The 288358-nt window shown below is 38.9% G+C and overlaps 1 protein-coding gene and 2 long non-coding RNA genes across 12 annotated transcripts; all 3 read right to left on the bottom strand.

Moving 5' to 3' along the window:
* Positions 1–18772: 18772 nt before the first annotated feature.
* LOC5579824 (microtubule-associated protein futsch) lies at positions 18773–184785 on the bottom strand. Of its 10 annotated transcripts, XM_021838863.1 has the most exons (8): positions 184238–184337; positions 183047–183362; positions 52688–52801; positions 31679–32052; positions 31471–31618; positions 26263–31403; positions 22274–26217; positions 18773–22200 (listed from the first exon to the last, which is right to left on the bottom strand). In XM_021838863.1, the coding sequence occupies exons 3-8, from the start codon at positions 52779–52781 to the stop codon at positions 22101–22103; spliced, it is 9801 nt and encodes a 3266-aa protein (XP_021694555.1). In that variant the 5' UTR covers positions 52782–52801; positions 183047–183362; positions 184238–184337; the 3' UTR covers positions 18773–22100. The 10 variants fall into 10 exon arrangements, with proteins under 10 accessions (XP_021694555.1, XP_021694553.1, XP_021694545.1 ...); XM_021838861.1 differs by lacking the exon at positions 184238–184337 and adding an exon at positions 184602–184785 and having other exon boundaries at positions 22274–31403; XM_021838853.1 differs by having other exon boundaries at positions 22274–31403.
* On the bottom strand, positions 35959–36387 carry LOC110674734. Its single transcript, XR_002499146.1, has 2 exons — positions 36281–36387; positions 35959–36210 (listed from the first exon to the last, which is right to left on the bottom strand). It is a non-coding gene; the product is annotated as an uncharacterized LOC110674734 (long non-coding RNA).
* A 69028-nt stretch (positions 184786–253813) lies between the features above and the next one.
* Positions 253814–254208, bottom strand: LOC110674355. Its single transcript, XR_002498785.1, has 3 exons — positions 254066–254208; positions 253935–254008; positions 253814–253866 (listed from the first exon to the last, which is right to left on the bottom strand). It is a non-coding gene; the product is annotated as an uncharacterized LOC110674355 (long non-coding RNA).
* Positions 254209–288358: the final 34150 nt, after the last annotated feature.

The following is a 288358-nucleotide window of genomic DNA, read 5'->3' on the forward strand; positions in this document are numbered from 1 at the left end:
AAACAGACATTCTTGAGAAGCTCATGGTACATCCGACTGGGAATCGAACCCGGAACCCTCAGCATGGTCATGATGAATACCCGCGTCTTTACAGCTTCGGCTATGGGGGCCCTATATAACCTGGTAGATTATATAACTGAACTCTATTTAGCGAAAAAAAACACTGCCACAAGGGCAGATTTGAAGTACTGAGCTCCAGGATAGTTTGGAAAAGCTTTTGAGATTCTCAGTGGTCAATAGATTCCGTTTGAGTTGAAAATATTATTATTTGCAGCGTTACCAGATCTACGGAAATTTCCGTAGATCTACAGAATTGAGCACTTTCTAAGGATCCGTAAGATAATTCTACGGAAAATGTATATTTTCTACAGAAAGCTACGGAAATTCTCATTATTCTACGGTAATTTACGGATTTTTCCAACGGAAATCTACGGAATTGCAATGCCGGGGATCTCTTCCCCCGCTTATCACTTTTCGTCTACGGAATGATTTCCAAAGAAATCTGGCATCGCTGATTATTTATAGCGCAAGCAACTACTGCTGTAAATTTCGAGAATTGAGCTTCGGGATAGTCTGAACGTCGTAGAATATCCCAGGACATGGAAAGGCATGTGAAGCAGCGTTTTTCTTGACATAATAGGTATGTATTACCAAGTACGAACATCAATTGTATTTACACAAGACATTTTAAGCTACTTTTATACTAATTATTCTATTTGTCAGACTTCTGCATGTTCAGGATGTTCTAGGTTGCCAAGTAGGACATTAAGGCATACATCTAAAATTTTTCCCTGACAGGGAAGTATATTTGCAAGGACTTTTCCGAAGACAGTAAATTTTACTCATTGGTTCTTTTTATGCAGCCATTTTCCGACTGCGGTCATAAATGACCGTGCCGGCCCCAAAGGGAAAACTTTGATCATTTTAGCGAGAAAAGTTACTGGAACAAGGGTAGACCTGAAGTTCTGAACTCCAGGGTAAATTGGAGGGCCTGGAATATCACCAACGATCCTTGAAATAGCCAATTGGGCTGTGAGAAGGTTCAGTGAACATTGTAGATTATATAACTTCACTCAGTTTAGAAGGAAATATTACTGGAATAAGTGTAGACCTGAAGTTCTGAACTCCAGGGTAATTTGGAGCACCTATAATATCCCAAACGTTCCTTGAAACAGCCTATTGATGCATGAGAAGGTTTAGTGAACAGGAAAGATTTTATAAATTCACTCAGTTCAGCGAGATAAATTTCTGGAATAAGTGTAGCCCTGAAGTTCTGAACTCCAGGGTAATTTGGAGGGCCTGGAATACCTCAAAAGTTTCTTGAAGTAGCCTTTTGATCCGTGACAAGGTTCAGTAAACATTGTAGATTATATAACTTCACTCAGTTTAGCGAGAATAACTGCTGGAACAAGTGTAGACCTGGAGTTCTGAACTCCAGGGTAATTTGGAGGGCCTGGAATATCCCAAACGTTCTTTGAAATAGCTCTTGAGATTCTCAGAGGTTGGTAGATTCTATTTGAATTTGTAATGTTATTGTTTTTAACCCAAACAATTACTGTTACGGTTGTAGATTTCAAAGAGTGTGCTTCAGGGCAGTTTGGACGTCCTAGAATATCCCAGGACATAGCAAAGTAAGTGAAATAGTGTTTTCGTTAAAAGAGTAGTTCTGTATTATCCAGCCTGAACATCATTTATGTTCACAAACAGCATTTCACGCTTCGTATGTACTTATAGTTCAATTTTCCAAACTTCAGGATGTTCAGGATGTTCTAGGTTGTCAATTAGGTCATAAAGGCATATACTTCATATTTTTCTCTGATAAAAGAGTATATTTGGGACAAATTTGCCGAAGACAGTATATACATTTGTTCATTGGTTCTTTTTTACAGCCTTTTTTGTACTGCGGTCATATATGACCGCGCCGGCCCCAAAGGGTTAACGCAAAATTGAGTTCTTTCGACCCAAACATAAGAAAAGTTGCATTTACCCAAATTTGGCTTATTGGGCCAAAGTACCCCCATTGGGTAGATGCAGCTCTCTCTATTATTGACAACATTCGTGTGGGAGAAAGAGTAAACCGAGAGATTTTGGATTGAAACTATAATCGATATACTTAATTTTGGGTAAAGTAAACTCAAAAATTAGGTAAAAATATTTCTCCGTGTACGGTTGTCCCCGTTTCTTCCTTTGAAAAATTTCAAAATTTCGTCTATCATGTTATTCATACGTGAATAATCTGATCGTCGTATTTTTTGGAATCATCTTCAAAACCCAAGTCTGCACAGTGCGCCTGGCCCTTTTAATATTTGTATCATATTATCGATATGCTGCAAATATTAATGTTGACAAGAAAATACTGGAAGAAATTTCAGTATTTCCAGGATGCTTTTCAATATTGGCTGTGCAAGCACTTAGAATAGAATAGAATAGAGATTTCTCCAAGGATTTTCGAAGCAATTTCTTCTGGTATTCCTATAGAAAATCTTCCACTGACTTCTGCAAGGATTCCGCGAGGAAAATCTCTACAAGGACTCTTACAGAAATTCCTCCAGGAGTTACACTAGGACAATCTCTTCAAGGATTACTCAAAATATTTCTCTAGCGATTTCTCCAGAATTTCCTCCGAGGATTCCTCCTAGGATACATACAAACATATCCCCAAGCAGTCCTCTCGATATTCGTCCAGGAATTATTCAAGAGATTTCTTCCGGGATTTCTCAACGGATCGCTATAGGGATTCTACCAGAAGAGCCTACAGGGAATCTATCAAGAATTTCTCCAAGTGTTCTACAACTCACAAATTCCTCAAGGACATGATATGAGTTACTCCAAGGATTCCACTAGATAATCTTCCAGGGACCCCCAGGAATTTCTTCACGGATTAGTTTTAGGCCTCCAAAAATCCTCCAAGAGTTCCTCTTGCAATCCCTCCAGAAATTCTCCCATGAATACCTGCTGGAATTTCATCAGAAATTATCCATTAGGAACATTAGGAAAATCTCTACAAATAGTCCTCCAGTAAACTCTCTACGTGAAATTCTTTTGTAAAATCTTCATGGATTCCTCCGGAGATTTCTCCAGAAATTTCTCAATGATTCCTACAAGGATTATTCCAGGGATTTCTCCAGAAAAAAAATCTACTAGGGTTTTTCATCAGGTATTTCTCCAACGATTCCACCAGCAATATATCTGCCGTAATTCTACCTGGGATGCCTTCAAGGATTCTCCAGTGATTCCTCCAGAGATATCTCCAGGAGTGCTTCAGTAATTGCCTTAGATAATCCTTAAGAGATTAATGGGAGTTTCTCCAGTGACTCCTACAGGGATTTCTCTAGGAAAATCTCTACAAGAATTCCTGCAGAGATTTTTCCAGATTTGTCTTCATATATTTCACCAAGGATCGCGTCAAAAAAATCTCTACATGGTTTCCTGTAGAAATTTTCCAGAGATCATAAGCTGGTAGCGAACCGACTGTATACTTGAATGAACTATGCATTTCGTCTGCGCAGTTTTTATTATAAAAACAAATGTTTAAAAAATAAAGAACGCGCAGCCGAACAGCATATTTGATGTTCCGGAAATTTCTTGAGGAATTCCTCCAGAGATTTCCTCGAGAACCCCTTCTTAGGCTCCTAAAACAATTTCTCCAGCGACCTCTACAAGGAATCATGAAATAATTTCTTGTAGAATTCCCAAATGAATTTCTAGTAGAATTTCTGGATTAATTTCTGATACCATGACCCCACAGTTATGGATCAAATAGTGTGGAGTCCAACCTATAAAATTCAATAAAACGACATGGAAAACGTAAAATTGCAATTTAAAAGCACTAATCGAATCGTTTGAAATTGCAACTTCGGTTAGTAGGGTAGAAGCACTAGATTTCGCCCCCCTAAACCATGTAATCGCAGGAATAATAAATTTCTGACTCTATTAATCAATATCAAATAATGTTATTGGGTTTATTCAACTATTCATCTATTATTTTAGGATGATCAAACTGCAAAGTAATCCAAAACAAAGTTTTACTATTGAAAAAAGTATAATTTTTGGATTGATGGTGTGCTTCAATTTTCGTCCCCCTAAATTCAATCTTCGCCCCACCCATGCTCTAATCTTCGCCCCCATTAATTGAAGTACAGGTACTTATTATCTTCTCACTTTTCATCTTCACTGGTACTTATCCTGCCTATTTCCACTATGTCTTTTTCTTTTTGGCATTACGTCCACACTAGGACAGAGCCTGATTCTCAGCTTAATTTTCAAAGAGTACTTAGTTCATAACTAAATGGTTTCTTTACATAAGTTGCCATTTCTACAGTCGTACCGTGTGGCAGGCACGATGACACCTCATGGACAAGGAACTCAAATAAAAATTCCATTACAAAAATATCCTGAACCGATAGGTAATCGAACTCAGACACCTTCAGCATGGATTTGCTTTGTAGCCGCCTACTAACGAAGGCTATGGAAGGTCCTGATTTCCACTATGTATTGTTTTTATTTATTGCAAAGTAATTATTTATGCTCTTGTAGCATTTATGTGATATATGCAGGGTTCTGAATTTTCGTATCAATGATGCGAAATCTACGATTTTTCTCACGTAAGGAGAATGCTTTTTTCGCTTCCTCACGTGAACATCTTTTATCGCTCACACTAATTTTCCCTGGAGCTACGATGGTGGATAACCGAAAACCACTCCACTCCGGGGATAATTTATTTTTCACTCCATCATATTTTCGCTCACCAACTGCTCCCGAGAATTATCACTATGTGGATAAATAAAAACTAGTGCCGGCGACGGGATTCGAACCTAGTACATTGCTAAAACAACCGCGATGCGTGCACGCTAACCATGCTACCACCCCAACTTGACGAAAGGAGTGGTTAATTTGGTGCATAAAAGCAACTGCTGCTTGTGGCGATGGATACAGGAAAAGTTCTCCATGGATCGGAGAAAGAGAAAACAAACTTCTCACAGCTGCGGAAATGTGCAATTATCTATTTTCGCTTTGTTTTGTGGACGGATAAAATCGCAAGGCAGCTAATCGCAGAAAATTGCTGTGAGGGATAAATCCATTATCGTGAGAGTGAGTGAGAATTCGGAAGCCTGGATATATGTTATTATTCCCAGGAAGTCGAGAAATTTCCCAACATGAAATAATCCAATGTCAGAATATCGGAATCAACCCCGATATGTCATACATTAAAGTTCTCCAATATTTTTTAAATAATTATATCAAGTACCGTTATTTCGGGAGAAATTTATCATATTCAGCGTTTTCAATAATGTTAGCAGTGCCAAAAACTGAATGCGGAAAAAAAAGTACTGCGGTAAACCCATTAACTCATGTAGTGGTAAAAATAATATTTAATATTAAAAATCGGTTGATCATATTTCGTTTCTATTCCATTCTTGCTGAATATGGTGGGTTATTTGATTGACAATAATAAGTTCAATTTGTTCTTCGTCACAGACTATCAGTATAATGATGAGCAACAAATATCATACACTGAAATGAATTTTATTGTAGAAACTACTGAATGCATGGTAAAACTAAGAACTACACCAACAATTTTCAAGACTACATAAATCTGTTAACTTTTTTGAAGTGTAGTCAACATCAATACACAAGAAAATTTATTTATTTAACCAGAATTGCAATATTTATGACTAGAAATAAACTTGATTTGAACCACACTGTGCTGTACGGTAGGTGTCACGGATTTAAATGCTTTGTAGTTAATGCTACTATGGAAATGGTCACATTTACTGCACAGGATTTTTACCAGATTATGGTAAACTAAACAGATTTTAGTAGTCGGTTGAAAAACGTTGATGAAGTTCTTAATCCCACCTAATTCTAGTGGTAACGTCCGCGTCTACAAAGTAAAGCCATGCTGAAGGTGTCTGAGTTCAATTCCTGGTCGGTCGAAGATCTATTATTAACGGGAATAATATTGACTTCGTTAGGCATAAAGTGTTTTTGTGCTTACCACAGAATAAAAGAATACGAAAATGGCAGCTTATGCAAAGAAACCTCTCAGCTAATAACTGTGCAAGTGCTCATAGGAATACTGCTGAGAATATATAGCTAAGAACAGGCTCTGTCCCAGTGAAACGTAATACCAAGAAGAAGGAACTATTCGGTACATTTAGAAAATCCTTTAAACTTCCTGTGACCTCCTGTAAACAGTTAATAAATCAATGAGTTTGTTTTGTTTTTCGAACAATTTCGAGGAGGGGCGAAAATTAATGCACGCACCACTGAAAGAACGTTACAGGTAGTTTCGCCAGGGGCGAAGATTAGGATCGTACGAAAACGTGCTTTAGTTTTCGCCACCCTGAAAAAATAGTTTAAAACTGGTTATAATTGCTGAAATAGTTGAAAAAATCTATTCGTGTCTCTTGCTGATGCATGTCTTATCAGAACTATTCATTTTTTAAAGATGAAATAGTTATCTTAATATGTTTTCCTTGCCTTTTAAAATAGACGCTTTTCTCAATGAACGCAAAAAATAGCGTATCATTTTTTCCACATTTTTATATGTGATTATTTGGCGGTTTAGAAGATTACTTTAATTAGTAACATTTGGAAACTAAGTATATTTTATTCCAATCTTTTATATAAGTTAAAAAGTAAAACATTTTTATTTTATTACAATCTAGAACAAGCTAATGTTCTACCAGGGGGGCGAAAACTAGGGAGGGGGCGAAGATTAATACATCTACCCTAAACTGTTTTGAGTGTATAATTTACAAAGGATTGCAAAAAAATTAAAAATTGTGTCGGTTCCTGAAAACCATATTATGGATCAATTATCATATTATGGATCAAATTGTGACATATTACGGATCAGTGCGCAAAATCAAGAGATTTTCAACTCAATGCATCTGTATTGCATGGTATGGCGAAAGTTAACAATGTGTCATATATTACTGCAAAAAATAGCAGTGTTAGAGCTGAAAACAAGGGTAACATGCCCTTTTTATTGTAATACTGCATTGTAGTAACTGAGGCATGAACTGTTTCCGCTCCACACCAAGTTTTCCACCCATTTTCGTCTGCTAAAATATGAAATTTACAAACCTTGATGTTTTATTAGTTTTATCCTTAGTGCTATTGTCTGAAAATGTCGAATCCAATGCATAAAATAGCAGAAATATACATTCTTTGGAAGTGATCCATAAACGTGGTAAACAATCATTTCCTGGTCCATATTATGGATCACTAGTTAGAAGTGCTAATATTCAGTGTTTTGAATAAAAATTCATGTAAAATGTTTTCCAAAGATGAATTCATACTAAATCGAAGCGAACGAGCATAAAACATGCTTTAACATTTGAATTTTACCACATGTGGGACCTTATGAATACTGACGGCAGTTCTTACAGAAAACGACCACATAATGATAGCTGTGTGGTACCAAATAAACATTTGTCAAAAACACCGTTATTTAGCGGTTGAATGTTGTGCTTAACATTATAAATGGTAGAAGACAAATAGTATAACATTGGAAAAATATGTTTTACATCAACGTTTATGTTTTGAGCGAGTTATCCGATGTTGAACGCCAAAGTGATCCGTCACTGTGGGTGATCCGTAACTGTGTGGGCATGGTACAATTACTGAGCGATCCCTGGAGGAAATCTTAGGAATAATTCGTAGAGGAATCTTAAGAGGACCACCTGAGGAATTCCTGGAGGAATCTCTGTAGAAATATCTAAGGTAATTCTAGAAGACATTGTCGTAATACAGTCGCCTCTCCACATCTCGATATCGAAGGGACCATCGAGATAGGGAGAGATCGAGACAAAGAACGAATTTTTCATGAATACTAGATTGAAAAACACTCCGTTGCCAAGAAAGTAAGACACAAACAGTCGTCATTTTGCGCTCCTAATTTGTTTTGAATCCCAAAACTTTGGTCTAGTAGCCTTCGATATTGGTCAAAATCATAAAAATCAACAGAAACACATCGAGATATGGAGATAACGAGATAAGGAGGATATCGAGATATGGAGAGTGGAAATGTAAGCAGACTGAAGGGACTTATAAAATCATCGACATAGGGAGAGATATCGAGATGTAGAACGTCGAAATGTGGAGAGTCGACCGTATATGTTACTCGGAAAAAGCCTTAAAAACATCTCCGCAAAAATCCATGTAATGATTTTCTTGGAGTAATCCTTAGCAAAATATGGATTTATTTTGGAGGAATATCAGGAGAAATCGCTTGAAGAATCTTTGGAGGAATCTCTGAAGTGGTTCTTGAAGTAATCGCTGCAATAATTCCTGGAAAAGTTCCCTGAGGATGGATAAATTCCCAGAGAAATCCCAGTAAAGATTTTACTGGAGGAATCACTGAAGGCATTCCGGCAAAAACTCCTGGCGGAATATCCCTGCAAAATCGGTCTAGAAAATCTAGTAGCGAACAAAAGTTCTTTCTTGTGGAATTTCTGGCAAATCCTTGAAAAATAAAAATGCTGTGGGGATTACGGTAGGGTTTATCTTGACAGAATTTTTGGTAAAATCCTTGGAGGAATCTTCGAAAGAATGCCTGGAGTAAGTCTCTTGAGATATTTCTAAAAAAAAAATCTTGATGAGCTCTCTGGAGGTTTTCCTGGAGGATTTACTGGAAACCTATTTGAACTGGTTCCTTGATTTCGATTTATGTCAAAAGTTACAATTCGGCAGCATATAGCCGTAGCACTAAACGTGCAGCTTTTCAGCAAGACCAAGGCAGCGTACGATACAGTGAACAGCAATGAGCTGTGGCCAGGCATTGTAGAATTCGCTCTCATTTGAGTATGAAGCACGATCAAAGCAAGCAAAGAAAAACATCCCATCTGTTGCGGTCCACGATCATCATTGTATCGCAATGTGTAACAAGTCTGATAAATGGAAGCAGCGAGAGAGAGCCCCAATGAGAGAAAGATGATAAAATCCATTTTTCTCGCATGTTTACCGTTGGGGATAGGTGTTTTTCTTTACTGGCACAATAAACAATCCACGAATGTTTAGAGGGGTTTTATCATGCACTACTATCCCCCTAATCTGATCAAAGTTGTAGCAGTATACGATAAACAGTCTCTCACAATGTGCAGCATGTTATGATAGTTACAAAGAGCGACACGTGAGAGATTCTCTCAATTTTCTCAGGATTCAATCCCTGGCTGTGGCAGATAATGGCTGAACTTGGTTTTCCGGCGAAACTAATTGGGCTGATACGTGCTACGCTGGATGGTTTTAACTCAAGTGTTCAGATTGCGGACGAGGTGTCAACCTCGTTTGTGTCGATAGACGGATTGAAGCAGGGAGATACACTTTCGAATTTACTGTTCAACATTGCATTCGAGGGTGCTATTAGGAGATCTGGCGTGCAGAGAAACGACGCTATCATCACACGGCCTTTAACTTTGCGGACGATCGGAGGTCAGTTGAGGAAGCCTTCGTGCCTCAGGAAAAGGAGACAGCAAGGATAGGCCAGACCATTCGTTCTACCAAAACGAAGTACATGGTTGCAGGTTGAGATAGTTGTAGGCTTGGTGGTCTAGGTGTTGAGGTAGTGTTTGAAGTTGTTGAAGTATTTGTTTACCTTGGAACACTTGTGTCATATGACAACGTCGTTTAACGCGAAGCGAAAAGATGTGTTGTGGCTGCAGGTAGGCAAGAAAAGTTGAAGAACTCGGCCAATAGTGCGAATGTAGGAAGGAAGAATCACTAAAATTTATTTTTGCAGGGAATCAGGTAGTGAAAGGCGACTTCGTGGAAGACCAAGAATACGCTGGCTGTACGCAGTGGAAGAGGACCTGGCGAACCTAAACGTTCGGGGCAACTGGAGGGGTATCGCCCGAGACCGACGAAGATGGAGCTGTACAATACGTCCGGCAATGGCGTGACGCTATCCTGTTGCTATCAAGATACAAGGTAGGAACATTTTTACCGGCCTTGCTTTCAATTCAATTTTCAATCTCGTTTTTCTAACATTTGATATGATTTTTATCACCATGAATGAATGAAGCACAGAGGTTGAATTCTGAGAAAATTGAGAGTATCCCTTCCTTATCGCTTTCTGTAACAATCATGATCCACATCGTCTATTGCTACAGCTCTGACTATATCGAGTGGATGGAAGTGCATGATAAAACTCATCTAAATAAGCTCCAAACTTGGGGGCACTATTGCCAATGTATGTTCGGGGATTGTTTATCATGCTAGTAAAGTGAAACACCTACCCCGAATGGTAACTAATACTACGTTCAGACAAGAACTGATATTGTGCATTCAGATTATGTTTGGACCGAAGTTTATAAGAGAAACGAAATATCACTAACAAAAGTTCGCCGAAGTTCGGCGTCGGCATTCTAACGAAGTGCTATGCCGACAAATGCATTCTTTATGCATCAGCAAAGCACTAACTTCGCCGAAGCGACTGCCGAACTTTTAAGGCTGTGAACCGTTTCACCAATTCGCTTAACTATTAATTAAAATTTGACATTTTGATAGTTATTTTCCCCTCAAATGGTTAACTTGAACTTCACGGTCGACCCATTTGAGCTTTGACAGTCGAGTAGTTATTTCAGAACAAAGTTGACAGATGGTTAGTTATTCTCAATTTCACGGGAGCAGAAAATAACTTTCAAAATGTCAAGTTTAACCATGCTCCAGAGCAGGGTTATTTCTAACCGGAGAGGAAATAACTATCGAGCTGTCAAATTTTAACTAAAAGTTAAACGAATCGGTGAAACGGTTTACACCCTAAATGTCACTCGAATTGTCAATATTACGTAATATGAGCTATCTTGATCAAATGTCATACCCAGTAGCGTAGCTAGGTGAGTGCGGTCCGCACCGGGCCCCGGGTTCTTAGGGGCTCCGGAATCATGGTAAAAATTCTAATAGCATTAGAAATTTAATTTTTGACAAACTGAAATAAGCAAGAAAAATCAGATTACGAGGGGCGCTGAATTGGCAATGAGTAGGGGCCCCTTAATCATCTACTATATTGCCGAAGGTAGCGTTTATTGTAACGCTATAGAACAGTACTTTTGAACAGAACATCGTTGTTTTTGATTCGAAAATACATTGTTCTGTTAATCATCAAATATCACGGGGCCCTCTATAACTTGAGCCTGAAGAAGCCAGGAACATGCTTAGAAACATTTTATTAAAAGCCTTATCCTGAACCAAGCCTAGAAATTAATATTTGTACACAATATTTTATACATTCTTAAAAAGTACCAAAAACTTAACGCGATAACGCGAACAAAGGTGAACAAAGTTCTCTAAAGTCTCTTTTTACGCATAACATCCAATATATATAACGTCTCAATTTCCTGTTTTCGCATTGCATTGATTTTTACGATAATTATTGAGGCTCCGGAGATTACTACGCAGATAATACCGTAAGGGCGCCATTCACCGCTCATTTAACAGCATTTCAACACATTAAATTTTGTCAAAAATCGGTTTTTTTGATATTTTTCGCAACTTTTTGCGCTAGACGCAAGATAAAACATTTGTTTTTGTAGGAAAAAAGTTGAAATGTGAACAACGTATAATGATACCGAAAAACATGTATGCCAATGATACATGTGTAGGGCGCCATTCACCGCTCATCCTAAGTATGAGCACAGAGAAACAGACGTAACACTCAGAACAAATCGCGATCAAAATCATAGTCGCAAAACCATGTACGCCCAATACTAAAACCACTGTAGTTGGCCGATGGATCAACAGGTGGCGGTAGTGTGTAAACGTCACACACGAACAAAAACGACGCGAGCGCTGCGAGTGGTCGATTGACCACCTACTATATATTCGAATCGATCGTTAAAAAGTGTGTCGATGGACATCGATGAGAGTGTGACGTCTGTTTGTCTCATACGTTCTATATACACAACTTGTTGGAATTAATTTACTTTCATTAGCTGGTTGTTATCTTTGTACTATAGTGCAACAACATATTAAAGCGTGGCAACTAAAAAGCATTTTTCGATCTGCCATAATAAAATCATTGTTCAACTCATGTTTACCGCCTTAAACAGGCTAAAATTTTTTTTTTCTAAATAGTATATAAAATAAATCATATGAATTTCATTCTGATAAAATCCATTCTGGTGTACTAATACATGTTGATGACTTTTATTGCGAAAATTTGTTCAGATTTTTCAAGATAATTCAATGAGCGGTGAATGGCGTCCTTACGGTACATAGGTTCTTAGACTTTCATCTTCAGGAATGCTTCTAGAGATTCATTCAGAGCTCTCATCAGGTATACGTACAAAGACTTTTCCAGGGATCCCCACAAGAATTCGTATGGAGATTCCTCTAGCATTTCTCGCAGGAATTTGCCTTGTAATTTCCTAAGATATGCTAAGAGGAATTACTTCAAAATTCGGATCAACATCGGAAATACAACGAAAGTTCTCTCAGAAAATCTTGTAACGATTTCTCCAGGTATTACACTAAGATATCTAAAAATATTCCTAAAGAAATGTTTCCATGAAAATAACAAAGGTTTATTCTACGATTCTTGTAATTCGTGTAAACATTATTTCGAGAGATCATACAAGAATTCCTCGCAAATCTCTCATGGCAATTTTTCAGAAATACTTCCAGCCGTTTTTAGAATTAATTCATCGCTAATTATCCAATTAATTATCCGAGAAATCGCTCCATAAATTCTTCCAGGGGTTAATTTCACGGTAAATCGAACCAGGATTCCTTATAAATTTCTCCATAAATAAGCATTGCTGTCAAAGATTTTTTTTAATTATTTTTGAACTCATTTGTATTTAGATTCTTCAATTAAAAATTTTATTCAGTAAAAACACAAAATACTACAGCAATTAGTCCTGTAACTCCTCAAAGAGTTTCACTAGAGGTTTTCCAGGGATTTCCTCCGGCAAATTATGGTTGGGTAATTTTCCAATTCTATTATTAGTTTTTCTGAAGACATCCAGGATTTTCTTAAGAGTGCAGAGTATATTCGGTAATCTATGAAAAACTTCTCTCTTGTAGGAATTTATCATGTATTTCATCAGTGATATCAGTACGGTTTCCTTTATAAATTTATCTAGTTTTTTAAGTTTTTTTTTTAATATCTTCTTGGACAAACTCTTAGAGAAATCTTGTAACAATTCATTGACGACTCCTTTGGAAAATTTTCCGAGAGATTCATAAGAAATAAAAATCCGGTGTATGTCATTGGAAAAAGTTCTGGTTAAGTTTTTCAAGATACCTCGAATGGAAATTCTGGAGGAATTCTTTGGGAAGTCTGTGAAGGAATCGTTCAATGTACCCCTGAAGAAATCTTCGAATTAATAGTTGAAGAAAACTTCAATCAAATACCAGAATTACATTCTGAAGAAATTTCAGAAGAAAATCATTAAATCCCACATAAACTTTTAGAAAAATGCTTTGAGAGTTGTCCGGTTGGATTAATTGAAGAATCTTTATCGAGATGTGGCTCCTGTTCAGTTTCATTTTGGTTTCATTTTCAGACATGGGGTCTCTAAAGCTCATTTGTTAAGAACACGTAGCCACTATCATCCCTAATGTGGTCGTATCGGCATATTACTCTACATTAAATGATATTTTGATCTATTGACAAAAATAAAAAAAAAACGCCTTCAACATTGGATGGACACAAGGTCCATTATTTTCAATCCACACTCTTAGTAATGATTGAAAGTATATTATTGTTTCGATTAATTGACAAGTAAATTGTCACACTCCGCTATTTGGTAGGGCCCCAGCTACGCCACTGATCATACCTTTTATTTGAAAGAAAACTAAATGAATGATTTCTGATATCAAGAGAGCTTATATTACGTAATATCAGCTGTACGCAGTATAAGCGATAAAATGGGTTTTATTGTCGCTTTCTCTTTGGGACTCTCCTTCGCCGCTGCAATTTATTCATCAAGCTTGTTACAACCTGAGAGAGAGGAGACAGCTCACTGACAACTGGCTTGTTGTCTGTAACCAGTGGTGTGTCTGTCTGTCCGAGATTGTTGAGATTTTCGCGATGTAATGTGTTCCGTATAGTATTGTGATGTTTAAAAAAAAAAACAAGAAGGTGTTTGAATATATGTTAGCGTCACCACCCATCGCCCACTGGACAGCATGCAGCCACATCAAAACAAGTTCCGCTACTCACCACCAGGCATCGCTGGACGAGCAGAATGGGCGGCCATTGGGGGTGGTGTAGAAGGAGCCATGATGGGGCGAATTTAGGAAACTGCGGGAAACTCTAGGTCAAGGGCTCTGAAAAGGATATCCACCATTGCTCTGGATGATTATCGAGCCATAAGATAAGCGAGATAGACGTCTGTGGAAAAAGTTTTAGAAAGTTCGAATCCAACCTGAGAAGGAAGTTTAAGGAGTTAGACAGCGGTGAATATAACAATTACTGATCATCCAGGACCCTTGGTTTTACCCTTGGTTTTATCCTGAGAGTACCCTTAGTGACCTTGGAGTAACCTTGGCCGTTGCCTTGCCGTAGGCTGGAGTGCGCGTAGTAGACCCGAAGACCTTGATTGGTCCTACCGCCTCTAAGTGCGCTGCAGTGCTCGTCCGTTACACCCGAGACTGCCAAACGAGCGAGGAAGTGCCTTCTGTCGCAGCTGTGCACGCCATTTTGTTAGCAGCGACGCTACACCTTCAAGCCAAGGCCCAGTAAGGTGAAGACAGGAGGAAGGAAGTAAGGAGAGGAGCCGCGGTCGCAGCCCAACCGAGGAGAGGAGCGAACCGGCGGCGACGAAGCAAGGTGTGGTAGCGGAACGAAGAAGGGGCCCCGCCACCAGAAGAAGAGAAGAAGAGGAAGTGGAAGGTAGGAGATAAGCTGTAAGGAAGTGGGAGGAATAAAGGTACCTGTGTGCAAGAAAAACTAATAAAGTGGGTTTAAGTGTCGCAAAGTGGATATTCAAGCGTTTTCTTGGTCGCGGATTATCACGCGCATATGCCGACCCTGAGGCTGTGTAGAAGGGGGTCTCATTGATGCCGGATAGGGGGCTGCCCCTTGAGTTACATGTCTTGGCTCCTTTGATTTCTTCTTCTCATGTTTGGGTTGCGCACAATGGTTTGGAGAGCACAAACGAGCCAACACTATTTTCATATCGTATTTTTGTTTATCAAAAAGATCATAAAATTAAACAATTTCAATAGCAAATTGAGTCCAATCGAAAATATTTAAATCCAGCTTTTTACGCTAGCATGCCATAAATTTTGAATCACCCCTTTCTGAAATGTCTTGCTTACACTATAAATGTTTATAGTTCGATCGAAGCAAGCTTCGTGGAAGTAAGAAAAATCATTGTTAATGATGTAATGTCTGATATTTCACTTTAGTTGCCAGGATCTCGAAATACGAAACAGGTTTCTCATTTACTAATAAGAATTTACTAATCTTTTTTAGCTGAATGAGGTGCAATGGACAGTAGCTAATGCCAATAGTGGCTACGACGTGAAGTGGCTTATTATGGAATAGTTTTGATTACCTCTTGAAGATGTTAAAGCGATTGAGACCATCGAGGATCATTTACCAAGTCTTTCTAATCCTCATTGTCAACATGTGCCAACACCGTACATTGTCGAGTCGGCCCTTATCGCATCCTCACAACCCCATCAAATAGTTTGTGATGATTCGGTGCAAACCCTTTTTTTTTTGCTTCCACAGAGCATACTAATGTAATACTTTTTCTGATTTGAAACTGTTGCTATCCTAATTTCAATTTGATTTTATTACAATCTAAACTGGCGTTCAACCAGAATTACCAGGTTTATGGCAGAGAGACATATAGTATGTGCCACGAAGAATGCATTTTTTATTAAAAAATAGGGAAAGTGTACCAGTTATGGCCATAGTGGTTCCCTATTTGGCCATACGGAAAATTATGATAACTTTCAAATTTATAATCTTTTTGAATGCATAAACATAAAGATATATCTTAAATCTCACTACTACAACACAAAAAATCTTTCAAAATGTGAAAACATTAAAGTAATCCTGTATGGCGAAATAGGGATCCACTATGTCCATAACTGGTACACCTACCCTATGTAAAATAAAACAAATTCTAATTTTCTGTAAGTTTTTCTCCACGGTATAAAAGAGGAATGAGATATGGATAACACTGAGTTACTGTATCCTTGTATCGGAAGCAATGAAATGATTGATTTTCACTGCACTGTCGACACCGAAATCATCAAGCAATGGGGGGAACTTTGGATCCTGCTTCGGGCCCATTCCCAAATTTCATAACACTGGGTGGATGGGTGTCTTCATGATGTTAGGGCTCATACAAGCCGATCCGGTCAAGGAAGACTCCACTTGGCAGGAAAACGTCTCCGACTACAATTCTGATTACTCTGGCAATTCAGAAGATCAGGGCAATGAGGATAACCGTTCGCTTCCGCCGCTTTTGGCTCGAGTTGGTGGTAACATTGAAGTTCTTGGCTTCAAATCTCGTCAGAAAAAGAGTTTCTTGAATGCGATCATGCGTTACGGAATGCCTCCTAAGGATGCCTTCAACTTTCAGTGGTTGGTCCGTGATTTGCGTGGCAAATCAGAAGGTAACTTCAAAGCATACGTATCACTGATCATGCGGCATCTCTGCGAACCGGGAGTAGACAATGCGGAAACCTTTTCCTATGGAGTACCCCAGGAAAGATTAAGCCGACAGCATGTTCTGACCCGAATCGGTGTCATGTCTTTGATCCGCAAGAAGGTTCAAGAGTTCGAACACATCAATGGATACTACAGCATGCCAGAGTTGATCAATAGGCCGTGCGAACCTATCAAGTCTTCGCCAGGGGATGCTAGCAAAACCCCGGCGCACTGCATTGATTTTCAAATATTTCTTATAAATCGATTGACTTCAGTTGAAAATAACGATGATTCTTTCAATAGAGTACCTAAAATAATAAAGTAAAATGCAATTATTAGGATAAATATTATGCATCTAAGAGAATTTGAATACTGAACAATTCATAACAAACGACGTGAAAATCTTTGACAAATGAATCAACAAACGCAATTCATTGCCTACTAAGATCAAACCATAAAAACTGTAGGAAGGAAATGTCAAAACTCATTCACCCCTCGTTGTTTTATAGCTAGCGTAAAAAGCTGGATAATCAACGATTTTATATGCGAGAGCACAGAAAAACAACCTGAATTTTCAATCACATCCAGTTTGAGTTTGACCAAATTTTGACGGTGTTTCACGCTTTGTCCTTCGAATGTGCGGTTTTCCAGTGACAGTTGATAACAGGTTCCCTCGACTTTTCGGAGCTCGCAATCTAAGTCAGCTGTCTCCTCTCTCTCTCAGGATACAACTTGGGAAACATTTCCGATATCCATACGAATGTGATGTTTTTCCTTTGCTCGTGCTACGAAAGCAATTGAGAACGAGTTCTGCAATGCCTGATGCAGCACGTGGCTCTTATGTGAAACATAAAAAACTAGCCGAAAGTAACTGTATTGCACAGTTAATTAATGATCAAGTTGTAGGCAATTCCCGCCTAAGGAATCTCGCTGTTATAAGGTTTTGACGTTTTGAAAAGTATTGCAATTTTGTGGTCTAAAAAATAGTATTTGCTTAATATGCATCATGTCCTTACTCCACTAACCGTTTTATCATTTGTAGAACAACAGTTTTCTCACATAGGTATATTGTTTGCGGAGCTTATGTGAGACATTACACTGTTCGACAAAAAATTGTTTTTTTTTGGATGGATCAGGGACGCGTTTATATGGGTCTTAAGTGCAAGAAAAGTATAGAAAGAGGCCATTTTCAAATGATTTGCAGCACCCCTGGATTATTTTTTGATTAAGCTTGAAAATTTGGCATTTTTAATCACTAAAAGTGTAATAATCAAAATATCAATATCTTTTTAAATTCAATTATACAACCATTGAATTTGTCAAATCAATATTTTTTAGCACTGGATGACTTCAGGGAAACGTGCACCATTTCAGAAGAATATTGGCATCTATTTTGTATATGAATTTGGAATGTTAACGATCATTAAGCAAGTACGTAAGGATGTGCGCCACATAAATTTTCCGTAGTCGTTGTATCCTTGTTGAAATCAAATGTTACTGGATTCCATTGCTCATTGCTTTATCTAATGGAGCAAAGAATAAAATCCTAATCAAGTTTCTTCTTGAACCTATAGTAATTATTATATAATGTACAAGATGTGTGAAATAGAAAAAAAAGTAGTATTTATATGGTGCACATCCTCACGTACTTGCTTAATGATCGTTAACATTCCAAATTCATATACAAAATAGATGCCAATATTCTTTTGAAATGGTGCACGTTTCCCTGAAGTCATCCAGTGCTAAAAAATATTGATTTGACAATTTCAATGGTTGTATAATTGAATTTAAAAAGATATTGATATTTTGCTTATTACACTTTTAGTGATTAAAAATGCCAAATTTTCAAGCTTTATCAAAAAATAATCCAGGGGTGCTGCAAATCATTTGAAAACGGCCTCTTTCTATACTTTTCTTGCACTTCAAGACCCATATAAACGCGTCCCTGATCCATCAAAAAAAATTTTTGTCGAACAGTGTTATTTTCGGTGGGCTGCATATAAGGGACATTTTCGGACTATACAAAACTCTCATCGTATTTATTTTTATTCAATTTTTACGTAAAAATTTTATTTCAGTATAAAAGGACACTTAAAAATATCCTGATTTTCTCATATTCTTTTGCCTCCTCTTTCTACTTCTTCTTATTCGTCGCTTAACCGTCTGTCTCGTTTTTTTTTGTTTTGTGTAAGTGCTGATTTATGTTCAATTTGCGTCAGTAATTCTTTGCTTTCCAAAAAGTTCGCATTGTTTTTTCTTCTTCTTCTTTGCTATAATTTTCGCACTGAAACGAAACGGAAGGCCAAGTGCCTTCCCAACAGACGACGGATTTACACAAACATTAAACAAGGAAATTTTTCTTCTCATCAGATTGTATTCGTGCTTTCGTTTATAAATTAATGATCTTATTAAAAAAAAACCTGCGATTTCTGGGTTTTGAACCCGAGCAAGATTTCTGGTCGCAGCCGTGCCGTTGCCGATTTGGCTCTCTGTGAGAGTGTGTTACTTTTTTTTTTTTAATATTGCTTACTCGCTCGGTGCAATTGGGTTATTCTATATAATTGTTAGTTCTTAGACAGCGGAAGAGGTCATCGTTTCGTTCGGGTGGGAGATAAAGCTTGAAAGCAACCGCAATTGCTTGCAAGCTCTATCTCGTCGACATATTTAAAAATTTGAATAATAATTTAAGGAAATAACATGATTCATTTTTCTCGCTGTCTAACGCGGCTACATTGGATGCAAAAAGTTACGACGAACGTCACCCTAGGATAAGTACGTTTCTAGTTCTCAGGGGTTTAACAATTTGGTGGAAAAAAGGGTTAGTTTTAAAAATAAATAAAAACTGCCGTGAGTGTCCATCCGTCCGAAGGAGGGAGGGGCACTCACGGGGAGCGAGTTCAAGGGGGGTGCGGTACGGCACGGGCGAGCTAATGTCGCTCCGGTTCAGGCGATCTTTTTCTTAGCAAGCGTTGGTGTGAGTGCGGTCTCGAGAGTTCCTTGCTGTGGCACTCACACAACGCGCTGTCTTCTTTTGTCTGTCTTTTCTCAACACTGGTTCTGTGTGTTCACTGTTTGCTGTGTTGTTTCCTGGATCTACAGTTATGCATGAGCTTGCTCTCTCTCCCTCATTCTGAGTAAATTAATAGCTAAGTAATACAGTTAAATCGATAGTTTCAATATTCGGTTTGCATTTTTTTTTGCGTGTCTTTTTTATGCGTTTTTTGGAAGGGATTTTGTTTGCGTCTAAATTTGAATATTGCTTAGAATGTTTTTCTTACTTTGTTTCGTGTCCATGTTTAGCATGAGTCACCTTCGAGAAATAATTTTGCAAAAGTAGCTTTGAAATTGATTAAAATTATGGCAAATATACAAATATAAAAAGAAGTGACAGAAACACATAAACTAAGATAAAAAATACTCTCTTCTTTTACTTATTTTGAGCTTTCTTGCTAATTAGTTAAATTAATTGATAATTTTGAATTACTTCGGGCGCATTCTTTGCTTACTTCGGCGCCCGACAGTAAAAACACGTGTATTTAAAATCCTAGTGTCGTTTTTTTTTTTCTTTAATTCACTTTTATCGTTTCTTTCTATAAATTAGTAATATTTACATCTTTCACGCTCTCTGCTCGCCCCCGCGATTCTGTTTCAAACGATTGTTTTCGTGTGTGCGTGTGTTTGTTTATCAGTGTGCGAAAGATTTCGAGGGAACTCATATCAAAGTGAGCCATGGGGAAAGTGTGTGTGTGAGTGTGTAGTGAGTCGATGTCATGAGAAGAGACGACCAGAGAGTCGGAAAAAGGTAAATTTTTGCCATTCTATTGATATTTTGCGTGCGGATGAGTGACCAAGGCGGGGTCCCATCAGGTTCAAGCGATCGAATTGGATTCGGTCGGTCGAACTCAGTTGGTGGAACCGAACGACTTGACCACTCACAGCCGCCGCCTACTCCTATTGTAGAACGAAGATGAATTTTGTTGGTTTCGTTCGTGAATACATGTGGTTTGATGTGGAATGTGTTCATTAATACCCGAATATGCACATGCTAATATTACTTTTTTTTTCGTTTCGATTTTTCCTTTTAATATTACGTATCACAACTCGTGTCTTCGTTTGTGCTTTTTTGTTCGTTTTGGATGTTTCTGAGTGAAAAATTTAGTGGGTGTCTCTCTCTCAATCATATCACCATGGAAACTGCGTAGGCGTTGGTAACACTGTCAAAAGTGGTTCATTTTCTGTTGGTCAGATTTGAGAGGTATTCAACAAAGTAGTACAGGAAGGGAAATGGGGGCAGCTAAAGTTTGTCACTTAATCCTATTCTCATTCCTACACGCCTCAAATCATCGTTTGTTCTCATTTGTTTCGTTCCTATGCAGTGAGACTTGCGTTCCCATCCGTCGGCCGAAATGGCAACACGGAACGGTTGACACTTGGAGAAGAGCGTTTGGCACGAGGGGCGAGTCGATGCACCGTCGTCGCGTTCACACTCTAGCACTCGTATTCTACACGTTCTATTACATCAAAAATTAATAAATTTAACACGTAAAAAACGGAAATGCATATCCATATCCATGTATAAAAATAACATTCACATTGAGGTTAGTTTTTACACTTACAAGAACGCACTGAGGGGATATCTGTTCGATGTGTCGATGAGTGAGTGTGTATGTGTGATTTCGTATGCATGCAAAGGTTTTCACGTCATAATTTTGATCAGAGATTTGGATGTCTCCTAAAACAAACATCTACGTTAAAAAGACAAGATTTCGGCGAATTGTAACGGTGTGAGTGAGTGTTCTACTACGATCCATTGCTAAATCCATATCGCTTCGTTTCCATTGTCATTCCTTTCTATTAAAAAAAAACGTAAAACAGAGAGACTAGAAGTAATTGTATGAGACACGACGACCACTTTCTGGTATTTTCCTAACGGTTTTGGTTGCTTTTAGTTCTCGTTTTTTTTGTGAATTTCATAGTTTGTCATGTCGAAAGAATTCTTCTATACACAAAAGTAAAATAGTTAGAGTACCGGCTCACCAGATCGAAGCCGGCCATATTGAACGGTTTTCCAAAATGGCCGCCGTCAATCAGGTGATCCTTGATCTAGAAATCGTTGTCTCGGCTATACTGATCTGTTTGCGTGTGTCCGTCTATATTGTGGATGTGTGCGTGTGTTCTACCTATGAGTGATTGTTGTATCAAGTCTTTTGGAAAAATGAGCTACTTTGCTTCGTGTGACGTGTCTTTCTCTTTTTACCATCATCTTCCCCTTTCCTATCATCACTCGCCATGAGATGCAGTTGCGCAGTCTCTTTCCTATACTGGTTTCCCGTATCGTACAGTTCCTGTTTTCCTAGTTGTAAAATGAATTCTAACGTGAGATTACCTCTTTAACGTTGTATTCGCTCGCAATCTCACTCTCTCTCGTGTTTAATCTCTCTCTTGCTCGCTCGTTCGCTTGTTGGCTACCAGGTTGGACGCTTCATCGCCTTCGGGACGCTGCCACCGCAATCATCTGCTGTAGCATTGGCTCGGGACTGCAAGCCTTGGGTTCGCACTTCATCTGGCCATCACCGCCACATCTGTAAGAGAAAGAAAATTCGCAAGAAAATTTCAGTCATCAATCTAGAATCAAAAAAAGTTTAGAATACTCACAAGCATCGCATGCAAGGTCCACTCGCGGACGCGACCGTTTCGCCGACCTGATAGGCCTTGCCCTGGATCTGGCAGCCGCGCTTCGTCACCGAACCCTTGTAGGCGTGCGACAGGAAGTGCGGCGGCAGTGTCGTGGTGGTGGTCGTTGTACTGGTCGTAACGTTGAGCACCGTGGCCATCGAGACGGGACACTCGTACCGTGGACAGCAGAAACCGCTGATCGGTTCCTCGTGGCAGCCGCTGATTGGCGGTGGACACGACTGCTGCAAACAGATGATGTCGCTGCGGAAGCAGAAGCAGAAATCGCACGGATCTTCCCGTGGGATTTGCTGGGCGGACACGTACAGCTTGCCACCGTATCGGCAGGTGCCTGGTCCGAACGAAGCTGGATCTTCCTCATCGGTGTAGTCGTCTTCGTAGGACGATGGTGGGTAGTGTGGTGGCATGTGTCCGTATCCTGGATCGTATTGCTGGCCGCCAGGTGGTCCATAGGATGGAGCAGGAGAATCGGTCTCTGGTTTCTTGGTGCTTGATGGGAGGTAACTATCTTCGTAGCCAGGCGTCACTGGTTTCTGAGTATCGTCTTCCTTCTCGTCAAACACGGGTTTGGCTTGTTGTTGCAGATCATCTTCTTCGTCGGCTTCCACTGGCGATTCTTCGGCTGGTTTCTGAACTGGGACAATTGGCTGATCATCTTCCTTGTCTTCATCAGATGCTGGCACAGCTGCAGCAGAAGTGCTTTCTGCGGTCGCAACTGTTGTGCTTTCAGGTTCCTTCTCGATTTCATCAGCCTTGACTGGAGCCATTGTAGTCTGGATCTCATCCTTGGCAATTTCCATTGGAGCAGCTGCAGTAGTTGGTGCCGGCGCCTCTTCTTCCTTGTCGTCGGCGACTGGGGCCGCTGGCGTTACTTCCTTCTCTTCCTCAGAGGCATCATCAGCAACACTAGCTGCAGTAGTAACTGGCTCGGCCATTTCTGGTTTTTGCTCTTCGTCGGCTTCCACTGGTTTTGGTTCTTCTGCAGGAGTAGCGGCTGGCGTTGCCTCTTCATGCTGTTCTTCATCAGATTCAGTTGGCTGAACTGGTGTTTGTGGAACTTCGTCGACGGTAGGCATTCCAGTTTCATCGCTTTCCTTTTCAGAATCATCGGCCAACGTTGCTGCAGTAGTGGCTGGTGCCGCATCATCAGACTTAACGGGCTCTTCTTCGATCTTTTCGTCCAACTCTGGTGTCTGCACCTCATCTGAAGCGGGCGTTGGTTTGACTTCCTGTTCTTCATCAGCGGTGGGTTGCACTTCAGCTGGTTTGTCCTCTTCATCAGCCTCCTTGATTGGTGCTTCCGTAGCCTTAGCTTCCTCATCGGCTTCGCTTGGCTTGGTTTGGTCATCAGCCTCCGGTGCTGGTTTATCTTCTTCATCAGATTCAACCGGCATCAACGGTTTCTGCTCTTCGTCAGCTTCCTTCTCAGGTGTAGCCATTGTCGTTGGCTGTTGTTGTTCCTGTTCAACGGTAGTAGCTTCAGCTGGTTTATCTTCTTCATCACTTTCAACGTCAATTGGTTTATCTTGCTCATCATCCTTCACTGACGTTTCAGTAGCGGGCTCTTCTTCCTTATAGAGTGTTGGTTTCTCCTCCTCAACCTCTGGTTTCATTTCATCCGCAGCGGGGCTGGCAGTTGTGACGGCGACTTCTTCATCAGCTTCAACTGGTTCCTGAGCAGGCTTTTCTTCTTCATCATGCTCTGCGTCAACCGGTTCCTGAGCTGGTTTCTCCTCTTCTTCATCATCAGCTTGAACTGGCTCCACAGCTGGTTTATGTTCTTCTTCGTCGGATTCAATTGGCTTCTCTTCTTCTTCTTCTTCGTCCATAGAAACTGCTGGCTTTTCCGTTTCGACTGCTGGTGCATCGGTTGACACAGGCTTTTCAGCTTCATCAGCTTCCACTGGAGTCATTTCATCCTTTTCGGTTTCGTCAGCCGAAGGCATTGGTTTCACCTTTTCGTCTTCCTCGACAACATCCATTGCAGATGCCATTGTGGTTACTGGTGTTTGTTCGTCTGATTCAGTTGCGGATGCTGGTTTTTCTTCCTCGTCAGATTCAACTGCCACAGCTGGTTTTTCTTCTTCATCAGCTTCCACTTCTGGGATGCGTGTAGCAGCAGGCTCCTCTTCATCGGCCTCAACAGGTTCAACAGCTGGTTTCTGTTCTTCTGCATCGTGCTCCACTGGGACATCCGTTGGTTCCTTATCGGCTTCGTCCAATTCTGGTTTCTTGTCATCTTCAACTGGTTTCTGTTCCTCATCTTGTTCTGGAGCGATCGAAGCAATAGTTGTTGCTGCTTGTGGTTCATCAGCTTCCTTGACTGGAGCTTCCGTCACCAGTGACGCGTCTTCTTCAACTTCACCTGATTCCTTGTCATCCTGAGCGATTGGCTGCTGTTCATCGTCTCCGTCGTGAGACACCTCTTCTTCAACCTTGACTGGAATTTCAGTTGGTTTGGCTTCATCGGCTTCAGCTTCTGGCTTGCGAGTAGTGCTCATGTCTTCATCCTTAGCCGAAGCTGTAGTAGTGATTTCGGATTCTGGTTTCTGTTCTTCATCAGCTTCAGCTGGTGTTGGTTTCTGTTCTTCATCAGCTTCAGCTGGTGTTGGTTTCTGTTCTTCATCAGCTTCAGCTGGTGTTGGTTTCTGTTCTTCATCAGCTTCAACTGGTGTTGGTTTCTGTTCCTCGACAGCTTCAACTGGTGTTGGTTTCTGTTCCTCGTCAGCTTCAACTGGTGTTGGTTTCTGTTCTTCATCAGCTTCAGCTGGTTTCTCTTCGTCATCAGCAGCTGGCGTGGTTACAGGTGCCACGTCATCAGATTCCTTTTGATCCTCATCGGCATCCATTGCTGGAGCCTTGTCATCAGCCGTTTCGGATTCCTTGTCATCTTCAGCGGCCACTTCAGTCGATTCGTCATCATCGGTCATCACAGTTGGTTCATGCTGCACGTCATCCTTTTCTTCATCGTCTTGTTTCATTGGAGTAGTTGTTGTAGCCTTTGGCTCTTCCTCATCGGATTCCACTTCATCAACTGGTTTGTCTTCTGTTGGTTTATCTTCATCGGCAGAAGGAGCAACCATGGTAGCAGTTTCATCACTTTCGGGCTTATGTTCTTCATCGGCGGTTGGAGCTGAAGTTGTAGCAGTTTCATCACTTTCTGGTTTTTGCTCCTCTTCTGTTTCAGTTGGTTTGCTGTCGCTTGCAACTGTTGGTTGAACTTCCATTGGAGTCTTTTCTTCTTCATCCATTTCGGTAGGCTTTTGGTCGCTTTCTGCCACAGGTTTCTGTTCATCGACTGGGGTCTCTTCTGCAGACTTGTCATCATCGGAGGAAATTGGCTCCTCAACAGCTGGTTGTTCTTCGTCACTAGAAACTGGTTTCTGCTCGTCATCAATTGCTGTAGTCATTTCTGGCTTGCTTTCGTCATCAGCAGCCATTGGCTTCATCTCTTCTTCTGCTGGTTTCTCGTCATCGGCAGCAACAGGCTTCATGTCTTCTTCAGCTGGTTTCTCGTCATCAGCAGCAACTGGCTTCATGTCTTCATCAGCTGGTTTCTCGTCATCAGCAGCAACTGGCTTCATGTCTTCCTCAGCTGGCTTCTCATCATCAGCAGTAATTGGCTTCATGTCCTCATCAGCAGGTTTCTCATCATCAGAAGCAACTGGTGTAATGTCTTCATCAGCTGGTTTGTCAGAATCAGCAGCCACTGGTTTCATCTCTTCTTCAGTTACCTTTTCATCATCAGCAGCAACTGGCTTCATGTCCTCTTCAGCTGGTTTCTCGTCGTCAGCAGCAACTGGTTTCATGTCTTCTCCAGCTGGTTTCTCATCGTCGGCAGCAACTGTTGGCTTTTCATCGTCAGTAGCGATTGGCTTAATTTCTTCTTCAGCTGGCTTTTCATCATCGGAGGCAATTGGCTTCATGTCTTCTTCAGCTGGCTTTTCATCGTCAGCAATTACAGGTTCCATTTCTTCAGCTGGCTTCTTGTCATCGGCAGCAATTGGCTTCATTTCTTCCTCAGTTTGTTTTTCGTCGTCGATGGCAATTGGTTTCATTTCTTCTTCAGCTGGTTTCTCATCGTCGGCAGCAACTGGCTTAATTTCTTCCTCAGCTGGTTTTTCATCATCAGCAGAAACTGGCTTCATTTCTTCTTCGGCTAGCTTCTCATCATCAGCAGCAACAGGCTTCATGTCTTCTTCAGCTGGTTTCTCGTCATCAGCAGCAACTGGCTTCATGTCTTCATCAGCTGGTTTCTCATCATCAGCAGCAACTGGTTTCATGTCTTCCTCAGCTGGCTTCTCATCATCAGCAGTAATTGGCTTCATGTCCTCATCAGCTGGTTTCTCATCATCAGAAGCAACTGGTGTAATGTCTTCATCAGCTGGTTTGTCAGAATCAGCAGCCACTGGTTTCATCTCTTCTTCGGTTACCTTTTCATCATCAGCAGCAACAGGCTTCATGTCTTCTTCAGCTGGTTTCTCGTCATCAGCAGCAACTGGTTTCATGTCTTCTCCAGCTGGTTTTTCATCATCAGCAGCCATTGGCTTCATTTCTTCTTCAACTGGCATCTCATCGTCAGCAACAACTGGTTTCATTTCTTCAGCTGGCTCGTCATCATCAGCAGCAACTGGTTTCTCATCATCGGCAGAAACTGGCTTCATTTCTTCTTCAGCTGGCTTCTCATCATCAGCAGCAATTGGTTTCTTTTCTTCTTCAGCTGGCTTTTCCTCGTCAGCAGCAATTGGCTTCATGTCCTCTTCAGCTGATTGCTCGTCGTCAGCAGCAACTGGCTTCATGTCTTCTTCAGCTGGTTTCTCATCATCGGCAGCAACTGGTTTCATTTCCTCTTCAGTTGATTTCTCATCATCGGCAGCCACTGGTTTCATTTCTTCTTCAGCTGGTTTCTCATCATCAGCAGCCACTGGTTTCATTTCTTCCTCAGCTGGTTTCTCATCATCAGCAGTAATTGGCTTCATTTCTTCTTCAGCTGGTTTTTCATCATCAGCAGCAACTGGCTTTTCATCATCGGCAGAAACTGGCTTCATTTCTTCCTCAGCTGGTTTCTCATCATCAGCGGCAATTGGCTTCATGTCTTCTTCAGTTGGCTTCTCATCATCGGCAGCAACTGGTTTGACTTCTTCTTCAGCTGGCTTCTCATCATCGGCAGCAACCGGCTTCATTTCTTCCTCAGCTGGCTTCATGTCATCAGCAGCAATTGGTTTCATGTCTTCAGCTGGCTTCTCATCGTCAGCAGCAACTGGCTTCATGTCCTCTTCAGCTGGCTTCTCATCGTCAGCAGCAGCGACCGGTTTCTTTTCATCTTCAGCTGGTTTTTGTTCATCGGCTGCAACTGGCTTAACTTCCTCTTCCTCTTCCTCATCCGACGTCGGGGCTGGAACCTCATGAACGACGGCGTCTTCGGTGCTTCCGTCATCTTCTGCACCGGCATCTTGGCTCACCGGGACGTGTTCCTGTTCTTCTTCGGAGCTTACGTTAGCATCGGTTTCTACCTCTGGTTCCTTTTCTGCCGGAGCAGCTTGAGTAGCTTCGTCATGTTCCTTGATCTGATCGTCGGACTCAAGTGGCATCTGAGTGTGGACTTCCTCTGGAGGCATTTCGGGAGCAATGGAATCCTGGCTCACTGGTGCAGTAGTGGTTGCTGCCACTTCATCGTCCATTGGCTGCTTCTCGTCATCGTGAGCTGCTGGTGCACTGGTCGTCATCACTTCATCGCGTGTTGGTTCCATTGGCTTTTCTTCTTCTTCTTCAATCTTTTCGTCCAGTCCACTGTCCATTTGAGCTGGTGCCTTGGCAGTTGTGGCGTCCTCAACGGCCTTGGAAGTAGTTGCTTCTTCTTCGGCAGCCGATTGTGTCGTTGCTGGTTCGTGTTCTTCAACATGTCCTGGAACGTGGTCATCGACTGGCTTGTGTTCGTCATCTTCTTCATGTTCTGCGACTGTTGGCGTAAAGATTGGCTTTTCTTCTTCCTCATCGACAGGGAAGTGAATGCTGTCGTCATGCTCGATTGGTTGTTCCTCTTCGGTCGAGTCAGTTGGTGCAACCGGTTTCTGTTCCGTTTGAACTTCATCGTGTTCTGGTTCGTCGTCTTCTGGGAAGTGGATGCTGTCGTCGTATTCTGGTTTCTTAGCAGGCATCACTGGAGCTTCGGCTTCTGGTTTTTCGGTGGCATCCATTTCCTTCTCGGTAGGAACAGCAACATCGTCAGCAGCAGCTTCAACAGGCACGGCGGTAGTAGCTGGAGAATCTTCCACTTTCTGTTGTTCGTCCTCTTCTGGTTTGGGTTCTTCGTCCAATGCAACAGCAGGTTTGGTGGTGGTAGCTTCAGCTGGAACTTCCTCGTCTTGAGCGACTGGCGAGGTCGTGGTGGCTGCTGGCGCATCTTGTTCTGCGTCCTTCTCGGATGCCATTGTGGTGGCAGCGACTGGTTCAACTGGCATGTCTTCTTCGGGCTTGGATGGCTCGACGGCGTCTTGTTCAACTGGTTCGACTTCCTTCTCGTCAGCTTGTTCAACGGCTTGAGGTGTGGTGGTTTCATCATGAGCAGCGGGTTCTTCTGGTTCGACCATATCGTCAGCAACTGGAGCAACCGATGGTTGTTCTTCTTCAGCAGCGACGTCGGCAGCAACGGCAGCCATGGTGGTGAGGGCTTCTTCGTCAGCAGCGGGTGCACTGGTAGTTGGGGCGGCCGCCATAGTCGGTTCGTCTTGTTCTTTGTCAGCTTCAACCGGCTCGGCAGGCAGTTTTTCGTCATCGTGTTCAGGTTCCTTTTCGACGGCCTGACCTTCAGTTGGAACGACTTCATCCATAGCTGGCGCAGATGTGACCTTCTCTTGTCCGGTTTCGTCGTCGGTGACCTTGGCCGTGGTGGTAGATTCTGGCTTGGGTTCAGCATAAGCTGGGCGAGCAGATGTGACCTTGACTGGTTCGTCGTCTTCGTCAGAGTCAGCCTCACTGTCCGACTCGGAATCGCTCTCGGATGGTTGATCCTGTTCTTCGGACTTGGCTGGTGTAACAACCGCTGGACGTCGAGTAGTGACCTTGCCTTGATCTTCAACTTGGTTCGATTCTTCCTCTTCGTCGCTGTCGTCGGAAGTTGAGTCGCTCTCCGATTGTTCGTCTTCTTCCTTGGATTCTTCGGTGGTGTCATCGGAAGATGAGGAACTTTCAGTGGAAGCGCTTTCGGTAGGCTTCTTGGCTTCTTCGGACACGGAGGCTTCGCTGTCGGATTCTGGGGCGCTTTCGTCTTGTTCTACAGCGTTGCACTTGTACGTTGGGCAGCACTCACCAGGAGCAGCTGGCACTGGAGCGCAGTCGTTAGATGGGGCAGTAGCGCACTGTACCATTTCGCATTGCACAATACTGTTGGTGCACTTGCATGCAACTTGGCACTTGTTGTTCGCTGGAATCAGAGCGTTGTTCTTGTATGTTACTCCATCAACCAAGCAGTCGCCTTCTCCGGGGATAGCCTCTGGGAACATCTTGTCGGGGGTATCTTGTTCGGGTTCCATTGGCTGCTTGGCGTCGCTGGATGGAATGACGGTGTTCATCTCGACTGGCTCGTCCATATCAACGGCGGCTGGGATGTCCTTCTCTTCTTCAGCTGGAGCGGCGACATCGGCTGCGGTAGGGGCAGAGGTGCTCATTTCTTCGTCCTTCATGTGCGAGTCGGCTTCCGGTGGTGATTGAGTCATGACTTCTTCGGTGGGCATCTCCGGAATGCGGGCGGTCGTTGGGATTGGTGGCAGTTCGGTAACAATCTCGGCCGGTGGCAACTCGATGAAGTCCTGTTCTGGGGCATTGTCTTCGGATTTGTGTGCCGGTTCCTTGGTGAGGGTGGTGGATTCGATGGCCTTCATCGTTGTGGCCAGGGACTCAGGTTTGTCGGATTCCGGAGCGAGGCTTTCGGGTTTGTCGTCGGATTCGACGGTTTCATCGGCGGCGGCTGGTGCCATGGTGGTGGCGAATGCTGGTTCATCCGAGTCGATACGAATGGTGGTGGTTTCCGAGTCCCGGAAGGGTGGCAGGTATGTGCGGCTTTCGGTTGTCTGACCGACGTCGTCGTCGCTAGCAGTGAAGGCAAATGCGGTGGTAGTTTCGGCTTGAGCTTCATCTTCATCCTTCGGCGATGCCATGGTAGTGTATGATGGGGATTCGTCGTCGGCGGAGGAAACTGTCGGTGCTAGGAGATCCTTCTCTGGCTCGGCTGGAAGTTCGGTCGTGAGCGATTGTTCTTGCATGTCGTGGCTGACCGCGGGTTGTTCTTCGACTTCGTTGTCCTTCTCGGATTCGGGCTTGGCGTCGGCTACTGGAGCTGCAGCTGTCGTGGCCTTTGGTTCTTCTTCGTGTTCTTCAGCAGCGGCGACGTCATCGGATTCAGCTTCTGGTGCCTTCTCGTCTTGAACAGCGGTTTGAGTAGTGGCTTCCTTTTCGTCGGCTTGGCTTGGTTGACTAGTGGTTGGTTTCTCATCGGCGATTGGCGCCTCTGGAGCTTCGTGATGTTGCTGTTCTTCATCTTCGGCGCTTTCGTCGTCATCGTCAGCGTGAGGCACTGGTTCCATTTCGATACTGGTTTCCTCTTCGCTTTCGGACTTATCATCGACCATGGCTCCGGGATGGAGGGCATCTTCATCATCATCGGCCGGTACACTGGCAGATTCGTCGCTGCTGGGCTTGGCCTTCACGGTTGTGGCGGCTTCGGCGTGTTCGGTGACTAGGTCGTCGGATTCCGGTCGGAGCGTGGTAGCGGCATCCATTCCTCCGTCGCACATGTACGTATCCGGGCAGCACTGTCCTGGTGCTGGCGGAAGTGCTGTGCAGTTTTTGCCTTCGTTCTCTAGTGGAGTTCCGCATTCTTGGACGGCGCACACGATGTCTCCGCGCATGCAGTAGCAGTGTTCGCATGGTTTGTCGGTAATAATCATGGCACCATCGGCGTACATTTCTCCGTTGTGGACACAGTCCGTCGAGGTGGCCGGAGACATCGTGGTCGTCAGGATGAAGCCAGGCGTCGGGCGTACGGTAGTAGTCATTTCATCTTCCAATTGCATCGGTTCGTCCCTATCGTGATCTGCGGTGGAGAAAAGAATGCCAGGTTAGAAGGTTCATCAGGAGATTCAGAACTTTGGGTAACTTACCGCAATCGTATCTTACTGGGCAACAGACGCCCTTGTTGTAGATCGGCTGGCATCCATCAATGTGTAGCGTACACTCCTGCATGACACAGGTGGTCATGTTACGGATACAGTAGCACAGTTCGCAAGGCTTGTGGGGGTTAGATGGCACCTGTGAATAAGAACAACGAGATTAGGACGGTTCATAGCGGATGATCGCGTGGTTCCATACTTGAGCTCCTTCCGGATAGAATCGATTCTCGATGGTACAACCGTACTGATCTGGGGAACCAACGGCCGTGCTGCCAGCAGCATCGGGTCCGGCTGTCGTTTGGTGGTCGACCAGTTGAACTTCCACTTCGGGGCAGGTGATCACCGGGCAGCACTGATCTTCGCGTTTCTCGATTGTACAGTCCTGGCCGATCGCCTTGGTGAAGGGACACACCCGCAGGTAGCACATGAGCATGCGATCGTGGCAGGTACAGTTCAGGCAGGGTTCGTTCGTCATGATCCGATCGCCCTCGCTGTAGTGATTGTAGTTATAGTAACATCCCGCCGATTCGCCATAGCTCTCTAAGTCAGTCTGATCGCTCTCATACATGGGTGCTGAGGAAGGAGAAGCATTGAGAGAAAGTTTTAGTACAGTTTCAAGTTGTATGCAAGTTTGGGATTGAACGCAAGACGATACTTTCAGTTGCTTGGAAGATTGATTGCAAGTCATGTTGCGAGCAAGTAGACAGAAACGCTCTGCACAAGTGCTCAACTTTTAATAACCGTAACGAACTTAAGCCGTCATTTTCCGAGAGCCGTTAAATTCGCGATAAAGTAAACGAGATATGACCCCGCTATCATAAAGTGTATATGACATGGCATTAAAGTGGTGCCACGAAGAAGCTCCGAAACCATCACGACTTTTGTCGCCGGCCAGTAAATCTGCTGCATAAAAAGTACACATTCTCAACGACTGGGCTCGTCTTCTACTTGTTCCTTCGTCAACGATGTAAATCATATCCGTGTTAGTCTTGAGATGACTTGTCTTATCCTTTTCCCTTTCAAGTTGGCCCCTCCGGTGCGAAGTTTTTCGGGGGGAGGGTGGAAGATAAGCTGTCGACTCAATTTGCGGATCACACACTTGGTTGCTTGCTTGCACACACGTGTGTCAGTTAGGTTTTGGGAAGCGAAATTGCACTCCCTCCTCTTTCAGTCAATATCGTCGTGTTTCGCAATCTATGCCCATCGGCGAGCAGTGTTGCTTGGTTTATGATGCCGATGGATACCCGAGTAAAACCGAATGCGAGGAAAATGCACATCCGAGTGGGCTGTGCTTTGGACATTCGATACCCGGTTTAAGACGACGAATTAGATATTTGCTAATCGATTCCAAGTACTTTAGAGCTACATAATTTGAAGATGTTCCCTTCGCATCACATTTTCTACTCGGGAAGGCATCAAAAGAAGTCAGACCTGTAGCAGTTTTTTTCCAGAACCCGCTAGAAAGTAGCAAAAATTATGAATCATCCTTCTGTCAGGGCTTGTTTTTGGACTTGTCCCTTTTTGACAAACACACACACTTGCAGGAGGATGCTAGGCTGGCTAGCTAAGTTAATTATCGAGATAAATCATCCCTCTGTCGGTTTGGTTGGAGAGGGTCTTCTGCCGTGATGACAGCAGCCAGCAACGGCAAAGTTTTCCGACATGTGAACAAGTTCATTTTCGGAAAATTGGAGCAACGTGTGTGATAGCATGTCGTCGTCATTCATCTTTTTCCTCCCGTTGGCGACGCGATGTGACGTGCGATTATGATTGGTGCATCGCATACCTAGTAGGCGATGCGGTGTGCGGTCGGAGTGCTTCCAGAGCCTAGGATCAGAGTAGGTCTTGGAAGTTGTTTGAATGTTTCTCTTATGAAATGAGGTTCAATCTCACATTGATGTGTTTCATCTGCTAATTTATGGAGTTAGAATACAGTTCTTCATAAAATTGTACACCATTTTTCTCAGAATTCTACTACAAATTATTTACGGTCTACCAAAAAATTCATCTGAATTTCAACAAAAAGTTTCTTCATATGTTTAAACGAAAATGAAATGAGCCTTCTTGTGATAGCGTCATTATTTAGTTTTCAGTTTATCGCATTGGCCATAATAACTATTGGTTTAAAATGGTCTAAATTTGAAAACTAAATCTACAGACTTAAAAATGTAAAACAAGCAAAAACTTCTTCAAGCATATCCTGACAGATTTTTTGAACTGTGAAATATATGATCAGAGATTCTTTCGACTATTTGGCCATTGTGCACCATCAAATCCATTAGTAATATCCTTTCTTCATGTTCCACAGAGTTCACACTGGTTCATATGATGTCTGCATTTTTAGTTCAATTCTATTAATCTGTTAGTTTGGTCACAGACAAACAGACGTCACACTCTCATCGATGTCCATCGACCACCTTTTTAACGGTCGATTTGAATAAATGGTAGGTGGCCAACTCACCACCCGCAGCGCTTGCGTCGTTTTTGTTCGTGTTTGACGTTTACACACTACCGCCACCTGTTGGCCGATCGGCCAAACACACCGATTTTAGCATTGGGCGTATATGTTCTCGCGACTATGATTTTTATCGAAATTTGTTCTAAGTGTTACGTCTGTTTCTCTGTGGTTTGGTGTCAACCAACAGAGATCAATATGATCATTCTGATGCTTTATGGTATCCTTTTGTGTTTTGAAGGCTCAAAATACTAAAACTTAGTACTCCCTGATTATTTGAAGACCTCTATGCTATGAGGATGTCAAAGAAAATATTACAATTATGGACCTCAATCGAAAAAAATCTGAATTTAGTCCAAAAATATCGTAAAAAGGCGAGAGCCCGTTACAAGCATGTTACAAGAGTTTTTGATTAACTTCTACGACAAACAAGTTTTTCAATAAGAAGAAGAAGGAATCCAAGAGGTTTTTTAATACATTACTTGCAACATTTTTCTAAGGATTATTTTTTAAACAGGCATTAAGGCACTTTTTAAAAGCGCTGTTGGATTCCACAGTCAGGCTCGCATTCTGGTAGGGATCAGTGCAAGACAAACACATCGTTTGATCCCTACCAGAAAGCGATCCAGTTTTCGGTAGACATTATCGCTCGTAAAAAGCTGGATAGAACCTACTGAAAAATGATGTATACAGCCCTGTGCGACTTATCGAGGACTACCTGCGATATTGTTATGAAGCTTCTCTTCATTTTAAGTTTGACACAAGTGCTTCAAATTTGATCAGAACAGGATGCTTCAACCCTGGTTCGAACGCCTCCGTACTCCTCCTGATTTGGGTTTTTGTCCTACAAGTTGCTCTTGGTTCGTTAGAACCACTACCGTGTAAAAAGCTCGCTGGGATGTGCATTTATCAGCGATCTGTTTTCCGTGTCTACCAAGGTTGGGAAACTGTGAGTTAGAAGTTCCCAGGTGACAAAACAGCAAAAGCACTGCCATTCAAATTTGAATTTAAATCTTTATACTGTTAATCAACATTCAAAATGCACAACATGTTTTGATTTCCGAGCATCTCAAATGCTTGTATGCTGCCACGAAACTGCTAAGAGAGGCGAATGTTTTCGTAAGTTTCCAAACTGTCAACTTTCTCGATGGCCAACGATTCTTTTGAATGACAGGAAAAGGTATGCCGAGTGTCACGTTAATGCCTTTTTTTTGCAATACCTAGGGGAATTTACGTATTCTCGGCAGTCTATACCGATGCCTCGCTCCGTTTGCAATTTTCTCGGTCATCAGCTGACAAATTACGTGTTTGTCTGTTTACATTTATGCGTTGCTCAATCCTCTATGATCCATACGGACATAACCCAAACAACCAGAAGTCGCATAGCAGTATACGAACAAAGTCATTTATTTGTACAAACTGCATCACTCCCGCACTGCATGGTGGATGAAATCGTTTGATCGCATAGAACGCTATATCATGAGTCCATATGTACATTCCGTTTCGTCCCGTATAATGATACAAAGTAAGTCGGATCAATCCGTAGCAGCTGTCAAAAAAACTTTGTTATCATAAATTAAGTCGCATAAGAGTACATACTAATTCGCAAGAAAATCTACACACCCGCATTGAATGTTATCCCGCATAAACCAGAACCGTACTGGTACAATTTACCAAACTATCCATAACCACTAAAGACAATATCTAACCTGTTTCCTGTAACATCCAAAATAACAATAAACCGACACTACCGCAAACGACTTTTACAGTTCGGTAAATGGTAAATGGGCAAATAACAATGTGGGGAATAGGCGGTTAAGTTATGTAACCATTCAAAAACGACGATTTTCTCGAACAAAATTTGTCGTGGATGGTTTGCCAAAGGGTGGGTAAACCATCCATTTTTTGCCAAATCTAATGTTGGGCAAACAGTTGAGAAATTGTTAAACCATATTTATTTATTGAAATCAAATAATGTATGTGTAATTGTAAACTTTATGGTATTTTAAACGTATGCTGAACTGTTCTATTACATTTATACCATTTAAAAAAGAACGGGGATATTTCTTAGAAGAGGCAATGAAACAAGTAAATAAGTGTGGAAAAACTTAGTTTTAATTAAAACCTATGGAATTACGATTGGTCACGAATAACTTGTTATCACTCGGGACACTGGTTTGATAAGTTGCAATCCAAGCTGCGCGGCATCATCATCATTCCGTCCCGGTTCTTCCGCTTATCACCGTTCCGACCGAAGCAAAAACGGCAGCTGTTTTCTGGAGAGAAACAAACAGATGCACATTACATGATGATTCATGGGATCAAACTTGGGATCAGATTACTTACCAGCACTTCCGAATCCGGTTCTAATAACACGGTATGTTTTTCATTTCAAAGAAAAAAACTACTAAATATAAACTAGCAGGAGCAGAAATAACGAACTCGCGACGTTTTTTATTTTTCTATTTTTCAGACAGCGTGAAAACAAACACGCATGGAAAATTCAACAGAGTGTATGATAAAAAAATTACACACTGATAAAAATCCACACGCTCGATCTGTGTGTTTAAAATTATGGATCGATTCATGAACGTCCATATCGATTTGCTATGATTTTCTTGCAAACTTCGTATGTGTTACACATTAAATTCCTGTGTTTTGCTTCATGGATTGATTCATCAACCGACAACAGGGATTCCATATTTTTTCCACATAAGTTCCCGAAGCTTTCGCTTCAGATTCGTATGTGTCAACCTATGAACGCATAGATCATCACTTCAACACGGATTCAGTGTGTTTTGCTTATGGTTATCTTGTGTCATAATCATCATGTTCAAGTTGGTCGATTCATTGATTTGCGCAATGAGATTGTTATGATGAAATCCATGAGCTATGCTATCGATTTCCATGTTCAAAGCTTCTAAATTGTTTGTGATCAACCCATGGGATGCATAGTGAACTGAATTGCGGTTGGACCTCGTGTCGAACGAGTCATCATCATGCTTCCAAAGAGAAGAAGCAAATTTTGAAGCTGAAAGTGTTAGATGAAAATTTGTGAATTCGATTTTTCTTTTATTAGTGAAGTTGACCGATATACGAGAGTTCTACCTTTCCATAAGAAAACATTGATTATAATGTATAGTTTAGTAGAAAAATCGGATTCCACTAACAGATTTTCCTGGCTTTCAGTTTCGAAAAAAATGGAATATGCTTATCCCTGGCTTCCCAAATTATGGATTTGCGGCGCCCCGCTTGTTACTGGCTCACGGGTTTGAAAAAAAATCAAGAGAGCTTGCGACAAGCAGAGGAGCCTTGGATCCATATTTTGGGGAGCAAAAGTTTTTCTACAAAATTTCTTCTTTCAGTCCCTTGACATTTATGTTCTATCACACATGACTATCTAAAGCTACTACATTTCGAATTCAATAAGCAAATCAGTTGGTTTTCATGATTTAATATTTGGAAATTCATGTTTGTTTCACATGACAACCTAATGTTGATATACATATTATTATACCATGAAATCAATGATGAAATCCATATGGCTACCACACTCAAATCATGTGGTTTTCCTCATTGCGCAAATCTATAAGTAAAACACACGACCTTGACGTGTAGATTTTTCTCAGTGCACAGTAGTTATTTTTGTGTTTTTTTTTAAGGATTTTACATCTTAAAAAAAAAAACAAAATAGCAGCGCTTGTTTTAGTATTGCTATCAAGGGTGAGGAGAAATCTAATTTTTTTCTTCAAAATATGGAACTTCTATAAAATATACTGTGAATTTTATCACGGTGTAAATTTTCTAGCGTGTATCGCTTCAACTGTTTGCCAAACTGTTGCTTAAAAGTAGTTTATAGTTATATATTCATGTGTTTGTGTTGCACAAAAAGAAACAAAAACAAGGTAGATTTATGTTGTAACTGTTTCTCACGACTTTGAACTTCATATCATTCAACAATGTAAGAACAAAATACTAAATTGTAACAATTTTCAATGGCTTTGATAAAACGTTATTTATTGTTTAGAGTTTGAGGTGTCAAAATGTTCGACATAAATGCAACAGTTTGTGATATTTTAACCGTATCAATTACATGCAGCTTATTGTTTGGAAACTAAGGCAAATTGTATTTTTCTATGCGGGATGTTTCATCATATAAAATATGTACGTATATCGCCTCCATTTTCGCACGTATAAGGCACTTTCGCGACATCTTATACGTGAAACTTTGCTCATACAAGCGTCGCATAACGCAAAAGGTGATTTGATTATACGTACATTCTGGTTGTCTGGGAATTGTTAAAAGCTTTTTGGAAACGGTTTTACAACGCTTCGAACAGCTCTTGTCAGTGTGACTATATTGTCGGCTGCCTCGTTTTCTTCGGCAGCTTTCCCATAAGAACTGCAGACGAATCTCATCGGCAGCTCCGAATCAGCTGCGTTTTAAGGCGAATTCGTTTGAATTGATCACATCTTTGGCGAAATTGTTTTTTCAGTCTCGGAAATCGCATCAGTGGAAAGCTGACAAAACAAAGAATCATCTGAATGTTTTCATTGGTGTACCGATAGTAGTCTAAAGGTGCCGAAGCCGAAAATTACCCTATTTCATTCGATCACCTAAGCAACAAATGTTTGTGAAGCAGGAATGAAATCCTGTAGAAGCAAAGTTCAAGTGCAGCATTGAAATCACGATCATCGCACCACCAATCGACACTCAGGGATCGTAGGCTCGAATCCCAGAGGGTTAACAAAATGACGAGTAGGACATATCAACAAATCATCTTATGTCAAATTCGTTTTTGAACCTAGGTTGGAACTGGCGCAACCCGTTCTGAATCACAGTTTCAACCCACAGTTTATGTGTTGATCACCGACCCAGTTCCTAAAAACGAAAACGCCATTAGAATAAAGGCACCAGCGATGTGACACGAAGACAAGAACAGTTACGAACGAAGGAAGAAGGAGAAAGATATGAGTTTTGTTTTACCTCACGTGAGACGTAACGTTCTAGACGTTATATTTTTCGACAACCATTCAAGCAGCCGTATATCGGGCCAAAACCTGCATTTTGGTAGCATTTAAGGCGCATACATGTACCTGCAGTAAAGGCGCATATATTGGCGATCAAAAGTGAGGTTAGGTTACGAAAGTGTTTCAAATTGTCTGGGTGTCTGTGCCTTAGATTGCAAAAATCTTGTCAGATAAATGATTGTGTTGATTTTTCTTCCAAAGTTATCACCAGAAATGTTGATTAGGATGCACTATTTAATCCCTATTCTAGAAGAGCATTTTAGCTTTGCGTTAGATCACCAATGCCTTTCTAACAGATGGCGTCCCTGACCTATTTTCACAACAACATTTTCGTGATCTTTTTGCTCTAATTTCCATAATTTTCAGTCGATTTCAATAAAATTTTGGTACAACTGCACACACGTAAAAATTGGACTCGGAAGAAAGGCGACACTTTATTTTGGGTGTAACTTTTTTATCGCGTGGGTAAAAATTGATGAAACTTAGATAACAATTGTTTAGAGTGTTATGTTTTTGTGTACAACACTTTATCGCGATCTGTCAAGTAGCTTTCAAGATGCATTCGAAACAAGATGTTTTACGCCAGCAAATCTGATTGATAATCCTGGTCAGACGCACAGATGGATAGGCAAAAGGCTTGGAATCCACCATTCTACCGTGTCCCGCGTTGTGGAGATGTTCGAGGATACCAAGACCATCGCGCTGGAAGCTGCCGAAAACCGAAAACGGAATACCCAGAATAGGCGCGGAAGATAAGGCAGTACTTTAAGAGTAAACAGAACCTTTTCACCCGAGATGTGGGCAAAAGAGTCAATTTGTCGAAGTGGTTCGTCCAGCAGACCATGAAGCGGGATGGGCTACGTCAGGAAGGTGCCAAACCGGGTTGACAAGCAAAACACGGTGGCCAAATTGCGTGCGCGGAAGCTGTATCGTGAGTGGCTAGTCATGGACGACTAATCAAACATCAAGGCGGACACCAACCACGGCCTCGAGTTTTTTGTCGGTACGTCCCGCATGGAGGTTCCGGAAAAGTTCCGGAAGAGAATGATAGACAAATTCGCGAAGAAAAACCTGTTGTGGCTGACGATCTGCGTGTGCGGAGGAATGCTTGCAGAAGCGCGTGTTGCCCTTCCTCCGCTCTCACCGTGGTCCCACGCTGTTCTGGCCGAACCTCGCTTCGTGCCATTACGTCAAGCCTGTAATGAATTGGTACGAAAGAGGCCAACCCGCCAGATACACCAGAACTTCGTCCGTTCGAAATGTGTTGGGCGATAATGAAGAAGAAGTTGAAAGTTTTAAAGGCAAACTGGGAGAAATTGTGTAAGAAAGATGGGCAAAGCCTCATCCAAGATCTCAATGTTAAGAAAAATGTACGAGCATACAGCTTGGGGTTGGACATCTAATGAATATACCAATTCAATTATTTCAAAACATAGTTAATTAATCCCTGAAAATTTGGGAAGTATCCGATTTAAAATGAATTTTTTGGGTATCATTTTTGCGTGTCTCATTTTTTCCGAGTCCAGTCTACTTGTAATTGATCGTATGTTACAAGGAATCATTGGGTATGCATCGTGTCGCATGATAGGTTTTGCAATCATCGGATTAACGTCCTTTTCCAGGGTTTCGAAATCCATTCTAGGGTATTCCGGAAGTACTTGCAGTCTGTGTTGCATACAATTACAAAATATGCATTATATTATACTTCTGTTGTGAAATCTTGAAGATTGATGTATCGCATGTGCTGATCAAATTTTGGTCTACAACTGATGCTCCAGGAACCGGTTCCAGGGAACCCGAAACCGGTCAGAATTGTTTCAAATGAGTTGGAATATAATGAAGGTTTATGATTCAGTTACAAATACTGTAGTTTTGTTTAGTCCGTGCAAAATAATTATGAAAATGTCTCAAATGACCTTCGGACAGACCCCACGAAATCCGGAAACGAGGTTCCCAGTATATAGATAGTTTTTATTAACATAATCTTGAAAAAATTCCCAGATTACTTTGAAATTTCTGGTAGGGATTAGGAGACTTCTATCTTGTATACATAATTCTCACTACTGTTCCGCGGCTCGTCGTAATACAACCTTCACCTTTCAATCGCCGCTTGTTCATCCATTGGAAACGATCTTTTGAATCATAATTAGATTAATAACCCTCAATTCTCTTCAGAAGCGTACTTCATCTAAGCAGGCTTTGCTTGTCAGACTCAACCCTTACCACGATGTTGACATCATTGGGCTTATGCATTACACGCAGATAACAATCTCATTTCTCGTCGTTTTCTATCACCGAAAAAAAAATATCTATCCCAACTGGGAAAAAAAGGGAAAGACATCAGCCCAGCCGTATATTCATCCGAACTGATTACATTATATCCCCCGTGTGTCCCACGGGCCTAACCAGCTCACCAGGGCAGCGGCGGCGGCGTGTAACGATGATGTTTGGTTCGAGTTGAGCAGACAACAAGCCGGAGAAGAAATTGCCGGTAATTAGATGCTGCCCGCATTAGGCTGGCCTTCCGTCCCACGATGGAGCCGTTGGAAAAGTTATGACATATTTATTTACTCGCACCCTACAGAAAGAAGATGTTCCGTTTTGGAACCCGGTTCATCATGGGAGCCGGGAAACGATACTTGATGAATATTCATTGCGCTGTCAGCGCCTACTACAACTAGCTCGGTTTTCGGCCTAGTCATCGCCATCGTCGTCGTCGGAAAACGGGAATATCCTTCGGGGAAGCACGTCCCTTTGCTCCATGCGGAGGGATTAAAAAGGAGCCAGGAAATTGGCGACGGTCAAATCTTAATTGCATCTTGTCGCCAAGCCCATCCCCCTTCCTTGTCGGACATGAATTTTTTGCCCTACGTGCCGTGCCGCTCGATGTTGTGATTCATTCAGATCCGCGAGGTGGTGGTTCTTTGCGTGTGGATCTGATCTTGATCTATCTCTCCCTCGAGAATCGCGCCCACTGAAGGAGATCGCAGAGGTGAACTTGGCAATGACTGCTATAGATATGCGCCGACTTTTTGGTGAGTAGTAGGCGGTGAAGCGACGTCGAGGGGTGAATCGGAGAAGCACCTTGCTTTGTTTCGGAAAATCTCCGCACTGTCGGAGAGCGGTTAATTTATTTCGGGCTGGAACGAGTTCACGGAAGCTACCACCAGATGCCGGGTTCGTGGATTGCGAACGGAAGGAAGCATGGCGGCGAAGAGACTCTGTTCCTCATAGTGGGTGACGCGTTTTCGTTTCTGATAGAGATGGCAATGCGGAACTGCAGTGTGGATGACTTGGTGTGCTGCAGGTTTCGGGTGTTGCAGTGTTGTTCTGCTTTAGATGACCCGATGAATAGCATCCACTAAGATTTCACCTCAAGGTTTTTATTTAACGTTAGTTTGTGTCACACTCATAAACATTTATGAAACAATATTATTTTTTCCACAAGTTTTCAAAAATTATTGGGAAAATTCCCGAAATTCAATTTTTAATGATTTCGGGAGACTTACGCCTTCGGCACCATTTGACTATTATCGGCAATCAAATTTCAAATGCCAAATACAAAGTATTTTTGTATAAAATCACACCAATGAAAATATTCAGATGCCTATTTGTTCTGTCAGCTTCTCACTGACGAGATTTCCGAGACTGAACAAACAATATCGCCAGAGATGTCATCAATTCATTTGAACACGCTCCAAAATGCGGCTGATTTGGAGCTGCCGAAAAAGTTCGCCTGCAGTTCTTATGGGAAAGCTGCCGATGAGAGTGAGGCTGCCGACAATAGTCACATTGACAAGAGATGTTCGAAGCGTTGTAAAAACTTTTGCAAAAAACTTTTAACAAGTCTGTCGATGTGAATCGATAGAGAATTGAGCTGTGTATAAATAAGTAGATGAAAAAACCGATTTAGTACTATACCATTTGATTCCACTAGAGTTAGTATCCTTTGACAGATACGCGTATTTCGACCTCAACTGTAAGGCCGTCTTCAGTGTCGTGTACTAGACTCGACAAGTTAAGTTCTAGTTTAATTCTAGTCCTTTATGATCGGACATGGCCGAAATCTATGCAAGATTCATGGTTTATTAAAGTGTCATCGTGTCAGACGACATTCGTTTCACAGTTTTTGTGTTTCTCGATGTTAATTCTACCGCTCGTGCTGTGTTTGAAAAATGAGAGATTTCACTGCTGACCATGTAAGCGAAACGAACGTCGCGAAAAATGTCGAATGTTTGCAGCACTGGTTTGGAAACATTCGTATAAAATCAACGACATCCCAATCCATTCGGAAGATCAAAATTTTCTCAATTGATAACTGTGGATGTGATAACTGTGGATGTGCTCTTAGAATAATAAGCTGGATAGCAGTGGGGACGCAATACCAAGAAGAAAAATAATAATAATAATAACTAAGAAGAAGTAGTCGGAATAACGGATCAGAAGGGAGTTGAGTGGTGTGTTGAACGATCTTGTAAGTGGTATAGAGGTCTATCCAGCTTTTTTCCTGACATTTCTTGTCTGCACTATATTTTTTATAGTTCGATCGAAGCAAGCCTCGTGCAAGTGAAAAAATAAATTGTTGACGATGTAATCTCAGATTTGTTCGCCTTTGTTTTCAGGATCTCGAAATTTGAAATATGTTTTCCTATTTCTAGCAATTGAATAATCCTTTTTCAGGTAAATGAAGTACAATGGATAGCAGCTAATCCATGCCAATAGTGGCTACGAGCTGAAGTGACTTTATGCTGGAATTAATTCCTTTCACGTTTGAAGTTGTTTTTGCGATTAACACACTAACAGAATTTTCCAATTCAAGAGAGTCATTCTAATCCTTAAAATGTGCTGTGTTGTAATGCCATTTTGTCGCATTCTTACAACTGCATTAGATAATTTTGGGATGGCTCATTTAGTTTGAAGAGTTGAAAAGTATTTGACCTAGGGATTTGGTTGATAACCTTTGGAAGAAAATGCTTCCACAGCGCTAATAAATAAAGTACTTTTTCTGTGACTGTGTTGTTATTCTAGACAGACCAAGATTGCAACTTCAACTATCTACATACAAATTATTATCAACTTGCTTTTGTTATAATCAATGTAGCATTCAACCAGAATTTTCGAGTCTGTTTAAATAATCCAATAAAGCCATGGAAAATGCGTCTACTAAACATTAAGCGAATTATACTGTTGAGATTGTAAGGTTTATCGACCTATCATTAAAAAAACGGATTACAAAGTTGACAAATTGACTCAAAAGTAGTCAGTAGTTGAAACAAATTCAACGTCCCTTTGCTCTTTTTTCTTCACTGTATGAAAGAGGTGTGAGATATTGATTACACAAAGAGTTGCCGTATCGATAACCAATGTTCTGTGTTGGAAACTATGAAATAATTGATTTTGATTCCTAATCCAGGGATATTCGAAGCACCGTCAAAATTTTCTCACAAGTCGACTGATAACGACGATTCCTTAAATAGGGTACCTAAAATAATAAAATTGAATGCAATTATAAGAATTATTATGATGCACATGAGAAAATTTGAATACTAAGACATTCATAACAAATGAGGCGAAAATGTTTGACAAATGGATCAACAAACGCAATTAACTGCCTATTATGATTAAACCATAAAAACTGTAGGCAAGAAATGTCAAAACCAATTCACCCCTCGTTGTTTCATAGCTAGCGTAAAAAGCTGGATAAGTAAAATGCCACAAATTCCAACGCCTGAGCAGTCTTACACAAGTCGGTTTCCTTAGAATGAAAACGTATCGAAGTTTTTTGGACGTCTTTTGAGTTTTCGATCAACGACCGTCCAACAAGTGACTGCTCGGCAGCAATTCTGTTTATGCTTACCGTCTCACAGCAAACAAAAGCAATTTTGTGCACAGCAAACAAAAAAAAAAATATCCGCATTGCATTAGTACGTCGTCACCGTTGTACTAAATTCACTCGGTTCAAGAATTGTGACACTAGAGCGGGGCCTGAAACGGCTGTCATCCACGAACAACTGGAGTGAAGCCAAGAATTTGGTGCTAAAGAAGGTGCTGGTTTGACAGCTCGTCCAAAAATACCGATTAAAGCAAAAAAAAAAAAAACTCTCGTTTTCGAATGCAACATTTATATTTGACTAATCATTCGGATGTTAAGTGCATATCATTTTATGCAGTTTTCTGTAGTCGCAAGCTAATTTAGTCACATTTTATTAGGCATAATGATAAACGATTATGAATAGTATTATTTTTTCTCATGCGACATTTGTCGCTACCGTGCGTGGTTTTGATGGGGGGAAAAGCCTAATTTTGGTTACACAACACTAGCGCCACGCAGATAGTGACTAGCATCAAGAACTAGCTTTTACTTCAGGGGGTTGGCCTGAACAAGTGGGGAGCATACAGAAGCGTGTCCCGATCAAGTGTAAAAAATCTTGAACCGAGTGAATTTAGTACATTGGTCTATCACCATGAGCGTTCCAAACTTATCGATCAGTTATCAAACGTCAAAAAACCAAACTTCAGATAGTTTGATCCCTACCAGAAAGCAAACCAGCTTGAGTTGACCGCCGATAAAATGCTCCGTAGAGGAAAAATTTCGGTAACTTTGCGCTCAGAACATTTTTCGCAGGCGGAAATGGGTTCGGCTTCAACTGTCAACGTGAAAAAGTACAAACATCCATAGATTTTGACATTTTCAAACGGAATAATGGGAACACTAGTGACATTCGTCCTATGTAATCTTATATCTTTATTAGAATCTCGACTATTCTTAAGCCCCAAGATTTTACGTCTTATTGGATTTTGTGTCATTCATTTTCAATTCATCTAGCTTTTTTACGCAAAACAGTCGAAATATCATTCGAGCGTCACAAACAGGCACTGTTTAGGCAACCAGTTCTCAACTTCCAAAACAATTGCTACGGAATACCACCTAGCAATCTTCAGCGGAGGTAAACATCTTGAAACAAAATCCATTTGGCCAAAAAATTACTGAAATTAGCGACGCATTAAACCCCTCATTAACGGCCAAGAGGCGTAGCGGCGGTGCGGCACCATTTTAGCTCGCTCCGTTTGAATCCCAAAACAGAAACGCGCGGACAAATGGGGCGGCGGACTTCCTGATTGAGCGATTTTCAGCCTTTTTTCCGCAATTTTCTATCTGGTACGATTGCTAATAAATGTAAGAATTTCGAATTCCAATATTATTCATTTGATGAAAAGATACTCTGGAGCTGATTGGCTCACGATGAGCCACTTTGACACAACGCTCAATTCTTTCCTAATTAATCTCTTGTCTTTCAACAACAACAGAACTGCGGATCAAATTTTGAAGGGAAGCCCACTAACTGGAAGCAATTGAATTATGAGAACTTTTGTTCCCACAATAGAGCCATCACTCATTGGTTCGCTCTGCTTTACACATCCATGCCTCATCCATCCTTCCGTCCCCAAATAAAAATGTCAAAAACCCCATTTCAACCGTTGGTTGGTTGCTGGACCATCAGGGTGCGACGAAAAACAAAAAGACGACACGCGGATGACAACTGTGAACGCGCGGCCGTTCATCTTCCGCGTTCGCCCCTCGGACCTGGCGGTAATTAGATTGTGTCGCACCCCTCTCTGTATCGCCCATCGCAACATCAGTAGGTAGTAGTAGGCCATGGGATGGCTGCGTCGCTCCGGTTGCCGGAGAATGTTAACGCGATTGCTGCGTCTAGCGGAACAGTCAGTCCACGCGGACCAGCACCGGCAATTTGGGTCATCTTCTTTCTTCTGGAAGCTCGCGCGCGCGTGCATTCACTCCGCGTCTTGGTCGTCATGGGCCTGGAACTGGACCCGGATAGAGAGGTTCGGTCCGGCCATTTCCAGTTGGGTCGTTTACCGATGTGTTTACCCAGCAATCACACACCGAGACTTGAAGAAAGCTTGAAAGTTGAAGTTGTCATTGTTGTTGTTGTTGTTGCTGCTGTTAATGACAACGACGAGTGCACAAGAATGTTCTTCTTCCCACTCAATCACCCCTCGTCGGTTGGCCACATGGCCAACTTGGATCGTGCAGCAGGTTGACAGGTCGTTGTCATTTTACACAAACAAAACCTACTTCGCCGTCGTCGCTTCGGATTCCCAAAATTTTTTCGATGGTTTTATACAGAAGAAACAAGTGCACTCTGTCACTTATGGGCCTGGAATTGGGGGACCACGACAGGAAGCCCACGGTTTTGTTTGGCCAAGCCATCTCCCTTACTTAAACTCATTATAATTGCCTGTTTCCTCTGGATGGGTCATTGCCTTGACATCATCTTACGGTAAAATAGTTGTAATCAGTGGGTTTGATTTACAGCAGTGGTTCCCAAACTTTTTGAAGTTGTGACTCCCTTCAAGGTTCTACAAACATCTCGCGGAAAATTATTTTTCTTGAAATGAAAGTGTATGAAACTCTCCAATAAATCGACATTAAAGGGCCCATGGAGTGTGATAATTTTGACATCCTTCCAAGCACTATTTCGCTGCGACATTTTCACACAATAGTGTTCTAAAGCCCTGTCCCAATTTTAGTACCAAACGCTTGAGTTTAGGCCAAAAACACATGTTTACTAATTTTTTAAATGCTCTTTGTTGGTTTCCAGCCAAAAAACATTTTTGTCTGATTTTTGAGATTTTGTCGCACCCCTTGCTTTAAACTCAAATTTTGGGTGTATTTTATTCTCCGTGTCCCTTCCGAAATGTCAGATAGGAACAACCTCAGTGTAGAAACGTTTAGCCCTTGTGGCGTTTTTGTCAACTACGTTAACGTCAAACATGATCAAAAGTGTGAAGGTTCAAATTTGGATCCATTTTTTAAAATTAAAGTTGAAATATGATGTAGCCGTTATTTGAACGGGAAAATTCGCCAAAATGGTTGCAAGAACACGATTCATCGTGTTATTTATTAAAAACAAGTTTTTATCAAAAATTTGAGGACCATATTGCGCACAGAAAGACCTGTTTAACTAGATATGCTAACTGGCCAACTGTCGAAAAGCTGAAACAACCTATCTTATGACAGACCTTGCATGTATACATTTGCACTGCGAAATTCTAGGCGAGATTCGACTGTGATAATAAGAAATTTGGGGTGAGTCTAAATGGGTGCAAAAGTCGCAATATATAACACAAAACCATTGCAAGGGACCATCGAGGTAGCCATAAAACCCAACTTTAACTATGGTTCTCTAACTCGATATCGAGATTCGAAATGTCGAGTTAGGGAGAGTTAAGCTTAGTGAAGAGCTCAGAAGGCTCTGTCCCCAGAGGTCCGCTAACCACCGGTTGAGAAACCCTGATTTACAGTTGTTCTTTTTCCATCGATTCAGAAAACTTCATGAATCGCTGTGGTCAGCTGATACCGTCCAAAATCCAGGACATCCAACTGGACTTGGGTGTGGAATCGCGAACCGAAAAAAAAAAACAATTGGATTCTCTCTCTTCTCGCCTTGGGCCGTTGATGGTAATAAGTGGCACAAATCACCAAAACGATCAGTTTTCTTTCGACGCGGTTGCCATGCGGTTCCCATGGCTGCCCACGCAAAAAGCTGTGATTGGTGGCGCGTAGCCTACTGGATTTGTGGATTCGAGTCAGATGTTAATCAAGGGAAAAACGGTTTCTGTGGAATAAATATATTGTTTCGCTGATTTGGTTTCGTAAAATTGTAACTGTTCCACGTGGTTTGCCGAATTTGTCGATTCGGGGAAATGAAATTTGTCGCAATTTTAATCGATAAGAGCAATCCCATTCCTCAAAACTTGTAAGGAGTTGGCTCGCGACTCAGAATTAACTCTATCATCGCTCAAATTGAAACCAGGAAGTTGGCGTTGCGTTGAATCGCCGCAACGCCCACCTTGGCTCGTTACTTGGCTCTCACGGTTCTTAAAGGTTAATTGTCCGCAGATTTCGGACCGCCTCGATCATTGGCTAGCTCATCAACCGAAACCGGTGATTATGACATGATATGTAATTTGTAGTAACCAGATCTGCGTTGCGGGATTTATAGATGGACATCGGAAACCGATCAGTCAGTTGTAGGTATGTGTGATGAGGATCATCATTTTCCCCCTCAGAGGGTAATTGTTTTCATGAACTTTCGAGTTTCGAGTTTGCATTTGGGATTCGTGGTGGATGATAGTTATGCGTCATTGCAGTGCACTGTGTGCGCGGATCGCGGCTGGCCGTGAGTCACCATAGTGACGGAGCTCTCCGTGCACCACGAGGTGGCGGCGCTGACGTCAACTCTAAATAGATTATTGCATTCGCGCGGTTCCATTAGCGGCCTGTCCGGAATCCAAAGCAGTTTTCGCGGAGTTTTTTTTTTTTTCTTCGCCGCTTGCTGTTCCGGGGCCGAACTGTTCTTGGGAGTGTAAAAACACACATTTTGACAACGGTTTACCAATTGGAAGTGGTTGACAGCTGGCAATTTGTTGCACCCAAGAAATCTGAGCAATTGAACGACTTTTTGATGGGTTCCATTTGAATAATCGCGGAATAAATTTGGATGTGCCTTTGAGATTGTTCACTGTCCAAATGGGTGATGTAAACAAGACATTTTTGGTTGCTGAGATCATGATTTTGGCGTAAATTAATTTAGTCTTGAACCTCAGTTAAGTTAGTGCGATTGAAGAATGCCTTGACCATGGGTGAAGTAGCAAGCACTGATTCTATGATGAATTTTAAATGAGAAGGATATGAGGACCGTCCGATATTCGAATCCAAAGGGGCAAAACTCACGATTCTGGCCAATTAGAAGAATGGTGGCTTCAATAAAACCATTTATTAGGTCAATACTATCCTGTTGAGCCTTTTTTGGATACAACTAGGTCATCCAGGGTTCGGAAATTCAATCAAATTCTTGATTTTGCAATACAGTTTTATGAAGGTTTGGGTATTGCAAGGACTTCAAACATGTTAGGGCTTAGAATCTGCAAGGTGAATCAGTGGTTTATTGGTAGATTTCAAAAACGGCACAGACCCTCAATATTTCATACCAGTAAACGGAATATTGCAGTTGTACTGATAGTTCAAGAAATCCATGATATTTATGCTGTTGAATCTACGAGTTTAACCAGTCGTATATTGATGGTCTTCAAAGAAGGCGCTACCTCTTTCTTTAGAAACGCATAAAGCAGTTGGGAAAAAAATACATCCTTAGACATAAATCTCTCGATAAGTATGAAGTCCCGGTCTCTATTATCAGCAGGAAGCTGACTGAAATACAGGCACTCTCAATTATAGATAGATATAGATTTGGTGAGTGATAAATAATTGTGCTATATTGAGCTAAATTGATCGTGAAACTTGGGGATGCGTAGCTGTAGTGTAATTGGTGAGGCGCCCGTGTACTGAATAGAAATTGTGGGTTTAATTCTGTGGGTTTGATCTCTATCTGTCGATATTGAATACCTTTCCCCTAAAAAGTTGGAATTAGACAAATCTGACCTTCATAGAAGCTTGGGTGTCGTTAAAATTTTGTATGAAAGCCTCAAGATATCCATGAAAATGTAAACATATCTACAGAGGAATACACGAGGTCAGAACATCTTTGAACCTTTAATTAATCGTGTTGTAGAATATAACGATCGAAATTTCATAACGGTTTGGAGCAGTAATGGTAATTTAAGATCGCTAAAATAAGTCCGTTACGAAGTACTTGAGCACTATCAAGCTTTGTGTACATACACGTTTGATAGAAATGACGTACATCTGTAGAGGTCAAAAATCAATTTGGATTTCAGCACCGTAAATATTGAAGAAATTATGTTACTCTTAACGTCGAGTCAAGAAATCATTCGTCTGTTTTATAAACCACCAAAATATCAAAATCTGAATTAAGGACGGATTGGGGCAATATTTGGCGACATGCCTGATATGCCGTTATCTTGAAGATTTGATTTTAAAGCCTGATTCGCTGCTGACAAGTAATTTCTCGGCCTATCTTGATGCATGGAAAATTTCTGCAAGGAATCGCTCAAGAATGCGCTTTTTTTCTGATCGCAGTACGCAGTTGAAAAGAACTGTCAGTTCAAATGGGAGTCGCTGTAGAAAATTTCTTCTAGGAATCGACGAGAAATTTCTTTAGCGATTCCTTTTGAGTAGCAAACCAGGCTTGATGTGTGGTATGCACCTGAAACGTAAAGCGCTCAAGTAAAATTTGTCCTTTTAACCAAAGTAATTTTGACAGCTGATCCAGTATGAGCGAAGTGTCACTTTTACTTGCGGAATAATTGAGCGGCACATTTCTCCGTACGGAAAAGTGACAGCTCCATTTGATTTGTATGGCAGGCGTTACCGACGTTATGAAATCAGCTCTACTTCTCATCAGCGTATAGCTCAAGTAATTTCGGTAGAGGAATCATTCCTTGACCGTTACTTGTCCAATCTTTTTGCACATTACTTATGATCAGCGTACCGGCCATTACAAAGTATGATTCGGACACTCGCAATCATTTTCCGTGACTTCTGGATTATGTATTGGAGTACCTGTTGAAGTCCTTTTGCAATTGTCACTGGAAGCTTGAAACTATTGCTTATATAGGAAGAGCAATCGCGTTGTTAAGAATGCTTGTCGAAGTCTTTGGAAATATAACCAAATGGTCCTTGCAATTCCGACTGTCAGACGATTCTTAAAACAATTATTTCAGCATACAGATGCTTTTGCTGAAGTTTTGAAAAACATTTGTTTAAAATTGATGAGAAAAGAAACACAAAAATCATTGACGATCTATGCCACGGTTTTTGGATTCCAGCCTCAGAAAAAAAACAACAATTTGCTGTCAAATGTTGGTCCTTTAAAAATAAAAAAGTCAAAATTGCAGTTTGTGCAATTGAAATCGACGAATCCAGATTGCTGGCATTTATCATGTTGTTGTTTCTTATTTTTCTTTTATCTGGCATTACGTCCCAACTGGGGCAGAGCGTCTTTCTCAGATTTGTAGAACACAACTTCAATGCTACGCCTCCTAGTGACAATGTTTTGAATTAATACGTTGTGTAATACATAGATTTTACACAAACAGGAACTATTGCCACAATTGTCCAAAATATTTCTATGTTTAATTTATAATACTGAAGAAATAAAACATGTGACTACTAGTGATGCTCCTTATAATATTTGAGATTCTTTGCTAGTTACCAACTAAATTTTCAGCTTCTAAAAAACTTTATGGAAGACACAATTAAAACATAAATCTTGTTTTAGCGATATTGAAGTATTCACAATCAATGGTATCTATGATTTTGAATGTCCTCAAGTGCCACATTTAGTAAATAAGTCTTTTCGTTCAGATTAAGAATATTTAACAATATTGTTACCCGCAACAACTCGCAAATTCTACCTTCAATTTGTGAAGACCATTCACAATATTTACTGTGAGTAAATGAAAAGTATATTCAATCTAATACCCACTAGCCCTGCCATAAAATGTTGATTCGAAAAAGCAAATTTCTGGAACTAATATAGGGAATACATGTCTGATAGTGAATTTTATAATGAATATGAACGTCAGATTCGTGCAGTTAATTTTGAAAATGTGTTTCTTTCGTAGAGCCAATCCAAGCAACAGGTCACTATGGCAAATTACAAGCCTACTCAATTTTTGTGCAATCTTCTAACTGTGTTTCTTCCCAGCAACTAAAGTATCGCCCAATCAATAACAGAAAGCAATAAAATCGTAATAAACTTCAATGGTACTTACCAGCATTCACTTGTGACGTCACGACTATCGTGACCACTATAAGAAAGGTTGCTATCGATTCGAGCCCTTTAAGGCTCGAACTCCTGTTGATCATGGCGACTGTTTTCTTATACCCTGAAAACGAAACAGAAAGTAGAAAGAAAAATAACGTCAGTTAAGGCTGTTAATAAGATCTAGAAAAAAAAAAAAAAAACGATCGCAGCATGCGGGGATTTTTCCCCAGAGACTTCAATCGATGGCTGACGACGAACCCGGCCAATTTTTCCTCTCCATAGACCGTTAATTTGCAATCAATCAGAAATTTACGATTCCTCCGCGCCGCGCACTTATTTACTCGGATGTCATCGCGCAAAAAGAGCTCGCAAGGCACTAAAGGCAGCCAGAAGCCGCCGTGTGCTCGTAAATTGCCGTCCGATTTATCCGACCAATCAATCAATCAGTCGATCCGAAAACAAAATTCATAATAGGCAAATAAAAAACGCCTCTCAGTGGCGAAAGAGCAGCGCAGAAGTGCCGCGGCTTCGTTTCACAGGAGTCGATCGCTAGATTTATAGATTTTAAGTGTGCGCGAGAGAGAGAGAGACAGAGAGGGGAGAGGAAGAAAGTAAAACCTGGCCACTTTTGGTCCACTCAATAGTCGCGCGCGCCTGCACGGGAAAGAGCATTCAAGGCACTTTCACTGTTCATTAGCTTTGGCAACACGGACTGAGGCGACCGAGGCGCCGAAAGGCTCTTCTCTTCGGTGGCCGAAATGGCCACTTTGCCGCCTTTCGTCCCCACCGGGTTTGCATCCCGGCAGACCGCGCGGCACTGCACGGTGGTGTACAGTGGGGTTCCAATAAATTGGTCAGATAAAGTTAAGTATCTAGGGCTTTTACTAGATAACAATTTAACATTCAAAAATCACATTGAGGACATTCAAGTCAAATGTAAAAATATATGAAATGTCAGTATCCACTTATTGAAAGAAAACCGATATTTCGTCTTAAGAACAAGCTCTTGATCTTCAAACAAATTTTCAGGTCAGCCATGTTTTATGCTGTATCAATATGGACTAGATTTTTTTAAAATAATTCTGAAGCTCATATTAAATTTCATGGTCCATTTTAACAAAATATGCCACGATGTTGAACCACACCACACCTGAACATATATGACAACATCTTTGAGAGTGTTCTTGGTAGGTAAAACATAATAGATTTGAAATTTTTGACGGTATTCTCCATTTAAATATTATTCAAAATTATTTATGACCTCTTCGTACATGAAATTGAACCACTGTGTACTTTGCACTATGGGACGCGCGACGTGAGTGTTGCATTCGGAGAAATTACAAGCTCGAAAACAACACAAAGTAGCCAATTGTGTCCGACTGATTGCACTGACTTACTTAGGAGTTTTTTTTTTCGCGGGAAAAAAGTTCGCCGATCCAAGAAGGCACGGTAGGCACTGGGGCGCGCATTCCGTGTCGCGATGCGCGCGCTCTCTCGCGTGCGATTTCAAATTTATGTCAGTGTTTCTTTTCGCTAGTGGGTATTTTATTATTGGTTGCTGTTGTTACTGTAAAATGGAATAAAAACAAAACTGGTTGCTTCCTGGGTACGAGGTATGATCTTATGGTTTTTTTTCCTGTAAACACTTTTCGCACATCTCCTCTCGAGAGTCGAGAGGCGCCTTACAAGCCGATCCGGTTCAACTGGAAGCACGAGTTAGACCTGTGCGCCGAGATATTTTCAATCGGCGGCGGAGTTAGAGCATTTTTGCACTGGCGGCGGCTTCATCGGATCCAAGTCTGGTGAAACACTACGCATAATTTCTAAAAAAAATTGGAATAAGGAAAAATATCCCTAAGTAATCACTAGCACGCTAATTCGCCTTTTTTTGATTTGAAGGGCTATTATACGGCTTCTATAGTGGATGTCAGCTGTATAATAGCACTTTATTAGCACACAGGGCGTATTCAAGCGCTATTTTGTTACTTGGGTCCGCAGCATTTGTTTGAGAATTTCTTCCACGAATTCTTTTTGAAAAACCTTTTTTTGTGAACTGTTGGGAAATCCCTACAATTAACTCTAGACAAAGGCTAGAACCGTTTCTGAAAGATTGCTTGGAAGATATTTGAGGAATTTGAATAGATTTATACAGGACGTTTTATAAATACTGTATACAGTCTGAAAAAATCCCAATGGAGCTCTCAAAGAAATTCAAGAGGAAACTTGGAAAATTCTAGCAGGATTAAATATGAAGGAATCTCCTGCAGACATACTTGGAAAAATATCCGGTGAAACCTGCGGGGGCATCCCTGAAGAAATTTTGGAATAAATCCCAGAAATTTTCTTGTCGCCTTCACCGAAAGTATTACTGTAAAAGTTCAGCGATTCGTAAAATCATTCATTACAGGAGTTTTGGTGAAAATACGAGATAAATTTGAAGAAGACTCCTTAAAGAGAATCCAAGAGCAACAACCACATCGAGCCATTTGGGAGATTTAAAATTGATAATTACTTTTGTTTTAATTGGTTACGCCATCTTCAGCAACTCAATTATAATCGATAGATTTATCAAAAAAACCCTTAGGTTGCAAACAAAGGACAGACAATAGAACATATTCGCTATTGTTTATCGATCATAATGGGGGATGGTTAGCAAATGCAACAAGTGGTGACACACAGTGATCGGCACCAACAAAAGGATGGTATGTGTCCTCCATTTTCTCTTTCGTTACTAGTATCTTCCACAATCGATAAAAGTTATGCGTGTTGTGTGAATACGGGCGGATAGAAGGAATAAAATTATGGCTCGTGTGTTAATGACCCTTTAAATTTTCCAAAGCTTTAGTTATTTATCAATTGTATTTTGAAAGACATGTTACGAACGAAGCCGAAGGAATAAAATTATGGCTCGTGTGTCAATTACCGTTAAATTTTCCAAAGCCTGAGTTAATTCTCAATTGTATTTTAATATAAATGTTACGAAGACAAATACTACTACATTCGATGAGTTTTGAATTTGAAATATCATTTTTTTTGGGAAATTACCAATAACTGCATTTCACTTTGATTGAAATCAAAAATTTTCATTTTTTTTAAATCATATGTAACAAATCGATTTGAAGGACTAGGTGGAATCTGTAAATCAATTTTGTAGGTCAAATATTAATCCATCTAATAACATTGATTTTTCGGTCAAACTCGACTACTGCCAACTGAAATATCCATGTAAAATCCACAGAGGATTTAATAGAGACATACCCGGAAGAATCTTCGGAAGGATTTCTTTAGAAGTATTATGGGTGAATACTTGAAGATTTTTTTTTAGCAACATACCAAGGGCAAATCAAACAGACTCTTTTGAGACACTTAGAAGATGAAAGGTTTTTGAAAGAATTCTTTAAAAATGCAGGAGAATTCTTAGAAGTTTTCCTTAGATCATTAACGAAGAAATTGTTACGTTTATGTTTGTTTCAAACAACGTTTATTGTTGAATGTGTGATATTTACATGAACTCAAATAATATATCAAGTAATATATGAACAACTTTTAGGGCAATAATATAGAACCTTACAAAAGTACTATAATAAATCTTAGAGAAACTACATGGGTTTATTCACAATTTTCATAAGGCCAAAAATGGCCAATTTTGACACCCATCCACCTCCTCGTAACGCTTTTTGTTTGAACATTCTGTTTTTTTTTTGTATGAACAGTAACAACTCGAGGACGAAACCTCGTCGTCCCGTTGGGCTCAAACAGTGACGTTCCATACACCAAAGACAGAGGGAACGTTACAAATGTCATTCTGTGTGCTTGTGAATTTGTCCTTTTTTGATACTTTTGTATAGAGAGTATAAAGTATTCTGGATTAATCCTTGAAGGATTGGAATACTTCATGGATGAACAAATGGTTGGAGTCAACAAGGATTCCTAAGCGGAATTCCTGGAGGATTCTCTTATACTTGAACAATTCCTTAGAGAAATCCCTGAAGAAATATTTAGGGGCCATGCACAAATTACGTCACGCTCAAAGGGGGGGGGAGGGGTCAAGCCAAGTGTGACAAGCCTTACAAAAATTTCGGAGGACCCATACAAAAAACGTGACAAAGGGGGGGAGGGGGTAAAAGAACTTGAAATTTAGCGTGACATAATTTGTGTACTATCTCTTATAAGAATTCCTGGAGATACTCATGAACTAAACTATTGAGGATTTTCTGGTGATTCCTGAGACTTTAAAGCATTTTTTTAACTCGTGGCATAGATCGGAGTTTTTCTTGTAAATTTGGGGTAAAAGAGTCTGATGCCGAAATGTTCTGAAATGTTCTAGCATGTCGCAATTTTGTGCTAAAGGTTGCTGAAGTTGTGCAAAATACCGGTTTTATTTATGTGAAATTAATGAAATTAAAACTAAAAATTATCCACCAATCATGCAAAATACGACATAAACTTTCATATGAGATACAGTGCTAATTGATCTATAGGATTAAATCAAATTTTTCAACTTGCTGGCAAATTTTCAATTTGTTTATATGGTAAGCATTAGTGATCCTTTCCTCAGAATAAAAACGCATCGATGTTTGTTTAACGTCATTTGAGCTTTCAGTCAACGTCAGTCCAACAAGAAAGCGAGTTCTCGGCAGCAGTTCTGTTTATGTTTGCTTTCTCACAGCAAACAAAAGCAATGTTGTGACAGTTCTCACAGCAAACAAAGAAAATTTTGTCCACATTGCACTAATACGCAGGTAATTGGATCGGTCTGTAGAAGAGATACGCGGAAGCTGACATTTCTGTCAAAGCGTGAGCCAAACGAACATGCGTTATGTTTGTTTTGAACTTTTCTTGAGCATTACTCCATTAATCCGCATGAAATTATTTCGATGAAAGTTGTTTTGCACAGAACCCAAAATATAAAATATTTTCCTTTTTTGAGTTTTTGTCAGTGCGATATTAAGTAGTTAGTTTTTTTGTGCTGTTTATTTGTTTTGAAATGTAGCTCAAAGATTCATAATGAAAGAAAATACACTTTTTAGCAATGAGGCAGTCATTTCCGTGTTACAATATTATTCTCGACGCCGAGCAAACTCAGCACTGCTGGTCTGTTGCCAATTCGTTCCATTTTACTTTCGCTTATTTCTCATATAAAAGATTACTAGCAAGCATAATGCAAAGTACTGAACCGGAACAAAAATGAAACAAAATGCTCGCGAGCATCAGAAGGCTGATTTATCCGCATCTATCGTGTTCGGTTACTCGCGAGTAAAGGTTCACGAACTTTTTACTACTTCTTTTGGTATGTTTTCCCGAGTAGGCTGGTATGAACTTATTCACATCAAGCCTGTGCGCGAATCTGCCATACACTCGTGAGGTGCTTCGCGATGCGAACATTTACAACACTGACTGATAGAAAGATACATTTCTACAATACAAGTATCGAAAAAAGGCTTTTGAGCATCGTAAATATTATGTACGAAGTATTATTTAACCTCGAGTTCTGTGGTAAATTAAGTACAAGCTGATAAACTTGCATGTACGTTGATTGTAATCGACAAATAATGCATTTCAACTGCCCAGATATTAAAAACTATGTTGTTTTTAAAAAGGACTTTTAATTCAGCAACTCTAAATTAAGCAAAGAGTGGTATTTTGGTGTTGAACGATCTGCTGTGATATTGGAGGATCACCATAAAAAATTCTAACAAAAAAAAAAAAAAAAATGCATGAGCACCTCTTAGTAGAATCACTGAAAAATCACTTGAAGGAATTCCAGGATGAATCACTGATGAATTTCTTAGCGTAGTTTATAGAATCTAGATGTATCTTGATTCTTTAATAAGTGCATAGTGAAATTCTTGAAAAAAACTATGAAAAAATCAATTGTCAAATATTCAAAGTTTTAATTTGCGTTTTTGAAGGAATTCTCAAACTGCCTGGATAAATTCCTGGTAGAAATGTTGGACTGTGTTCTACAAAATACCGGTGAAAGCAGTTATGAAAGTATACATGTGAAATTCTTAGAAAGAAGATCTGAAAATCTTCATGCAGAATTCCCGTTGAAAATCTGAAGGAATCATACAAAAAAATCCTCAAAAAAAATCGTAGTATAATCTTTTAAATCAAGCAGAAAATTCTAGGAATAACTGTAAAGCAATACACAGAGAACAGTAGAAATTTCTTGAAAACATATCTAACCTACCCTTGAAGAGCATTCCTAGTAAAAGTACATGGATATAAACTTAGTGGAACTAATGTCTGAATGACTAATCATTCATAGAGGAACTCATGGAAATAATCCAGAAGGCATTATCGGAAGGACCTCTGAAACAACTCTCGGTGGATTCCGCTGAAGAAACCCCGGAGGATCGCTTGGAGATGCATTTCTGGCAGATTTCCTGTAGGACGTTAAATCAATAGGCGGCGGTGACGGCGCACAGCTCTAATTCCAAGTGTGTAAGTGGATGCACATTCGTTTGCCTCATTGCTCTATATTTATGATTGCAGCAGCTCCTACTTATGGCCGAGAATGTGAATTCCTCTTCACACACGCACCTTCAGGTCGATGCATGAAAGGATTTCTCGCTGAACTATTCTAAATGACCTAAGTGTAACAATGAGAGATCCTCTTTTCGTTCGCTCTATTTTGATTGCCGAGCAAGATCAAAGCTAGCCTGTATCGATCCATAATCAGAAACGTTTTGCAAATTGTAATAAGCTTGATAAATGACGTGCTGCGAATCATGATTGTTACAGAGAGCGATAAGTGAGAGATACTCTCCATTTTCTCAAAATTGAGTCCTGATTATGGCGCTTTTGGAAAGTTTTTCACAGTAGATCGAGAGACAATATCCTTGGTTAGCGGTTTGTACAAAAAGCGCATTTCAAGATGAAAATTCAGTTTAGATATTGAGGAAATACACAAAGAAAGGCTCTCATTGTTAGATAGGTCCTTCTAAAAAGCTACGCGACTTTTCTTCTTGCCGCGCAGTCTCCCGAGCTCAAAACGGTGTCGAGCGATCGCTCCAAAGCAAGAAGCCGCCGCGATGCGATGGTCAAGTTCGAGTTCACGTTCAGTTGCTGCGTTGTTCGTTGGTTCGTTCGTTCAAGATCATGGTCAACTGCGATGCGCGGTGCCATGACGACGACGGTGAAGACAAAGACGATGCAGCCTTTTTCGCCGTTTCTTTTACCATCCTCTGGTAGGGTAAATGCGCCGATATTCATCATAGTTGCAACTTATATTGCCACGATGTCCATAAATTCGCCACCTTCCATAAGAAATCAGTGTTTTTGGAGAATTCAGGAACCGAAATTGAAAACATTGCGAATACTGGTGCAGGTGTTCCAGTATTCGCCACTCTAGTTAGAAATACAAATACAAAGTTTCTGAACCGAACCTTAATTTTTCCTGTTAAACATGGATTGATATCCATCGTTCGACATGTTGACAGCAATCAAATGTCTTATGATTGATTCATTAAAAATTTTCCTCTGGTGTGGCGAACACCGGCATATCCACCCTTGTGGATGTGGGCCACTCGAGAACTTGAGTAGGCTTTTTGCTCAACCCGTTCGTTCGTTGATCAAAGTAGGCGAAGCGTACGCAGCGCGATGAAGACACAAAGTTGCGTAACTTTTTGTGTGACTGGTTTTTCGGGTTGCTGCGATGCGATGTGATGCGATGCGATGCCGTTGAGGGTGTCCGAGGGTGGGCCATTTGAAGGTCTCTGGGTTGCAAAAAATAAAGGCAGGCGCGCACGCTGGACCTGTTTCGGAATCGAGGTGTCGCGGGTACCGTTTCACGACGGAGTGTCGTCGTCGGGTTTGAAGATGGGGTTTTGATAGAGGAGAGGACTGGTTTGGGAGATTTGCGGAAGCGATAACGGCACGGGGGAATGGCACTTAGACGTAGGAAGCTCAAATTGCCAATCAAGATGGTTATCCGCTTGGGAAAAGTGTGATTATCTCTGATTGGTAATTAGGATTGATTCGTTTCTTCTACTGAGAGGTATGGTGAAGGTACGAATTAATTATGAAATTATGCGAAACATGAGATTTGCTAACTCATACCGTTGAACAGTTCAGTAAGAATTCAAAGTTTATCACGTGATGGCTGTCAAGAAGAAATAAATTCAAGGGGAAAACGATTTGTAGAACCTTCTAACAGAAAAATGGAAACTTTTATAAGAACGATTGAGATAACTTACGTTTACGATATTTAGCTATTGAGATATTCCTGGTTTCTGGATTGAAAATAATGTTATACTAATTCCAGGCATTGCAGAAATCGTACTCAATTAATTTCGAAGCACATTCAAAGCAAGCGAAGAAAAACATCGCATCTGTATCGGTCCATGATTGGCAATATTTCGCAAGTTGCGATAAGCTTGATTAACAGCAGCAACGATGCCCTATGAGAGAGCGATGATAAAACCCATTTCACTCGCTTATTTACCATTGGTGGTAGGTGTTTTATTTTACTGACGTGATAAACAATCCCCGAACATTTGATGACAATAGTGTCCTCCAGGTTTGGAGCTTGTTTAGATGGGTTTTATAATGCCCTGTTATTCAGAGCTACAATCGACGATAAACAGACTCTCATGATGTGTAGCGGATCATGATTGTTACAGAGAGCGATAAGTGAGAGATTCTCGCAATTTTCGCAGAATTCAAACTCCGATATTGTCAAAAAATACAGATATTTGGCAACAATCAGTATCTACCTCCTCCCTCTAGCATTTTGGCATGGTATGCTGTGAATTCATAGAAGTATTGCGGTTTTCTATTGTTCTATATTGTCAAGACATTTTTAATATTTTACGGAATTAACACAAAAGAAATGTGGTTGACAATATGTAAATGTCTCAAACACAGTATGTCTTATTTGAAGATTAGATGTAGCTGAACAATCAGGTCTCTACTGTATTATGGAGCAGATTGAACGATTGCTCTCCATGGCCATCTCTGATCTTCCAATTCATCAAATTCAGCCAACCCTTCTGTTACCCTCCCGGTCAGGGCCTACTGCCCAGTAATTTTCGAAACCTCTGTCTGTGCTACTTATGCGAAATTGTGCGAGTGCACCTTTCAAGAAATTAACGATCACCTTTCCAGCGCGCAAATCTCGTTCCCTGACCGCTGCAACCCCAGAGATCCAGATCGCGCCGAAATTGGCGCCCAATTCGGCCGTTTCCTCTTCACCAATGCCTTCGGAAGTACCATGACCTGTGATTATTTCGAAACGCAGAGCAGCCCCATCAATCGGAAGAAACAATTTCTCCAAATATCACATTATACACCCATTTGGCTGAGTTGTGGTTAAGTGCAAACACAAACGGTTCCCCCCTCCCCGCTTCGCCGTAGCCCCAAAAAATCGAGCCGAAAACGAAACGATTTCATGAATCGGGGGTTGCCATTTTGGGCTACCCAGTGATTATTGAATTATGCTAATCACAGCCATCCATAATCGTTATGACGTTGATGGGCCTGGTCCGGACGATCTTTTTCTCACCGTGATATTCGACCCTTCCGAAGTGGCGAAGAGATGGCGCTGCTGGGTAAAGGTTTAACCTCCTCCATCCGAAAGCAGGGGGCTCCCATTATTTGCTCAATTTCTAAATGGATCAAACGCTGAACGCTTTTTTTTTTGCAGATACACCACGAACTCTCGGGTTCGCCGCACGATTCTTCTTCGTCTGCTGCTGCTGCTGCTATTGGCCGATAATTACAGACTCTTCGGCAGGGAATGAGGAAAATCCCGTAGGCTACTACAGAAATAACGAGCCAGAGCGCGTATGTGTGCGCCGTAAGAGGGGGCTACTTTGATAGTTTTTTGGAGGGAAATCTGATTATTCCTGTATTCTGCACTTTTGAATTCGGGAATTGATCACGGTAAACGGATTGCCAACAATCTAACAGCTGAGTTATCAGAAATTATTTGTCAAATCTCGAGTTTTTTTTCTACCGAGTTCTCGGTAAAAGTTTACCGACTCTAGGTAACGTTCGGTGAAACATTTGCTGTAGTAGGCTTTGTGAAATCCCCTTTCAAAATGTCATGTCAGATTTCTTCTCACCATTTTTCCCACTTTCTCAGAAGATTTTCCGTTATTTTGTTACAATTTGCGAAACAATATCGATACAGATGCGATGTTTTATTCGCTTGCTTTGATCGTGCTTCGAAATCAAGTGAGAACGAATTCTGCAATACCTGGTTACATACTTCTAGGCGTGTAATTTATAAATGGAAATTTCTTGCTTTGATTACAGAAATTGCTCCAATTTGTAAAAATGCTTTCTCTAAGAGATTTAAGATCGAATTCAATTTCTACTATGACAAGGCTATCAAGTATTGACTGTTTAACGATAAACTTGCGACGATCGACGCGCCACCATATTTCATATAACGGAGGCTATTAGAACTAACTTGGAGGTGATGATTTGGAGGTTATTTGGCAAGTTGGAGGTTAAAATCACCTCCAAACACTAGCGATTTTGCGGTGGGATGTTGACGTTTGATCACGAATAAGTGACGTACTCTTTGAAACTTCATTAAATAGAGATCGCAGAACAGATTGCTTGTCAGCATTCCAAATATGTTGAGATCTCGCCAAGGTTTAATCTTGTTCTCGATTCCAACGAACTTTTGTATTTGTTTTGATTAACTGATTAACAGAAATTTTGCTATTTCGTTTAGTAAGTTGTGGTCCCGGTCTACCAAAGATACCCCCTTTTACAGTTCGTAAAATTACAGACCTTCCGAAGACTCGAACCCGCGCGATGCCGAACTCTTCCCGAGCGTCGCGGAAAAATTTCGCAACACGAAAAAAAAAACACTTCAAACTACTTATTAATTTTACAACCACTACACTGACAACCGCTTCCTCCCGCAAAGTGGAGGGAAGTGACCGCAGCCAGAGGTGCGTTGAACAAATCGGAATACACATTCATCTCCGGGGCCGCGGCGGTGCACACGATATCACACATAACATAACGAAAAAAGAAAAGATGGAAGGAAAATCCAGAGGAAACTCTTCCAGCGCAAGTTGTTTACCTCAATAGAGCCGAGTCGAGAGCCGGATGATCTTTCTCTCTCACTCTCGCTCACTCTTACCATCGCCCGTGGCCTCGGATATGGGATCGCGGCCTGTGCGAAGCAACGGTAACTAAATACTCTAATTTAACGGCACTTTACCCAACTCTCTTCGTCGGTCGGGAACCCGGGGGGAACGATAGGCCCCAACCGGGGAGGGGGTGCAGAAAGCGGGAAAGAGAACGAACGAGAGACCAACAAACTCCAAACAAGAGCAACTCATCGCCGGACTTTCAATGGTTGAACTTCCCCAAATGAGACGCTGTTAAGAACCTCGGTAAACATCCACGACGACGACGACGACGACTTTGACGTTGAGTTGCGCGACTAATTGTGTGAACCGTCGTAGTCGTCGTCGCAGCAAGCGTTGAAAGACCGACCGCACCCGAAGACATACCACATGCACACGGAGAGATGCGATGCAATGGCCTACTGCGTTTTCGGAATCATTTTCGCGCACCGAAGCAACCTCATTCGTACGTGCACGCAAATTGGGTTGGGGTTCCCAAGGGAACGAAGCTGCGAAATATGGGAAGCGCCGTCTTTTGCCCCGTCAATCAATTTGCTAATCAAAGCAACACGAGAGAAGAACGATGCAAAAGAATCGTCCCATTCCGCTTGATCTAGTTTGCGTTCGGGTATCACTCGGAGGTCACAGTCCCACAGCCCATTTTTTGCGATCGACACGCGCTCGTTGATCGCTCGATTCGAGAGGCAATTGAGTGTTGTTGTTTTTTTTTTTTTTGCGAGAAAAAGGTTGCTGCGCACAGCTTTTTTGCCTTTTTCGTTCGGCCGAAAAGTCAAGTGGAAAGTGGGCCTCCAAATTGAGGGGTTCCACGATCCACAAAGCGCTTTTGCTTTAGGAGCGAGCGTGTAATGAATAGAAATTTCCAATAGGTTAAGGAGGGTTCGATCAAGACCCCCGCTAAAGCAAACCGCTGCGCCGCTGCACCGCGACGCATCAAGGTTCGATTGTTTGGACAATCAAATTAATGCACGGCGTTTGCGCCGGTAGAGGGCAATCGAGTGCTGGTGATGAGCACGCTGAAGTGTGTTTATGTTTGGCTTCTTGTGGGGTTGAGTGAGGCTGGCTTCGAAGGGAGAGCTTTTCCCATTCGGGTCGGATGCGTGCGATTTGGAGTTGTTTTTCCATCGATCGGAGGTTTGGAAGAGGATGCTGCTGCTGCTCGGATGATGGGCTGTGGCCTTGAGAGGATGTTGCCAAAGATGGTCTGTCATTGACATTGAAATGGTGATGGCTTTATTTGGCTCAGTAGCACAGAACAGATAGCCATCCTAGAACAAAAAGCCATTTTCGGCTAGAGTACGAGAAAATATGTAGAAGAGTAGGCGAATAAAACACTGTTTGCCCCGTCGGAATTTACAGTGCAGGATATTGACGTTAATTTCGTCTAAAATGGTTTCCTTCGCTCGTATAATTTGTTTGACGTTATGTAAAGATTATTGATCTGCGATCAGAGTAAGCCTTGAACCTAAATCAGAACATTTGTCAACAAAGGTCTGAAACTTTAAGAATTACAAACATAAACAGTTTTCCATTGATTCTTGGCTTTCACATCCTTTTGGATTGGGAAAGTGTAGAAAAATGGTGTGGCAACTGGTTACATGCTATATGTGCGACCGGAGTTTTTGACATGAACCAACAACTACCAACCTTATGCAGCCCCTTGCGGCATGAATCTGTTATCGAATTTGAATTAATTCGTTATCGAAAAAAAAAAGTTAAATTCAATCACGTGCACCTTTTTCTTCCATCGTGTAATGATCAAGCATCAACCATTCAAGCGTGAGCAATCATCAAACAAAATTTAGTTCGAATGAAAGCCAATTCTCATGGAAATCTATCAACGCATTTCAAATTGCAAGTGTAGTGCAATGAGAGATTTTCTGAAGCATTACTTCGATTTCAAGAAAAAAAAACTGGTTTTGGAAGTAAAAAGATGGTGGTTTTCTTTATAGTGCAATAGATGCCGAACAAACAGTTTTTCTACATGCTGTTTAGGCACATCATTTTAGCTTGAAACGGGTTTTGATTGTTCCAACGCAAACGTGTGCACGCAGTGGTTCTTCCAACACGATCGCATTAGCACTCTCGTGAAGGATATTCATTGTTCAATTCCTATGAGTCGAGTTTTCTTTACAGAATAATTATTGTTTTCCACCAGAGGATTGCTATGATGTAAGGAAAGCAGAAAAACAGCTGTCAGTATGTTGTGCAAGTTTTTAGACGAGTGCAAGGCTGATTAATTTGCCGCGGTGTTATTGTCGCACCGCCACCAAACCGGATCGCGCCTCAACTCGTCGCTTTTTGAAATCAGTGTTTTAGTGTAGATGCAGTGCTACGATTTTTATAAACACAGCGCACTATTCACATATTAGCTGCGACGCTCGGACCCGAGAAAACAATAATTTTAAATAAATGTTGGTCTTGATTTCTACCAGATACATAATATGTTATTTTATTTCATTAAAATAAATGAATACAGTTTTACTTTTTTTTTACAATTAGTTTGAAATGCAAAGATTTTTCCCCAAATCCTCAGACTCAGCGCCTGCCATGGCACGTTATATAGTGCATCAGATTTGCTATCCAGAAGATAAATGATGGCTGACTTTTGATTCATAGCCAGTGAGTAGAAACGATCACCTAATGCTGGTATTCTACGAGAAATAAAAAAAGGTGCATTTTTTAGTTGTTGTTCCTGTAGTTTATTAAATGGAATTTATACTAATCGTCGAAGTGTGGAATTATATCGATCCGATTAGGCGTCTTAAGCTAAGTATGCTGTTTCGCTCAAGAAAAGTAAAGAAATTCTTTGACTGAATGGGTCAAGAAATTTCCTACAGGGAGCCTCCTTCGAAATGAAATTTTGTTTCTCATTTGCCAACTGGGACCAAAAAATGTGATTTTCTTGACCATTTCGGGGAAGAAATTTTCCACGCTTTGAGATAGGCGATTCCTTTTCTTGTCCGTAGGAAACCAGCCTTTAACCGCAGTGTTGAGCGTGATATGAGCAATAAGCGTGGTGTAGATATCAAACTAATCCGATACTTCTAATATGATTTGTGGTGGTATCATAATGGTCGTCAACTCTAAGACTATCTCCACTTTGTTTTTTTTTTTTCAATATATACAGAATAATTATTGTTTGTATAACTGAAATTAACATGGATGAACATGAGCCTAGTTCAGTGAACCAGCTGGCCGATCAAACGTCAAAATGTTTCGAGTCAAGGGACAATATAAGAAAAAGTTTAGAATATAGTTTTTGGTGAATTTACGTACACTTGCTGCCCCGACATCCCAAGTATCACTATATTGGCCGTATAATTATTCTACAGTCTACATGTTCAAATAGGCGAAATAAAAATCAATAGATCTGATGAAGAGAAGTTTTTTTGTTCAAAATCCTCTGAATCTCAAAAAAAAAAAAAAAAAATCCGGGGTGTCTTGAACAAACACACAAAGCGTTTAGGTCACCTACCATTTATTTTTAATTCTAAAAATGTAAGTTTTAAAGAAATCTTACTCTCTTCTTAGTCTACTCATCAAAGAAAAGAAAGACCCAAAAAAAGTTGAGGAAATGTTATCGAAAATTATGTTCAAATTGTAAAATCACTTACTACACTCATTGTCGTATAAGAAAAATAAAATCCAAATCTGGAACATGGTGCGAAATTTGCATGGTATTATTTTCTTAATACAGTACTACACAATTGTCAAGTTTGGAGGCTACTAGTGCTTCGTTTGAGCTGAAGTTTTCACCACAGATTGTAAATAATTTGACAATCGCTCAGTTGGAAATTTACAGTATTTCACAAAAAAAAAACTTTTAAGTTATAACAAAACAAATATTAAGGCGAAAATGGCAATAAATCATCCTCTGCAAATATGATACATTTGTTAATACTTACAAGTTTGTAAATAACATTTTACAGTAAACCTGCTTGTTTTCAAAATATTATGAAAAGAAAGAAATGCCGTTTTGCTTAATTTTATATTTACAATAATTGAACAACAATGTGTGTAAATAATAGTGAATTTTATTTGAGAAAAAAAAACTCAAGTTATGTCTGAGCTACGATTAAAATTTCAAGTTAATCGGAGCACTAAAAGCCGAGGTCTAGGCTTCCAAACTTGACCATTTTGTGTTCAGTAACTGTAATTTAAATAAAAATTCCAGATCAAATTAAAAGTAATGATATTCCTTTAAAGACTAAAAAAAATGATTTTAACGAACATTTATCTCATTCATATTTAAATTAAATTGTATAAACTATAGTAAGATCTTATTACTAAAACCAGGAGGAAAAAAACCATCTATCGTTACCCTTAGACTAAATGAAAATATTCCACTTTTTCTGGAGATTACCTTTCTTTTACAAAAACCTTGGAGTAGAGATCTCAAAAAAGTTTTAGACGAGTTTTCTTGTCTAATTCAATACATTTTTCGAAAAATTTACAGTGTGAAAAGCTTGCCCGCCGCCACCAGGTGCGCTAGTGTTCGCGTTAATTTTGGCAGCTGTTTTTGTTGTCATCTTTTCCATCTGTTCTGTGTCAGTAGGCTTGGGAAATTCGGGCTGGTGGTTGCCAATATGGGTAGCGAGCCGATGAAGAGTAGGCTTGGAAATCTTTTTCGTACACACAAATGATAAGTAAACGCAAAGCAGTGTAGGGAGCGAATAAAGTGGTCGTTTTTGCTTGCGGAAAAAGGTTCCATGAAGTCATAACGTGTCTTTGAAAATACTTGACGATGTTCTTGACATATTTTTTGGAGATTCTTGGAGGACTCCATTGGCAGTTCTAGCAGAGGGTATAGAAAGGATTTCCATGGAATTGTGGGGATTTCTTTCTAGCTCTAGGACAGTCTTTGACGTCATGTACGGATGTCCTAATCAAATTTGTGTTGTGTTATGAAGAAATCGTTAGAAATTCTTAAAAGTGTTTCATGAACATTTTTAGTAAGAGTGTTCTTCAATAAAATTATATCTTATTCCAATTTGTATTTGTAGTTCTAATATAAGACCTTTATATATGATGCTGATTTGGGGCTTATTATTAGTGCTTTACTTTATTAGTGATACTAGTTGATTACTTGGTTGATTCATGTTATATCGAAGTCTGACTAGATTACACGATTCAATCACCATACAGAAGCAAGGGTACAAGCGTTGCGTTCAAATTATTAAACGCTTATCTCTTTGTCAGAATGTTGAAGATTCCAATGAAGTTTGCATTAGCAGTTTTAAGATTTGTTGAGCATTTGAGGTTTGGTCGTTGTTTACAGCTTCATATTGTGGTAGCTAGAGTCGATGAATTGAAAAATCGGTAAAATGAACAATACTCATTATTACTTCCTACATTCATTTAAGCTTGTAAGAATTGTCTTAGCGTGTTTGGCTCATTATAATAAAGTCATTATATTGCATGAATCCTTTGAGCGTGCACAAGTGACAGCTCGAAGGGAGAACCTAAGACAAGACCGGACAGGTCAAAGTACAAAAATGAAACCAATTGCCTGTCAAAAAAGACCACTTCTCATTGGTCGTTTTGGCAAAGGCCTACTTTCACATCGTTGAGTTTGATTGCAACAGGGCACTTTGTTGCAGCCCGGCCGTGTTGCTAGTTCATTGGTTAGAGTTTTCATCACAAATTTGGAAATTTTCAATAAAATCTTTTTGTTTCAAATCTTTCAAATATCGAATAAGGATTCTTTTCATTGATTTGCATATAAATCGGCCAAACCCTTGACTTTCAATGGATGTTTTTAAAGATATAAAAAGGTATGAGATTTTGTCGAAATCCTAACGTTTCACTTGGACTTGCGAAAAGGTTGAGATTTTGAAGGTTCTGCCAAAATACCAACGTTTCTGTTGAAAAATGAAAGTTTCCCTAGATGTCCATCGGAATATTGAAAACCAGGTCTTGAATTCAACATAAAATCATAACATTCTTCATAGTAATCTCTAAATTTCTACTGTCAAGGAAAAGCGCTTTTCAGCATCAATAGAGGTCAATCAAAACTCTTGGAATTAACCCGACCAACCAGTCTTCATAATTCTTCATAGATCTTTGACCAACGATGACGATCGCTAACGGTTCAAAACGAATCTATATCGATCGCTATCGAAAATCACTGACTGGTTGACCGGGAAGGGAGTTTAATGTATTTTCTACCAGATGCTTCCAAGCCCATATATTTTTCGCTAGAACTCACATTTTTTGCCAAATAAACTGAAGTTTCTTTAAGAGCTTTGAATTCATTATCTGTTATCAGAGTCTTGAAAGAATCCTTTCAAAATTTAAATCTAAAATCTAAGAATGGCAGTCGAAAAAGGGTGTGCTATTTAAGGTTTTCTTTTGTAGTTTTAATTTATTGAAAAATCAAAGAATTTTTCCTATAACCGTTTAGGGTTTTGAAATTTTACCATAATTTTAGTATTACGTTACTCGAATACTGATGAAATCTTCAATTTTATTGTAGAATCGTCATCATTTTGAGGATATATAGAATATTCCTCTGAAATACGTTGCGAAAGTTTGTGTTAAAGTATTGGGACCCTACAATTTTTTTGATTTCCGGCTGGCTTTCTGATACCACTACTTTCCGTTGGATTTTCTCGAATATCACGGGAATGTTAGGATTTTTTGCGTAGCATTTCGGTTTGTTGTGTGAAGAGCTCAGTGTTAAAACTTGGCAACGCAGCTTCTGAATATCATCGCTATACAGTGAAGAGAATTCATAATTCCAATATGGCGACCGTGACAGTGCAAGAGAAAAGGGCAATAACGTTTTCACTGGAAGGTGACTAGTAAGCAAGCCACGCAAGGAATCACAAGAAAGAGCTACAGTTAACTCTCCCTTACTCGATATTGAAGGGAACATCGAGTTAGGGAGATATCGAGTTACAGAACACAAAATCAGTACAATTGCTATCTAAGGGACCATCGAGTTAGCCATGAAAACCAACTTTTACTATGGTTCTCTAACTCGATATCGAGATACCGAAGTAAGGGAGAGTTAACTGTATTTTCTGGTTGCAATTCGCCGTTAAAGAAAAGTGATTTCTAACGGGAGTCACGGTTGAAAATTTCTACCGAGATTTAACAAAAAATGCCTCGAGCTATTTCTTTATTTCGCTAAATTTGCCTTTCATGAGATAAAGTGTGAGAAACACGTATTAGAATGAAATATATAATGTTGAATACTTTTCATTTCTTGTACTTTTTGTCGAATGGGGCCAAGTAATACTCAATTTGTGGGCGAATTGAAGGAAAACATTGACGACCAGTTAGCAAACGATAAAAAGGAACTCATGTTTGAAACCTGCGCAGGTCAAAACGCAGGTCGTGTTTTATTTTTTGAATTTTTTCTTAGATCAGAGGTGAGATTTACCGTAAAAGAGAGATATAGGTTATGCTTACATATCCAACTAATGCAGACGATGGAGTCTTGCTCTAAAGTAGTAGAAGATGAAAAATTCATAGGAAAATCTTCCCGTAATTTATGAGATGATTCTTTGATGGTGCTTGTAAATAAAATATGGTTCTAAGAACACTCTCTTGAGATTATTTCCTAATTGCTAGAAGCTGTCGTAATCCGACAGGGTGATGTAAATAATTTTTTTTTCAATTTCTTTTGACCTGTGCAGGTTTCTGAATTGCAGTGCACAAAGTATTGAAGATGGTTTAAATTTGCTTTAGAGTGATTTGCATTGCAGTATCTTATGTTTTAATATAAGGATTGCCGGCAGTATCTTACTTGTGGCAAATAAGTAGTAATTCTTCTACTTTTTCATCTTTATCAAGTCCAGAGCAGATCCAGATGCGTCATAATCTTTTCGTAGTTGGATATTTTATGAAAAAAAAAACAAAAACAAAACCTGCGCAAGTCAACGCCAGCAGCGTTGTCTCTCATTCACCACAGTGTATCAGCTTTAATCGACAGCACGAGTGCAAGCTTGTAATCAAAACCAAACTATCCTTTGGTTATGGATAGTCATTTTCATGTCACTTATAGCCATCAGAAATGGCATAAATGCCATTTGATATTCTTCTTGAAACACTTTAGCAAATCCTGCAAAGATTGTTCACAAATTTCTGACCATTGTGTTTAAAACTTCCATATTGAATTCCTTTTGGGCTTCCTTAAGATGCACAATTTCAACCTGATTTTTCCGGCTCATCTAGAGAAAAGGGTCCTAATATGTTCAATGAAATCTTGTTTTTATTTAATAACACGAAAAAGTATGTTACTGCAACTACTTTAGCATTTTATCCCGCTCAAATAACGGCTCTATCATATTTAAACTTTAAATTAAAAATCAGGTCCATAAATGAACCTTGACACTTTTGATCATGTTAGACGTTCGCTTAGTCGACAAAAACACCACAGGGCTTTTAGTTTTAACACTGGGGTTGTTCCTATCTGACATATCGGAAAGGACACGGAAAAAAAAATACACCAGGAATTTGAGTTTACTGCCTGATTTGCTACTGAAAAGGAATCGCTAAAGAAATTTCTCGCCAATTCCTTGCAGAAATTTTCTACAGCGACTCCCATTTGAACTGACAGTTCTCTTCAACTGCGTACTGCGATTAGAAAAAAGCGTATTGATCTTGTTTTTATTCAATATTTTATCTTGTTTTTATTCAATAACACGAAAGAGTATGTTACTGCAACTACTTTAGCATTTTTTCCCTCTCAAATAACGGCTCTATCATATTTAAACTTTAAATTAAAAATCAGGTCCATAAATGAACCTTGACACTTTTGATCATGTTTGACGTTCGCTTAGTCGACAAAAACACCACAGGGCTTTTAGTTTTAACACTGGGGTTGTTCCTATCTGACATTTCGGAAAGGACACGGAAAACAAAATACACCAGAAATTTGAGTTTAAAGCCTGATTTGCTGCTGAAAAGGAATCGCTAAAGAAATTTCTCGCCAATTCCTTGCAGAAATTTTCTACAGCGACTCCGCTTTGAACTGACAGTTCTTTTCAACTGCGTACTGCGATTAGAAAAAAGCGTATTGATCGATTCCTTGCAGAAATTTCCCATGCATCAAGATAGGCCGAGAAATTACTTGTGAGCAGCGAATCAGGCTTAAGCCAAATCTAAAAAAACATGAAAAAATGTTTTCTGGACTTAAACAAACGAAAAACATTAAAAAATTGAGTAAACATGTGGTTTTCACCTGAACTTAAGCGTTTGGCATACAGGGCTTTAGGACCCTATTGTTAAGAAGTTCACTTAGCAACATATATTCATTCGTGTTCAGAATTTTAACCAAAACGTCTATAAAATATTGTAAAGCGTCCGACGCCTCTCCATAAATCTTCATAATGTGAAACCCGCTGCTTACATTATAAATCTTAGAGGTACAAAGCTTTAATTCCTCTCAGGCGGACTTAACACTCTTCAACAAAGCCCAGTTTCCTCAGAAGGTGCCAATCAGCGAATTCGATAATTGACAGTGATAAATTTCAATCAAATTTGCCTCTCTCTCCATCATCTCCACATACGTCCGCCGTCGAGCCCAAAAGTCACAATAACTTTTCTGCCAAAGAGTCTTCCTCTCCATCAATCTTCCCTCTTCCGGCTTCCGTCCAAAACCCACTTCTCCACCACCATTGTCGCCGATACCCTGATCTCACTTGACGGATCCGTCAAAACATTCACTCAAAAGCGGACAATCAGCCAGCGCCGATGATGATCCTGGACGCGACCCAATAACAATCACTCATTCCATCGGCATCGATGCGATTCCCCCCTCTTGGAAAAGTTCCATCGAAGCAGGCCATGGAGCTACTCAGCCAGATTATTCAAATTTTTTCTTCTGAAATTAGCATTATCAGCCAAGCGACGACGACCACCACCACTCGGGATTCGTTGCCCGGCAACGTCAATCAAAAAGGGAGCTTTTCAAAAAAGTGCTCAATGATCCAGGCAGGCCATGCCGAAAACCCTCCAGGAAAATGAAACATAGTAGCTTCCCGAGTCAAAATTTAACCTTCATCAAATAATTGAAACTATTCAAACACCATAGAATATATGGTGCACCTACAAGAAAGTGTATAATTTATTTTTTTGTTAAGCGTTTCAGCTATGTTGAAACATTTTTTGTTGTACTGTAAGTTTACAATTGTTCTATTGTAGTAATATATTTTATTACCCAGCTTTTACGAACGCTGATGGCTGCCGCAACCAGGCTCGCTTTCTGCTAGGGATCACGCGTTTTGACGTGTTTGGATTGGGTCCGTTCAAAAGGCCTTTTCACAAGAATTTTTGAACCAGCTGATTCGGAAGCTATTTTATGGAAATGATAGGCCCGCGTATGCACCGCTCAGCTGTCACAAGAAAAGGTCTGTAGGCTTTTTTCACGTGACAGGTCTGTATTTGCATTTGTTTACATCGGTGTAGACCTATATAAAAGGACCAAGCGAAACGTCAAATCCACTATCAGAAGCTAGCCTGTTTGCGGCCATTAGCGCTCGTTAAAAGCTGGAACGGCAAAGGAAGCGGAACCGGTACGGCCTCAATGAATCCCGACCGAGTTGTCAACGAATGACAATGACGTTTGCCGTTGCCGTTTCGCTATAATTGTGTTTATGCCTTAACTACAATCAAGTTTAATTTTTATCTTGTTATTAAAGATCAACGCTCCGTCATCGTAATCATGGTCATCATCGAAAGTTCAAAAGCAGTTTTTGCTATTCAAAACTAAAAATTATACAATGAAAATGTGTTAACTGTGTTTCGTTTAGACATCCGAATACAGTGAACACATTTTCCTGTAAATTTCCTTGATTTTGCACGAAAAAACTGCTTTTGAAAATTCAGAAATCAATGACGGATCCTGCTCTCTTAACAAAATATGAATGGTATTGTATGTTTCTTTGACAACAAAACGAGCTGCCGTTGTGTTGGTAAGACTGATGGAACGTCAAATTCGCAGCGGCTGGTCGGCTGTGGGAGTGGGAGTCTCATGACAATTTGATTACATTCTAGCTGTCATACCAGGACCGTGAGATGCAGAGCAGAGAAGAAAAAAAAAGCATCGAAACTTCTGACGTAGCACATTCGGTTTCGGTCAGCAGCAGTAGGCTGATGATATGTATGCATGCATATTGAGTCGGATTTGAATGAGGTCAGCAAAAGAGAAATCCCCCCGAAAAAAAAAAAAACTGGGGAGAAAAACCTAAACGAAATGCAAAAAAAATACCGGGGCCAGTGGCGAGACATTCCGGGTTTGTGTATGAGCTGGGGGAAAAATGAATCGAGACCAGCCAATTTTAAAGTATTTAATATGGATGGATTGTTCGGACATGTGTGTCGAGTATCGGATCGCGTGGGGAGCCAATAGCCCCATGCATGACAAGTATGCTCCAAGACGATTTTTGGCGGATGGGCAGTGTTAGTGTTAGTGATAAGGAGATCGGAGGGAACGGAGGAGGAATTTTCTGCCTTTCCTGCGGTTTGCAAGTTTCGCACATTCTCAAAGAGGGTCGAAGCAAGCGAGACCATGATCAAAGTGACCATTGGAATTTTGTCAGATTTTTCTCTCACCCATTTGGAGTCGCGGGAGTTTTATTGGGCCCTTGTTGGCAGGCGGATGATTGGAGCTGCTTTAGCGTTTAAAACTAGGGCAACTAGATGGTTTGAAAGGTGTGATGAATTGATTTGGTTTGGGTCGTTTCCCGTGAAGGTTCTTTCGGTCGGAAGTGGCTCTAATGTCAAAATGGGAATTCAGTTGTCTTTCAAATAAACTTGAAATGATGTATGTCATGGGGGTATATTGAATGAATATTGACAGAGAGATGACAATACTGATGATGGACAGACACATCAATCAAAGCAGCCCAAAAATATCTGCACAAAAAAACTTGCTCTATATTACTCTCTTATAAAATTTGTAAATTTGGAGATTTCTCTGGTTTAATCTGAGGATTCGTCAGAGGGGATCTGGAGATTCCTCAGACTATAATTGTACGAAAAGATACGAAAGATGATATTTTAAGAATTCTAAGAAGTAATTTGGAGATTTTTTATGTGGAATGTGAAAGTTAATCAGACGGAGTCTAGAGATTTATAAGATGGAATCTGGACATTCCTTAGATGGAATCTGAATATTTCTTAGCTGGAATATTTAGATTCTTAAGATAGAATCTTGAGGTTTTAAGCAGATGCAGGACATTCTTAAGGCACAATTTGGAAATTTCTCAGGCGGCTTCTGAAAATTCCTCAGACGGGTTATGGATTCCTCAGATGTAATCTGGGGATTCCTCAAACGGAATCTGCAGATTCTTCAGATGGAATCTGTCGACTCCTCTAGCGGAATTTTAAGATTTCTCAGACGAACTCTTGAAATACTGGAATTTGAAGACTCGTCAACGGAATTCGATAGGATCCAAATAGATTTATTGAGAGGAACATGTGGACATACCTTGACAGAAATCTGAGGACATTTTTCGATAGGAATCCAGGGCGATTTTTTGGCAGGACTCTAAGGAGATATATCGTTAGGAATTCCTGTCAAGGATATGTGGTGAATCCTTGATAGCAATCTATGGACATTCCTCGATATGGATATAGGAGGTTCATCGATAGGAAACTGTGAAGATTCCTGGATAGGAATTTTCGAAGGTTCCTAATAAAAAAGCGTGGAAATTCCAACAAAAAATCAATTGAGTTTGTCAGACAGGAATCTATAGAAATGTTTTGTCATTAATCTGAAGAGACTATTTGACAGAAGTTTGACGAAGCTTCTCGACACGAATGTGTGTGGATGGACGCGGTCACCACAGAAATCTAAAATGATTTCTGGACAATAACTTTTAGATATTCAAAGATAGGATTCTGAAGAGTTTCATCGACAGGAATCTGACAAAATTCAAAGACAGGAATCCTTTCCTCGATAGTAATATGACGTGATTTCTCTAGAAGAATCTATTGAAATAAATCGACATGAACCCATGGAGATTCCTAAGTACAAATCTGTGGATATTTCTCAGAAGTCTGAGGAGATTCTTAGACAAAAATCTGTGGAAATTTTTCTTCAGGATTTTGTGGAGATGCCTGAGGAATTTCTTCCACAGGAATTCCTAGACAGGAGTTTGGGAAGATTTCTCGACATACAGCTAAGAAAACTTCTACAATAGAAATCAGTGAAGATTCCTCTATAGAAATCTGTGTCATCTAGCCTACTTAGATCGATCCCACATGATGTTCCCAATTGCTTTGCATGGTAACTTGAGCACTACACTAGCTTAGAACGCATTTTTTCTGACATCACATCAAATTATTTTAATAATTATTGAACTACGTCACGACTGTGCATGGCTTCAAGTATCTCATCAAAAATATAGAATCCATTTTAATACAATGATTGGTGAGTTTGGTTTTGCCGGTTCTCGAGATACCCGAACATCCAGTCTGATGCTCCTTAGATTCGGGAAATCTCAAAAACTGAATTCTATTAAATTTAATTGACTATCAAGTACTACACCGCTTCTCGAAGAAGCCCTAATCTGAGCTTCTCGAATGACATTCGCAAGTGATCGCAAATAACATCTCCCACGGGGATTAGACAGTTCTCTGCTGAATTATCAATATCAATTTTGTCAACATTGCACTACTACGCAGGCGGCATTAGGCCTTTTCATGTGACAGCTCCGCGTATGCATGTTAACAAACTTAACAAATGCGTCTACCAAAGAGCGACGCACAGGCCTTTTCACGTTTCAAGTCAGCTGATTCGGAAGCACTTGGACAGCCCAAGCAGCACATATTGTTACAAGTAGCTTACAGCAACGGCTACTTCACATATTCAATAGTTACAATATGATACATTTGCAACATGAAAAAATACTGCTATGTAGCCGAAAAAGCGCAAAAAGTCGAGCCTTATGTAACTTGTTTGTTCGTTACATAAGAAGTTTACAAGCGACTGCTATGTGATTTGTTGATTACGCATGGGTTTTCCTGCGACAAAATAAATGAAACGGCGTTGAGGTTGTTGTTACTTTCTGACAGTTTTGAAACCGAACAACCATTTTAGAATTGAATGTCAATAAAAGTAATACGTATGATTTTCTAACACATAATTATTCACAAGTACATAACAGATTTAACATGCCGATTTGAATTTGTGGTGCAATCAATCATTTTACTTGCTCAAAATTGACGCGCTCATAAAATAGATAATAATTTTATATTGAATAACACATGATACATGGATTGTTGGAATAATACATTAGAACTGACACAAAAAATGGAAATTGACACTGTAACTCAAATCAGCAGTGTTTTTGATTTTAATTTAATTGTTTGTGAAGATTGTGATTCCAAAATCACGTTGTTTCGTGTCCCACAGTTGGATTTTCTGGGTTGCCTATCATAAATCACCATTTAATTTCATCTTGCTGCAGATACACTTCCGAATAACTGTTTGAGGACAGCCAATCTAAAATGATGACAACAATTAAAAGGCTGCTAGAGAGGCTGTAAATTGTAAATTCAACAATTTTAATTAATCACTGGAAAAATATCTATGAAAACAATAACTAGTCATGAAATAGTAGAGTTCTTATATCAAAATGCACAATGCGTATGAAATTTTTTGACATGTAGTGTTGACCACTGTCAGCAAGTTACTCGTTTGTTACACATTAGTTACCCAGAAATCTTAGGTTATTTTGAAACTGATGTGTTACTATACTGAAACTGCCAATAAATTACACTGCTGTCAATAGGGGAAGGCGTATTAAAATAAACACCTAAACGATATCGTCTTGCTTTTAATGGGAAAAACGATTAATTTGCGATAAATCATCAAATAATGTGCAAAAATCCCCTAAGCCAATTGACTGGAACCTTACAAAAGTATGAAAATTAAATGCTCGGTCCAAGAAAGCACATGGTTTGTGACGTGCTCAAATGGCTCAAATAGCTCGAAAGAAGGCAAATTCAAGCGTGTGCTATAATAAGGGCGCAAGTCGCATGATCGGTTTCTCTTCATCGATCCTCTTTTCTGTGGTTTGTTAACATTTATTCACTAAAATACGCTAGGAAGTAATGCAATCTTGCGTCCTGAGGTGAAACAACGAATTGAATTTAGAAATTGATCAATTTGTGCCAATATTAGGGACTGAGGGTAATATGGCCATGATAAGGAAAATAGCGATTTAGATATGAAAAACATGCTTTTTTATTATAGACGGATATAAAAATATGTTCTCTATCAAATAGTAGAAACAACATCCATCCATTTGAGTATTTCTAGGGTTAATAAATCAATTAAAAAAAATGCGTGGTTTTCGGTCATCCATAAACCTCGTAGTCATTTATTGGGGGAAAGGAGAAATTCTGCCCAATGACCACGGTCCATACAAATTGTAAATTTTGTGTATGGACAAATGACTACTAGGCGGAAGGTGGGTCTTAAATTGTGCACTTCTTTGCTGTCACTTCAATAGGGCCTAACTAACATGAGTGATTTCTTTCCATCGATTCTGCATATATAATGCATACCTACAGGCGTTTGTTCTGATGTTATTGTTCAATAATAGATACATGCTGATGCGAAAGATTTACATTTGTAAGGTTCTAATTTGCGCGTTACTTCAGCGTGGCATTACGTTTGGTAGAATTTGAATTCAACAGCTGTTTTGGTGTTATGGGCGGGGTGGGGGTGTGGTTTGCCCCCACGAGTTGATTAAAGTTTAGGTCCTTCGATAAGTTTTTCAAGGATAAATTTAACATATTTATTGCACGTAATACAAACTATGACAGCGCATAAGTGGACCCTGTGGGAGTTGGAATCCCAGAACAAATTTCAACAAAGAAGACAGCCACTGACTGCTTTCGTCTTAAAGTAATCAAAACACAATCATTCACGGGATTGACTGTTTAACGAGAAACTTGCAACGATCGACGCGCCACAATAATTCGTGGACGGAGGGTATCAGAACTAAGTTGGAGATGTTGATTTCGATATTTTGTAGTAAACATCACCTCCAAACACTAGCGATTTTCCGGTGAAATATTGACATTTGATTACGAATCGTCTAGAGGGTCCAAACACTTTAACTTTCAAGGAGCCGTCATCGTAATCATCGAAACTTCAACAGCAATTTTTCTGTTCAAAACTGACTTTCGAAAATGTGTTCACTGTGTTTCGGTTGGAGAATAAAATACAGTGAACACATGAATACATTCATGATTTTGAACGAAAAAACTGCTTTTGAAAATTATCGAGTTGATAACGGATCCTGACCCCTTAAACGAATTCTCGTCATTCTGTAAAACATACGAGCAAAACAAACATTTTTGATTTTTTTTTATCAAAGTGCTAAAAAAACATCTATAAATGATTATAATCCCTTCGAAAACAGTTCTAAAGGTTTTTGCTTCGACATCATATCATTACGATATTCACCTCATTGAAAAACCTCAACATCTCTGTGCCCAAAATTACATTAGTTTCAATTTCTGAACGTGATTCTGACTTCAATTTATCTCTGTATCAACAAAAACACTCTTATTTATGCTCTAAATCATCCGTGCGTAATAAAAATTATTGAAATTTGTTGTTCATGTGTAACAAGTTCGGTGTTCATTTTACCATCCTGTTCATTTTTTCACCTATGACAAATGGTAAACAAACTTCATGTTGTTACACACATGTGACTTAGCAATCTGTATGTAACCTAGCGTGTTATTTGTTTCTTTGCAACCACAGATTCAATTCCAATGTAACTTATTCATTTTGACAGCTCTAGTTTAAGTTACATGCAAGTAAAAATGCAACACCAATGTAATGTAAACAAAGCGTAAGTTACAATGTAATAGTTTAGTAACCAAAATTGAAAATCATCAATAAGATATGCTACAAATTATCTGAAATGCAACGGCAATGTAATTTGTTTTATTTTTCTAAAATATTGCATTTGTTACCAGTGCTACTTGGGAGTTCTTCTATGGAAATGACAGTCCCGTGTTTGTACCGGTCCTTCTCCAAGGGATACAAATGCAAACACGGACCTGTCACATAAAAATACCTATAAACGGGACAGTCATTTCTAAAGAAGAACTGTCAAACAGTTTCCGAATCAACTGATTTGAAACGTCTTGTGAAAAGGCCTATAGCCGTATTGTCATTTCCAAACAAGAAGTACTAAAATATCTTAGTGCTAAAGAGCTTCTAAAACAGCTGATATAAAAAGTCTCTCGAAAAGGCCTTTTAGAGAAAAGTGTTTAACTTACGATCTCTGTCATTGACTGCTGCCATATTGCGGAATAAAATTGATTTATTCCACTTGCCAAGTTCTTAGCCTGCTTAGATGGGTGAAACTGCTTGTTCCCAAGCAGTATTCCATGGCAACCAATCCATTTTCAGCAGAGTTTAATATAATTATTTTCAATGATAACTACACTACGTCACGACTGTGAGTGGATTCGAGTGCGTCATCAAAATTATCGTACTCCTTATTATCTCGATGATTGGTGATTTTGTCCATCCTGATTCCCGAAACACGGATCTTGACTCTCCAAAGGTACTGGAAACTCCCATCTCCGAAAACTGAATTGTGTAAAATTTAATTGACTACCTAGTACTTCATCGCTTATCGCAGAAGCACTAATCTCTACTTTAAGAGACATTCCGCCGAGTCATTCGGGATTACTCCTGCTCGGACCCGGCAAATCACATCTCCCACGGGGATTAGACAGTTCTTTGCTGAATTACCAATATCTCGACGACTTCCGCGTCCCGGCCGCCGATGATTCACCGCAGGCTGTTCTCGTGGTGACTTGCGCAAATAGGCCCCATGGCAACGACCGAATTGGCAAATCATCGCAATTACAACTTTTCACTACATTCTGCGACCCCCCCCCCCCCCCTGCGTTCAATTAGAACATCTTCCCAGGCATTATCATCATAATCACCGAACATCATCTTCATCCGCGGAGAGCACCATCGGCCAGCAAGTAGCGCGCAAAACGTTCAAAACGATAATTGATTCCCGCATTCATTCATTTATCCATCCATCCCATATGGGATACGCCCCGCCGAGGGGAAGGGAGGGACCATTCTAGGGAGCACTATATAATCCAGGAAGTGACGTGATTGAAGATGAAGATCGTTGAGAGGTTCTCGAGTTGAACAATGCGCAGTCAAGAACCTGCTCCGGGATGAGTGCGATTCCCACACAAACCTAGGTCTATTTGGCAACATCTGGATTTGAGATTCGCTTTCGATTCGACTCATCCCCGACCACCTGGTTCTGGTCGTCGCAGTAGCCGGTGCACGTCACGCGAGAGGGTGTGACTTGGTGAAATCTTAGCCTACTGCGACCACGGCGGCGACGACGACCAAGACAGCCAGCAGGAACGTGACTTCAATACCGAAATTGCCAAACGCAGTAGGCTAAAGGGAAATTTCAAGGTATCGACGGTTCACGACCGATTCGACGGCGACGCAATGCAACAACGGGAAGGTTTCACTTTTATAATGATTGTTCCTCGGAAGCCGGAGCAGCAGAAGGTGTAAATTTCGAGACGTGGTGCCCCGGGAGATGACCCAGTCCGGGAAGGTAATGACCCCCCACCCCCCCCCCCCCCCTCCCTTAACCTGCGAGGAGGCAGACGAAGAAGCGTATTTGTGGTTATGATGATGGAAGCGATAATGGAGGGTACGTGCGATGTGCGCATACGAGATAGTGTGGTAATTTGAAAGCGATTTATGCCACATCTGGGGAACATGATATGTGGATGGACCACACCGCGCACCGACCGACCGACCGACCGAGGGACAAATTGTTGGATGGGTCATTTTGCTAATGATGTGTTTGAAGTTGGGAGATCTTAGAGACCCTCATTTGTTCGGAGGAGGACGAGCCGGAGAAAGTTTTGCCGGGTGATTGTCTCTCCCTGAAGTGGGTTGTAGTTAAAAAGGAATTACGAAGGGAGAATCAGCAGCGCCGGGGTCATTAGTCGGTTATGGATCGGACGGAATCGTAATGTGCATCAATCATGTTGGGATCCCGCGCGGAAATTGACTTGCGCTGGGGGGGCTGGTCGAGTGCAATCCGGTCTGGTTGGGCCATTTCCGTTCAATTAGTCGCGGGCCATTAATCTGGGTGATGGTAGGAGATATTGAAATTTGTCATGGCCTGCTCAGGGGTTAAGTTTGAAAATGCTTCTCGTTCGGATCAGTAGGCGGCGAAAGTCACAAACCTTTTGAGGAATCTCCACAACATCCTTCAAGAAATATCATAAGATTCTTTTGAAGAATTTTCAGATTCTGTCTAAGGGATCTTCAGATTCCATTTAACGAATGCTCGGTTTCCGCCTAAAGGATAGATTTCTTGGATTTCGATCGATTTCCTGTGAGAACTTTCCAGATTCCAGAGTAATCTCTATATTTTATCTCAGGAATCTACAGATTCCATCTTTGGAACCTCCAGTTTTCATCCGTAGAATATCCTGATTACGTATAGGGAATGTCTGGATTCCATCTAAGAAATCATCAGATTCCGTCTGAGGAATCTTCAGAATCCAATTCTTAGAAGAATCTGCTTCTAAGAATCTTCTCAGATAACTTCTGAGGAATTTCTACAAAGAATCTCTCAGATTTCTGTAGAGAAATCTTTCAGACCCCTGTTCAGGAATCTCACAGATTGCTGTTTAAGAATCTCTCAGATTCCTCTTGAGGTATCTTTCAGATTCATGTCGAGGAATTTCTCAGATTCCTGATGAGGAATTTTTCAGATTCCTGACGAGGAGTCTCTCAGATCCCTGTTGAGGAATCTCTCAGATTCTTTTTGAGAAATCTATCAGATTCCTGCTGAGGAATTTTTCAGACTCCTGATAAGGAATCTCTCAGATTCCTGTTGAGGAATCTCTCAGATTCCCGATGAGGAATCTTTCAGATTCCTGATGAGAAATCTCTCAGGTTCCTGATGAGGAATCACTCAGATTCCTGATGAGGAATCTCTCAGATCCCTGATTAGGGATCTCTCAGATTCCTGATGAGGAATCTCTCAGATCCCTGATGAGGAATCTCTCAGATTCCTGACGATGAATCTCTCAGATTCCTGATGAGGAATCTCTCAGATTCCAGATGAGGAATCTCTCAGATTTCTGATGAGGAATCTCTCAGATTCCTGATAAGGAATCTCTCAGATCCCTGATTAGGGATCTCTCAGATTCCTGATGAGGAATCTCTCAGATCCCTGATGAGGAATCTCTCAGATTCCTGATGAGAAATCTCTCAGATTTCTGATGAGGAATCTCTCAGATTCCTGATAAGGAATCTCTCAGATCCCTGATTAGGGATCTCTCAGATTCCTGATGAGAAATCTCTCAGATTCCTGATGAGGAATCTCTCACACCCCTGATGAGGAATCTCTCGGATCCCTAATGATAAATCTCTCTGATTCCTTTTGAAGTTTCTTACTGAGTAATCTCTCAGATTCCTGATGAGGAATCTCACAGATTCTTGTTGAGGAACTTCTCAGATTCCTGATGAGGAATCTCTCAGATTCCTGATGAGGAATCTCTCAGATTCCTGTTAAAGAATCTCTCAGTTTCCTATTGAATAATCTCTCAGATTCCTGTTGAGGAATCTCTCAGATTCCTATCGTGGAATCTCTCAGATTCCTGTTGAGAAATTTCTTAGATTGCTGTTGAGAAATCTCTCAGATCCCTGATGAGGATTTTCCCAGATTCCTGTTGAAAAATCTCTCAGATTCCTGTTGAGGAATCTCTCAGATTCCTGATGAGGAATTTCTCAGATTCCTGATGAGGAATCTCTCAGATTCCTGATGAGGAATCTCTCAGATTCCTGATGAGGAATCTCTCAGATTCCTGATGAGGAATCTCTCAGATTCCTGATGAGGAATCTCTCAGATTCCTGATGAGGAATCTCTCACATTCCTGTTGAGGAATCTCTCAGATTCCTGATGAGGAATCTCTCAGATTCCTGATGAGGAATCTCTCAGATTCCTGATGAGGAATCTCTCGGATTCCTGATAAGGAATCTCTCAGATTCCTGATGAGGAATCTCTCAGATTCCTGATGAGGAATCTCTCAGATTCCTGATGAGGAATCTCTCAGATTCCTGATGAGGAATCTCTCAGATTCCTGATGATAAATCTCTCAGATTCCTGATGAGGAATCACTCAGATTCCTGATGAGGAATCACTCAGATTCCTGATGAGGAATCTCTCAGATTCCTGATGATAAATCTCTCAGATTCGTGATGAGGAATCTCTCAGATTCCTGATGAGGAATCTTTCAGATTCCTGATGAGAAATCTCTCGGATTCCTGATAAGGAATCTCTCAGATTCCTGATGAGGAATTTCTCAAATTCCTGATGAGGAATTTCTCAGATTCCTGATGAGGAATCTCTCAGATTCCTGATGAGGAATCTCTCAGATTCCTGATGAGGAATCTCTCAGATTCCTGATAAGGAATCTCTCAGATTCCTGATGAGGAATCTCTCAGATTCCTGATGAGGAATCTCTCAGATTTCTGATGAGGAATCTCTCAGATCCCTGATGAGGGATCTCTCAGATTTCTGATGGGGAATCTCTCAGATTCATGATGAGGAATCTCTCAGATTCCTGATGAGGAATCTCTCAGATTCCTGATGATAAATCTCTCAGATTCCTGACGATGAATCTCTCAGATTCCTGATGAGGAATCTCTCAGATTCTTGATGAGGAATTTCTCAGATTCCTATTAACTGAGTAATCTCTCAGATTCCTGATGATAAATCTCTCAGATTCGTGATGGGGAATCTCTCAGATTCCTGTTGAGGAATCTCTCAGATTCCTGATGAGGAATCTCTCAGATTCATGATGAGGAATCTCTCAGATTCCTGATGAGGAATTTCTCAAATTCCTGATGAGGAATCTCTCAGATTCCTGATGAGGAATCTCTCAGATTCCTGATGAGGAATCTCTCAGATTCCTGATGAGGAATCTCTCAGATTCCTGATGAGGAATCTCTCAGATTCCTGATGAGGAATCTCTCAGATTCCTGATGAGGAATCTCTCAGATTCCTGATGAGGAATCTCTCAGATTTCTGATGAGGAATCTCTCAGATCCCTGATGAGGGATCTCTCAGATTTCTGATGGGGAATCTCTCAGATTCATGATGAGGAATCTCTCAGATTCCTGATGAGGAATCTCTCAGATTCCTGATGATAAATCTCTCAGATTCCTGACGATGAATCTCTCAGATTCCTGATGAGGAATCTCTCAGATTCTTGATGAGGAATTTCTCAGATTCCTATTAACTGAGTAATCTCTCAGATTCCTGATGATAAATCTCTCAGATTCCTGATGAGGAATCACTCAGATTCCTGATGAGGAATCTCTCAGATTCCTGATGAGGAATCTCTCATATTCATGATGAGGAATCTCTCAGATTCCTGATGAGGAATCTCTCAGATTCCTGATGAGGAATCTCTCAGATTCCTGATGAGGAATCTCTCAGATTCCTGATGAGGAATCTCTCAGATTCCTGATGAGGAATCTCTCAGATTCCTGATGATAAATCTCTCAGATTCCTGATGAGGAATCACTCAGATTCCTGATGAGGAATCTCTCAGATTCCTGATGAGGAATCTCTCAGATTCCTGATGAGGAATCTCAGAGATTCCTGATGAGGAATCTCTCAGATTCCTGATGAGGAACCTCTCAGATTCCTGATGAGGAATCTGTCAGATTCCTGATGAGGAATCTCTCAGATTCCTGATGAGGAATCTCTCAGATTCCTGATGAGGAATCTCTCAGAGTGCTGATGAGGAATCTCTCAGATTCATGTTGAGGAATCTCTCAGATTCCTGATGATGAAGCTCTCAAATTCCTGATGAGAAAGCTTTCAGATTCCTGATGAGGAACCTCTCAGATTCCTGATGTGGAATCTCTCAGATTCCTGATGAGGAATCTCTCAGATTCCTGATAAGGAATCTCTCAGATTCTTGTTGAGGAATCTCTTAGATGCCTGATGAGGAATCTCTCAGATTCCTGATGAGGAATCTCTCAGATTCCTGATGAGGAATCTCTCAGAGTGCTGATGAGGAATCTCTCAGATTCCTGATGAGAAATCTCTCAGATTCTTGTTGAGGAATCTCTCAGATTCCTGATGAGGAATCTCTTAGATTCCTGTTGAGTAATCTAAGAGATTCCTGTTGATTAAATCATGTAAATCTTATTGAAATATGAGGGAATACCAAAAGATATGAAGATACTGGAATTCTAGGATCGACTTCATCACAATAATGAAATCAAACCCTTACAAACCCATCGTCAGTCGTGAATCAGCTGATGGTCGCTGACCATCTGTTCGGCAACACCCGCACCCTGCGTGAAACTCATCGAATAAAGTCGAGGACATACCGAAGTCCCGTCGTCCCATCGCTCGCCGTCCACCATGCGAAATGAATACTAATAACTCCAGCTCGATATTAGTTTCACACTCAATTTCATCGCACTTCTCCTCTCCTCGATACATGTGGTGCGGTATGCATTACACACTCGTCAAGTGGAGATGAGGTATCGTGTGTAGAAGCGCTGCAGAAGGCATTTAGTGCACCACTTGCCCTTGAGTGAAAATCGTGAAAGAGCGCGCGCACCGAAAAAGAGAAACAATCGAGAATTGCATGCAAGTAGGCCTCCTTATCCGCGTCGCACGGATGATCAGTTTTTCTGAAAAGCTGGCAAAAACTCGATTTCCGAACATAAAAACATGAAAAACAAAGTCCAACATTCGTTTATAATATCAGATAGTTGAAAACCCATACAATAAGATAAAAACAAAACAAAAAATGGTCGTCATTTTCGAATGCTAATTAGCTTCACATATTCCAAAAACCTTAATTTGCTGCACATCTTCAAAAACTCTAAGCTGTTTATAATCAAACACCTTGATTTCGGTTTAATGATCCACTTGGCCTAATAGAACTCAACTCTGAATCATGTTCCTAACTACTTTTCGTGGCCAAAAATTATTAAGAAGCCAGAATATTCGCCATGATTTTTCCAATCTGAACCACTGTGCCTCGTCATCGTCTTCATCGACGTCTTCGTCTCGCCAGGTTAGTAGGCCTGCTTCGATGACAACGACGCGATGGTTAAGAAAAGAAGATGGGTTGCTTCGTTCGAATCTTCAAGTGGCCCCTCTCGAAGAAACGTACGTGCCTACTCACAGCCTCCTTCGATAAGCTAGACGACGGACGCCGTTCGCTGATTGGTTGGTTGGTTGCGATGCACTGACTGACTCAAAAACTGCTTGCTAATTCTTCTATTGCTTTTGACATCAGTTACGCCATACGTTGCCGAGCGCAGGATTTCGAATTGGTTCTCTTGACCTAGGATGATTGATTGGGTGTGTGTGTGTGTGTGCGTCGATTCTCTAGTGGACCCCGAACAATCAATCCGGACTCGTGTCGCAATTGGCCAAGGGACACGTGGAGAGACGACGCCAACTATGATGCAATCCAATTACGAATCAGAAGTGCACCGTTCGAAATTAATCAAGCTCAGTCCATTTATCAGACTGTTTTAGGGTGGTTCAAAAACAAAAAAGTTCGGAAATTCCTTCGTCTTTATCTTCCTAACAATTTTCATCATAGAAGATTTGTAACATTGTAAGGGTGGCATAGGAGTCATGAACCACCCTAGTCTGTATATTCAGCTCGTTAAGGGCAAGGTTCTTCGGAGAACGGAATCAAGATATTCTCGATTGCGTGCCAAACGAAGTCAATGTCTTATGACTACATTAGACCATCGTCGACTCACCTGGAGGGCAATTTTGACGCTTCCAAATGAACTTTCATCACCCCATTATTCACTCCGAGCGAGAGATTTCCCATGCTGCTCTTCTTCCCTTAACGCCTCGCGAAAGCCATCAACCAGTTTAATTGATGTAATGATGTAAATCGCCAATCTCACTTCTGCTGGCCCTTTTCCTCTCCCCTCAATAAGTTTTGGAGAGGAGAAACGGCGCTGATGGGATTCGCTAACGAAATCAGAACAAACATCTGCCTTCGTTCGAATGCTTGCGCCCTGGCAGAAGAGTCGAAGCAAGCCATGAGCCGCATGGGTGTGGCTAAGGATGACATGGGGGGAATCTGCTCAGACTTCTTCTGAGGAATCTTCTCAGATTCCTTCTGAGGAATCTTCTCAGATTACTTCTGAGGAATCTTCTCAGTTTCTTTCAGATGAATCTCCTCAGATTTGTTCTGAGGAATCACTTCAGATTCCTTCTGAGGAATATCCTCAGATTTGTTCTTAGGAATCTCTTAAAATTCCTTCTGAGGAATCTTGTCAGATTCCTGTTGAGGAATCTTGTCAGATTCCTGTTGAGGAATCTTCTCAGATTCCTGTTGAGGAATCTTCTCAGATTCCTTCTAAGGAATCTTCTCAGATTCCTTCTGAGGAATCTTCTCAGATTCCTTCTGAGTCATCTTCTCAGATTCCTTCTGATTGATTGATTGATTGATTGATTTGACTTTATTAACGAGATTTTTAGCCCTGGGCTAGTTCATCTCGGGACCAACGGCTTTACTTCCCTTCCGAAGGAAGTCGTCACTATAACTTTTTACGTCATAAGTGACTATTGTCGGGGATGGGATTCGATCCCAGGTCCTCGGCGTGAGAGGCGAGTGTTCTAACCACTACACCAGGTCCGTCCCCCGAGTTCCTTCTGAAGTATCTCCTCAGATTCATTCAGAGCAATCTCCCCAGATTTGTTTTGAAGAATCTCCTGACAAATTTATCCGAAAAAGGATTCGATTGAAATCATTGAATAAAAGGAGTAAATCATGACTGAATCTCAGAAGATTTTTTTGCAAAAATTGCGGAGTAATTACTGAAATAAAGCAAGAGAAGCACCCTGACTACGCCCCTGATGCTCCGCCGTACCAATCGTGGCAATTACATGGCTCACTGGCATCGAAGGAGGCGATGGAGGGGATCGGAGGAATCTCAGCAAGCGGCGGCGGAGGCGGCAAAAGAATCATTTGCTGTTGTTTGGAAAAAGATTCATTAAAATGGTTTCCTCCGCGTGCGCGCGGATTTTTCGCTTCGCCGAATCCAACGACCGCAAGATCGATTGGGATCAAAGCATCAGCATCATCGTCATGATCATCGAGAACAACAGCAATAACAAGTTACCTGCCCCGTATATCGATCGATACGATCGGGTGGAGATCGATTAGAGATGACCCAAGCTTCGCGTTGAGTCCGACTGGGAAGAGGTATCAAAATTAAGATTCAGTTGGATGAATCCTGGATTCTGATTCAAACAGTTTGGAACAAAATTTGTTGCCCAAATCCATTTTCATGAGAAAAATCATTTATCCAAGATTTTAATACCTACATTTCTGCAAGGAAACCTTACAAATGTTGTACGATATCGTTTCATAACCTAAAATATGCAGGTTCTTGTCTAGCATATGTATTGAATTTTACATTTTATGTTTTAAACAACTTTTTTTGAACAAGATTTTTTTGTTGGATGGTGTGACAAAAAATTAACAAATTCTGTCGCGATTTCGGCATCTCCCCCTAATCGGGTTAATCCGTCCCGATAGTAATGAGCAACAAGAAACAACGCCAAAGCCCGAAAGAACGATTGTGCGATTACATGCAGAAAAATAAAGCATCAAAGCAGGCGTAGCATAAGTAGTGCGGAGATGGCTTTCAGGCAGATAACCGCGCCGAAGCCTAAGGAACCGCAAAAATCGTGAAACATGAAAAATTGGAACTAATTTCGTTCCCAGCAGTGCCACGAGAGAGAGGAAGAGATTAGGGCGGGTATTTTTCTGCTTTTTTTGTTTTCAGTGGGGAGAAATGGATATTAGCTGTGGCCGCTGCGGCCATCTGTTTCGGGGGATTTGTTTCAATGGCCAACTTGGTCATTGTATGGACAATCCATATAAGGGATGCCAATCAGAGAGTTTTATTGCAGAGCTTCAACTCAATGAGATGGAAGAAATTTGCTTTATTTGATTCACTTGTAAATATATTCCGTTTTTTTTTTTATGAAGAATTTACACGGATTCCGAGGAAGAATCTCCGCAGATTCCGTGGAGGAATCTCCACAGATTCCTTGGAGGAATCTCCACAGATTTCATGGAAGAATCTATTCAGATTCCGTGGAGGAATCTCCACAGATTCCTTGGACGAATCTCCACAGATTCCTTGGAGGAATCTCCACAAATTCCTTGGAGGAATCTCCACAGATTACTTGGAGGAATGTCCACAGATTCCTTGGAGAAATCTCCACAGAATTCTTCTGAGGAATCTCCACAGATTCCTTGAAGGAATCTCCACAGATTCCTTGGAGGACTCTCCACAGATTCCTTGGAGGAATCTCCACAGATTTATTGAAGGAATCTCTATTGATTCCTTGGAGGAATCTCCACAGATTCTCGCCAGATTCCTTCTGAAGAATCTCCACAGATTCCGTGGAGGAATGCACACATATATCGTGTGGCAATGATTCAATCATCTCCTTGATAAAAACCACATCGATGAATTCCGGATAGGATTCAACTCGCAAACATCCTTAAATCAGACTGACAGGTGTGTCCTTTCATCGCAATCAAGGCCGACAGATTTGCATTCTTCAACGTTGTTCGGAATTTCCCAAAATTCTTCACGTTCGCAACGGCCCATGACGACGCTGTACAACCTTCTGGAGCGCATTCCAACGCCTACCACCATCTGCATTGAAGTGTCAATCAGTTGACACTGATTGCACCTCCCTTCGGAATGCATTCATCAGTCAGCCAGTAGTCTTCATCGTCTTCAACGTCCTCTGTCGCCGCATTTCTGATGCCAAAAATAAAACAACACATTGCCCGCAATAAAATCATAAACGATTCGGCCTCCAGAAGCCGGGGCAACAATGTATTATAGTCAGTGTTTTGTGCAAATTGTCGAAAACAATTTGTCACATGCGTCTTTCCTTCCCCAAAAGTCGGTGGCATCGAAGGAGGCGATGCACAGTGGTGCCACTCACAGGCCAAAACCGAGAAATAAAATTTCTTTTTTTATAATCTCTTACCTTTTCATGGATCAATTATAACCTCAAGATTGTAGAAATATATTTTTGTTAAATCGTAGCTGTTAGATATTTATGGTAAAGTTGTAAGTGATGAAGTAGTCCATCAAGTTTTTAAAATATGGTAGAAAATCTGTATTCTGTTTATTGTTTTAGTAACCACTGTGCGATGCGCCGTTCCCCGCTGAATGCAGCACACACCCATTAACTAGCAGGGGGGTAATTTGTGACTCTGGCTGTCACACGGCGACGACTACTTGGATCATCTTCTGCACACAAACCCATGGCCTACTGCGTTTATCACAGATAACCGATCTAGCGGACAGTCCACCAAGAAGACGTGCCCGGTATTCTGAGTGATGGTCGCTTTCGTCCTCGACGAACGCTGATCACTATCAGCGAGAGTCTCAGCGATGAGGAGATTCATGACATTTCGGTTTTCATCATCAGGCTATAATTGCACAAACGATCGACGGTGCGTGATTCGAAAGTTCTTCACGCACAGAGAGACAGGTGCGCGTTGCTGCTTGCGAAGTGGCCGAATGCAAATCAGTTCAATGAATCCTCCAAACTGCGCCGTCAAGAGTGGCGGAGTGCTCCGCGCTCACTCGGAGGAGATGGCACAATTTATCAATTAACAAAAGTTGAAGAGCGCTTGAGAGGCATGAGTTGCCGTTTGCGAGATTGCGATGCGTTGCACGCAGGAGTAACTGGGGTAAATTCAAGGCCATAAAACGATTTGACATGTCTGAAGTACAGATTCCTTGGAATAATCTCCACAGATTACGTGGAAGAATCTTCACAGATTCCTTGGAGGAATCTTCACGAATTTCTTAAAGGAACCTATACAGTTTCTTTGAAGAAATTCACCCAAATTCATTGCAGGAATCTCCACAGATTCCTTGGAAGAAATTCCACGGGTTTCATAAATAAATCTCCACAAATTTTGTGGATAAATCTCCAACAGATTCCGTGAAGGAATCGCCACTGATTTTTTAAGGAATCTCAACAGATTTCTTCGAGGAATTTCTACAAATTCTTTGGATGAATCTCCACAGATTCAATGGAGGAAAATCCACAGATTCCTTGCATGAATCTCCATAGTTTCCGTGGAGGAATCTCCACAGATTCCGTGGGCCAGGAATACAATTTAGCCAGACAAAACCTCTATCGCTTTAGTAGTGCATTTCTTCGGGTTGGTCTTTGGTTTATTTGTTCTTTAAGTTGATGATAAAAGTTAGTTGGAAATTTCACCGCACAGATGGCGCTGCGATGCTGACTTTTATATTTCACTTCCTAGAGCTCTCGAATCTTCCGAAAAGTTGTAAAACGTGTAATAATACGATTAGTTGCCGAAGACACCAACGTTCTAGGACTTCATATAACAAAATTATGGTAAAAATGTGAAAATTACAAAAAAATACGTTTTTTGCACTATTTACGTCAAAATCGTCGAATTTTCGTAAAAATGTTTATATTTCAAATACATCAAAACATATAAATATAAATTAAAATTATATAAATAAACATTGAATAGCGTTTGAATGTCACGAGTTGGCTTGAGAACGAGTCGCTGAATTTGCATAATTCGTTCATTATTGCATTCGTCTAGAACTCCGAAGTGCTCGTGCTAGGAAAAAAAATCAGTTAATTTACGATTATTAAAATTTGTGAGAACCCAAAATGTTACTTGCTCAAGAATTGCCATTTATTTCGATTTATGCAGTACATGGTCCGGCTAGATGAACAGTGGATTCCATTTTCAAATATTATTGTGTCTCCACGGTTTTTTGATTCTCGTGGACTGGAATTTCTTAAATCAGATATAGGAAGAGCTATGTTAAGTTTCATCACAATATGAGAAAAACATGTTTGAGTGCCTCGAAAGACGTTCTAGACGAATTCCATGCCAAATCGGTCAGTCACAGAGTTCTATCATCTTCGATTTGCAGTAAATTTTGCAATGTTTTCGGTACGGTAGAATAAGTGTTTTCCATAGATAAATCGATCATTTTGATTCGAGAATTACTTCTTAAAACGACCTATTAGCTCTTGCATGTAATTTATTTGGAAAATTCTCGCTCCAAAACTGTTGATTTTAGTGGAAAACGTTCTATGGAGAAGCTGTAATGAATCGTTTGGACTACAAGGAAAAAAAATGAACACTAATTTTTTTTATCGTGAAAAATTGTTTTAATATTGTTTAAAAATCGTTTTCAAAATTTTTAAACAATATTCATGGTAAAAATTTTTAATAGAAAAGTTTTTCTAAAAACAACTTTTGGTCGATTTTCAAAATTCAAAATTTTGAAATTATTCTGAGGCATAATGATTATCATTATCACCTCTCTAGAAGTAGCTATTTTTGAGTTATTTAAAGAACGCACTTGCTTCATACAAAATTGCATGCAAAAACTCATAGGTCGTTTTAAAAAAATATGCTTGAGTCAAAATGATCGATTTATCCATGGAAAACACTTTTTTAGTCGCACAATAAGCCATTTTACGAAGCTGGTCAAATGTCAGGAGACCTGGGATTGAAGTTTTCCTTTTTAATCATCAGTTCTCGCGATGATGATGGTTGATGACTGTGTTCATTTCTAGCGTAGCTTTCCATACAGGCGACAACTTAAATGGAGAATAAGTTTTAAAATATTTCTGATCACAAAAGTGCTTTTTTAAGTGAAAAATGGGTAACAAAGTGGTAGCTGATACAATAACTAGGTGTAATCTTGCAGTAATGAAAAATCTCCATGTCCCCGTTTGGTAAGATGAGGCGTTGTTAAAAATCACGCAAGATTTTATCAGGTCAAAAAAGTATACAAACTTACTTTATCAATCCTACGTGTTTCGCAGACGAAATTCTACACATTTTTCTCTAAACCAACTCGGTTTTTCACTTTTAGAACGTTTACTTTCCGGATTTACAAAACGACGAAAGAAAGATTATCAACTTTCGTTACCTAACCACTACTTTCGCCGCTCCGTTGTAGGGTGACAACGGACAAGACAAAGTGACTTAACCCCGAATCAAAACAAAACACTACTTGAGTCGATTTTACACTGGTAGAAAAACGTCGAAAGTAACTGAATAAAACGGCTTATCATTTTGTAATAAAATTTTTGTAGGAAATAACAGGAACATCCTAGTTTTTGAATGCGAGCTTTTTGAATGCAAAATTTAAGCAATGTACACGGCGAAGAAATGTCAAAAAGGTGATTCATTTTAAAACAGTTTTAGAAGACATGCTGTGATTCTTTTGAATTATTTTTCTCAAAACCGTATGGAAGTTACTAGCGTAGATTTGAAAAAGTAATCGAGAGATATCTTATTAATTAAATGTCAAGTTCCAGGCAATAAGCCTTTTCACTAGTCGTTCAGCTCTTCCGATGTAAACCAATGCATTGAGCTCTCGCCGAGCGGTGTCACGAACACGTGCGCAAATTTGGTGGTTGAAAATACTGCCGTTTGATTTTGCTGGGAACAGCTGATCTTTGTTTATATTTTCCACCAGCACTCTTTGAGTAGTGTTGGTGACATGTAACGTGTGTGTACACGAGCGCAGCAACAACTATAGACGGACCTGTCACATGAAAAGGCCTATTCCAGCCTATAAGGAATTTTGCTGTTATGAAGTTTTTTTTTATGTTGAAGTCAAGTTCAGTTCGTCCCAAGCGTCGGGGTCTTTCAAGGGGCTCCGTAACTTGTAGATTGAAGCGCCCATCTAGCGAGTAGGGAGTCGTGGGTTCGATCCCAACCGAAGCTCGTGGTTTCTTTTCGCAGTTTCAATTTCAATTTGTACATTTGACACGTACAAATACAAAACTTTATAACAGTAATAATTAGTTTCAGTGTTGGGCGAATTTGATCAAAACATCTATTTTAATGAATCAATTCAAATTCGATGTGCCGAATCAATTCATCAATTAAAGTGAGTTCTTTGAATCCATGTTTTTAGGTGGAATAAATTTTCTAAATAAAAAAGACACTGACACGTTAATGCTTCCAGTGGACGGATATGCCCTTTGAAGGAAGCACCACACTAGACAACGGACTAGCATGCAACGCCCAGTGGCTCAGTCAGAAAACTTTTCGGAAGAAAAGTTTTCCGGACTGAAGCGGGAATCGAACTCACACTCCTTGACTCGATGCGGCTAAATGCTTGGTAACACTAGCAGCACGGCCACGAAGCCCACAAAAAATTGGAAAATACGTAAGAGAAGAAGCGCTCAAAATAAGACCAATGCAGGTTCACAATCAGAGTTTTTGTTACTCAACTTATCGGAAACCACTTATTTGTTTCATTATATTAAATCGAAACAAAAACATCGAATCGGTTCAATCGAGTGTTCCTAGCTTCGATTTATCGAAAAAAGTCTACAAGTACATATTATCGAATCAAAATATTGTATCAAACACTTGCAGTTATCTTTCAAATCATTCTTTAAAACTTACAGATTTGTAGACTTGTACGTTTTATAAAAACGTTATTGTTACAGCATCATAATAGAACTTATAATCGTATTTTGATGAAAACAATGTATTCCCACTATAAGAACTGGTATTATGAACAGAAATTTTTTACAGCTTAAATACAGCAGCATTTATTGGTAATATAGGAACCGGGCTGCAATAACACATTTCTAGTGTAACATTTCAAAAGGGACCTAACTGAATCGAGTATGCATAACGCTTTTCTTGAGGTGATTTTGTTAAAATTTTAAAAGGTCCTATCTAATAATGTGACACCTGAAGAGTTCTATCTGGACACGAAAGGGCTCAACTGAAAATTTCCATCAAACTTACATTGGCCCTTTCGTATGTACATTACACTTTTTTCCATACTGAGCCATTAGGGTGGTACATGGGTACATTATGGATGCAATATGTCAACAATATGGATACAAATCAGATTTTGGCCGCGTTACTAAAGCGTTAGCATGACATGTTGGTGTTAGTTACTAGTTTGAAGCCTTGCAGAAACAGACGAAATAAACAGTTTTAGTATTAGATTCACTCAGAGTTTCTAAAAATTGGGTTTCAAAACACAAAATATGATACGGATCGCGATTTTGTGGGAAAAAGAGCAAGTATCGCTGCAACTACCCTTTCTGATATGAAGAAAGCAGGTGTCGCTTGCGGTCGCTTTGGAACGTTCGATAGAAGATTCCTAGTACTTGAGCACAAAACTTGTCAAAACACAAAGTCACCGCCTCAAGAGTATCACCATAATTGGGTCCTCACACACACTTTGTACCAGTTAAAGCTGTCATAGGGGATATAACATGAATTGCAACCTATGAACCTATGAATTGCATGAGGCCCTAATTATCATCAGAAACAAATAGTTTTACCAGTCCTGTGAAGATTGGCCGTTACATTTTAGTGCAACAATTACATAAATCACTTTTTTCCACTATTGCTGTAATTGGGACCTTAGCGATTATTGGACCCTATATTGTGTTTTTCTACATAATTGTTTGATTTTGAATTATGCAAATCACTTCAATAGTCAGTAAAACTAACACTAACTAGGCCTAACTGGAAGCATGTTCTATCAAAAGGCCAAACTGAAACGGCCTAATTGGTTTTGAGACTCGTAAAAGGGCCACCCGAACATATGAGAACACAATTCCTTTTGACCGTACAATTATGGCATTTGCTCACAATACAGCGAAAGCAACACAATCAAAGGAACCGTATTTTTACGTCGAGCGTCGCGCACACATTGATGCGCACAAGCTTTTTTTTTTTTCTCAGTACGACGGATTGAACTTTGTTTACATTCTCAATTATGCGCGGCGGTTGAGGAAATTTCGTCAAATTTGGTGATTTATTGAAGTTTTACGGCGTGTGATTGGAATGAAATCCTTCAGTGAAGAAGTGTGTAGGTTTTTTCATAATGAAAATAAGTGGCCGGCGAAGTAAGTCACCCACGGGGCGGGAAGAAACTTGTGTTGGAAAGTGGTGTGGCTCAGTCGATCGCTATGCATTTCTCTCAAATCGTGTTCGTCTATGCGATTTCGGTGAAAAAGTGCAAAGTGGATAACTGAACTGAAGTTATTTACCGAAATACAGTAGTTTTATTGCATTTTTGGTGTACAAGTGTACAAACCATAACAGCTTTCACAAAATTACACTTGGATAATGAATCTATGTTACAGGCAAGTTTGAATATCCGCCGTAGTGGAACATTTAAAGTTTGATACGACAAATAGTAGCGCTTACGACGAAGTAGAACAAAACCCTATGTTTGGTTTTTAGTCCTAAAGAAGCTTCGAAAATCTCTAAGAGAGTGTGGAGAATTCTTCGACAAGTTTGTTGCTCTACAAACGGAATTGAAAACCTTTTCCAAAAATGAGCCCTTTAGTTATAAAGGAATTCTAAAGCGATGATTAAGATGATTTTTAAGTGCTATTGTAAAACAAATGTCAGCTAGTCTTGACGTTTACATAGCCAAGAAAAATTTAAAATATGATCTTTTTAAAGTTCATATTAGGGCATGAAAAGACCATTAAGAGCAGAACATAATTTTGACCATGATTGACCAAAACTACTCCTGTGGCGTCGCACGAATGATGAAGCAAGGTCTCCACCAATTGAGCAGGATAAGTGTCCCGAATGAGAGAAGCTCCGAGTTGATCAATGGTTGCGGGGGCGGTCCCATGCCGCTCGGTAGGTCGAGATGAACTTGAATATTTTCGAGTTCTTGTTTCGCCTGAAGCTGAAGCATATCGGACCCCACACACTCCACTTCATTCATATCATCGTGGCGTGGTCGTTTTCATTGGCAGAGAAATTGGTTGGCCCAGATTTCGAAGTCGCGCGCTCATCTGCGTATGTTGTTTTTTTTTTTTGATTTTTTATGATAGTGCTTTTATTTTCTTCTGACTTGATCATTCAAGTGGAATGAAAAAATCACTTTCACTTCCGTACGCGATCGTGTCTGTCGTCGTCGTCGTCGTCGTCCACTGGTCAATCGAAATTCAACGCAACGCAACGGCAAGACGGCCGAGAAAGCGCTTATACGTTAATGATGTGTGAGCTCGCGGGTAAATTTGTCAAAGTGCTTTTTGGGTTCGGCAAGGTGCTCCAGTTTTCTGGAGCCGCGCGCTCGATGGGGACGGAAATGGGATCCCGGGCCCGGAAAGGGGGCTACTTTCGATTGGTCACTGCAAAGAATGCTCTATGCGTTTCATTCAAACCTTTTGAACCTGTTGTGCGGGGTTTCGCCGGGCTTCACGGCGGCTTCGGGCGTCGTCGTCACAAACGATTGAGTCATAAAACGCCGAGTGGATGGAGTAAATTTGTAATTACCTGCAAGTAGACGGAAATGTAAAACATGTTTAGTGGTTTATTGAATGGAAAATTTTGGGAGGAATTTGTCGTGGGACTTTAGGATGGATGCATTTCAAATATGAAGAGTAACTTTTGATTGGAAATTCAAACATTTTCAAACTAAATTTCCTTTGATCGTGTTCCTGAAAACTATCTCTAAGACTCACCAGACTCAAGTCCTTCCACTCCGCATATTCTGAGCTTGAGCTTGAGCTTGATTAGCCGCCCGTGGTTGCTACTCCAGTATCGCCAGATCAGCTGCACTTACACAAGGAATCAACCAGATGACTGCTTGGGACTAACAGACATCCGCAATGTATGAGTGCTGGTGATCTTCTAGTTTTAGGCAACAATGGCGCCTGCCACGTCAGAATGCAGACCAAGGGGGGCATAAGAGGAAGGAATTGATGTTGCATTTCAAACTGGCACACAGTAGACCGGATGTACCACTGCATAGACGCCAGTTCATGTGGGAAGGCATAGGGGTAAGGTAATTTTATGGCAGAAAGGGCTTGCTTTTGGTTAGCAAACTGCCTATGGAAATAATGGAAGCGTAGGGCAACGGTTACTTGTCCGTATTGCGTAGCGTCCGTAGCGATTGCTATGAACGAATAGTTTTGTGATAGATTAAGAGTGGAAGACAGAAGCAAGTAAAAGGAACAACTTAAGTACGAGGAAAGGGACGGGCCTTGGGTTGAACCCATGACCTTCCGATTATGAAACAGGAGCGGTAGCTATTAGACCACTAACCCCGTGAACCACCTTGCACTCCACATATTGAATTGAAATTATATCACTGTTAAGGTTTATTAATTAAAATTCAAAGTGGAAACTAAAATGAATGCTTAGAAATTTAAATATGAGCTCTTGAGGTTCCAGAAACAGGTGAACCCCTGGGTAGAACAGTCAAAGGATTGTCTCACCCACGATGCAACAAAACAAAAAACACTAGATCAGTAGAAGCGCGATCAACGTCATTCTTATTCTTATGGAGAATGGAAGACATGACAAGGTTTTTCATTGTATTCTCATGCCAAGCAAAGTATGACATGGTTTGTGCAAGATCCCCAAAAGTTCTGGCTCGTGAGAAGAACGATTGAGAATATCTGTAATGAAAATGTTGGGAAATTGCTAATAATTGCTACAAGAAACATCTTTGGCTATTAGAAAAACAAATGGAGCAATCCTCTATTTCTGGCATTCTTGAATGAATCAATAAATGGTTTCTTAAATATATGTACGGTCAATCCTGTATGTGTTCTGATACAAATTGCCGTGAGCATTCTTGGAATAATTCTAAGTAAGTAAGTAAGAGTGATTCTTGAAAAATATCTGGAACATCCATAGATAATTATCAGAAGATTATTGGAGAAACTTTTGTATGAAGTAATGGGTTAATCTAATACCAATAGTATCGTTTTCTCAACGTGCGATCACTCTTGATATAATCTATCAAAGCATAGCTGAATTTCTTAAAGATTTGCAAAGTAATTCCTATAGAACTCTCACAGCACACTGTCTAGAAGCGCAAAAAGTTTGGATTTCCGTCAAACTTGTTTAATAAAATTGATTTAACCCCTCTACCGGCAGCTTTATTTTTTACCGCAAAATTCAAATTCAAATCGTTATAACTTTTTTGTTTTTCAATATTTTTGCACCATTTTTTCACAAGCTCTCAAAAAACTCTTCTAGTATTAGGATCTGTGTCGATATTGATCATTGGTCATCTGGTTCTGAAGATATTCCAAAATTCCTTGGGGGACCGACCCGTAACTACAACCTCCCGTTAATTTCTCAGGCTACAGAATTTTAAGCGTATTCGGATATTCACTCTTCGAAACAATACATTAATGAGAGTATATTGTGAAAAAATGAAGCAATTTGGTGCAGCCGTTTTTAAGTAAAGCCCATTTAGGTTTCTGGAACCACGCTGGCCAAATAAAGATCTTAAAAACTTCAAAAAACATCATATCGTAATTTTTAGATATCTCCAAGAATTCTCAATTTGTATGATTTTTTCAGAGTAGCTCCTTATTACCTGGTATTATATAGCCCACATTTTATTTTTTTTTATAAATTGACCAAAAACAAAATGGCCGCCAAAGACATTTTATATGGAAAATGTCGGTCCCCCAAGGAACATCGGAATATCTTTAAAACCAGATCACCAATGATCAATATCGACACGGATTCCTAAACTAGAAGAGTTGTTTGAGAACTTGTGAAAAAATGGTGCAAAAATATTGAAAAACAAAAAAGTTAGAGCGATTTGAATATTTATTTTGCGGTAAAAAATGAAGCTGCCGGTAGAGGGGTTAATAAAATTGATTTAAAGAGGATATAAAAGATATTCATTTTTTAAATATGAATGATAAAAAAGTGTATTCAAATAATTGATTCTAAAGACAGGATTTTGGTACAGTCGCCTCTCCACATCTCGATATCGAAGGGACCATCGAGATAGGGAGAGATCGAGACATAGAACAATTTTTTAACGAATACTAGATTGAAAATCACTCCGTTGCCAGGAAAATCAAAAACAAACAGATGTCATTTTGTCTTCGCAAATTGTTTTGAATCTCTGAAATCTAGTCTAGTGACCTTTGATAATGGGCATATCGACATACGGAGAGAAAATTGGGAACGAAAATCACATCGAGATAGGGATCGATATTGATATAAGGAGGATATCGAGATATGGAGAGTGAAAATGTATGTAGGATGAAGGGACCGAAAAAATCATCGACATAGGGAGAGATATCGAGATGTAGAACATCGAGATGTGGAGAGTCGACTGTAGTAGATTTTTTTAAGACACTTTGTCTCTATTTTTAAGCATGTCTCTAAAAAGTCTCTACTTTTAACGAAAGGTCTTTAGAGTATCTATTTAAATTAAAATGGTCTCTAAAGTCTATCTTTTTTCCATATGCTGCTTGGATTGAATCCAGATGCAAAATTGTACAGGATCCAAAGAAACTTTCGGAAACTTCGGGTTCAACTGGCTCTTCAAGAACTTTGTCTAAGATTTCCAGAGGAAAAGCTTCAGGGATTATCATAGTGAATATATTCAGAACTCTTTCAGGGTCTTCCACTTGGTTCTCTTCAGAAATTCTTCTTGAGATTTCTCCTCCTCCAGTAATTTCATAAGGTATTACTTTCCAAATCATTCTAGTATTTCCAACACATATTTTTTTCACCAATGCTTAAACCGATTTATCCACTTGTTACTCTGGGAGATCTTCTAAAGATTTCTACGGATTTTCCTTGAGGGGTCTTCCAGGAACTTTTCCAGCATTTGATCCAAGTATTACTTTAATGGTTTTATCAACATTTCTTAGAAAGTTTTTCAAAAAAAATCCCCACGCATTCTGAAAAAGTTTATTGAGGTTTTCACACCAGTTAACACTACAGAATTTTTTTATAATAATTCCTCCGATTATTCCACAAATTTCTATAGTGTTTCGGTCCAATGTTTTTCCAGAAACTTCTTAAGAAAATCCTGTGGAATACTATCCCGAGATTCGATTAGCTTGGCAAATTATCTGGAAAATCTCCTAAAATTTCTTTAACAGTCCAGCAGTTATTTCAGAGATTCTTGTCCATTAAGGGTGACTTCTAAACTTACCCAAGTTTTATCAGAGATTACTGTAGGATTTTTTTAGATTTTTAGAACTACCTTACTGATTTATTTTTTTGAAAAATTTCCTTGGCGTTTCCCTGGATACATTCTTGGAAGAATTACTGAAAAAAAAAATCGTTTTCACCAGAAATCATGGAGGATGTTTTAGGGAAATCGATGAACAAATCACTGGATAAAATCTTGGAGAAGTTGACTTTAATGACAAATTTCTCGAAAAAATTTGAAAGGGATTCAGATGACTTCTGAAATATATTTTAGATAGATTCCATTTCTGTTCAAAAATCCAGGTTGAATTCTTGAGAAATTCCCTAGGATAATTCATGGAAATTGCTTGGAAATAATCACTAAACGAATTCCTTTAAGAAGCTCCAGCTTGTTACCAGCCCGACGAGAAGCTTTCTTAGTCTTGTAGTAAAAGCTGGCATGAAAATAAGGGGTTAGAAGAAAGGTGTCAAAAACCTAGTTTTGTGGTAATTTGCTTTGAAGTTTTTCAGCAATTTTATGGAAGTCAAAAAAACAAACCAGTCTTCCAAGAGTTATGTTATTTTTTAGTTGAGTCCACCTGAAAATATCGTTTGTACGCTTGGAAACAACAGAATTTCCTCAATTCAACTCAAAACGACCAAAATTTCACTTACAGTATCGGACTTATAAAATGCACCAAAGCCGTTTTCCCATACAAAATGGTCATCTTCAGAGAGCTATATCTCCGCCGTTTCTCAACCGATTTTTCTCATTTTTTCTGTGACGAACTAAAAAATACCTCAATTTTTGATAACTGATGAAAAAAGTTGTGTAAAAACTATTGGTTTAAGAGTTACAGATAGGTTGAATTTGACATAAAAAATGCACCAAGACGAAAAGTAATGTATCAGACAAACTATGCGTTGTATCCTTTCGGTGTCTTCAGTGCGCAGTTTTTCTGCTGCATCACTTAGTGTCTTGGTTAGAGATGGGCAAAACGGCTCATTTCAATGAACAGATCCGATCCGAATCACTCATTTTAGTGAACCGGATCTTTTGAACGATTCAGTGGCTCAGTGGCTCGCAAAAGAAGAGCGAACTGAACCGAGCGTACGAAAAAAGAGCTGTTCACTCCCTGTTGCGCGACATGCGTTTCTTACGTATCTTTCTCTCTCTCATTCTTCGTACATTCTTCCCCAGAAACTTACGATACACTCAGTCGATTTCCCCTACCCGAAGCAAAAAATGTGCCTGGCATTCAAGTATTGATGTCACATACACAGATTTATCTGTAATTACACACATTTTTCCTGTTCTTGCCTACAGATATCTGTGATCACAGATCACAGATTTTGGAGATAAAATAGATTTTTAAGATTTTTGAATATTTCACCAGTTTAGGACATGGTATTAGAAGATATAAAGCAGAAATGCCATAACTCTGTTTAGTTTTTCTCAAATCCTAAGTATTTTAATTTTTTGGAAACAATTTTGCATCTTGAACATACTTTTTATAGAAAAAACTCAAAATAAAAAATATTGAGTTGTCAAGAACAACCATAATACGCTTGCAAAGGTTCTTTTTGATCTAAAAACACAACATATTTTAATTTTGCGCGACGCAGATTTTTACCAAGATTTTTGGAGGGTGACTTAAGATAACAAAGATTTTTTCAGCCAAAAACACAGATGAAAGCCGAAAAATATGTGGCAACACTTGAAGTGGGCACTTTTTCTCTCTATTTTACATCTTCCTGTGTGTAAGAGGGCGGGGCAAATTTGTCTGTCTATGCTGAGAGCGCAGAGAACACGTTGCAGCATTAAACTTTGCTTGTATGTGTGGCGTGGCGTGTAAAGCAAGGCACGTGTCAAGCGTTATAATAAAGCCGAGAAACGAACGAGTCGAATAGGGGAAACAATTAGTTCGTTCTTTTTCCGGGTCACTTTTTATTTGATCCGTGCTGATCAAATGAATCGACTCTCGCCAAAAAAGAGCCACGGATCACTCGTTCTTTTGAGTGATCCGGATCTTTTGAACGGCTCCGATTCTTTTTGCCCATCTCTAGTCTTGGTGCACTTTTTATGTCAAAATTCAACCTATCTGTAACTTTTGAATCAATAGTTTTCACACAAATTTCATAATAGTTTTGTAAAATTGAGGAAATTTGTAATTCGTCACAGAAGAAACGAAAAGAATCGGTTGAGAAACGGTGGACATATAGCTATCTGAAGTTGACCATTTTGTATGGGCTTTGGTGTATTTTATATGTCCGATACTGTACACCGCTTTGTGTTTGAGCCCCTCAAATATAGAAACTTTCAATTTCCAGCCCAGGGTTAAAACTTTTCAAAGCTTCACTGCGCACAAAAAAATAGCTAACATTTGTCCTAACCATGGTTTCGAACGTGGACGCGCCTCTGGTTGTAACGTATACAGCAAATGTAAGCATGTGTGCTACGATGTCATACAATGTTTGTAAGGTTTCATGCAAATTTGTTTTAAAATCTCACATCACCTGGTCGGTGAAAGATTATCTTTGGCGTAGTTCTACGGTTCTGATCGTTTCAATATATGCTATCAAGTAATAGTTTTTTATGGTTTTAAGGTAGCAATGATAGAATTTGGCTTCAGTTATCGTGTCTTATAGTCCAGCTCAGAGTCTTAGAGATTTCAAAGATAACTACTAGAATCTAATTTGCGGACATCATGGGCTTAATATTACGACAGAATATATGGGAAGAATGAAATTTCAAAGACAAATGTGGCATAGCTTTGTTATTCTAATCGCACTTTGCCCAAATTGTATTCAAAAGTCCTAGTAGTTTTCTTAGAAGTCTTGCTTAAGAACTTTGAAGGTGATTCCTACATCAGTTAAGAGGAGATTCTCCTAGAGCAAACATGAGAGGTTTTCTACAAGAATTTTGATGCGATGCTTCTATAATCCAGAATGTCTTGGTTCACACAATCTGAAAGATTTATGAAACGCTAGTACTATTACTGGAAATGCAGGGAGTTTTCACATTCTACGATGGAAATACAAGAATATTTTGAATCTGATTGTATTTGATTAGAATGCTAGACGAAGTCCAGTGAAAATTATTTAGTTCCAAATGACTTTCGGAAGGTATTGCGATCGCTTAGAAAGTAAAGAGATTTTGCAAACGGTGTTCTTGTAATAAATTTATTTAGCTTCTAGATATTTCGTTGAGTTTCAAGAATTCCATAATTTCCGGTGGAATCCGAGGCGCTTCAGAATTCAAGTCAATGAAAAAGAGGGAGAGAGATTGACACGTGAAAGCGACGTGTAGAAATGGGTTTTTGACTTTGTGTACTGATTGAAAGTTTTATGGTGGATTTGAAGTAGCCTTGAACATAAATTATGACAATCAGAGCCGTGATAGAATTCAACATGTAAACGTTTTGATCTTACCTATATGCCGTGACATTCCGGGAATTGGCCTCATCCCACAACATAACCTCATTTCCCGGCGGCTCTTCTGAATAATTTTACAGAGCATTGATTTTCGTTAGAAAACACGCTTGCCATCAAATAATTAGTCGCGCTTCCAATGAATCTAAGTGTTTTTAGGAGAAGAACCTATCATTTCATAAAACAGCAGTAGGCGTGTTTGCATAGTGCATGGCTCACTATGATCCACCATTCGCAAATTCAAATTTTCACCATTTTTAACTCTCTCGCATCATCTGAGCAACATTTTGAAAAAAAGATCTCGATAAAAACGAAAACGTGCCACGGAAACCATTGCGGGTCGATACCACCCCCCGCCGATCGATGCCCCTTCCCCAAACCACACCGCCCCGGGCCACCTCGGAAAGATCTCACACATGGACCCACGAGAGGAAGGAAACCAACGATTATTCACATGTACGAAACGAAACGAAAGTAACGGAACATGGAAAGCGCTCGGATCGGATCCCAATACCGAAACCAATACAGCACCGCATTCGATGCACGGTGCAGCCCAGCAATCATCATCATCAGCAGCAGCAGCATAATCTGCGGGCACTGACTTTGGGGCTTCGTGGACTTCGGGGACGGCCAATACTGGGTGGGAGAATTCTTTGTGAAATCTTCGGAGCAAGACGACGGACGACGACGACCGCTCGGATCTCGGATGAAAGTAAACATTACATCAGCCTCCGGACCGGGAGATAGTGACAGAGAGCGAGAGGACCCCGCTCGCACGTTGACACATGGGAACATGATCGATGCCCCAAAGCGAACCAACAGCCCAAGACCAAGGGAGAAAGGGGACGAAGAAGCGCGCACAACAATGCGAGGCAAGTCATGTTTGTACAACCGACGACATGACGACGATCAGCGGTTGAGCGCTCAACGAGAGGGGGTGAAAGAAGACTCCAGCAGCATCGCATCGGGAAGAAGATGGTCATCCCAATAGGTCACCGCATTCCGGGAAAGAATTTGTGAAAGTTAGATGTGTACTTCTGCCTCTGTAGAGCCCGGGAAGGTGCATCATACCTAGTGCTTGCTATCTCAGCGCCTACTTTTCTGCACGCGTGACGACGATGCTTGCTATGACCATTTATGGAGGAAAACTCCAAATGGCTGGGAACCGAATGGGAGAACACGGTGCTTTCCAGAGTGTTGTTGTCAGGAAAAAATCGGTATCAAATCTGCGGTCATCAGTCATCTGCTATGGTTAAGTTGAATGTCTGGCTAAAATTTCAGAAAAATCGTAAAACTTCTACACTTGTGTGATGGTATTAGTCCACAAATTCAAAAGAACTTTGAACACTTTTTCATTCACTATGGTTGCCAGAAGAAATATTGCATCAAAATTTGTTCGGAAGTTGGTTTGCTCAGTTATTCATAACTTCTGTGTGAATTTTTAAGTTAGAAATCTACAAAATTTTGAGTTAAGCCTTTTTTGCTTCGTAACCTTTATAAATAAGCCAATTTGCATACTATCATTTGTCGCGCTCTCTTTCTCTCAACTTAAAAACAGGCCGCAAAGTAAAAGTCAAACGTTTTATAGCATGCATAGGCTCATGCAAGAGAGGTAAACAATAACCATCAAATACAATCAATGAGAATACACACTCAATCACGATTTGCTTGTTCGGTATTTTTTTAAACTGGGTACGAATTGTAAATCATAAAAAATACCGAACTTTCATCTTTTTGAATGCAAATTTCTGAGGTTCAGTAATAAATTTTACTTTTTACTGAACTACGGTAGCTGTCAGACCCAATTTTGCAACATTACAGAATAGGCCGAAAAGTCAGCAAAAACAATTACCCACTATTCAGTAGTTGATGTTTTTTACTGACTTGCCGTCAAAATCAAATCAAAACAAACTGATACGCATGCGGGAATGTGTCAAATGAGAATCTCCTGCTATAAAATCATCCGGCGCCAGGAGACACGGCTACCAAACTTTTCCTGCACCTGTTTTGCGCTTTCTCGTGGTAAGTGTCAAAATTTAGTGACAAACTCAACTATTTTAAGCAACCAAAAAGGCTCAGCACGATTTTGACTGCTTACGTTGGTGAATTTGGTTGGTTTCCATACAAGAGGTAAATTCAACTGTATCATTGAGTTTGCCTCTTGCATGCAAACCAACCAAATAATAATGATTTTGTCATACATTTTTCGATTACTTCCACTGAGATACGAGCATACCGTAAGTGTTTATTCTTACGAAAAAAGCTTACTAAGGAACATGTCGATTGGGTTTTTATTTGTATTGTTTTCGTGGAAAAAAAATAACAGAATCCGGAGGAGCACAGCATGTAGCATGGGGAACTGGAAAGCCAGTAAAAACGCGCTACAATTTTACTGACTATGTCAGTAATTTCCATCAATCAAAACATATTTTGGTTAACTGGGTTTTTTTTCGGTAATCGTAAAAATTACCGAAAAATCCGTAGTTCCAAAACCCAGCAAAATTTTACTGGGGTCGGTAATCTGAATTGGCTGTGTATATACCGAGGTGTGGAAAAGACATTTAGTGTGCGTGACGTCCGTGTATGGTGCAAAATGTTTCACAACTAAAAGCAAGTGAGCTCCCATAAGAAGCCGTGTAAATTAGTGACGTAGTTATTTTTGTTTACATTTTTTTCTCTTTTCTAATACCACACCTTGGTATATATTCTCATTGGTTTACAATGTTGTGATTAGTGATCCTTTATAAAATAGATTCACGGAAGCTGACATTTCTGTCAAAGTGTGAGCCAATCAAGCAGCGAGAACTGTCAAAACGTGAGCCAAACGAACATGCGTTATGTTTGTTTTGAACTTTTCTTGAGGAGTAATTTAATCTGCTTGAGTTTTTTTCGATGAAAGTTGTTTTGCATAGAGCAAAAAGTATGGAATATTTTCCTTTTTTTGAATTTTTGTCAATGCGATAGTTAATAGTTGATTTTTTTCTGCTGTTCATTTGTTTGGAAATGTAGCTCATAATAATGATGAAACTATAATGAAACTATAATGAAACAAAATCCACTGTTTAGCAATAAAAAAGTCATGCCCGTGTTACAATATTATTCTCGATGCCGAGCATACTCAGCACTGCTGGTCTGTTGCCAAATCATTCCATTTTACTTCCGCTTATCTCTAATATAAAGGATCACTAGTTGTGATTAGGAATGGTAAGTTTATGTTTGGAATTAATATATCTGATTTCGTATGATTTGTTTTTTCTAGCTATATTTCCTGAATGAATGATTAGGAAGGATGAAGGGTACACGGAGAAATCAGAATACCCAAAAAAATAAGTTCTTTTTACTCAAATTTGGGTAAACTGCATTTAGTTTTTACCCACGGTTGGGTTGTTTTGCTTCTCTCGCAACAGCAATGTTGTCAAAAACAGAGAGAGACGCACCGACCCAGCGTCGAAGTTCAATGGAATAAGCCAAATTTGGGTTCTTTTGAGTTTACCTAACGTTAAGTTCTCGGAGACTTCGAAAGCTAACGCTGGGTAGATTTTTTTTTGCACTGAGTTGTTTGTTTTGCCGCTGTCAAATGGAAACAACCCAATGATAGGTATGTAGCAGTTAACCTAATTTGGGTTATCCCACCGGAAGAGCCAAATTGCGTCAAAAAAAGTCAAAGTTGGATTGATTTGCGGCTCCGTGTAAGTACTCAGTGTTGCTAATTTGGTAGAATTTTCGTGTGGCCGGTACTGCGTCCACTGGTCCGGTGCTTGAATGAAGCCAAACTGTTTCGTGCGTAAAACAGGTGCCAAGACAGCTTTGAAAATGTATTCCAATAATTGAATTTTCTCCGGTATTCAAACAGACCGGACAACATGATATTTGGCCCTTGCTAAAAATGGTAGAGAACTCAAAAATACCTGTTTTTACGATGCAACTTACATTTTCCTGAAAGCATTGAAAAGCACATGGTTTAGTCTAACTAAACATCGACCAATTCTGTATTGTTTTTTGTAAGGGCTTCTCTTCGTCGTTGCTCTCTTTGCGCTATAGAGGTCCCCAAGCAAACTGCCACGAATACCAACGCACAATCAATCTTACACAAGTCGATTTCCTCAGAATGAAAACGAATCGATGTTTGTTTGACGTCATTGAGCTTTCGGTCAACGGCAGTCCAACAAGGAAGTGGTTGTTTTGCAGCAATTCTGTTTATATTTGGATTCTCACAGCAAACAAAAGCAATGTTGTGACAGTTCTCACAGCAAACAAAGAAAATTGTGTCAATATTGCACTACTACGCAGGCAACTGGATTGGTCTATTGCAGAAAACTAATTCTTTTTTCGTAACATATTTTTGTTCTGTAGGATGGAGAATCACTGTATCTTCATTAACAAGCAATATTACAGATTTATCTAATTTAGCGAAGTTATTAGCGACAGAGAGGATCAATGAAGAGAAATCGCTCATGTTGGTTAGGTCCTATTGAAGTAACAGCACAGAATTGCTAAGAAGACGAACCAAAAATATCTATCTTGATTGGAAAAGTGGTAAGTAAAAGTAAATCAATTAATCTAGATTACTTTTTCAAATCGACGTAAGGATCGCAGTAAGCCGCGCTCGCGTCCGGTCGCAAAATTGTTCCTGTCACGAATTTTCACTCTATAATTTTAGCGTTTTGGCTGATATTTGGCTGACGATTGTGCCATTTAAAAGTGACTTGGTTTTCCAGTTTTGTTAAAGAAGCATTTATTGTTGTCGTTTAAAAAGTTTGTAAAGATAGTGAAACGTCTTTGCCGTAAATCTGCAGGGAAAAAGGTCAACTATTCCAATCTGAGGAAACTGAAACTGAGAAAAGAAAAAGTGTTTCTCTTCGGTCAAGATTTGTGAAATCGAAGTCTTCGCAAGATAAAGAAAAGCAGGATTCGAGTTGGGTTTCTTTTACATTTCGCTAGCTGAAAAGGAGTAGCTCCGGCCACTACAATGGACGAATTTCCCATGAAGACATGCTCTGACATTCGGTGAGAACTTTCCTTTTATCATTCTACTCTATAGCATTTGAAGAAGTTAGTTGTATTGTTTGCAAATCCCTTGGCAAAACCTTTTTATTATTCCGCATTTCAGTTCGTTTCATGCTTGTGATAACATTAATTTGTATCATGGCATTGCTTCATTTATTTAATCACTAAACAAACTATGGATGGTTCGTCACTGTAAGTGTCGTAATGCATAAGGCATTATCCCTGTTTTAAAAATTCTGAGCTACACGAGCATATTATTTTATATATTGGTCGCAATAACCAAAAAATAACCTTTGAATAGTTCGACAATAAAATTGTCGACGACAGATAGATAACTTTTTTCAAATTGAGGCTACATTAATCGCATCACTAACCAAGGTGAATCCTGATTATGTAGCTTTTTTACCCTCCCACTAACAATCCTCCTTCCTGTGAAAACCATGGAGATGCAGAGGTGATCTCGGCCTCTAGTAGCAATGGACGTCACACTATCATTCCTTTCCTTCCCCGATGACCGTAAGGACGTGGCCGGCGCCGTTATTGACATTACTATCATTGGAGTTCTCGAAATTGTACATTGAAGATGTTGGCTACTCCCAAGCTGCACCTGTTGGTTCCCTGTACAATTTTGATTATTCTGGTCAATCACGGAGTAGCAACTACGAATTGTACGGTCATCTATGCTTATGCTTATTACTTTTTCAAATCGACGTAAGTTACTTTAATATGGTTTTGAGAAAAATAAATAGGAAGGATCATAATTTGTATTCTAAAACTGTTTTAAACCAAATCACCCTTTAAAAATTTTTCACCGTGTGCATCGCTGAAAGGACTGAAAGGACGCGTTAAAAATCAAGGTAATTTCTATTATTTGCCGCAAAACAATCATGACCAATCGATAAGCCGTTTCATTCAGTTACTTATGACGTTTTTGTACCAGTGTAAAATCGACTCAAGTAGTGTTTTGTTTTGTTTTTTTTTTTTTAATTTAAGTATGACAAGTAATTTTAAAATTTGAAAATCAATTTGTTTCAGTGTAGGTCAGAAATAAGATTTTATTTTGTATTTTATTGAAGAAATTTAGACAATTATCTACAAGATATTCATACAACAGTTTTTTGTATGAGTTGCCATTTTCCGATAACATTATTATGAAAAAAAAAAACGGGTTGAAAAGTTTGGCCCATTTCAAATGATAGTCGAGATACTTTTTGGAAAAACTATGTATGCAAAGTGGCTTATTTTGTCAAGGTCTACACATTCAGAAAGATCTACTAAAATCTGAGAGGTGTTGTCTGCTCGGAATACGATTAAGCACAAAATGGGTCAAAGTCTCCGGAATGAGCTGAGTATGCTGTTGCACTCAATCAAAATAAAAGAAATTTCTTTCACTGAATGGGTCAAGGAATTTCCTACAACAAACCCCCTTGAAATGACATTTACAATCAGAAAAACGGGAGAAAACTAATCTGTCATTTCGAATGGGGGATCGCAGCCCGACCAACCAGTCTTCATATTTTTTTATAGATCTGCAACCAACGATAGCGATCGCTAACGGTTCAAAACGAATCTATATCGATCGCTATCGAAAATCACTGACTGGTTGACCGGGATGCCATTTTTCAACAGCCTACTTGATTGCAAGGCGAAATTTGCAGGGACCATTATTATGAAATAGATTAATTAACTGACTTTTCATAGGCTCAAGCGCTTCAAAGCATTACGGAGCAATTTCCATAATGCAACTAAATCAGTTTTTATTGCACTTGATACTTTGATGAACTTATGTACTCAATAAATTTTGTATGCAACTCATAGGTCGAAAATGGCCATTTTTAGCGTTATGAAATTTGTGAACAAACCCTTTCCATTTCGGTTTTGATGTTTTGATTGAGTCCTACTAAATACTACAGTAAAACGCATCGTAATGCAACTATCAACTCTGAAAAAAAAAACAACTTTATCTCATTGAGAAATAGAGTGTTCAAGATTCTACAGTTTGGCGAAACAATTTTTTGCGATTCCGTTGTATATGAGCCTACTTTTCATCTAGAAGATGAACAACACAATGGCCTACTTTTCCTACCAGATGAAACAGTGTTGCAAAGTTCTTCTTTTAAGCACTGTTAACGGTACTGAAAAGTAGCACTGTTTTTGAAGTCGTCAACTATTGAATAAGTCTTATCACACGTCTCTTCTCTAATTGATCTGGATTATTCAAAAAAAAAAAAAATTCAACTAGTTTCTGATTCTACATCCGTTGGGCAATTCAAATCAGACTCAGGAAAGCTATTTTTGTTAGGAATTGGATCGTCTAGCGTAGAAGATGTAGTAAAGTTAGCAAGTTAACTCACAATAAAATCCGGATCTTTTTGCGTTACTTTTCATAAGCATTTTTAAATACTGCTGGCTTATCTTGCTTCGATTTGCATTCAAATACGCCTTATGCTGTAGTTAAATTAAATCTCAAAAGAAGTGGACCATTTCGATGCACTCCTTTGCTCATGTCTTTTGACTTTTGAGTGCCGCTGACATCAAACGTCACTTTTGCTGAGATGTCAACAAACGATCTTTATCAGGGATTTGCACAGCTGTGAGCGGCATCCAGATTGAGGTGTGCAGATGGCAGCACTCAATCGTAAGCGAGAGTTTCAAAACCATTCTTTATGTTATAAGTTAGTGCTCAAATTCGTCCAGTTTTTCTTGTTCTTGTGCTAGGAAAATGATTTTATGAATATTATAAATAGAAAATTGGCTCCGTAATGCCTTACAGAGCTTGAACTGCTACAATGTATGTTATTCATAAGGAAAAGCTTTTTCGGCATGTAATTTGAACATGATCAATGATAGTAGATGCATCATTGATCTACACTCTTGAATCAGAATGCCGAACTCAGCTGTGCAAATCTCAGTTGAAGTTCGTTTGCTGACATCTCCTCAAAAGTGACGTTTGATGACAGCGGCACCCAAACTTGGTTTTTAGCTGACACATCAGTTGCTAATCATTTTCAGTTGCTGAGAAAAAGCGTAGTTTATTTTTTTTAAATTTTCTCATGTAAAAATCCACCAAAAGGTTACAAATAACTAAACAACGTCACCTACTTTACCCCCAAGTTTCGATGGCGCATTTTTTTCAATAATCAAGGTGAATAATTTCCAATGAATTAACTTATCCATGAAAAGGGCGTATTTTAAAAACGAGCTCAGCACCTTAGTCATAGCAACGACTGATGTGAATAGATTTGATAGAGATTTTTTTTCTGATAGTTACGTTCTGGGTAGCACCGTGAAAAACCCAGCCGCTGAGTTCAAGAAAAGATCGCAGAAAGTTTCGCTTCGTGGCCACGCGTTTGCCATGTGTGTGAAAACCTGCAGCGGCCCTATGCGAGCGATCCCGAGTTCCCGTTTCGTTTGGTCGTTCGCCTGGTCCGCCTGCTTGGATCATCCCCATTATCCGGGAGGCTTTTCGTTGAATATTCAATTTCCGTGCCGACACTCCCACCTGTGCTGTGCTCTCGGTGCCAGGAGAGATTATTGCAATAAAGTAACCCGCTGGGAAGATCATAAAACCCGCTGCTGCTGCTTCTGCTGCTGATGCTGCCAAGAACCAATAGCTGCGCCGTCGGGTAATTAATTCATTTGGATTTACATAAATTGTAGCGCAGATTATATGGCAAACCCCGAGAGTCGAGTGAGTGTGTGTCAACCAGAAGGGCCCGCAGAGTGTGTTTGTTCTACATGCTTTTCCCGAGCCGATTATGCACACACGTGACTTCGGAGGAGTTCCCCAGTCCCACACTTGTCCCAGGGCGTTCTTGTAGGGGACAAACTTTTTCCGAAGACACCCCCCCATTCTGGGCCAAGGAACAAGATGATGAACAGTTTGTGTTCTTTCCTCAACTGCTCTCGGTGACTGATTCCGTGCTGCTCCGCAGTCGAACCGGCAAAGACCATATTGTGGGATGGGAAAATTGTGTCTTAACCACATTTATCCCAGGCCCTACAACAGTGTTGTTCCTCCGGGAAGAGATCCCTCAGCTCGTATCTGTCGTCGTCGTCGTCGTAGTTGGCGGCGAGTGGAACTTTGCAGAGTGCACACTGCCTGCGGCACCCGGCTTGCTGAGATGAAGAGAAAACTTCGACTGGGAATTAAATTTTCCGAGGGAGTATAACTTGTGATTAAAACAGTGGAACAAGCCGCTGCCTGCCAGGGGGGCAGTGTTGGGGATGGTTGGTGACTGGCTTGTTAGATGAACCGAGCCATGATACTGTGTTTTTATTGGAATTATACCGGGGGAGACGGATTGTTGTCTCGTGGATGGAAAATGATACATTTCAGCTAGATGACAAAAGATGAAAATTCAACTTTATCTTCATCAAAGTTGACGATTTTTCACAATGGATGCTGGAAGTCTCAGGAATATCTGCATTTTTACAGAAAATTCAATAGAGAAACCCCCGAGGAATTCTTGAAAAGGCTTCGTTACAGGATTCAATAACGCTTATTGAAGATTTCCCTGAGATTAACTGGCTCAGCAATTGTTTGAGAATTTCATCATTTATTCAGAGCAGCTTAATCTGATAGGAACATCAGCCTTTCGACTGCAATTTATCGATATTTGCAGAGCAAACCTATACGGGCCAAACCTCCATGAGTTGATATTGAAAGGATCATCGGTTCATGGAAAAATCGTAACACACATCTTTCGAAAACCATCTTGAGCAGATCATTATAATGAGCGAATACGTTTGATTTTAGTAAGATTGAAGGTTTCACTATAACTTTTGTTCTTAGAATTCGTTTAGTTTTGCTTTACATCGAGCACTTATATCGAAATTCTAAATGAAAATCCCTCTCAATTCTAAATGAAAATCCCTGAAATTCAAATGAAATTCCCTGAATTTCAAATAAAATTCTTTCAATTTCAAATTAAATTATTTGAATTTCAAATGAAATTATTTGAATTTCAAATGTAACTCTCTGAATTTGAAATAAAATTTTCTGAATTTCAAATGGAATTCTCTGAATTTCAAAAAAAAATTGTCTGAACTTCAAATGGAATTCTCTGAATTTCAAATGAAACTCTCTGAATTTGAAATGAAATTTTCTGAATTTCAAATGGAATTCTCTGAATTTCAAATAAAATTCTCTGAATTTCAGATGTAATTCTCTGAATTTCAAATAAAATTCTCTGAATTTGAAATAAAATTTTCTGAATTTCAAATGAAATTCTCTGAATTTCAAATAAAATTCTCTGAATTTCAAATAAAATTCTCTGAATTTCAAATGTAATTCTCTGAATTTCAAATGAAGATCTCTGAATTTCAAATGAAATTCTCTGAATTTCAAATGAAATTCTCTTCATTTTAAATGAAATTCTCTTCATGTCAAATGAAATTCTCTTCATTTCAAATGAAATTCTCTGAATTTCAAATGAAATTCTCTGAGTTTCAAATGAAATTCTCTGATTTTCAAATGAAACTCTCTGAATTTGAAATAAAATTTTCTGAATTTCAAATGGAATTCTCTGAATTTCAAATAAAATTCTCTGAATTTCAAATGTAATTCTCTGAATTTCAAATGAAATTCTCTGAATTTCAAATGAAATTCTCTGAGTTTCAAATGAAATTCTCTGAGTTTCAAATGAAATTCTTCGAATTGAAGTTTAAGAATTAACTCCGATCAATATTTTACATGAAGATTGCAGTAAAAAATGTAATGAAAGCCATTTGTGCTTTTCCAAGAACTCCTCAAGACTAAAGACAAGTTTTCCAATAAGTTTAATCAATTTGGAGTCAAATATTCTCTTGCATTCAAAATGACCGAAAATGAAACTGTCGATGACAACCTTGCTAACAAAAGTTCGTCGTTTGGCACTGCATCGAAGTCTATCCTCGAGCCGCCAGCAACGATCGCGTGCTGCCAATCGATCGCCGATTCTCGATTCAGACCACGGCAAATCTCGGAAAAGAAAGTAAAACAACTCCTCCAACGGCGAGGGGCCCATCACCATTGCGTAAACCTGGTGCCAACCTATAACTACTTTCACAGAGCAAGCGCGATACATTGCCCTTCTAGAGAGGCTGGTCGAGGCTACTCGATTTGCTGGAGTCGTTCCTCGAACAAACAACACACGGCCTGCTTCGGTCGGTCGGTCGGTCGTCCGGCGAGAAGAAGAAAGGACCGCATACTTCTCTAGCAATCACCTAGAAACCACCTCGCGAACCGGCTGATGGCCGGGCTACTACGATGAGCGTTAGCGGAGTTTGGGGCAACAACGAGTAAATGGTTTTTCTTTTTGATTTCTACAATATGTTCCCTTACAAGTCAAAACTTTAAAAATTTCTTTTCATATCAAATGACACAATGATTATGTGAATAAAGGAAACTAACATCATGATCAGGGATTGAATTCGGAGAAAATTGAGAGTATCTCTCAATTATCATTCTCTGTAACAATCATGATCCGCAACACATCATGAGATCCTGTTTATCATCTACTGCTACAGTTATGATTGAATTGGGGGGCTAACACTGAATGATAAATCCCAAACTTGGGGGACACTATTGCTATCAGAAGTTCGGAAATAGTATGGTAAATAAGCGAGAAAAATGGGTTTTATCATCCCTCTCTCTTTGTGGCTCTCTTTTGCTTTTTATTTATCAAGCTTGTTACAACTTGCGAAACATTGCCAATCGTGGACCGACACAAGTGGGATGTTTTTCTTCGCATGCTTTGATCGTGCTTCAAAATCAAATGAACGAATTCTGCAATGCCTGATCATGATGCTAAATTTAAGGGTTTCATAAGCTTTGGACAAAGTTAGAGAACAAATCGCTCAAAGGGGAACCCTTGCCCCAAATTCCGCTACGCTGCTGCTGCCCAGCTGCTGCCACGCCAGAAGGGAGTAGGAAACGGTGGAGCCACTCGAAAGTGCACTCCCCTAGCGGTGACACCCTCGCACCCACTCCCTTTCGTCCGGCCGCTCTAGCGAGAACACACCAGGTAATGACCAGGGCCGGGGCTACTTAGCGATGGCAGCAGGGCCCGGAAAAGGGAAGCCAGGTGTTGGCGGCGTAAGGGCACGAGCCCGAACGCGCGGACAGATGTGTACACATAAAATATGTGTATATTGAAGCACAAGAATTCCATACAGGGAAAATTAGGTTAGCGAGAAAAGAGTCTTTTTCCTCCTCCCCTTCTCCACCGAAGCGACTCGCTCGCTTCGGATTTCAGTTGGCTAGGCTTATAGGCAGTGAGTGCAAGCATCAGCACCAGCATCAGCTCGAAAACCGGTAGAGGTTCGATTTGGAAAGAAGAAAAAAAAACCAGGGGGAAATGCGCTCTCTGCGAGTACCTATAGTGCAACGATCATCTCCTCTATCGGTTATTACTGTGACCTCCTTACTGGCGACTGAGACTGGCACTCCTGCCAAGACGGGGGTCCGTTCACACATAGGGGATTTTCACGGGGATGCACATTAGGCCACAGATCACAGTGGCTTCAATCGCAAAAAAAAACATGATCATCAGATTTTTCGGCATCCAGAAGTGGAAATATTTATATCATATGTTCGGAAAAGTTACTCATCATGCTTTAGATTTTCATGCAAAATCACTCAATCACACTCAAGCCGTGAGGAATGATTCAGTCATAACACCCGTCAAAAAGTCGAGAGAACTGAATATTGATGTTTACGTTAGAAAGAATTACTATAACTCTACTAGACTAACACCAAAACATAGCTTTGAGCGAGTAAACTGTGGAAATACGAGGCAATGTGTTAAACAGATGAGCTAACTCATCAATGAGTTTTTGACAGCTGAATAGCGTGATTGACAACTCAAGCATGAAAAATCTCAAGCGTGAGTTATGAAAATTTGTGTTTTTCACAACACTTGTTGGGTTCTCGGCGAATCGTTTTGCTGAGGTCAGTAAAAAGTGTGTACTAGTGGTCCCGAAAAACTTCGTCTTGCTATTAAGTAGGCTGTTGTAAAACATCATTTATCTTCCATTCAAAATGACAGATAGATGTCTGTTTAACGAAATGAGCAATGGGTTCGTTTAGTGATATCCAAAACTATATCAATCACCTCTCGGAAAATTTTACTTCGGGGTGAGCTTCCAAAGAGAAATCATTTTTAATTATTTATAATATCAAAATTAAATACTAAAACGCATTAAAATTATGTTATACCGTCAGACAGCACTTCATTGGACACTTTTTTGACATTTCTCAACTATGAGAACGAGTAACTCCAAGAATTCTCAATAGATTTTGATATTTATCGCGCATATTGGAGATCTATTTGCACGTAATACACGAGCAAATTAATATTTCGATGCCAATTAAAAAAAGCAGAATCCATAAAAAAATTAAACTTTTACTTTAAAAGCATCTATATTGTGTTCTTACACAAGACAAAAGATAGGCTACTTTGGATACTTTAAGAAATCAATTCAGTTTGATCATGATTTTTTTTTATAGGACGTTCAACCTGATTCTTATCGTCATTAAGTGTACTTTGGACAGCTTAAAAGTACTGAAAACTATAATAGATAACGCTTTTATTCGAAATATGATATTCGTCTTTGACGGTTTGAAGAATGGCACTTCGGGTGTTTGAAGTGTTGGTGTTGAAGTGAATTGTTGGATGGAACTGGTCCATGTTCAGACAGACTACACCAAATGTCCAAATGTTTTTAAATGGTTTAAAAAAAACTTAGAACGCCAAAAAAAATATGAAATCACTGAGTACTGCGATAATCTATAAGCAACAACTATCGTTTTGATCCTTGTTGTTATACGTAATATGAACAGTATATTGCTTATTACTTCCATAATAAACTTAATTTCTTGTAAAGTAATCCCACGAAATCAAGAATAGATGTTTGATGGTTCTTAGAAAAATGTACTCTTTTGATCAAGCTACAAAAAAAAAACAACAACAAAAAACAAATATTTGTCCAGTTGTTGAAAATGTTGAGTGAAGAAAAGTTGTCGAAAACACTTTTTTTCTATCTAAAGAAATAAAGGATTTATAGCGATTTCCATGTAAAAACCACTTCATGAGTACATTTTTTCACTAAACTTTTTTCAGAGCGATTTTGGCTTACTATGATCAAGGAACATGCATATATTTTCAAAATTCGTCTCTTTGCCGCATATGCCAAAACGATAGCTCTATTTTTATGAGCATTTTATTGTATTAAAAGTTGCAAATATGGTATATGCATTGAAAAGGTTAGCATCTATATTATCTTTTTTTAGGTGGACTCTACGTGTTTTCTCTTTTTTTTGTCACTTTTGACGGTTAGCTGACCACAAACATGTGAAAATTCATTCACTCACCCAAACGCTACCGATCAAAAATTGCAAAATATCTGCTGCCACCGAACGTTCAGTGACAACCGAACGCTACTGTGATCAGAGAAATCTCGACGAACCGCAAACGATTGAGATAAGCCAAACGAAGTGGAGTGAGAACAAATCCGCTCGTAACTGGGATACACGAAAGAACGCGTTCTTCGATCAACCACTGAAGCACTGAAGCTGGATGAACGGATTTGCACTCACTTGCAATCATTACGCCGGGTGTACTGCCATTCAGTGAGCGCTCATCAGCACTCGAACACGAATGCCACTCGGGCAGAATCGGAATGTAAACAATCATTCGCTACTGCACTCGGATGCCTTCGGGTGACGGAATCGGCCATTCTGTTGCCGTTTTTGCCTCACTTGTCGCTCGGCGAAGAAGTAGAATGTGCATTTGAAATTGAAACACTCAGCTTGGTTAGAAAAACGGCAACCTCGCTCTTGACTGCATGTGGAAGTGATTGAGACGATCTTTCACCACTGTCCGTCTTGTCATTCATGGGGCTAAACAGTCCAATCATGGGAGTGAATCGTAGGTGATGCACTCACAAAAGTGAACAGACTCTTTTGGTCGATTCAGTGACTCATATTATGGAAACAAAAACTGAGCATGTTCTCGTATGAGAAACGGAAAATATAAATGGACTATGGCAATTCCAAATCAAAAATGTTATTCCTGTTTAATGTATGCGCTCGCTTCCAGATATTTCGATGCCAATGAAACGTGACTCATTTGGAAAGAACCGTGATTCGTTCACTCGTTTTTGAGAGTCGGCTCTTTTGAATTATTCGCGAATAAGTCGACCTATGCCAAAGAATGAAAACATTGCTATACAATATTCGGAAAAGTTACTGCATAAGTTAACTTTTGACGATTGCTCTAGGCACACATAAAACATCTTCTAAGGCAGCAAACCATCAAAACGATATTATGTTTAAGTCCTAAATATGAAATTCCATACATTTTCTGTTTGAAAATTTGTCTGGTTATGCTTTAGAAGAACCTGTCAAAATCTTTTTGGCATCACGGTTTCTCTTCGAAGATGAATTAGGAAGTTTTTATTTTCAAGCATAAACTAAGCAAAACAATAATTTATGCAAGAAAAAGAAGTTTTGTAATATGTGTGTTAGAATCCACTTGAGAATGAATTTTGTTAAAAAAAAACTTCGAAAGACTAATTCTTATATTTAAGGATACTCTAAGAAGTTTTTAGATAGCGGAAAGCAACCGTTAGTGTTAAAACTTAACCTTCGAAAGATGTCTGGTTACGTCTGTAGATTCTTCTTCTTCTTGGCATGAGGAGGTGTGAGGACGTAATCTCACTGGGACAAAGCTTGCTTCTCAGCTTAGTGTTCTCATGAACACTTTCACAGATATTAACTGAGAGCTTTCTTTGCTAAACTTGTCATTTTCGCATTCGTATATCGTGTGACAGGTACGATCATACTCTATGCCCAGGGAAGTCAAAGAAATTTCCATTACGAAAAGATCCTGGACCGACCGGGAATCGAACCCAGATACCTTCAGCATAGCTGTGCTTTATAGCCGCGAACTCTAACCACTCGGCTATAGAAAGCCGTCTGTAGATACGAAGGTTTTTATTCGAAAAAGTTTTGGGATAACCGCAAACAATCTTTAGAAACTTGATAGGATTTATTGATATTAGTGAGCCTTTTTGGGTGTAAACCTTCGCCATTAACGTCATTAAGGTCACTGGATGCTTGGGTAACCTTAGAAAGGCGATGAACTGCAAACATAATAGATCATAGTTGTTTCATCTTACGTGAGCATAACTTGCAATAATAAATCTCCCGATGAGCATCTATGTAAATAAAAATGGAGTGGTGTTCGTATGTCACGAAATGACTTGAGAACGGAGCAACCGATTTGCACAATTCTTTCATGGTTGTCTTCTTGAAGTGTTCCGACGTGTTCGTGTGACGGAAAAGCTTAGGGAAGATTTCGGAAAATTTGGTAAAACGGGAGAGTACTAATATGTCATTTTCTATGGGAGGTTCCATGATATTTTTCACCAGCCTACTTGATGGCAAGACGAAGTTTGCCGGGACCACTAGTTGGTTATAAATCTGAATACCTATACTCCAAGGAGCTCGTGAATTCAAGAAGGCATACCTTCTATCATCAGGGAGGATATGGCCAACAGGATGTTTCAGTTATTTTTGTTAAATCAGCATGCACTTTGAGTACCTTAGATGCTAAGTGATTCCAAACCGTAACGAAATGGTTGCATTTGTCAATTAACAAGTAGATAACTTGTTCGGAAATTTACCAAAGAAGTTCTGCTGTGGCACCATGTGCTACCAGATATTTTCCCTTTCGGCTACTGGCCATACACAGCTAAAAAAATGTTGTAACTTTAAGTTTATTTTCATGCACATATTTGGACCATCAAAATGAACTGAAATGTCAACGATCAATCCCTTATTTCTCAATTGAATGCTCTTTAAATTTACTCGATCATGTAACATTCAAGCGTCTTTAGTTCAAAGTTAAAGGTGATGCCGTTACAATAGATTAATTTGGTTTATTGTTACTGTATGCCTCAGTTTACATTTCATTGGAATTTAAATATATTTATTTATGTAGGTTCACTAATTACCTAGAAATACAGCGAATACTCCACAAGAACCGCGTTTATTGTGCCTGGCAGGAAAAATCCATTAAAATCATTAATATCAACAAATTTTGTTGATCGAAAAGTCCAAGCCAACTTGAATTTTAACGTTGCGTTCGAATTGCGCGTATATTGTCTGCGCGTTACAGCCTCCGCTGGATGTTGATTTAATATGATTGCCGCAATAGAAGAAAATCAATCTGACATAAATCTACTCAAAAGTGAGAAAAAAATACACGATACATGGACTAGACTGCCTGGAGAAGATAGTATAAATTTTTGGCTTCTTTCTAATGCATATAAAATTCTTTGCAACTTTTTGCAAAAAGTGAACTTCCCACGGTAAAATATTAACTCATAGATAAAATGAAGCCATCATATTGGTCTATTCAATCATGGGCGTCATTATAAAATTATATCACTTCATGTACCTCTGATTGAAATATTGGTGTTTTATGAAGGAACTTTTTAAAGTTTCAAGAAAAGATTTCGGGTAACTTTTTAAGAAGTTTTCAATTGAACTGCAGAGAGTATTCTCAGATTAAATTAACGGGAAAACTTCTGATGGAATCCCAAAAAGAGGATCTTTTTATGCAAAACCTGGAGTAATTTCTAGTATAATTCAAGAAATAATGCTCGGAAAATTCCTAAACAAGCCCAACTATTGGAAGTCTTGATGCAATTCCTTGTGTATGGAAGTTATTTCTGGGAAAATTTTAAAGATGCATTCCAAAAAAATACTTTAAGGCATTGCTAACGACTCCTTGAAGAGATTCGAAGTACCCCGAGGAACGACTTTTGAGAATAAAACCTGGAGTAATTATTGAACAAATTCCTTTGAAAGAAAAACATTTAGCTAGAGGAATCCTAGACTAAATTTCTGGGGAATATGTGATACTAGCTTTTATCAAAGGCTTTTTGAATAAATTCGTTTAATAGAATATGGCAGATGCTTGACATGAGTCTTTTGAGTTTTAAAATAGATTGTTTGCAGACTGCTCTTAAGATATACTGCGGACTGTTTATGAAATATTCGATAGATTTCTGGTACGATTTTTGGCAGTAAATAAGACTTCGTGAACTTCAAAAAAATGTTAAGAAATCAGTCAGTATGCAATTATTTTATAAAAAAATCTGAAGATATCGGGTCTTTCACGAATGTTTATATTTCTGTGATAATTTTGACATCCCTTCAAACATGATTTCGCTGCGACATTCTCCCCCGATTATCACAGTACGATTTATTGCGCACAAATCACACAATTGCGCACAGCAAGATCTGTTCAACTAATAAATTTGGAGTGAGTCTAAATGAGTGCAAAAGTCGCAATATTTTTGAGGATTTCAAAAACAAGACTGATTTCAGAGGCGAAATTTTTTCCATAGGTCAAGAAGGGGCGAGGCAGAAGTCTGATTTTAAGTTGGAATCTTTGAAAATTAAGAACAATGTATTAACCTTCGTAGCAAAATTGTTTACTTCGATGTGACCAGGGGGCTGTACTTTCTAGTTATATTTCACAGCGGATATTGTGGGCTTCTAGGTAATGCAAATCACCCTGACCTAATAACTATCAACCCATTTGATCTAAATATTAATGGGCTTTACGATCCATTGGAAATTTTCTGCCATTTTTGGCTTAAAGACCCTTTCGGCCTAACAACGTTCGGCCTAACGAGATGGAACCACACCTTATGACTCTGACTTTACCAAATATATTAAGATCCACCACTATAAGAGCAAAACACTTATTAAGGTTGTCCGCCTTCAAAGCATACCTTGCTGAAATTTTCCTAGAGTGAATGTTTGTGCTGGCACGAAAGAAACTTTTTCGAAGACACCAATCGCTTTTATTGACACAATTTATAAGCATTGCTGTAAAACATCAAAATTTTGGAAAATGGTAATGCTTGTATCATTTTTTCATGCGGAATATAGTATCACCAAAGATGGTCAAGCAATAGTAATTCAGAAATGGTTACCCTGAAAATCATTTTCCGATAACTTTTTCCACGGGGATGGAATTTGAAATATTCAATTGTCAAAGTCACATGATATTCATAGCATTTAAGGTGAAGATGCATTGAAACCAAATATCAAAATTTCCAGAACACAAAACTGATTGCTGATTGGTCACCACCAGCTAGTGATCAATCGATCCAATTTCCAGCACAAATGGTTTTCTGGTTCTCAAGATTTGTGCTCTTGAAAATTCAAGATTTGGCTTCGTTGCGACTTAAATTTAACAGCACTGCTTATAAGTAAATCAATTAAAAAAGTCTATGAGGCAAGTTGTACCTTGAAATATGCAGTTACTATGTCGAGCATAATACTGCAATATCTTCACTCTTCGACACCGAACAAAATGCTGATCGTGTGTTTTTTTAGATTCAAGCCACTGTGTACAGCTTCGACTCGTCTCGACTCGGAGATAACAGCACCAGCGAATTGGCAAATTTCGTTCAATAACCGCTCGCCGATGATGACGAGGCATTGAAACTCTGAGCTACCGCAATTTGAATGTCCGCGAAGAGGTGAAAGCGAGAGTGGGTTGAAGTTCGTTCGACACGACACGACACAGTGGCAGCAGCATCAGGGAGCGATTTCTGTCACATCATCCGCCTGATCTCGGCATTAGAGCATCATCATCGCCATTATCTTCGATTGCGATGCGAGGAGCCTACTTCGATATGCGGGCGAACGAGTGAGAAGGTGAGCGCGCGCACGCGAGGGAAAGTGAACGATCTAGGAAGGCTGTGTGCCATCACCACCCATTTAGTTGAGTATTCCTTTCGACTTGGTGACAAAACGACGACGACGACGACTGCCATCAGGAAAAGAAAGGGAAGAAGCGATATGTAAAAGGAGAATGCGCTCTTGAACCCGCGCGATGACTTTGAAATAACGGTACCTCCGATCCGCCGAGAGCTGCATGCAGGGTAGATCGGGTGAGATCGGGGGGTGATTCCGACCGGTGACCCGCTCGGACCCTCTGGATCGATACGGAGTTTTAGGACTGCATCTTCCAGCGGTACTTTCTTCATATCTAATGCGCTTTTAACTTTTACTGAACTTCTTCGTCGCGGTCGTCGTTGTCATCGTTTTGGCTTGACGACGACGGTCGATCGTTCGGTTTGGTGAGAAACGGCGGCGCTCCACGGCCAAGATCTATGGGAGTGAAAGATCGTGGGATTCGTTCGGCAGCGATAGCGATCGGTTTGCTTGCGAGCGCGCGCGCGCCCGCGTCATTCCCCATAGAAAGCGATTCAGCGCGATCGTTTGCCGGCACATATATCGGTTTTTCCCATTCCACGGAGGAGACTTAATGGCGAACCGAATTCGGTGAGCTTTCACCAAATTAGGTCAGCTTGCCATTATGTCACAGTAACAACGAGATAGTCTCTTTCTTTCTCTTGTCTCTTTAGTTCAGCGGTGTGACCCTTATACGACACTTTTGAGCCGATTTTCGGAAATTTTCTGGTTTTTTAGTTCGCTTTTTCGCTTGCTTTGATAAGCTGGATCGTTGCAAATTTGCAAACCGTTGGCTTCAAGCATAGACGAGTTCAAATTTTAAAATTTGTTACCGCCAACTCGGCTCTTTCGGGTAAACAAATTCATAGAAGCATCTTGATTAGCTTTCAGGCCTAATGAGGGATCCACTGTTTCCTTCTTCGAATCTTTAGGGAGAGGATCCCAACAAGTTCGTGATATATCCTTTAAGTAGCTTTAGAGTTCACAACAAGTACCGCGTGCGTAGAAATTCTTCGAATTTCCTTAATAATTCTCCGCATTTCGCTAGAAATTCTCTGAATTTCGTTTGAAATACTCCGAATTTCATTAGAAACGCTTAGAATTTCGATAGAAATTCTCAGAATTTCGTCAGAAATTTCCAGAATTTCTTTAGAAGGTCTCAGAGTTCCGTCAGAAATTCTCCGAATTTTGTTAGAAATTCACCGAATTTCGTTAGAAATTCTCCGAATTTCGTTAGAAATTCTCCGAATTTCGTTAGAAATTCTCCGAATTTCGTTAGAAATTCTCCGAATTTCGTTAGAAATTCTCCGGATTTCGTTAGAAATTCTCCGAATTTCGTTAGAAATTCTCGAATTTCGTTAAAAATTCTTCGAAGTATGACTCTTATACAACACTATTGAGTCATTTTTTGAAAACTTTCCAGTTTTTTGATTCGCTTTTGACCGTTCATTCGATTGCTTTGTTAGACCGAATCATCACGAATTTGCAAAACGTTGGCTTCGCGCATCGACGAATTCAAATTTTCAACGCCGTCGCCGCCTACTCGACTCTTTTGGATGATCAATCACGGTGATGTGCCCGTAGGTCGTGTTTTGGAAAAAAAATCCCACAAATCATCCTCGTCTTCGGCGATGAAGAAGATCTTATCCTTTTGAATGGCCCCCCCTAGCGAAGCAACTTCCTCGTTTGTCGATTTTTCGAAACAAATTTGGCTTGTTCCGAGTGAAGAATCCTCCCCAAGCATTCACCACACCCCTGTCTGTCATCTCGCGAGCCGGTAATTCGCCGGCAGATGATTGACTGAGCATCGTCACGATGATCGCGATGATCACGATGATGATGATGAGCAGCAATCCCCCCAGCATTCTAGCCTTCTCATCTTTTTGGTTGTGCTTGTTCTTGTTCGTTTTGCGGAATTGTCCGAATTTGCAGAACAAGTCATTGGCCGCCCCCTCACCCCCTCCACAGAAGCGGCCGACAAACGATGACGTCGGCAATCCGCTGGGGGCCGCTTTTGGGTGCGGGGGTGAGCAGCTCTTATTAAGTGGTCGGTGGAGGTATGGATCGGAATCCGGGTTGATTTTGTTGTTATTTTTTAGATTGGTTTTTCCTGTTGTTTCACTTATTGATTTGAGCGCTGGCTCGCCATGGCCTACCGAGTGAAAAATGACGCTCCAGATGTGTTTTGATTTGGACGGTGCGATGGAAGAAGATGTTTGCGCTTGTAATAGCTCTTGCAAGCAGGGGGAGATCTAGATCTGCACTGAATCAAAAGCTTACGGGCATTAGGATTGTTTTCTGCTTAAATTGAGCAAAATTTATTATAACTTTTATGAGCTCTTTCCACTTTATCGCAATTATTCGAAAGAAAATTAATATTCATAAAAAATTCAGAGAATTTCATTTGAAATTCAGAGAATTTTATTTGAAATTCAGAGAATTCCATTTGAAATTCAGAAAATTTTATTTCAAATTCAGAGAGTTTCATTTGAAATTCAGAGAGTTTCATTTGAAATTCAGAGATTTTCATTTGAAATTCAGAGATTTTCATTTGAAATTCAGAGAGTTTCATTTGAAATTCAGAGATTTTTATTGAAATTCAGAGATTTTCATTTGAAATTCAGAGATTTTCATTTGAAATTCAGAGAGTTTCATTTAAAATTCAGAGATTTTTATTGAAATTCTGAGAATTTTATTAGAAATTTTGAGAATTTCATTTGAAATTCTGAGAATTTCATTTGAGATTCAGGGAATTTCATTTGAAATTCAAATAATTTCATTTGAAATTCAAATAATTTAATTTGAAATTGAAAGAATTTAATTTGAAATTCAGGGAATTTTATTTGAAATTCGGAGATTTTCATTGTTTGAAATTTGAAGAGTTTCAATTGAAATCAAGAGAGTTTTATTTGAAATTCAGAGAATTCAACTTGAAATTGGGAAATATTACTTCATAATAAGTGTTTTAATTGAAATTCTGAAATGCTCAAAAAATTAGAGAATACCATTCTAGAACCAGAATGTTTTATATGAAATTCAGAAAATTTCATTTGGAATGTGAGAATTTCACAATCGGAGAAACCTCAGAGAATTCAGAGAGAAAAGTGCAATTTATCGAGAAATTCATAAATTCCTCTGGAAATTTGGCGCATTCTTCAGAGAGTTTCGTGCTGAAATTGTGTCCTGCTGGATTATTTCTCGAAATCTGCAATCTTGTTTGAATTTCTCAAAAATTTCGCATATGATGTGGTTCAAAGCGTCTTCAAACTGATAAAAAGTTCTTTTTAGCTAAAAAATCGAGCTTTATAGAACTTGAACTTTAACTTCAAGTAACTTTACTTGAGAAGCGCATGCGGATCTTGATGCGAACTTTAAAGCTGCTTACGAGGCTCATAGTGAACTTGTAAAGAACACTCTACTGGGTTTTGTGATGGTTTGAATACTGTCGGTAGGCATTTTGGTGCACTATGCTTAATAATGTTGGTTTAATCCCAATTTCAGCTTTCGAACAAGGCAAATTTTGTAAGAAATGAATCTTATTTTGAAAATTATGCTTCTCTGGAACGATTAATACAAAACAAGTGGCACATGAAGCCAAAAAACAGCTTGAGTTTGGATTAAAATCATTTTTACAAAACATTTTCAACTTTCAAAACTTTTTCAAAGAAATTTTGAAATATCCCAGATGACCAATGATTAAATTTCATTTGAAATTATGAGAATTTTATTTGAAATTTAGAGAATTCCATTTGAAATTCTGATAATTTCATTTGAAACTCTGATAATTGCATTTGAAATTCTGAGAATTGCATTTGAAATTCTGAGAATTTGATTTGAAATTCTGAAAATATCATTTGAAAATCAGAGAATTTTATTTTAAATTCAGAAAATTAAAAAAAAAAACAAAAAAAAATGGGAATTTCACTTGAAATTCCGAGAATTTTATTAGAAATTTAGAGAATTTCATTTGAAATTCGGAGAACCTCATTTCAAGCTCAAAAATTTCATTTGAAAATCAGAGACTTTCAAATGAAATCAAGAGAGTTTCATTTGAAATTCAGACATATCAACTTGAAATTATGGAACATTTCTTCGTATTCAGTGTTTTAATAGAAATTCTGAGCATTTGATTTGGAATTTAGAGAATACCATTCTTAATTTAGAATGTTTCGAATAAAAGTTCAGAAATCTGAAATTTAGAGAATTTTACTTAAAATTCAGAGAAAACTCAGAGTCGTTTTCTCTCAAATTTCTTTGAATTTCCGGAGTATATGAATTGAAATTCAGAGAGTTCGTTCTGAAATTTAAGGATCGTTTCTCGAAATCTAAAACCTTGTTTGAATTACTCCAAAATTTTGCATATGGCGTAGTTCAAAGTGTCTTCAAACTAATAAAAAGTACTTCTTAGGCAAGCATTCGTGCTTTCTAAAATTTTAAATTGGCTTGAGATGCTTATGCGGATCTTAATGTCAACTGCAAAGCTGCTTAAGAGTCTCATGGCGAACTTGTAAGGAACATTTTATCAAAACTCCATCAGTTCCTTCAATTTTCTCAACAAAGTATCATAAACAAAATTATTTTTGTCGAGTTTGTGGGTTTTGTGATGGAATTTTATCTGAAATAAATCCACTTTAGAATACTCTGGTCCTCTGTGCACGATAAATACTAGGCAGGCAGTACATGAAGCCAAAACACAGCATGAGTTTCAGATTGAAATCATTTACACTTTTTTAAGTTTAATAGGTTTCTCGCTGAACTTTAATAAACGACCACTCTTATATTGAGAACCTCTCTGTTTGCTTTCACTTTCATCAATATCTAAGTCACATTTACTTCTTCTGATGCCCTTTTTGTACAAACCGTTAGTCAAGGATGTTGTCTTGCGATCTATAGTCAAAAACTTTCCAAAAGCTGTAGTTTTGCACAGCCTTAATTAAAACAGAGTGAGAGAGAAGAGAATATCTCATTGTTTCTTAGGTCGTTTAGGAAATTCCTGCTAGGTACCATGGCTACTATGATCCTGATTTGCTTATACTGCTTTTCATTCACCGAAACATTGTATTTGTTTTATGGATTCTGGATTATTTTAACGACAAAATACTCACTAATGACGTGTTATATCTATCAATGGCTTTTCAAGGTTGAAACATACCTGTAATCAGAAAAAGAAAAAAAAAGTTATTATCTCTCTGTCAAGTAATTATCGACGTTTTGATTGCATTGGCTCTGGTTTCGAAATCAACATGACATTTCAAATCTACCCCGTTCCACCCAAAGCTTCAAACGTATCAGAAAATACGCCGTCTCACCTGTGCGAGCTTCACGGTTGAATCGATCGCCGGAATTGATTCCGGCGAGGACTAACCAATTTTCAGAACCACCCAGCAGTGCATCGGAGCAGCGGCGCTTACGCAACCCTATTTGACTTTGACAGCGTCAATTTGCACAATCTAGTAGTCAAGATAACTCACAAAGAGAACTCCCCCCGAAAAAGCCGACATCGTGAAAAGAAGGCGCAGCAATGCAACAATGACTCGACGAACTTGGAATATGTCGAGTTGCAAGGTTCGAAACTTCCGGATTTGTTGGGGGTTTCAATTCAAATCAAGAAATCAAAATCAACAACCAGCCCTGTCGTCCTGCTTAGTCGCGCTTCGTCGACGACTAAGAAGCTTTTCTCAGATATTTTTTTTAAATTTTCCTCCAAATTCATAAAAATATGTAGGTAATGTAATGAGCTGTAAAGAATCAGTTACAATCTGATGCCTTATAAGACATCAATCAAAATTGTAAAGCTGTATCAACGCCGTGGAGTAATTTTACCTTTTCCAGCTTAGATCTGGTGCATCTTAACGCCCTGTATCACACCAAAAGAAATTGACAAGATGAATCAACGCCCTGGAGTATTTGTGTGACGTAGAACTGCTTGTTCTTAACGCCTTCTAGGACAACAATTGTAACTTTAAAACTGTATCAACGCCCTATTCAGATTAGGTGCATCATAACACCCTGTAGGACATCAATAGAAATTATCAAGATAAATCAACGCCCTAGAATAATTTGACCTTGTGGTCTTTTTAACGCCCTTTATAACATCAGTTGAAAATTCTAAGCTGTATAAAAGCCCTGAAGAAATTTTACTTTATTTTATTAAGATGAAATTGTCAAGATGTATCAGCGCCCGGAAGCAATTCAACTTTGTTTCATGTAGTTCAGCTGAATGCACTCCATGACATTAATTGAAAATTCCAAACTGTGTTAACGCCCCGGAGTAATTTGAGCTTTTTTCTCGTAGATCAGGCTATCTTAACGCCCTTTGATATGTAAGCTATATCAACGCCCTGAATAAATTACACCTTACCTCTCTTAAATCTGATGCATTCTAACGCCCTGTATGACATCAATAGAAATTGATAAGATGTATCAACGCCCAAAAGTAATTTAACCTTGTTTCATGTAGGTCAGCTGCATCTGAGCGCTCTATAAAACCGCAATTAAAAATTACAATATGTGTCAACGCCCTGGAGTAATTTGACCTTGTCTTACGTAGATCAGCTGCTTCTTCACGCTCTCTAGACAACAATTGAAAACTCCAAACTGAATCAACGTCCTGGAGTAACTTGGTCTTGTCTTATGTAGATTAGGATATCTTAATGCCCTTTCAAGCTTTGTTAACGCCCTGGAGAAATTTTACTTTATCAAATTAGATCAGGTGCATAATAACGCCCTGTATGACATCAATCGAAATTGTCCAGATATATCAACGTAGAACAGGTTATCTTAACGCCCTTTAGGATAAAAATTGAAAGTCTCAAACTTAATCTATGCTGAAACAGCAGTTTTCTCCCAAACCGTTCCTTCATTTTGTCGATTCTGATAAACGGACGTTTGTGTTTTTCTAGATTTCTTGATCGATTCTTACTAGTGCCTTAAGCTGCATCAACGCTAAGGAGTAATTGGACTTGGTGCTGAAATTTTTCTTTATCCCATTGGGCTCAGAAATTGTAAAGATGTATCAACGCCATGGACTAATTTGAACTTGTCTCCCCTAGATCAACTGCGTCTTAACGCCCTTTAGGATATGATTTGAAAATTTCAAGCTTTATCAACGCCCTAAGAAACCTTGTGTCAAGTAGATTCGGTCAAACTTCATTACGGCACCTAAAAAAAAATTTCCTTATCCTACTTGAATCAGAGGTGCATCTTAACACTTCAGTCGTCGCGCTGTATTATTTTGTACAACACTGTTGAAAACACCTTGCTTTTCGTTCATAACAGCAGCGTGGTGGTTCTGACCGTGGCAAACCGCGCGACGACTGGAAGGTTAACGCCCTGTATGACATCAATAGAATTTGTCATGCTGTATCAACGCCCTGGACTTTTTTTTTACCATTTTTTATCTTTTATTTAGATCAGGTGCATCTTAAAGGTGAAAATCAAACGAAGCAAAACCTCAAATCTTGAAGTGCACAAATCTGAAGAACCGATCATCTGTAACTAATATTTTTAGTTTTCAGCTAGAACCGATATTTGGTTCTCCAGATTTGTGATTGAACATTTGAGGTTCTGCTTCGATGATCTTCACATTAACGCCCTGTTGACTTCAATAGAAATTGTTAAGCTGTATCAACGCTCTGAAGTAATTCAACCTTGTCTCATGTAGATCAACCTTAACGTTTTATAGGCTATCGATTGAAAATTACAACCTGCCCTGAAATAATTTGATCTTATCTTACGTAGGTCTTTGGAAAGTCAGATACATCTCAACATCATGTAGAATATCAATCGATTTTTTCAAGCTCTACCAACATCTTGAGGTAATTTTCCCTTAACTCACGGAGTTCTTTAAGAGCTTTTAAGCTTGCTTACGCCTCATAAGCTTATAAATGTTTATTGTTATGGTGCTAATTTTCGATTGTTTTCCTACACGGCGTCAACAGTATGCACCATTGATGTAAACACGTGGCCATAAAAGGGGTCGAACATAATTATATAAATTAAAAAAAATCTATGGAAGTGACTGAGTGAAGGACGCTCCATATTATTCGTATTATCTGAGACAACTCACCTTGGAACATCTTCAAATGCTAAAAGTTCCAATAGTGGAGGTATTAAGCACGACTCAACTACATTTAACCGCTCGAAATTCAAGAAGCGCAATGAATGTACATATTATTATTATTTTTAATTTCTGCTCCTATAGTTGCGTAATCCGTTGGAACATTTTATCGTAACTACCGCAACAAGTGAGAAACGTTTAAGCAGTTTAGAGGGATTTAATCAATTTTGAAGCAATTTGCTTGTTTTTTTTTTTTTGTATATTTCGTGAAACAACAAGCCAATACCCCAGACAACCAGAAGTCGCATTACATTACATTTACGTAATGACTCGTTTATTCATACAAATTTCATTACATTCGCACTACACGGTCGATGGAATCGTCTGCTGAATGATGAGTTTCCTCGCATAAAATGCTATTTTAAGAGTTCGTTTGTACATTTCGGTTTCATTCTGTTTACTCGTACAAAGTAAGTTGAATCAATCCGCAGCAGCTGTCAAAATGTACCAGTTATGGCTATAGTGGTTCCCTATTTGGACCTAAGCGAATTCTTGAAAACTTTCACATTTTGAGTATTTTGTAATGTTTCAACTTTAAGATATATTTGATATCTTACTGCTTAAACACACAAAGTGTCTATAAATTTGAAAATAGTTCAATTATCACGTATGACGAAATAGGGAACCATTATGTCCGTAACTGGTACACCTACCTTATACGTTTGACTGAGAAATTTGTCGTCGCTCCCTAGTCAGCTAACACAAAATTGTCTATGATTCGCACAAAGTCGATCTCTTTGGGACCAACACATCAGTTTCGTAATCTTATCTCATGCTAGAAAATCTGCTCCTGGGATGATTTTTTTCATTTTTTTGCACCGATTTTGGCCGCCTGAGAGAAAATATTTCTTAAAAATATATGGGAAGCCCTATAAAAAATGTTAAATATAAGCTTTCAACCCATATTATGTATGAAAAATATAGAAACATTTGATCGCTTTGATAATCTTATTGGACAATATAAGCCCACAGAACCAGTTTCAGTTAGAGGTATAACTTCGGTTCCTAAATTGTCCAATCTCATTGTTTTCTTATGGGAGTGGCCAAACTATTAGGCATTTAGAGTTATGCAATATGTGACAAAAAATGATGAGGTATGAGGTTTCAGAAAACTTCATTTAAACAAGGATACACCGAATACAGTTTGTGCTCATAACATGAATATCTCCATTATTCCACATTTTTGGATTATGTGAAGGGAAATCATCGAAAAGCTGTTGATAGTTTGGGAGATTTTTTTTTTATTGTTGTTGCAAATTGAATTTTACCAATAACGTGATGCCACAAAATAATGTTATGAAACTCATGGCATAGGTTTGTTGGTTCAGTCAAAGATGGAATAGTAATGGAAAATTATTTTCACTCATAGTATAATGATTCTAAAACATATTCTCAGACTTCAATAATATTTTAAAGATATACATAAAGCTATTTTCAAATATAATTTGACACAGTTCTAATTTTCATCAGAATATTCTTTTGAAAGCGAATTACCGAACATGCGGCAGCATATTTTTTTCGCCACAAAAAATATTTGAATCACCTTTTTTGCTTTATTTTATATTTTTCACTAAATAATAAAACGTGGGCTATATAATGTCAGGTACTAGGAAGCTTTTCTGAAAAAAAAGAGTACAAATCGGTTGAGTTGCCTCCAAGCAATTCGAAAATTCAAAAAATCTTGTTTTTTGAAGTTTTTAAGAACTTTTAACGGTCATAATGGTACCAGAAACATATATGCTCATGACTCGAAAACGGTTGCTCCAATTTGTGACATTTATGTCACAAAATTTCTATGGGTGCTGGCTAAGCGTGATCAAAATTCAGACACATTCTTAGAGATTTTTGAAAACCTTTCAGAAAATTGTAAAAAAAAATAATGCTGCCGGTAGAGAGGTTAATATCTTCTTCTCGTCCAGGCCAGAAGAGTGGAGCAGCATCAATAACCTATTTTCCCATCGATGACTGACGGACGAACGGACGGATGGTTGGCCGGGAGTCCATTGGCCGTCCAGAGCACCCCTTTGCGTGAACGTGTGAGATGCTCCAGTAGTACGCCGACCCCCCACTGTCTGCATCTCACACCTCTCACAGCCATAAGCGGGAAACCGGCCGCATAGAGGCGAGCCAACGATCGAAGCGAAAAAAAAAATGGAGCAGAAAATAACATCTGTTTGCGGGGAGTCCAGAAAGCAGTAGCGCAGTCCGCAGCATTCCGTTAGTGCCCGGCCGCCCGGGATGTGTGGAATGTCCGATCCAGTCCAGAAAACGCGAACACTTCTCGGGAAAAGTGCGGCCGCGATCGCAGCAGCCCGGGCTGGTTGGACTCATTTCACAAATCGGGCTCGCCGCGCAGTAGAGCGCACAGTAGGCCTTGATCTGGTAGGTATATGGAGTGTTGCATTGCTGCGCCCCAAAAAGAGTTTTAAGTTCAAGGACTGCTGCATCGGAAATAGGCGAAACGAATGAAGTTTGGCGACGATAATGGGACCACGATGACTGATGGCCGATTGTATGGGCGTAGCCAGGAAGGGAATATACGATCAAAAGTTAAATTGAATTACAGTTAACTCTCCCTTACTCGATATTTCGTATCTCGATATCGAGTTAGAGAACTATAGTAAAAGTTGGTTTTCATGGCTAACTCGATGGTCCCTTGGATCGCAGTTGCACTGGTTTTGTGTTCTACACCACGATACCTCCCTAACTCGATGGTCCCTTCAATATCGAATTAGGGAGAGTTGACTGTATCATAATAAATTGATTATGTCATGGAAAACTTCTTGGATAACTCTTGATGTTTATCAAAACTCCAGGCTTCTACCAAAGATCTCGCTATCCAAAACGGATCTCGCAAACAATCCGTTCAAAATTTTCCATGAATCTTTTCAAATTTCCGTTAAGAATGTTGCAAGAAAAACTACATTTGACCAAGAAAATCATCGAATTGTTTTCAAAGTAAAATTGATCACTGATCTTCAGATGAATTCTGAGTGTAATTCCTGGAGATGTTAAATGCGGAATAGGTATAGAACGCATTTTTAAGAGGAGTTTCTAGAGAAATGCGTAAAGAGGAGTTCTGCGATACAAAAAAAAGAAGAATCATCGAAAAATTTACAGGCAAAATTGCATAGCTTCTTATAATGCTATCTTTGAAAAAAAAAAGTTTTATATTCTTCAATTCTTGTAATTTGCTCGGCATATATTCAAAGATCTAAAGTAGAGCTGTTTGACCATTTTTATGAGATTTGCATGGAAAATCGTGTCGATCGGGAGGAAAGTCACCACACTTGTCGTCTTCGTGTCGTCCGAAGCAAAATTTGCCATAAATTCTCATTCAATTTCACCTTGCTCTGGATCATAAAGCGGACTTTTATGTGTCCGGGCTAAACGATCGCTCATTCGGGTTGTGGTTTTCGGATCCATTGCGAATCTTCCACTACTGCTCAGAGCTCAGCAGAACACTCGGTAGCTCTTAATTCATTCACAAAATATACACGATGCCGTGGTTTTGAGCAGCCGTAGCCGAGACGTAGAATTCGACGCATAAAACTCGGGCTAAGTAAGCGCTGGGGCTCATAAATTCACGTCCGCTTTCGCATCGCGATTGGGGACGGGGGCGGGAGCGCTTCGTGAAGGGGTTTCTAAACTAGATTCTTAGACATCTAGTCGTCTTTGCTTGGACGGCGACGACGACGACGTCTTCGTCCGTTGGTGATGATGATATTGTTGTTGTGGTTGTTATAGTGCCAACGCAACGTCCCAGTAGGCTGTGCGCGCGAGCACAGCAGGGATGGTCGCGGACAGGCGGCGAAATAATAAATGGCTCATTTTAGTGAACCGGATCTTTTGAACGGTTCAGTGACTCAGCGACTCGCAACAAATGAACTGAACCGAGAGAACGGAAAAAAGAACGGTTCACTCCCTGTTGCGCGACATTGGTCGTACCTTTCGTATTTTGTGCTCTCTCATTCTTCGTACCTTCTTCTCCAGAAACTACACTCGGCTGGTTTCCCCTACCCGAACTAAAAGGAAGAAGCCGAATGTGTTTTGCCGTTTGAGTGAGCACTTTTTCTCTCAATCTTTCATCTGCCTGTATGCAAGCGGGCGGGATTGGAAGTTGTTTGTGTATGCTGAGAGTGCGGAGATGCGGCAATCTGAATTTGCATGAGTGACGTGGCGCGCAAAGCAAGGCACGAGTCAAGCGTTAGAATAAAGCCGATAAACGAATAGAGGAAAAGAATAGATGCGTTGTTTTTCAGGATCACTTTTTGTCTGTTCCGTGCTGAGCAAATGACTGTAATAAACTCTCGCCAAAAAAGAGCCACGGATCACTCGTTCTTTTGAGTGATCCGGATCTTTTGAACGGCTCCGACTCTTTTTGTCCATCTCTAAAAAAGACGTTAGTGACTCAAATGGTCAATTTGGTTCTTATGAACAAAAATGGATATTGAGATTGATCATTACTATTATTTATTCATCAGAAATAAGGTCACCTATTTGAAACTGGTAAGGAGCACCATGGTGCATGACGCATTAGACAAGTTGAAATGTATTGAAGATTTTTCAAATGTCGTTGGGTGCAAAATGAGTTACTTGACACATTTTGGATCAATTTATGGAGGGGTTCGAAGAGAAATTTGCTGTTAGGCAGCGTCCATTTATTACGTAACGCTAAAATTTTTAATTTATGACCCCCTCCCACCCCTCCGTAACGCTTTTCGTATGGAAAATTTAAAAATTTTGTATGAGTCAGATATCAGTTCAAACAGGAATTGCTTCAAAAAAAATTCTGCAAGTAATCAACGAGAAATTTATTGAGCGATTCCTTTTCAAAAGCAAATTAGCCTTGACCCAAAATTTGAAAAAGTTTTGCGCCCCGGAGCTATTTAAAAATAAATAATAATTGATAATTTTGAAACAAATTTGGCATCCAGACAACATAGCATTGAGGAACTGTTAATAAGGCCAAGAAGTTCATCCATGCTCGTTCAGACAATTTAGTGTTCATCCTCGCACCATGACCTCCTTAGCAATTTGCCAACAAGTTGCGCACGATAAACTGACACGAGTTGTCATTATGTTATTATGTCTATCAATGACCGAGTTCTTATATTTGTGATTTTTAATGATTTCCTTCGATTCAAAGGTGCAAAAAGTTTGAGAAACATACTTTTTGGCTCAGACAACTTAAAAATACCACGTGGAAGAAAAAATTGACCAATTTAGGCAAAAATCAAAAACCCAACTCATAACCTTTAATAGTGTTTCCTCAAGCACTCGTTGTAAAAAGATGTTTTTCACACAGAAGTAATGGTTCAAAAGTCGTGGAAATTAAATGGTTAAGGCTAAATCTAGCTCAATTTTTGAAATATCTAGTTAGATTCCTGAAGTTGACAATTTATTTCATTATTACCGAAGAAATTCCTTACTGAGCTTCAAAATTGAATTTAAGTAGAATTCTTGGACGTGTTTGTTTGGTTGTAGTTCCCTAGGATGTCTGATTCACCTTTCGTAAGAGTTGTATACAGATTCTTCCAGAAGATAGGTTGGAGTTTCCTTACTAGGGCCAAGAGGTCCAAAATGGCACTCATTGCTCCAAGATGTAAAATAGCCTAGTTTTCATTTTAATGAAATTAATAATATTTACAGTACTTATCGAGTAGGAAATCCTTAGAATCACTCCATTGGTAGTATAATACCATTCACAGAACTATGGTCTCTTACTTTTCCATCTTAAACAGAGAATTATTACAGAAATTGATCGCTTTTGGTTGATCCGTATCGACCACAGATTTCAAAATAAGCTTTTACACTAGCGATTTTGTCCTCCAATAGACTCACAGCTGAAAAATGTTGTCCCACCGAAATATTCTCCCACCATGTTTGCCATACATTGGATGGTGTCGTAGTTAACAAAATCAGCACATAACGCACATGTAACGCACACTGTTGAATTGTGCATTGAATGCAAGGTGGGTGATTGTGCTAAACTGCCATATAAACTAACGTGTGAGTATGTATTTCCCCACGTTGAAAATTTGCACAACAATCTACTCGTCAAGAAAACGAACAGTATATTTGCACTAATATATTCATATACTGCACTATCTTGCTCCAACTAGTGATATTTTAACGCTTTGGCAAGGATCTAGCCATTTTTGCAACGAAATCTATAAATCAATAATCAGTAAATCAACAGAGTCAACCATCTTGAGCTTGACGCGGAATAATTCAAAGCTGAGGAAAGAACACGATAGGGATGTTCCGATATTCTCAATAGGTCGTAATGTCGATACATTTTCTTAGATATACGTTTTTTTTTTAAATCAAACATAAAGTGTATGGAATCGAGTTCCAGAACGGTTCGAGATATTTTTCATAGGGGTCATACCAGATACCAGTGAAAGGGGGTAAGCAGATTATAAATCTTCTTCACATCCTTCATTTCTAGCATTATACATTTTTTTAAATATAACTTTTCGAAAAATATTCGGATGAATCGACTCTTCTTTTCGATCGCACAAGCTCATGTATCGAAAAATTCGAAACAAACGTGCACCCCTACAACACGATATTTTAGTGCGTCTTACACCAATATTTTGATTCATCCTACCCCAAGGTTTCCGGTTCATTTGGCATTTTGGACAAGTACTGTTTTTGAATGTTTCTTAAAAATCATATTTTAAGGCCAAAAAACTGTTTTATTTATTCTGGAATAATATTTGATTCGGCAATAGAAAATATTGTATACTACTGTGCTGCGTTACACATTTCTAGTAAAACTTTGTTATATATCTGTAAAATGGGATTGAGCTGAAGAAGGTATTTCGAACCATCTTGCCCTACTTGTTGTATCACCAAACATGACAGTAGAATCAGCAATTTATTCAGCAGGTGCATCTAGGGATTAATCCAAGTAAATACGCGTAAATACTCGATACTTTTGATTCGATACTAAGTAAAATTGGAATCGATACTTTCCAGTGCGATACCAAGTAGGTATCTAATGCGAGATTTATGGTCAAAAGGACGAACGACAAAACGTCGAAAGGACAAAACGTCGAAAGGACAAAACGTCGAAAGGACAAAACGTTGAAAATGATCTGCTTGCTGGGAATGAATATTTTTTGGTGTGCATTTTTGTAAAAGCTGGTGTACATTTTCATGTACAATCCTAATACGAAGAAGTTGAAAAATCAAGTTTCATTCAAGATTTTTTTTTTAGAATTTTGGTTTGGAAGAAGTTTTATAAAAATGTTATTTTATGAATAGACCAAGCTTCTATGCGATCCTTTTACCAACAAATCTGGCGAATCTACTCAGCTACTTTTAAGCTGTGTTGGCAGCTCTTATTCATACCGATCATTGATTTATCTCGACAGTTATACGACAAGTAGCTGTGTAACATCTTCGGAAGGCGCTTTCTCAACCATTTCGCAACTGTTGAATAATTATTATACAGCTTCGCGTATTATCGTTTAAATATTATTTTCAAGCTGTTTCACAGTTTCCGGAATTCATATCATAAGTATCTGAATTTAATGTTCCCAACGTTACCTGCCACCGCTTGGAATCGAACTCACAATCTCTGCATCCACAAGTCTCGACGCTGTCCTTGTTGCCACCACAGTCTATATCGAAAGGCAAAGAAAACACACCGTTTTGTTCTACATCGAAAACGGTTCACAAAATATTTTATAATTATCGTAAAAGATGCCATAGCCGCGCTTACACAACTTCATCAGGCTGTAAAAGGGTGCGAAACGTCAAATGTTTACATCCAACAAGCTGAGTAGATGCACCACAAGTTGTTGTTTTACAGCATACTGCTGTATGCTCGCTGTATAACTAACGACACAGCGCTTCTTAAATATACATTAAGCAGCATAACAAATCATTTTGTATAGAAGCAGCCGGATTGATGATGGCGAGTTTTATTCCACATCATTAGGTTGCTATCTTTTACGGTGTTGAGTTACAGCTTAGTGAAAGCAGCAAAAGCGATAACTGACGAAATTTATTCAGCTAAGATTTGCAGCTGCAAAACGTTTGCGTTACAGCTGTACCAACGCTAATCGTTCTATTTTTGACAGCTTTCATTTTTTGCTGCGTTCGCTGCTTCAATTCAACTGTTATACAGCACAAAGCAAATAATCTTGGCTTATAGCGCTAAAATTGTTAGTTGGGCAGATTCCTGACATATTGTTTTAGATTTTCCGTCTGAAATATCTGCAAAATATTCTCCTGTACCCTTCCGGAAAGTTAGCCACTAAATGTCTTGATTGTTTTTGTAAAAAATAACTCAGATTTTCATAACTCACGATTGAAATTGTTCATCCGTGATTTGGCAAACACGCAACTCAGCATTCGTAAAGTCAACAACTTTCTGTTTTCTTGAGTTCTCACGGGCTTTACGACTGATTCATTTTTGACAGCTGTGAGGTGAGTGAGTTAGGTGATTGAGTGATTTTGCACGAAAAACTCAAGCATGAGATTTCCAAAGCCGTTTGCTCTCGCAGGAGAGCTCATTGATTGAGATTTATGTGAAAGTCTGTCAACACTGCTCAGAGGTTGCTGGAAAAATCGAATGTGATGAAAAGGTCCCGCTATTTACACCCTTTAAGGAGGCGGGGCTTTCATCTCATCAGTGAAGTCGGCGCCATATTATCAAAGATAATCGATTTGATTTCTGAGGAACTAAATCGGCAGTACTGATAGAGACTTGATAGAAACTTAAACTAGCAGCATAACCAAATTCAGTTAGAAAATTTGGATAGTAATCAGCATTTTCGTGAGTCCTTGAATTACTGGTATTTTTCAGTCCTTGTTGAGTTAGTACTCATGATTTTTATCTTGGATTCAAGTGTAGTTTCGGGACTAACATTCCGAATTTCAGTAACAAGGACTCTGTAGGGTAAATCGGGATAATGCGCCCCAATCGGGCAATGCGTCCCACTCCATTTTCAAGGGATTGATGCTTTTTAATAAGTAAATATGATTACATATCGAAAATATCGGCGAAAAAATGAAGTTGCACATACTGAATCTTTGAGCAGTATAAACAATCAATAGAAATTCCAAAAATATCGAAATTCGATTTTTTGCCGTAAATTTTTGCGTCCGATAAGCAAGCTTCGTTGTGAATGAAGCCCATCCTTAACAATTATACTCATTACAAAAATTTTCACCGGAAGACGGCTGCTATAGGACCCTTTCAAGCTTAGAAAGTGGTAGAATTCTACTTGGAAACATTTCTACAAAGCTGTGGAACTTTTTTCTACAGGAGGGTTTGTTTTGAAACGTCAAGATTTGGACCGTTTACAAAAAAACGTCTTCTACCTATTTCAGAAGCTGCCTGGCAAGAGAAAGTTGCATGAAGAGTATAACCAACAAAATAAATAACATCTTAACATAAAAAAAACTATAGAAGTAATACATTTGCTACTATTTGTTTTGATACTTTAATTTCCAAATAAAACATAGTGTTCCTCTCTTATTTGATGTTCGAATAAACAACTGCTTCCATTATTTTGATCTGTTGTGGCATTACCCGTATCCGCATCACGCCATTTCCATTGATCGGTAGCACAGGTTCAATTTCAGTACATTTTTTTGTTTTGGTTCCCCAGAGACAGAGTTGTGAGGAACTCAAGTTTATGTAACTCACGGTTGAAATTTTCCATGCGTGAGTTGTCAATCACGTGACTCAGCAGTCAAAAAATCATGCATGAGTTGGCTCATCTGTTTGACTCATTGACTCAAATTTCCACAGCTTACGCACACGAAGCATTGATTGCTTGTTAGTCTGGTAGAACTATTGCAATCATTTTTAACGTAAACAACAACATTTGGTTTTCACGAGATTTTACAGGCTTTCGAATCATTTCTGATGGCTTGTGTGTGATTGAGTGATTCTGTACGAAAAACAAGCATGAGATTTTCGAAACAGATCTCTTATGAGTTTGCTCTCGCGGGAGATTGATTGATTGATATTTGCATGTGAGTCTGTCAACACTGCTCAGAGATTGTTGGAAAAAGTGTATGTCCTGCTATTTGTACCCCTCAGAGAAGCGAGGCTTAAAATCTCAGCGATGCCCCTAATCAAAAAGATTCGAATTGATTTCTGAGGCATTCTGATATTCGCAATTTCAGATTGGTCCCAGAAAAATACTAAAAAGTGGATTTGAACTAGCATCAAAACCGAATCAAGCTAGACGATTTGTTTTGTAATCTGCATTCACGTGAGTCCTTGAATTACCAGCATTGAAGAGTCTCCGATGAGTTAGTTCTCATGATTTTTGGCCTGACTTTAAAGATAGTCTCAGGGTTTTCAATCTTTCACTCTTTAACCATCTGCTAGATTACATATATACAATTTTAGAAACTGTTGCCAGTAACGAGGAATGTGTATTAGGAATGATTGAATTTACAGAATACATTAAGGACTGTTCATTTTATAAAGTGGACACTTTGGACATGCAATATCTTTTTAATTTATCAATGAAATCGAAATCGGTTTTCTGTACATCGTTCGACTAATATTGTACAATGCTGTGGTAATAAAAAAGTTACCAAAATAATATGATTTCACACTAATAAGGCACAACGTTTAGAACGGTCGATTTTTGGAGGTTATCAAAATCAAGGATTATTAAAAATCGGCAGGAAAATTCGACAATTTATATTTTTTATTTTCAAAAAATGGTTGTACTTAGAAAGCATCATCAATTAGAAGCTTGCTAAAAAATATCAAGTTATTTTTGGAGAAGCAATTTTGCAGATATCATAAAATCAATTTTTTATCAATTTTTTTTAAAGAAAAATATCTTAAATTTAAATAGAACTGATATGAGTAGAATTTTAAGGTTTAAAGTACGTCCAGACGGAAGTAATAATATAGTATTTATAATAAAAATAACTTACGCCTTAATAGAGTTGCTGATTTAGTCCCCACGTCATATTTTAAGCACAATAGAAAAACAAATAATTTATTTTCAGAAGACCACTCAAAGCACAATGATAATCATCAAGATTGGGAACACTGCTTGAATTAAATCAAATTTATTTTGCATGTATTATTTTCAAAATGTGTTATTCTGAGACTACCTATCAAAATATTTTGAGAAAAACGCTTACAGTTTGCTCTAGATCGATAAACATGCGTATATAATTTTAAAAGTATGGGATTTTTCAATAAAACGACCATAAAGAGTAAATTTGGTACCCAAGAATGCGGTTAAAACTCAAGATTTTGCTTTTTTTTATACATATATAGTTTCTTTAGTAATCTAAACCAGTTTTGAGCACGCTTATTACTTTACTTTTTTGCTTGTAGTAAAAAGATGGTGTATCAACAAATTTGACCATAAGGAATAGATCACTAAAGTGACTCAGCGTCAGGAACTGATGGAATATTATTGATGTTTTTAAAAGTTCTACCTTAAGTTGAATAGTAAAGGATACCAACATACAATTTGCTAATTAAATTTAGGATTTTTTTCATGCGAAAAATAATGCTTAAACTTGACGAACAGTTTTTCTTAGGAGTTTTTGCAAAAACTATTTAGTTCTTCAACCGAAAGCATTTTGTAAGTTTCTGTATTTTCATAACATTGTAGAATAATTGTTGAACGATACACAGAAAACCGTTTACGATTTCATCAATAAATAAAAAAGATATAGCATAAACAAGGTGTCCACTTTATAAAATGAACAGTCCTTACTCTAGCCCGTTAACCCTCTAATGCCCAACCCCGCCTTTAGACGGGGTACACTTTGGAATTTTGTGTATTTTTTCGCAGCTCGGAAATCAAAATGATTTTATTTTTGACTTAAACCTTGACTCATAACACGCATATATGAAAAGTTTTTTATGACTTTTGAAACTTTTTTGTATTTTTGAGAATTGTTTGAAAAATTGTATTCTTATATAACCTACAAATGCCTGGGATTTATTTAACGTGTAATATAAAAAATCGTACTTTTTATATTTTTCTACTATTAACCTATAACAGAAGAAAGGCTTGGTGGTATTAAAATAATTCCAAACCTGTGTTTCCGTTAATTACACGGAAAATAAAAATATTTTCAGAAAAATATTTGAAATTTATTATTTTTAAAAGTACCGTGAAAACTTGAACTTTTATTGTTGCCAAAAATCAGTAACTAGAAGAGGCTTCTAGAAAAAATGAAAAAGGATAGGGATGTTCAAAAATAAAAATTATAAAAATCAAAAACCAAAATTCATAGATTTGCGAATAAAAATAAATCATTGCCCAAAACGTGTTAAGAGCGATTTTAGATAACTAAAAATGATATTTAGATCGAAAATAAAAATTTGGGTATTAGAGGGTTAACCAAGATGAGACTATCCTTCAGATAGGTTAATGTTACCTCGTAACGAACCACGAAACGGTGAAATGGGTAAAACCATTTCCAAGTAATCATGAGCACTAATAATAAGCCCTAAATCAGCATCATAGATGTATACAAACATTATTATAGTCGAGTCTAGTACACGACACTGAAGACGGCCTTACAGTTGAGGTCGAAATACGCGTATCTGTCAAAGGATACAAACTCTAGTGGAATTAAATGGTATGGTACTAAATTCGGTTTTTTTTCATCTACTTATTGTAATAGCACTAAAAATGGTGACACGCTCAGTTACAGCACATCCACCACATAGAAACCCTATTGCTGCATCATTAATGCTTCTCTGTCTGATGCTTACAGGCATTGAATAAGTACTATGCTAGCCTAATATTCGCATGTAGAGCATGCTTCAATACTATCCAGTGTTTTGACAGATATACCACGTACTTAGTATTTACATATGATGGTAAGAGGAAGCAAAACATGTATCTTCTCACTACCATAATCCCATAACTTATGTCGGGGAAAAAGACGGTTTAAAGCTGAAAAAGCAAAGGAGGATCACAATGTCGCAATCGTCGTAAAAAAGACGAACATTGCCAGAAGTAATGAATACGATGCAGAGAAGTACTCTGAACCAATTCGTTTTAATTTTACATTTATTAATTTACTTCGTGTATCAGCAGATTGGTCGTGAACACGAAAGCTCTTTGGCTGCGAAATCCTGGGGATCCCTATCTGGAATAATAGTTTCCTAATTAGATCCTGGAGAACACTTGCAGGTTTTTCTAGTGAGCTTCTGAGAAATGTAGGCGGATTCTTGAGGATACTGAGTGCAGTATGGAAATTCCTAGTGGACATTAGGGGGTTTCTTGTGGGGTCCTGCGTATGTATAAGACGTATTTAGTCCTGTGAATTCATACCAGGAAATTGTGGATTTCTTGGGGTATTTTGAGTATTTCTGGAAACATCCTGAGAATGCTAAATAGATTACCAGCGGAACTTTGGAATTTCTAGAAATTGACGAAATTTGATAATTTTCAGCAATATCGCAGCCGTATCTTAAGCTCCTAAGCGATATCCTCCAAACTCCTGAAATCCAATAGGTATCACATAGGATTTGAGATGCTTCAGCATGGGCGTAAATAGCCATTAGACTTGAGGGGGGGGGGGGGGGGGGGGTGTTCACGGTCCCTTCACATGAGAGATAAAAGTCGTGAAGGATTTAAGTAACATTACAATGCTATAATATTTGTCAAACGATTATAGCGGCGCTACATCATTAAACCTAAAAATCGTTCAAAATCGATTGATCAAACCCTTTTTGATACCAAATGTCATTAATATGGAAAAAATAGTAAACGTATTTAAAAACTATTTTTTCATTTTATACTGCCAAGATGACGTATTCAACTCAATCACATAGATCTAGCATGAAATACAAAGATTTAAAAGCAGACTATAATCAGGAAACTAATTTATCTTTCCAATTCGATTTGAACTACAATTTTGGCAGAGTTATAAAACAAGATGAAGTTTTCAATGTACCTATCAGTTGAAATATGATTCAAGATCAATGTGAAGTTCTAACCTTTTGAAGCCAAACAAACAAGCCTTTAAAAAAACGCTTGCTAGTTTGAAAATATTGATTATTCTTGCTCAGCATTTCTGTAGTTAGCGATTCATTTCTCTAAATCTCTCGAAACCGAAATTTGAACATGGGATTGAATAATACCTTTTCTGTTACAGTTGAAAACTGCTGCTTGACTATCAAGAAAAAGAAATAACACCACACAGTGAAACTTCAACATATTTGCTATAATTTTGCTGAGCAAACTTGTATCAACATAGTTTCCCTTTTTTAGTTATAGCAGTTTCAAAATTGATTGTCTTGAACGAACTATTGCTCCACCGGTGGCAAAGCGTTCGAATCTAATGTGGGGCAAAAGTTTGCTGGCCGAAACACAAAATATCCACACTTTTACGACAGACATTCTTCATACCAGTCATAAAGTTATGCTTACAGATAAATACACACTAAATTTTCATTAAAAAATTGTCCAAAACAAGGTCGATTGTAATATACTCCAAAATAACAGTTTTTCGCAAAACTTACTAAACATGTAAAATTTTAGTGATTTTTTTTTGCACGATCAGGCAAATTTCGCTAATCTTGAATATCATATGTGGATTTGGAATAATTTGTATATTTCTCCGCGAGTTTATATATGGATCGAACTTTTGCCCCGCAGATTCGAACTTTTGCCTCACTATTGGCCAAAAATTGATTACAAGCATTTATGTAGTAAATAATACACCTCAAAGCATCCTTAGGATTATTCCTAAAAACGCCTTTACATAAAAAATCTAAGAAGATTTTATCCTTATATGTTTCCATGCAATGAAGGTTTACCCAAAAATAACAATTTTACGCAAAAAAAAACCGTAACTTTTCCAAATCTCAATATATTCTTATGATATTTGTAGGGAAAGTCTCTTACTTGAATAGCATACGGATCACTATAATATTTATTAGCTTTGATATGAATGGAGCTAGAAATATTAAAAAGAAACTTTTGTCCCACTCGAACTTTTGCCCCATTATACTCTAATGCTCAATTTTGTGCTACTTAAAATCGAAAACAAAATCCAGCCAGTCTTAAATCATAACGACTGAGAAAAACATATTTACTGAAAAATACATGTGCTCATTCTTGAAAAACAATAAGTTTTTATACAAGTGACTGACATAGATATAAGTAAAGGTCGCCTAATGAACGGCTGTTTCATTGGACTTGGTAATCTGAGCCAAGAAAATTTAATAATGTTTTGTGATTTAACATGCATACAATTTTATTGTTAGTGTAACTTACAGAAAATCGTTCGTAGTTAGTCTTTCTAAACTTGTTCAAGCTTGCAATAAAAACATATAAAAAACACTTATGACAAACAAGCAGAAGCAAGTTTTATTTATGTTTCTTACAAATAGCGCAACGTCTTCTAATTACAGAATTTTTTACATGAATGCATAACAACAGATTTGATGTAGAGACGTACCGCGCCGAGGACCTGTTATCAAATCCCATCCTGGATATAGTAGTTTATGATTAAAACAGTTATAGTGGCGACTTCATTCAGAAGAGAAGTAATGCCGTTGGTGAACTAGCCCAGGGTTAAAAATCTTGTTAGCAAAGACAAAAAAAAATGATGGAATGTCCATAAGTCGCCAAAAAATGTTGCGTTATAAAATATATTGAAAAAAAAAGGTCGCCCATAGAAGATTTACAAGCGTGTCTGAAAAATCTTCGGTATGAACAAAGTTTCATGTTTGTTACAGAAACAAATAGTAACATTGTTTTATTATCTTATCAATTTACCACTTCAGTCGTCGCGCTGTTGTATTTTGTTAAACACTAGTGAAAAAAGCTCGCTTTTCGTTCACAACAGCAGCGGGGTGGTTCTTACGGTGGCAAACCGCGCGACGACCGGAAGGTTAAAAACTTCAGAAAAGTGTCAACATAACATTGAAAAAAAAAAAAAAAACCGTTGCGACATCTACGACTTTACTCAGTTAGATGTTGTTTTTTTGTACGAATTCGAACATGCATTTAACGCGATTTATATCATAAGGGCATGTTTTTGTTATAGTTTCAACTATATTGTTATTTCTTTTTAATTTTCGCGGGGGGCCAATCCCTTGATTCGGGGGTGGGGGCAGGCCCCTATTTACGCCAATGTGCTTCAGAGTACTAGCGGAATCCTGTGGATTTCTAACGAGCACCTGAAGTCTTCCCTTGAGATATCATAGCGAGAACGTATGAAACGCCTGCCACAATTTATAATATGGGTCTATAGATCCATACACAGAAAAAAATATTTAATTTTCAATGTGATGTAAACTGAAGTCTACTGTAAAAATAAATCAAATTCGTGTATTTTTACAGCATCATGTAAACTTAAATGAATATACATTCAATTTTCAACCAAAACTAATTGAGTATTACATGATCGTGTAAATTTGAAGTGAATTTGATTGAAAAATAATGGATTGGTCGTTGAAATTTAGGTTTATTTTGATGCTCCAAATATGTGCATCAAAATAAACTTAATTTTACAACATTTTTTTAGCTGTGTAGCATAGCCAGAAATCTACTTTGAAGTAAATCGCTCCGAAGTCTACACAGCTAAAATATGTTGTAAATTTTAGTTTATTTTCATGCACATATTTGGAGCATCAAAATAAACTAAAATGTCAACGATAAATCGCTTATTTTTCCATCAAATGTACTTTAAATTTACACGATCATGTAAAATTCAAGCATTTTTGGTTGAAAACTTAACGAAATGCCGTAAAAATAGATGAATTCGGCTTATTTTTACTCTATGCCTCAGTTTACACCGTATTGGAATTTAAATATTTGTATCTGTGTAGTCATCATAAGATGTATAACAAGATCTTGATAATATTCTTAAAGCCAATTATTTAGAAAACAATTAAAAATAATGGTTCCAATTTTGGCACGATTCCGCTTTTGTAAACTAAAAATTTCAACCTGGTAACTAAAAACGGAATCCCACTATATTATGTCACATTATTGTGCTTACCGATTACTTGGATAGTGTTTATCTTTCAAATAACAAAATCTGTGAACATTATTGTCTTGCTGCTTGAGTTTGATAAGCTAATCCAGCCTAAGGTTTTTTCATCATTAGATGACGAAAATAATGACTTTTGTTTTTTTTTTTTTCATGAAAAAGTAACTTTAGTGAATTTTCGTTGAAAATACCGTGCACCCCCGTTAATTTGAACGGTACCTCATGCAAACCATCGGGGTTCATTTTTAATTTGAACATCTAATAACCCTAGAAACGTGTTTCTGGTTACCTCTTTCACTGTTTTGTTTTGATTCTGCGTTCCGTTCCTCAGCGTTCCATCTCACTTCACTCCGTTCCATGAGCTAAATGACGTTTGAACCATTTTTAATCTGAACGATGTGCAAATTAGCGGGGTACATATTAAAAAGTGTTCAGATTAAATGTGGTCAAACCAACGAGGGTACCCGGTAGTTACTTTTTAGTAATCAGGTCGAAAATAGTGACTAATCCACTAAAAAGTGACTCGCTATCAGCCCTGTCCTCACGAACCAACCAACGAACGAACGCGCGTTAGATTCAATATTCATTCATAAATTCAGCGCGAGCTTCTTATGAATTGGAAGCGTAGACGCGGGGTGGTAGATACGCGTGGGCAGCAGGGAGCAATTTAGATTTGTGATGCGAGCGAGTATCATAGCAGAGCGTGTTCTTGCGGAGCAGATGAAGTTTCTTGATTCGAGCGAGAGGCGGCGGAAGCACAGCGAGCGCGGAGGAAAAGAAGTGTCGAGGTCGATCATTTAGTAGTGCTTTATGCGGGTGTGCGGTGCAGTCGCTCGGTGTCAATGGATTGTTTTGCCCCAGCGAGTGAACTCCGCCGAGATTGACTCCAAAGATCATGGGGGGTGGGTGGGGAAATTGCTCTTGACCCTCGAAGTTGTGGCGCATTGTTGGTGATTTACTTCCTGGCAGCCGGCAGTTCGCAATTGTTTCCCAGAAAAGGTCCTGCACAAATGGTCTTTTGATGGAATCAAAGAAGGCCACGGCGTTGAGTGGCGTATGAACTCCGATTGATAAGGTTAAGAGCAGGTCAGTTGCAACGTGTGGTCAATATTCTGGTGAATATCATCGTTGCAAAACGAATTCCTACATCTAGGTATCTAGATGGAAAAGTTTCAAACGAAATCGAAACAAAGAAGTCGAAATATCAATAACTCCGGAGGTCAATGGTCCCTTCAATATCGGACCCAACCTACGAAGCAGCATGCTGAAAAGTGGCAATAATCTATCGTAATCCGCTTTTCCACCGGGAGCTTCAGCCATCAACTGTCCGAATGGAGAAGAGAATCTTTAGCAATGGTTATTCAACCTCTTCGTTTTGGGCTAATTGCTCCGCATCTGGTGCGAAAAATGGCTTACGCAAAACCGGGCTACTACGATACAGATCAGTATTTTGGCGAGCTCCGCTGAGAAGTTCATTGATCGTAAGCGATGGGCTCCTAGATGGTGATTGTTAACTAATTAATAGAGCGATTTCTAATAATTCATTTCGTCGGATTTTAGATTCATCGATCTTTGCTCAAGTGTTCGGTAGTGGTAATGCCTGGCAATAAGAATAACTTGGCAGCGGATTGGAAATTTTGCTCTGAGATGCTCGTTTGACCAAAGCTAATAGCTAATACGTTCCGAAGTCAGTGCCACAGATGGCCAGATGAAAAAATCCCACCTTCCTTAAATGATCTTCTTCAAAGCTATCATGGAATCCATCATGAACTCCTAAACAAATATTCTCAAAATTTCTAAGAGAATTTTCTCCAGATACATGGAGCAATTACTTACAGAATTGTAGAGCAATGTTGTTCGGAAGAATCTACTAAGGTTTTCAGACACTTCTGCTCCTAACAGCAACAATCCGAAATCGCCAAATCGAAAACCATCGCCACCTACGATTGTTTCCAGCAAAGTCATTGACATCAAGCCTCGTCATACAAATAATCACCTTTTCAACTGTGATCTCATCGTTAGAAACTCCAATAATGATATAATGCCCCGGGCGTAGAAATTTCCCGCCCCAAAATTGGCGTTTTCTGCAAACCTAATCATGTTCAACACAACGAGAAATTGCAGCCGAAACCGAAGCGATTGACCGCTGGAACCTCCTTCACAGAGTTTTCCCCTGCTGTTCGGTCGCCAGACTGACCAACATTTCTCCTCCTCCTCGGACGACGAGATCGAAAGTGAATTTCCGCCGACGCGCGCTCGCGCGCACATACCTCAATCACCGCCATTCGTCAATCAATCAATCAAAAGTGAAAAAAATCCGAATTCAAAGACCTCCCTCCCATTATAATCCCCCACACGGTCATCGTCAATCAGTCGGTTTGATGGTCACTGTTGAGATTGAGACGTCACCGAGTCTGAGGACTGAGGCGAGCTTTGGGAAATTCGAAACCCGCCCAATTACGAATTTCACCGCCATTTTTCCGGTTGTTCCGGACGCGTAGTAGGCCACGTCGTGGTGCAATCAGAGAGAGAAGTTCATAAAAGTTCATCCAAGTAGACTCGCCGGCTGCAGAACGCGACCGGCCATCCCAGAGGTTTCCAAGAACCGGGCAAGTCGTTAAAAGGCTTCGAGGAACTCTTTCACGCCACTTTAGATACGCCCTCGCTCGTCGGCGGTGACGCTTGCACTATGGGCCGGGAATCATAATTGCCGCGACAAAAGTCAGAAACGTTTTTTTTTGTAAAAAAAAAACAATCTAGCTTTTTGCGAGCGCTAATGGCCGCCACAAAGAAAAGCGACCTTCTAGTAGGGACTAGGCGATCTGACATTTGGCTTGGGTCGTTTGATAGCAAATCGATAAGTTCGATCAAAAACTTATCGATTAGCTGTCAAACGACCCAACCCAAATATCAGATTGTTTAATCCCTACCAGAAAGCGTGCCTGATTGTGGCGGCCATTAACACTCGTAAAAAGCTGGATTAGCTGAGATGAATTATAGAGTAACTCTTCAAAAGGACCTAACCTAGCCTTATAATCTAACATTGAGAGGCTATCTTTGTTTACTTTCTCTTTGATCAATAACTAAGCCAAATCAATCTCTTCTATTGCATTTTTGTGTGTGAAACGCTAATCAAGGACATTGTTTTTCGATCTATAGTGAAAAACTTTCCAAATGCTATAGTATTGCTCTATTGTAATCGAAAGAGAGCGAGATAGGAGAGCATCTCTCATTGTTACATGGGTTCTTTTGACAAGTTACGAGAGAATTGCTCATTGCTGAGAATATGATTGAATATAGACGGTTTTATACGATTATTACATAATTTCATGGGATTTTATAATATTGAGATTTGTTTGAACGAAAAGACTTCATTTACAGCGTACATTAAGCATGGACGTTGCCAGAGGTATAGGGACCGTTGCCCCCCCTCCCCTTTTCCTGGTCGACGGACAAAAAAATCAGAATCAACTAGTTTGCTACAAAAGTAAACATATTGTTAGAATTTTTAGAAGATTTTTGTTTGCAGTATTCATCTATCTATCTATCCAGCTTTTTACAAGCGCTAATGGCTGCCACGAATGAGCTCACTTTCTGGTAGGGATCAAATGATTTGACGCATTGCTTGGCTCGTTTGAGAGCTGATCGATAAGTTTGATGATCGATCTTATCGATTTACTGTCAAACGACCCAAGTCAAAAGTCAAAAGAAAGCTTGATCCCTACCAAAACGCGAGCTTGCTTGTGGCGGCCATTAGCGCTCGTAAAAAGCTGGATAAATACATAAAAATGGAATGGTGTTTGTTACGAGTTGGCTTGAGAATGGGTCAATAGGTTTCTTCAACTATTGCATTCGTCCCGGGCTCTGATGCATTCGTATGAGGAAATGCCTAGAAAAATCTCCGGAATCGTTGAAAAAAACTGGAGAAAGTTAATTTATAAATTTGTATGGGAAATGTTTTGTCATTTTGCAACGACCCGCAATGTATCATGAGAAAAATCTGTCAATAATCAGCAAAAATTCCGCCTGGAATTCCTCTAGATGTTTTTTTTCGATTTTTCAAGAAATTTCTTTGTTAACCACTCCGGAGTTTATTTCCAGAAATCGTTCCTCGGAATACCTCGAATTTCTCAAACGAGCCGTTAGCGAAATCTCAAGGATTTTATTTGTAATTCTGCCAAAAAAAAATCTCAAAAAACACAAGGATCTGCTTCGTGAATTGTTTCAAAAGTACTATTAAACTTCTGCCCAGAATGTTTCCTGAGAAGAATCTGTCAACAATCTATTGTGGAACTCAAAAAGGTTATGTCAAGTTGTCTTAAAACGAATTCAACCAGGAATTTTTGAGGAATACGTCAGAGAATTTGATAAGAGATAGGTTAACATATTTCTCCATTTTTTTCATTCGATTTTTCAAGAAATTACTTCGTTAACACTCAAGGCTTTATATCCAGAAATCGTTGCTCGGAGTACCTCAAATTTCTCCAACGAGTCGAAAGTGATTTCTCAAAATATTTTTTGAAATTCAGCCATACATTCTTCAATGACACAAGGAACTGCGTCGTGAATTGTTCCAAACGTTCTGCCCACAATGTTTCCTGAGAAGAATCTGTCAACAATTTATCGTGGAGCTCAAAAAGGTTATTTCAAGTTGTCTTACAACCAATTCATCCAGAAATCAGAGAATTTGATTGGAGATAGCTTAACATATTCCTCCATTTTTTTTCTTTCGATTCTTCAATAAATTTCTTCGTTAAACACCTCAGGGTATATTTCCAGAAATCACTCCTCGGAGTACCTCCACAGAGTCGAAAGCGATACCTCCAGGTATTTTTTAGAATGCGTATTGAGAATTGTGCAAGAAATTTCTCCAAAACAGAAGAAACTGCTTCGTGAATTGTTTCAAGAGTGTTGACAAGGACGTTCCTGGGGAGTTTGAAGGGATTTCTCCGAGCATCCGTCCAAGATAACACCTTTAGATATTTTTTTGTATAAGTTTTGTTAGAAGCTTTTTCATGCTTTCTCTCTCGAGCTCGGTCGGAAGTTTCATCCGTTATTCTGTTTTTGTTATTTTATGGTTTTAGGAATCACAAATGCTTTTTTCTTTTTTTTCTTTACGTGTACATCTAGTTGTTCCTAAAGATATGCCTTTAGAAATTGCTCCTGAAACAGTTACAGGGATTCACGAATAACTCCTTAAACTATCTCTAAAAATCACTTTTCTAATTGTTTCAGGAAATTCTGATGAAATATATTGGACTTGTTGAAAAAAATTGTTCAGGGATACCTCTGAAAGCTCTCGTTCTATAAACTCGTTTGGGGATTTTTACGAAAATTTGTTGGATTTTTTACACAATTCTCACCATACTCATTTTTTTCAGGAGGTTTTCCAAGATTCGATCAGTTATTCCACTGGTAACATCTTCAATTAATGCACAATGGTCCGAATCGACAATCGACAGGAAAAAAAATCTGTTTTCTCCGTTCTCGTCGATGATTTTAGACGTATGATGTCTTGGGAAAAGTTATTCGTAATTGAGTATTCTATCTTCTGAGGAAAACTTACTTAAGTTTAAATTTTGACTCAAGCTTTTTTGTTTTGTTTTTTGAAATTTGTGGCTACGCTCTTCGACAAACTTATTTTGAAGAATTTTGTTGAAGACGCTTCTGATATAACTCTTCATTTGACCTAAGTAAATCGATTTTGAAAGTTTTAACTTGGGGTGGACCCGAAAAAACAGTTTATATTGTCTAACTTTTTTTTTGTTATCAAGACGAAGTACCAATGCACATTTTTGTTGAACATTGCAAGTTTTTAATTCTTGTGATTTGGAAGCTATAAGCAAATTTAAGTGATTTAATAACCACAGAATCACAAAAACTACAAACTTGCAATGTTGAGCAAGAATGTGTATCATTACTTCTCCTACATGTCTTCTGAAGACCACATTTACGTAAAACTGAAACCAAAAAAGTTAGTTGAAATAAACTGATTTTTCGGGTCCACCCTAAGTTGAAATTTTTAGAATCAATTTACTTAGCTCAAACGAAGAGTTAGATCGAAAGTGTCTTCGACAATGTTGTTAAGAATAACATTTTCTAACAGTTCGCAGAAGAGCGCAGCCAGCAATTCCATCGAACAAAAAAGTTTGAGCTCGATGAAATCTGTTCAAGTTTTTTCTTGGAAGATGCAAAACTCAATTACGAATAACTTCTTTGAAGGCATCATACGTCTAAAATCGATAAGAACAGAGAAAACAGTTTTTTTCGGTTCGGATCATTGTGCAATGCCTTAGGTAGACATTCCTCAAGAAATTGCCTTAGGGATTCTTCAAAGAAATTCGCCCTAAACAGTTTTCGAACATTTTTCTATGAATCATTTTCTTCTTCAAAAAAGTTTGCAGAATACCTTCGATAATTGAATTTTGTTTAGAAAATTTCTTCTTAATGTTTTTCCAGCATTCCTTCACGGATTATTCTGTAAATAATTTTATTACATGATTTGATGAGTGCTTTCTACTGTGATGACTAATTTCTTTCTGAAGTTTTATCGGCTTTATCAGACTTGAGGCAGCTAAAACGACTCTTGCTTCTACTACTCCGACGTTTCGGCGTATATTTTGCTTTCTTCAAGAGTTTACACACAAGAGCCTTGAAGAAGGCGAAATATACGCTGAAATGTCGGAGAAGTAGAAGAAAAAGCCGTTTGGGTTACCTTAAGACTGATAGAGCCGATAAAATTTCAGAAAGAAATGTATTACATGAATAGATTCTATGGCGCTTCCTTAAGAAATTTCTTTAGGAGATTTTCAAAGCTTCTTCCAGAGTTATTTTTTTCTTGAATTTCATAAAGAAGTTCTTCCTGGAGTTTCCTTAGAAACACCTTGAAAAGTTCCCCAAGTCATATTCCTATAGAGAATTCGGAAACTTTTAAGAGTTCCTTCGGCAAAATCAGTCAAGAATTCAGCAACAAGTATCTGATTGATCCAGAAATAGATCCTGTGATTTCTCTAAAAAAAAAAGTCTAATGGTTTTCCTCAGGATTCCTTCAAATATTCAAACAGATTCAGATTTTCAGATTTTAGTATCATTTGTCTATGAATACTCCCAAGAACACCCAAAAGTCATCTGGATAATTCTAAACCAGTCTTCCCATGAACAAATCCGATGTTCAACTTTGGTTTAACCCTACAGCATGTGTTGAATCGTGAACGCGCTTTATCTTTTAACCAGTGTACCAGGCTATACACGGTAGGTACTTGTGTACTTCGGTTCAATCGGCGGATCAAACTTTGGTGCAAATAGCGTTAGCGTTAGCGTTAGCGTAGTTACGGTATACTTCGTAGATTGGATACTAGCAACATTCATGTTTCTTTTTAATAATCTCATCCTGACTACTTTCAAGAACAAGGCAGGGGAGTATACCTTGTTCAAATCATAAACAAGAATACTAAAAGCATGAATATCGCTATTCCCGGCCACGCCCATCTTTACCGTAACTTGGGATAGGGGAAGGAAATGTTGATGTAGCACTTACTTAATGAGAAGCCACCGACTCAGCGACACCCTCATAAGTGCTACGGAGTTGGAGGTTGGGGAATTCAAACTTTGGTGCAAATAATGGCATAAAGTAGACGGACAGAGAACGATTGAAATCCACGCGGATAAATTTCTACGATTATTTATGGAACTTCTTGGTTCAAATTGCAAGACCCTTGAGGCTTGAATACATATTTTACTTAAACAAATCAACTAAGGTCAATATTTCAGGTTGACGTTTAGCATCAACTTTATAGAAAATCGGAGGATTTAATTATATCATACAACAGAATACGATAAGTAGAAATTTATAAGCGTGGATTTCAACTGTCTTGTGTCTGTTCGTTTTGTGCTATCGTGTTCAACCTTGGAAGCAACCGAGATTTTGTATCAAAATTTGGACCGCGATTGCAACCGAGGTACAGATAAACCGGCGTTCGAACCGTGTTCTCCTTACACATGTTTGGGTTTTTTGTTCAGGTGCGAGTTGTTCTGTTTGAACACGGAAATAGAGCACAAGGAAAGTACGAAACCGCCTAAATCGACGTGTTCGATGTTTATTTGGGAAGACTGTTCTAAACAGTTTTTAGAGACATGTTGCTTTTTGGACTCCAAAAGTTTCTGCAAATCCTTGGAGAAGTTCATGAAACACATGGATAAATTTTCGAAGCATTCTTGGGAAAGTATATGCTAACATCTATGTAAAAAAATCTGGATGACTTTTTTTTTTAATTTTGATATAACAGATCGTAAGAACAATTTCTGTAGGAAACACTTGAAGGATTTCAAGAGTTTTTCCTTGAGATTCCTCTGAAAGAACTATTGATAAATTCCTTGATGAAATTTATGAGGAAAAAATTGGCCAGTTTCCAGCAAAAATACCTGGCGAAATAACTCCCAAAATATCTTGAGGATATTTGAAAAAAAAAAAAAAATAGATGCAATTTGAAAGAATTCCTTGAAAATGTCATAAAATTATTCCTGAAAATACGTTTACAGTATCTCTGAATCTATTTTTCTATGGATTCCGAGTGCAATTCCTGAAAATATTCATAATGGCTTCTGATAAGAAATTGTGTGTTACCAGTTGAACCCTTACGAAAATACTTAGTGGAATCCAAGAAAAAAATAAAAATAGTCTTGTCACCTTTATTCACAGAAGGAAGAGACGATCGATGAAGAGAAATTGATCATGCCACTCTCGCTCTTATTCTAGCACACGCTAGAAGTAGATCCGATTTCGTAACATCAGTAACGCCTGCAATGTAAATCAAATGGAGCCGTCTTGTTTCTGAACGGAAGAATGTTCCGCTAAATTATGCCGTATAAGTTGAAAAGACATTTCACACCTACTAGATTAGCTGTCAAAATTATTTTGATAATGAGGAGAAATTTCGCTTGAGCGCTTTACTTTTGAACTCCGTAGTACTGTGTAAAAAGATAGAGCAAGAAACGTTCCAGGAATGATTCCGCTATCGAAATTTCCTGAGCAGTCCGCAACTGACAAGTAGAGCTGATTTCGTGATGGCGGTAACGTCTGCGGTTCAAATCAAATGGAGCTGTCATAAGCCATTTTACAAAGCTGGTCAAATGACAGGAGACCTGGGATTAAAGTTTTCCTTTTCAATCATCGCCATCAGTTTTCGCGATGATGATGGTTGATGACTGTGCGCATTTCTAGCGTAGCTTTTCATACAGGCAAAAACTCAAATGCAGAATAATTTTTAAAATATTTCTGATCACAAAAGTGCTTTTTGAAGTGAAAAATGGGTAACAAAGTGTTAGCTATTGTAATCTTGGTAGTTATTGTAATCTTGCAGTAGTGAAAATTTTTGGATCTCTGTTTTGCCATTTTCTCCATGTCCCCGTTTGGTATGATGAGGTGTTGTTAAAAATCACGCTGGATTTTATAAAAAAAACCTAGGTCTCCTGTCAATTGACGCCGTTATGACGATCAGCTGTTCCGAAACGTCTCGTAAAATGGTTCAATGTTCCGTCCGGAAAAATGTTCTGCTCAATTATTGCGTAGTATGCACCTGAAACGCAAAGCACTCAAGTAATATTTCTTCTTTTTATCAAAGTAAATTGACAGCTGATCCAGTATGAGCGAAATGTCACTTTTACTTGCGGAATAATTGAGCGGCACATTTTTCCGTACGGAAAAATGACAGCTCCGTTTAATTTGTACGGCAGGCGTTACCGACGTTATAAAATCAGCTTTACTTCTCAGCAGCGTACAGCTCAAGTAATTTCGGTAGCGGAATCATTCCTTGGCAGTTTCTTGTGCCATCTTTTTGCACAGTACTTATGAACAGCGTACCAGCCATATGAAAGCACTTGAAATTTTGACGCGATATTTTGATTTCTGGCCCACAGTGTGCTGCGCAAAAATCGCGTCGCGCAGCCTCACGCTGCCGTGCCTAATTAATCTTCATAAATCGCGGGGCAGCGGCGGCGATGTTCGACGAGGTGCGCGTTTTCTCGCTCAACCATAAACCACTTACCAAGACCAAGTAGGCGGCGATGGGCGGCGGCAGAGGGCAATCAATTTACAGTAGGTTTTACACTAAATGGCCTGCTACGTGCTCTGTGTGTAAGTACTCTAATGAGTCCAAATTGAAATGTTCAACAGCAAATTTCATTTCGACGGGGGCGTAGGGGGAGCCCCAGTCTGTCTGTCAGTCTGTCAGTCAACAACGACTCAGTTAATCGGTGCTTGGCGCAGGCTTTCTAGGAAATCCGAAATGCTGATGCCAACCAATCTCGAAACCCGTCCAACAGTCATCATGCTGAGAATTTCGGCCGAGTGGAGTTTCCCATCGCGTGCTATTCGTGTTGAATCGCGAGTCGGCCGAGTGACCTTCATCGATCAGATCCAAGTTGCGAGCGAGATGTGGATTTCAAGTTCAAGATCGGAATGGTTGGTAGCAGAACTGGCGCCTCGGTTCGTTAATCGAGTTGCGGAAAAAAATCCCCGGACTTGATTGCAGTGACAATTTCCGATCCTGTTATCAATTACGCTTCGGATGGGTTGATCCAATTGACAGCGTCATCCTTAACGGCAAGTAGTTCGTGCGTAATGGCCTATCGGGGTCGCCCACGTTTAGCGCCATCATCGAATTGGGTTTGCTATTTTGTGGTAATTAACGGAGCCTCATTTTCAACGATCGATTATGATCGATCGAGATTCTAGATAAGCTCCGGAATAGGAATCAATTATAAATTCCAAAGCGGGATTGATGATGAATTGCCGGACTGTTTGGCTGTATAATTGATTGGTCGTGTTTGATTGTCTACTAATCAGGTAAATCACCCAAAAACGGGTTACATTTTCTATTACGTGATTGAGAAGGAATCATATCTGGCTAATAAGTCATCAAACAATTATAATGATTTGAGTGGTTTCCGAGATCAAAGTAGGCAGCAGCCAGCTGTGTGCGATGTCCCTAAATCGATGACAGCAGTGCTGCCAGTATATCACTTCTGTAAAGGAATGGGCAACTAGATGAACCGGTTGTCAACACCAATCGTGGAATTAGACTCAAGGGATTCCCTGTGACGAACAGTCGAATAGATTCGCAGCGAAATTTTGAATTTATTAATCCTTCTCATTCTTTGCTAACAATCTTTCCGAACTTTATAAAAAAAAGATGCAGCAATTGTTGCCAAACTCTGTTGAAGTTTTTGCTGCTGAGTTCACCTTGAAATATCATAAAATTTGCGGCAATCGCAAGGCACATGAACGTCATTGTTTCGTTTTTGGTAGAACTCCATACAAAATCAAAACTAAAAATCTTCTAAGCAGATTGTCCATGACAACCATCAGTTGTAATCTGCTTGCCTACTGTGTTGTTAAGTGTTGTAACACTGGAACAGTTTTTCATTTCGGTAACTACTGAAATTGTCTTTGGTGAAACTTGTACGCGAGTCTTGAGCGGAGGCCTTTAGGCAAATGTTTGGCCTGCCCTCATCCTCCTCTGTAAAGCTAGAACTGTTAATCCTTCTATTTGTCTAACCGAACAGGTCCACCTAGCGGATTTCGAATAACTGCCCCAGTTTTACCACAAATAGCTGTCAAATCAAACACTGCTGACACATTCCAACGCTCACTGCGATCCCAGAAATATCCAGTACCAACTGAGGGAAAAAATCGCTCCGCTTCCATTCAAACTCCAATTCACACCCGATTAACACTTCGGGCTCATCTTTGCCGAACGAATTGACAGAACCACCCGAGCCCAAACCCCTCTCGGGGGGAATAACCCTCATCTCGCTTATCTCCGCCACCACACCGCGCGACAACCAGAACAAGTTCGACTCAATCGAAATCATTTCGTGTCTGTCACCCCGAGGGGGAAACTTATCAAAAGTAAACGCGAAAACTTTCCCATTCCTCGCTTCCTGTTCGTTCCACTTGTGCTCATTTGCAAACCCGAAAACAACAAAAAAATCCCATAACCTAGTTCGAAAAAACAGGATTTCGCGCACCCGTTTCGGTTCCTACGATCGAATTCGGCGAGTCATCCGATTGAGTGGTCGTCGTCAAATTATCACACGATCACGATCGCACGCTCGGGTTGACAAATTTGCTGATCGCTTGATCGCGCTCTCGCTACTGTCATCGGATCCCGATGAGTGATGAATGAGTCATCATCGTTCGCCACCGGTTTTTTGATAACTCTTTTTGAATGGCTTTTCTAAACAAAAGATCTCCAAAATCGGATCACAGTAGCCGGGGTGCGTTCCACCGTTCGCCTCGAAGCTCAGACGAATGAAAAATGAAAATACAGTCGACTCTCCACATCTCGATGTTCTACATCTCGATATCTCTCCCTATGTCGATGATTTTATAAGTCCCTTCAGTCTGCATACATTTTCACTCTCCATATCTCGATATCCTCCTTATCTCGATATCTCCATATCTCGATGTGTTTCTGTTGATTGTTTGTTCTCAATTTTCTCTCCGTATGTCGATATGACCAATATCGAAGGTTACTAGACCAAAGTTTTGGGATTCTAAACAAATTAGGAGCGCAAAATGACGTCTGTTTGTGTATTACTTTCTTGGCAACGGAGTGTTTTTCAATCTAGTATTCATCAAAAATTTGTTCTTTGTCTCGATCTCTCCCTATCTCGATGGTCCCTTCGATATCGAGATGTGGAGAGGCAACTGTATTTATCATAATCATTAGTATTAGCACCTTAATCATTTTATATCATCTCCTACAATCCTCACGTTAATTAGCATAATGCTTCTTGTACGGAGAGACAGACAGAGACACACATACACGCAGCAGCGGTCTCCGCTGGCGGCGATGTCGTTCCACTTGGTTGACGTTTGAAGAAGTGAGAGACGGAGAAGTAGGCGGTGAGGGGCCCAATCACCGTTAGAGAGGCTGCTGCTGGCTGCGGTAATGGCAGTCACCACCTTGACTTTGGACCGACTTCTTCTGCTGTCGCGGAGATTCAAGTTCATTGATTTTTTTTGTCGTCGTCGTCGTCGTCGTCGCTTGCTGCGATGCGGGTGTGACGAAAGGGGAGATTCGAGCAGTTCGGCAGATCTAGGAGGCGAGCGCAGGGGAGGGTGTTGTGCGTTGGAAATGTGAGATTTCGGAAAGCAGATTTCGCACGTTATGGCGATAAATATTGACCGGTAATGCTCGGAAGTGTTGTTTGGTGGAAATGCCGCAATCAGGTGGAAGTTTTAGTGAAATACAGCATTTACCGTTTTTCTTCTGAACTTTCTGAACGCCTATGGTCGAATAGTGTCTTTCAAACAGGGTAACCAGGTGAAATTTGACGCTATCGGTAGGTTTGATGGAAAAAATTGATAGTTATCAGTAGGATCATCAAGAAAGTCAATCTGTTCTGGAAAAGACAACATTTCAATGTTTAAAAACGGAGAATAAAAAGCATCGAACATAAAACAACATGTCCCACAATCGCGAACAGACAAATTTGCGTCACTCCAAGGTTAAAATTTGATGAGTTTATCTAAGGAAATCATGATTGCATAAGATCTTAAACTGGTTAAATTTAAAGAAAGATGATATTTTCATTAAAAAAAAAACTAATTCAATGTAAAAATTTATCTAGAAATCAGTTTTACTTTACAATTTGATTAAAAGGACAAATTGAAGTGAACTTGCGAAAAAGTTACACGACTTCTCGGTGAGAATCGAACTCACGACTCCCAATTCGCTAGAGGGACGCATTACCGACTACGGTACCCATGAACGCAAAAGCTAATCTAAGTTCGAGTAAACTCAATCAAGCGGTTCTCCGTATTTCGAAATTTATAGGCTACGTTGAGTAGAAGTTTTTATTAATTCGAAATAAAAAAATATAGCATCAAGAGATTCTTCCAGAAGAAAAAGAAATTCTTTCAACAATTCTTCCAGAAACCCACTCGAAACTTATTCAGGAGCTGTTAACAAGAGCTCCACTACTATTACTGCCAGGAATTACTCAAATGTTTCATTCAGGGATTCATCGGGAAATTTTCAACGTGTATTCCAAGGGTTTTTAATGAAAATCCTCAAGATTCCTTCAAAATAACGTCAAGTAACTTCCTTAGAAATACGACCAACGAATTTTCAATTGGTTCTTCAAGCATCAATCTAAAATTCCTTCTTGAAGTTCTTTGACAAATTCCCAGAACTATTTCGAGATCTTCTCAAAAGTTTCTTCAAGCATTTTCTTACTGTACCAGGAATGCAACAGAGAAGTTCTCGAGGATTTCCCAAAACATTCATCCTTTTGAATGTTTTCCAGATGTTTACCTAAGTAATCATAGAGAGAATTCTGTCCTGATTTATCCAAGCATTCATCCAGGAGTTGCTCAAGCGGTGTTCAATTCCATATGTTCATGAAGCTTGTCATGCCCTAGCATGTCCTGCAAAAATTGTTCTAGGAAGTCCTTTTCAAATCTATCCCGCAACATTTTTGGTGATTTTCTTCAAGATTCCCCAAATTGTTTGAAGAAATTCCTTCAAAGTTTCTTATATGAATTTTTCTATGGTTTTTCGTGTGATTCTACCGTGGATTAAGTACCGTAAACTTTGGTGTAAATGATCATATTTTTCACATCCACAATTTTCTGCAAACAGTGATTTGGTGATTGAAAGTTATCTTGATACGAAATAATTGGATGAATACATTTCAGGGCAAAATTTATCATTCGTTGAATTTGTGATCGTCTTAAAAAAAAAAATGTATTGGGCTTGCCAAATTCTTACCACTTCTATATTTTGGAGTTATTTTATGAATTACTTAAAAAATATCGTGATAAATGCCTTAATCAGAACAATTTCATAGAATTCTCGAATATTTAACCCGATGGTTTGCTAACTTTAAGCTCTTCACTGAGGAAAATCCCAGCGCTTTTCAGAGTACGTCCACATTTACGGATGTTCCGGATCTGCCAGAGGACCGAAATATGGCCATTCAACATCATATTAAGAAAACGATGGTATTCTAATTTGAAGCTCTTCACTGCAAGTCTGCAAGTTTGAAGAAAATCCCAGCTCTTTAGGTCAATTTTCAGGATATGTTCGCATTTACGGATGTTTCTGATTCTCTCATTGATTTCACTACAAACATTTGAAGGGTTTTCATCGAACATTATTTTCAAGATTTGATGAAGATGTCCCATCAGAAAACGATTCACATCTTCCAAGACCTTGTTCACAGATTGTTCCTGATAAATTCTTCATGGGATTCGATTGTGTATTCAATAAATACTGAAAAAAAAACATGGAGGAGTTAAACTTTATAGGAATTCTTGAAAGGATCCCTTACAAAATCTTCACTCAATCCCAGGTGAAGTCCAGAAAAACACCTGTTGGAGTTACTGGAGAAGAGTGAGTTGAAGAAGTTTATAACGAAGAACTTTTGATCTGGATGTATCCCTGAAGAAGTTTAGGAGAAATCAATAAAAGAATCCTGGACAAACTTCCGATAAATTTTTCGTGGATTTTTTTTAAAGAATTACAGGTAAAATTTGTAGGAAAAAAAAACAACTGTAATTGTTATATAAATATTAGTTGAATTTACTTGTAAAAAACCCGTGGAGAAATTTAAACAGGACTTCCTAAAAGGATTCTTGAAGAAAACAATAGGAAAATTGCTGAAAAAGGTCCTGATATTTTTTCAGGGGGTTCCGCAGCTTCTTGTCAATATCCACAGTTTTCCTTTGAAACTCCAGTTCTCGGTAGCAAACTCGAAGTATTGGTGGTTCACTGAGTCGGGCTTGTGAATCGGTACTTATAGTTAAAATCAGAGAATTTGGTAGCTGCTTCCTAGCTCACATCATGCGTTTATAACGATGTAGGACCGCGATGCAAACACGGGACTGCCATTTCCATAGAAGAGCTGTCAAAGTGCTTCCGAATCAGCTGATTTCAAACGTCTCGTGATGAGGCCTATTCGTTCTCCATAAGGGTAATCCATGAGACAGCTGGGATCAGCTGGTTTTTCGTTTACCATGAGCTTTTACCATTTCGTGATCCAAGTGACCGTTCGATTTTAAAACGAAAATGTTAAGCTCTGGTAACACTGCCGTGTTTTGTTTACCCTTCTGTTTCGGTTGCGTGCGCACTTTTAGCTGTCAGTCCTATCGCGGAAATGGATAGCCTTATTTGCCGATTCTTGCTGTGAGTAATTTTGCAAAACAACTCGACTCGCGCTTGATTAGCGTAGATGGGATGTGATCAGAACTGGAAATGTCGTCGGTGGTGACAGTCTTCAGCCGAAAAATACCGACAACCGTCCCAAAAACCTTTTTTTTTTTTCTCGTAATGAATTAATTCCTCAGCGCAATCGCGCAACAAATCGCCTGTCATCGTCATCGCGTCATCAGCAGTCTAGCATCATGAGATCACAGTAATCGCTTTGAAACAGTAACCCGACAGCAGCGCCATCTCGTTGTAAGACGCACAGCCTACTTCAAGAGAGAGAGATGGGACGCAGCTCGCACCTCGTCCGCGGGTTGCTTTGCTGTGTGATGATTGCTAGCGGAAATCACGTGGTGAAATGTCCCCGTTACTTTTGGATTCTCGTTTTGTTTGCAGCCAGGTTGGTATTTCTTCTGGCTGCTGGTCGAGGCCAATCGAATGGAGCACTGGAGCAGATCGCACTTCCCGAAGCAGCGAAGTTTTCTTCGCTGGACCGTGAAAGCGTGCAAATGGATCCAATGGATCCCCCCTCGGATTGACTCTGGATGGATGGAAGCGCTAAGTCTGAATATGCGCAGCATATCTATCTTCTTAAATGAAGCCACCAATCGCTCCAGCCACAACTTTCATACAGGACTGGTAGAAGGTTTATTTTTAGAGAATTGGTCACTATTCAAATGCAAGTCTCTGAAAATCCTATTTTTTATGGAAGGTCTCTTAATTCGAGATGATCCAGAGGATTCTGCAGATACTATTCAACGTGTTCTTCAGAATGTCTATTCTTACTAAAATACTTTCAAGGAATACTACAGATATCCCTTATGAAATTCTCCACCAATTCTACCAGAAATACAGCCAGCAGTACATCCAACGAGTTTTTTATGGGATGCTTGGAGTAATTTCTGCAATATTTGAAACCATGAAGAATTCGTCCAAAAGTTCCTATGCCAACATTTTCAGCGATTCTTATAAATATTTTCATACGGTTTTTCCCAAGAAATTATCTGCGGTTTCTTGTATAAATCGTTTCAAAACCTCCTTAAGGGATTGTTCAAGACTGAACTCTTAAGGAACTCTGTCAAAAATTTTGTTATAAATTTGACCAGGGATTTCTTATGAAAAAGTATTTAATTTCACTGGCGTTCCATTCAGAAATAACTCATGCAGTTCTTCCAAACATATCTTGAATAATTACCTACACTGATACAAATGCTCACTTAGAAGCTACCTGAAATCGTAAGTAGATTTTTTATAACTAGTTAAACATATGAAAATTCATTAAAATGTTAGTGAATTTTCACTTTGAATTGTAGTATATTTGAGGTGAACTTCAGAGGCATGTTTTTTTCATTTTTTTACTTTACAATAGTAGATTTATATCTAAACTCTCACTTCTCTCAAAAACATGATTCTACCATGCTTCAGAGGGAACATTGGAGAAAAACATTGCTTTTACATCAATTGCGATGCACAGCTTGTAAGCGCTTTTGGAAAGCATATTAGTATTGCTGTTGAACCGCTCATATGATTTCAACAACATTTTCATTGCAGGTTTATAAGATTTTTCAGTGAGGGTTACTACATTGATGCAAAATCACTAAAATATTGAATTTTGAAGGGTTACTAACTTTTTACAGTGAAAGTTACGTTCATTTTATTTTGAGTGTAAACAAATTGCCCATGGATCTTCAAAGTTTTATTGAAATGTGTCCACACAGGACTAGAAAGCACTTCCAGATTTTGTTGTCAGAAACTACTCCAATAATTCCTTATATACATTCAGTGACAAAAGGTAGTAATTAAATGCTGTTTCTCCTGTCAAGTTCGGGGATCTATATCTCACTTTGTAGGTGTCCGAATTGGCTGAAATTTGGATGACAAATTAAAATTAACCTGAAGTTTTGTCTGTAGTGAATTCGTTACGTTGCAGTTATTTTTTAAAGAGTTTCAGAGGGCTGTTCAAAGAAAAAAGTAAGTAACCGAGAGATTTTTTTTATTTAATCGAAAAACGGTAAACTGCCAAATAAACTAACCTATCACAATTTACCGTTTTTGAATTGAATAAAAAGTCTCTTGATTACTTCCTTTTGTCTTTGAACAACCCTCTGAACTTATTGGAAAATGACTGGATTTTAATGAGCTCAGTACACACAGAACGCCAGGTTATTTGTAGTTCGTCCTTCGAATTACAGCCAATTCGGACCACCAAAAGCTAAGATACGGATCCCCAAACTTGGACATTTTGTTTTGAAAAACAGCATTTGGTTATAAACTGAGTTTATTTTTGACTATTATTCGTAGACATTCCTGGAAAAATTTCTGGATGATATCTGTGAGGACTTTCTTGGGATATTTCTCAAAAAATTTATGGAGATATTTTGAAGGTTTTTTAAGAAGAAATAAAAAAAATCAATGAATGCATCTCTGGAGAAATTACTGGTTCCATTCTCTACTATGTCCTAAACAATTATCTTGGACAAAATACAAAGGAAATCGATTGAACAATCTCTGTAGGACTTGGGGCTTTCTGCATTAGCTTCTAAAAGAATATTTTCAGGAATTCCCGATAACAATCTTGGTATAATTTCTGCAATATCCTTATGAGAGAATTACTGGTAAATTTCTTGAAAATATATTCAATGAAATATTTGAAGAAATTCCTCAGAAAGTCCAACAAAAAATCACTAAATAAACTCCTTAACCTTTACGTCCCGGCATCCAACAAGATATTTTCAAACAGCTGCCGTTTCGTCAATTTCAATTCGATTTTTTTTTATATTCCGGGATGAGATTGAGACGTCGCATGGCATGTTTTGGACCCGATACGGGAATATCCTCAAAGAGGTCGAAGCGAAATGTATGCCAGGTGTTCTCGAGTGGCAACATCAGTTGATATTGAGTTGATTGCCTCTTATTGACAAATTCTTTCGAATTCGTGAAGATTGATATGTCGCATGTCTAAAGAGGCTCTCGTGGAAGCTGTACCAGGAGCTCTGGAGTGGCCACATCGGTTCGTACCGAGTTAGTTCTTCATTTGTTGACAATTTCTCTCGAATTCATGAAGATTGAGGTATCTCTTGGACATAAAACGGAAATATCCTTCAAAGGGGCCTGGCGGAACCGGCTACGGTGTTTCAGAATAAACAACTATTTCAAATTATGTTTGAACTATGACAACCGATCATTATCCTATGTTTTGCATAGCAACTTTGGTGTTGGTTTAAAAAAAAATCGATTGGAAATTGACGAAATGGCAGCTATTTAAAAATGCCTTGTTGGAGGTCGGGGACGTAAAGGTTAAAACACACTAGGAGTAAATCCCCAAGTAAAATCAAAATAGCACCTCTCTGTTTGTTTGTTTGATAAACCGATTCAAAGTCCAATGTCAAATGAGCACCCATTAGTTTCACATATAACAGAGCAATGTGGGATTGGTTTGTGAGGACTATTAACATTTCAGCATAGATTCATGAAAAAATGGGGGCGAATTTAAAATACAGTCATCGCGTCGCTACTCGATATTTTGTATCTCGATATCGAGTTAGAGAACCATAGTTAAAGTCGGATTTCATGGCTGTTTTGTTTTGTTTCTGCGTTCCGTTTCACAACGTTCCCTTTTATTTCGCTTTGTTCCATGAGCCAAACGACGTTTGAACCCTTTTTTAACCTGAACGATGTGCAGATTAGCGGTGTTAAGATTAATTGTGGTCAAACCAACGAGGGGTCACGGTACTAACTTCTTGAAATTACAGAACAAATGCTGTTTTAAGAATGTATCGATGAAAATTACTTTTTAAAAAGTACTGATCTAAAGCCAATAAGTTTAACATCAAGTAATAAGCTCTCTGACAGGGCTGGTAGCGAGTCCACTAAAAGTGACTTGGTCACTCTTTTTGACTAGGTCACTAAAAAGTCACTAGAGCTATTTTTGTTTTCAGAAAAAAATATAAGCAAAAAAGTCACTATTTTCGTGATCTGTTGATAATGAAATAAATCTGGATACAACATACATTTGTTATTAAAACATAAATATAGTGTGATTTGGATATAAAAGTGTCAAGAAAGATAGGAATCCCTGGCTAACTTTCTGAAAGAATTCAGGTGAATACTTCGTAGACGGAAAATGTAATTAAATTTCTGGGAAAAGTTTCAGAGAAGATTTTGGGCAAAACTTAGGAAGCGACTTTAGGCTGAATTTTCTAGGCGAAACATTTAAGTAAATTTTAGCGAAAGCCAGGACCAATATCTGACAGACCTTCTGAATCAATTTCAATTGAACTTTCTGCCGTAATCTCTGAAAGAACTTCATCAAAACTCTTCCGGAAGGTTAGGACCAACAACCAAAATATTCAAATAGTTTGTCAGAAACTTGTTCAGGGCTTCTAAAGTGAGTACTAATTTTGCTAGATATGATTTCAGAAATTTTTCCATTGATTAACTCTTGTTACTGCTTTTTTCATAACTTTTTGGTCAACTACTTCTGTACAAAAACTCGTTTGTTTCTATGAGTGCTTGAACAATGTTGGACAATTATCAAGCGGCGATTTCCTAACGTCATGAATTTCAGCAATAAAAAGAATAAAAAGAGATTTCTTAAAAAGGATGATTTCAATCGCACTGGTTGAAAAAATTGTCATTTTTGACTCTTAGAGCAGGTAAAATGTGAGATTACAAGTCGTCATTCAGTGAAGTGATTGTTTTCAATTATTCATTTATTGAAACGTTCAGTTTAAATGTAAATGTTTAAGATAAGCATGAAATCATTTTATGATTAATCATGGCCTTTTTTTTCAGAATTTTCTGGAACTTTTTTTTCTAGATTTTTTAAAAGAAATCCGTCATAATGTTACATATAACCGAACATTATCCCTTGAAATATTCCACAAGTTTGTTAAACAATGTTTTCAATGTAAATGGATTTGATAAACTACGAGTTTTCGGCCGACTTAAATCAGAAATATAAAACAAGCAGCCTTTGCCAAGTTAATATTCGTCTCGTACAAACTAAGAGTGAAATTTTCAATGCGTCATCTTATTGGCCATTTATGACAATCAAGTCTTATCCTGGAAATATTCCAAATTATTGAAGTTCACCCAATATGTGGATTGGTTAGTATTCACATAGGATTTTCAATTCGAGCCATTTTTCATGACTTAAAGTTTGAAGTTTAGTTGTTTTGAAGTCACTATTTTGATAATTTTGTGTTACTAAAATCACTCATATTTTAATGTCTGACCGCTACCAGCCCTGCTTTTTTAAACTCATAAATATTCAGAATTCTATCGTACTTAATGAAATCATTCCATTTCATTTTCGACACACTTTTTGATCATTAGAACAATTGAAAATAAATACTTTATCATCATTCAATCGATATGACACTGCTGTTAAAAATTGGTCTACGTCGCATGTTTAAACTCTCAGTGTTTTCTTGTGGAAGTGCAGAGGACTCCTCGGCTTCCATAAAACAAGTAACACGTCAAAATTTTCCTCCCGTCCTCAAATTGACCTGCATTCGCACGCAGATGGCGCCGTTATTGTTTGTTATAACAACGAAAACACCAGTACTTACGCATTGAGGATACTACTGATTCAGAGTAGCGTCTCTGGATTCCCTGTGTAAGTACAGCTGTTTTTGCAACTGCGGGTGGTCAATCACACTCTAAGCAAATATCTGAAATAATTTCAAATGAAATTCCTGGAGAAAATCACCAAAACATACATACAGTTATACGAGTAGTAATACTTGACGTAATGTTTTGAGGAATTAAAAAAAACTTTATGATTCTATGATTCTATAAAGTTTTTTTTTTACTAAAAATTTTATATCCTGATTCCTTTTTGGTTTCTTTTTATTTTCTTGTTTCCTGAATGGTTTATTTTTGGTTCATTTTAGCTTTTTTGGTTCTTGTTGGTCTGTTTTTCATGCATAAGTTCTCCAAAGTTCCTTGTTTTCAGGACACTTAGCCGCTACCAGCCCTGATTTCATCCATCCAACCCGAGACGTCACTGACCGACCACAAATTAAATCAACCCTCGCTCCGGAGACGACAAATCCATCCATCCATCATGCCATGCCATGGCGGGTTCGAGAAGAGCCCGCAGGGCTAATTGAACTCGGTCATCTCATTACAGTTTCATTTTCATTATCACACTTCACCATATAGCTCTTAGCAGACAGAAATGCACAATAATCGATACCTACGATGATGCATCATCATCCGGCAGTTAATCCACCTACAACTCTGGCAACGCTTACTTCGCTAGGGTGGGTGTGCCGGTATTCACCATCTTAAGGATTTTTTTTATAATTCAATCGAGACTTTTGAATATTGTCAATATGTTAAACGAAAGCTTCCGATTCGTGTAAGAGAATTATCGAGTATTAGAACAGAAAACCAGTGCAAATGCGATCAAAGTGACCATAGAGGTAGCCATGTAAACCAACTTTTACTATGGTTCTCTAACTCGATATCAAGATACAGAATATCGAGTAAGGGAGAGTTGGCTGTATTATGAATCGAGGTATGGTATGGTACATCTACCCTACACGAAATTGCCATCTGTCCACTTTTGCGCCTACTGGGATGCGACAGTGCACACATCGCCACATCGGTCAGGGAAGAACAATTTGACTTTATTACCGCAGTAGGCAAGCCGGGCCTTCGCAGTCCGTCCCACCATCTAGGGCAATTTATTTATTAAATAATCTTGGCAGATCGCCCGGATTAGATGTCTCCTCGGATGCTGTCCAGCTAGGCTGCACAGGCCAACACTAGATTTGATAGCAGATTATGCACGTATATCTAGTAGGCAGACACACCGCAGATGATAATCATCTATCTTTTTCCACCCCCTCGAGTGGAATTCTCGGGCAACCCGTTGTCCGTCGTCCCCTTTCGTTTTGAGATTTGAATCCACCCTCAACCCTGGCATTGCACAAGGTTGTGCGGTGGTGGTGCGGGGTCGGCGGAAGCGGAGGAGCCGCAAAAATGATGGTCACTGGAGAACTAGGGCTTCCACTCGGTACACAGCATCCCGACAAAGAAAGCGGCGGTGGTGCACGGAAAATCGATATTGATATTTTTAGTAGGCCGTGAAGCACATGTGGTGAAGATTCGGAGTGAGGTGAGACGTGTGAGCCCCCTCAAGCCGTCGTCGTCGTCGTCGGTTGGAAGTTTGATTTGGGTTTTACCGGGAAGGAGAAAACAACTGTTGGCAGGTGATGAATGAGTTTCGGAGACTGCTTCGATTGGGATTTTGGTTTCGTCGGAATCAGCAACAATCCGGATTCGAATGGGTTGCTAGGCAGAATCGAAGTATGTCATTTCTCAATCTCATCTTGGGGGAAATTAGTTTTCAGTTATCGATGTGGGAAATGATTTTCTTGTGAATTTGATTCTGAGAATTACGAATAATGTACACTTGAATGATTTCAAATGCAACAGCAATATCTAATAAGGCTTTACTGAAACATTGTTAATGCTAATGAAGTTTCTGATGGGAAAGAAGATTGAGAAGAAGATTACAAAGTTCTCAGGGCTAACCTTAGGCCGCATGCCAGTCAGGATTGTTATATGACTTTTGAGAATGATATGAGAATGATCAACTCTCCATAACTCAATATTGAAGTCGATACCTCCACTTATGGAACACAAATCCAGTGCAAATGCTATCCAAGGGATTATCAAGGTAGCCATGAGAACCTACTATTATTATGATTCTCTAACTCGATATCGAGATACGAGATAACGATATCGAGTAAGGGAGAGTTGACAGTAATTCTAATCTCGTTAGATGCAGTCATTTTTCAAAGAGGAAATATTAATTTTTGACCTCAATGACCTAAGGACTGTCAAAATGTTGTTTCGAAAAACTTCAAACTGAAAACAGCATCGGTCTGATTCAGAGGGGCTAACATGGAGCTCAATCTTGCCATACAGCAGTTCAACGCTGATCGGAATAATCCTGATCAGATAATCAAGATAGATTTTGCAGATGTGCAGATTGTTGAACAAGAATGATAGTGGCTTTCAATTCGTAATCGCTCATACATATCTATTTCAAGCCATATCCATTTCAAGCCATGCATCCTATAAATAGGTCAGAAATCGTAGTGTGAATTTACTGAGAATGGAAAACAATTGTTTTCATTTTTTCTAAAAACGAATCATACTTGCCGTTTTGAACTTCGTCAACATTTTAGTTCAGAATACACAAAGTTGTTCAGCAAGATAAGTTCCATACTTTTAATAGACTACATGATTCGATTTTTTTTAATAATTCTACAAAAGAAAGATTCAGATTTTATTAAAAGAATCATTTGTTAAACAGTCTCAGTCCAGTGATGAGATACAAAGCTGCTGCCTTGGATAAAGTTGATCAACTAGTAAAACTGAACTCTAGGAAGATTTGCAACGAAAAGTTCTTTCTAATACATCACTATTTCCGAGCTGAACCGTGTACATCATGGATGTCAATCACGTGAGTAAATTTTTCGCCATGTTCGTTCCGCTTCCACGGTCAGCAGTCAAATGATTTTTCTACACTTATCCGTCAGTAGAGCACAAGCACGAGAATGTCGTCTGACACGATGACATTTTCATAAACCATGAAGCTGACATAGATGTCAGATATATCCGATCACAAATATATCAAAAACAGTTCAATCTTGCTTGTTAAGTCGAATACGACACAATGGGAGCAGCGCGTATGAAAGAAAATGATAGAAATTAACAAAACCATATCGCTTTCTGGTGACGCCATCGTGGTCAGTTGCATTCAATTGACATTTTTCTTCCGTACATTCTTTTGATCGCTCGTGTTGTGAATGCTGAAGGCAAAGGCTGTCGAATGTCAACGAAAACTACTGTGAATGCTGACAACACTGATCACCGGGTCACCACCAGTGGATGAGCAATCGATGAAGTTGCCAGCTTAAACGATTGTCTAATCCTCTAGATTTGTACTCTCAAAGACTTAAGGTGTAGCTCCGTTTTATCTTCACCTTAAGCAGGAAATGTTTATTTATTTCACTAAACAACAGGATTGTATATTGATAAATGTCCGTCTGGATCTTTTTGAAATTCGGACACGATTATCTAGACAAACAAATTTGTTAATCTATCTGCAGACAAAGCTATAGAGCTTAATTATTTGAATACTTATTTTGAAAACGACTCAATCGATCAAAAAGCAATGCTGCTGGTAGTGTTTGAGTGCCTTGAATAAAGAAACTTTGGAGTTAGGAACCAAAAAGTGACCGAAAATAGACCCAACAGGAAACACAAGAACAAAACGTAATCTAAAAATGAACCAGAAGATAAGAATTTCATTATAAAATTAGGCCAGACATTTCTCTTTCTTAGGATGCTTTCTTGAGACATTACGACAGTACTACTGCTAGTATTACTGTTTGTAGATTTACATGATTTTATCTGGGAATTTCGTGAGATTTTAGGTCGATTTCTGAACGAGTTCATTAAGTGATTATTTCTCTTGGAATTCCTCCAAGACTTTTGTTTCCGATATCCGTAGAATTTACCTAAAAGATTCCATCAGGAATTTCCCCAAAGATTCTACTGAATATTTTTCAAGGATGTCCTCCAGAATTATATCCGGTGATTCTTCCATCGAATTCCTCTGTGTATTCTTCAAACTTTTTGTTTTTATCTTCAAAAAAATCTTCACTAGAACGCTTGAGTAGCAACAGTTGTTACTGTAGAATTCGATTGAAGGGTTTTTGAAAACAAATATCTGTTGGAACGCTTAGTATAGTCTTTGGAAAAAATCGGGATATCCCTGAGGAAATCACATCCTTTGGAAAAACGCTGGAAGAATTTCTGGGACATTGGTAGAGGAGTCTCAAGAACAATTGCTGGAGAGATCACTGTATGAGCCCCTTAAAGTGCTCCAGATGAAATCTTTGGACAAATTACTAGAAGATTTCTTGAAGTTGTTTCCTGCTGAACATCGCCGTTGAAGTCTTTGAATTTTTCTCTGGTGCCTAAAAAATTTTGCATCAGGTTTCATTGCAATCAGAGTGAGGAAAAAAGAGACTCCGTAGAGACCATTTCGATTGAACTAGAGACTATGAAGACCTTTCATTAGAAATAGTCTCTAGAAAAAGACCTGTTACCAGCCTAACACCAATTTCTTCAACTCAAAACTATCCGTTTGTTCAACCACTTGAATATGAAAACATGAATAGAATAAGCATAATTTTGATTAAGGTACCAATAAAAGGGAACCATCAAATGCATGTTGTTGACGGATAAGCCCGAAAAATATGGAATTTAACCTGTAAACATATAAAATCTACAAACATACACACAATATTTTAAAAAATCGTTACATTGATTCAAATCCGTAATTGGTTTACGTTCATAAGGGATTTAAACTTTTTGAACGTAATAAAGTAGTTTGAATTCTGATAAGAAAAACCTTACAAAGAACATAAAAAATTGACTAGATACTATTCTAAAGTATAAAAATGTTTTTCTAGGAAATGGACCCCCACAAGACACTGGCCCCAGCATTTGTAAATCCGGTCCTGCCAGAACTGTTGCTCATTTGGTATTCATGACAATGAATTTACAGAACTTCCCAACGATTTTTGTTTGATAGTCAAAAAAAAAAAAAAACGCCAAAAATTGAAATGGCGCTTACGCCAATCTGCTAGATTATGGCAGTTCAATGGATGCAGATTCAAGGACCAACCATATGATCAGGCTGCTGGAGGCCAACAAGAATCTTCCATAAGTAGATGAAAAAACCGAATTTAGTTCTATACCATTTAATTCCACTAGAGTTTGTATCCTTTGACAGATACGCGTATTTCGACCTCAACTGTAAGGCCGTCTTCAGTGTCGTGTACGAGACTCGACTTGAATCTTCCATGTTTAAAGTGAAGATGATTCGAAACTTATCCTCAAATTTTCAAGCACTCAAATCTAAAAAAAAATACAAACAGCTGAAAATTTCATCGCTTCGAGTCACCACCAACGACCAAATATTTTCATCCTGAACAACAAAATTTGTTGTTTTCATTCGATTTCAAATTGCTTTCAGACTACTTTTAACAAACTGTGTTACTTGTAATTCACTGTGTTCCTTAGTAAATCAAATTTTGAACGGACTTTCTTAGTGTAACTGATTTTGTATCAGTTATGTTATAATTTCTTCGAACTACGCAATTTTTTTTATAGCAAATATGAAACAATTTTTTTGTTGCAAAAAATATGATATAGTTATGATACATTTTTGTTGTAATCCTCTGGTCTGCGTAATAGATTAGCCTCATGTACCCTTGGATTCTTCTTCTAGATATCGATTTAATCAATTCGAGTCACCAGCAACGACCAAGTTTTTGTCCTTAACAACAAAATTTGTTGTTTTCATTCGATTTTAAATTGCTTTCAGTTTGCTTATAACAAATTGTGTTATAATTATGTTTCTTCCTAAAACAAATTTTGAGTGGACTTTGTTATTATAACTGATTTTCTATTAATCATGTTAAAGTTTCTTCGAACTACGCAATTTTTTTATAGCAAAAAGAAACAAATTGTTTTGATTGCAAAAAAATTGACATAGTTATGATACTTTTTTGTTGTAATCCTCTGGTTCTAATAGATTAGTCTTATGTATCCTTGGATTCTTCTTCTAGATAACTACTCTGTCTAGTGTGCCGACCAGATGGAAGGAACAAGATTATTACAGGATGTGTTCCTCAAATTTGCTTTTTTATATCAGCGGATGCTATAAAACATGCACCGTTAGCAGTTAAAATAACGAAAATTATTTCGAAATTTGCACCAAATAAAACAAAAATATGACAAATCCGTTTGGAATTTGGAAAGAGATTATTACAGAATGTGTTTCAAGGATGTTACAAGATAACAAAATTATAGCAAATTATCTTACTTTCCATAGTTTCGGATGTTCCTTACGTCAAAATCAATGTCAAACGCCGAACATTTTACAAATGTTGCTATAAAAACTGAAACAAATTAGGAACGAAGCCATCTTGATAACAATTTTTACACAGAGTTAGTATTCTCTACGAAAAATGTGGTGTGAAATCTTCGCGTGCTGGTACAACTTAAGCAGCCTCAGAACTGCTCTTGTCAGCTCTTCTGGGGTTTGAAACAAGTTACGGAACATTGAGAGGACGAAACGTGGGAGGATCTGCGAAGCATTCGTGGATCAACCAAAGTAGAATTGCTTTCAAAATCCGTGGAGGATTGTTTGATTGGGAAATTCATTTTTTTTTCAATTTTCATGACCATCGAAGTTCGAACCACTGAATAGTTGTTCACTGGAAACATTGTTTTCCCTAATTCGCACTTAATTGAACGACAACTTTGATGACCTGTTAATTGTACTGACTCGATTGTCCCAAATTTAGTAGAAGGATAAATACAAAAAAAACTTGCGTTGAACTTATGGTCCCTTGAAATGAAACACTATCTCAAATCTACGTTTCTTACTCTTGAATTTTCAAAACGTTTAACCTTAGCAAAGGGTTTCGAAACAAAACGAAAAACTAAAAAAAAATATTTGTGGTCGTTAAGCTGTGAAGTCGCCCTGCTCTTATTGATTGAAGTAAAATTTAATTGGGAGAAAAAAAAACCAAACCAAAAATTTTCAAAACCCTTTTTTCGAATTTTGCTCGAATACATTTCAATAGCCGTATCTGTAGTTTACTAACGACACCTCGTCAAACGTTTTGAGCTTCAAAGACTTGGCAAAAATTTTACTGATGTGTCAGGCAGAGCTTAAAAGAAGAAAAAAAATGGCGCAATTCTTGTCAAATTCTCATATTTTGTGAGCGCAGAAATGGATATAAAGTGAATAGACTTGACATGGACGTTGTCATCTTCTTCCCGGAACAACGATAGATGAATTCCGTTCAAAATCATTGAAGAGATTGAAATTTTGTAGGAAAATGAAAAATGATAGACAAAAGGTTTTTTGATGACCAAAGTCCGAAGTACATGAAAGACAAGGTCATCAAAGTTCATTCCACTGAGCCGATTGCCACAGGGACACTTTTGATCCCTTGAAATGAAATATTATCTCAAATCCATGTTTAAAAGTGTTGAATACTTTCAAAATTTGTACGAATTGTACGATTTTTTGTGAATGCATTCCAACAGCCGTCTCTTTTTTGTAATAGTGACACCTCATTACACATTTAGATCAATGACTTCACAAAAACTGGGTTGATGAGTTGGGCTAAGCTGAAAAAAAAGCCAAATTTTTTTGAAACTTTTACCGAATTCTCAAATTTTGTTCGCCGGATTGGAAATAAGGTCGATAAACTTGACATTGACATTGTCGTCTTGTAAATTTCAATGATACTTGATCTATGATTGATTGTGCGATGAACCGTAGAATTTATATGATACTATATTTCAATGGTTAATATGATTTACTCAATTTTTTTCTTAAATCTCTTCTCTTGTTTGTTTGTTTGTTTTTTGGCCAAACCCGATTGAAAATAGCATTGGAAAAATACTTGATCAAAATGGACCAATTTCAATAGACGACCAAGGTTAAAACAAAAAATTTTGCTCATGGAACTGATCGTTCGGTTCGAAAATTATCATTACAAATTTCCGATAAATAGCTGATTACTCGATGAACTGTAGTAATGTACAAGACACCAAACCGCAAAAACCCACAATAGGGTCCTAAAGCCCTGTCTCAATTTTGTTACCAAACGCTTAAGTTTAGGGCAGAAACACATGTTTACTCAATTTTTAAATGATTTTCATTGGTTTAAGTACAAAAAACATTTTTTTTATGATTTTTGAGATTTTGTCACACCCCTTGGTTTAAACTCGAATTTTGGGTATATTTTGTTTTCCGTGTCCCTTCCGAAATGTCAGATAGGAACAACCCCAGTGTTAAAACTATATGCCCTGTGGCATTTTTGTCGAAAAAGTGAATGTCAAACAAGATCACAAGTGTCAAAGTTGATATTTGGAACCATTTTTAAAATTGAAGTTGAAAAACGATATAGCCGTTATTTGAACGGGAAAACTTGCTAAAGTAGTTGCAAGAACATGCTCTTTCGTAGTATTGAATAAAAACGAGAATTCATTAAACATTTTAGGACCCAATTGGGAGCAATCTGGAATGTCTTCTATGGTATGAATATTCAAAACAATTTGTTTTAAACGGATTGAAATTCGACAAATTCTCAGTATATTGGCGTTGTCATCTTGTAAATTTCAATGATACTTGATCTATGCTCGATTAGACAATGAACTGTAGAATTTGTCTGACACTATATTCACATTTGCTTTTGGGATTATCATAATTCGTTTCTTAATCCAATAAAACATTTGAAAAATCCTAATAAAACTCATATTAGACTGGGAATATCTCATTTCAAGACAAAAAAAAAAATGGAACGATGATTATGATAGGTTGCTCATATTGCACATCTCAGTTCATGTTGAGCAAATTTTTCAACAAGTTCAAGTACTACCCAAATTCCCTAGCTTAATATCTGTTTTTTGTTCAATTTGAAAATTTACTTGTCTCCAAATAAGGTTGTTGAAATGGTAAGTAGCACTTCAATTCCATAGTGCAAATTAGATTAGCCGTAATTAACGACTGTGGATTGGTTTGTGGCCTAATCCGATTGAAATTAGCATTTGCAAAATACTTGACAAAATGGACCAGTTTCAATAGATGACGCAATATGATGACTAAATTTGAAACAAAAATTTTTGGTCATGGAACTGACCTTTATGTTAAATAGTTTCAGAATTTCGATGAATGACTAATTACTCGATGAACTGCAGTAATGTACAATACACCGAGGCTTCAATTGTTTTTTGAGAGCATTTTAGAATGATTTCTATCGTATATCTGTATTCAAGATAATTCATTTTGAACGGAATCTGAAAAAATACTCAATCGAATATATAATGAACCTTAAATTCTATTCTAACTTTATTAATTTTATTATTGAGCACATTTTCCAATCCACCAAATTGAAGTCGATGTTTTCGACAGACTTCTTGGCAAAAGTTGTATTGTTGAATTGAGTCATGTCCAATGGATGCCAGATCACGTCGACAAGTTTTTTTTCGAAATTCTTAGGTTTCGTTCCCGGAATTGTACGTAATGTAATATTACATTTGCTAATTTGAAAAAATAAAATAAAATAAATCGTTATAAGTGACCTAATGAATTATTGATTAAACGATCAACTGTAATAAATTACATGACACCATGTCTTAGTTGTTAGTTAAGAGTATTATATAATTCATTAGTTTTATCGATTTTTTTATGATAACTTGTTGAATAATCTGATTAAAATTTGAAAAATTCCTAATCGAATAAATACGACTGGAAATTTTCATATGAATTGGTTTATAAATTATAATGATAACCATGATAAGCTTCTAAATGTTGCACATTAGAGCTTTTGATATCCAAGTTTAGCAATACGTTTAGGAACTACACAAACTCACAAGCTTAGAAGGTATTGCTTCAATTCTTGTATAAAAATCTTCTTGCTAATAGTTATCGAAAACATTCTTAGATTTCCATTCCCCCAAAAAAGTTTTAATCATCCATTAACATTATCCTGGAAATTCCTAATTCATCTTTAACTTTCAGTAATAAAACCAAAAACTTTTTCTTAAAACGGTCTCACCAAATTAAAAATTCCCAAAATTCCAACTAAATCCCGGTACTCACCTAGTATTCGCTAAATGATCGTCCGTCAATGGTGATGGTGCGGCGAACCACCCGTTTTGCAACCCTCAAGAAGACCTCACACCGAGAGGTTCTTTCGCTCCAGAATTTATCTCAAAAAAACGTGTTCGTAACTGAATCACACTATCGGTGGCTCACTTGGCCCAATATTCGAAACTTGTGTGTGCGTTCGTTCGTTTCTTTTTCACTGAGAACACTCGATCACAACGAACTTTTTTCGATTTGACTTTTTTTTCCGCTCTAGCACTGATTTTAATCCAATTCTCTATTTGTTCTTCACACTGTTACCGTTAATTCCCTGTAAAAAGAAATCGAAAGAAATGTTGAAGAATATCCGTTTCCGTGTGCGCGCGTGCGAATGCTCGCCTATCTGTCGGTTGTCTATTTTTCCAATCCCGGAGGAAGATTAGGAAAAATGTCACACACTACAGTGGAGTTCGGTGTTCGAAACTGTTTTCCCGGCAAAAGGTTCCACCACACACCACTATCTAGCGAAGCAGGCGGGCGCAGTTATTTCCAAATTGTTGAACAAGCAAAAAAAAAAAGAACTGTTAGATCTCAGTAGGCGCTCAGGTCCCACACACGGACCGAACTGCACGCACTTGCACACACTTTGACCACTGAACTGAAACTGAATCTCGGGGATGATGCTTGACCAGACCGGACCGCTAACTCTACAACTACTTCTGGCTCGGTTGGCGTTCACGACCAAACTAAGAGAGGGCGCACAGATCTTCTTCACCACCTTTCCCGGCGAGCCAGCCAGTCGGCCAGCAGCGACACAGGGAGAGATATGTACAAAAAATCTTTTTTTTTTCCTTCTCCTATGTGTGTTGCAATTTCTTGGTATGTTCCTCCGCACACACTCTCTGTACTAATGTTCTCCTGCTCTTGTCCCGGACTGCCGTCTCGTTCTCTCAGTTGTTAACGAAAAATTCGAAAAACCACCGAAAAATCCACTTTGCTCAAATTTTCCTTTGAAAAAATCGTTTATTTTTTCGCTGGTTTCTCAGTCACAAACGTCACTCAATTTAAAATTTCAAATCACATTGGGAATTGAACTCAGGAGACTTCTCGGTTCTAGTGTCCCGCGCGCACTTGAATCGAAGAAAAGGCTCCACACACTCTGCTCCCGAACGACGAATGAAAGGGATTATGATGTGGGGGTCCTACTATAAACTCTAAAAGCGTTGGTCGCTGATGATGGGAAGATGATTGCGCTCGCGGTGTTCGTCTTCTTCGGTTCAAGTGTTTTATTCTACTAATGCTGTTTTTCTGCTGCTGCCCGCTTAAAAGAAGAAAAACTAGCGGGCTCTCGGTCGGGTCGTGTGTTTTCTTCTGTGCGCTGGGCACTCCTGCTCATTGCTCCTGCTCCACCTTCTTCGCTAACCGTCGCGCGCGCGAGATTACACACAAGTCCAGCCTCACACTTCTTGCATACAAGCTCGGCGAGCTCTCCCCCCGAAACGCTCGCGAGAGCCAAAAAACCGCGAGCCGAAAAAAAGAGCACCACAGCAATCACAGCCTCCTGAGTTACCTCACACAAAAAAAATCTCTTCTTCCGTCGCCTGTGAGCTCTCTGCACTGATCACACACGTTTCCACGTTTGCTCCTCTGCTTCGGGAGGAAATATCCTGCGGGAGGAAAAATCTGCGCCTCCTTTGTCGACAAAAAAAAAAGTTTGCACTACACACTTGGCGCGTTCTGCTCTGACGGCGAACGACTCAAAATTTTCGGCCACACCGTATGTGCTTTTATAGACCTCTCACTCGGCAGGCACCTCGAAGGGGCCGAAATCTTTCCTCTTTCGCGCGAGGGCTGAGCTCCAGCCATCCGTCCATCCGTTCCGCCTCGCGTCGACCACCGCCGATCGGGAACGGTCGGCTGAGAGCGCGGGTGCACTCGGGGCGGCGTGTGTGTGCCTGTGCGCGCGCGGGCAGCGAGGTGGGTCCCGGGTCGGGTCAGGTGGGATGAAGGGTTTTCGGTCGGGAAGCATTTTTCTGGTGGGGCCATTGTCGCGCACTGACTGTGTTTGACCAGCGTCATCGTTGTCGGCGTCGTCGTCGTCGACCTGATCATAGTCGGCGGTGTCTTCGTCACTCTTGGAATTTAGATGCCGTCAACGTGTGTCGTCCCAGTCGTCGTCGTTTGCCGATGATGTCTTTTGCTTCGGTCGGGGTGCAGTTTTTTGAGTGGTTGCTTAGATTCAGCAGAGATGGGAACTCAGAATTATGCAGGGACCGAAGGGGAACTCTTTGGTGGACAGTGGGAACCAATCGGGATTAGAAACTTTTTGGTAGTTAAATGTTCTAATAGTAGTCATAAACCAGTTTTTGTTGAACCGAAGTTCGAAAGAACCAAAAAGGCATTTATAATCTATTCTAGTCGGATTTAGAATAATCTAAAAGTTTGTTTCAGTTTCTTAGAACCAAATCATCAATGACGGTTGAAATTATTGAAGAAAGTATGATTAAGATAATTCTATTAGAAATTGTAGGTAGGTAAAATACATAATTGATCAAGCCAAAAATTTGGCTCGTCTAGAATCATATCCCTTTAAACATTATACATAATTATACCATAATCAATATAAAAACCATGTGGCATTGGCACTAACCGTTAAATTCACTGCATTTTTCTAGCAAAACACTCCAATGAATACATTTATATGACTCTTTGTTCTGTTGGCTCTGATACAAGACTTAACAAACAATTCCACCTCAAGTGAAGTAAATACGGCCCAAAATTCGGTTGCCGATGCAGAGTTGCCGATAATAGTACAGCAGATCAACAAGCAGTTCTTATGGAAAAGACTGCCGAAGAGAATGGGGTTGCCGAAAAGAGTCTCACTGACATGATAATTTCGGAAGCACTGTAAAAATGTTCCCAAAAAGTTTTTGATGACTCTGACAGTATGAATCGATAGAGGTCTATGTAATGCACAAATGTAAACAGACAGACACGTAATTTGTTTGCATATGTCCGAGAAGAATACAAAAGAAACGCGTGATCGGCTTAGACTGCCGAAAATCCGTGAATTCCCCTATTACGAAATCTAAAATTAGGATTGTCGCTTTAGTTGTGGAAAAGACGTGACAATGTCAGTCAAATTTGTATACTGACCTAACTTGACTAGATTTAATATTGAGGTCGATCGGTGAAATAAAAAAAAATCAAGCCTCATTATATATGCCTAGGCATTCTGTTCAGTCTGCTCTTAAACTAATTGTTCCAAAAGCTCTTTTACAATTATTAACTCAGACATTTCTTTACGCGGTTGCCACCCTTTGCATTCACATTTTATGTGACAGGGATTTTACATTTCGAAATCATGTGGGACTCTAACCCATACACCATCAGCATATTTTTTATAGCTTAGGACTTTACATCTGGCTCATTAAACCAAGTCACTTTGTTTGGCATCCTTTATATGGATATAACTTTGTCATGATCCCTGCAGAAAACTCAGCAATTTGTAAGCTTTCCAAACATGGGAGCCAAAATCATATGATACCACTGAGCTGGTGGGTATTTTCCCATTCCTATTAATCATTCAGAAATTCCTTTAGAATTTTTTTATAACTTTACTTTCATACGTTATTACTTTTTTTCTATCTTCATTAAAGATGTTTTTAGCCCCGGGCTAGTTTATCTCGGGACCAACGGCTTTACTTCCATTCCGAAGTCATAAGTGACTTTCTTAAGAATGGGATTCGATCCCAGGTCCTCCGCGTGAGAGGCCTGCGTTCTAACCATTACTACTATTTCCCCAGGTTCTCATACATAGATTCCTCGATGAATTCATGTACTCCTATGAATTTTTACAGGTTTTCCCTCAGGAATTCATCCATAAATTTCTCTAGGAAACGCTCCAATGGAAAATCAGTAAGCATTCTTCCAGGGTTACTCTTGAAAGTTTTCCAGCGATTCCTCCAAGAAACAGTTTTTGTATCCTGAAAGTCTTCTCATCTACCAAAATGCTGTAGAATTCATCCAATATATTGATGCTGCTGGATTAATGACTGGAATGAAGACAATTTCTAAGCTTTCCCATAGATATTTCTAGACATTTCCGCGGTTTAGAAAACATTTTAAGCGTTTCTAAAGTTTTACTGTGACAGATTTATTGAAGTTCAAAAGTAAAGTGGGGTAAATTTTTGACAAACGTTTCTCTTTGATATTCTTTGCTCAAATCCAGGACCTGTATTCGGACGCAGCAGGCGCCGTTATTGTTTGTTATAATAAACGAGAGCACCAGTACTCACACTTTGAGGATGTAACTGACTCTGAGTAGCGTCTTTTGATTCACTGAGTAAGTACAGCTGTCCTTTTAACAACCGAGTAGCAACTGTGGGATTCTTTGAATTCAACTAGCAATTTTTACTGGGACTTTTTGAGTTTTTTTTTCTGGGATAAGTGACAAGTAACAATTTTACCAGACTTTTTTCAGAAAATCTTCCAAACATTTTTCTCTAGAAGAATTTTTCTAAGGATTCTTAACAGGATTCTTAAAGTCAATTATCTCAGGATTACTCTTGAATTAGTGACAACCATGTAATACTTCAAAACAGCCGCGATGAACTCTTTCCAGTGAATAGAGCTGTTTCTCCAGTCACTTAATTAGGGATTTCTGCAGGTTTCTGTAGGAGATTCCTCCAATAATTATTCAAACATTCCTGAGTTCCCTCCAAAAATCACCACCAGATTTTCGTAATCAATTTAGCTAAGTTTTTTTCAGGAATGTCTACAAGGATTTCTCCAGTAGTTTCTTCGAGAGTTGTTTGTGGAAAATTAATAAAAATACAAAAAAATCAGCAAAAATTCAGCTAAGAGGTCCTCTAGAATTTCTCAGCTAAATTTCAATGGAAATCCTTATAAAAATTATTGAAGAACCTCTAAGAGTTTCCTAGAAAAAATACAGCGTGATCTCAAGATAAATCATAAGGGAAACGGAAAAATCGTTGGAGGACTATTCGGAGACATTTCCACAGTAATCTATAAATATGTTTTGCAGGGCTTGTTGGGGTAATAGCTGAACAAAATCAAATGGTAATACTAGTTGGAATTTTGGAGTAGTTCCCGATATAACACCTGTAGAAATTTGGGAAAAATCTATAAATAATTGATGGCGCATAATTGGAATATTTCCTCAAGAGTCCTTCCAAGAATGCTTGAAGAAATTATGGGAGGGAACACAGCATACACTCCAGAAAAAAATATCTGTAAAACTTATGCCACAATGACTGGAAGCATTCCTGTTAGAATTCCAGGTTAAACTCGGTGGAAATTCCTAAGTAGTTTTTTTTTTCTCTGCGGAATCTCTAAATCTGTTTAGAGTTTTTGTAGGACCTTTTGAAGCAAAATTTGAAGAGATTTCGAAGAAACTTCTTATTAAATCACCGGAGCATTTTATGTAGGAAACTCTTAAGGAATATTTCTAACAAAATGCAACAAGTGCTGTGGGAAGTATTTTTGGACTAATTTCTAGGAAAATTATCGAATGAATAAAGTACTTAAAATATCTTAAAAATTAATCTGAAAAAAATCCTTGGAGAAATTCCTAAAATAAAAATCGTTTTAGTATTCTTGTGAAATTCCTAGAGAAAAAAAATCGCGAAGAAATATTAATTTAGAAAGAAATCTCTGATATTTTTAAAATGCCTTGAGACATTATGGTACTACAGTTGACCCTTCACAATTGATGCACCAAATACAGAACAATATTGCAATGTAGAGCTGTTGAATTAAAATTACAACTCATTCAAAACTAGATTCAAAATATTTGAAAAAGATCTAGAATATCAAGATGTGATGATTCTACTGTACATGATTCTCTTCATATATTTTGTCAGAATTGACAAAGACGCTCATCTTTCTTCAAAAATTAAAAAAAAAATCCTACCCTTATTTAAAAGCTAAATTTTAAAGATTCCTCTATTAGTGCTCCACTCCACAAAAAAGCAGAGCGGTTCCACAGAAAATGACGACTTTTTTCCCAAATTTCATTTTTATATTTTTTGATTTGGATGAAATTTTGCACATGCTTTCTTTATGCCCAAAAATGCCTTTTAGCATCATCGGCTCGCCATTTTGACTCTAGTCTTACTTTTGAGAAGGGCCTAAGAAAAAAATCCTTAATAATTTTCAAAAATTTATAACATAGAAACGGTTTGTCCGATTAGTTTGGTGCCTTCCGCAAAGTTTTAGGTTATTGTTGGGTTTATCTGGAAAAAAAATATACACTGTAAAAAAAATGTTGTAATTTTTTATATATCGAAAATAAAGCTTAAAAATCAATTTTCTCAAAAATAGTATTTCTGATTTTTTTTTTATTTTTTATATGTTAAAGTAGACAAAAAATGAAGTCTTTTGCACAGTGGGTCAAGATGGAGAAATCATGGACAAAAAAGTTATGATTTTTTAAAAAAGGTTGATTTTTCAATATGGTCTAAATAAACTTTTTGAATGCTTTTCGACCCGATTTTATGAAAGTACGCAAAATTTTCAACAACCTTATGAGAAAATTTTGCTAATTGCTACCGAAACATTTGAAAAGTTTATTATGACCATTTTCAACAAATTCACCTTATTTTGAAAATCATATCTTTTTTGTCCATGATTTCTCCATCTTGACCCACTGTGCAAAAGACTTCAGTTTTTGTCTACTTCAACATATAAAAAAATAAAAAAAAAATCAAAAATACGATTTTTGAGAAAATTGATTTTTAAGCTTTATTTTCGATATATAAAAAATTACAACATTTTTTTTACAGTGTATATTTTTTTCCAGATAGTCCCAACAATAACCTAAAACTTTGCGGAAGACACCAAACTGATCGGACAAACCGTTTCTAAGTTATATTATAATGACCGAAAATTGAAAATTATATCATAATTTTGTATTAAAATCGCTGTATCTTTAAAAAGGTAAAAGTTAGCCTGATTTTTCCGTATACTTTTTTTGTTGTAAATTTTGCGTACTTTCATAAAATCGAGTTTAAAAACATTTAAAAAGTTTATTATGACCATTTTCAAAAATTCACCTATTTTCAAAAAATCATAACTTTTTTGTCCATGATTTCTCCATCTTGACCCACTGTGCAAAAGACTTCATTTGTTGTCTACTTTAACATATATAAAAAAATAAAAAAAATCAAAAATACGATTTTTGAGAAAATTGATTTTTAAGCTTTATTTTCGATATATAAAAAATTACAACTTTTTTTTACAGTGTATTTTTTTCTGATAGTCCCAACAATAACCTAAAACTTTGCGGAAGGCACCAAACTGATCGGACAAACCGTTTCTAAGTTATAATTTTTTGAAAATTATCAAGGATTTTTTCTTAGGCCCTTCTCAAAAGTAAGGCTAGAGTCAAAATGGCGAGCCGATGATGCAAAAAGGCATTTTTGGGCATAAAGAAAGCATGTGCAAAATTTCATCCAAATCAAAAAATACAAATATAAACCGACATTCGAATTCAAATGGAACAGCTCAGCACTCCTGTTGAAAATTATTGCTATTTATCAGCCATCGCCTGCGTCGCCAAGCTTGAGCTATGTATGGCATGCAAGCTTTTTCATGGTGCGTGTACTCAGCCACCGATCTTGGGTTTAGTGACCGCTGTCAACTGTTGAAGAGTTTTTTTTTCAATCATTTTAAACGATTAAGCTTTTTTACAGTTATTCCAGGGGAACCTCTTTTGTGAATTTCTTGATGTTATTTAAATTGCCGCAGCCATTTAAAAATATACCCTTTAAAATAATTCCTGAGCAGGTTTTTGATGCAGCGAAAAATGAAAGATTTTTTAAGAAATCCTTGGACAAGAAAAACTAGTAGGAGCTCTGGTTAGTTCTTCGCATTCTTTTGAAGATCTTAATTAAGTTTTTCTAACAACTACTGGTATCTTTTTTTAGCGATCGCAGGACTGCGTACATATTTATAATAAATTGACCTATAAATCAATTTTCTGTTTTAAGTTAACTTTGCTAATAGGTATGAAAACATTATTACCATTATTAAATCGGCGAGTTTTGTTGCAAATGTCCTCTGCAAGCATCAATGAAGTCAAGTTTATCAAGATGTGTTCCGTAACTTTTAAAACAAACTCTTGCAACTTCTTCAAAAATACCAATTTAATTGTTATGTTTCAATACACTTTCATTTGTAGTATCCGCAACATAGCTTCATTGCATGTAAGCTGCGTTTCAATACCCACAACTTAAGAAGATTCATCCCAGTTGCGTGAAAGTTGCACTTAACTCCCCAGCAACACACATGTTAATATAGTGTATTATCAACTGATATATAACCAAAACTAGTCATATATAAATTGATCATACACAATTATAACATGTGTGTTACTCGGGCTACGTGTTTGACAGCTAAAAGTTTGTTTGTTTCAATCAAGTTGCAGTATAGTTGAGTTGCACGTCACGTATCATGTAACAACGAAAACATGTTTGTTTGTTTACATGGTGTTACTCATATGTCGCGCGAAAGTTTTTGCAAAAACTTCAGCTGTGTGAGGCGTGTCCATATTTTGCCAGTAATGAACATGAATCCCGAAGGGTGCAGTGAAGTAATAAGCAACAAAGCAATGATTAGAAGATTTTTGATCTAGAAGCCGGGTGTTCGCTTCTCGTTTATATTTTTGTTTTCGTTATTTTCTTGTTAAGTATTTTGCAACAAATTTGCATTTTCTCTTGAACATAAATATGTTGCAAACAGACTCCGCCTCTTGCGCTGTATGTGCTGCTATTCAGTGCAATTGTAAGTCATATATTCAACGATTTTCAAGAGATATGTGTATTCTTGAGTTGAAATAAACTGTGTTGCACTTGTTTGGACAATGATAGTGATTTGTTTTTATGTGTTCAAATACAGATTTGATAGAAACATCACAACAAAACAAACGTTGAAGCCGAGTTTAAGCAGCTTGTAAGTTTTGCATTTTGTACTACACTACAAAGAGACAAGATTGATGATCATTTCAAGACCAAAATGTTGCAGAAATTTGCTAAACATTACATGATTTGGCAAGCTAAATGTAGGGTTATTTACTGCTTCGGCACTATTCGACTATTATCGGCAACTAAATTGTATAAACGTTTCCAAAAAGCTTTCATCAAGTCTATCGATGTTAATCAATAGAATAACTTTTACGTAGCAATAATTCGCATTCTTTGCAATTAGTAATAAAGTAATCAATTGTGAGTATCAATGTTTAAAATTCTTAAAATCAGTAGCATCTAATTAAATTCCATTGATCTGCGCAACCAATGACGTATGACTCAAATCATCCAAACATCCATTACCCACTATCCATCCCATCTATCGGTCGCACAAAACCCACTCGAACCGTCATGGTTTCAAACAAACAGCACCGTAGCATACCAAGAAAGAAGCTATGCGCTCATGCTTCCATAGGTGGTGTGCTCCATGCTTCCTACTGCCGGTAGGGTACCCAACATACCTAAGCTGTGAGCAACCGCTCACTGTTTGAATTTGAGTACCCCAGCACAGCGCGCAATTTTCCTGAGCGCCTTCCCCCTTTTGGGTGGTAACTCTCCGATGCTGCTGGGGCCACACACTCTCACTCACTCTCTCTCGCGAGCTCTCACCGACTGACTCGCTGGATGGCCGGCTGGCAGACTACATATGAAGCTCCATCCGCGCTTCCATCGGTGGCAATCTGCCGGTGAGTGCTCATTAGTGCGGTCATCTTAAATCAGCACACTGTAGTAAGTTGAACGAGGAGGCTCGTTTCAACCAATGCATTGCCTGGTGATGAGGGTTAATTTCACAACAAGTCTCTGCGCAAAATGCTCGGGGCAATGATAACAGCGTGGTTTTCTCGGCGTTTTGCATACACTGAAAATATATTTTATTTTGTATAAAAGCAAAAAGAATGGCAACTTTGGCAAAGCTGAGAAGCAGCTGTTCTGTTCCAGAGAGGACGTAATGCCAAGAAGAAGAAGAAGAAGTAAAATAGGACTTTAATTTTAATTCCAGATATAATTTGGTTGAAAATATGCGATATCATTTATATCGATTTCTAAATATAATGATTTCTCTTATATGGCAAATATACTGGCCCAGCTCAGTATGGGAGAAAAATAAAGTTGTGTAATTCCACGGGGCACCCCCAGGATTGTTCTTTAGGGTTAGAGGAAGACTTCCTAAAAATTTTAGCTCATTTGGTCGTTCCATGAGCTGGCGCAATTGAATTGATGGTAATATGGGATTTTTAGCTCAAACACAATGGGAAACAGCACATCATCTCCTGTTTGGGTCAGCAAAATTGTTGATCGCGTTCAATTGAACCCAGAATGTCAAAAACACTACTTGATACCATAGCGAACAAATATTGTAGAAGGTTATATGATGATTAAAATAGAATAAGTTGGTGTTCTAACTATTTGAAGTAGATTTGCAACATTGCTTAGTATTTCTGCAACTTAGCTGGGTGGTAGCCACCAGTGCTGGGAATGGTAATAGTAGTAGGCTTGAATTTCGCGAAAACCACGGGCTCTCTCACTACAATAGTTTAAAATCTTGAATCCCATCAAGTAGCCTATATTGGGTACATGAATCTCCCTAAATCAGTAGTGTCATTGAAGGCTCTAAATGCGGGAAATGCAGCGGGAAATAGAACATTTTTCTACAGTAATTTCGGGTTGCCCTTAGCAACGGGTGTTTTGCAATTTTCAAGGCTCTTTGCCTACAGCAGCGATGGGCGTGAGTTTCACTGGCTTCGCTGACTGTGATTGGCTTTGTTTGACTACTGTAGAGTGAATTTCAGGTTTTTTCCCAACCCTGGTAGCCACTAAGCGCATCATAGCCACCTATGCATATATGTGATTGTACGGGAGTGCTGATCTAACCCTAACTTTCAACAACTGAAAGGTGAAGTTAATTATATTCCGAATCACAAAAATATCACTTTTGAACATTTATTTTAGGTTCACCAACAATTATAATTAAACATTTGTTATTCAAACTCGTAGAACTTGTTGCTCAATCACTGTGTCCGGATTTAACACCACGCGTATCAGTATCCGGAAAATCTTCTTTTAGCACGGAATCATATGTATTCCCATTAGTTTTGCGAAACTATTTAACTCAACTGGAAGAAAACTAAAACAAATCACAGCAAAATGTGTTCCACATAAAATGAATACGTAACAAATGCGTAACGCGTCACCGAATTGCGGTAGTACAGTGCGTTGAGTTCCTTAGATTTTTAGCAATACAGTAATGTCCCGATTTTGTCAGCCCCATGCTGAATTTAGGGTTGACAAATTCGGAAAAGAGCTAAAATCGGGAAAAATAATTTCGACTGGTTTCAAGTTTTATTTGAACTTAAGGACTTGGTTTTAATATAAATATTGTGTTTTTAACTTCAATTTTCTATGTACCGTGATGCAAGGCAACATTGATCAGTTACATGAATAATTATTGAAAATTTCAGATTTCAAAATTTTGGTCTTTAGATTATTGTATGGACGTGGCCAAGGTCATAATTGACTTTATGCACACAATATTGCCAGTATAGACGAGATTACCCCGATTAAAATAAATATCAATTTGAAGGCTGACAAAATCGGGTAAAAAGGATGCTAAAATCGGGGGTAGACAAAATCGGGTCAAAAACGGTGCTAATATCGGGGGTAGATGAAATCAGGGGTAGACAAAATCGGGTCATTACTGTATTCGAAATAAACGCGTCTGAGTGAAACTGACTTTTGTTTTATGTATTTAACAATGTTTTACAAGGCTAACTTGATGTTATTTCACGTTACAATGATTAATGGCAATTGAAATTGTTCGCGGCAACAATATTCTTTTGATCAGAAGGGTTTTTATCATTAAAATTAACGAATTTCACTAGAGTGTCCGGATATTGGACCCGTCCAGATTTTGATTCACCACGGTAGCACCATCTATCGAAACTAATTTTCACCAACCGATTTGAAAAAAAAAAAAAACGCGGTTGAGGTAAACGTGATACAACATACAAAAAGCGCACGGCTTACTGCGATCCATTTCTAGCAAGATCCTGTTTTAAAAAAAAATGATATGTGTGAGGATCATCAATTTATTTAAGAACTTGGCCGGAAAGGTCGTTTTTTTCTGACTTGCACTATATGAACCTTGAGCCACAGACAAGCAGACATAGCACTGACGAAATTTCCATCGACCACTCATTTAACGTTCACTTCAAATTCCACAACCAGAGGCGCGCGCATATTTTTTCTTCGTGTTTGAGATTCCTCACTACCACCAATGCAGGTCTTGTTGCACAAAACAGTATGTCGTGCAACATGCTCACCAGATGATGATAGTGTGAACTGGGCGATGGATTTTAAAGAAATTTGTTTCGTCTGTTTGTCTGTGCTTGAGCGATAATAATGCAAACTTTGTAAGGTATGATATCTCTTGATGCTGATGTTTTGCAGGGTTGGTGACTTCGGGAGAGTTGTATAGTGTGGTGGTCACTCAGATACGGAATAAAGCTACCAGGCAGCGCGACTGCGCACAAAACTATGGTTTTGCAAATATTTCCGGGGCCAGATCACTAAGAAATATGGCGTCTTCGGCAAAGTTGTTCAGTAGCACAAGGCATGAACTTTGCCGAAGGTATCATCTTTCTAGGTAGTCAGGATCTTGAGATATCAGAAAAAAAATATTTCGATGCCCACTAGCGCCGCCTAGTGAAAGAATTCCGCATCTGAATGATCACCGCATGTAAGCCGTTTATCTACTGAACAATTTTGCTGAACATTATGAACCTCTATTTTGAATACTTTTTAAGATATTGATATAAAATATAGTGGTCGTAAGAAGCACAGTCGTAAAAAGAGGTTGGAGTGTATAAAAGGCGAACACGAAATTATTGCGACACATTCAACAGGGCATAACTTTTCTACCATTGGGTAAAAATCAACCAAATTTTGCACACTTTCTCATTAATGTGTATTGTTTACATGCTGTCAAACTCGAAGTCGTGTTTTTCGATTCAACGAAAATGGAGGAGAACCAACGCGAGTCGAGAGAAATTCTTTCCAAACACCTGGAATCTCCTGACCTGTCGCACCGGCAGTTGGGAAAAATGTTGAACATTCACCATTCAACCGTCTCCAGAGTGCTGAAGCGGTTCCAGGAGCGGTTGACATTGGACCACGGCAAAGTAGCTGGAAGACAACCGGGACCGGAGAACGAAAATACGGAGGGAAAGGTGAAGCGGATGATTAAAGCAAATCCCAACGTCTCAAGCCGTGATTTGACTAAAAAGAGCGGCATGTCGCAAAGCTACGTCCAGAATGCAAAGAAGAAAGTTGGACTACATACATACAAGGTACAGAACTTTCCAAACCGCGATGAGCGGCAACAATCGACGGCTAAAACTCGAGCACGGATGCTCTACGAGAAGATGCTGACAAAGTATGGCTGCTGTGTGATGGACGACGAAACGGTGGTAGGTCATTTGGCATAAATTCGTTTGGTATACAGCCGTTTGGCATAAAGTCGTTTGGCATAATGGTCATTTGGCATAATGAGTCTGAGATCAAGAATTTCTCATTTTTTCGTTTTTACGTTTCTATTGAATCTTTCTGATGACATCAGGCATGTTTTGGAGTCAATTGATACAAAATGGCACTTTATTCAACAATCATTCGCTCTTGAATAAATTTGAACATATAAGGAATATTAATACCACTTGTATTTTATTATTTATCTATAAATTACCCTTCTTTCAAATATTAGTTCTTCTTTCGAGTTTCGCTATTGGAACAACTATTTGCACTGAAGATTTTTATACATTTAGCACAAATTTACCCTTTTTTAAATTGCTATTTTTTCTCTAAATATGGTGTAACCATAACACTGTTCGACAAAAAAATTTTGGTTTAACCAGAAATTGTTTCATCTTACAAGTAAGAAGCAGGCATGTTACCACTAAATCAATTTTCACAAATGATTAGTATTGTGCACAGACTGAATCAAAAAGAGCTCATGCCTGCCTGAGCGGCTTTCGCAAAAAATGTGATAATGATGATTACTAAATTATTTGTTGCTATTTTATGTTATTCTGTAATTTTCCTAGGGCTATTCCGAGGAAAATGAATGTCACGATAAGTAAACAATTATTAATGAGTACTTATCGAAATATTTAGAAATTGCAAATAACAATGTTATCACTTTTTTTTATAGACATCGTCTCCTTATAAACCGACTAGCGCATGTAAGACCACTTACATGTCAGTGTACAACCTATATATATTTTGTATTTCTGCTGAGAGTTTATTATACCAATCAGCCCATATATTCACATCACATCACATCACAGATACATCAATTTTCCGTAATCGTATCCTTGTTGAACTCAAATGTTACTGGATTGAATTGCTCATTGCTTTATAAAATGGAGAAAAGAAATAAATCATAATCAAGCGTCTTCTTGAACCTATAATAATAATTATATAATGAACCAGATGTGTGGAATAGAAAAATAAGTAGTATTTATATGGTGCACATCCTCGTATGCTTGTTTAATGATCGTTAACATTCCAAATTCATATATAAAAATGAGGCCAGTATTCTTCTGAAATGGTGCACGTTTCCCTGAAGCGATCTAGGGCTAATAAATATTGATTTGACTAATTCAATGGTTGAATAATTGAATTTGAAAATATATTGATATTCTGCTAATTACGCTTTTTTTGATGAAAAATGCAAAATTTTCAATCTTTGTCAAAAACTAATCCAGGGGTGCTGCAAATCATTTGAAAACGACCTCTTTCTACACTTTTCTTGCACTTCAAGACCCATATAACCGCGTCCCTGATCCAGCCAAAAACATTTTTTTGTCGAACAGTGTAATTATAGGCATGAAAACTGTTGATTTAAAATTTCAATAATTTCTCCTTCTTATATGCATAGGCTGTTCGTTGGAGCTATACTTTTTAAGTATTTTTTTTTATTTCCAACTGACAAAAGGGCGGCAATCGATAACATTGATCTGTTCAAATTTTCAGCGAAAAGAGAAATCGTTCACTGCAGTTTCTTAGATGGGTTGTGCTACTTTTCCCCGAATGTCGTTTCCCCGAACGCCAGTTCCCCGAATGCCAGTTCCCCGAATATCCCGTTTCCTCGACAAGCCCACTTCCCCGAAAAGTTTTAAGCACTCATAATTGTCGTAACTTTATACATTTCAGGGTGGTGAACGAACTGACCATCTGATATGCATCCTTCTTTATTTAATTGGCGGTTCTTTTGATTTTTACCGTCCTCAGTATTTTTGCCAACATGTGTATAGCTTTGGATTAACAGAATACTTCCTTCTTTCGACTGTTTATCGTTCTTTATCGTCACCACTTTTCGGGGAAACCAGTCATTCGGCATTAGGGGAAAAGTAGTACAATCACTTCGATTATTTTGAACGCACTTTTTTTATGTCTTTTCGTTTTATTATGCCACTATAATTTTTGGCGTCCATTCTTCTGTTGGTTTAATTATAAATTTTGCCTACTTAAAAAAAAGGCTGTTCTCTATATTTATACTTATTTAAATTTTATTAATAAGTAAACCTAAATGTTAACCATTTTTATATTTTTATAAATTCTTGCCAAATGTGTTGTTGGAATGATAATTACTTTTAATTACTGCCAATATTCAACATATACTTTGTTGAGGCAAACGCGTGATCTCCTTCCGAGATATGCTGTAAAAAATATATTATTTCAATCACAAATTTTCCGTTCTCTCGATAATAATCTGCCAATATTAAACATATACTATATACTTTAGATGTACACTTCCAAAATTAAAATTTATATTGAACCGTTGAAGAGTTTTGCCACAAATATTTTCTTTTAAATATGTGTTGTTCATTTGAGCTATGCTGTGAAAAGATTTTTTTTTTTGCGTTAGAGCCGTAAACATTTTAAACGAAAAATAATCAGCTCTAGTATATAGGATATTTTTGCAATTAGTCCAATTGATAGAGCTTTGGATTAGAGCTTTTGATATTTTGCAAAAACCATTCCATTCCATTAATTTTCAGGCTATCTTTATGCCAAACGACTTTATGTCAGATGGCTTTATGCCAAAAGACCTTAGGCCAAACGACTTTATGTCAAACGGGGTACAATCGACGAAACGTATATAAAAGCCGATTTTAAGCAAATCCCGGGGATGGAGTTTTTCACCGTCAAGAGCAAGTTCCATGTGGACGACAAATTTAAGAAGAAGAAAATGTCGAAGTTCGCCTCAAAATATCTCATTTGGCAGGCCATCAGCTCTTGCAGACTAAGGAATGAGCCTTTCGTGACAAAGGGTACAGTAAACGGCGAGATCTACAAATCTGAGTACCTCGAGAATCGCCTTTTGCCGTTCTTGCAGCAGCACGACGAAGCTCCGTTATTTTGGCCAGATTTGACATCATGCCACTATTCTAAAAGTGTCCTGGAGTGTTATGAGGCCAATTCTGTCCATTTTGTTCCAAAGGACATGAATCCGTCAAACTGTCCGGAGCTGCGCCCGGTGGAGCAGTACTGGGCAAAAATGAAGCGGGAACTTCGGTAGAGCAAGAAGACAGTCAAAGACGAGAAGGATATGTTAATAAAATGGAAAAAAAAAACTGAGATACTGGTACCGGATGACACTGTAAAGACTTTGATGGAGGGCATCAAGCGAAAATGCCTTCAATTTTACAAGGCTCCATCGATTGACTTTTCTTTTGATTTTTGGAGTGATATATGTACAAAACTACCCTAAAATTTTGGTTTGATTCTAAACATTATTAGTAAATTGGCATGACATTTTCGGTGTCGCAATAATTTCGCGTTTGCTCTTTATCTTTCTAACGCCGATGAATAAGGTTTACATCCAAATTTGCTATCATATTTTAAATTCAACGATTGTTTACAGTTATCCAAACTTTAGTTAGGCTTCTAGACCTGAAGTTCTGAACCCAAAGGCTTTTGGGGTATCCTTCAATGGTTACTGAACTCAGAACATGATAACTATATGAGCCTACACTGTAAGTTTCTGTAAGATCACTCGTTCACTTGTAGATCCGATAACCTGTATCCAAGTATGTTGTTTTTGGATAACTTTGAAAAGTGGTTGGAATAAAACCTTGTTAGAGTATAACTACATATATAGGTATTACCCACTCTCATAGTCTTCCGAATGATCACTGGTTTCCCTTGTAGATCTGAAGGCCTGTACTTTAAAAAGGTTTAAAATAATCCTAAATTGACGTAGGGTTACATACCCAACCGTTTGGTTACAAAATTGTTGATTTTTGTTTTTGTAAATGTTGAATGTCGGACCCTTCACGTTTCTTGTGTAAGAACAGTAGAATTACCGCAGTAGTGATAGGGTCCATTACCGCTGTGAATGTTTCTCTTCGCTACCAATGACAAGAGATGGCTGGAGAAATGAGCTAATGCAAGATATGGAGAGAATGACGGAATGTGGGAAAATTGGGAATGAACGGCCATTGCCAATAATCGGCCTCTTTCAATATCAGGCGTCCATGTGCTAAAGCAGTGCTGTAAACATTCGACACTTTGCGCGACTTCGTTTCATTGCCATGGTCAGCAGTCACAGCATGAGCGTTAGAATGAACGTCGACAAACACAAAAAAGTGTCAATTGAATGTCGTCTGAAACGATGACATTTGCATAAATCATAAGTTTTGCATAGAATTCAGACATCGGATCATAAACAACATAAATAGTTTGATCTTGTCTGTTATGTCGAATGTGACACACATACAGTGATAGCAGATCAGAAACAAACAAATTCGTAACGCTTCCTAGCGAAGCTATCGTGATCAGTGGCATTCAATTGACATTTTTCTATTCGACATTCGAATGATCGCTCGTGTTGTGAATGTTTAAGAGATGCGCTGCCAAATTTTAGAGAAAACGTGTCGACTACCGTGATTGCTTACAACACTGGCTAAAGACGTGTTTTTAAGTGCAGTGTTTTAGAGTGATCAACAACCCCCCCCCCCCCCTCCTTAATCCCTTAGCAGGAGCTAAGTGGATGCTTGGGAAGAAATCGCTTAGGTAAAAAGCCTATCCTGCACCGTTCCGAGTGAACACTTAATAATTTGTCTTTGTCCAATAGGACCTCTTGTTCTTGTTTTCGTTTTCGGATCTTCGGATCCGCCGTCCAGCACACGGTTCCTCTCGTGAAGCCATTACGCTTCCGGGCCTAAAAGTTAATGATCCTGTCCTCTACAAGAGACAATATCTCGGGCCTTTGGCCCCAATCGCCAAGGAGATCCCCCAGCCGTCCAAGGTGGCCATGCCACGGCCGGCCGATTGCGTCTAAGAGGGAAGACGCCTGCATCCTAGCGTCCAGCAACGCCCGCTGGCCCGTCAACGGACCTATAAGTACCCGTCCGTAAATCGCCGCTTCGCTATTCCGGCGAGAGTTCCGGCCGCACAGCAGGATTGGTGTCGCTGTGTCGGCCAATCGTCCATCAATAATCAACGGCAGCGGTATGTATTAGTACCAACAATAGAAATAGGTTACACTTTACAAATTAACACTAAAATTGATAATGCAGAACAACACGCACACGACACAATTAGTGAAATCAATAAAATATTCAAGAAACGTTAAAGTTCCCGTGTTAGTTTCTTGAACGCGAAAGCCCTTGATTACCCAGTAGCTAGCCGACCCTGGTATTGCCGGAGAGATCTTGCGTCTTGAGTTGGCCTGGCACTGTATATTTTCCCGCTTAGTTTCAGGCATTACTAGGGACAATAGAAATTCGCGGAAAAACTCTTGAAATTTCGCGTGTAACCAAGTCGATATACTCAAAATTTCGTGGTATTGTCGCGGCCCCATACTTTTGGCCATATTTTACACAAAAATGCACATATACAGTGAAATAAGTCTTATTTGATGTACATTTTGTGGAATTTCAATCAATATGGTTTTTATTTCACTTATTAAGGTTATAATTTTGATATCAGAGGAATAATGCAAAATTTAGTAAGCCAAAACAACGTCCAAGTTTAAATTGAAAGGTTATGAAATTTTCGATAGAACTTTGATGGAAATTCGAAGCTTAGATGAATAAACCATTTTCATAAATATAAAACTGGAATCAGCTGTGATTCTCATATAAATTCTTCGAATTAAACTAATTTCGCGGAAAATCCTAAATTTCGCTGAATTCGCGGCTTTCGCGAAATCACGAATTTCCATTGTCCCTAGGTATTACCCTAGTTTGCAAGGTTTTGAAAAGTCGCAATCTGTTGACCTGTAGTCCAAGTAGTTTTTGGGTAACCTTAAATAGTGGTTGAACTTAAATCCTGGTAGTGTGTAATTAGATAAGCTGGTATAGGTATCAAGACTGACCTAGAACACTAAAGCAAATTGGCATAAAGCTGACCTGACATAGCTTTACACATTTATTGACAAACAAGACTTGTTGTAGTCTATTTGAAAATAATCATAGAAATTGAACTCTTGAATTCCATGTACGTACCGTTTTGATTCAAATTCCGGACAGCTTCTAATTCCGGACACTCTACTTTGTATGGGAAAGGTTTCAATTGAAATGTTTCAAAATTTCCTGTTTGAAAGTTTCCAACTTTCAGGCGCGTTTTAATATGAATTTCAAATAGCAATCCATGAGAATTTATAATGCGCAACTTGTTTTGACGTTGCTTTTACGAATGCGGGAGTTTAATTATAATTTAACTATTAAAGTTTTTCTTTTCGTGAGTTGTCCGGAATTTGAAACAAGGTGTCCGTAAAATGAAGCAAAAGTGAGGTTGCGTCCGGAATAAGAATCATGGAAAGATCATTAATTTCTATTTATTTTAGGTAATTCAAGCTTTGGAATCCGAATCTTCGCCCACCGTTCGGAAATTGAGTGTTTCAAAAGTCTGATAACGCACAGGTATCATGCAATATGTTTCAATTTATATGCTTTTCAATCGGTTATACTTCACAGGGGCCTTAAGTGTCCGTAATATGAATCAAAACAGTAACAAAATTCCAAATAAAATTCTATTTACATACCCCCTCCCCCATTTGTTTCAGTACTCCCAGTACAGCCACTGCACTATGGGCCAGAGACGCAATCTGGCGGGACAAAATTAATAACTCGGTAACGAAGCGTTTCCGGTATTTGATGTCTTCGGCAAAGTTTTTTGTAACAACGAGGACCATCTACTGCCATAAACGGATAGTTCGTAAATCGTCCGCATAGGTGGCGCCACAATATAACTTTTTAATGTGACGTTCTAGAGACTTGGCGTGTTCGGCAAAGTTGTTCATTTTGATAAAATAAACAACTCTCTCGAAGACGTCAAAATTACACAGCCTACTGTTTTCGAGTTATTGGCAAAATTAGAGAAAATTAGTGAAAAAACGATTTTTTTCACCGAATTTGACTTTTTTTCTAAGAACCATGTCATATAATATTTTTTGCTGATAAATATATAACAAACGCAAGCTCTGGTGGAAAAAAAAAATCAATAATACGACGCATAAAACTTGTAAAAACTTGGAAAATAGAGCAATTTTTGAACCCTAATATCTCAAAAAGCGCAAAAAATCGCAAGCTCAAATTTTCAGGCAACATAGAGCAGCACTTGATAAAACGGATGTCAAAATTTCAGAGAGGTTTATTTTGGTGTTTTTGAGATTTTTTAATTTTTTTACGGTTTTTTTTTTCATTACGCGATTAATATTTTCGTGGCAAATATTTAAGTGTATTTTAAAATTAGCGGAAAATTGTATTTTGTTATTTCAAGAAATTATTATATCTGCCACAGTACAAGCTGGCTTTGGATTTCATTTCGAATTCGTTGGTACAGTTTTCCGGAAGCTCAAAATTTAAGTAAATCCGGTGATTAAACACATATTTGAAGTTGAACAACCTAACGGTTCTCAAAATCGAAGGAATCTCCAAATTGATACCTTTGATCTGTATCCTCTGTTTCAAAACATCCAATGATCAACGCTCTTTCCGTTTTAAAACAAATCTACAAGCTCCGAACAAGAGTTCGTGCGCTCTGAAATTTTAGTATTTAGAGATATCGACATGAATATGCTTTAAAATTTGATTTTCCGTGTTAAAAGTAACACATTCACAGAAAAAATTGCTCACCTCGATCCATGATGACAACAATTAACTGACACATGATCAAGTTTTTCATGGCATGCTATATCATTTGAATTATTGAAGAAACACAAATATATACCCAGTTTTAATCTACACTTTCACCTACATTACTCGATATCAACTCAAGGAACTGCTCTTAAACTGAATTCCATAGCTACTATGATGGCTTTTTTAAACAGTTTTCTGAAAGTTTTTGTTCTACGACTCGTTATTTCTTAAAGTCGATCGTCCGTTCCGATTCCTCATGGAAATTAACTATATTGGAGTAATATGATTATTGTAAAAAATGAAATATCGCAAAAACACCAAAATATAACTCTCTGGAATTTTGGCATCCGTTTCATCAAGTATTGCTCTATGTTGCCTGAAAATTTGAGCTTGCGATTTTTTGCGCTTTTGGAGAAATTAAGATTCAAAAATTGCTCTATTTTTCAAGCTTTTCCATAATTTCTTAAGTTTTATGAGTCGTATTATTGATTTTTTTCCACCAGTGCTTGCGTTTGTTATATATTTATCAGCAAAAAAATATTATATGCCATGGTTCTTAGGAAAAAAGTCAAATTCGATGAAAAAAAAATCGTTTTTTCACTAATTTTCTCTAATTTTGCCAATAACTCGAAAACAGTAGGCTGTGGAATTTTGACGTCTTCGAGAGAGTTGTTTATTTTATCAAAATGAACAACTTTGCCGAACACGCCAAGTCTCCAGAACGTCACAGTAAAAAGTTAGATTGTGGCGCCACTTATGCAGACGATTTACGAACTATCCGTTTATGGCAGTAGATGGTCCTCGTTGTTAAAAAAAACTTTGCCGAAGACACCAAATGCCAGAAACGCTTCGTTACCGAGTTATCAATTTTGTCCCGCCAGATTGCGCCCCTGGCCCATAGTGCACTGTAGTCACTTTTGTAGCTAACTGATTACTCACTCAGATTTGGATTCTTATCATGGCCCATGAAGCGATTCATAATCCTATCAGCTCATGTTTCAAATATTTTTGAGACGACTGGAATACATACGAAACATACATCGTGAGTAATCTTGTTGGTCACATTTCTTAGCAAATATAACATGATATTCACAAATTCCATTATTGAAGCAAAAGCATTGCAATTCCAATATGTGAAGTATGTGAGTCCGTGATTTCGACAGAGTTTGGCATGGAGGTTTGATTTAAAGATTAAAAATAACTTAATCTTCCAACATACATTGTTAGAATAATCCAACATTATCTGTCAAATCGTACACTTCAGGTTAACTATCAGAACTCCAAGTCTGGAAGAGTTTCAGTTAGAGCAGGTGTTCCTCAAGGCAGCATTTTGGATGTTATACAATATTTTCATATCTGACTTACCGAAGTTACCTCAAGGATGTCAAAAATCTATGTTTGCGAATGATACCCCGCCAAAGGACGAGGCCTGCGTGTCATCTGCGTAAAATTGCAAAAAAGTTTGGATATTTTTTTCCTCATACTTGCAAAAATGGAAAATTTCTCATAAAGCTTACTGAAATGGCCATACATGTATGAACCAAATCTAGTTGTAAGAGAAGAATATTGAACAAAATACGCAAAGCATTTTTCAGTGTAAAGCGGGTTCGTCCCTTGGATATGTCTGATTTACCGTGTCAACATTGTTGAGGACGATTTGCACATCTAATTCGAACCCTGCCGCCGCCGCAGCTCTCCAGTGGGGAAAGGTCAAACACACCGAGCCGAGAAGATTCCATTCCAGCGCCGCGCCACCGGAAGGCTAAAGTGTTGCTTCCAAACGTATACTTTGCGTTCGTTGCGTTTTCCCCGTGGCGGCCCCTGGCGCTTCTTTGGCGTCGTCTTCGAGTGGATCTGCGCTGAGGTCGGAGTTTTACAGAACCAACTGCTGGTAGGGTTCGAAGCGCTTCGAGGATTGTTACTCGTGATGGTACTCGAGAGACTCACGCGATGGATTCTTTCGTTTCTTGCTTTTTAACACTTCAGCGGTCGTAAAGGGGCGAGGGCTCAGAAATGTATCCTGAAGGAAGACATGATTTTGTCAGGGAGTAAGAGCCAGTCGACAGTCGAATCTCACCCAAAAACGTAGATTTTTTTTTCATAATTTTGATCAAAATTTATACACTTTTACCACGCGTAATGAGTAATTGGATTGGATAACCGAACAACTCAGTACACGTGTCAATACATAAATTTTTGTCATTTCTCATACTTTACAATCTTTTCACTGCGACCACTAGAGTGTTAAGCCTGCGTAACGAACTATTCTTCAACGAGATAAATGGACACCGGAGGACCACAACCGTACGTGACTCAAACTTCTCACACGCAAGCCTTCTGACGGGAGTCCTCTTCTCCCTCCAGAATGCAATCCCCCGGCGTTTTTTTTTTCCTTACAATCCAAAAATAGTATTCCGAATGCCAAAAGCAGATGAGGGGGGCTGCAAAAGAAGCAACAAAAAACTTTCGCTCTTTCCCAAAGTGTGTGTGTATGTGCTTTGTTGTGGATGCCAAATTTCCCTCCTTCTCTTTGGGCCATCCATTTTCCCCCTCAATGAGAATGTCAGAAAGTAGAAGAAAAGAAGTCAATCCGATCGCGTCGAACGCGTCGATCGCCGCGGCAGTGATTTGAGAAGAAATGTGTCATAACCTATTTCTTACACAGCCCGTCCACGCAAACTATCGGTTAACACTTGGAGGTGGTTAATCATATGGTGGTGGGGAGGGGGAGGTAGTGGGGGATTGGGCGGGCATTCACTCTCACTCAATCACTTCTCTGTACATTTCTGGATGGTCGTTGTTCACACACAAGATTCACTTGAAGCATCATTAGAGCCACCGAGCAACGAGCGCGCAATATATGCTTTCGTATGTACCGTAGAACAGAGTATCTTTGATAATGCGGGTAGCTTTGATATCAGACTCTATGTAATGACTACATTTTCAACAACCATATAAGTCAAATGATTTCTTGGGTAAATTCACAAGAATGACACTGGAAGCTAGAGGTATTTCAATTGCAATCGTGTACTTATACAAACTTTTAGGATGATATTTCACCAAAGAGGAAATAAAGACCTCCTTGTACCCTACAGTTACCCAATATTTTATGGTACATGAGGTAATAGAGGAAAATCTAGAATGCCGTATAAAGTGTACTGCGATCTGTCAAACTTGGATACCTTTTGCAGTACCAAGGGACCAAATGCAGTACTAGAAGTGGTGCTCACTCTGAACCCGACTACTATCTCTCTATTCGTCTATGATTTCACCTAAATTGGTTGAACTAATTTTTGTAAAAAGTTGAATTTATTATTGAATAAAATGTATTCTGTTTGTGGTTTTTCTTTTGTTTTAATACCCATTATAAAACTATAAAAATCATAGCTCATTTGATCAGAAACTGATTACACAGCGCAACAAAAATGACATTTTTGCGTGTCTCAAGGATCAAATTATGTGTCTCTAGTAGATTTGGGATTGCTGAAACTGATGCCGTTCTCAGAAACTTCCCAGCACGTCACAATTTTTAGCTACAGGTTGCCAAAGTTGTATAAAACATTGATTTTATCGATGTTTACCTAAAATTTGAAGTATATTTTATCAAACTTTTTTGTCATCTTATCCATCTAGCATGCAAAAGAGGACTTAAACTTTCATTTTAGATGTATTTTGATTGAAATTGCACGATTAAATTTAGACTAAACCGATTTTTTCAATATGCTTGTAGCCTCCATACTACATTCTTCGTTTCTCTTATATGGCAAAATACAATACTTTTCTAAACCATCAAAAAATAACTTTTCCGGGTCAAAAGTATTACAAACTTTGATGATAAGTATTGTTATACACATAAAGTTTGAATTCTGTGGCAAATTAAGTAAATAAATTGCCTTACAAGCTGGAAAACTTGCATGCAAGTTGGCTGAAATAGTCAATTTTCGCATTTTCAACAACAAATATCTCAAAAACTAGACGTGCTATGATATTTCTGTAAACGGCAATGGATTCAGCAACCCTTTATTAAGTAAATAGAGGTATTTTGATGCTGGAGACAAAAACGTGTTCCGCAGTGTTATTAATTGTTCATTTGAAATTTATAGCTGACATTTCAATAGGGGCCTTCCTTAGCCGAGTGGATAGAGTCCGCGGCTACAAAGCAAAGCCATGCTGAAGGTGTTTGGGCTCGATTCCCGGTTGGTCCAAGAAATTTCCTTGACTTACCTAGGCATAAAGTACCGTCCAGTAGCGTAGCTAGGTGGATGCGGTAGGTGCGGATGAAGACAGGATGGAAAAATCAGGTTTGGGGTGAAGCTGAATTTTAATGTGTAGGGGCCCCTGTAGGATTTGAACCTTTTTGAACAGTAATTTTTAACAGAACATCGTGTCATCAAATATCCGGGGTCCTCTATAACTTGAGCCTTAGGAAACTAGGAATTGATTTGGAAACATTTCTATTATGAGCCATATTCTAAACCAAGCCGATCTTCAAGTTTTTTAAAATGCTTGTTCGTATTCCAAAGATAACTACGCGACTATTCCATAGATTTACAGATTCATCATGGAAGAGCTTCAAGAATTCTAGAGTTTTCTTCAGGAATAAATTCACTCTTCCAGAGATCACTTTACAGATTATTGTAAAAATTCCTCTAGTAATTTCTTCGCAATTTTCTCCAGAAAGAAAAAAAACATTCCAACAATTAGATTTTCCGTCATTTCTCCCAGTAATTCTTACAAAATTTCTAGGAAAGCTTTTTCTAGTTTTACCGATTTCTTCAATAATTATAATTATCATCTCAGAGTAATAACTAGAGACATATTCCTAGGGTTGGAAAAAATCATGTAGAATTTGGTTTGAGATATCAAACAAGAACTCCTTGAAAAGCACTGTTATTATTTTTTTCAGTATTTCTTTGTGCCATTTAAAAAGCACTCCTTCAGGGACTACTCCACAGATTATCACAGGAATTGCTCAATAAATTCTATAAAGGATTATCCAACAAAATCTAATAAGAACCCCTCCGAAAATTTTAATATAAATTCAATCAAGGATTTCTCACACATCTCTCCAAAATTTTTGAGCTCACAACAGCAGCAACATTTCTTGGATTATTTTTTATGTAAATTCTTAATGGATTCTTCAACTTTATAGTTTATTTAGGGTTTAACATCGCAAAATGGTACAGCAATGTTTTCTGTTATTCCTTCAAGAGTTCCACTCGAGATTTTCCAGGGGTTTTATTTAGAAAATTCTATAGGGAATTATTGGTTCCGTTGGGTAAATTTTCAAAAATTACTTCATTAGTTTTTCGGGACACTTATCCAAGACTTTCTCAAGAGTATTGAGGAAATCCAGAGATCTTCCAAAGACTTCTCTTTTGTATGAATTTATCATCTATTTTACCAAAATCAATGATATTTTTGGATTTGAATGATTGAATTGAATTGTAAAGGAATCGCTCAATGAGCTCCTGAAGAATGATTTGAATTAATAACTGGAGGAAACTGGTTGAATTATATGGGGAAAGCTTGTTGAAACGTGATTTCTGGTCACTCTTTCTGATCACGTGTTTTAGGCATGAGTTCATAATATAAGATACTTAGCCGCTACCAGCTCTATTAACTAGGCACATGTTTGGGCCCAAGAATTTGACTCCGCACAGGGCCTCGAAAGCTCTAGCTACGCCACTGGTACCGTCGTACCTGCAACATGATAGGCCTATTCACAAGACGTTTCAAAACAGCTGATCGGTAAGCTCTTTGACAGTTCTTCTATGGAGATGACAGTCCAGTGCTAGCACCGGTCCTCCACCGATGTAAACAAATGCATAGACGGCCTGTCGCATGAAAAGGCCTATATGCAAAAATTGCAATTTCGGCAAAGAAAGCTCTCAGTTAATAACAGTTAAAAGCAGTGCTGGGAATGGTAATAGTAGTAGGCTTGAGTTTTTGCGAAAATCACGTGGCTCTCCTAATACAGTAGTTCAAAATTGTGAAACTCATCAAGTAGTCTATGTTGGATACATGAATTTTCTAAATCAGGAGTGTCATTGAAGGCTGCAAATGCGGGAAATGCAACGGGAAATAGAACATTTTTCTACAGTAGTTTTGGGTTGCGCTTAGCAACGGGTGTTTTGCGTTTTTCAAGGCATTTTGCCTAGAGCAGCGATACGCGTGAGTTTCACTGGCTCCGGTGACTGTAATTCGCCACGGTTGCCTACTGTAGTGTGAATCTGAGAAATTTTCCCAACTCTGGTTAAAAGTGCTCATAAGAACACTAAGCCACAGACAAACAGACGTAACACTTAGAATAAATTTCGATCAAAATCATAGTCACGAGTACATGTGACTGCTGCAATGCTAAAATTGATGTGTTTGGCCGACAGGCCAACAGATGGCGGTAGTGTGTAAACGTCAAACGCGAACAAACACTATGCAAGCGCTGCAGGTGGTGGATTGGTCACCTAACATATTTTTGAATCGACCGTTAAAAAGGTGGTCGATGGACAATGATGAGAGTGTGACGTCTGTTTGTCTGTGATTAAGCTGAGAAGCAGGCTCAGATTTTTCTTAGTTTTACTAACATAGTCAGGAATAAGTCAAAGTTTACCCTTGAATAACAATTTGGCGACGAGTATTTAAGATTGAAGAACCCTAGGGAAGCGATGGAACGGATGGAACAACTACAGCAAGCAGTACTCCAGATAACAAAGCTCCTGCAGAAGCTAGAACAGCCAACACCACCAGCCCCTAGCAACCTGGATCAAACGCTTGAGGCAACCAACATCAGCGAATTTCCGTTCGACGCGGAAAACGGAATCATCTTTGACAAGTGATACAGCCGGTGCAAGCACCTGTTCGAGACGAATGCCAAGAACCTGGACGACGTTGCCAAGGTACGCCTACTGCAGAGAAAGTTGGACAAGCCGTCACAAAGTAGGTACGTCAACTTCATCCTGCCGGCACCGTCGAAACTCTCTCGAAAATTTTCGGCGTGCGGAAAATTTTATGAATATTTTATTTGTTTTTTCTCATCTGATATTTGTCGCTACCGCACTGTGTTTGATGGGGGCAAAGCCTAATTTTGTTCTCACAACATTAGCGCCACGCAGATCGTGGCTGGCTTCAAGAACTAGCGCTTACTTCAGGGTGTTGATTCCAACGCAGACAGCCGAGCCAGACTACTTTCCCGGATCGAAGGCGAAACAGCATAAGTTCCCGTCACTCTCCAAACCCTGATCAATGGCTATCAGCGGCTCGTCAATCTCAAGTTCGCCTATCAAGTTTAAAATCGGTCCACGCGGTCCAGGAGAAAAAAGGAAACTCTCACCAGCAGTCTTCGAAAACTGAAGGTGAGTCACCTCGTAGCAAACGCCGAAAAGCAAGAGGGTGTACCTGTGGAGTTCAGAATCGTTGTTGGCAAGCGGGCGCCCCACGAAGAACCTTTCATTCCATTTTGACGTTACTATAGGAGTGAGGCGTCGAAGTTGTGCCATGCCTACTAGATCGTTTGATGTCCGATCCGACGCTACATTCTCGGAGTTCTTTCAACAAAGGCTTTTGATTATCAGCCATCATAACAGGGTTGGAAGACAAGATCTATGACAATGTTCATTCAGAACCACACAGTACCTACATCGTGAACCCAAGTATTAGCAGGTTCCTTTTGAAGCCGAAGCTAACATGAACATTTCGTGAAACCCGTTTCTGACACATAGCAAACAACTCAGAAAAATCAATGATTGCTAAGATGAAAATTTCAGTTCACTGTGAATTTTATAGCAAACCACTATAAAAAAATGTGGCAGCTAGTGCGCCGAAATGTGCCATGGACCGATGCACGAGTTCACTATTTGACGTTTGAGCGGTGCCGTGTTATTAAGGTGACTATGACAACGAGTGAATTCGGCACCGCTCAAACGTCAAATTAGTGAACACGTGCATCGGTCCATAGCTGTGCAAGGCACACTGCGTAGAGTGACCAACCCCTTGCGTGAACCACATTGCTGAAAGTTCCAGTAAGGTAAGTACGTGCCAACTTTCATCAACGGCGTGGCTACCAAGCTGCAACTGGACACGGTAAGTGATGTCACGGTGATCTCGAAGCAAACCTGTAACTGTTTGGGCAACCCTTCGATGAAGAAGCCAACGATCCAAGCAATCAACGCGTCGGGTAAGCCTGATGGGTGAGTTCCAGAGTGACATCAGCATCAACGGCAAAACTACTCGGGGAAGATGTTTCGTTATGACGACTGCCAACCTCAATCCACGGCGTGTCTGGTAGAACAATATTATCACAAAAAAATAGGCATCGCTAAATCTTTCAGCATTCGAAAATATAGGTTTTTAGCTTTCATTTGACGGGTTCCCCAAAAAAATCCACCGAGGGATTCCGAACATTTTTTTTTATTTTAAATTTTTGTTCCTTGAAGTACAATATTTTAAAATATAATCATGGTAAAAGACAGTTTTTTTTCTTTCAAGCTCGATGGTAGCCAAAATTTCAAATGAAAGTTGATATTACATAGATATACAAGATTACATATTGTAATAGACATAACTGTCCTATGTGATCTTGGGGATACGACACTTACTCGTACAGTGGAGGACACACTCAGTTGAGTTCAACTAATTTTCATTCTTTTACCAAGATCCGCGCAGCTGAGCGATTAGCAAATTAATTTTAACTGATATGTCAGCCTAACATCAAGTTCACTTAAAAACAGCACCTTTGGGTGCCATTACCAAATGTCACTTTTACTAAGATGTCAACAAACGACCTTTTACCGAGATTTGCACAGCTGAGATCGGCATTCGGATTTAAGCGTGTATTTGATTCTAGTGTATAACTGTTTCTGTTCATATTTAGAAAAGATTAATTTTCTTTTCCTTTTTCTGAAATTACACCCCTATTGAGACAAAGCCAGGTTCTCAAATAAGAGTTCTTCGGTTACTCATTAACTGAGAATTTGATTCGCCTATCATGATTATTTTTTTATATTGTGTGTAAGAAAAATATACTCGACCGATGAGATCTAATCAACCATCCTGAAAATTCCACAAACTACGTAACGCTCTAGAGGGATGGGGGAATAGCGTTTAATTTTTCCATACAAAAAACGTTACGGAGGGGGATGAGGTGAGGTGGTCAAAAATTTCCGATTTTAGCGTTACGTAATAAATGGACGCTGCCAAACGATTGATACGAAATAGAGCTCTTTTGAACCATTTTTACAAATCAATATCACTTGCTGCTGGATTAATATTGTCATATTTTTCACAATTAATATGATATAAAAAAACAACATGCCAAAATTGTGACTCTTTGAAATGAAAATAGTCTTGCAGTTGTGTTAACTCAATTGTTATATCCTTGAAAATATCGTGGTCAACAGGCACAATCTGGCTTCATAAATAAGCAAAAATGCCACATTTGAGGAACAGAAAATCTATTCAAGATTCAAGAAACGCCATTCCATGACCAAGTAAGTACTAACAGTTTGGACCAGACCAAAAGAATCATTGAGTCATTTTTTTCCAAACAGTACGAAACAGTCGATAAATTCGATATCTTTGGAAGTTTGTTCATATGTCTCTGCAACGGAAATTCCATGGACATCTGACATAAAAAAGGACACATGATTTGAATTTGGAGATCCTAATTTGACTCCTCCTGACTTAAGTTTATGGAGCTACTGTAAAAACAGAGGCAGAGCTTAAGGCAGACTCTTGAGTCGCTATCATCGCAAAACCCCCCAAAAAGCTCCAAAAGGTAATAAATGCAGCCACTTGATTGATATTGCTTTCATGAAATAGCTCAAAAAATTGCAAAAGTTGCACCCTGTATTCGCTGATGTCCGCACGAATGGGAAGGTATCTTTTCAAGATATTGAAACCCTTAGAATAAAGTCAAAAAAATCTACTGAAAATTGCAGTTACTCAACTCTACGGGGCAAGTGGGCACATGAAATTTAACTTTTTATTCTTCCTCATAATACTTACCGTTGCCAACAATCACATAAATCACCATATTTCATGTTGAAAACATATATTATATGAATATGATATCAATCTAAAAGGAGTATTAAATGGTAAAACTTTCTTGTTTGTAAGCTACTTACGTGTTTTAATTACTGCAGTAATTGTGAAAATTGTATTATTGTTGTTCTGCTTGTCAGAAAACCACTTTCACGGTGGAATTATTTTTATGATTTGATTCAACAGGAAATATCTTCCACTATATTCTTATTAAATTTTGAAATTCCAAGCTAAAAACATCAAAATAACTTCAATACTATTAAAAAAGTCTGTGTAGTGCCACTTACTCCGGGTGCCTGGATAATATTCTTAATGAGGATTTTTTAAGCTTTTTGCTAACAGTTTGGATAACAGGGCGTTTAAGTATATTCCATTTACTTCCGTAGACCGTTGTAATGTTGATCCATTCTACTTTTAATCTTTAACGGTTGATTAGCAAAGAAAATTCTCAATCAATAACTATGTAATCAACGAACTCTAAGCTGGGAAACAGGCTATGTCCCAGCAGAGGTCAAATGAAAGCTAAAAACCTGTATTTTCGAATGGTGAAAGATTTAGAGATGCCTATTTTTTTGTGATAAACCTTTCCCATATACACGCCGTGCAATCTACTAGGCATCGACTGGATAGAACTGTTTGAGCTGTGATCGGTTCTCCGCGACTCTGTCTATAAGCAAGTAACGGCGAAGTCGGTCGACCATCAGATCCGTGAGTTCCGTACGAAGCATGCAGATGTTTTCAATGATTCTTTGGGACATTGCTAGACAAAGAAGGTAAAGCTTGTTCCAAAACCAAACACTAAACCTGTTTTCTGTCTCAAGCGACCAGTTCCCTTCAACACCATTCCGATGGTCAATGCCGGACTTACACGGCAGTACCGTCTTCAGCATAATTGACCTCTCCGATGCGTACCTGCAGCTCGAGGTGGATAAAGACTCTTAAAACCTGCTCACCATTGACACGCATTTTGAGCTGTTTCGGACATGAAGTCACACGTAGCGTCACTCAACCTACTCTTCCAACTACTGAAGGGCTACTGAACTGAACTCAACGTCAAAGCCGAGAAGTGCCACTTCTTTCAAACACAACTCGATTATTTGGGGCATATCGTGGATCAACAAGGCATCCGTCCAGACCCCGAAAAAGTGAAGGCCTTCGTTGCACTGCAACCACCAACCAATGTCGCCGAGCTTCGATCGTACCTTGTTGCGATTTCCTTCTACACGAACTGTGTCATCCAATGAACTAGCTGCTGAAGAAGGACGTGAAATGGCGATGGACTCCGGAATGCCAGAAATCCATTGACTACATCAAGGCGAAGCTTCAATCGAAACTGTTGATGACGCATTACGACCCCAAGCTTTTTATCGTTGTGCCTGCGAACGCATCAAGCACTGGCATCGGGGCAGTCATCTTTGATCAATTCCCTGATGGCAGAATGAAGGCCGTGCAACACGCTTCGAGAACGCTAATTATGGACAACCTGAGAAGAAGACACTCCTGTCCATCTTCGGTACTAAGCAGGGCATTCCGCAACACACTTCGAATCGACTTCAACGGTGGCTCTCTCGATAGAGTAATCGTTTCCGGTAAATTTTGACGAACGCTTTTGCAATAGTTCCATCGAGGCCATCCAGGAGTGGTCCGGGTGAAGGCGATTACACGAAGCTTTGTGTACTGGCTCGGCATCGATAGCGAAATGGAAGATTTTGACAAGCGCTGTAACCCGTGTTCGACTGCAGATGAGACTCCTACCAAGACGACATTGGAATCCTAGCCCGTTCTTTCCAAACCTTGGTCAAGGATCCATATCGAATACGCAGGTCCAGTAGGTGGGGTCTACTTCCTGGTAAAATCCTTATCCCAAGTGCGTGCACCTCAGACGCAACCAAAGCGAAAACAACGAACGCCGCGACCAAGCTGCTGAATCAAACCTTCGCAACATTCGACATACCAGCGGTATTTGTTTCGGACAATGGCACCCAATTCTCAAGCCACGAATCCCTGAAAATTCGCTCGGGAGAGAGATGCTAGAAGAAGTTTTGGTCACGTTCCTGCAAGTTTTCCGCTCCACTCCAACCGGCGACCTGGACGGCAAAACATCGACCGAGATGATGTTCGGCAGACCGCTACGTTCCGTTTCCTTATTTCTCAGGCCAAGCAGAAGGGAAGAAGAATAGATATCCAGAGACAGGACGAGGCAAAACGATGCTTTCAACGGTGTTGGAAGCTGTTGGAAGCACGGCGCAGTTAAGAGAGGTTTCCTGTACGGAGATACCGTGTACGCCAAGGTTCATCGAGCAAACTCCTGGCAGTAGGAACTAGCAACCGTCATCGAGAAGATCGGTTCTGTGAACTGCAATGTGAAGATAGACATCGCTTGATACGGTCGCATGCCAACCAGCTCAAGACACGTGTTCCGGAAAGCAGTCCAGCAAGTCAGCCTACTCCAGTATCGATATTTTTCGATGATTTCGGACTTCCAACTCCAGCAGATACTTTACCAACCGGCATTCCAGACGAACCTCCAGCGCCGCAGCAGTTGGAAGAACCACTGACGGCCAGTCCGGATATATCCTACCTGACGGAAGATTTCTCGGAGGATGAAGCCGGAAGCAACGACGGGTCCACGGACGAACTAGCCGAAGACGAAGCTTCGGTTGTCGATCATTACGATACACAAAAAAGTTTGGATCTCTTTTGAGTTTAGATCCAGGTTTTAAATACGTTTCGGTAATAACTGCTATATGCACGTTATTAACTGTTAGAAAATTAAACAGCTCGTCCTCTTTACCATTCAGAGAACGAGCATTCCAATTTAAAATATTAAAAATAATTATTTTCCATTAGAAAAACGTAATCCAATAACAATTTGATTTGTAAATTTTACACCTACTTGGACTGCTTCAGTCATAGTGGTGGCTTTGAACATTGCATCAATCATTAGATTCAATTGTTCAGTTAGAAAATTAAAATCAGAGGCAGACATATCACTTGAAGTTGGTACATCTGATGATTTCGCATTGGAATTTTCGGTAGACGAAGAAGCGGAGTATGAGTTACCTGTGGCGGTAGGGTTTTTTCCATTTGATTTGAAACAAGTAGAATGGGTACTCATAGTACGAACAGGGGAGGAGTTCAAATTACCTGCTACGATATCGGCAAAGGATTTACCGTGGGTAGATACATTCGAAATTGAAAGATTCGAACGGCTACCCGACGGATTAACATTAGTTTGTGAATGAGCATGATTATGATCTTCCTGATGGGTATGATTCCTAATCGAGCGATCGTTAACTGAAAAATGAGCATTGTTCGATACTCTACCAGGCAAATTCCGGAAACGACCGTTATCGTAACGGATTTTATCTTTCATCTGCCTGGCACGAGCCTCAATGACTCTTTTGCGTGAAGGGCAATTCCAAAAATTTGACTTATGATTAGCCCCGCAATTAGAGCATATGAACTTGGTGGTATCTTCTTTCACTGGACAGACGTGAGAAGAACCTCCGCAAATCATGCATTTAGCATCCATGCGACCTTTTTTTTTGTACCATGACCCCACTTTTGGCACCGACGGCACTGAGTGGGGTTCTGGTAATTTCCTCCAGGTTTCTGGAAATGTTCCCATGTCACACGGACATCGAACATAAGTCTTGCTTTTTCTAAAGCTTTAATATTATTTAGTTCTTTTTTGTTAAAGTGAACTAAATAAAATTCTTGAGAAAGCCCTTTCCGACCAATGCCAGATTGGGTTCTCTTTTTCATAATGATTACTTGGACTGGGAAAAATCCAAGTAAATCATTTATTCCATTTTTAATCTCTTCAGGTGATTTATAGTCACTTGAGAGACCTTTCAAGACAACTTTGAACAAACGTTCAGTTTTGTCGTCATAAGTAAAAAAATTGTGCTTCTTCTCTTCAAGATGCTTGTGAAGAAGTTCGCGATTTTTAAGAGTTTCCGGTAAAACGCGACAGTCTCCTTTCTTTGCGATTTGGAAGGAAACCTTGATTCCCCTAATGGAGTTCAAGATCTCCTGCCTAAATCCCGCAAATTCGGAACAACTGACCACGATAGGCGGCACTATTTGCTTCCTCACTTGAATCAAAGAGCCTGAGCTAGAGGCTGCTTCGATTTGGTTTTCGGAAAATTTGTCTAGAGCATCGAACTGATTGCTCATTTCGATACAATTATTCATTTCACCCTTGGAAGGAAGTTCGCATTCCGGGGAAACGTCCTTTTTTCCATTCTTACCACGTGTAGTGACAGTTTTAAAATTCAGAAAATTCACCCTTCCTTTTGTTTGTTGTTGATACCATTTTTAATTAATAAACGAAAAAAGACGTGACCTTCGAGAGGTTTTTTTTCCCAAGACGGTGTCCAAGAAGGATTACCACCGCTAGCTTTCGCCAACGGGTCCAACGAAAAATCGAAGGCACGGGTCCAAACAAGGATCGTAAAGGGATCAATAGTAGAAAATAGTTCTGAAAAGTTCTGTTTTAGTAGCACTGAAAAGTACCGTTTTTAATTTTAGCACTGAAAAGTACTGTTTTATTGCTTTAGGTAGTTTTTAAGAAAACTTCCAAGAGCAGAGAGAATTCGTGTACGCACAGCACGAAGGTACGATGCGCACTGATAGTAGCACCATTGATTTGTGGCTCCATGCAGTGTTAAAAAGTAGAAGCCCGGTGGCATTTTTGTCGACTAAGTTAACGTCAAACATGATCAAAAGTGTCAAGGTTCGAATTTTTAAGGCAAAGTAGGCCGTCATTGAAATTTGTACGCGACGTTGATAATTGTTGATGATTCAGCAAACGCTTTCAAATCCATGTAATTCAGTTGGTTTTGTACTGACCTTGCTGAAATAGTATCAACATACCCTTGGCATGTAAACACATATAGTGATCATTATTATTATCTTTAAACCTTTATAGGCTGGTTCATCTCCTCACATATAGTGATTCCATTTCGGATTTTTTATGAACTATATGGACTGAGTGTTATTACTTTGAAATTGAGAGCTGCTATTCCATCATGACTGCCGATACGAATGACGGGCTACTTAGCCCTAAAATTGAATATTTAATATGATATAGCCGTTATTTGATCGGGAAAATTTGAAAAAGTAGTAGCAAGTACACGCTATATCGTACTATTTAGTAAAACAAACATTTGAGGACCCTATTCAGAGTGTAGTTGATTAGCAGGGAGAAGTTGACAGCTGTTAGACCACATGTATATTCCATACCAAGTGTACACAACACGTGCAATCGATTACCACCAATTTCAACCAAATTTTGTTCAAATGTTCAAAATTTGTTAAAACCCCATAATTTTGCTTATATTTTTTTATATTTAGTCAAACCTCCATGAGTCGATATCTAAAGGGACCATCGGCTCATGGAAATATCGAGTCTTGGCACAAAAATGCTTTGGATACCTGTTTGAGGGGACCATCATAGTAACCATGAAATTTTGTTTTTAGTATCGTTCCATGAGTCGATATCGAGTCACGGATGTTTCACTGTATATCTTCTGTGTTGCCATATTTCGACATTTAAAACTTCAAACCAATTTAAAACTTCAAACCGAGAATTTGGTCCCATCGTGTTTATCACACGTTTTCCGGTCAAAGCACTCAAGCTCTTGAGATATGCGAGCCAATCTTGAGAAATTGCATTGTTAAGCTAAAAATTCTGACAAGTTTCTAAGTTAAAAATAACCAATATGGCTATGCATCAAAGTTATGTTGAAATCGGTGATGGTCGATTACGCGTCTGTCTATTTTGTGGATACTTGGTATGGAATTATCCATCTATGTACTGTCAAGGGAACTACAATTTCATCTAAATTATCAAATTTTCTATGATGTTACATTGTTACACTCTTAGTTATCCAACATTTAATTCGTGATTTGAGATAGTCTTACTATGAAAAAATAGATTTATCTGGAAGTTTGATACACCAAGATGAATCCTTAAGCAATCCTACATAGTTTAATGTCTTGACCTATTATATCCTGAAGTAGTAAGTTCGATACATTTCTGATTCGAAATATTTCTAAAAATAAGTCAAATGTATTGAGCGTTCTTAACCCGAATAGGCCTGAGTGAAAGCCAAAATACTAAAACTCTCACCGCTCAGCGAATACTTAACGGGTTCAAATGTTTTTGTTAGTTTACTGAAACACATATATAGTTCCTAGACATGACCAGCGGATCCCGGAATATTTCTGTAGCCGCAGTTATCGAGGTGGGTCACTGGGTCAAGTCGGGTATAAAAAGACGGTTATTTGGAACATGCCAAGTTATCTTAATTTATTTCAAAAGTCGATCATTATAAGTAATTTGCATAAATCATTAGGATCTGATATTCTTCATTATAAATGAATAGTTTTGCACCATTTAGAATATACCGGATGACTCGGACTTAATATCCTCTAAATTTGTTGGATACTTAACCGTTTCCATTCTCTAAAAGTAGAGATTAAATACAATAGTTCACTAAATGCGTTAACTCTCGACTTAAGATACAAATTGTCTACTTTATCATAAATTTAGGGCATCCCGAAGACCCGGAAATTGGCCAACCTTATCACCCGACCTGACCCAGTAGGCTGTATCGATTTTGACAAATTTTCGAAATAGAAAAACCACATAGTCACAATCGTTTAGCTATTTGGCAAGCGACTTGAAATTTAGTATGGGAAGATGATTTATTCAGTATGGGGAAACGGACCATTTCAAAAATAAATAGAAAAAGGTACTTTAAGGACGTACTAAAAATACTCTCCTTAGCTGATAATTTAGGGCATGAAACAGTGAACATTTCGTTAGAACACATCTTTCTAGTAGCTCTTCAAATTGACAAGTTATAAAATTTGGAAGCACCGAGAATTTTATACGCATAATTTGTCATTTTTGAATCTGGCATCACGGTGCATTTTATGTAGGAAAGTGGGTGGCAAAGCCGTCTTCCGTATCACCGCCCGCTGGATGGAGGTGCCAATTAGTTGTTGAAACTAGAAGGACGATTTCATCTACAAGTTTTTCAGGTTGGAAATTTCTTTCAATTGAACATTTTGGAATCCAAGATGGCGGCCTAGAAAACAAGATGGCGGCCTAGAAAACAAGATGGTGACTTCCGGTCCATGAACATCGTTGAAAATCTATGCATAATGGGTATTTTCAGACCGGGCTTGTTAATTAGATATTGAAAATGGATTTGTTACGTTCCTGTAATGCTCCCAAACATCTGTTGTAGCCTAGACAACCAGAAGTCGCATTACAGTTTACGAATAAAGTCGTTTAAACATACAAATTGCATCACACCCGCACTACATATCGGATGAAATCGTTTGATCGATGAGTTTCCTTGCATAAAACTCTATTTTATGAGTTCATATGTACATTTCGTTTCGTCCCGTATACTTGCACAAAGTAAATTGGATTAATCCATAATAGCTGTCAAATCAACTTTGTAAGCATAATTTAAATCGCACAAGAGTACAGATAAACCCAGAAGGAGATCCAGAACTAATTGCGCCTTACAAAAGTTGTTCAGTAGTTCTAGGGATACCTTTATACCTGGGGGGTGCTTAGCTAAGTTAGACTGACTACACATATCAATGGTTGCTATTCCGTGATTGACCGAAGTCAGTGAAAATGTACAAAGAATCAACTAGAAGTTCGGCTGTGATTGGCCATAATCTTCTTCAGTGTGCATAATTCAGTTGTCAGGACGAAAACATGTATATTTACTTATTTGAAAAGAATCAAAAAACTCGATTGGCTGGAACATCATAGAAGACTCTTATTCTTATGCCGACACTCCAAAGTTTTTTTCTCTTTAATGAATGTTCGAATCCTCTGAGCAGAATCTCAAATAGAGAAACTTAAAAGTAGTACAGTACAGTGTACCTTTTAATTCCGCTCCTAAATGCTTATCTTTGACAGATACGCGTATTTCGACTACCACTTGCAGTCTTCTTCAGTGTCAGTTACTCGTATCCACTGAAGAAATCGTCGCATCTCTCTACCTTAAATACTAACACCAGATAAGTACCTACACAATCTATACCTGTCATGTGTTGGTCAAAAATTGAAAAGAAGATAATAATAACTATACAAATCCCTAACTATCTACCTATGCATTCAAGCTCGTTTATGTTTCTTAGGTACAAACTTAAACAGCCTTGACTGTCCGTTTCCTTGATCCCTATTAAGAAGTAGTGAAGGCTTTTGTTTGTAAATTTCTAAACTTTCAGCGACGTCTAGTTTTCAAGATGAAGATACGCTTCGTACGATGTCTATGTTGTCGCTTGTTATTTGATGCCATCCTGGAAAACATGTTCAGCCACTTTTGATTTAAAATCATACGCTAATCCCTTTTCTAATTCCTTGCCCGCTTTTTTTTTTACCTCAGCAATATGTTCTTTGAATCTTATTTCTAGAGTTCGTTTTGTTTGTCCTATATAGATTTTGTTACAATGGGGACATGAAATTTTATATACTCCTGCTCTAAAAGTTTGATGAATAAAGTGAACCTTTCGCAAGTCTACACTTGTAGTGTCGAACCATTCAAAGTTTTTTTAATTACAAAAATAAAGATAAAAAGAAAGGGTGTTATGAAAACAAAAAAAATGTTAACATAAATAGTTCATGAATTAGAGTTTATGTCGACACTCGCAGTGACGAACCATTCATAGTTTGTTGAAAAATCAAATTTACGTCCTACCATTGTATCGATTAAATGTGCAGTCATACATATTTTATAGATTAGAAATAGTAGCATGAAACGAGCTCACCAATTGAACCGTCATCCTTGACTGAGCAGCAACAATCCACTTTCAGCTTGTTTGCTCGGCTATATAAAAGCACTCAGAGAAAATAGGCGCACGACCCGAGAGGGAAAACAACTGACGACTGCTCGGGCTTTCTTGACGCACTGCCAAGGAGCAAGCGTCAAGATCGAAGATCAAACAGAACTAACCGATCGCGGAACTTTTTCACTTCACCCGACCGACGCGTGACATGGTTGATGCTGCCCTCGTCACCCGCTCCGAAGAAGCAAGCGTCAAGGTAGAAAGATCAAACAGAACTCGATACCTTTATACCTGGGGGGTGCAGACTCAAACAACTTGGTAGCGTAAATGCGTTGCGTTGCGTGGTAACGGAGTATTTCGTAGATTGCATACTGAAAACTGTCATGTTAGAAACTTTACAACACTTATTCCAATTACTCATGGAAAACTATTTTGAATCAAATAGTTATCCAATCGGAATTCATAGATGCAATGACATGATAATTTCCATTGCCGGCCACGCCCATCTTCTCCGTTACGAGGAAAGGAAAGGAAAATGATGATATGACACCTACATGAAGAGAGGCCAGCGACTCACCGACGCCCTCATAGATGTCAAGGAGTTGGATGATGGGAAGGGTAATGGTCTAGGATTCACTGTAAGCGAGTGATGCGACCGGATTGAAATTTAGTGTATGTGTAGTTTAGTATACTTTTTGTAATTGAGTGTAAGCGTGAATTTAATGTTTTCATCATCGTTGGGAGTGACGTTGCTAAGAAAGTTAAAGTCACTCCATGCGTGTTCGTCTTCCAGGGATGAGACACAGGTATTTCCACCTTGTGCCCTAGCTAAGAAGCTTTGGTTTGAGCGCCATTACTCGCTCTCTGAAACGAGAAGATAAAGTGACCAAACCCCATGCTACAGAAATAGCCCAGAATTAATAATAGCGGTTAAATCGGAATAAACTCACCAAATCCGTCCACTTATCGAAACGCCGAATAAAAACACGTTTCCTCAAAAACTTTAATATTAATCTGTTGGGAATTTGAATCGACATCCTCTGAATGGTTTCATATCTGCACTGAAAATATAAATTGTTTTATATTACGAAATCGTTCGTTTGAACTACGAAATTATTCGTTGTTTTCTGCAACGAAACAGTTTCGTAGAATGTAGGCAACCAGCTTCATAATATGATTCAAGCTCGAAATCAAAACAAACAATGATTGTTATAATGTACTAAACATTTCGTAATCGAAATTCGTTTGTTTCGTATTCAAAACGAACATTTATACGCGCTTCTTCTTACCTCCTTTGGCTGCGGTCGTGTCATGTTGTATTTTACGAAATGTGTCTACGAAACCTTTCGTTGCAGAAAACAACGAATGATTTCGTAGATTAAACGATCAGTTTCGTAATATTAAACAATTCGTAATACGAACAACACGATAACGCACATCTACGAATTGTATATCGTACATCTTACGATTATTTCGTAAAGTCACTGAATCGCAAAATTCTGTCAAGTACAAATAATTCGTACAATGAATGAAAATAGCGTTATATGTACGAAATCTTGTTTTACGAAATGGATTTTGGATAAAATACGAATAAATATTTTCAGTGTGAATTTGGTTTGAACTAATTTCTGCGTAGCACAATAATTATCATCGAAGGCGGCTTTCATACTTAACACAGGTTTTGAAACGGAAAAAAACTATCCGGGTGGCGTAACACTAACGGAATCATGCAAAAATTTAGCACGCCACAAGCCATCTTTAAAATCGTCGCAAATAAAATATAACACGTAAATCACTGCATTATCAGCCAGTTCTATTGCAGCTGTTTATCACTGTACAAAGCACTACAACCCGGATAACGTTGCACCTGCTAATATCGGAGGATTTGAGAACAACGAGATCACAAAAAAAATTGAAGGTGGCATAGCGCCATCAGCCGAATCTATTTTTCACCGTCCGAAACGCGGAACCGAAGTAAACGTGACAGAAAATTCAAAACGCAGCCGCCCGCGCGCATGGCTTGCTGCGATCTCTCAAACAACTTGGTAGCGTAAATGTCCATAAAACTTTTGTTTTGTGGATATTGCACAGTTAATTAATAATCGCAAGTTATAGGCAATTACCGCCTAAGGAATCTTGCTGTTATAAGGTTTTAACGTTTTGAAGTTTACATGTATCGTTATTTCGGGTGAAATTGATCATTTCTTACTGTTTTTCTAGTCTCTTTTCCGTAATGTTTACGATGTCAAACAACTGGATGCAGGAAAACAAGTACACCGGTGAACCTCATTGGTTCATGTAGCGAAATTTTCTAACAAATGTAATTTTAGAGCTAAGAATCATCTCTAGAATAAAAAATCAAGCAATCCCATTTCGGGTGAAATTGATTACTTTTTAATGCGATTATTGTTAGTTTTAAAATAAACTTTACATACTTAATTTGGGCCTCCTGAATCGGAATATGCTTGCTAAATTCTTAATTGAAATAATCAATATTAAAGAAATGAATAAATCAACTTAACCGCTTACCACAGTGGTATCCTTACGGTCAAATATCTCAATATTTCATCTATTACTGTGGGAAATGTAGGAGGTTCTAGTAACAACGGCTATCTTTTTAACATTTCTTCCCCTCTCCGATAGGCATAAGGACGTGGACAGCGCCATTATTGATCTAGGAATATTAAGGGTAGTGTGTGATTGTACATTGAAGATGGTATAAAAAGCTAAAACCCCAAGTACATATACAATAACGTTATCCTGATTGGTCACGGAGTAGCAATAACGAAGTGTATGTTCCATCAGTTGTTTTTTTTCTTCAATTTGGAGACTAAAAACTTTAAGTTTAAGTTTCAAAAACTATTTCTATCATTACTACAACATTTTATCAAAACTTCATTTACATACATTTTATAAAACAGAACAGTTCTAAGGTTCTCCCATTTTACAATACTTGTTTCGAAAATGTAAATCGTAAAGCTTGAAGACCAAATAAAGAAATTTTCAGATTTTCCCTTTCAAAACCTTTCAATGTTACCCCGTTTTACGGTACCATCAAGGCCTACTGCGACCATCAAGGCTACTGCTGGGAATGGAGTTCGGAGTTTGGTGGATACATCGATTCTGATACCCTCGTCAACTAGTAGTGTAGTGGTCTCAGTAGGCGTGTATGTGTGGAGCAGCATTTTTTTCAGTTTTCATTTTTTTGCAAACATCAATCCAATCAATAATTGGACAAACAGGCGCTCGGATGGACCAGCGGATCGATCGGATTACCGGCCGTTTCCAGTGGCATCCCGGCGTGGTAAATGTGCAACCGGCCAGCGCAGGCAGCGCTCGGAGACACAGATCTGAATAACTTAATTTTTCCCGATTTAAATTGACGGTAAATAATTCATGTTTCGAATTGGATTGCCGTGAGAGAGCTGCTTCGATTCGGCGGTGGTGAGGAGACCGGAGGTGCGATGCAGTCTAATGGGCGTGTGAGCAATAGGAAACGCGATGAGCAATCCGGTGAACGACGTCGTTTATCATTATTAGCCGAGTTGTAGCAGGCTTTGCCATGGACTGCTTCGATTGGGGGGTTTGTTGGGACGATCCGAAATCGGCAGTGCAAAAATTATACCAGTGGAATAGTGTCATATTCAGTCTATGGAATTGATTTAACACCGTCCAACTTTTTTGAAAATAAAAGGATTGATTACGGGATTGATACTTTCCTGTAAAATGTAACGTGAGAACATGGTAGACAATCTTCGTCATCAAATGGAAGAAAAAATCGTCTTCTTCACTCAACCAGCGTCGGATGACTGTTTGCTGCAGTGATATAGGCGCTGCGTTATGACGAACTAATTCGCTTTCTTCGTTAGTGGTAAACGTGCAGCGAAGTTCTGACCATCAAATCGTGAAATTGATTTGATTGACAAAAGAGATAAAAGATCTGAAAATAATATTTAAATTTTATTCCTGGAATTTTAGATATAATTTTCAGATCTTTTTTCTCTCATAACTATCAAATTGATTTGATGTCCATATCAAAAAACTTGATGTTACTAACCTTTTTTGTCTGCTCGGGAGAGCAAGAGCAATAGCAAGAGCCAGAGCAAGCGTAAGAGCTAGAGCACGAGCAAGAGGGAAAGCAAGGAGGAGAGAGAAAGACGAAACAGAAACTCTCTTATACAAATTTATGAGAAATCCTTCCAAGTATTCACTCAGGGATTCTTCCAGGAATCGTCCAAGAAGAAAGTCTAAACACTTTCTTAGGATTTCATTTAGAAAACCTTTAAATACTTTTTTAAATCGAAGGTATCCTTTGACTCTACTGAATCTACTTACTGAAAATATCCCTTTTTCATTTTTTTTTAACACAAACATTTTAAACATCCCTATCCGGGTCATCAGCACTAAAGAGGTGGAATACTTGCTACCAGTCATTTCAATAAATGTCCTCCGAGTTTGACATCGTCTGTTCCTTGTCGAATCGAAACGGAGAGTAGCCCCCATGCAGGATGCAGATGCTGCTGCAGCAGTAGGCCGCGATTGCCGCGATTGGTTCGAAATAGCTCAACATAAGCTCATCATAATCATTGTCATCAGCCGCCTTCGCGTCGCGTTGATGATGATGATGTGCTGCTGCTGCTGCCAACCCACAGGAACTAATTAGCGCCTGTGATCCAATGAGCTACTGGGGTCGTTTCGATTCGTTAGAGAAATTCCAGCGTTTGTCCAGCGATCAGGTCAGAATGACACCGCGAGGACCTTGACGTTGTCGAACGAAGTAGGCTCCTGTTTCTGCGTGTTTTCTATTGGTGTCCGCAACCGCAACCGTTTAAATGCAGGGAGATCATAATGCGAGAAACACACATTCCACATCGAATGGCCATTTGTGCGAGTGGTTTCTATTTTTTTCATCTAGTAGGGGTAGATGATTAAAAATGTCAACTTTACTGTTAACTCTATCACATTTCACCGATAAATAACAAAGTTTCACTAGAAACATATAACATATAGTACTTTACATTATTTCCTATTAAATATTACCAACGGAGTAATTTTAAATATTTCCTTCCCGAAAAGTAGTATTATAAATTTCATTAAAATGTAAACTGGACCATTTTGAACTACTTTTCGCTACCGAGCTTGTTTGCTTCTGGAATCTGGAATAGAAAACAGGATCGGGAAAAGCGGGGGGTGGGCATAGCAGGTAATTGCCCACCGCAAACAGTCGCAAACCAACACACGACGACACGCGGCCATGGCCACGGCCATTGCCAAAGACACGACTTGCTGCCAAAGCACCAATCCAAGAGACAAGGAGGCAATCGAGGCTGTTTTCTAATTTTAGAGTACCAGATGCAGGAGAAAAAAATAGCTCTCTTCCCCCAGCAGTACCCGCCTACTGTTGTCGAGGAGGTATGCAAAATACACTCTCTATTTCCACATATCTAGGTAGGCTGCGGCTGCTGATGCTGATGCTGCGCCATCCATCTATCAGCTCATCTATCAAGGAGTAGTTGTTGGACACGTTCGGGAACCTGGGCGACCACAAACTGCTTGATGCGCTGCTGCGCTACCGTTAAACGCATAATTGTCCCATGTTACTGCATTTCTACGCTCAGCGGTCATATAAGACAATTTAAAGCGCTAATCTTAAACATATACAGGTATGTTCCGTTTTTATCAACACGATCGGCGATTTTCAGTTGACAAAAACGGAACCGTGACAAAAACGGAATAATATTCTTAGACAAAATATTTTACAAATTTGAAATGTAAATTGCAGTTTTGTCCGGATAATACACATTTTCATCATATTAATGCACAGTATTGACGTTTAAGAGCTGTGACGACCATTTAGATTGTTTATTATTATAGGCCCGTAATGAAAGTTGATTGCAGATTCCTATAAATCAATATGATTTTGATATAAATCATTAATAATTTGAGTTTTCTTAGTTAGAATTTCAATAAAAGTAATATAGAATATTGAAAAGATAATCACATAAATGTCCTATGCATCACAAGGTACACCATATTTGTAAAAATAACTACAAGGAAGTGAGGCAAGCTGATCATTTTTTTTTAAAGAAAGATTAAACAAGAAACAACTTCTTTTTCTACTGTTCATCCTCATCCTTCTTCTTCTTCTTCTTCTTCTTCTTTTTCTTCTTCTTTATGGCATTACATCCCAACTGAGAAAGAGCCTTCTTCTCATCTTAGTGTTCTTATATACACTGCCACAACTATCAACTGAGAGCTTTTTTGCCAAGGTACCGTAATTCGGGGTGTAGATGATCAGTGGGGAGAAGTTGATCATTCCCGTACCCTCATGTATAAACTGTCAAGAGAGCTATGATCCGATTTCAAATATCACAATTTATGTGATGTCGCTTTACCTGATAGCTGCAAGATAATTATACCATGGAAAACAGAATGTTTAGGAAATGTTTTATGAACTGTCTAAAGACACCATTTAAATAAACTATTTCATACATTCCAGATATGTTCAGTGAACCCAGTTTTTAATTAGCATTGAGGATTGAAATTAATTTTCAGAGAAAAACCATGTTCTTTTAATGAGCGAGTTACTAATTTCGAAAAAAATGCATATCTTTAGGCGTTTAATGTGATGTATTCTGAAATTAACAACATTTAATTCTAAATTTGAAAAAAAAAAAGATTTTTCGAGTTTTGATTCGGATTTCGTGAACTCAAATTTAGTGAATAACATATCTCTTTAATTTATGAAACCTATCGCAGTAACTGATCAACATCACCCCGGAATCAAGATCTCCGATTCTGAAAAATGTTTCTGTTATTACGATAAGATTTTGTCAAAATTCCGTTTGTATAATTCGATACACATCCATTCAGAACAGGTTTAAAAAATATTTGGATGATAATACATGCATCCTACTTGGAATTATAGAACAGAATCTCTCAAAAGTGATCAACTTCACCCCATTTTACGGTATTTTTTTTTGCATTTTTGGTCACAACCGATTGATGATTAAATGTGGAGTTAGGTTGCGAAAATTTTGCAATTGAAATGAATACTTATACAGAAAGAAAAATCCATGTAAATTTCAGCGTAAAATCATGCACATGAAGGGAATGCCAGAAATGTCATCAATTTACACGTCACATCGTGTAAAATTACAATAACATCATGTAAGTTTCCGCTAGACATCGTGTAATCTAGCATGGACTCTAACTGATTTCGCGACAATTGGCATACATTTACATGGTGTTGGTGTAATTTTACACGATGTGTCATGTAAATTTGCGACAAATCTGGCATTCCCTTTAAATGCATTATTTTACGCTGAAATTTACAAGGATTTTTCTTTCTGTGTACGGTTTCCTGAGCTTTGAATTGCCAAATTTAACATTGAAATGATTGTGGTGATCTTTCTTCTTATGTTATTACTAGCAACTTCGACAAGGATGCACTTTTCGCCAATGTAGAACAGCACCACCATCGCCTTTTAGCTTTAAGGCCCAAACGCAATGATAGCGGAACCGCAACGGATAGCGGAACCAGTTCGCCAGCATGAACTGTAGCATGCTTGTCGACCCAGACTTGGTTCACTTTCGTTCGTTGACAGCTCAGTTGAGATGGTGTGATTCATGGTGGTGAACCGGTTCCGCTTTCCGTTGCCGTTCCGCTATCATTGCGTTTAGAACTGTACGTAAGATCACAAATAGACTGGCAATAAACTAACTAAAGTTGTAGTTTTTTGTTGAGTACAAATAATATTAAATAATTGAGAAAGAGGAGACAGCTGGCTTAGATTGCGAGCTCCCAAAAGTTAAGGGAGCCTGTCACCAACTGTCACTGGAAAACCAACACAGTTATTACAGATAATTTTCTAAATAGTTTCCTTCTTTTAAACACGTCAGAACATTTGATCAATGCAAGAGTGAAATAATCATGTAAGTTTATCAGCCCGTTCTGGCAACAAAATCTTCTACAGATTGACAACTACTGAAAAACTAAACATTTCATATACTTTGCAATTGGATTAAATGGACAAATGCAAAGCATATGTAATGATTAGTTTTTCGGTAGTTGTCAAACTTCCACTCGGCTCATTAGCCGTAAACCACGAATCATAATTAATCAAAAACAAGTATTCTACGAATTGCTTAGTTTTGCTGGACCTCTTCCCCTACCCCTTGGAACAGGATCTAATCAATTGCTGTTTGCTATAATTTGTGCAATGCTAGTTTGAGAGATAGAAGTTAATGTCCAAACTATGACAAGGTCGACAGACTTATTAAGAATAAAATAAACTTGATCATACCTCTTGCCGTTGTACACAACATTGAGTTCATTCCCAAGTGCATCCCTTATCAAAAAGAGCTGAACATGTATGGGATCGTCCATTAATCATGTAAGCAGTAATGGGGGGAGGCGGGGGATTTGAGGTATCTTAAGTGTCATACAAATTATTTTTTATTTTCATACAAAAATTCATACCATAGGGGGAGTATATATGTCTATCAAATTTACATAGACAATTCTTTTAAGCCATATTATTTAAGAAAAAGGAGAGGTCTCTGCATCTCTTTTAAGTACGTTGTTGCTAGGACGTGGCCAGAGCAACTTTCGATTGTTGAAAGATGGGCCAATCTTATCCAACAGAACATGCTACGTTTGAAAACTCAAATTGAATAATTGCATAAGAAGAAGTCAAACCTTATTAAATCGTATATGACTTAACATCTACCATGTATCGTAGATGCTCAATATTAACGAAATGACGAAAATTCAACTCTGTGGCTATTAAAAAGCATTTCAATTGCTTCAAAATAAGTATTTAGTTTATATTCGAAACATTTTGAGAATTTAAAAAAATCAGTTTTTTTTTATGTTGATAAAAACGGAATAATTTGTTGACGAAATCGGAACGTGACAAAACCGGAGCGTGACAAAATCGGAACGTGATAAAAACGGAACATACCTGTACTAAATACGTAGTATTAACAGTAATGTGACTCTGGAAAATATTTTTGTAGATCTTCTTACTCAACTTTCAATTGATCTGTAGCTACGATTGGCATCGATTTGTTGAGAGCAATGTTATTCTGTGCTGTGAAATGTTAACCGACTAGTAGCTATTTATTTTTTTAACGGCCAAGACAGTGAAAGTTGTGATAAAGTTCGTACTAAAGTTGTGAATTTTGTGGTCACTGTTAGCATCTCAACGCTTGGATACGCTAATGCTCAATACTACGAATACGAAGCCTAAAAACATCTTCAATAGACCCATCCACTAAAAAAAAAAGTTCTTCGACTCTCCGTGCCATATCAAATTCTGAACTTATTTATCAAAACATGTTATCTGTCCAAAAATGAGACAATTTCGTGAAGTTTTAGAGGTGTATCAAATCAAATTTGTGGTTTTGTTCGATCTTTATACCGAAATGCGTTTCTGAAACCTAAAAAATTTCATTGGAAATGGTTCGAAAATACCACTAGTCATTTGCTTACACAATAGTCCATCTCTTTGTTGAAGACATTAGGGTGGTTTGACCGTGTTTTCATTATGCTTTTAACGTAATTAATAAAAAATTCTTGCAAAAAGCAATATATTTTTCCAGTTTGCCACATAAATTCCGTAAGAAATTATATACCAGGTATAGCTTAACTAAATTCTACAAAATATTTCTTCTAAGTATTACGAACATATCATCCATACATCATTTTTATGCAGGATTCAATTTCCACTGGGTCTCTTCACTTGAACCGTGGATCTTCTGATCTTCAGGTCCAAACCCCTACATCAGCTCTATTTTGAACCGATGGTGATGGACTGTACAGTTCAAAGATATGACGTCTAAATCATGATTAACTGTGGTTTTCATGGAGTGCATTCGCGTTGGCAACCCTATGAGATTTTAGGTTACAGAGAGATACATTTTCAATTATTTCACAGTGAAGAATCGATTCCTACATAAAAATGATGTATGCAAGATATGTTCGTAATATTTTGAAGAAATGTTTAGTTGAATTGGATACCACATATAATAAGATTTTTGTCGGAATTTATGTGGCAAATTGTGAAAAAATGTATTGCTATTTTCGAGAATTTTGACTAATGACGTTAAAAATAAAATCATAAAACACCCTAATGTCTTCGGTAAAGTGAAAGACTATTGTGTAAGCAAATGACTAGTGGTATTTTCGAATAATATCCAATGTTATTTTTGGGTTTCAGGAACGCATTTCGGTGGAAAGGTCCACATTGATTTGAAACACCTCTCAAACTTCACGAAATTGTCTCATTTTTGGACAGATAGCTTGCTTTGACAAATAAGTTTGAAATTTGATGTGACAAGGGTACCGTTTTGATTCATATTACGGACACTTAAGGCCTCAGTGAAGAATAACTCATCAGAAAGCATGTAAAATAAATCGTTCGGTATGATTCCTCTGCGTTATTGAGCCATCAGAGCACTTAACTTTCGAATGATGAGTAAAGATTTTGATTCCGCAACATGAATAATTTGAAATAAAAAGAAATGTGTGGACTTTTCATGATTCTTATCCCGGACGCTTCCTCACTTTCGCCTCATATTCCGGACACTTTGATTCGATTTCCGGACAGCTCACGAAAATCATAAATAGAAAAGTCAAACATGAATTGAAATCGTCACACCACTAAAGAGACGTCTAAGGCAGTTGGTCATTCCAAATTTGCATGGATGTCTATGAAAAATGTTTATTAAAACGAGCCTCAAAAGCGAGAACTTTTGAGTGGCAAAAATGGAAACATTTCGTGTGAAATGTTTCTCATACAAAGTAAAGTGTCCGGAATTTGAAGCTGTCCGTAATATGAACCGAAACGGTACTTTAGTAAAAATTAACAGGTCTAATCTCCAAGTCTATAGTTTTATTCGGGTGATAGTTTTGTACCGGAAACCTTCCAAGAATCCATATAAAACCACGTTACTTGACCAACTAGTGGAACAGTTAACTAAAGCAACACTACATGAGCAGCTCATTGGAGTGGTTTCTCACCTCTATAGGTATGATAAGGCTGCCGAACTGCAACAAGGTTCTCCGAAAGTAGACATATTTGTCGATGACAGCGCACGTCTGTTGCTGGCAATTCAGTATCTTGCTGCGAGTTACATTAACCCGTATAGGCCTGAGTAAAAGAAAAATTACTAAAACTCTCACCGCTCAGCTAATACTTAACGGATTTCAATTATTTTTTGTCAGTATACTCGTACACACATCTAGTTTCTAAAAGTGATCAAAGAATCTCGGGAATGTTCATGTGATCGGAGTTATTGCTGTGGATCACTGGGTCAGGTCGGGTGACAAGGGTTTTGCGTTGATGTGCCCCTAGAGGTAGGCAAATTTCAAGTCACTTATAATTTCCAGAATCGGCTGTAATGTGGCCACTATATCAAGGAGTTTTAAGAAAAGCGCATCAGCGTAAACCTTCTGATAATCGATTAAATTGAATAATTATGTCAACTGCATTTGATTGATCTTACAAAAGACCATTTTCGGATCCCCGGAATGCCTCAAATTTACGATAATATGCGCAATTTGAATCCTAACATCTGTGACCAGCTTATGAGAGCGCATTTTAGTGAACTATTATGTTCGATCTATACTGAGATTTGAAACAGTTTAATGCCTAACAAATTTAGAGCCGGTTCTTCAGGACATTAAGCCCAAATGGCCGCATCTGATACACTCCAAACAGTGCAAAACTATTCATTTATAATGTTGAATATCAGATCTTAATGATTTATGCAAAATAAAATGAATGCCATTGGAAATAAATAAAGATAACTTGGCATGTCCCAAAATATCGCATTTTTCTACCCGACTTGACCCAGTGACACACCGTAATAACTCCGGCTACAGGAGTATTTCCGAGTTCCTTCGGCCATTTCTAGAAACTAGATATGTGGGCCAGCACACTGACAAAAAATATTTGAATCCGTTAAGTATTCGCTGAGTGGTGAGAGTTTTAGTAATTTTTCTTTCACTCAGGCCTATACGGGTTAAGAGCTTTGCGGCAAGCTGCAAATACGTTGACTGTGGAGCAAATCTAGAAGCAACTGGTGTACAGAATTAAGGATGAGATGAAGCGAGAATTTGATTCGGATGCGATATTTGATTTAGAAGAAGAACTCTAGAATAAATTACCTGGATGAGGTTGATATCAACGTGCCAGTAATAAAATATAATATAGAGATGAGGTCCAAAAGTTTGAAGAGGCAGTACTGGATCATCATGTCATAGCTTTGGAAATTTACGTACAGCAGCATACAGTTCATCAGCATGAGAGCGAGAAAAAGGCCGAGCCCATTACTTCGACGACAACCACTTCACCTATCAGCACAACAGTAGAAGGATCATGGTTTGGAGACTTGTTCGTAAAGGGTTACCTCTTGCCAGATTAGTGTACAGAAAGCCTAGGTTCACTAGGAAGTCATGGGAAAACATAATTTTGGCATTGATGAACGTTTTCAAGCCCCATCAAATAAAGACCCTTTGAATACGGTGTCTGCTGTAACTCATTCGGATCCGTTATGGTTGGTAAAGAACTCTGAACAGCATGAGAGCAAATAATCGAATGCAGATTTCATGACCCGGCAAGCAGAGGAATCGCTTAGAAACCTCCCAGAAAGCAGGCTTAATGAAAGGGAGAGATGAAAGCTATGGGGCTCTGCATAAAAATCATCCTCTCTCTTTCACTCTGCTATGAAATTAGTAAACAACAAGGCCAGTAAACGTCACAATCCTATACAAAATCAAAACAATGCAGAGCCCCATAACGAAAAACGATGCTAAAATGGTACATTCAAATAGGGGAAGAGCACCAATTTTCGACCCATTCAATTGTTTTGGGCCTACTTTGTATTAACGTTTAACGCTCTGTCATCGTAATCATCGAAACTTCAAGATCAGTTTTTCTGTTCAAAACTGAAAATCATTCGACGAAATTGTGTTCACTGTGTTTCGGTTGGAGAATAGAATACAGTGAACACATTTTCCTGTAAATTTTCTTGGTTTTGAACGAAAAAACTACTTTTGAAAATTTCGAAATAATGACGGATCCTGCCCCCTTTAAAATGTATCCGAAAATTGGCACAGATTGCTTGTGGGTCGAAAATTAGTGCTGTTCGTCTACGTCAGAATCCGTCACTGAAGAAGCAGCCTTGCAAAGCACCATCAACGCCAAAGAAACTAATTCTAATACGAGAACGTCAAAACCCGATATACAACAGTTTACAAAGGAAGACATTTTGAGCGCCCTGAGATTGCTGGGGATGCAGAAGGGTTCACTGAGTTAAAAAGCACAATTCTGACCCGGACGTGGATCTATTGGCGGATTGTTTAAGCGACCTAGAAGCTGTCATCAAGTTATCCTTGGTACTAAGTGCCCTTTAAATCCCTGTTGCTATAATACTAGAAAATAGCAACACCTCTTTTATGCTGAAATTTTTGCGATTCACATTGAGCAATTCTCGCTGAAACCAGGCCGCCATCGGCACCCATCGTTAGAATTCCAATTTTATGCCACTGATCGCTAGTTTTCGATAAAACTTAAGGGTGGTCCTTTCTGTTTTCTCAAATTGGTGGACCCCTCGTACGCCAGCTAGCTGCGAAAAAGCCCATTTTTTGATAATTCTTGGGTATTTCTTCACGGGATATGTCTCATATTTCGCTTGGAACACATAGCAAACTTAGTGGCATCGTATAGAGAAAGGATATAGCTTTCATTTAAACATGAAAAAATTTTGGCGGCCATTTTGAATTTGGCCGCCATCTTGAATTTTGTTAGAAAAATTAATTTTTCAGCATTAGCGCACCGCTAGTTTTGAATTCTGAGATCACCATCAGAAAGCTGAGGAAAAATTACGTAAGATAGGCTACAAAAACTAGGTGAGCAAAGGTATTTTCCCTATGATATGAACGATTTTCTAAATCATGTTCTACTATTTTGACGTATATGGCGAGTGCAATCAATACAAACATCATTTTTTGTACAACAAAGAAACAAGTTTTCAACCTTTGGTGTTTTATTCGAGTCGAGTAAAGAATAAGAATATTACATTTAGTGAAAAAATCTGGCGGCCATCTTGGATTTTGACGCCATCTTGATTTTAGATAGTAGAATTAATTTATCACCTTGATAGCACTTAGCATGTCGAATTTAGAGGCTACCAATAAAAAGAGGTTACGTATATTCTTCTTCTTAATATTCTTTATTTTACTGACGTCACGTCCCTACTGGAACCGAGCCTGATACTCAGCTTTATTAGTTATAAATCCAGGTTATTAAACAGGAGTTTTCTTTTTTAATGCGATTTCTGACAACAGAATAATTCTTTGACATAATTCAGTATAAATGAATAAATAAATTCAATAAATGAAAACCGTCAAAAAACATTGATTGTATTAAACAAACATTTTTTTACCGTATGCATTGTTGTTCATTGTATGAAGTTTATAGATTGCGTGTCGGGACATTAGTGAGCCTTGTGGTTATATCTGTAGTTCTAACGTAAAACATTGACAAAAGTGCATTAATTTATAATGAAAGTCTTAAGTTTTGAAGCAAAAAACATCCTTGATTTTCTAAGCCATAAAGTATCGTTTTTAGTACCGCCCAGCATGCATGTGAAAAAATAGCGAAATTGAATTATGAGAAGCAGGTTTTGTTCTAATGTGGACGTAATGCCGAAACGCAGGTGTTTAATTTCGAGGTTAGAAAAACTGGCGGCCATCTTGGCTTTCGACGCCATCTTGGTTTTTAGCAGTTGCATGATTTTTTACCATCTCAGTGCTCATGATGTTAAATTATAAGGCCTTCGTTAAAAACAAAACAAATTCTATCTTTCTTATCTTATCTCAGCAGTTCAACTGATTGTTTATTTGTATCAATGATTTTAGACCAAATAAATGAAAGAAATAATGCTATTTTACAACTCGAAGATATGCAGAAGAATCATTCAGGTAGCAAATAAGCGTTAAAAAATCCTATTTGATAATTTGTTTTTAAAACTAGTTAAGCTGAAGGGCTGGCTCTGTTCCAGTAGGGACGTAACGTGAGGAAAAAGACGAACAAGAAGAAGAATAAGTGTAACGGTAGCATTGAAATTCAACATGTTGAGTGCTAACAAGGGTGAAAACTCATTCTACTACTTAAAACTAAGATGGCGTCAAAATCCAAGATGGCCACCAGATTTATTCACTCATATTGATACTCCTTCCTATTCTTCAACTGTCTCAAATAATACACCAACGATTGAAAACTTGTTTCTTTGTTGTACAAAAAATTATGTTTGCATTGATTGCACTCGCCATATACGTCAAAATAGTAGAACATGATTTAGAAAATCGTTCATATCATAGGGAAAATACCTTTGCTCACCTAGTTTTTGTAGCCTATCTTACGTAATTTTTCCTCAGCATTCTGATGGTGATCTCAGAATTCAAAACTAGCGGTGCGCTAATGGTGAAAAATCGATTTTTCTCACAAAATTCAAGATGGCGGCCAAATTTAAAATGGCGGCCAAAATTTTTTCATGTTTAAATGAAAGCTATATTCTTTCTCTATACGATGCCACGATGGTATGTGTTCCAAGCGAAATATGAGACATATCCCGTGAAGAAATACCCAAGAATTATCAAAAATGGGCTTTTTCGCAAACTGTTCAGCTAGCTGGCGTACGAGGGGTCCACCAATTTGAGAAAACAGAAAGGACCACCCTTAAGTTTTATCGATAAGGGGGGTCTGTAGCCTTGAGGTTACGCTTTCGCTTCATAAGCGGAAGGTCATGGATTCGATTCCCAGTCCCTCCACAAAAAACCCGTCCAGTTACCACACACTTAAATTATTTCACCGACCTCAGTAAAATTTTTCGCCGAGAATCCAACAGCTGAAAATTCGGTAATTTTTAACGCCGAATCTCGGTACTTATTTTACCGAGATTTCGGCAATCCGAATTTTTCGCCGGAGAATCGTCAAATTATTACCGAGATATCAGCTGTTGGGTTCTCGGCGAAACCGTTTAAGTGTGCAGAAGACGCTTCACGGAGGACCGTGCTTTGAGGAGCACATCCATCCTCCGTCAGTATCAGATGGTGACTGAGACAAACTGACCCTCTTCGCAGGCAGCTAGCCTCACTAACAGCAGAGCTCTCTCCTACCTGCTCGGTGTGAGAGTATAAGAGTAGGAGAGAGTAAAAGTAAGATGTAAATATAGATAAGTTGAAATTAGATCTGTATCGGTAAAGAAGAAGCTATAGATCAACTGATTCCGGCACAGTAGTGACCACAAGCACAAAGTGCCTTAAAAAAATCAGAGGGGGTTGTGTATAAGACATTTTAGTCGATTGTCATAGTTGCAGCCTTCCTCTAGTTCAAACTCTAACATAATATCGTAACGGACGCAACATTATAGATTTTCAATTGACACCCATTATATTGCCGTAAGACGTAGTTAACGTCAAAAGAAGAATGAGCGAAGAAGCAGAAATTGGTCTGCTTTTATAGTGTGCTTCCCAACCCACGTGCTTGGTTGCGTAAGAAAGGAGTCGACATTTTCACAATTTTCGACAGTCTATCGTCAAAAATCGAAAGTTTCCCTAATTTGAGTAAAATGTTGTATAAATTTCTGACCGATTGGTGGGAAAATATTGAAAATCTACCTGTAAATGACTGAATAATTAGTATTCAAAATCTTACATAATTTCGTGACGGTCGTAACATTTTAGATTTTCAATTGACACCCAGTATATTGCCGTAAGACGTAGTTAACGTCAAAATTTAAAATCTTTCATTACGTGGGGAAAGAAGGGGAACCAAAGCTGGCAAATTTTGCGTTACGTAATATTTGAATTATTCGTAATAAATCAATTATTGTATGATGCTATGAGATGAATTAAGAGATTATAGCAAGTATGTGGTAAACACATTAGGGAATTTTACACAAATAACTCTTTAAAACACATTTGTTGGCTCTGAAAAGAGCCGATTGAATTGTTGAATTTGCGTAACACGGACACACTTTGACGGCGCACTGGTTGCAATCCGCCTCGCCCGATGAGATTTGCGGTGCGGATGACGATGTGCGCTTCAACAAGCGGCTTTGGTCGATTTTCTTCAGCCATCTCGTACAAACTTGCCGCCGCTTGGTGAGCAACAGCTCGCCTCTGGTAGCGAGGAGCTGAGCAGGTTTGGGGGAGCTCTTACCAGCTCGAAAGCGAAAACAGAATGAAACCGAATTCAACGAAGGAGGGATGCTTTATACCCTTAGAATAGCAGATGATGCTTCTCCTTTCAAATTCTTCGTTTTCTTATCTGAGAAATAGGCTATATGAAACTGATGTCTTGGTAAGGGATGTACAAGATGAGCATTATGCTGTTATTGCATCCCGACGGCACTGCAGCAGCGTCCTCGGAAACATCCCCAAATTGCCGTATTGTCAATTATTCGTAATAAATCAATTATTGTATGATGCTATGAGATGAATTAAAAGATTGTAGCAAGTATGTGGTGAACACATTAGGGAATATTACACAAATAGCTCTTTTAAACACATTTGTTGGCTCTGAAAAGGGCCGATTGAATTGTTGAATTTGTGTAACACGGACACATTTTGGCGGCTTTGGTCGATTTTCTTCAGCCATCTCGACCAAATTAAGGAATATTACACAATCAACTATTTAAAACACATTTGTTGGCTCTGAAAAGGGCCAATTGAATTGTTGAATTTGCGTAACACGGACACATTTTGACGGCGCACAGGTTGCAATCCTCCTCGCCCGATGAGATTTGCGGTGCGGATGACGATGTGCGCTTCAACAAGCGGCTTTGGTCGATTTTTTCAGCCACCTCGTACAAACTTACCTCTGCGCCCCGATTCCTGCAGCGCCAATTCTGGAAGCGCGAGTCCATTAGGAAATCTTGAGCGATTTCACAATCCGGACGCTGGTGTTTTGCCGCTGCTTGATGATCAACAGCTTGCCTCTGGTAGCGAGGAGCTGACGGCGCACTGGTAGAAATCCTCCTCGCCCGATGAGGTTTGCGGTGGCGATGACGATGGGCGCTTCAACTAGCGGCTTCAGTCGCGGCGGGGTGTTGTTGTTCCATTGAAAACTGAGATGAGAATGCGAAAGGCACTCGAGACTTGCTCGCCGACCATGTTCACAGTCTGACGGCAAAAAGAAGAATGAGTGAAGAAGCAGGAATCGGTCTGCTTTTATAGTGCGAAGCAGAACGCAAAAGAAGCGTGGACAACTGCTTGCACGTGATTGGTTGCGTAAGAAAGGGGTCGACATTTTCCCAATTTTCTATACAGTGTGATTCCGTTTTTGGCATGCTCCGTTTTTGGCATGCTCCATTTTTGGCACCCCCCGATTTTGGGAACAAAATGGATCCGTTTTTGGCAACACTTTTGAAGACCATTGAAATTTGTAATTTTTTTGTAAATATTATTGTGTCTGTTGCTTTAGTCATTTGAATAGTAAGCCAACTACTCATCGACTACTTTTCAGAGCTCCATTTTTGTCGATATTCCCCCAATTCCCATCAACTACTAAGGGCTTTCGTGCGCGCTTGTTTACTTCGGGATGGTCATTGGTCATGCATTCACAACGTTTTATGAGGGCATTAATCTTCACCAGTTTCTAAACTAGAGAACAACCCTTTTTTCTTAGGCATTCATACTGAGTGACCAGCCTACTTGAGTCTGCCAGTACACAGTTCGAACGAAACGTGTAAATTTCTGAGACATATAATGCACATAATTGGAGCGTGGAATATCATGGATATTTACATGATGTCATGTAAACTTCAATTATATGTCATGTAATCCAACAGGATCCTGCGTGATTACATGACATATAACACATTTTTACATGATTTCCGACTAAAATTTACATGACATCATGTTTACATCGCATAAATGAAGTTTACATGACGTGTAATCTTCATTATTTTTAACTGTGTAGGTGATATACTTATTGAAACCGATTTGCTTCAGGTTTGGAACAGCTTGTTTGAACAAAGCACACACACTGACACAAGAGCAACAAAATGTCTTTGACTCATTTATATTTCCAATAGAATCAAATAAAGCAAAATGTCGTGTATCATAACTTTTAAGAAATTTCATAAAATAAATTGCATTATTCTAGTGAATTTCAGAAGTGTCAACTTAAAATCCGTAAACGTGTGCATATTTTACTCTTTTGTATTTAATTTTTCAAGAATAACAATGTGCCTCTTAATACCGCCGTCATGATTGCAAATGCGACCACAGTCCAAACTACACTTTATTCTGAATAATATCATTGAGGCGGGCGATAAATACGCTTGAGAGTGTTTGAACTTTTCTCTGTGGCATTGGTGTGTATATTGATCTTTTTGCGAACTATTTAGAACTACTTCTCTTTGATATAAATTGTGAAAAATGTTAAATTTGCTATACAAATTGTTTAATCAAAGGTACGGGTATAATCATTTTCTTCCTCAATCAATGAGTTTTCTAACTGTACTCTGAGGAATCCTTAGTAGATTCGTAATTTTAGGGGACCTGTCGGATATTTCAACGCATTCTTGAGGATGTCTGTAAATTTTTTGCGGAAACTGAGGGTTTCTAGCGTTATACTGAGAATGTATAGGTAATTGATTATTGGGTGTTATGTCCAAAATCTGGTGATTTTGAATTCCAAGCGAAATAATGTGGATTTCTAGTGGTATTTTGAGCATTTCTGGCGAAATTTTGAGGATTTTGAAAAGGTGTCCAGAGAAATTTGTGAAGTTCTAGTGGTAGCTTAAGAGTTATAAACTTTTGAAAATGTTAATCGAAGAATCGAAAATATATCGTAAATATAGAATATAATTGAAATCCTAAGCAAGATCCTGAGAACTCTAGGCGGGATCCTGCGGATTCCTAGGCCAAGTATGTTCTTGTAGATTGCTTACAAGTACCGGAAGATTCCTATCAGGCTCTTGATTTCATAGCAGATTTCTTTTAATTCTCGTTGATATCATAAGGTAGTTTTATAACATACATCAAGCTCAATTAAAACTTATTTCAAATAACACGATAAGAAGCTTGTTTGTAGGACACACAAACCGTATATATGGATAGAGCAATTCTTAACTTAATTTTGTCAAATTTTACGCTAGAGCCCAAAAATGGAACTGATTTTTAGTGCTAATTAAATAAAAAAACTCACGAGTTCGGATTGAAACGCGGGCGCGATCGGAAGTGTTTTGCGGAGGTGAATAATGGAAGAGCCTTTTCCATTATTATTCGATCAATTCGTCGCGGCAGTTTGTGTTATGTTTATGAAGGAGTTTCAGTTGCATATCGGTGATTGTGAAAATTAGTGTAATCGGCATAAATTCATTGTTTAATCAATAATTGATCAGAATTTTTGAGCCGAAAAGTGAAGAAAACGTGCTGGTGGATGTATTAGTGTGTGCTTTTTTTTTCGCATGCAACATGAAACCGAAGGGAATATATAAAAAGTGAGCTCGACGAGTGGCGGCGATGATGATACGTGAGAAAGGCGAAATATGGGTGAGAAAGTTCTTATTATCAATTATCCATTGCACGGTGATGTCATCAGAAAATCGCTCTCTTTCTCTCCTCCGGGGAATCTGAGGGCAGCGGTGCCGGTACCGTCAAAGTTGACAGGTACTGGCATTGTTGTTTTCAGATTTTGTTGGGGAGCGAAAGAGAGAGAATTCCGCCGATTGGCCGTGAAATGCCTTGCACATGTATCAATGTCTATGTTAGCTTCAAATAAATTTTATTGCATGTGTGTTTAGATTCAATACCGTACTGCATCGAAGTGGCGGATGCTTCGAAAGTCGGAAACTGGTTTGGAACAAATTCCGATATTTTCGCCTAGAATCCATAATTAACATGTCTTCTGCAATCTCCATGCATAAAAGTCGTCGAAAAAAGAATAATTGGATGATTTAACGCCGGTGCCCGGGATTCGAGGCATCCGGAAACTTCGAATCAACGCGGTAGTGGGACTGTGGGAAGATTAAAATATATAAAGTCCATTGCTTTTCGGGATTTTAAGACCCACCTCCTGCCCCCCTTTGTCACGCTTTTGCAATACCTAATACACGTAGTGTCACACTTTTATACAAACTCCCCTCCCTCCCCCTTATGATAAAAACCATTTTTGTAATGTTCCCTGCTTGACCAGAAGGATTTCAACATCGTTTTGTGTACACGGAGACGGAATTCAACACAATTTTGGGTTGTTTCAACGCAATTCCGTAGTTGAGCCCAATAACTCAATTTTGGCTAAATTACCAAGGTCCCCACTAGGTAGTTTGGCTTTAATTCCATTAGAAAAATATACTCAATTTTGGGTTGATTTAACGCAAAATTGAGTTCTTTCGACCCAAACATAAGAAAAGTTGCATTTACCCAAATTTGGCTTATTGGGCCAAAGTACCCCCATTGGGTAGATGCAGCTCTCTCTATTTTTGACAACATTCGTGTGGGAGAAAGAGAAAACCGAGAGATTTTGGGTTGAAACTATAATCGATATACTTAATTTTGGGTAAAGTAAACTCAAAAATTAGGTAAAAATATTTCTCCGTGTAGGCTCGCTCTGTGATGTTGAGTACAGTCACTATATTTAAAGTCTGGCCCAAGAATAGGCAACGGAAATTTAACAGAGAGTTCAAGCCTTCAAGTGCCGTTCTTATTCGCTTGGCAAAATATTTTTAGTTTCTTTGATCAATCTGAATTTCTGAGGTGCAAAAAACAGATGAGTTTTCAATTACTGTTTATTAATAGAATCAATAGAGTTTTGTCGATTCTTCCTGTAATGCAATTTATTTCATTTTGTTTATTGATATAAATATATTTACTGTCCCAGCACTGCCAAACGATTTAATATCTCTCAATCTGGTATGTTCAAATTATTCCGATAGCCCGTTCCGCCAGACTTTGAATGAAGTGACTTTAATGTTGAGCTATAAATAATGTGATCTTGTTATACTTGAATTTCAGTGAAGCTGGTAGAGCAACACATATCTCGTACGTGGCGTAATGAAGGATTAACATTTTTGTAAGGGGCTAAAATTCATGGTACTGTATTTATTATTTAATGAACATGTTGTGAAATTTTGGTTTTCCAATTTATTTTCCTTTTTAATGGGTATAGATTGTCTGACATTATATTATATTGTATTTTATTATATTATGGTACATTATATTATGTTATATTATTTTATATTATATAATATTGTATTATATTTTATTATACTAGTGATCCCGGCAAATTTCTTCTTGCCATCAGGTAGGCTGCTTTAAAAAATCATATAATCTCCCATACAAAATGACACATAAGTCCTCTTCCATTTTTCCGATTGTTACGGAGACTTTCCCAAACCATTTCAGGCAGTTCTCAGGCCTTTTCGTGACATGCAGACACCACTCAATTTTTATTTATATAGATTATATTATATTATATTGTTTTGTATTGTATTATATTATATTATATTGTATATTGTATTATATTATGTTATATTATGTTATATTATATTATATTATAATATATTATATTATGTTATATTGTATTATACTATATTATATTGTATTATATTATACTATTTTCTCTTATATGGTATAAAATGATATTGTAATGTTTTATACTATATTATATTACATTACATTGTATAGTCATTTCAGAACGTATTAGTCCATATCTGTATTTTTATTCTATTTACCGTTGTCAAGGAAACCTACCTATGTGCATATGTAAGAGTTTTCACAAAATTTCGAAACAGTATTCCCTGATTTTTAGCTCTTCCAGTGAATATTTGTACATTTTTTTCTCAAGGTAAACGTCGGAATCCTAGAGAATGGATATAACGAGGGAATCTTTCAAATCTGTTAGACATTAAAATTTATTATTTGTACATTACATACTAGTGCTAGCTATCCCAAGGAGAATTTATCTTCCTACTACGTTGTTTGTGTTGGAGTGCCACATGTTTCATGGAGGGAATTCAAACATAATAAAATTGGGAAATTCGATTTTATTACTAGTGCGGCATTTACCTTATATTTTAATTTTATTTTTCAGACACTTATTTCAGAATCCTAAACGAAATCATCAAAGAGGCTGGATAGTGACATACAAACATAATTCCATTTCATTAATACAGATAATATTGAGCTCATTTATAGTATATGCTGTAGTATTCACTTTTTTTAATACATTATTGCTAGTTTGTTGTATTTCTATCTTATATTGTTATTTTTGATGTTTATATTGTATTACATAATATACTGTTTTATATATCATTTTTTGCATTGCGTTATATTTCATCATAATTGTTGCAGGGATCCTATTCTATTAAATGATCAACTTCTTTAATCATTTTGAAGTCTACATATAGATACCGTAATCCGGGGTAACATTGATCAGTTTTTCGGATATTTCATAAATATTTCATCCAAAAATGTAAATGTTGTGAGTTTTATATGTTTAAAACAAGTACTGCCACCCATAGCTCGTGACTATATACTGTATTTTGTTTATTGAAAGATTTAAGCATGTTTACAAAAATGTTTTATGTGATTTTTTCAATTAGCTGATATGGGGTAACATTGATCATCCATGTAAACAACGTTCGGTAATATTGAAAATGTCGTTACTTACATAAATCATGGCCTCTGAAGCCGAATATGATGTCCAAACGCTTACATCTCATTTACTTTTTGATTTTTTTTAAATTAAAAACACCTCGAACAGCGGAATACGCCTAAAGATAGGCAATTTCCTAAGGGAGTTCTACATTCTTAACAGTAATTCGTTAATGTTGCCTAATTGAACACACTTATAAAGATTTTGACAGCGTAATCGTTTCTGGCGATACCATTTTTAGTGAAAACCGCATTTCCTTTGCTTATATCGCTTGCAGAATGTATGTTATGTGAGACATGAATCTTCGGTAGTGCCATCATTAACCATTGAAATCATTGTTTCGCAAACTTGACAAATTTACGCATAAAGTTATCGCAATTTTTGCAAAAATCCTAATTTTTAATAGCCCATAAATATGAGAAAGAGAAGCAACATTCATGCTTTGGAAATGTTTCATCAATAAATGATGATACCAACTTATTACGAGATGAGTCATTCCGATCAATGTTACCCCGCTGATCAATGATACCCCGGATTACGGTACCAACTTAATGATTGCTTTGCATCTTTCAGCTCTTTGTTCATCTGTATTACCTACTTATTTTGGAGTGTGCTCAATAAAGTTGAAATCATCATATTCATTGGATTAAATCATTTGTATCATCCATATATACATCATATATGAAAAAATTACATTCTTATGTATATCTCATTATATTTATTCCATTTCATCATATGTTGGGATTTGGGAGGGTCCATCAGGGCATCATTGAAGTTGCAGCAGGACTATTCTCTTTTCCCCGCAGGTTTCGCGTAAGTGTCTCTGCTTACCGGTTCACTACAGTTCCTTTGGCCCTTCATACAATGGTATTATGAATTCAATTTAATAATGAAAATTAACTCTGCTAACCAGTGAAACCGCATGCAGAGCAAGACCCAAGCTAGGATGGTGACTATCTACATATACATTGTTATTATATTTTTTCAGGCTTGTTGGAACAATCGGTTATTATGTATTTAATATTAATCAACACTCATTCATCGATTCTAGGTCAAACCATCGAGTTATAGCACGATTTCTTATTTTTTATATTTTAAATTATTGTATTTAATTTTATTACATAACAATCATTTAATTGAATCATATAACATGCGATATTGGGAGGGTGCATCAGGGCATCATTGAAGTTACAGCTGGACAATGGAGTGGAGTGCCAGCTGGAGTCAAGGGTAGAAGTAACCGTAACATCCTTGTAGATGGGTTCTTCTATCCCAACAGTTGTAATAGATTTGACGCGACCTTCTTATAACAAACCATCCCGTAGACAACTTGACAGATATTTCAAATTTCGTTATACTTTCCGTTGGATCATTTTCATATTTGGAAGGAGATTCTCTTTTTCCCGCGGGTTTCGCGTAAGTGCCTCTGCTTACGGGTCCGCCACACCCCATTTTGGCCTTCATACAATGGTATGTTGAATTCAGATTGATAATGAAAATTGATTGTACTGATACTGTGGAACCGCATGCAGAGCAAGACTCAAGCTAGGATGGTGGCTACCTACATACATACACATTGTGTAGCGTTGTTCTATATCTACTGTTCATAGGTAATAAATAGGTATACAAATAATTCCTTTGGCTCATAAAATAACAGATAATTTTCATTCCTTATAGCTACTAGTCCATTGGAGGTGCACGAATTACTTATTTATAATTGGTTGTTATACTAATTCATTGGCATAATTTCCAGAAGCATCATGGAGTCATCGGAGATACTAACATAATCACTGCCATTAATATTTCAGCATGTCGTTCTGTTCCGGAAATTGTAATTCGTCCTTATTTTGGAGACTACCTAATGAGGTTCAATTCATCACATTTGAAGAATGGAAATTCTGAAACATCTATATGCATATCATATACAATTTCCATTTTATATATTTTATTATAATTATTTCATTTGCTATATGCTAGGTATTGAGAGGGTGGATTAAGGCATCAGAGAAGTCAAAGATGGACGATGTAGTAGGGTGTCAGCTGGAGTCTAGGGGAATGTGCCATAACATCCTTGCACTACATGCTGCTACAATGACCTTAATGTAATTGTTCTTGTTTACTACAGTAGGATACAGCGAATGAAACGAAGCGTCTGATGTAATATTATTTTGTTTGTCCTCCCTAAACAGCTGAAATTTTGTTTTTGATGTATCAGGAAACTTTATTAACAAATCACTGATTTTTTATTTTTATTCAAATTATTTGTTTAATTGTATCATTCTTCCCTCGACCAGCCTAATTTCATTAGTAGGACAAATAATCCAAAGAATCACTGCGTCATATTTTATTGTTACTACCATTTTATTTTCATATTTTATTATCATATTATTATATATATTATAATCTGTTCTACTATATAACATATCACTATAATTGAATTTATCATGTTTTGGGAAGGGAGGGAGCATCAGGGCATCATTGAATTTACAACTGGACAATGAAGTGGAGTGCCAATCGGAGTCAGGAGGAAAAGTGTTAGTCGTTCGCGTCTAGTACTTTTCTCTCCAACAGTTGTAAAAGATTTGACGCGCCCTTCTTCTAACAAACCTTTCCGTGGAAAGCTCGACAAGTATTGCAAATTCTAATACTCAATCTGTTGGATCATATGGCTGGAAGGAGATTCTCTATTTCCCGCGGGTTTCGCGTAAGTGTTTCTACTTACGGGTCCGCCACCCCCCTTTTGGCCCTTCATACAGCGATATGTTGAATGCAGATTGGTAATATAATTTGACCTTACTGTTGAGTGGAGCCGCATGCAGAGCAAGACTCAAGCAAGGATTGGTGGCTACCTACATACATACATACATACATACATAATTAAATAAAAAAACTCATGCAGTTGTGTAATACCCAGTGTCTTTGTTTTGTTAGAAAAAAGAAACAAATTTCATTTTTTTTTTGTATCTTTTACACAGTTTTAAGGAAATGTCCAGTAATTGAATAAAGGTCATTTATGCGATTATTGATTTTACATGACCCTTACGTGATTAAAAGTATGTAGAACGTTTGTCACAATTAACATTACGGGGATATAGATTCATGACAAAGTCCAACTTAAGAGAAATCTTCTTCGAAGTGAACCGTTCCGAAGTCACGATGCCATATGGTTTTATATGGATGATGTAATAACATTCGAATGATGTTTTCAAAACCAATACTTGAAAAAAAAAAAATGGGTTCCGATTTTGGCACGGTTCCGTTTTTGGCAACTGAAAATTTCGACTTTGTTGCCAAAAACGGAATCCCACTGTAGTTTATTGTCAATAATCAATAGTTTTCTCTATTCGAGGAAATTGTTGTATACATTTTTGACCGATTGGTGGGAAAATATTGAAAATCTATCGATAAATGATTGAGTTATTAGCGTTCAAAATCTTTTATAATTTCGTGACGGTCGCAAAATTTTAGATTTTCAATTGACACCCAGTATATTGCCGTAAGACGTAGTTAACGTCAAAAAAAGAGAAAAAATATATATTCTCATATCATAGATGATTTTACCTTCCAATCAGTTCAACAAAGAAAACAACGTTAGATTAAACTTATACATGGTAAGTTAAGTCAGTTGTAAGTATACCTAATCATAACAACGGTTATATACTTTTCGACAATTATAAACTGTTTGAGAATACTTTGGTCAACTTTTCGAGCGTATTTGTAGTTTTTTTTTTGTGTTATTGCGTAATTTTGATATGGGCTATATTGAAATTTTTAGTCAAAACTTCAAATTAAGATTTATCTAGATTCCTTCCAGTGATTTTTTTTTAAATTGGCCCAGAGGTGCAGAAATCGAGCCCTATACTCAGTTTCTAAAAAAGACAATTTACACCGTCTTCAGCCAAAAGCTGCACAGACTGAACATTCAATGATGAATTTTCCGTTTGACGAAAAGTTTCCACCGACTGGAGTGTGAATCGAACCCACGCTTCGTGGCACAATACGCCTAAACGATTGACGCCGCTAACCGCACGGCCACGGAGCCCACATGGATTTTTGATGGATATTTTGATGGACTATTTTGTTTTAAATAACAGTCGGTTGGGGCACCGTGTAATATTTGCAGCATATCAGAAACATGAAAAAAATATTGAAATGACCAGGCATACTGTGCACAGATGGGATCTTGAATTTCCAATAAAGGAAAGAAACGTGAACAATTGAATCAACCGTTTAATATTCAGAGGATATCAAAATCGTTGGGAGTTTGAATCACTCTATTGATGATAACCTCTCTGGGATGAAACAAAGATATTTCCACCTTTTGACCAGGCTGATTTGCCTGCGCTTAATCGCCATTGCTCGCTCTCTGAAATGAAATTAATTTAAAGAAGTCTAAGAAGTGAGTACAATTATACAAACCGTTTGAAATCCAATACATCTGGTTTATTTTTAGGTAAAATAATTTATTTTGTAAAACATAAAACGAGCACAATGATAATAGGATGTAAATAAAATATATAATTCAATGAAACCTTCAACATAATAAGAGAATGAAATAAAAGATTTCACCGAATTTGAAGTAGTCAAATAGCTGCATTCAGCTTAGCATCACAATCATCGGGACCTCGAAAGTCCAATCGACTTGAGATGGATTATCACTTTCAGATTAACATTCGTTATCAGCTTTTTCAACTCTGTTGGTCATTTTTTATCCCAAGCTTTGCCAATAATAGGCATAAATGTGTTTAAATTTTTAAATGATATCGCTTTTTCCTCGATATCATATTTTGGAACATGGGACAATTATGCGTGAGACGGCAGTGCTGCTTATAACAGCCTGTATGCACCTAACCCAATGCAATGCAGTTGACTTTATGCTACCGGTTGGCAGTTTTGCACACTTATCAATCCTGGTGGTGGTGGTGGTTGTTGCCGTATTGGCGTCGAAAAAGGAAGAGGCACAATTGTCGTTCCGATTCCGATCATTATCTGCGCGATTTGCGGGAAACAAGATTGAGGGAGGTGGCGCGGGCGGAAAAGGAGGTTTTCGCGAGAAGGCCACAAAGGAAAATGTATGATAATTATTGTCGTCATCACCATCAGCAACAAGAGACGACCGGGACACTGTTCGAGGCTGAGCTCTGGATACACATGCAGGTGATTGTACATATGTTTGTTTAAAATAGATCATTCCTGGGAAATGGGGAATTGCACCTTCCGATATGCACATGCCGGTCCAGCGGATGCGGAGATGGCGGCAGAGGAGGATTTGTAGGTGATTGATTGTTTGGAATTTAAAGCAAGCTAATTGATCGTAAAGTGATTGAATTCCAGTGCTGGGGATGCTTGATTTCTTGCTCATGGTCATTGAAAGTTATAGGATTTCGGATGTAGGTAGGTTGCTTTGGATCATCATTTAGCGAGACCAAGACTTTTCATATTTAAAATTATATCAACTTATCAACTTGATCATTAAAACGACTGAAAAGGGTTGACCTCCCCCAAAAGTTAATCTGTACCTCATCAACAAATTGTACCTTTCCTGGACACATTCGTTGTCAGGAATAATAAATCTACCTATTTAATACTGACGCCAGCCAATTTAAAATTCAACGGTCCGCCGGCAGGCAGGGCATCCATTTCAAACACATCACGCAATCGACCCGGTAATCAACCCTAATTGAATCGATTTCCAATTTTCATAATCTGCCGCCAAAAGAGTGCCAATCATTCCCATCACGGGCTGCCTCCCAAAATCGTCATGGCGTCATAAAAACGAAATCAAACCATACACGGACCCATGTCAGTTCGGTTCGGTTGACATTCGGTCATAATATTTATCGGCTCCAAATCGGAACCTCCATCGCCAAAAGCGGCCGAATCGGAGTTCCCCAGGAATGACCTCTTCCCGGGTCCGGTAAAAGGTTGCTAACCGGCGGCCAAACGAGCGAAAATGGCTCAACCCGAGGAGGAATGGATGGCAGATGGAAACCATATCATGAACATTGAAATTAAATAGCAGCAAACTTTAAATAAAAATAAGTATTGAATAATAAATTGATAGCCAACCGTGCTATACGAATTTGCACGGAATTTTGTCTCTCAAATTATATTTCATCTCGAGAAATAAAACATAATAGCTTATTGATCATGCTTAAATACCATTTTATTCCTCAGGTCTTATAACTTTTGAAAATAATAACAACTCCAAAATACGCCAAGATATTATACAGTCAACTCTCCCTAGCTCGATATTAAAGCAACCATCGAGTTGGGGAGGTATCAAGTTGTATAACACAAAACCAACGCAAATGCGATCCAAAGGACCATCGAAGTAGCCATGAAAACCAACTTTTACTATGGTTCTCAAATCGATATTGAGATACGAAATATCGAGTGAGGGTGACTTAAGTTGGTATGTGAATGTTACAGACATGCTATTTTATTCTGATCGGGAACAGACGAGGAGAGGAGGGAAGCAAAAAACCTTTCATCCGATCTGCCGAAACCGCGCGCATGTGTGTAAATGTAGATATGTTGTTTTCGTTAACTGTAAAAGAATAACCTTTCGCAGGAAGATCCCCCCGCTATCCCCCCCCCCTCGACGAACGACCACGACCGTGAAATGCAAAACGTACGAATTAAGAACCTGAAAGCACTTTCCTCCTTTACCTACTGGAAGGGGGAAGCGAATCTTTGGCTTTCCGTGCGATTCGCGTGGAAGTGGAGGGAAAGAAAAATCACATGCTTCATCGATCCATTATTATTGAATTCCCATCGCGGGCGCGCGAGCTCACCACGATCGGATCGAATGCCCTCTCCCCTCCAGCTAGCCACCCACATACAGATATAGAGAGGGAGAGGTGCAGCATTGGTGCGCTGCGTACAACCTTTTAGCTCGCGCATGTGCTTCGCACTATTGGCCAGATATCAAAATATCGTAACTTAATTCAAAGAGTCATTAAAAATTAGAGCTAAAATAATACAAATTTAGCGTCTTTGAAGTGAATATGATGCATTTTAAATTGAATAGCAAATATTTTAAGGATAATTGTTCGGGTACGTTATTTATTTTGTAGCAGCTTTTCGGAGCAGCTCAAAAACTGTAATAAAGTTTATTTACATTAGTTTTCAGCTATGACTAAATCTACATTTTACACCAACTACCCACTCAAATAGTTTTCCTCCTGCCTTACGATATAACTTCCTTCCGGATCCTTTTGCTACTTCCGTTATCTCCTCTTCCTACATATTTAAACATCAATTAATTTAATTTCACTTATTTTCGTTTCAGGTACTTACAACATCAACCGTACAATGCAGCGCGATGTTACGGTTACGGTTCTTCTTCGACTCTCGTGTGGTACAAGCTGGGTAAGTATATTTTTGCGTTATTTTCTGAACCATAATCTAATTCATTTTCATTTTACTTACAGGTAATCTAGGCGACTATTTTGGCAATAAATTCCATAAATTACACTCCTTGCTTGCTTACACGTATTAATAAACGAAAGAAATTTCCAAATTCACTCTTCACTTGCTCAAATGCGATTTTTGTTTTGGTTTTGTTTTTGCAATATTTTTCTCGCGGTTTGCTTCCGTCCTCCACTCTCGCCAAACTGTCACTTGCGGAGGGTTCGGCTATTATGCCGACAACCTACCACTACTGCCCAGCGGTGTGAACAATCCCCTGCCCGTAACATCCGGTATTTCTTCCGGAAGTTCCGGATTTACCTGCCTCTATCTCCAACACCGCTAGATTCACCACGGCTCGCCGATGTACTTTACCGTCCGCCGTCTTGACGTCCGCTTGGCGAATCCTTCCATCAGCTCCTTGGATGACCTCCTGAATCCTTCCTCTCACCCAGTTCTTCCTGTTCTTCCCTTCGACTACGAACACTAGGTCCCCGACTTTCAGGGGCTTCGTTTCCTCGAGCCACTTTGCACGATGATTCAGCGACGGCAAGTATTCCTTCAGCCATCGTTCCCACATCCGGTTGGCCAAATATACTGATCGCTTGTAGACGTCCGTCAAGGATGCAGCCAGATCCACAGCGTCGTCCAGCAGCATGTCCGCACCTAAGACAAGACGTGACAGGTCAAAGTACAAAAACGAAACCAATTGCCTGTCAAAAAAGACCACTTCTCATTGGTCGTTTTGGCAAAAGCCTACTTTCACATCGTTAAGTTGGATTGCAACAGGGCACTTTGTTGCTAGCCCGGCCGTGTTGCTAGTTCATAAATTAGAGTTTGCATCAAAAGTTTGTAATTGTTTCATGAAATTATTTTGTTTCAAATCTATTTATATTCGATGTCAAGTTCAAAGCATATGTTCATACAATACTAAAACATATAAAAAATACCAAATTGAGACCAACATAATGGAGATTGTGTAAATTTTCTCTAAAAATATCGCCGGTTTTGAATTTCAACCTGAGTTTTGAAAAGTCTAGCATTGTCTATTGCAGTCAATTATTGAAGCGTGCAAGAAACAATCAAATTATGCGCCTTGATGTTTGAATTTGTTCACAAGATTTGCTCAAAAAGGATTCTGGTAACACTGGCATTTGTATCGTCAAGGTTATCGGCTGAAAAACAACGGGGCAGTCTTGGTTGAGCTGTCACGTCCTGTCCTAGGTCCGCACCTGTCACTGTTCCACGGATGAAATGGTTTGGCGTAATCGCTTCTTCGTCCGCCGCTTCTTGTGAAACGTATGTCAACGGCCGCGTGTTGATCATGTCTTCAGCTTCGGCTAGGCTCGTTGACAGAATTTCGTCCGTAAGTTTCCGTCCATCATCAAGCGCTCGAAGCGCCTCTTTGACGGACCGCACCATCCTCTCCCAGACACCACCCATGTGTGGAGTGCCGGGAGGGTTAAAGTGCCAAGCAGTAACTGTTGAAGTCACCTTTTCAGCGCACTCGATGTTGATCTTCTTGATCGCCTGGATCATCGCAGCACTCGCTCCACGGAAACAGGTAGCATTGTCCGAGAAGATTTGTTCTGGAGCTCCACGTTTGCAGGCGAACCTCCTGATCGCCATTAGGCAGGACTGTGAGCTCAGACTGTGAACCACGTCCAAATGTACGGCTCGCACGGCCATACAAGTAAATACGGCGACCCGCCTCTTTTCCTTCCTGCGTCCCACCGTAACTTCGACCGGACCAAGGTAATCTACGCCCACCGAACTGAAGGGACGTAAGTGAGGCGTGGATCGTTGAACCGGAAGTGGTGCCATCATAGGGACGGCCGGTTGGCAGCGGTTTACCTTGCACCAAATGCACTCCTTCGTCGCCTGCCGGATAGCAGAGCGCGCCTTCAAGATCCAGAACTTCTGCCGCAATTCGTTGAACACGGTCTCCCTGTTCGCGTGGCCAAACTTGCTGTGGTAATGCAGGATCAGCTTCTTGGTGATGTCGTGGTTCCCCGGTAGGATGATTGGGAACCTCTTATCGAAGGGCAGCTGCTCATTTTTCTCCAACCTGCCGCGAACTCTCAGGACTCCGTCTTTGTCTAATACCGGTGAGTGCTTGTACAGACAACTGGACCTTTCAAGCTTCTTCGTTGGTAGACCAGGATTCCGCTGAAGATTTTTCGTCAGCGTATTCATCTCCTCCGGGAAACCATCAAACTGAGCCTGCTTCCACAGAATGGTTTCCGCCGACTGCAGCTCCTCTCGTTGAAATGGCTTCGTTTCAGCCGAATGTTCAGCCTTGACCATTCGACGCAGACGCTCCGTGGCTGGAATAGCCATGATCGGCACCCCGGCTCTTTTACGCTGACAGTTAGAGATGAAGCGCACTACTGTTGCCGCCACACGCAGTAGCTTTGTCCAGCTCGACACGGATTCAGCTTCCACCACCGCATGAAACAGCAGCACTACTCTCGCTTCCTCTTCCGTTTCTTCAACTGATTCGTTTGACGGCCACTGATCCCTCGGTTGGAACAGAATTGACGGACCCTGAACCCATTCCGAGTCGTTTTGTAGCGGAGGAACCCGGCCCCACTTGGTTAGCACGTCCGCAATGTTCTGCTTCGTTGGCACCCATCTCCAGGCTCGCATCTGGGTCAACTCCAAAATTTCACCCACTCTGAATGCGACGAACTGCTTGTACTTATGTTGGTCCGAGTGCAGCCAGGACAATACAGTACGAGAATCCGTCCAGAGAACTGTGCGGTCGATTTGCAGGGAGTGTGTATTCATGACCGTCTGCCTCATTCGCGCTCCAAGTACGGCGGCCATCAGCTCTAGACGAGGAATTGACTGCCGCTTAAGTGGCGCCACCTTCGCCCGGGACATGACCAAGCTACACTTCACCGCTCCATCAATGACCGATCGCAGATACGCCACGCAGCCGTAGGCGTGCTCGCTCGCATCGGTGAAAATGTGAACCTCGAGAGATTCTATTGAAGACGACGCCGCGTCTCCCAGGTAGCACCGAGGAATCCGCAAGGCTTCATCGTCAGGCAGCAACTCGGTCCACTGTTTCCACAAACGCCAACTTTTCTCGTCGATTTCTTGATCCCAATCGCAGCCGTTTCGCCAGAGATGCTGGATGATCACCTTGCCGTGGATCGTGTACGGCGACAAGAGACCCAGGGGGTCAAAAAGACCCATCACACAGCTCAAGACGATCCGTTTCGACGGACGCACGCCGTCGTACAAGTACCGCTTGATATCCGTTCGGTGTGTAACGGAAAAGGCGAAGACATCTAGGTCCGTATCCCAGAATACTCCGAGCACGCGCTCCCCAGACGACTGTTTGTCCTGCTGGAAAGTCACCGGTCCGGATGATATGTCTTCTCCCAGAGCTGAGAGAACTTCCGGCGAGTTTGACACCCAGTTGCGAATTTGAAACCCGGCTTGATCGTGGATGTATCGCACCTGCTTCGCTCGTACTACGGCTTCTTCGATCGTGTCGACACTGTCAAAGTAGTCGTCGACGTAGTGCCGACCGATGATCGCCGCTGCTGCCTCGGGAAACTGGATTGCATGCTCGGTCGCGTTGAGATTCTTGATGAATTGTGCAGACGCCGGCGAGCACGTTGAGCCAAATGTGGTGACGTCCATGACGTAAACTTTCGGCGTTTCACTGGCGTCGTTCCGGAAGAGGAAGCGTTGGGCTTGCTTGTCCCCGGAAATGATCTTCAGTTGGTGGTACATTTCTCTGATGTCTCCACCGAAGGCGATTCTTCGCTCGCGAAATCCGACGATCACTGTCACCAGCGGCACGAGCAGATCGGGCCCCTTCAGCAACCGGGAATTCAGCGAAATTCCTTGAACGGGTGCCGCGGCGTCCCAGACGAGCCGAACCTTTCCGGGCTTCTTGGGGTTCACGACGACATTCAGCGAAAGGTACCAGACTTTCTCTCGTTCGGTACAGGACAGCTTCTCTTCAGTCGCTAGATGAGCGTATCCTTTCGCTTGGTATTCGGCGATTTGCCGCCGAACATTGTTGTACAACTCCGGCGATCTCTCCAACTTTCTCTCCAGCTGCTTCATGCGCTTCAGCGCCATGGGGTAACTGTCCGGAAGGCACACCTCGTCCGCCGCCCAGAGTAGTCCCGTTTCGAAGCGATTTCCTACGCGTTTCGTAGTATGCTCCATAATCGACCGAGCTCGTTGGTCTTCGGCTGACTCCCGCTGCACCTTGACTACCGATTCTTCCAGCGCATAGTGGCTCTTCAGGATATCGTGGAGTTCTTCATTGGACACTGCTTGGTGGAACCCTAGAAACCCGCTCGCCGAAGTCGAGTTCACTTGGCGAGGACCGTAGACAGTCCAACCAAGCTTGCAGCGCACCGCAATTGGCTCCCTCGTAGTTCCAATCCTCGCTTCCAACGGAGCAAACGTATGGATGTTGTTTAGTCCGATCAAAACTCCTGGCCGGCCGTCGTACGATGCAATCGGCAGGTCACGCATGTGCTCGTACTGCGCCACCAATTCAGCAGCGTCCAGCTTCTGGTGGGGTAGCATCAGTTTCTCGACGGTGTTGACGGTATGCAGCAGAAACTTCTCCGGATTTTTCGTGCCCACTGCAGAGGTCCACAAGTTCATCCGCCTTGAGTTCTTCTCCACGCGATAGACGTCAGATGTCCAGTTGATGGTGAGCTTCTCCTTCACTCCTGTGAGTCCTAGCCGGTTGGCCAAGTCGTTCTCGATAAGCGTCACGGAGGCTCCCTCATCGAGGAAAGCGAGGACAATTAGCGACGTTTCTCCGCAATGAATCTGCACCGGAATTACCCGGAACATCATCGAACTGGTGTCCCTGATGTGTGCGCTCATACCGACCGTATTGGTGATCGGATGAAGTAGCGGATTGTGCGCTTCCCTGCAGTCACCCACGTCGCAGCGAATCTTGAACCGACACGATCCGTTGTGCTCATTCAGGCAGGTCTTACACAACTTCCACTTGGCGACGATTTTCATTCGATCCGCGTTGGGCAGGTCCCGGAAGTCTTGACAGAACCGCAAACGATGATCTTCTCGTTGACACACCCGGCACGGCTTTTGCTTTTTGCGCTCGGTCACGTTGACGGTCGAACGGTTCGCTTCGCTGTGGGTATACAGTGCACTTTTCTCCTTCGGCTTGTTCTTCCGGCCGCTCCTGCAGTAATCTAGGTAATCTAGGTCTCCTGCAAGGTAATCTAGGCGACTATTTTGGCAATAAATTCCATAAATTACACTCCTTGCTTGCTTACACGTATTAATAAACGAAAGAAATTTCCAAATTCACTCTTCACTTGCTCAAATGCGATTTTTGTTTTGGTTTTGTTTTTGCAATCTTTTTCTCGCGGTTTGCTTCCGTCCTCCACTCTCGCCAAACTGTCACTTGCGGAGGGTTCGGCTATTATGCCGACAACCTACCACTACTGCCCAGCGGTGTGAACAGATAATGTTTTTAAAAAATATTGAGCATTTTGCACCTTATTAGACTACTGTGCAGAAAATTTTTGCACAGTGAACATTTGCACACTTCACACATCAGCACGACAGCATGCTTCGATACTAGCTTCAATCGTCTTTGTTTTGATTTTGTGCGCCAAAAATGACACCCACGTACCTTCATGTAACGCTTTTTGTATGAATGTTTTACAAATTGGTATGAGCTGTAACATCCGAACGACTCCTTTTACCCTCTTCAGCGTTATGAATAAGCACTAACGTAATTGACTTATCCACCCGTAAACCAAATTCATTCGGTCCAGGAATGCATTCCGAACATTGCCAAAAACGCCACGTTAAGAATGCTTCAGTGCCCAGTACAGAATATCTCTAGATTAGGAGTTCAGAATGCCGGCCCAAAGGCACGTTCCAGTTGGGAGATTCAAATCACAATGTGCCAAAGATGTTCGGTCCTCAACGTGAAGTACTTATGTGAACCGTTAGACAACGACGAAGATCAAGTTGTTGGAAGTTTTTCCGTTAGGAGGAATGCTGAATTGCTAATCAATATGTGATTTAATCGAATCTGCAGAAAGTAGATCTGATTCGAGGGAAGATTTAGATGATTTTTGGATCCAGCAGACAAAAGCTTCTCAAAGGAAAAACTTGCCGACGAGCTTTACGGCTGCCGGCAATTGGTTACCGTTTGCGCTTTCAATGACCATGTTAAAAGAACAATGTAAGAGAAGTCTGTTAGTTCGGTGTAGCTGGCAATATGGTGGAGTTTTTTTTTTTAAATCAATGCTGGTTGCTTTCAGATAAGCATAACCAGAAAGAAGTTTTCATGCAGACAATTTGATTTATTTTAAAACGTCACAAATAGCTTTTAAACCATACGCCTGCTGATTTTAGTGACTGTGCAAAATGTATCCAGCACATGAACAATTTCGTTAGAATCTAAAAATTCGTGCAATTGTCAATAGTAATTTATGTAACAAGTTGCAAAATTATATATATTTTTTTTTCAAAAAGAGTCGTTCAATTTATCCAACAAGGCTTGCTGAGTGCTGAAAAAATCGAGTTTTGCAACGAGTTACATAAAACATATTTTGCAATTACGAAAATGCCGTAACAGTTGAATTATTGCTTGGAGAACCAACATCAAGCGTCAATTCAAGTGTAATTTCTCAATCAAGTTGGCTGTGGGATGACTGTCAAAAATTTTCACACTTCCATTGCTCATTAAATTTTCAAAGTTAGATCAGGTAAGACGCCGTATACATGTTTCAGCCATATTATAAGTCATTCGTGCGCTGAATTGTCTGTAAATACGTTTACACAAATCGCTCTATAAAGTTCCTGTCTGTTTTTGTAGTAAACTTACATATTTTACTGCCTCCTCTACGTCCTATTTCAACTCAGAATCCACATTGGAATCGAGGATTCGAATCCGACTCAATTCGGTTCGTCAAACGGATATAGAATCAGAGCCTAATTAACTAAGTCATTAAGAAATTTGGAACAATTGGATGCAATACGACGTCATTTTTATACTGACTTCCCAAACATTTCTGTTTTTTTCTGTAGGAAAAGTAGGCCTTTATGTTGTTCATTATCTTGATGAAAAGTAAGCTGATTTGCAGCGGAATTGCAAAAAAATCATTGTGATACCATTCTGATTTAAATTTCACATGAAATGTTCCAATGTTTCCCATTTAGTGCCCCATTTTAATAAAGATTTTCCATTGATATTTATCAAAATTAAAAATGCCCATCTGCCTTAAGCCCCAAACACAATGTGAACGGCAAGCCCATCTTGATCTGCATTCTTCTTGTCAGGTCCATGACGAATCTGTCTTAGTCTACATTGATCAAAATACTGACATGTCATTCAAATCGGTGTTGCAGTTTTGCCGTTCTTGCCGCAATGCTGTTGCATTGTGTTGATCCTTTAGGTGTTTCTCTAGTAGCTCGTTGAACTCAATCAATGATGAGATTTTTCTCATTATGATTTTCAAGAGCTGTCCGGAACTCGAATCAAAGTAACCGGAATATGAAGGAAAAGTGAGGGTTTGTCCGGAATAAGAGCCATGAAAAGGCCACTCATTTCGATTTATTAAAATTTATTCAATTTGTGGAAGCGAATTTTTTACCCTTGAACTGGTGGGTGTTTTCGAAGCTACATACAGAATGATTTACTTAATCTATTCTTCAACGAGTAATACTTTACTATGGCCTCGAGAGTCCGTAATATGAATCAAAACGTCAATTTGTGAATTTCAAAAAATATAAAAGTATTGAAAAACGTGGAATTTCTCAGCACACTTTATAATGCATGAGAATCGTTATCAGCTGGGTACCGCGAACTGGACCCCCTTTTCTTTTCAAGTAAATCTTGAAATATGTTTCTTGTGGCGAATTGTGTTTGTCGTATTGATTCCACAAACGTCATTCCAAGTTCTCTGCTCTCAAAGTTTTGCTCTCCGATCTCTCTCTGGAGAGCTTGAATATGTTCAAACACCCATGACTTTCTCAAAGTTTGTTTACATTTCGACTCGATCAGCTCTCTAATTCGTGTGAAACTCTTCGGAAAGTTAAATCAACTTCTCTACCCAGCTGTTTTTCGACCCCCCTAACTTGTGGATTATGATGCGGTGCGCGGTAAAAGGTTGCCGGAGGAACAGCAGGAAGGATTGTGTAAGTTTTACCGGTTCCCGACTGATTTTATTCTCCGCTCAAAATGGCTCAAATTTTGTGCTAATGATGACTTGCACTTGACGGTCAACTCACGGATCTGTGGCGTAAGTATTTCAGTAAAACATCTATTACTATCTAAAGCTATCTATTCACATATCATATTACCATTCTGTTCTAGGATCAATTTGATAAGACCGTAGCTTATCGGAAAAATCATGCTGCCAAGCTAATCAGATGCAAAAATTCGATACCTACCATCAAACCGCATGACATCGGCACAAGCGCATCTGAATCAGATTCGGAACCACCAATGACGTCAGCTTCTTGATCACTTCCACTGTACTCTTCGCCCGCTCTCTTTGACCACACCTACGCGGATCTGATAAAAGAAAATCCGAATCCGGATGATTATTTTGGCGACCTGGAGGAGTCGTGCAGTGAAAGTATTGCTCCGGATGTTTCTCCTGCATACAGTAAGAAGAAATGCACTATCAACTCGGATAAAAAATGTTGTGCACGGAATCTCAGGTACTTATTCTTCTTTATATGTAGTGCAATTGTTGAAACAAGCTTATTTTTAGACTAGTGAACATTTGGCGAAGACGGGCGCAGCACTGGAAAAGCGAATTTCTGAAACTGAACATGCAGTTTGAAACGCCACGAAAACTCGCCAAAGTATTTAACGGCGATCAAACAGATGTAGTTTTGAGACGAATAAAGAAAGTTAAGTGCTGGTCCGAAGCAACTATTCTGCGTGGCTTGAAGACAAAGTTTGCCTGCGGAAAAGGATACGAGTATCTATGACAGAATCGAACAGAGGTGGAAGCAAACTGTTGCCTTTGAATTCACCGGAAATTCTGTTCCGGGCAGCAATCTTAAATCGATTGTTCAGAAAATAATTGAGAAAGCTGAATCACATAATTTGCATGTCCATTTTGTAACTTCGGATTGTGGTAGTGCAAATAAAGCCATGTGGGTTGAATTTGGTGTGAATGTTCGGAAGGATACACTTCATGACATTCTGTCCATACAACATCCTGTTGATCCAAGTCGAAAGCTTGAGTTTATTGCTGACCCTGTACACGTGTTTAAAAACTCAGTGCATGGATGGATATCCAATCAAAATATTGTTCTACCCGATTGGTACGTTGAAAAACGAGGTCTTTCGCCAAATATAGTAGATCGTGATCATCTTAAAGTTTTAGTTAATGAAGATGGTAACCAACCTATGTTCTACAAACTCGCCGGTCGGTTAACAGCAATTGACGTTGAATTCGATACGAAACCACTCTCAACGTAGACAAGATGAAAGTTTCGAACGCTACAAAATTTTGTAATCAAACTCTTGCGGCAGCTCTCGAGGTTATTGCAGAAAATACAGGTCAGGTAGAGCTTAAGGCTACAGCTGCTTACATGGGAGATTTAGCCAAATGGTACGACATAGTAAACTCCCGTGATGATTCTGATGCATTAAAACCAGTAAGTAAAAACGATTATGATTCAGCCATAGATCATTTGTCCATGATGTGTATGTTATTCAGTGATGTTAGTGTAGGAGATAAGGGCCATTGGAAACCGTGGCAATCTGCTGCAGTTATGGCGACCAAAGCTAAACTTAGATTACAAACATACTTATTTTCCACAGGATATACCATTTTATATACATCGCGATTCACGCAAGATTGTCTTGAAAATCTGTTTTCAGTTGTTAGGGCAAAGCAAAAAAGGCCAACGGCGTTGCAAATGAAGCAACATTTAAGAACAATAACTTTTTCACAGTACATGCAAATGCCTAAAAACTCTTCATACGATGTTGACAAACGAGAGTATTTAGTTTCGTTTTCAGATCGAAACTCGAAACGAATCGAAAGATTCTTAAAAAGTATCAGGTACCACTTTCGTCAAAAAACAAGACTTTGAATCAGAGTTCATGCTCCTCTTTTCATGAACGGAGTAATGATACGACTGAACATGAATCTCCAGAGCATAGAGATTCGATAATCCTGTCTCCTCCTGATGAAAATGAACAAACGCAAAGATTTAATGACTGTTACGACTTATCAGATTCTGTGAAATTGGCGAAGAGCATAATATCGACTAGTGACCGCGCGAAACTCAATGCGCTATTCCATATATCAAGAAAAATTCTATCGATGATGAGCCCTAAGGTTTGTGAGAAATGCCGACCTTCTTGTGTAATCGTTGCTCCATTCGACATCGATATTGCACGTTACTCTGTTAAGTTATATAAACGCGGAAACTGTAATCGGCTTTTTCCTTCACAGGATTTTTTTTAATTATTTCATTGTTTTGGATTACTGGTATAACAAGCTCAGTGATAATATTGGTAGCCAATTGCATTATATTCCAATGCCATTAAATTTGAAAAACTGCCATAATTTAAGAATACAATTAATACAATTTTTGATCAAGAGCAAAACGAGTGCTGAAAGACGATTGAAAACTCGCAAATCAAAATTCGACAGTCGAAGTATGGTTGTATGATGACGAATGAATAAACATGAATTGTAATGAAAAATCTATACAACGATTAAAAATGTAAGAAATATATATTGTTAAACAGAATTTGTAATAAAATAATAAAAAATAAAACTTTTTAACTTTGATGGATTACAACACTCCTTAGCTCTCCTCAGTAAATCATCCGAAAGAAACATAACCTCAATTTCCAATGTTTGGCTCCGGCAATCAGGCTCCCGTTTGACAAGCATATTGAGTCTGAAACTGTTGGAATTTTATGCATCAGAGGGATATGTTCTTTGTGAAGATGAGTTATTGTTAAAAAAAAAGTTTAAAAATATTAAATTTAGGAAATTCGTACGTCTGAATTCAGAATCCGGTGCCATACCACTATACCACCAAGCGATACATGACGGTGAAGCGATTGTTGGCCAATATGAAGACGTGTTTCCTATATAGCGACCCTTGTTTTGTTATCCTTCGAAACCTATTGTCAAAAGATGGTAAATTTTGATTAATTTACTGCGATTTCATTTAATGCTATTCGGGATTAATATATGATGTGATGCAATTTTAGACTTAAATTACGACATGGTTTATCGACAGAGATTGTCGATAATGAATCGTTGTGGAGAATTATATAAAAATTGTGTAAACATTCATTCTGTTTTATTTGGAATACAGGTATGTTCCGTTTTTGTCACGTTCAGATTTTATTACGCTCCATTTTTGTCACGTTCCGATTTCGTAAACAAATTATTCCGTTCTTATCAACACAAAAAAAATGAAAATTTTTATTTTCTTGAATGCTTAGAATATAAATCAAAGACTTTTTTTTGAAGAGAGCCAAAAGTTTTTCAAATGTCTCAGGGTTGAATTTTTGACATTATGTTGGTGGTGACTACATGTATTGTAGGTGTCAAGCCCTATACCATTCAATGAGTGTTAACTCGTTTTCGACCGATATCAAATCAGAGTTTTCAAGCTAATTTGGGGCTGATAGACAAGATTGACACATCCTTCAACAGCCCAACTCTTGGCCACGTCCTAGCGACAGCTGGAAGTTGTAGGTAGCTGAATTAAGTACTTATAGAGCTGCAGATATCTTTATTTTTCTTATAAAATTCATAGAATTTTTGTTGTAAATGTTATAAACATATTCGTTTAGACATTTTAAAAACTTCAGATGTCGCGCTGTTGAATTTTGTACAACACTGGTGAAAAAACCTCGCTTTTCATTCACAACAGCAGCGTGGTGGTTCTGATGGTGGCCAACCACGCGACGACTTGTTTTAAGGAATGAATTACAGAATGAACTCAAGGTATTCTTTCCTGGAAGTAGGAGCGGTAATCTTTAGACCAAAGACGTTGTAATAAAGCTCAAACTGTGTACATGTTCTTGTACTAAGTTTGTTACTCAAGTTTGACAGATTATAGGCTTATGAAGAGTCTCAGATAGCCGTAGCGGTAAACGCGCAGCTATTCAGCAAGACCAAGCTGAGGGTCGTGGGTTCGAATCCCACCGGTCAAGGATCTTTTCGGATTGGAAATTTTCTCGACTTCCCAGGGCATAGAGTATCTTCGTACCTGCCACACGATATACGCATGCAAAAATGGTCATTGGCACAGTAAGTTCTCAGTTAATAACTGTGGAAGTGCTCATAAGAACACTAAGCTGAGAAGCAGGCTCTGTCCCAGTAGGGACGTAATGCCAGGAAGAAGAAGAAGAAGAGTCTCATACAGACCGCCAAACAGTGTCAGATTTTAATAATCATTACAGAAATTTTGCATTTTCAATATTTTACTATTTTTAGTCATTAAAAGTGTTTTGAAACATGATTTAGGACTGAAGGTTCTTTTTGGGCAGTCAAAATTATTTGGTTCTCATTGAGCAAAATTCTAACAAAAATGCTTGTCATTGCGGCGAGGAATAATCACGATTCAAAAACCCGGTTGAAAGATATGTGGTCATCTGATGAAATGACGCGTCAGCTATTTTACAGTGCTGTTATGGGAAGACATAGGTATTTCCTTAAGATACTTCATAATTTCTTAATAATTATCAGAAGTATTTTTCCTTAGATTTGAAGCCATTTATAAATACATGAGATTTGACGACTCGAATTCTAGACGGCCACCTCGAAACCGACCAAAAGAGAAACAATCATCCCGATCTAGATCGCGAGAACGAAAAAGTGCAGAGATTCCTCAGGAATCATTGCTTCCTCAGCAAACTGACAAATTGCGACTCATCCGAGCTGTTAAGACAGAATTCAGCAAAATATGCTCAATGCATACAATCCTTCAAAAGATTTGACCGTAGATGAACGCATGATTCCATTCAGGGAACATTGTGCATTGAAAGTCTACATGAAGAATAAACCATGCAAATATGGCATTAAGATGTGGTGCTGTGTCGATCCAAATACATCGATGCTGGTGAATTTTGACATATATACTGGTGAGTATATTAAATCTACATCTGTTGACGTTTCTTGTTTATATTTAGTACATATAAACTTAAAACCTTTTTTTTATTTCTATGTATTTTTATAAAAGTCATTTTATATAAAGGGGTTCCTCCAGGAATCGTTGGAAGTATTCAGGGATTGATTAACGCCGGAGTTCCTCTAGGAATTACACCGAAGATTTCTTTATGGATTTCTTCCAGGGATTCATTTAGGCTGTATATGCCTCAGGGCATTCACCCAAGCTATCCCTCCAGAAATTTCTCTAAGCTGTTTGTCCAGGAGTTTTTGAGATGATTATAGTACAGAAATTTCTAAAGTATTTATATTTGGTGAGACAAATTGGAGGAATACCTGGAGCCAGTTCTGGAGGCATTCATGGAGGGATCCTTCGGAGGATTCCTGGAGAAAAATCTTAAAGAAACTCATGTAGGAATTATTAGAGGAATCCCTAGAGATATTTCTGGTCCAATTTCTGTTGGAACTTCAAAACGAATTTCTGAAGTAATTCCTGGTGCTATTTCTGGTGAGAAATGCCTTGCGAAATTCCTAGAAGAATCCCAAGTGAAATTTCGGGTTGAATCGTAAGTAATCCATGGAAAAATCCTCGGAGTAATGGTGGAATATACAAAGCAATATTTGGTGGAATCGTTAAAGGAATTCCTTGTGGAAATTGAGGAGAATTTTCATAACGGGTTAAATGTTGCTCATGAGGTTGTAATCGCCTTAGAAAAAATCATTTTCTTTTCCGTAGGAAAAATAAACAACAAACCGGAAGTTAACCAAGGAAAACGAGTAGTCACGCAACTAGTCCAACCGTTCTACAATTCGGGACGACGTGTTACGTTCGATGACTTTTTCACGAGTATTCCTCTCGCAGAAGATCTCCGATCTAATGGGTTTTACTCAATTGGAACGCCTAGATCGAATAAGAGAGAGCTTCCGAAAGAATTTCTACCGGATAAGAAAACTCCAGCCGGCACTGCGAAGTACGCATATCATAATCGAATGATGATCGCGTCTTGGACCAAGAAAAAGGGAAAATCAGTTTTCTTGTCGACCGATCCAGCTACCCTGCCAGACGGCAACATAAATATTAACATGCCACCGGTAAAATCCACAAATGTTTAGCAACCTACACCAGTGGTAACATTTATTTCTATTATCAATGGATTGATTATAATCAAATTTTTTTTCCTAGGTGATATCAAATGTCGTAAAAGTATACAACTCCTTGAAGGGAGGAGTTGATACTTTGGACAAGGCAACTGGCGGGTATTCATGTAAACGCCGAACGAATAGATACTCGATGAGTATTATTTTCAATCTTATTGATCCGTGTTCCCACAACGCCTTTCATACATTTAGATCGGCACATCAAGATTTTCTACCAAAAGATCGTAGCAGTAAGTACAAGTTCCTAGATTAGCTATCAAAAGAATTGGCTCTAGAGTACGTGAAAGAACGAAGCAAAAATAACAAACTGCCACTTGAAACGCGAGCAAAAATCGAAAGTTTTTTGAAAAACAGGAATGATATGTATGGTGCAACTCAAAATCCGATTGCTAAGTGCTTTACCTGTGAAGGAAAATGTTCCCTAAAAAAATGCGCTGGATGCATCACTGTAGCATGTGGCAATCATTATCACACTATCGATGTAAGGTATAGTGGGGTAAGTGGATCATTTATCCATATTAAGCTGAAATACTTGAATATGTTAAATGTTTTTGAACCATTGCTTCGTTTTAGGTTACATTCTTACGTCCACACTAATACTTTTGCAAAACTGGTACTACACGTACACTAACACAAGCAAACTTGTGAGCCGCAAAAATTGATTTATTTTAAAATTGTTTTCTATCAATCATGTAATGGATGTATCTCTGTCTAAAATCGAATACTATTAGTTTTTTCAACACATGGTGAGCATTTCAGTTCTAATTGAATGAATCACAATGAAAAATATGAGATTTTTATAAATAAATACAAATACCGTTCTGATTCAAATTCCGGACAGCTTCAAATTCCGGACACTCAACTTTGTATGGGAAAGGTTTCATTTGATATGTTTCAAAATTTTCCGTTCAAAAGTTCACAATTTAGAGACTCGTTTTCTCAAGCTTTTAACATAGCAAACCATGAAAATTTACAATGCTCAAGTTGTTTTGACGTTTTTCTCACGGCTGCTAGTGTTTATTTAACAATTTAACATTTACAACTTTGCTTTTCACGAGCTGTCCGGAATTCGAATCAATGCGTCCGGTATAAGAAGCAAAAGTGATGTGGTGTCCGGAAAAAGAATCATGAAGAGGACACACATTTCCATTTATTTGAATTTATTGGTGTTGTGGAATTCAAATCTTCTCCTACCATTCGAGAGGTAAGTATCCTGATAGCATAATAACGGAGAGATATCTTATAGATTGCTTTAATTTATATGCTTTTAGATGGCTCATACTTCGAATTGAGCTTAAGTGTCCGTAATATGAATCAAAACGGTATATTGGGCATGGTACACTTACCCCTAGTTTTGAATGGGGTGGGGTAAGTGGATCAAGTATTATTATCATTTATTGACACACTGTTTACAAGAATTTGAATAAGTTTTAATATCCGCAAATGTTGTTTTCCTTTAACTTTTCTCATTCCTAGCTTAAATTTGTCAAACTGACTATAAAAAAATGAATTAATCCACCTAACAGTTTATTTTTAATCTTTTTGGTATAAAACATATAAAAGAATGAATATTGCAATATTTAAACCAAAACTTTACGTGGTTTATCTAAGCTGAGTTGCAAAAGACCAAAATATTTGTTTCTTTCAATTGAATGCCTAATGTCGTACCTTATTTGACCATATAAATTGTTCTAGACATATGATACAATTATATTCATCAATAGAATAAAAAGATTTCAGTTTTTTAATCAAAAATAAATGTAACTTATGTTTTTAAACAATAAGTGTTTTTCGAAAACATCATTTGGAATACCCCTGCAATACTTCTGTATAGCTTATGTGTATAAATGGATGAATTTCCTCCAAATTATACTAGCCACAATGTTTTTTTTTGTTCGAATTAGTGTGAACTAATGTAAAATATTTTAAATATTATTTTGATAAAATATTTTTTTTTAAATTTTTAAACTATCAAAATGTAATATTACTAGTACTTTTAACAAGAACGAAAGTAATATCATTTATACTATACATAGTTATACCGTACTAGTTTTGAGAATAGATTTTTTTGTTTGGTGATCCACTTACCCCACCATGGTGGGGCAAGTGGATCATTTGGTGCAAATTTTCAAGTCGCTCATACTCAATACATAACAATCAGAAAAATCAAAACAAGAAACGATTTGAAGCACATTAGTCCCTCATTTGTTATCCACAGAAAAAAGTTTGAATTACATTATTCACGTTAGCTGTACATAACAATGACGTTGACTGTTGATTTTTCTGTTTCCACTTACCCCACGGTACCTTATATCAATGTCCGGATTCTGTGGAATACAAACCCAAACTAATTCTTAGAGCAAATTGGTTTTATCGCGATAGTTTTGTGGGATTGGCATCTGTATTGCACCCCAATCACCCCAAATTTTATTACTTCAAATGCCGTAATCCCGAATTCCTCATCCCCGAAAGACCCAGAACGCTAAATGATATTACCTGGAACGATCAAACAATTCGAATGACATTGCCTAGCGATAACGGAATTCAGGGTTATGGGTCGTTTGAGGATGTAGAATTCGGGGTGACGGCATTCAGGGTAGTGAAGTAGAATCTCAGGGTAGGGTTGCAGGTTACTACAAAAACTTTAATTGTTTTCAAATTCTTGTTGTAAGGCAAATTCATGAAATTCAATCCCTTTCTCTATGGTGGATTTTAATAAGGGTTTTCTATGTTTCAGACATACCACCCAGTAAATGGCAATCATCATTCATTTATATTTACCTGTAGGTTGGCGAAAAACCATGCATGAACCTCAAATTAATTCATATAATTGCTTTATCATCAAATATTTACTGTATAATTTGACAACCAACATAACTAAGACTTCAGAATGTCACATAACTGATGAACATGAACATTAAAATATAGGGTTAAATAAATCAACTACATTATAGTGTTATTAAATCAAAGACGCAATAAAGACTGTCTTGGGGTTTGCAGTTGCTCAAAATTTTATGCCACATGAAGTTAGCGAAATCTAGAATGCCGTAAAAAGTGTATTGGGATCTGTCAAACTTGGGTACCTTTTGTAGCATTAAAGGACCAAATGCAGTACTAGAAGTGGTACCCATACTGAGCCTGACTATTTTGTCTTTATTTCGTCTTTATGAAATTCTGCAAAAATATGATAAAATCGTCAATATACATCACACATGTTTTCGATAATAAAAAAAATCTGAGATGATTTTCATTTTATTTAAATAGAATACATGCTAGTCCATGCTAGTGTAATGTCTCTGTTAAAGGTTAAATCGTCCACTGGAAGCATTGGCGCATCGGTGTTTTGTTTATTTAGCTTGTTGAACTTTCGTTGTAAAATTTTGTTTTCTGGACCATAGTGCTACGGTTTGCTCACTTGGCGTGCTATGGTTTCGTTGCCTCACGTGGGGAATCTGCAAAAGCAGGGATCAAAGGAGCCTCTCTACGAACGAAGAGCGCCTACTAGTCGGGAAGGCGACCTGCTCTTCTCAGTAGTAGGCATAGGTGATCGACCAGCAAGCACACCGAACGGTAGTTGCCGACGAGGATTTACTCGCCCATGCAACCAGGTACGTACAATAATGAGAGCAATCTCGAACAAAAATGTAATCGCTGCCACCCAACTCGGGAGAATCTACCTGCTGATGAGGGGCGCTGCTCCACTGTCACGGGCGTTAAGCGAATTGGTCACGGTTTCTGGCCGAGCAGCAAGAACGGATTCTCCCCGACAGCATTTTCCCGACATTTCACGCATCTTACGGGCTGATTTCTCGGCTGTCTTGGGTGTGTGTTAGCGACCCAACGGCGGTTCCCAATCAGTTTACTTGGTGGAGATTGTGTTTGGAAATGCAATCGACGATTGCATGTGAAAAATCGGTACTCGATCGGAAGGGAATCGCTAATGATCGATGATTTCTTCTGTTCATTCATTTACGCGAATTGTCTATCATTATCAGAGTTGGGAAAAGTCATGAGATTCATACCTACAGTAGCCATGCAAAACAAATCACAGTCAGTGAAACTCACGCCTCTCGCTGCTGTAGGTCACTGCACTATTTTGGTTTTGACTTTAACTGGCCTTATTGCTTACCAATTTCATGTAATAGTGAAAGAGAGGGTGGAAGATTTTTTACAGTGCCCCGTTAGGATGGTTTAAAATATGATTTGATTTTAGTTTAGATAGTTTCATATGGTAATATAATCACGTCAAAGGCTTCTCAATTCTGGGTTTATCTTACAGAACGTTGACTTTTCCCTGATCTCTATGACGAGTTCACGACAACTTTTGACATATATTTGATATTCTGAGCATATTTCTGCTGATATCATTGAGTTGAGTTGCTTGGGAGTCCCTAGAAAACTTGAGTAGAATGCATTTTACACACTCCCATGAATCTCAATTTGTTCGCACTTTCTGCTGTTGCCTTTGGAAAAATGCTTCCCCTTTCCACGTCCGTCTCGTCGCCCAGGCGGACGGCAAATGAACTTATCAGCGCCAAGAAATCTCTTAATTTTAATGGCAGTTCACGCTAAGCGTCAAAATCCCTCAACATAAATTGAGGCATTAGCAGCGTTCTTCCACATTTGTTCCCACTGCTGTCTGCGCACTGCGGAAAAGACCCCCGAAGCAACCAAACGTTGCAATGTGAGCAATCATCAGAAAGCAGGCGTTGAGTCGTCGTTGACTTCTTCCCAACAAGAAGAAAGATCGCCATCAAAGAAGGTCAAGCACACCTTTCTTCCTTTCTGGTGCAATCGAAGCAGGCGCGGGCGGGGAATCGAAGAAAGAAACTGCAGCCGGGCGGTTCCGATGTTCTAAATTTAGACTTTTGCCGATTCGCCAATCGAAAGGAAGCCTTATGCGGAGCCGAGGGCATCGATGCGAGAGCAAACCTGTAAAACAACCGCGAAGGCCCGAAAAAGTTCCTTTCTCTTCATTAAAAATACCACAAAGGAATTTGGCCAGCAAATGGGCAGAAAAACAAGCAAATCAACATCGTTGCTAATTTTCTTTCGGGTTTTTCGGTGGGATTGCATTGCGGGATGTCCACGGTTCAGGTTCGGCACTCTGTGCGACGGCGAAGAAGGCCGAATTCCCTGCGGATGATATCGTTAATTTCGGTTGGCTTAAGGCCGTAATTTGTGCGATAAGGAAATCTAGCTGGCGGAACCCTTTAGTTTTGTACGACAAGGAGTTTTGCAAGCTGATCAAATCGATAACAAGGGTTTGTTTTCAATTTAATCCTGTTGTTTGATTTGGGATCTTGAAAATAATTGTCGATTGTCTGCTAATGAGATTCAATATTTGCTAATTGAGAATGAATTTCATGATCAGTGTTTCCGTTTATTGCATGACATTTTTTCGTATTTAAATTGAAACATACACTAATTATTATCACTATTTTATGAGACAAGGCTTTTAACGCTTATCCTTTTTTGACACATTTTGATCATTCGAAAAACCACTAATAAACTAATATATCCGTAGTTTCTGGAGCGATTTTAAAACTATTACCACCAATACAAATGGTCATATCTCCAGTTTCTACATGGTCGGTGCCTTCAGACAGACCGGACTAGATTTGGCCTTGCAAAGAAATGTCTAGGATTCCATCAAATCATACTTGGTCCAGTCTGTCTGAACTCCGACAATATGTGATACAAGATATGAAAATATCCACAAACATTGCTGGCAAAAAAGCGCTGAATGGGAGAAGAGATTAGAAGTTTGAAATTATTAAAACGATAATGTAAAATTGAAATAAGCACTGACAATTAAAAAGTTGCCAAGGAAACTGTTAATGATGTAATATGTATGATCTAATAAGCTTCATATTGATTGCTAATGTCTACCCAATTATTACTTATTTCAAATTATTGTTTTGAATCTGTCTGGACAAACTTGAGATGGTTAAACATTTTTTATGGCTAAATAGATTTTTCCTCATTTAGAATACATCTTAGAAAACCATCGAAGTAATTGGTGCAAGAACTGCTGAAAAATCCAAAGAATGATTTCACAGAGATCTGTAAAAAAATCTTCTGAAAATCCTGAAGAAATTGCTGATATAGTCCCTAAAAAAACCCTTCAACGGAATTTCTAGAAGTCTCTACAAACATTTCTTTTGGAATTCATTGGAATATATGAAACCAAAAAACTATGAAAAAATGCCTCGAGAAAAAAATTGAGAAATATCTAAAGTTAAATTGGCAGGAGTTTCAAAGAGAATCAAACAAAGTTAAACTACATTTAAAAACATCTACCAAATCTAACACATCTGTTGTCATGTGTAAAATTCAAAAACCGTTAAACTTGAAAGATATACAGTTGGAAATTTTTCGTGCCATATGGAATTCTTCTGGAAAACTTGTGGTTTTTTTTTCTCAACGAAAATTTCCATTCCTAGGGAAATACTTCTGAGATTTTTTTCTAGAATAATTCCATTCATTTTTCTAAAAATTCCTCTCGCAAATATATAATGGATTTCTCCAGCACTATTTAAAGGAGTCTTCAGAAACTCTACGAACATTTATCGTTGTTTTTACAGGAATTCCTCCAGGTTTTCACGAACTCCTCCTTCATGTGTTTGTTACATGTAAAAATAGGAAAATTGGCTTCCGGATTTTTTAGGAACTCCAATTACGATTGCACCAAGAATTTTTTGGATATTCTCTCATGGATTTCTTAAACAGCTCTCCAAATATTTTGTTCGGGGATTGTTTATTCTCTTCATTAAAAATTTATTTATTTATATATTTCACCAGATTTTTCTTCAGAAGTTACTTCAGACATTTCTCCCGAATTTTTTCCAGATATTCCTTTTGGGGGTACATTCAGAATTCCAAAGATAAACTCTAAAAAGTGATCCAGAGACTCCATTTTGAGTTTTTCAAGGAATTTTAGGTCGATTCAAGAGGGGTTCAAGTACCGTTTCGATTCATATTACGGACACTTAAGGCCTCAGGGAAGTATAACACAGCATAGAGCATACAAAATAAATTATTCTGTATGATTCCTCAGCGTTATCGATCGTGGGTTCCAAAGTTTACTGAGGTACTAATGATGTATGATCAAGACACAATTCAAAATGTTAACTCTATTACTGACTACGATTCCTTGACCAACGGTTGTTGGCTCATCGGTCGGAACTCGCACGTCGACCCACGGTTCTTGATTTTCCAAAGTCCAGGGAACCTGTCAAAACGATAGACTTTAGGTCCTGGAAGACAAAGTCCAACAAACATATAGGAATACTTAACTTGTGAGGGGACCTTGAGGTCCCCTCCCATCCGACGTCGCTTGTGTTGCTGCACCTGGAACGTCTGGAACGCTGCCCCATCGTAGCCCGGTTGGTTGTCCGGGATAGGCCGCGGAAGATTATCTTCACGGATCAACACCTTCGTGCCGATACGGATGTTGTCACGTGCTCGTGTCCAACGGGTTCGTTGCTGTAGTCCCGACAGATATTCTGTTGACCAGCGCTTCCAAAGACGACGGATATATTCTTGGATTTGCTGCCACTTTGAAAGCCGGTTACTGGGTAGCTCCTCGTATGAGGGCTCAGGGATTGCGGTCAAAGGTCTGTGCACCAAGAAATGACCTGGCGTGAGGACGTCCAAGTCCTCCGGAGAGTTATTCAACTGCGTCAGCGGCCGAAAGTTGAGCAGTGCCTCGATTTGCGTAAGCAACGTGTGAAATTGCTCGCCGGTGACCAAGGAGTTGGCCAGTGTGCGGCGAAGGTGCGTTTTTGGCGCCTTGACCGCGGCTACCCAGATGCCCCCGATGTGGTGATCTCACGGTGTGTTTCGTAGAACAAGTTTATTACAAAAAAATAGGTAAGTCTGAAACTTCTCCACAATAAAGTCTAGGTTTCTCGCGTTCATTTGCTGCTAAAACCAAAATAATCGGTCGGGGGGTCCAGAGTAATTTTTTTTTGTTTGATTTCGAGAGACTTGCACATATGTTTGAATTTGCCTATCTATGTGTTTATGTACATTAGGGCGGTTCAAAATTAAAAAATGTTTGAGAATTCAATCTCACATATGTTCCTTACTATCCTTACTATAAAAATAGTGTTCTGTAAAATTTGCAGCTTTCTAGGTGGTGATTTAAGATGGCCCAAAGACAATGTAGGTTTATATGGAAATTACTATGAAGAAATTTTGATGTATGTTCCAAACACGCTTGTACTGTAATGTAAGTACAAACTTATTATACCATTGTAAAATCTACTTCTTCAAACCATAATAAAGAAGTTTGCTGAAGAGAGAAATTCAATTCGACAGATAGCAGAAGAGATATTCATGAGTTTGTTTGCTATTATTTAGCTTAACCCCTCTATCGGCAGCTTCATTTTTTCATTACAAAAATATATTTGAATCGTGATAACTTTTTTGTGTCTTTATATTTTTCCACCATTTTTTCACAACTTCTCAAAAAACTCTTCTACTTTTGGAATCTATGTCGGTATTGACCATTGGTCAACTGGTTTTAAAAATATTTCGGTGTTCCTTGGGGGACCGACACTTCCCATATAAAATTTCAATATGATGTTTTAAGAAGTTTTCAAGATCTCGTTACGGCTAGAATGGTACCAAAAACATAAAAGCTCATTGCTCAAAAACAGTTACACCGATTTGTTTAATTTCTTCACAATAGACTTTCATCAAAGTTTAGGTTTGAAAAGCGAAGAACCGAATATGAGAAATAATCTGTAGCCAGAGATAATTACGAGAGTTATGGCTATGCGTCGGTCCTCCAAAGAATTTTGAAATATCTCCGATTATAGATGACCAATGCTCAAAACCGATACAGAATCTGAAAATAAGAGAGTTTTTTGAGAAGTTGTGGAAATTTTTTTCAAAAATATTGAGAAAGGAAAAAGTTATCGCAATTTGAATATTTTGAAAAAATGAAGCTGCCGGTAGAGGGGTTAATATGGGGTTATAGTACTGCAAACAAGTACAAAAATCCCAAACCCATTTTAGCCTCATGATGTAAGTTTCTGATCTTTTCATAAGCACTATGTCATCAAGGAAATAAAATAAAAAATATATGATTTGAAATTTCTCAAATACCATCCAAATTAGCGTATTTTTCAGCACCATGGGGCAAGTATATTACATGCCTTATAACAAGGTTTATCACATGCGAAGCCCTCTACTAGTTAATTCGAATAACTGAAATTGTGTTGTTTGAAAGGCGGATAACTCACTTTTGTATCTAGGGGTCATGCACAAATTACGTCACGCTCCAAGGGGGGGAGGGGGTTAAGCCATGCGTGACAAGCCTTACAAAATTATTGGAGAACTCATACAGAAAGTGTGACAAAGTGGGGGGGGGGGGGGTGGGGGTCGAAAAAATTGAAATTTAGCGTGACATAATTTGTGTACCATCCCCTACGAGTAAAAAGAGAAATCTCGCATAATTTATGATCTCGTCTTAAAAGTCATAGCTTGTTATTACTGAGCACCAGGGCCGTACATTTTCATTTCATTGAAAGCATTTTCAGTCCCCAACTGACTGACTCAAGCTTGCCTTTCAGTTGAAACTCTACTGTTTTGTTTCAATCCGACGAACCTTTCCTTTCATCGCAGCAAGTGTAGTCTCTCATCTCTTTCGTGCTGCTTGTGCGTCGCGCGTCATAAATCGGAGCCTCACCGCAGCGAGCCGGTCTTTCAATCGGTAGTCTCTAACTGTAGGAGCTGTTTAATTCAAATGAACGACGTGGTGGCCCGCATAGTTTCTCTATCTTAATTAATTACTCAATAAGTTACATAATTACATTGCAAAAATAGGTAAAATGCAATTTAAAACATTTTGATAAATTTCAACGAAATTAAATGAAACGAAATTCTTACTCTTTCATTTCACCTTTCTTGTTCGTTGCTTTCAATTCGGATAACGAAACGAATGAGTGTGGAACGAAGAACGAAGCGACGCAGTTGTTCGTCACCATCGAGACGACACAACCAAGCCTTCGTGTTTCACAAAATGCTTTCGAAAATGCACAGCCCTGCTGAGCACACGAATGGATTTACACTTTATTTCACAATGCTACGACGAAGAGAAGATCCTCCTCTGTCTCCTAGCGGTGACAGTTTTTATTTTGGCCCGTTTGTCTGCTTAATAACAACGAGCTACACACTCGGTTATCAAAAGGGTGAATATACATAGAAGCCAAACCTCGAATTTTCAAAAGCACAAGTCTAGAGAAGCAGACAACCGGTAACTCACTGGTCACTCGCTGGTGGCGACTAATCAATAAAATGTTCAACGCAAAAGGTTGTCAGGTTCTCAAGATATAAATCTACAAACAAGCTCTTGAAAATTCGAGGTTTGATATCGATGCATCTTAACCTATTAAAAATATTTCCTAATAATTTCTTACATCATTATGACCAATTTAAGTACGATTTTTAAGGTTTTTCGTGGACAATAACTAAAATGACATTTGAGACAGTTTTGCAATTATGCGTATATCATATGTCATATATGCTTATTACATCTCTTTTGAGCAAGAACAACTTTACCTTCCAAGCCAAGGTGTTCAAATGGTTTGATCTTGCAGTTTGTCCCGTATCTATGTTCAACGCAATGTGTGTCGGTACAAAAACACATATCCATGAATACTTCACACAAAATAAAAAAAAATGTTCTGGACCCCCCGACCGATTATTTTGATTTTAGTCGCAAATGAAAGAGCAAAGTCTAATTATTTTTAGTTAGAAATTTCAGACTTACCTATTTTTTTGTAATAAAGTTACTCCACAAAGACACCGTGATCTGGGTGGTATAAAGGAGAATTGTATGCCTTCTTCGGAGCATTGTCGTGTGAAGTCCAATCGGCTCTGTTGAGATCGAAACAGCTGTAGGAATTCATTTGGCGCTCGTTGAGCACCGACAAAATTGGTGCCGTTGTCGCAATATATGGTCTTTGGAACACCTCGACGCGCTGCGAATCTCTTCAATGAAGCGATGAACGACTCCGATGATAGATTGCCTACTAATTCTAAGTGAATTGCCTTGGTTGATAGACAAACAAAAACTGCCACGAACACCTTCAGTGGGATAGCCTTCATGAATGCGGTCGGAGGTAGAAAGGACCGCAGAAGTCTACTCCGGACTTCAAAAATGGCAGTGTCGGTGACACTCGAACGGGTGGTAGGTCCGCCATCAATTGCTCGCTCAAGGTTGGTCGGTTGCGCAAAACAATTAATGCATTCGTGCGTGACCTTGCGCACTAGATCTCGTAGTCGAAGAGGCCAAAATTTTGACCGAATGACGGCGGTGAGAAGTGTAGGGCCCGCATGCAGCCGATTCAGGTGATAGTACCGCACAACCAGAAGGGTGAATGGGTGCTTGTTATCCAGAACCATTGGCTGCTTTTGAGCAAACGATATGCCTGAGCTATTGAGGCGACTTCTTGTACGAAGAACGCCATCGATAATCACAATAGAATGTTAATGCTTCTACTATAATCACGGGCGACAAAGCTTTCAGTTTGAATGAAGACTTCACTTGCCCGGTGGTGCGAATCGAATGCAGATCTTCCGCAAACGATTCTTGCTGGGCGAGTTTTCTCAGACTCACTAACGCTTCATCAAGTTCAACTTTCGATAGGGCTCCGCTGCTTCTAGTTTCCGGGTTGTGCTTTTTCGCATTGTTACAGAATCTTTGCATATGGACGAACCAAGCTCGTTAGTGACGACTTCGAAGAAAATATGCCGCTTTGGACAACTGCAGGAAGGGCAACAGTTGGTTTCTCTTGAAGTTGCTCTCGTTCGAAGTGATCATCCGCTGTTCTAACAGGGTCGGGCCAAAATCTATTCGGCTGTTGTAGCCAAATGGGTCCCTGCCACCACAGCGAGTGTTCTACGAGCTCCTTTGCTTGCATTCCCCGCGAGATAAGGTCTGCGGGGTTCTCGATGCCCGGTACGTGTCTCCATGTGCCAGAAAATGTGATCTGCTGGATTTCTGCTACTCGATTTCCAACAAATTTCTTCCAGCGGGACGGTGATGCCGCTAACCAGTGCACGACAATCGTAGAATTGGTCCAAAAGAATGGACGTGCTTGGATATGCAGGCTGCTTTCCACCTTCTCGAATAGGTGGCTCAAGAGAAGAGCTCCACAGAGCTCGAGACGCGGCAACCGTATGAGTTGGTCCAGTTTTTCGAGGTCGCTTCGGAAATCTATCCACAACTGCTGTTGCGATTCACTAGATGGAAGGTCCCAGGAGGCCTAGTGGATCAAACAAGCGTGCTGATTCGGAAAGAACCAGCCTTTTGGTGATGGGAGCCTCTTGCGACCAGCAAGGGATTTTGAAGCGAAAAGCGTCTTCGGTTGGTTGCCATAGCAACCCCAAGGTTTTAACCGGTGACGATGACGAATCGAGTTCTAGAAGACTGCGATCTTCTCGAAGCTCAGCAGGAATATTTCGGAGTATGTTGGGGCTGTTTGAAGCCCATTTGTGCAGCTTGAATCCAGCCGACCGTACGAGAACTATCAACTGCCTGCACAATTCGATTTCTTCTTCTTCTGACTCCACCCCTGAAAGCAGATCGTCGATGTAGAAACTTTTCGACAGCACCTTGGCGGCTTTAGGATGAGTTGATTCACCGTCGGATGCCAGCTGCTGGAGACAACGGGTCGCAAGGTACGGTGCCGATGCAGTACCATATGTAACCGTCCGCAACTCGTAGGTTTGGATCGGTTCAACTGATGAGGAACGAAAAACTATGCGCTGGAGTGAGCGACCGGAGGGATACACCAAAACCTGTCTGTACATTTTCTGCAGATCAGCAACAATGACGAAACGAAGGATTCTGAAGCGCAAGAGAACACTAAACGTATCGTCTTGCACGACGGGGCCCACCATTAGAACGTCGTTTAATGAGACGCCAGAATCGGTGGCGCATGAGGCGTCAAAAACTACGCGAAGTTTCGTCGTAGCGCTGTCCGGACGAACGATGCAATGATGCGGCATGTAGTAAGTTTTCTCGCTAGGCAGCAAGACTGGGTTGATGCTGCCATATGCCCTAGTTGAACATACTCTTGTATGAACGCTTCGTATTCTTCCATCAGTTGGGGATTCGCGTGAAGTCGACGTTCAAGCGACACGAAACGACGAATGACAATGCTTCGAGACTCTCCAAGTTTCTCGAGAACATCGAGTTTCTTCAGCAGCGAAACCACAGAACGTCCTGAAGGATCTCGAGTTGTAGTTTCGGGAAAGTGGGTTTCGCATTTTCGTTCTTCCACTGAGAGGGACTCGTCCGCGTGACAAGACTCAACCTCCCAGAAGCGAGCAAGCTGCTTTTCAAATCTGCGTTGGAGCAGACGAGAGTGACGGCGGAACGACTTGTCTCCACCGCGTCGCATTTACCGGAAACTATCCTCCCAAAAACGGTTTCTTTTAGATGGGGAAGTTCTGGTCCAAGATCAACAAATCCATTTAGTAGTAGGCGATAGTAGACCTCAGCTCCAATGACAATGTCGATCCGATTGGGTTCAAAGAAGCGAGGATCGGCGAGTTGAACGAATGGTGGAATTTTCCAACGATCAGTGTGCAAACGGTTTGATGGCAAGACGGGTTTGAATTCCGAGAGTATGTGGAATTTGAGATCGACTACGTAATCCGTACAGCGTGAACGGATGTTTGCCATCGTCGATTGCTTCGATGTTGCAGCACTAGGCCCAACGCCTTGAAGGGAAAGGGGTTCGTGCTGCCGACGAAGATCCAGTTTTTGCGCCAAGTTTTCACTGAGTAAGTTGCGTTCGGAGCAGGGACGAAAATATTCAATCTACCCTCGCCTACATTGATACTTGCTGGGTAGCATCTTCGTTGATTTTTATTTGTTTTTATCCTCACCTTGACAACACAACAAAGATTGGCAATGCGCTTGCGCAAGATTGTCAGTTTCCTTTTAACCTGCTGCTACTCAACCGCTTTTTGATAATCGGAAACAAAAAATGATATTCATTCACACTAAAGACGCGTCAATATAATCCATTCCGTGCATCGGATCCTTCATTGCCCGTATAGCAGCATATTTTTTTTATTAATTTGAACCTCATTGATAATCAATTTTCTAAAACTGATACTCTCTTGCTTCTGATAATCAGAAACACCAACGACATACGGGCATCGTTGTTTGTTTTGCCCATCTACTTTTGTGCCATCTTCATTGGTACAATCATATTGGTGGTGGTGCGGTTACTTTGATGGTGGCATAAATTCAGCGAATTGAGTATAGGGAAAGTGTACCAGTTTTGGCCATAGTGGTTCCCTATTTGGACATATGTGAAATTTTGATAACTTTCACAATTTAAATCTTTTTGAATGTTTTAACATCAAGATATATCTTAAATCTAACAACTACAACACATAAACATATTCAAAATTAGAAGACATTAAAATAATCATGTATGGCGAAATAGGGAACCACTATGTCCATAACTGGTACACCTACCCTAGTGAGCATGATTTTTTTCGTCCCTGGTTCGGAGCAGCAGTCTAGAAGTGCCCTCGCGAACTGAACGTTTCCTTTTTGATCTTCTATCTTGACGACAGCAGTTGAGAGGATAACGATGCTATTATACGACGGTGCGCTAGCAGGAAGAGCGACTGACGGATGGCTGGAAGCGGAAGACTCGTACGAGGTAGACGGGGTGGTGGCGAATGCTTTCGATTGCGAGGTAGAGGAATTGTTTGAAGCTGGTGCTTTTTGGGGCTGACCTCGTGGGAGAGTGGATTTATTGGGTTGCGGTTGCGAATACTCTTGTCCTTGGCTAGATCCATTGTTAGAAGGGCGCAGATGCAGCATCGTATGATGCCTTTGGCCGCAAACACGACAAGCTGAGCTAGGAAAAGCCCGTTCCAAATGAGAGGAGGAAAGACAATTTAGACAAAAACCAGCTTTTTTGACCGATTCAAGCCTTTGGAGGGGTTCATGTTGATGAAGGAGTTGCATTTGAAAGGAGAATGGAAAGGGTTTTGACAGTGTGGACAAACTTTCTTCGGCGCGGCAGTGGTTGTGAGTGTCGAACTAATCTTGGACTTCTGCGCCTTCTGGTATGGACGGAACTCTGTTGGACAAGGCTTCGAGAGTGACAACGGTTGCAGTGTTGCCAAATGGTCACGAAGAAACTTCAGCAAGTCCTCGTAGGTTGGTGCTTCTCGAGAGTTGTGTGCCCGCTCCCAGTGCCTTTGTGTTTCGGCATCGAGACGTGTGTAGAATATGTGGGCCAAAAGGTGGAACCACCCCTGCGTGGGTAACCCGGTTTTCCTTAGCTGTAGCAGATTGCGCTCGTACGAGTCGATGAGATTGACTAGAGCGTCGTACGATTCCCACTTAATCGGCTGAGACTCCAGAAAGCTGTCCATCAGCGCGCGGGAGATCATTTTCTTATTCTCGAATCGTTGTTCGAGCATTTGCCACGCAACATCGAAGTTGCTGGCTGTAACTTCGATTGACTCAACCAAAGTTCTAGCTTCCTTGGTGAGCACCGAGAGAAGGCAATTGAATTTGTCGAGTGATGTCCTTGCCGATCGTATTCTGGAAAGCATCGCGAAAGCTTAACCAGTTTTGCACATAACCGTCGAAGGAAGGGATTTTAAAAACAGGAAGGTGAATGCGGGAAGTAGGGATTTGGCCGGGCGGAGAGGATGAGGAGGTAGAGGCTACAGCTGTCGTGTTGATGAGTTGCGAAACCAAAAAATCTTTCACATCGAAATAACGATTCTCAAAATCCAACCGTGTCTTCCGATTCGAGGCAATCATGTCTTTCGTGAGCTGCACTTCCGTCTCTGCCTCTCTTGAGCTCGATGCTGCCAAATCTTGCTCCTGCCGTGCTTCCACCTTAGCCCGATTATCGCGGATTTCTTTGAAAAGTGTTTCCAAGTACTCCAGGCACGAAGCAATTCTTGCTTGATCACGCTGTGGGTCGAAGTTAGCCACAAATGATTCCACATTGTGTAGGGAATCGAAGTACCCACGCTCGGCTTTGGTTAATTCGCGCAATTTCATGTTGTCGAATCTTATTCGTATTGATCCAAATCGCAAACTCTCTTAAATCCCAAAAAACAAAGCCAAGTCAATTTGCAAAAAAAATCCGTAAATTGCAAACAATTTCCTTACGAACTAAAGTAAAACTCGCATGTACAGTGTATTTTTCTATTGCTTTTGTCGTACCTCAGTCGTTTTGTACTCACGCTACCAGCTATTGTTCGCCAATTCAAGCCACGCCAGCTTTGCCGCAGACAGAAGGAAGGGGGAGTAGCGCGTCCCGTGACGCCGATACTGCTTCGTGTCCGGCAAATGAACCGTGCCTTGGTTCGAAACTGGTCCGCAGAAGATAAATCGATAGCTCGATCGAATCCGCACTCGTCGCTACGCAAACGACGCCGATGGACCAAGGAAGAACAAAGCAACACGCTGGTTGGTGTATGTGCTATTATCACTACACAATAGATCACTTTGTATGCCACGTGGTGGCTACTGAAAATGCACAAATCCGGCTCCTCGAAGGACCATTAATGTTCGGAGCTGGTTCTTCGGATTCGTGTTTCACTCGCGGCGTAAAGTGACCTTTGGATGATGATTTTAGCACCGAAAACGAAAACGCGACGAACTTCTAGTGGCAGGTGTAACAGTAGGCTGAGAAAGTAAACGTACAATAAATGTCAATAATATTATAGTTCTCAACTGAACATGTTGTATTTTCACATTACTACATTGGCGACGAAGATTTGTTCGAACTCCCGTACCGGGTTGAAAAAAAGAGAAGGTGGACGAAGAAGAAAAATATTGACCAAGTTGAAAAACATTGGTGCTAGTACTAGCCAAATCGGGAAGTGGTTGAAGAGTTTTTACTGAAGTCTGAATTTCCGGCAGATTTCCAGACTTGATTTTGGACTAACGCTGCTATATGTAAAGTAACAGCGGTTGTGTGAATTTTATGTGCGCAAGTGAACCGACTTTATGCACCGAGGATCCACCGATGTAAAGTAAGATGAACTTAATTATGAGCTCATTGATTGTTGTATTGTATGTTATAATAATAATTGTAAAAAATGAATCAATAGAAGGTCGTATCAGATACGTAATGTGAATATTATTTACATAAATCTTGAGTTGACTGAAAAATCCCATTTTTCTACGGAACTACTTCAATATAAAATGATCTGCATTTTGATAATTTATAAATCATATTTGTTTGAATACGCTAAGCAAATTGACAACTATTTTTCAGATGGACTGATCAATTCCATGCTTACTATGATAATATTTTGAGAAGGTAAAAAGACAACGTAAACATTCAATCACACTAAGACTTGAGATAAAAATTTAATTTCCAAATATACACTTTTACAATAGTCTTCAGGGGTACCTAGCTCGATTCATCATGAAAATTTTCCTAAATATTTTAACTGTGCATTGGAATTAAGAAAACAAACTTTGTGGCTAATCTACACTAAAACAACGAGAAAAAGAAAGATTCTTATTTTAAGATTATTAGGAAAAGTAGTACTTAGCGAACTGAATACGAAATACGGTCTTTCATAAATTTTTATCATTAAACATTGTTTGATATGCATTAAATTAGTCGTTGTTAACTAATATAACTTTTATTTTCAACTTGGAATAGTATCATGAAGCCTCAGTTTATATATTATTAATATTTAATAGTTTAATTGCTAAAGGATTCGAAGTTAAAGTTCAAGATGAATTTCTATCTATTTGATACAGAAATGAACTGTTAGTTTTATTTATGGAAGTTTTGAATACTTTTAAGAAGAATTTATCTGATGTATTGATTACATAACACTGTAAAAAGTCAGAAGACAACTAACCTTAACTTAAATAGATTGTGTAATTGTGTTATCAATTTTAAGCTATGTTGCTACTGTCTTGAATCTGTTATTGAATTTTTATTGATTTATATATTGTACGTGTACCATTCATAAAATTGATTCATTAGAATAGTTATCTAATTTAAACTTTTATGTACTGTACCGACGTTTACGTCATCGCAAACTATTTATCCAAATGAGGACTATGTATAATCAACAGTACGATGTAATTGACTTTACTTGGGTCAAATCGAAATATATAAAACGTTCATAGTGTCTTCCTTCGTAACTAATATACCCTATTTTTAGTAGATACATGACAAAGATCTCTAAAACTTTATCTTTAAGTCTCATCGAATATTTTGATTTATTGTGTGTTGTGTTGCTTCAGTAAGTTCTAGTCCGTTTCTGTATCCAAATATAGGGGATTAAGTTATCCTAGTCTATTTGGAGTTGGAAATAAAAATACAAGCGAAGGGAAATGTTAATTCCAGTTCGCTGTATACAGGGAATTAAAGGAGGTTTACGCAACCTTAGTCTAATTCCTATAAAGGAACGTAGGGAACTTAACCGAAGTTCTAGTCCGTTTCTGTATCCAAATATAGGGGGTAAAGTTATCCTAGTCTATTTGGAGTTGAAGCAGATATAAGAATGAAGAGGATTTCGAATCCTAGTCCATTCTAGATTGAGCTTATAAATACATCAGTCAATAAAAGACCAAAATGAAGGAAGGTATTTCAGTTCATTTTGCATATTATCTAGTCTATCACGAGATGTAGGAAGTCAGCAGAACTTTAGTCCATCTCATTAAATAATAAAGAGATATGCATAGGGAACGAAATGCTCTAGTCTGCAATAGAAAGACCAGATGAAGGAGATACGTCTCAGACCATTTGGCAATCCAGTCTACCACAAGATAGAGAAATTGATCTAAATCATAAATTTAATTTTATCTTGTGGTAAAAGGGTACAAAACATTTAAATAACATAAAACAAAATTATTTCGAAGTTTCTTTTATAGATTGTTATTTTTACTAAATTTCAAGAATGAAGCTATACTGCGTAAGAATGATTATCAAGAACTAGAAAAAAATCGTTTTATGATCAATTCAAAATGTCTAGGGTATAAGTCAAAAATCTCTGTTTGGAAAAAGAAATAATAAGTATTGAGAATGTCTAAGTATATGATATTTTAATTTCACAAATGATGATCAATTTACTGCGTATTTATTTCCAACCACATTTAGATTACTGCGCTATGAAGAGGGCATTACAACAGAAGGACCAATGGATCAAAACCAATGCTGAAAATACCGTCATCAATCATAGTGTAGCTTTGCTGATCACACCACTGAAGCAACACAACATACAAGAAATCAAAATATTCGATGAGACTTGGAACTCGATTAAAGATAAAGTTTTAGAGATCTGTGTCATGTATCTACTAAAATTGGGTATATTAGTTACGAAGGAAGACACTATGAACGTTTTATATATTTCAATTTTGATTCTGTTGTTATATAAAAAAAAGTTATTTCTTATCATATTACTATTTGAAGAAAGAGAGAGATGTAGTAGGCTGAGATGAGGAATAATGTAACAGTAGGCTGAGAAAGTAAACGTACAATAAATGTCAATAATATTATAGTTCTCATCTGAACATGTTGTATTTTCACATTACTACAGTAGGTGATTTACACTGCACTGAGGGTACTCGGACGATTATTGCGAGAGATAGATGTTCACGTGTGCACTGTTTGAACGGTTTTATTGAACTGAAATGAGTTCGAACTGCCGATACTGGTGATCGGTAGTGAGAGTTACATACAAAATAAGCTTGATTAGAATCTAAGCTTTTCTTCTCTGCTTTGCGATGAGTAAAGTTGATAGAGAGTGAGTGTTTGAGATACATTAATTAGGGTAACTTCAAAATAGCGGCCTGTGCCCTAACAGTCTGTGTTCAGAATTTTTATAGAGGTAAATGGGCGAGCTG

The sequence above is a fragment of the Aedes aegypti genome, chromosome 1 (assembly GCF_002204515.2).
Source record: "Aedes aegypti strain LVP_AGWG chromosome 1, AaegL5.0 Primary Assembly, whole genome shotgun sequence".
Taxonomy (NCBI): Eukaryota; Metazoa; Arthropoda; class Insecta; order Diptera; family Culicidae; genus Aedes; species Aedes aegypti.

Bases quoted from the DNA above. Each gene is read 5' to 3' on its own strand.
- LOC5579824 (XM_021838861.1), bottom strand. From the start codon at position 52,781: ATGATCAACAGGAGTTCGAGCCTTAAAGGGCTCGAATCGATAGCAACC. The intron at 32,053-52,687 runs GTAAGTACCATT...CTCCTTCCTCAG, and splicing joins GACGTCACAAGTGAATGCTG to CACCCATGTATGAGAGCGAT. The intron at 22,201-22,273 runs GTGAGTATTCTA...TTTCTCTTACAG, and splicing joins GGACCTTGCATGCGATGCTT to ATGTGGCGGTGATGGCCAGA.